Source organism: Pithys albifrons, chromosome 2 (assembly GCF_047495875.1).
Source record: "Pithys albifrons albifrons isolate INPA30051 chromosome 2, PitAlb_v1, whole genome shotgun sequence".
Lineage (NCBI taxonomy): Eukaryota > Metazoa > Chordata > Aves > Passeriformes > Thamnophilidae > Pithys > Pithys albifrons.
Genome location: NC_092459.1, coordinates 100,953,373 through 101,239,077, shown reverse-complemented (window position 1 = coordinate 101,239,077; position 285,705 = coordinate 100,953,373). Strand labels below are relative to the sequence as shown.

Below are 285,705 nucleotides of genomic sequence, written 5' to 3'. Positions count from 1 at the left end.
GCTGAAATCCTTCTGTCAGGGATCGGGGAAGGGTTGGAGCCCTTTCATTTACCTGCACATCTAATGCCAGCTTCCCAGAGCTCCTTGGGGCCTTCTGAGCCTATGCATAGCATTATTGCAGTGACCTTTCTCGAATTGCTTTGGGCTCAGTGTCTGCACAGTCTACCTCTGTCTATATTGAAAATAGGATTACTTTTTACTTTCTACCTCAAAAGGCAAATTGAAAACCATAGAGCAGGATTTAAGCCCTTAAGGCATTCCTATTAATTAGTCTCCTGAAAATAGAAAAGCCAGAGAGGTAAGAGGCAAAGCCCCTCATTTTTGGGATGGCCTGTGCTGGAGCTGTTGGTGGTTTTTTTTGTTTTTTTTCCAGTTTGTTATGTTTCTAAGGTAAGTATGCTCACTAATGTCCCATGGGGGGGGGGGGGGTGGGGGGGTGGGAGGGGGAGTGGGGTTTTGCAAACAAAGCCCTGTGAAAAGAGAGAGCCAGAAATAGAAAGGCTGTGAATATAGAAGCCCCAGGCAGTGTCTTTCTCTGCCTGGAAGAAGCTTTCCTTATTACAAAAGCCACCCTCTGACTGGATCTCTGATGGCCCCAAGCAGTCAGGGGAGAGCAAAGCCATCAGAGGCAATTTTTTTTTGAGGCACAGTAAAGATATATTCATAAAAGAAGCAGCAGGAGGGAAGGTAGGGAAGAGAGGAGGAGGAGGGCAAAAAAGGGAAGTGGTAGCCAGACCTTTCACTCTAAAAGCAGTCTTGGCATTAACCCTTTACTAGTGCTTTGAGCATCCTCAAGCCCTGAAAATCTGCTAATTAATCCACAAGCTTCTAGAAGGTTGAAAATTTTGCCTAGGGTGATTTGCCAAAGAAATGCTCTGCATGTTGTTGATTCTTATAAACAGAAGTGCTGGGACTAAGGCCACCATTCCTGGGACATAACTTTGAATGACTGAAAGGCAGTAAATCACTGTGAAGGAAACCTGGGGGAGATCTGGCAGTATAAAACTAGTAAGTCTCACATGCCCATGTTAAAGGCATGGACATGAAGTGCTCTCAGGAGAGTGTGACAAGCATTAAAGAGTTAAAAAAGATCTCAAGGCAGACAGAGTTTTGACCTTTATAAACTAATGCTCAGCATACTTAAGTGGTTCCCATGGAAGACAGTATTCTGCAATATTCCTCTGTTAATCCACATTTCAGGTATTTTTATAGAAATGTTTTGTATTTGGGGAAATAATGGAAATTCACAGGAAACATGAAAAAGCCCAAACTGATTTCTAGGAATTTTCCCAATAACAGGTTTTTCTTTTGCAGGTAGCAGTACTCAGTCATACACAGTCACAGCATGCAGTACCTTCTCTGTTAACATCCTTCAGATGAACTCTGTCTTAACATCAGATATCAAAGGGTTACAACCATCCTTTTTGTGCCTTAGGTATCCCACTTGGATTGAGGGACTGCCCCACACCAGCAGCAGTAATACCTCTGTTCCTGGGAGAAGGGTTTGCAGAGATCCACTCTGTAACTGCAAGCTCCAAACACAACTCTTCTTCCTCACTGACCCTTTCCCAATTCCTATGGCCTTGCTGTATCTGAAACAGAAGCTGTGCTGATGTTTTGATTCCTTACATGTACACCAGCAATGTTCCAATAGGGAGTGTTGTGAGAAGGAGCAGGCATGGGGCAAACAAACAAAGCGGTGCCTGCAGAAAGCTGTGTGCTAGTGGAGTTCATTCCTTGTGAGCAGGTGGTTTGCTCCATAAGTTTGACCCACTGATGTTACATTTCTTGTTGATGATTTCCAACAGAAAGTCACTGGGTAATTCAACACCTGAAATCAGGGACATCTGAAAGGCATAGGAGCACACACCTGTCTGCTGGGGTGCCATGTGGGGTGCTAACCTGAGTTACTTGCACCTAAAGCTTATCAGGATTTTGTATGGCAGCTAAATACAGTTAGAGCTTCCCAGGGTGAAGGGGCTGTTGAGGAAGGGTTAAGTAGAAACAATGGGATAAACTGGGTGAGAGGAAATGTAGGCTGAATACCAGGAAAACATTTCTTCACACTAAGGTCACTTGGGCTGTGAGAGTGGGAAGTGGCAGCTCACCCAGCTGCCTTCTCCATGCACAGGATGGCTGTGGGGTTGGGGATACTGAGTTACAGGCTGCCTGGCATGTGTTTCTGCCTCTGAGTGTTCATGAGTGACTGGAAAGGGGAAATGTCCTAACGGTTTTGTGCCCCCTGAGGGTTTTTACTTTGGCCTAACAGCAGGGATGGGATTTGAAATAAGAAAGAAGGAAAACCAGGGAGGAATTAAGGAAAGGGAGTGGCCTTAAAGGAATTAATTGGAAGCCTTTCCCTGAATAGGCAACAATCATCGCCCAGAGATATCTGCAAACAGTAGCGTGAGAGGAACATCTTTGGCCATGAACCAGGCTGAGTAGGGACCCCTGATTGTAGGCTGTGGTTATGCTCAATTTTGGCACTGCCGTGATGCCTGCAGCAATTTCAACTGTAACATTTTCCTGCAAACCCTACCCTGGTCAGGTCAGCATATCTGGAGAAAACCATGCCTCTCTGCAGCCTGGTTTTCTGCTCTGGTGGATGTAAAACACGTTGGTCTAAAAGGTAACTAGGTAGGCTGCAAGGTGGATGTGCAAAGGTAAGCTGCTGTGTGCAGGTCTGTCTGAGAAGAGAGTAGATCTAGATATAAAATAGAATAAATACGGAATCATGGAAGAATTATTTTCTTCATTTAGCTTTTGAGGATATTCAGCCCTTTGTGCTTGTGCTGATTTAAAGGTAAACTGGTAGGAGAAATGAAAGCAACTCAAAAGAGATTACTAGTCAGAGTTACAATTTACTAAAAAGATTACAATAAATACAATGATACAGAGAAAAAATTGGTTTTAATCCACAAAAGAAAAGATGTATAACCCATCACCCTGGGGCACAAACAGAATGGCCTTTGTTAGTCCCTGTGCTGAGCAGCATGTGGTCCCTCTGAGCACAAAATAAAAGGAAACGAAAACCTGCTGGTGAGGATGATGGTCAGTCTTGTTGAGAGTGGCAGTAGCAGTCCTGTTGAGGTTCTGGTCCTCCTCTAGATCTGATGAGTGGTACCCCAAGTCCCAAACCCCAAAGATATATGCTTGGGTTCGGGTAGGAATGCCCAGTACCTCCCCCAGGGCAGGGAATTTTACAATGGGTGATTTAACTCTGTGATTCATGGGATATTTTTGGAATCTTTGATGGCCCATTAGCAAATATGGCCACTCAGGCTGGGTGTGAAGGGGAGTTATCATGGCCGAGTCACTGGTGTGAAGACAGAAACATTCCCCTGTCTCACAGTTCTCTAACACCCAGCTTGCAGCCTGAGGGGTCAGGTGTGCCCTGGGCAGCTGCTGGTCCATTATTAACAGTTTATGAGAAATGATTAGAGGGTTGGAATACACAGTTTGGGTTACACCTACACAGTCATAAACTGGTCCCAGCGGCTGTAACTAGGACAGTGCTGAAGACAGTTTACAACTTATTAGTAACAGGAAATGAGGCTCCAGTGAGACACTGGAATATGCCCTTGCTTTTCTGTATTGCATCTTGCTACAAAAAAAGTCCCACAAAACTTTGGAAAACTGACTTTCCTCTTGTTCTTAAAGTTTATAAAGAATATGTTTGGATCAAGCCTTTCTTTGTCCTTGAAGGGTTGTCTGAGTGGAGATGTACTTTGTGTGTTGGAGTTTGACTCCACCTTCTGAAAGGTTGATATCACAGTACAGAACAGAGGTGGAACACTGAAATTAATTCTGCAATAATTCACCTACCAGTCAGCCAGCTCAGTTGTGTTCCTAGTGTGATACCCCAGTTAATGGAAATCCTCTTCAATTCTTCCTAATTTTTCGTTGCTAATTCAGACATCATCTGAAGCTGCAATAGAAGAAAACACAAAGACCAACATTCTTTATTTGAAGAAGTAACTCTGTAGAATTGTTTAAGGTATATTTATACACCTGAGCAGTGTGAATGAGGCCACTGAGCTATTACTGTTATCAGGAGAACTGTAACCAAGAAACCTCAGAAATCCATCAACTTATTTCAGTCCTTCTCTGAAGCCCTTGGAAGAGGAGGCCAGATGGGAAAGGAATTTATTATGGAATCTGAAAACATTGGCATCTGGTTTTCTTCTGGCCTGGGTACAAAACATCTCATGAAGTATTTGAAGGCTACTTTGCTGTATGAAATTGTGTGGTGGAGACTTGGTCTCATCCCAGTCCGTGGTCTAAATGGCCTCCTTGAATTCAGCTTTAGTAAGGATGTTGCTGCCTCAATATGTGTTGGGCAGAATTCAAGGCTCCTCCCTCTCTGCAGAGTGAGGCAGGTAAAGAACTGGTTGAGGTTATTCCCTTCCAGGACTACTAGAGGCATCATTTCCACAGTGCATGTGGGATATGGCCTTCCTAGTCTCATTAGTGATGCTGATGGATCCCTCATCAACACCTGGATGCTCCCAGCTGGTGATGGGGCAGCTCCTGAGTGACACTGACTGCTGGTCACAGGCGATAAGAATGCCTTTTGTTAAAGACCACTCACCAGCACCAAGCAGGTGTCATTGGCAGGCTAAAGTGTGACATTTTCATATGGATATGCTGGCACTGCTGCGAGATCCCTACAGGAGTATGAACCAAGAAATAACAAAGCCAATATTAGAAGGGATTGCACTGCCTGAGAAAGCAAATGTGGGTTTCATGCTTTCTGCCACTAGTGGCACCAAGGCAGTGATATGAGTAGCGAGGCACTAGGCAGAGTTTGCACAATCTGACAGACCCTCCTACCTCCCTAGGACTCCCTTGAGAACCAGCTAGGACTCTAGGCAGTGACTGAAAAGAAATGATGTGGTTAACAAGCAAGAGAAAATCAAGGTGGTGAGGTATACCTGTCATCTTAGTTGGTGGCAGAGTGTAGATAAATGACGGTGGGGTAAAATCATCACAATAGTTTGGGGTGGCTCTTGCTGAAGCCAGAGGAGGGGTCCTGGGGAAGCCTAGGGGAGCAGGCAGTGTTTAGCTGGATACTGCACTACACGATCATTGCTATGCTTCCTTACTGGAAACCTTCCTCCTACCTGACCGTTCTCTTCTGCCTCCCTTGGTTTTCTTCTCCTTGTAGTAATTCTGCTTGGATGAAAAGAAACTTGTTTTGCTTTTAACAGCAGAGTCCAGAGAAGAGCAACAAGGCTGGTGAAGGGACTGGAGCACAAGCCCTATGGGGAGAGGCTGAGGGAGCTGGGGTTGTTTAGCCTGGAGAAGAGGAGGCTCAGAGGTGACCTCAGCACTGTCTAGAACTACCTGAAGGGAAGTTCTAGCCAGGTGGGGGTTGGTCTCTTCTCCCAGGCACTCAGCAATAGGACAAGGGGGCACGGGCTCAAGCTCTGCCAGGGGAAATTTAAGTTGGATATCAGAAAAAAATTCTTTCCAGAGAGAGTAATCAGGCATTGGAATGGGCTGCCCAGAGAGGTGGTGGATTCACCATCTCTAGAGATTTTTAAACGCAGATTGGACGTGGCGCTGAGTGCCATGATCTAGTAAATGGACTAGAGCTGGAGCAAGGGTTGGACTCGATGATCTTGGAGGTCTTTTCCAACCCAATCGATTCTATGATTCTATGATAAATCCACCAAACACTGTTGAAACTGGCTAGCAATATGCCTGTTCTGTAAGAGTGAGTGGGTGGCTGTGAGATGCTTGGGGATTGCCTGGAGATGCTTCAGGAGAGTAAACAAGAATAGTAAGTCCCTATCCAAACAAAACTAAGAGCAGCAATCAAAACTATGGTTGTAAGATGAGAGTACAGAAAAGCCATTGTAATACTGCATGAAGTTTAGAGCTTTGTCTTCATCCTTCTGGAATATTCCCTTGTAGGGTTTGTAGAGATAGGGAACCCTAGGAAAGGGGGATGAACCAAAATATCCAATAGGATGGAAAATACTTGTGTCCTACTGAGTCCAGCTAGCTGGTAGAAACAATTTCCAGTGTACTGTCAACTGGGAGAGCAACTCAGTGCAGCAGGATTACTAGAGAGTTTGAGATTTGCAAGGGAATGGAACCAGTTTATTTTCTCTTTTCATTTTAAATCAAAGCAAAGTTATTTCTTCCTCCTCCAACCACCAGACTAAAGTTCCAGTCTAGCTTGTACCCACAAAACCACATTGACTTCAGTGTGTGAGCTGAATCTAGCCTCTGGCCCTAAACCCTACAGAAATTGAGACACCTCAGTTCTGGGTTTGGCCAGACCATATGAATGTACGCTTAATGCAGCCCTGGAAATTGGAGGAGAAGAATTTTTTTTGTTTGATTTCTGATACCTACTTTCCCACCAAGTTGGTGCGTGGAGAGCTTGGTGCCTGCAGTGTGCACTAGTGTAGAGCGAGCACAGACACTCATTTCCACAGCCAGTTCTGGCTGGAAACAACCCTGAATTTCCTGCATGGTGTGGTGAAGGAGCCCAGCCAAAAGCAGTGCATTGGAAGCTGCAGGGCAAAGACAGTGCTAGCCCCAGCCTTGAGAGGGTGGCTGAATGAGAGGAGCCATGTAGTGCTTTGACACCAGCCCTTGTCCTGCCTGCTTGCCCCAGAGCACCCTCCTCCTTCTGTGCCCCAGACAACAGAGAACTAACTAGAGGAGCCAAGTGGCTGTGCCCTCTCTGGAACATTTTCTGCCACAATATAGTTAAAAAAGGTGGGGTCCTTTTTCCACTTTCCAGTCTAGTAGGTGGTGTTGAGCACGGAAAGCTGAATTCCGATGAAGAACTGTATTCAGGCATCTGGAAAAGAGGTTTTGGGTACCACAGTTTATAAGTGATAAAACTGAGATTTTTGTCAGCCTGATTTTTTTCAGAGATGCAGAGCACATGTGACCCCTGTCTGACTGTACTTGTAGCATGGGTCTTTGCCACTCTCAAGATCAGGACATGAAGGTGTTTGGCTGGGAGCCTGGGCACAGCTCCCAGATCCTAGAACCCATCTTGAAAACCTCATGACAGCTCAAAGCATACAACTAAAGGAGAGAGGAAATACAACTGTTTCCAATCCTGTTCTCTGTTCTTTCCTAGGCCTTTGAAGGATTCTGTGAAACTGAGAACAAGGGATTCTGTTCCTCTGGGTGACCAATGTTTCAACAACTTCATGGTGGCATAACACCTTCAACAGCTGTTGATCTTTGGATAATTGGATCAAGGAAATAACAAGAGTTCTTGCATTGCAAGAAGGGTGAGCTGACAGATTTTGATAGAGTACTAGTTTGACTGGGAGGTTGGGTTGCACTGAAGTGTTCCCTGTGCCACATATAACCACAGACAAATCCCTTAATTTCTGGTCCTTCGTAATGCAGAGACAGAACTCTGACTTCAACAGGATGGGAATTGAGCTAAATAGTTTTAAAATTATGATTTATTTTATGATTTCTCTTAGGAATTGACATCTGTTGTTGGACCTGAGGTCTACACAAGCTTGTGTCTGTGATGCCAGGCAGCAGTGAGAGGCTGGGGACAAGGACAGTAACTTTTTTTCCCCCCTAACATACTTGTAATTGTCTTGACAAATCCAGCATTTGAGTCATTCTGTTCTCTCCGTCCTGTCTTGGTTATCTCTTTGCTTCTGGTGAAATGATTTGATATGCAGAAAGGCCAGCACAGTGTTTCAAGCCTCCTTGCCTCTGCCCGCCTTCCTTCCAGTGTGGTGAGCAGCGTTATCACAAGCTCCAGTGAAGAGCCCTCTCTAGGCTTTGAATCAGATGCTTTCAGAACAAGCCCCAAGTACTTGGGAATATTTACGCAGCACACAGGAAGGTTTTTTTTAGCCCTGCATTGACATTCCTGTGTTATCAACCTCCAGAGCTTGTTGCTTTAGTAGAAAGGAGAGCTATGAATGGTTCAGGCATGTGATGTTCCACTCATTTAACCGTATATCTTATGAGCACGCACAAGGCTGCTGTGTCTTGTGGAGAGCTTTTCCATTGCCATTAGCAGCTTGTTTCTGCTCCTGAAGTTGCTTTTCATTTTATACATATCCTGCCTGTTCCCCTCCTCTAAGTACCTGTCCATCTGTAACTGCAGTCCACTTCATTTTCTTTAAAATCGCTTTATCACTGCCTGCTCCTGCAAGCCCAGGGCAGGTTATTCCATCTTGCTGCGGGGGCACATAAGTGATGTCCTTGCCCACCTATTCATTTCAGAAGGAGTCTTCTTGGAGGCACTGGCAGTGGTGGGTCTGTGCTTCAGAGGATGCTGATGGGCAGGGGGACTGGTGTGGGGAACAATTCCCTGCAGCCCAAACCAATCCCATGTGTACCCTTTTAACATGATGGAGAGTGAAATTATACCTGAAATAAGCAAATATAAATATATAGGTACATAGCTGTAGGCAATGGCAACTATATCTTTACCGGCACAGGACCAAGCCTTGCCAAGGACACTCCAAGGGGCAGACTTTGCCTTGTGTGTCAGTTGCAACTGAGTTACCACAATGGGCACCACTGGGACATGTGGTGGTGCTTGGAGAACCTGACCCCTGAAGATGTCTTGTGGGGAGACTGATGAAGACAACCAGGCCATAAAAAAGGAAGATAAAATAAAAAAATCTCCAAACAAACAAAAATAAAAAAAGCCCTTTGGTATTTGTTTAAGAGATAAGATAAGCTGACAGAAATGCAGAAGATAATTGTTTATACACGCACAGAGACACATACACGAGGAAGAAAATTCTTTTCCAAAAATAGCTGCTGACTTTATATTTATAGTCCTTCCCCCCCCCCCCCCCCGCCTTTTCTTCTGAGATGAAGCAGAGCATTTACATAAGGGGCAAGGAGATCTGATGATGGATAACTGTTTCTTGAGCAGACCAAAGTCCTCATTAGACCTGCCAGCTGGGATAAATGTCTGGGCCCAGGGATAGCACCAGAATTAGCAAGTATCATTTAACTGTCTGAAGTCTTCAACTAACAGTAGACAATCCTCCTAAAAGTTCAGTGGGATTTTTTTTAAAGCATATAAATGATGATGAGTCTGTTTTATTCAGTTTAAAAAGTTTCTTGGGACAGAATAAAAGGCTTAGCTTGTGTCTGAGCTACACCTTATTCATTTTGGCTTCTGCTCCCAGCCCCTTGATCACCTCCCAGCCAACAAGAAAAGTGTAATTCTGATACTGGGAGAAGTAGGACTATATGCCATCTGAATCTTACAGAAGGAGGAATCAAGACAAGCCAACTTTTGCTCTTTGGCCATCTCCTGAAGGCCTTTCTGTAGACCTCTTTGGGTCTGTGCCTAAGACACTGACCCAAGATCACTCAGAAAGTTTCAGGCAGAGCAAAGAAGTGACGATGCTGCATTAACAGGTCATCTCTATGTGCTGCTCTGAGACCAGAGTATGGACCTGTGGGGGACTTGCTTCCTTTCAATGCTGACTTCTGTTAAAATAAAGCAGCTGTGAGCCATGTAGCTGCCATTCCCCTCCCAGTAGCTCACAACCTCTTGTGCTGCCTTCCCCTGCCTCGCAGGACACTCTTCTTCCTAACAATCTGAAGTCACAATGCAATTGCTTTGCTAAAAGGGCTGTTCACTGGCAGGTAAGGACTGCTCCAGATGATGAACACATCTGGTTTCGGAGCTGCAGCAGTCACCTGTCACAACCTTAAGGTAATCTTATTTTCTGCTCCAGTATTGTTGTCACATGTCTTTATGGTGGAATTGCTTGTGGAGTCCTGAGTGCTGGACTGTGAGCTCAGAGGATGATGAAGGCAGAGAGGAGGTAGGTTACATGGGAGAAGCCTTGCTCCTCACAGTGCACATAAAACCTTTGGCAGATGCCACAACTGGGAAGAGGATCATGGGAGAAGGGGCATGGCTGTTTAATGAATATTAGAAACATGTTCTTTAGCTTTGTGTACATGTATTTTTAGTCTTGTAGAGTACAGAACTAAACTTTAAACAAAAATAGCTACCTACTTACATAACATCCTTGCTTACAAAACTCCCCCTGTTTAAGCTCTCGGGAGGCTTCTGGAGCAGAGGGCTGTCAGTCACATCAGAGCCGTGACTCAGCGCGTACGCACATCTCAGCAGCACAAAGTCAAGATTTGCAATGTTTACGCAGGATACTCTGCACAAGGCATGTGATGGCAAATGTGAAGTAGCATCCTAGCTCCACCGTCTCGAGGATGAGGCAGGGTGTTGAGCAGGGCAGGGAGATGCAGATGGGGCAGTTTTCCCCATTTGTCCAAGAATGGGAAGGATGAAGAAAGGAGAAGAGAAGGGTTTTCATTCTAAGCGTTCCTGGTTGTATTTTGTTAGGTCCTCTTGAACAGCATGCAGTCCAGACACCGAGCCCTTGCTTGGGGTTGCTTTGCAGTGGGAGTTGTTTGTTCTGACGCAGCCCAGTTTTAGCATCCTTGCCTCCCTGCCACTGCTGTGATTAACTTCTCAGAAGTGAGCTTCCAGCTCAGAAGCTCTGGAGCTGAAGAGGGTTGGAGTCACAGTTCACTCCTTGACCCTCTGCTTAGGACAGAGGCATACTCATGCCATGGGGAAAGTTGCCCAGTCACAGCCAGGGCTTCAGTTATTCTGGTGATAAACAGGGGACTGTAGTGTCAAGGGTGCTCATTCTTTCCATTTGCACTTTGGACATGCGTGGTTAGAGATTAGTAATGTGTCATCCTTTCTTCATCCTGTTTTTCCCTTGGCAGCCAAGCTGTAAGTGGATGAGCCTGGGCAAGTAGGTGATACTGGTTTGTTTGCCAAAAGCAACATTACATTGTGATAGCACACGTTGACTCTAAAGGACCAGGTCTGCTGAATGTGCTTGTTTTCCTGAGACACCAAGGTGGAATGGGTTTCAGTTAAAAATAACTGACCTCCCTGTGCTAAGCCTAAGCATTTTTCCTGGGAAGCCATTTTTAACCACAGATGGTCACCAGATGCAGTGGTTATCCAGATCAAAGCTGCAAGCCCACCATGGGGATGAGTTGAATTCTTTCCTTTTCCTATCAGACCTTCTCAAGTGGAACATCATCTTGATTATCCTCTGGTGTGAAGGGAAATGTTTGTTTGGGGGGAATATGTGGGAACCATCAGGTCAATGAGAGACATGCAGTGGTGGTGTATGTGTGTATGCTTAGGAACAAACATTGATTGCTGATGGATTCTGAGAAAGCCAAGGCCAACCATGGTGTCTCAAAATAGTTCATGTAAACAGGCAGCCTCACACTGCTTCCATAATCTGCAATGGAGATGTACAACCCTGAAATATAATTTGTTATGCAATTTATCTAAATAGTTATCCCCCAGGGGCCTTAGGGCCTTAGCAAGAAGAGACAAGGAAAAATTAGTGACTAGCTTTCTTTAGTGAGACAAATAGTAAATTGTTTTCTGAATGCCTGGGAGTGATTTTATTGGAAGTCTTATTCCACATCAGAATACAGTGGTGCATTTATAGAAATGCTATTTTTATCTTAGCTATGTGGAGGGTGGTGCTAAAATATCCATATTGTTAGTGGCTGTGAAGAGAGTATCTTCCAGTTCTCTATCTTTTCAACAGCATCAGCTTTGGATGCTGTTGTAGGTCAGGTCCCTCCTGTATTTCTCACAGAGCCACATACACACATCATATGTAAGGACGCATATATGGTCTATGAGCATACATGTTGGGGAGAAAGCACAGTGTAGCAGACTGGGCACTAGACAGATTTGCTTTCTACACTACTTTTATTCAGTACATCAGACTAGGTGTACTGTTAGACTGTGTACTGTATACTTAATGGTCTGATGCCAAAATGAGTGGAGCCCTTCCCTGTGTCCCAGGTGTGCTGTGATGACGGGAATCCATAGCTGATTTGGGGGTGCTGTCATGGGGCCCTTACCAAGGGAGTACAGCAAGGCTGAGCTATGATACATCTAGGTACCATCATCATGTGCTTCCCATTTGCTTCAGCCTCAGCCAGCCTGACGTATCTCACCTTGGCAGTTTCTACCTCCAGCTAATTTTTTTATTTTTTTTATTTGGAGATGTTCAGACATTTCCTAAAATAGAGGGAGTTAAAATGCAGTGGTTTCCCCCAGTTAAAATTCTAGCAAGCTTCTTCTAGAGTAGCTCTACTACTCAAACTGCTGGGAGTTATGAAATATGTTGGGACCTGGTCTGTTTGCCAGCCTAGTACCTCTAGGTTATGCGTATATCTCAGACCTTGGAGGAGGGGAAAAGTAATTTACATGTGCTCATATGGATTTTACAGAGAAATTCCCAGAAGATTTTATATGCTTTAAGCAAGTCCAAGCCATGGACTGAGTAAGTTTTCGGCAGCTGCCAGGCCTGTGTCCAAATACCTGAGTTGAAGGCAAGAAGAATTTCTTCCTGTGCTCTTAGTGCTCATTCTGTTAATACATAGACAAAGATCAAGCACAAATCCCTGAGAACATTAATAGACCTGTCTTCACACCAGAATCTGAGTATGGTTCAATAAAAAGGCAAATGGAGGGGCGTAATATGAAATCCAGAATTCTCATTCAGTGAGTGATCATGATCCAGAATAGGAACTGAATGTGGGAGGGGGAAATAGTCTGCAGTCATGTAGTTCATGATTATGTGGTACTACCTACACAGTGAGCTAGGGAGCTAATACCTCCAAAGAGCTCAATGCACATGCTCTTGTACTCCTGGTAGTCTGTGTTGGATCTTCATGGAGATCTTGGTTTGTTCAAGTCCCACTGTAGTTCCTTAAATCCATTCTGCAATCTCCCTTGATACCTCATTGCTGGAGGAAACAAATCTCAAAGGCCTTTAGAAGCTCCTATAGAGCACCAAATCCCGTTGCTTTTCCCTAACATTAGCTTTTTCTGCACAATTTGTTGGTTCCATGGCCTTGCTACAGTTCAGAATTCAAGAAGGTTTTGCTATTGATTATTACAGGACCAAGATACTGCAGGAGGTGTTTCACATCACTGCTGTATCTGTGCAACCTGACATCTCTGCCTAGACAGGCTGTGGGAATTAAGTGAAGCACTTGCCCCAAAGGCTTTTCCCCACCAATCCAGCAGTCATTGTATCTGACAGGACTTTCTGTCCCTGCACAGTGGTTTTTCCTAGGATGTTCAAAGTACTAAAAGATTAGGTTTTCATGCATAAGAATTCACAGACAGATCTGATCCCAAGCACTTCATTACGAACAGGAGAACTAGCATGAAAATGCAATTGCCTTACCCTTGAGTGCTTGCGTGAGGTGGGCTAGTCAAGGGACCGGTACTGTCATCAGTGACACGTGATGCACAACCAAAATCTTCTTTATATAAAGCTCCACATAACCAAATGAGCTCTTCCTGAGAGGAAAGGCAGATACGTGCCGAGTCTTGTTTGTACCCACAATGCCACACACATGTTCCTAACTTTTTATAGAAACACTCTTGATTCTCTGGGTGTGGGTTGGTTTGGGTTTTTTTCATCTGTGGGGATTTGTTCTGCAAGTTGGTCCAATCAGGTCCCAAAACTGAGTGATCATGGGAAGCTGTATAGTGAAAATAACTCGTGAGAACTGAAAAAGAAAAATGCTCAGGACATACAGGCTATTAATAAAAGGGAGTATTGCAGAGCCCCATATAAGTTTGCTGCATCAAGGACACAGAAGTAGCTACCCAAACTTTTTTGGCTTTTTCAGCCAACAGAGCGTTTCCAGCTCACACTGAAGTTGGAACATTTTGGTGTCCATTCTGTGAAAGAGGAGCTGGTGCAAACCTGCCTTAGGGGCACAGTTACAACACCTTTCCACTGAAGCATTGTGAACACCCCATGGCACCTCTCCAGTGGAGGCAGCAGGCTCAACAGTGATTTTGGCATGGCTGCAACCCACACGTGGCTTTGGACAACCTCAGCCTACAACATGGCTGGGTTTCTTCCATGCTTACCCATGAATATGCATGCTGCTTTAATCCAGTGCCAAGCTTCCTATTTCTTCATAAAGTACTCACAGCATCGATTTCCAGTCTTTGCACTATGGGAGCAATAACTAACGAAGCTGTAATGTTTTCCATTGCATATTTAACTCTGTATGCATAGTGTGTCACTGCCAGAGCTTGTATTTTCAATGCTTTGGCCTGAGAAATGCACGCGTGAGGTACATCTTTTCGTGAAGGATCCCATTCAAAGTGATGCCTTCTCCAACACAATTTTAAAGATCAGCGCACAAACAAATTACTGCGCTTCCGACAGAGCACATCTATAAATATAGGAAGAGCCTGTTCTACTGTGATCCACATCTTCCAGTCAGATCTCAACCCCCACCCTCTGCTTCCCTCCGTATTGTGCTGATGCCAAATCAGCAAATGTTCAGAGAAACAGGATAGGCCACAGCTGTAAACCAGGGATGGCATCTTGTGCGTTGGGCTGTTGTTGTTTTTTTTTAGTGTGAAAGACTGGAGTAGTGCAACACTGAAATTGCATTGGCTAAGATAATAAATGGATCAGACAAATATAGCTGGGCATATGCTGAGTGTGGGTATGGGTTTTTAATTTCTCTCCTTCAAACCAAGATCTATAATAAGATGTTTCCTGGCTTGTGTGTGAGTGTTTTAATAGCTTCATTTTTTTTCTTTGTGGATATTTCTGGACGTGGCTGTACTAGCCAAGCCCTGCACAGTAGGTACAGTGAATATTGTTTTACATCTCTGAGCTGAGAGTACAGTAGGTGCCATAAACTATTCTTCTAGTCTGCTCTGTCAATGGGTACGCACATTAGCAGTCTTTTTTTGCAAACTGAAGCAGCATCAGAGATGGCAGAGAAAAGAGGTTATGTTTGCAGGAGAAGAACACACTTCTTAGCTGGATGATGGCTGTTGGTGTGAGGGAGGGTGTGCCTCTCAAGCCTTAACTTGCTCCTTGATCTTCTTTGTTGATCCCAAATCCAGTCTTATCTGGACCCCATCTCTTCTCTGGGGGCTAGCAAATCCCACAATCCCACAACAGGAGATGCTGCAGGATTAAGGGGCAGGAGGAGCTGATAAGCAGAAAGATTCACACAGTGTCATGCACACACACACCAGCAGCATTTAGAGCCATGGATTTGCCAAAACCACTCTTCACATAAGCTTTGCTGAGTTTGCACTGTGCCTGTCATCTCTTAAGCTGAGTTAATTCAGTTTTATATTCACCATCCCTGTCCTAGTTTACAAAGGCAGGATGCCCAGAGAGTCATACTGGGCAGCAGTGTCTCTCCATCACTGCAAGAGCTGGTACATCACCTATGGATAAAGTAAGGCTTTGGGGCTGGAGTGAGTCATATATGCTGACCACTTCTTGTGCTGGACTTTAAAGTACTTGCCAGAGGAGACAGCTTATTAGAAGCCTATGAAATGTGTGTACTTCTTGAAATCCTATTGTCAGATGTCATCTGAATGATGAATCTCAGCTTTCACTTAAACAAAACATCCCATATCCAGCCTTGGCAGCTTTGACCTAGGTGGCTCAGAAACCTGAAGGCATATCTGAGGTACACTCTTATTTTAACCAACAGGATTTATTTTTAAAGCCAGTGTCATGGCTACAAGAGGCCTGAATTGCAGCCATCTTCAGACTGGAGCCAGTCCCCATGTCTCAGGGAGGACATTTCTAAGCCTCCTGCATAATATTTGAACTTTAATTTGACATGAGTCAGCATTGTAATGATGTTATGAGAAAGGCAAACATTGGACTAGGAAACGGGTTCCACAAGAAAAGATCAAACTAACCAGACCTAATAAGACTGAAAGAAAAGAAAGCTTGGGGAAGGACCTGTCTCGAGGGCACAACAAGCCATCTGAAAGAGGGAGACATGTTTCTGCTGTCATACTAAGACATTTGCATCCCACCCTGTGGAATCAAGCACAGGGACATCCCTGATTGAAAAGGAGATGATGGATCAGCAGTGGGGCATTAGCTCCTTCTCTGACAAAGACTCCAGTGGAGAAATATTTTACTTCTTCTGGGTCTCTTCTCCTCATCTCAGGAATAGGAACATAACCTTCATTCTGCCTTATGCATGTTAACAGACCAAGTAATCAGAGGTTATTATTTCAGGGCCATGTCAGTCCCTCCTGTTAGCAAGTTTGTAGCTCCAAGTGGGTGCAGAGTCGAGAGTCAGCAGTGGCTTTAGGAAAAACTAAGCACGAGTGTGGACTCTCCCACAGGTGGAGAAGGACACCACCTTGATCAGTTGTGGCTGTTTTCTTCTGCAGGCAATAACGCACATTCCCCCTGGAATTCTGAAGTAGTTAATTGAGTGCAGAGGAGGAAAATAGGATTCAAACAAACATTTCCATAGGAATATAATTCACTTCTGTGTCTTAAATACCAGCCTCCACCATGTTTTTGTGTTTCATCCCCAGTGTGGTCCTGGCTCTGACAGGCACTCTTTCCAGGGTGTGCGTGTAGGGCAGTATGTCTGGAATCAACTTTACAAAGGGGGTCTGTCCCTACCTTCCACCCAGTATGCAGCCAGGCCATGCTCAGCTGCTGAGACAAGGAGTGCTGGGAGCAACTGCAGGGGCAGCTGCTGCGCTGCTGAGGAGCAAAGCCCTTCTGCTTGGCTTTGGCTGGGGCTGCCCCGCCGCCAGTCTCACAACCCTGCTGCCATCCCCCAAGCTCTGGGCTCAGCTTCCTGTTTGTTCAGGCTGCAGACTCGTCCATAAGTGCCCATGGACTGGGGAAGTGCTGCTGCTAAAAAAGTGGCTCAGCAGTGGCTGCTGAGCAAGTTCTGCCCATAGAGAAAGGACTTTACATGAAAGCTCCCTAGGCTGGCTAACATGTATGGTGTTTTACTGAGAGCTCTGCTCTGGACTGTGGATGAAGCTGCAAAGAAGAGGCAAAACTCACATTGCCCTGCAATATATTGATAATTTGTCCCTATTCCTTGGACCTTTTGGGTACCTGGGCTACCTGGACCTGTGTTTCACCATTGGACTCTAATGTCCCATGGCCAGCTGTCAGGAGCATATTCTGTCTGCACTCGCCTGATTTATCACAGCGTCAGTATTGCATCTGTCCTCATTTATTATACTATATATACCAGGTGGACAGACCAGGGTATCTCTATGGCAGAACCAAATCCTAGGCTGCAGGTGCATCCTCATCGTGCCTGTAGGCACATGGCCATAGCAAAGCCTCTGCTGGGGGTACTGACATCCTCTGCCCGCAGGAAGAGCACACTTCACTGCCTCAGCAGGCACCCTGGAAACAAGCTTTCATTCACAAATATAGTCATGCTGTTTGTGTTCCCTTTGTCCAACAGCTCCCACTTCCCAGGCATTACCAACACATTCATGCATACCTTTGCAACAGCAAACCTAGGCCGCAGGGGCCATGAAGGTCTCCCAGCTTAAGTCTCTGTCCGTGCAGTCTGTGTTGGGCCCCTGTCTCTTCCTACATATGGTGGATATGGTGCAAACAAGGAGTTAAGGTTGCGTGATACTTGTTAAATAACGCAGAGACACCTCTGTTTTGGGAGGGTGCTTAGGAAATTCTTGTTGAAATCAACCCACAGCTGACTGCTTTCCTCCTGTGCTGGCTTGTGCCGAGTGATCATTTCCCATTTTTCTCAATTCCAGCTTTGCAGATGTGCATGGACACCTCCCCCCAGCCAGAGATTAAGCTGATGCAATGAGACCATTGTGTCTGAGACAGACTGCATACATAAAATCTTATATAAACAATAATGGGCTTCATGATTACTTTTCTTGCTGCCGTGGCATTGTCCCTTCTTGGCATGTCAATCATCACCTTCCCCCAGGGAACATTTCAGTTTCCCAAGAGGTTTTAAAAAGCTTTGATCGCATGCCATGGAAGTGGGACGTAGCACATAACCCTCCCTAAGTCCTTCCTACACTGACAGCAGGCACGATGACACTGAAATTTGCTGGCAGTGGTACAGTGGGGCACAAGGCAGGGTACACTGCATAGTGCCTTGCATGCCTGAAAGGGGATCCAAGAGGCTTCCACTGTCCTTGGGGCAAGTGGGGCTGGTAGCAATATCTTTCCCCTCAAACCATGATGGGAGAAGAGGTTAATTCACCCCTGACACCACGTGCTAAAGTGTTTATTCTGGCAGCCTGTGCCAGGCAGTAATACACTTCTAACAGAGATATTAGGTAAAATGGAGCAGTGACCCAAGGAGGTGTAATTAGCTGTGCTGTCACATAGGAAAGGACATGTTTGTACAGATTATTTCCAATTTCTAGCAACACCTGCTCACTTGCTTTAACCAGCTTCCTCAAACAAGGACTAATTAGCACTTACTCGGAAGCCCAGCTCTCTCCAGGCAATGGTTTTACCTCTCAATCGGTATTCCTTGTACAGGAAGGCACATTAATTACTGTATCAAGAAAAGCTGTTGGTAGCAGGAAACCATTTTCAAGCCTAAAACTAATTCAAGAAGGCAAAGCTCACTAGATCTCGACTTCCTTGTTCCTGCAAGGGGTGAGGGCTGTGTGGTGAGTTTCCTTCTCTGTATCCTTGAACGAAAATGGTATTTTGCACCTGTATGAATTCTTAGGGCTGTAGGTGAGGGCCGTATGGTGCTGCACCCCTCGAATTTGAGCTCAGCAGCTCAGGGCTGTGCTTATGCCATCCTAGCAGCAGCACAGGACAAACACTGACCACTGTGGTGGCTGGGGACCAAAGGGAGCCCCTGTGGCATCCATGCTGGAGACTTCTTATGAGTGAGCCTGTGTCATGGGGGTGAACAGGGCTTCCTGTGTTTTTTTCAGCAAGTGCTCCTATGAGCAAGGCTGTAACTATAGGGTGGTATTAACTACAATTTGTGACTAATGGTGTTGATCAATGCTACTGTTTGTAGAGCACCAGTCTAGCCAATCCCTTTCTAAGGCAGGTGATTGTACTAAAGTTAATGAAGTCTCCTAGTACCCTGGGAACAGGTGACTGGTGCTATTATGCTGCAGGTGAGGTGCCAAGGCACAGGATGGGTGTGACTGGCTAGGACAATCATTCCAGCCCAGCCCTTCATCCCTGCTACTAACCACCACCTCTGCTGAAATTTTATAGCAAAGAAACCTCTTTTGAAAACTTTCTGCTTTCCTCTCCTGCATGAAGAGATGAAGTGTAGCCATCTAACTGGGCTGTCCTTGTCTCCTTGTGAGTGGTGGGCATGACCTTCTTATGCTGTGACACATTTCTGGAGGTGTTTTTGATTCCTTTCAACAACATTATCCCTAAAATCAGTCCTCTTTTGATAGCTGCAGTTTTGTGGCTTCTACAGCACTGTAGCATTTAGGAAATGAAGGATTTTTGAGAAATGATTTGTACTGAACCAACTCCCTTGCAGCCTGACATACACTGCCACAGAGTACAAGGTGAGAGTGCAAGGTCAATCCCACCTTCCCTGTATTTAAAGTCATGCAACCATGCTCATTCCTCTTACTCTAAGTCTGTTAGCTTGCTTTTTGGTTAAAACATGCCTTCCATGCAGCTATCCAAACTTGCTTTGACCATCTCAAAAGACAGAGACTCTGCTGATTCCTTTGGTGCTTGTTTCTGATTCTCAATCTTGCACCATTGATGTATTTCTTACTTAGTTTGTCCAGTTTTGATCTACAGCATTTATGTTTTGTTCTCCTTTTTTCTGACAGAGCCTTTTAGTGCCTGGAGTTATGTGCTCATGCACTGTAATCGAATCCACTGTCTCAGTTAGACAAAGGGCTCTCTGAATGCCTTCCTATTGGCATCTTCTCCAGCTCTGGAGCTGCTCTTGTGGCCTGGTTCTACCCCCTTTTCAATTTTACAGTGTCTTTTTGCAACCATGGGCACCAGGACAAGAATACTATGTTTTAACTCCACATTAAAACCTCTTCTGAATGTATGTTTAAGGACCTGATTAACACTTTGTGCTGCAGCATCACTTGCTGTTCATCTGCAATTTCCTTGTATTTCCTTCCCTGCCTTTCTCTCCTGCCTGTATCACACTGAATTCTTGAACACTAAAAGGAGCAGAAAAGATGTAATTTCAAAACTCATTTCAGGAAAAAGTTTTTTCTCTACCCAATCATTGTGGAAGTCACAGCCATAAAACAAAAGTGATGTCAAGCAGGAGAAAATGTCCACAAATAACAAAAGACATCTGCAGGAATAAGCATATTTTGCTAATTTTTTAAGACCTTTCAGAGTTTTAAGTCCTTAAACCCTCTGGCAGTCTTAATGCAATAGGGACTTGAGAGAAGTTCTGCCTCGGGAAGGTTGTGCAGTGAAACATCTGCCTGTGCCAATTGCTAGACCAAGGTAGAGCAGAAAAAGGACTGAGAGCCTGAGCCGGTGGAGCAGCTCCTACATATCTGTGCTTGTCATGTCCCTTGAAGAGAGATGTGTGACCTTTCAGACAACAGAAATCACTATTCTCCATCTGACCTAGTTTAGTTTCATGCATAATTTAACATGCCCTATAATATTTTATAAGCTCAATTCTGTAATTCAACATTGAGCTATTATTTAATGGAATGATCCCCAATAAGGACCTTAGGAGAGCTAATTGTACATAAAAGCTTTGGGAATGGGGTGGTGGGAACCACCCACAAACACTTTTAAGTATTTAATTTTGCTTCTCTTAATATTTATTTATGTATTTATCTCTTTCTATATATATCTATTTATTTATTCATCCATTTATTTGTTTATTTATTTATAGCCTTGATTCTGGTTGTAATTCTGCAGATACACATCTGCAGTGATATTAATGAAATCGGGTGCCAGTGCTAATCAGAGTCAGCCCCAGAGAAGTGGTATTTTAATTGTTCTATAACCATTTTGCTGGCTGGGACCTGTTTGAAAAAGCAGTCATAGGAGACTTCTAAGGGTGAAGAAATTCAAGGAAGTCCCTTTATCATTGAGTGTGAAAGTTTGGATATTCTTCCAGGCAGCTCTGCTTCAGGTCTCCCTATGGATCTCAGTCCATATGGACAGCAGTGGGAGGCTGAGCAAAGGATTGGGCAGTACTAAGGGAACCCCCTTGTGAGAAAGGAACATCTATTTATTATTTTTTCCTCAACACAAAATTTGCAAAATAAATATTATTCATTGGGTTTTGATGACCACTTGAATGTTTTTAAAAATGTTATTCCTTATTTTATTATTATATTATTCTTTATATTCTTTATTATTTTGTTATATCCAATAGCTCAGCAGATCTGCAACCTTACAGCAAACTCCAGGGAACTGTGATGTGTTAACTCAACAAGGATCACATGAAGTCACCCATTGTGACTTTGCATTGGAGACAGGGGAATGAAACGGATCAAGTCTTACCTCAAGATCTTGGAGTTCAAAAGAAACTTGTGGAGAATCTCAGTGCTACTGATGATATGAAGTTCAGGAGGACATAGGAGCTCTGGTTCTTGTCCCACAGAGGTTTTTCATCATGCCAGTCGCATGAATGAGGACAGCTTCCGGTACAGGCTGATGAGTAATTATTTTTCCTCCTGCTGCTGAAGCCACTGGAAAAATCTGGTTGATCCAGGATGTCACGTCAGAACCTAATTCCCGTTTCTGCGAACACTCATATACTCGAGTTTAGTGCTTAATAAAAGGTAAGCTCCAGTCAATGGGAAAATGTGCTTAAGAGCTTTATTCACATTCTTAAGTACTCTGTGGGGTCTGGCCCCCGATGTGTCAAGCACCCATTAGTCTTATCTGTTGTTGTTTTAATACAGGTAGTTCCATGGGAATAACTCAACTCAAAGGTGGGGATTTTTTGAAGGGTAATCCACCCTGTGCATATGCACTTAATAATAATGACATATGTTTGGGTGATGTTCTGGCTTTCTGCTCTGAGAAAATAAGGGTAAGGAAACATGATTGTCTTGGAGCAGGTACAAAGCTTTGAGATGCCTGGCTCGCTTGAAGTTGCAGAAAGTGTTTCTCTTTGTATTGCAGGGCCTGGCAGCCTGGTGAGATAATAAAAGATAAAGCAAATCCTACGGCAGTGGAAAATGCTGAGCTCCTTGAGTAATTAAAGGTTGTGTAAGAGGGTCGCATGGCTTGCAAGGATTATTAATGCAGTCATGTTTGCATTATATAAAGGGTAATTAAAAAGCAGCCTGCTTACCATTGATTACACCCTTTATCTGCTGCTGGTGGCAGTGGCTGCACAGCCAGGCTGCAAAGGTGGCTTGGGAGGCAGTGACTTGCCAGGAAAAGGAGAGGCTGTGGGGGTGCAGGATCCCAAGACTGTGAGACCTTTTCTGTGCCATCCTCTCCCTACCACATGCACAGGAAGGTGCCTTTTCCTCCCACTATGCCACAGTCACTAAAGCTTGCCTGTAAGAGCCTTTTGGGGTCTGTTGAACATGGGGAGTGGTGGGGTTTGGCAGAAAGCTAAGCTGGCCATGGATGATAGATTGGTGCACCTGAAGAAATTTTGGCCAGGGAGCCTAAGAAAGCTGGGTGGTAAGGGATGTCTAACATGAAGGGAGGTCACTGGCTACTGCTGGGAGCTACTGTTATCCCTAAGCAAACTGTGTTGCTTTTGCCAGCTCCATTCCACGTGGACAGCTGTTCAAGCCCTGTGGATACCACATGATGCTCTCAGGAGCATCAGGGAAGGGCAGTGGAGGGCAGAACCAGGCTGCAGATACCAGCTGGCCTCGTCATGATCCTCAAAGCTTAGTTTCATCAGCAGTGAGGTGTGAAAGATGGGAGTGGGCCTGGCCATGGCTTTCTGGCAGCCCTAACTCAAAGATGAAGGGCAGCTTCACTCATACGATGCTGTACATGGAAGTGCACACCAAGAGGGGCCTGAAGTGGTTACTGGTGTGAAGGCTGCAGTGAGCATCTTCCACTAGTTCCTACAGCAGGGAGAGGCAAGGTTCCCAGAAAAGAAGAAAAGAGTGTAAACTTCCTGACATCAGCTCCTATTGAACCCCTGGTTTGCATTTTCTATTGTATACGGTACCTTTTGGTGCTTTTGGTCAAGAAAAGCTGGGGAGGCTTGATCTCTGTAGGATGCTCTGCTTACTGGCGCTCTGTGCTCTCTGCTCCTGGCAGGGCATGGCAAAGGAAATGCTTCAAACACACATACAAGGCTGTTGGGGTGCTGAGAGCACACTATGTCTCTGTGTTCCTGATTATTTCTCTGGGAGTCCTGTCCTCAGTGCAAGAGTGCTTCTTGTGCAGTGACAAAGGCAGTGCCTCCAAGGCAGCAGGAGATAAGAGTACACAGGAGAATCAACTGGACCTACTGTTTTCTCCATGGAAACTTGGTGGGTACTCAGCAGTTAGGCCCAGGAAATCTAATTATGGCTGTAGACAGTAATGTTTAAAAAAAAAAAGTCAAGCTGGTGTAAATGGAAATATAAGTGTGTGCTGTAGAATTGTTGGGGATCTTTGTTGTTTACAGTCCAAACTACTTACCAACTATAGACTGTAACCCTTGTGGGATGTGTGTGTTGAATAATGTTTCCTGTGGCATTGCTGCCTTGTTAATCCATGGTACACTACCTGTGCCCCGAATTATGGGGCTGCACAGTCAGCCAATGCCGAACACTTGAAGAGTGAAATACTTTTAGAAAGTCACTTTCCATGTAATAGACCTGGATAACCAAATCTGAGGTCCTGGAGATGACAGCCAGGAGCCTTTAGCCTTTCTTCTAGCCACTCTTACCACAACAGCCCTCCAGTGGCTCATATAAATACACATTAGGGTTCGTTGTAATTCAGAGGACCCTTTTTAAAGACCCTTGAGCTAAGCAGATAAATGCCTTGAGGTGGGGAAGCCACTAGCTGCGTTTGAAAACCTTATTACAGATGGATGTCTGTCCCGAACAGCCACCATGAGCTTTCTACTCATGTTTTTAAAATTCCCCATTCCCACAGGTGATGTGCTCTTTTTTGGGCTGGGGGTGAAAATAATTTCTTGCAGCTAAAAAGCTCAAACTGAAACCTGAACACAACACTTTTCAAAACAACACAGGCAAATGAAGAACAAAGGTTTCCCTAACTTCAGACCTACCCCTGGCACAGTGTTTTAGCCCTCTCAGCCTTCTCTACACAGACGGCACCCAGGGGAAAAGCCCTTCATGCCACCATTTCTCATGGGGAGGAATCTGCCTGCAAAGCCACAGACTTCAAAACCATTTTTTCTGTCCATGGAAGGAATTAATCACTTTAACTGCACATTGTGGAAGGTACAATTCAGTATCTTTTTTTATTTGTCACCTTACCTAAGTTTTCTGCATTCCCTCATGACAGTTTAGAGATCACTTTTGCTTGTTTAGTCCCTGGGTGACAAACCTGTGAAGTCAGGAGACATGGATGGCTTTTCCAGTGTTGCTGCTGACTTTGCTTGATTAGCTCGTAGATGCTTATCCAAAATATGATTTCGTTCCCCATCTGTAAAACAGAAGATGTTGCTTAATCCCCTTTAAAATCTGCTCTGAGAACTTGGTGTAGAAATCAGCCATCAGGCTCCAAGTTAAATGAGTTTCCATTCTTGAACTCCATAACAGTTTTAGTTCAGTGCTTTGAAATACAGGGAAGTGTGGAAATGTTTGCCTTTTTTTGTTGTTGTTTTTGCGGGGGCAGCTGGTTTTTAAAAGCTCTATAATTTTGGTGTGGTGGAAGAGTTAAAAATAAATTCTTCCCGCAAGATTTCAGCCTTGCACTGGACCAAATCTTGAAGGCAGCAGTATTGCTGTTGATTATAATTGACAGGGCTTCAGCATTTCTCCATTGTGGAAACCAAGTATCAGGGTTTAGGTGTAGGGTCTCATACCAGCCACACGTTACTTTCTCATCTTTATTATTTTCAACTGAAAGCAATAAAATGCCTCTAATCTGAAGGGATACATTTCAGTCTCCTCAGGGAAGAAATGCCAACCCTTGGTGAGAGGCAGCTCCCTCTGCAGAGGAGCGTTGCTAGTGCAGCCAGCCAGGATATGATTCTGCATGTTAACACGTGGAAAGGAATCACCTGTCTGCTTTTCCATGTGGACTCTGTCCCCAAAAATCAAGCCCAGCTGACTGCTCTGTCAAAGTCATCCCCCCATATTCACGACAGTGGGCAGGTCAGGATGTCATTCCATGGATTCAGGGAGAGATGCATTACTTGCTACACCATCAATGCCCTTTGCACCCTGAGCAGATGGGACTCCATCTCACTTTGCCAGCAGCTGGAGCTACCCACAGCTCAGAGCAGCAGTGTGTTCATTCCTGAGACTCTACCCCTCCTGCTCTGGTGGTGGGTCCAGCTGGAAGGAGACACCCTGGCACGTGGCCATGGGAAGTTCTCTAGTTACGCAGGTGGCCCCACACAGGTAGTTTTGCTTAATGGTATTAAACAGAGGGTGATAATGTTACCTCAGGGATCAAGTGGTAAGCTTTGCACAGCATGACCTGCAGCAGCAGTGGGAGCCTCTCATGCCATGGAGAGGCCTGGCATGTCACAGGGACCCATCAGGTAGGGAGTAGGTTTACTGGGGAAGTGGGCTGGTTAAGTCCACCTGGAATGGGTGGACTGCTCACAATAAACTCCACCTATTCCCAGGTGTGTGGTTGCACTGTTTGAGACCAAGGGCTTAATTTAATTTTGTAATATTTTAACTATTATTTTAGGACTACATCCAAACATGCAAACCCCATTTATCATCCTCTATCTCCTCTTGTCAAGAACTCATCATCAGCTCTGGGCCACCTCTGAACATGCAGGGGCCGTTCATCCCCCTTCATCTCCTTTTGCCACTGCTTTCCACCACAGCTACTGCTGGAAATGAGCTCTACAGCTAAAAACAACCAGTTCAGAGGTGGCCATGTGTCTGCAGCTGTGTGTGTCCAGGGCAGAGGGAACCAAATATCAAGTAACAAATCAGTGAGGTAGTGTTAGGATCTGCTCAGTGACACGTGGGTGGAGGGGAGACAGAAAACGTGCCCAGAAGTTGCTGGCTCAGCTCTGATGACACTGGCAGTTTGTCTTGTCTGTGCCCTTCCCAAAAGGCTGGCTCCCATTGGGGTGGGAGCAGCAGTTGCCTGCTGTCACCTCACCAGGACAGCCAGCCTTTGGGTGGTGCAGGTTCCACCCAGATATAGAAAAAAGATGATATAAAGGGAAAGTAAAAGTGTGTATATATAAGTACATAAATATGTATGTATGTATAAGGGGCTGCTCATCTCCATTGTCAATCCAGAAAAAGGCAATTTCAGTCATATTAAACCATTAAAAAAGATGCTCCCTTAACTTCTGGGAAGGCAAAAGGAGGGTTTCAATTGGAAGGAAGAGCTGATGAACTTTTGATGAACCAGTGCTGGAAGCAGACAGTCGCTCCTATTGAATAAGGACTATGTAGGGCTGGCCTCATTAATGAATGTCAGAGAGCCGGCCCGAATCAGAGGTTTCAAGCCTCTGCTTTTTCCCTTTTAATTGCATTTTCCAGAGTTCACAGGCCAGAGTAAGCGGGGAAATTTCTGATGGGTCAGAATGGCTGTGGTTTGGAAAGAATTTCAGGCATCCTTCATGTGACCTCCTCCTCCTTGTGCAGAATTGTTGCTTTTAAAAGAAGCAGCGATAATGGGGGACCGGGGATCTGGCTTGCAGAAATTTTGTCCTCAGCCCTGCTGCTTGCAAATCTCTTCTTTAATCAGTGGACAGGGAGAGGCCAGGGGAAATGTCCAAGGGCGGGGCGGGGGGAGGTGGCAGTCAGGCACCCCTTGCCCTTCTCTCCCGTGGGAGCCAAAGACTACAGCAGCCACAGCTCCTGTGCCATCAGTGGAGTTTGGAGTTAATCTGGAGCCAAGTCAAGGTTTACAGGGCCTTGGAAGTGGATGGGACTCACTCCTTTAACAGTGATGGGGGAAAGCCCCCTGAACTCTTGCTGACTCAGCTGACCCAGTTAATCTTAAATAAGCCAATTAAGGCTGCATGTGGGAATGCCTCTCAGCTGGAGGTTTGATTGAATAAAGGCTGCAAGAGTTAGCTAATAATGCCCTAAATCTCGGCATAGTGTTTTTACTTAGTCAGTTGTGCCCTCTCAGCTTTTCTTTTGCCATGGGCAGGACATGATTAAATTGACACAAACCCACCAGGGAGGAAGTGGCAGCCTCAAGTTGCTTGAGAGCCAGTGAATGTGGAGCACGGCAGTGAGGGCAGCAGTCCTGGCCAGTAGGTAAGTCATGGCATAACTCCTGTGCCTTAGTTTCCCCACCTGCAAAACCAGTGATGCTCCTGAAAGGTGCAGGGCGCTCCAGATATCCTGCAATGAATGTGGGGTAGTTGTAGCACTGGGTTAAATCACATGTGCGTCTCTGGGGGGAACATGTGACATGTTATCACCATGTGTTGAGGGGCAAAGAAACAGACTTTTGAGCATCCTCCAGCAACCTGGTGATGATCTCTTCATAAAGTGTTTTAGGCTTCCTCATGAAAAGGTGAAGAAAGGCATTCTGAGCTCTGACTGACCATTCTGTGCTTCCTAACATGACTGTGGAAGAAGTTTGACCCAGCATGAACAGAGAACTATTACCTCTGCAACACTCCAAAACAAATTGTTTCCCTTGGACTTGATACTAGAGCTGGCTGCATCTCCGATCTACCTGTGGTTCCCAGGCTGCAAAACCCTGCTCTGGTTAAATCTAAGAGGCAAGATGATATGTAAGGCTCCAAATCCTTACTTAGATGTTGTGTTGCAAAATGGAAGGGTGTTTGCAAGACAGGGAGGAATGGAGATTCCCCCCTCTCCCCCCTTCTTTTTTTTTTTAGTTATTATTTTAATAGCAAACAAAAAAGCTCCCTTCAAAGAATACCTCCTTGTGAATTTATAGTCCTCCAACCCAGTATTTTATGATCTCAACAAGAAGCTCATAAAACAAATGTTTGGAGAGGGGGAGGACAAGGGGGAAAAAAAGGGTATGAAAGAGGCACCAGCAAGTCTCAACTGAAAACATGGAGGGAAGTTTCCTAAGGTGAGAGTTCTCACAGAAGGAGCTGGGCCATCTCAGTGGTAGAGGGTGATTTTATGGGATACTTTTTACTTGGGCTTTTCTCAGTGCTGGTGGGTCTAGAGGCATAGCAGTGGTGGTGAAGTGCTCTCAGCTCAGGGACATCCAGCAAAGGGAAGGCAGTGGGCTTTTTTTCACCCTCTGGCAAAATTCTTATCCAGGGGTGTGCAGGGGGATTGCCCAGCTAGGGGAGGGAGCAACTTGCTCAGAGGACGTGTGGGTCTGGAGGATGCTGTAGTGGCCAGGGAAGACATGATCAAAGAGTGCAGAGATCCGCATTCCTGCAGGGATTCGCAAAATGTGTTTACTTTGTGAACTCTTTACAGTTTCAGCAGGTCAAATGCAAAGTTGTGCCCAGCAGAAAGCCCTCTCCCAGGTGGGCACAGGCTCTGCTATCTGCACATGGCAGAGATGTCTCAACTTAGAAACACTGAAGGCTATAAATGGCAAGGCAGTAAGTACTAAAAAACTTGGAAATGCTTAAAACGTGGTATCCAGCAGTCTCAATTTCCATGTGAAGTTATTTTTTAGGGATTGTATTTTTTTCTATTTCCCTTTCCCCTTCACCTTCCCCAAAGACTATGATGTATTTAAGGAGAGGTTTTTACTTGCTCTCATTCAGCAGCCTCTGAGCACTTTCTCCTTCAGTGTTGACAGTGAGGAGCAGACTTCACTCTGCAAAATACTCTTGATGGATCTGATCTCCTGAGTGCATCTTGACCACACAGCTGGACTGCCTACAACCCAGGGAACTTGAACACCAAAGGTGTGGAAATCTACTGCCTAAATAAATTCAAGGGTCCTTCCAGACATGTTAAAGCCTGCAAGGAACATCAATCCCATCCTCTGCCTTTTAGCCTACTGTAGGTGTTTTTCCTGTGTTTAGTCTACCACGTTTCTATGCTGGATTAGAGCCCTGTTGGTGTTTCCATGAAAGCAGATGAGCTGTAATCAAACCACCTCCCAGGATCACCTGCACCCTTCAGGGTTCTTCTTTCCTTCCTTCCTCTGGGCTATTCCCACCTTTTTCAATGTCCTTTTCAAATCCTGAACCTCAGCACCCAGTGCAATCGGTATGGGCTGGGTAAAACCAAGCCCTGCTGTCCCTCCTTACCTCTATCACCAACACATTAGGAGCTCATTTACCCTTTTGCTGTGGGGTCACACTGTGAGCTTGGATTTGCTTCTCTGCTCTTACCAGCTGAGGACACGACTAATGTGTGTCTGGGCCTTCTGTGTGAACAGGCAACTGCCCCCCTGGAGCCAGCAGCAGGGAGAGGTGACCTGCAAGCCATGGCAGCAGCACCAGCAACTCTCCAGAGCTGCTCTTTTAAGTCCATGACAGGATGTTGTCCCTAAACGGGCCATTAAGGACTGCTCCTGACTCAACAATGTGTCTTGATTTTGCTATTTCTTTATTTTCTTTTAAAGTCATTAAGAGTGTAGAGATGTGTAAGAGTGGCTCTTTCACAATTTATGCTTTGGAAAGGAGAAAAGTGTAACACTTCCCCTACATTTGCAGAAATTTGTTCAGTTTTTTCCAAAACAAGAAATTTACCTTCTGGCCAAGGCCCAGAATGGAAAATTTAAGAGTAGCAAATATTTCTGAACATTTGTGTGTGTGTGTGTTGGTTTTAATTTTGGGGGTTTTTATCGTTTTGGGTTTTTGTTTGTTTGTTTTTGTTTTGTTTGGTTGTGTTGTTTTCTTGTTTGCATTGGTTTTTTTGGTAGTAGTTGTTGGTTTTTTGTTTGTTTGGGGTTTTTTTGGCAACGGGGCGGGGGGGAGGGGGGGGCATGGGGGTGTGTGTGTGTGTTTTGGTTTTTTTTCCCTAGGTTGTGGAGAGTGACTGCCCTTTTCCTCTGTCTTCTTGCACTGCTGCAGTGGGATACCCCTAATTTGGGAAGTGCAAGCTGATGTGAATCTTCTTGGTTTCCCCCACTCCCGACTTGTGGGCTATGACAGAAATCTGTAGGGGTGGCAGTGAGTAATTCTGGTTGTGCACAAGCTGGAATAGGTGACTTTGGGAGCAGTGGGGAGTCTGGGCAGGATTGTGGCAGATACCCTCTGTATGTATATTGAACTAGGAAGACGTTCTTCCCTGCACCTATATGTGTCTAGGAAGAAAGAAACACGCTTTTTAAGATTTGTCTTTTCCCTTATACATGTGTGTCCTCAGAAATATTCATTACTGAGTGCAAACTTCTGGGAAACAGTTGCATCCTTTTGCTGGTAGACTCATTTCCCCTACATCCTTCCACCCCTGCATTTTAGAGAGGAAAGGGATTTATTATAAGGCAGTACTGTGGAAAAAACTTCCTTAGAGAAACATGCTAGATAATATGGGAAAGGCTTGAGTAATGGAGCTTTTTGTGGGCTAATAGAATAAAACTGCTCCACAAAAACATTGTCACTGGGAACATGAGCTGAAAAGGGAATGATTCATGTGAAATGTGGGATGTGCCTGTGTTTCACATGAATCAGTGCTATGAAAAGTAGGAGAGGGCTGGGACAAGATGAGCACCCGAGACCTGCCCTGAAGCATGGAAAAGATAAGACACCTTTATTAAAGACCTCGTCAGGAAGTAGTAGGGAGGGTGAAGATAGACTTGGGAAAACCACAGGATGGAGAGTCCCTAGAGCTAACAAGAAAGCCATATTAGAAGCCTGCATGATTGCTGATAGACTTATGAGTAAGGGCCAGCAGGCAGAATTTCCTGTGATACTTCATGCGAGTAAAAACAAATCTCTTCACTTCTCTGCACCTACACTACCTCATCCAGGAACATAAGAAAAGCTGCCAAGAAGGAGCTTTATGGGCTATCTGTGCAGTTTACTGGGAGCTACTGCTTCAGAGGAGGCTTAGTGGAACAGACAGGGTAGAGAAGAATCCGTCTAGTAACATTTTTCCTGTCTTTCTTAAGGAGAAATTATTCCCATACACTATTTAGTATTTCACAGGCAGCAGAACTTGTCCTCCTGACTTACCAAGGACTTCTGAAACCCATGCCTAATTTCTTCCCTGATGTTGCAACTGGTTGAGGTGATGGAGGAGAAGCAAGAGGTTTGGCTTTGTGATATCTTTGCTTTCTTTCTGCCTTGCCAGAGACTTCATGGTAGCACTGAGGTTACCTAGTGGTGCATACAAGCCCTGGGCCCCAGGGGATTAACAAGTCCAAGAGCTGCTGTTTCTTCTCACCATACCTTTGAACATGTGCCTGTATATTATGGCTGGACTGTTCCTGCCTCTGACAGTCCCCCGAGGTACCACATTGCTGTATTTGGACTGAGACTTTCTGTCACACACTATATTTAGGCTGTGGATTTGCATTGTTAACTTGTGTCTTGATGAGCAGGCACTCGCCTGTGGCACCAAGCACTTACCTCTTGTGGGCTGTGGGACTGTCTCTGTGTTGTGTGGTCAAGGATGTGCCAAGCAGGAAGAGAAAATAAATGTTCTGGCTAAAACATTATTGACTTGTAAATATTAGAGAGGTATCCTTTATTAAAAAAAAAATAAAAGAAAGAAAAGGAAAAAAAAAAACAGAAAAAAGACAAAACACTACCTTTTTTTTTTGTCACAGGCAGGTCTTAGGCATCCCTGTGCCCAAACCCTTTGAAAGATTATAGATAACTTCCACAGCTATAACTTACTCATAGGCCCCTTGCTGCCTCACTTCTTGGAGGTGGCACAAATGTGATGCCATCAGGTAGAGCTGGGGCTGACGGGTGCTCGGGGGGGATTCCTGGCTGCCAGGACTACCCCTTCCATGCACACTCATGGTTTGTACTGCTTTGCATGGTCTTTTTCTGTGACAAAATGGAAAAACTGGTCATCAGTGATTCACAGATTAGATCCTAAAAATATATGGCTATTGTTCTTTTCCTTATGACCCAGCTGGGATGAGTTGTTTTTATAGAGGAAGCAGGAAGATAAACAAACAATTCCAGCCTGTTAAGGTGAAGGCTGTGGTCTGATTTTTTTCAACTGCCTAAGTCTGACTCCTCTGCTTCTATCTTCCTTTGCTATCAGGCTTCCCCTCTCCAGCTCCCTTTCTTGAGCAGGAGGAACAGAAAAGGTGGCTGCGGATGTTCCTATTGAATGCTGTGCTGAGATACCTCCTGCAGGGAGACACTGGGGTACTCTGGCCATGATGCTTCTCATGTCACTGATTCAGCTGTGAGTCGTCAGGGGTGGGAAAATGATGCACTGCGACCCTGGCATATGCTGTATGTCAGGAAGCTGCCGTGGATGGGAGTCCACTGGTGGGTGTCATTGTACTGGATGTGATCCTTCTGCAGCATCTGGAAGTCCACCAGTGTCATTAGTAAGGTCTGATGGGTTATTCATGTGAAATTTTATAGCTGACTCCAGCTTGGGTCTATGACTCCTGCCTTCTGTGCTAACTGGGATTCTCCTGCATGGCTGAGAAGGAACAAGGGCCAATACCCAAACCCCCTCCCCAAGTTTTAGGCCTGTTTGCTCTAGCTTTATCACCAAGCATGTTCTGTTCTCTTTACCAGTACTTGGTTATCATTGAGTTCATTGTACCGTAGCTTAGAGCCGATTAATCAGGTAGTGGTAGATATGTGAATAGAGCAAAGTGGTAGCTAGCCAAGATTTTTCCTAGTAGTTTTGGCTGGGTCACCTATGAAAAGAAGCAAGCTGGGTCAAAGAGAGGAAAACTTACTGAGACCCTCCTTTTGGGGGTGAAGAACAGAAGGACCCCTCCCCAAAATTGATGCCAGAAGAAAACACCGCTCCAGCTCTGCCCAGACCTTGCCTGTAATCAATATGTAATGAGATGTTGTAATCACTTATGTTCAAATGTATAAATTAGCCTGCTTTGACACCTGTTGGGTAAGCAAGCTTTTGCAGCATTTTGCGGCCTTGCTTCCTGCACAGAAATAAATACCAGCTGCTAATGGATACAAAAACTTTCTCTTAGCGATTCTTTTGTGTCATTTTTGCTTATCAGTGGCTCAAACTGAGCAACATCTATCTTCCCACTTCCTGGCATGACTGTCACCCTGCTCAACAGTTTAACCCTGTGTCACCTTTAGTTTGGCCTTCCTGAGAACAGAGCGAGCACAGCACTTGTTAAGCTGCAAAAAACCCAACCCAAAGCATATTGCAGGTGGCATGAATGTCTGGGCACCAGGATAGAAATCCTTGCTCTTTTTAGTAGCAGGTTGATCTGTTACAGCTCAGTTCAGACTTGGCAGTGCATTTTTTTGGTACCATCTCTGGTTCCATTCAGAGAGGATGCTGGTCCCTCATCCAGTTGCACAGGCCTGCATTTGTACACATTTCCTAAATCACAGTCAGTGATTTAGTGCAGAGCCTCACATGGCCTTGATTTGCCCTCTGACATTATATAAAATAAGAAAAATGTGGAATGAGGCAGCAATGCCTCTCAGTAATCAGCTCTGCAGCTGGTGAGAATCAACTCAGCTCCTTGGGTTTCTGTGCAGTTACATCCTTACACACCAGAGATGGTACGACCTCTCACGTGTGAGGTGTTCCTCTCCAACCTGTCTCAGTGTCAGTCCTTGCAAAAGAACCCAGACAGCAATATTTAATTCTGCAAATACTATGCCCAGCTGCTGCTTTGCTTTTCATGCAAGCTGGCCATCCTCAGCAGGGCAGGAACAGGACGAGCAGGAACAGCACATCTGTCTCCAGGCTGACCAAGTGCTGCTTTGCTGTATTTTGTCTGGGTGATGGCTGGGAGGCACTGGAGGGACTTAGGCTGCCTCAGCAGCTCTAGTCTCAGTTTTTTCTCACTGATAGTTGTTTGCCAGATGGGGATATAGTCAATGTGACCACTTTTTCAGGGTGATGGGGAGAAAAATCTGTGCAATAACCTCAGACCTGAGACTTCAGACCCGCTGCTCTGGGCTCACCTGAGCCTAGAGCTGGAGTCTGGTCAGGGGTTTCCTGTCACGTTGTATTGTACCTCTCAGTCAGAGTACCCCCAGGCCTCATGGGTTTGCCAGCCCAAAGCCTGGCTCTGCCACTAAAGAATTTGTTCTTGAGCTTGGTTGAAACCAGTGAATTTAGGGTGCCAGTTGCCTGGTGGACTGCCCACGTGTTCCACTATGTTTGGACAGGAGCACCCAGGATTTGGGTGAGTCCATAAAGTTGTTTCCATTTTGTTATGTGAAAATAGAAACTATTATTATGAAATACTTTTAATAACCTGGTTTGCTGCTTCAATAGGCTGGCAGTCTACATGTCAGGGGCTGGACTGCTAGGCTGACCCCTCCAGTGCAGCCCAGCCTTGATCAGGCAGCACTTGTGTTCTCATCATGTCCAGTACATTTCGATTCTTCCTAAAGACTAACATATCTTTCTAATGGCAACTTGAGTGTTGTCACCTTCCCTGCAGCTTTGAACACTGGTTGTAGGAGTCTATGCTATCACCTGATCACTGGCTGGATCAACATGATGGGCCCTGGGTTGGCTGCTAGGTTGAGACAAGTGTAGGGAGGGAAAACTGGGGAGTCTGGGAACATCCCTCATGGTCTTTATCTGAGGACCTCAATCAGCTTTTAAGACCTCCTGCCTTCACTCACTCTTGACAGGCCTGCAAGCACAAGGTGGGCTTGGGGAGCAGGTGGCGGGATGGGAGAAAGCAGGGGAGAATCCATCATCCTGATATGGTGCCTGAGTGCCTTGGGTGGTGTGGGCATCTCGGGGAAAGAGTGGGTCTGTGTCTCTCCAGCTTGCAGGGAACAAAGGTCCCTTTCCATCAAGTTCCATTGTGATAGATTTCAGGTGAAACTGAGACAGAGTTCTCTACCAAAAGGCGTGGCAAGCAGCTGCCCTTGCTCAGCATTTGATCCCAGCCTTCCTCCTGTTTCTGGCTATCTGCTCCTTTCACTGAGTACCTGGAAATGGCTGACTAATGAAGATGTGCAGATGATCATCAACTTCTGCATTATACAGTACATGGCTAAAAATAGCCAAGGTTACAGGTCCAGGCCCAGCTCTTCTGGGAGAGATTTGCAGGGCAGAGTCAAGAAGTGATTTTTCCCCTGGTGCCATAGCAACAGATCTCAAAAGCAGCAGGACAGCAGCAGCATGGTGATGCTCCACTGGTGCATCGGATGACCTTGGAGAAGCAGGCAGCAGCAGGGTGGACCACCAGCTGCTTGCAGGAGTCCCTCTCACAGCCCTGTTCCCCAGCCTGCAGCCATCAGCTCCTGGCCAGCAGAATAGACTTGTAAAGGATGAACTAAAATAAGGAAAACATGCCTTGTTGCATTTGCATTTAGGTGACAAAGTTTATGATGATCTAGGAATTACCAGTAAATGGGATACAGGAAAAAATATGATAGTGAGCCATATTTCAGTTTTGGAGCTGAATCATTGAAAGTGCCTGTACCTTTTTTCAAGAGCTTTTTCTGTTCTGCTTGTTCTAGCTTAGCACTATGCTGCCTGTTAGGTGTGATGCTCTGGGTTCTTGCTGGGGGACAATTTAAGTAGACTGAAGTTTCACTAGGAGATGGATCTCACTGAAAATGTTGTAAATGCTGTCCAAACGAAAAAGGGCAAAGGTCCATCTGCAACTCCTTGGTGATAGCTGTCTTAGCACATCACAGCTCTGCTGTTTGTCATATTGTCACATTGTCACACAGTCTCTGAGGTCTGACAGGTAAAACTTCACTGTTTAATGGGAGGAAAAAGGATATGGGAACTGAACTGAGATAAATAATTCAGGTACTTTCACAAATACTTTCTCTGCAAATGGTTGGGGTGTAAGAGTTTAATATTGTTCACTCTAAACAACCCTATAAAAAAAATCAACATTTGCTTGCAGAAAGTTATTGGGTGTATCTTTGTTCTCACCTGAGGGAGCAAGGTGAATGTCCTGGACCTTATTTTCATGTGCAACATAGCCTGTCTCAATTTTCAGAGAGTGCTTATGATTTTTTTTTTTTTAGGAGCTTGAGGTTTTTCATAATCTCAGCTCCAAATACATTAGATGTCCTGGTTTGAATCAGTGAGCCCAGTGTTAGGACAACTCAGGCCCCTTTGAAACCTCACTGTGGCTAACAAAACCAAAATTACTCAAAGCACCAGACTTGTATATATCAGCTTTTAGTGAGACACTCATGAGTATTGGTGTCCTCATTTGAGAAAGGGAAGTGGTGTTGGAAAATTGAAATGGAAAGGGGTACAGGCCCAAATGTTTTGGTGCAGGAGAGGAACTGAAGTGTAGCCACATACTGCAGAAGTCTGTCTCCACCCATGCTTGTGCTCAGCACTGCGCCTGCTCCTAAGCAGAGAGCTAAGGCATTGGTTGGAAACTGAGTTTTGAGGCTGATGAGCATGGTTCTGTCGAGTGAAAAGACAGGAACCATTCAGAAATAATATAATCCAGATTTGGGTTTAAATTTTCTGTGCATATTTGAGCATGGGCATGCTGAATTTTTTTTTGTAGGCCTTCCTCTTCGGCAGTAAGTTTGAAGAAAAGTCCCTACTTTATACTGCCAACCTCTTTTATGGAAAAGTTAAACAAACATTTACCTTTCACAACATTGCTTATCGAATGTCTGCAGAAGGACAACCCTGCCTCTAAGGGAGGGATCTCTCCTTTCTCTAAGTGTGCTCTTGGGCAGGTGTCCAAATTCCCTATTTGAGACTGAGCAGGAGGCATGGAAGGGGAAGCGTTATAGAAGCAATCAAATCAAATACAATCAAAGTATAGTCACCACCTTTGCTTCTGGGAGTAGGCATCCCCTAACTCCCATCCCCATGCTAGATGAGATTTAATAAGGTGGGTTAAAAAATGAGTTGCTTGAAATGAGAAGCCTCTGCCTCTGAAGTAATGAGCACTGCAAGAAAAAGCATTCTGCAAGGATCAGACATTTGCAGGATTTAGCTGGGTCTCCAGCAGCTTTGACTCTTAAGCTGCTGTGCAAGTGTGTTTCTGTGTTCAGACCTTGAGAAAAAACCTCAGGGAGGTGCAATTCTCCTCAACTAGGGTCGATCACTTTGTTTTGTCCTGGCAAATGCTGGTGTTTCAGCCTCTGACCAGAGCCAGCAGCTTGTTCTGCCTTTACATCTTTGTCTGCATATTTGAGTGACAAAAGCATGGCTCAGAGCTGGCATCACTCTGGAGCAGCAGCACCTCCCTGCACTTTCTCAGTCATGTTTTGCACTGCTGGATGGCCTCTAACAAAGCAGAGCTCAATTCCCACAGAACCCAGATTTTTCCTGGTGATACCAGCACCTTTCCTTTGATAACAGGGGCCTGGTGAGGTGGAAACCATGAGTAAAATTGTGCCCAGGGCTTTGGGCTGGGCAGGCAAGGAGCTGTGTTGTCCTAACAGGCACCCACAGGAAAGGTGATGGAGCAAGCAGAGTGCCTGCAGAAGTTTCCAAGCACTGGCAGCCCACCCTGCCTTCACAGAGATCATCCATCATAGCAACCATGATGTGGAAGTATTTACCAGGCACAGCTTTGGCTGCTCTTTCAGCTGCTTGTCGAGCCAGTGGCTGCAAGCTGGGTCATGGCTTTCTGGCACTCCCTCCACAAAGGCTCTGTGACCACACACGCTCACCCATGGGTGCTTCCTACCCCCAGCAGAGCGACTGAGGACAACCTGCACACTTTTTTCCTCAACCCAAGCTGCCCCCACACCCTACACAGTCAAACAGCCATGGGGCTGGTTTCCAGCTCCAAGGCCAGCAACGGGTCTGCGGTGCTCTATGCTCATTCCACGGAGACATGCTTTGCAGGAGGTGCTACTCTAAAACCACCATTCTTTCCAAAGCATTGCTGTAGAGTTTCCCCCACCACTCTAAAAACATGAGGCTATTACCGGGGTGAAAACATCCACCATCCAGTTCCCAGGAGCAGGTGCTGCTTTCAGCTGAGTTTTGAGCCATGGCTGCCCTGCTGAGGGAGCCCACAGAACAGTACTGGGTGCTGTGCCCAGCATGGGCAGGAGCAAGGCAGCTGCTGTGCTATTAGAAGATCTCATCAGTCTTCACACAGGTGGCTGTGAGACAAGGAAGTGATTAGGAAATGGAAGCATGAGTGATGTCATCTATCAAATGGACTTATTAACCTAAATGTGCCAAGGCAGTTTCCACCAAAAGGAGAAAATTTATTTATTTTTAATTTGGGCTGTTTTAAAAATGGAGAAAGAGATAAATTTGTTGTTTGGTGGGTTTTCGGTTTTATTTTTTTCAATGTAAGCAACATTGCTTACCAAAGGTAATTTGTTCACCTGCTTCTAGCTTGAAAACAGCTAGCAATAAAGAAGGACAGATTGTGACCACAGGGAGAACAGGATAAAGAGGGTCTAACTTCACAGAAAGTCTCTTTCCAGGGACTATGAAGTTTCTATCAGACTAACACCACTGCATCACTCCATGTCTGCCTCCTGCCTTCTCTGCCTACACAGTCGCTTGCAGGCAGACACATTTCCACTGTCTGTGCCTCGGATTGGGAGGACATGAGCCAGCCCAGACAGAAAGCCACAGTCAGCTTGGTTCCCCTCCAGCTGTTTGGTGTATCAAAAGAGCATATGTCTGTTGGACTGCAGGTAAAACCTTGTTACTGTGGCACATAGGTATAATTTGGGACTGAGAGTTCTAGGAAAATACATCTGGCTTTGGAAGTAGCTCTGATAGACAAACACTAGTTAATTTTGTGGCCTTGGTAAGGCAAGCCATTGCTGCCCACCCTACTGAAGTTGTCCTCATTTGCAGCAGATGAGGCTGAGCGAGGTCTGTGCGTGTGATGCCATGGCAGCAGTGACCCAATACACTGATGTTTGTCCAAAGCAGGAGGAGGTTGCCTGTGTAAGGAGGTCGTGGTGGAGAGTGGTGGCCGAGGGGATGGTACTAGATCTGTGTGCACCTACATTCTTCAAGCTGCACTTCTGCTTGCTGAAGAAACTATCTAGTGATGATGTTGCCCATCATCCTAAATAGTTTGATTCCTTTAGATCTACTCATGGTCTCTGCACATTGCTGTCTGCAAAGGATCACAAGCAATTTGAGCCACATTAGTGTAAATAAATAAATGACCGTATTTTTGTGAGCAGTATGTGATGTGAGACAAGTGGCTTAGGTAGTGCTCCATGAGTAGCTAAGTGAGCAGATCTGAGATGGTGAGAAGCTCCAATGGGAAGGTTGTGAAGAGTAGGCAGGCTTGCAGTAGGTGCTCTTTTGCTGTGTACACAGCCCCCAGTTTGGATCAGACTGTCTCCCACCATCTCCATGCTGCAGTAGAGATGGCACCTGCATCCCATGGCCTCAGGGAAAGACTTTGGAGAGCAGTAGGGGATGTTTCCTTCCTGTGCCCACACTGTTGGTGGCCGCACCTCACCATGATCTGATGAGTGTGGTTGGCCTTGTACTCCCAGGTATAATAAGCAGTGTGATCTCTTATGAAAGGGCTGATGGTTCATTTATCTTGGCAAATCAAAATTCCCTAAGAAAACTTACAGGATCTTTAAAACAAAAATGCAAAATGTCAGAGGAGACAGGAATGAACCACCTACCTCCAGGGCGCATGACCAGGAGAATGAGAGAGGGGAGGTGTGTTGCTTTTCAAGCACACCATGCCTGCTGTATAAAACCAAACAAAATTACATGTCCATGTTTTATTTTATTTCTTCTCACTTTAAAATATCCTGGGTGAGAGTCTCTACATCTTGGTGTCTTGGTGCATGCAACACTGAAGAAAAGCAGTGATTTCTGAGGTCTGGTGTGTCGTGTCAGTAATGTCCTCCAGCCAAAAACTGCGAAATTAAAATCTGCATCTGGATGTAATGTTTTTAAATTAATTTCTGCCTGGGATTCAAGACTTCATTTTGGCTATTACAAGTTACTTTTTAAGATGGCCTATCATAAGAGAGGAGGTCCTCTCCTAAACTTCAGGGATGTTCATAGCTAGGTTCTTGATTTCAGGCAAGTCCTTGTTTAATATCTCTCTGGACAGGACAAGTGTGTAATTTTTTTGTCTCTTAGGGGAAAAAAAAGCAGTACCTTCAACATTGCTGTGATTTTTTACTTCCCACCTCCATCAGACTTTATTACAGACTTTAATTTTAAAGATACAATTAATTGAAGTAAATCAGCTTTCTGCTTTCAGTGGCAATCAGAACTTGCTGCCTCCCACTCAGAAGCAAGTGCCTGGTGGTCCTTGTCCAACATGTATCACTTCCGCATGACCACTGCCACTGCTCTGCCTCCTGTGGCAGCTGTGCACCCTATGAAGTGCATGTGGGAGAGAGGTTGTGATCCTGACCCATGGAGGTCAGAACTGTGTAGAGGTGACCACTGCCAAGGCACTGAGTCTTCAGAGTCACAAGTCTGTGAAGAATTAAGCATCTTTCCAGTCCAGTGCAGCAATTTACCATGAAACCAAGGAAGACAATGAACCACAAAGTTGCAAAGGCTGGAGCCAGTTCCTGTTGTGCCCCTTGCAAATTCATTCCTTCCCCAAGCAGCAAAAAATAATGCGGCTCTCCACTCCCTCTGACAAACTCCGATCATTTTTATAAGCAAATACCAAAAGCAAATAAAAATATTTTTGAGGTTCTGAAATGTTGATTCATTTCATGTTCCAGCCATAAAGAAAATAAAAGGCTAGAGATTGAAACTGTTTTCACAGTCTTGTTTAAAATGGGAAAAGGAATCATGGCAACCCAAATGTTTTTAGATAAACTTTGCTTTTAGGTGTGGGTTTAGGCCTGGCTACCACATTATTTTCCAGGTGTTAATTTCTGTCAGTATTAGATGCATAGTTGATGCTGGTCTTTTGCTGGCCTCTTTATCCAACCTTGACAAGACCAAGGACACCTTCCCTGGGTTGACTGGACCAAGGAAGCCTCTCAGGCTTTCAGATCTGGGGTCTGCAAGGTGCTGTCATGGATTTGGGTGCTTCTTGGAGCAGAGTTTGAGACTTGAAGTCTCTCATTGGGTGTACCCACTCTTGGAGGCAGCGACCCCTTGGGTTGCCCCCAGTCCACAGGGGTGTGCAGTGGCTGGTGTCATCACTGCTGGAGGCTGAGTCCATGTGGAGCAGCCTGGCTGCACCCTTGGCTTAGATCTCTCCTGGGCCACAAGCTATGATCTTGACACATCATTAATAATTTTCTGTGTGTTTTCTTCTCCTCCCCCCTGCCCCCCCCAAAGAAATTGAAGAAAAGGTCTGTGGGGGTATTATAAATAGACAGGTTGGTGCTTTCATTATGTGATGCTAATGGTATGTGTTACGTGCTTTGGGTTGTCATGTGTGAATATTTGGAAGAAGCTACTGTGAAGGGTCCTGGAGGAGGTACCAAAACTGGGGCCTTCCACACATGAATTGCCTGTCTCATGGGAAATGTGGGGAAACAGTTCCATCAGCTGTGCTTGTTTTTCCTTCTGGAAGGAAGTACTTTGAGCAAACAAGGTTGCACAGAGAAGTGGTAGATGCCCCAGTCCTGGAAACATTAGGCCAGGCTGGACAAGGCTCTGAGCAGTCTGATCTAGTTGAAGATGTCCCTGCATATTGCAGGAGGATTGGACTAGAGGACCTTAGAAAGGTCTCTTCCAACCAAGCTATTCTATGAATACGTGGTATGGAGGACCACAGACTTAGGGCTTTGGAGAGAGGTAGGGAACTAAGCTATCTATCTGTCAGTGTAGACACACTTATTTACATTTTAAGGCAAAATTATATTGTTGGGTTACAAACAAAAGGGCGAAAACATTGGATTAGTCTTCTGGATTCAGTGGTTGCACTAGAAAAATTCAGTAAGAGGAAAAGAGGAGGAAGTGACTTATTCCTCCTGAAAAGGTTGAGTGGTAAAATATAGTGTGAAGTTCAGCAGTGGTAAATAAAGCTAAATCAATTGAGTTTAGTTCATATCCTGAGAGTCATAAATGTACACAGGTGAAATTTTATGAGCTTTTAAAAAGAACTTTATGAGCTTAGAGGGAGAAGCAGTATAATTTGAAACCAGCAATGGAAAAATAATGTAATAAGGATTGTGGCATACCTAGAAAAACCTGTTAATAAAGCACAAGCAAGGAGAAGAGATCTAGGGACCTCTTTTATTCTTTTCCAGGACCTTGATCCAATCTTCTTTTGAAACTCTAATATTCACTGAAATTACTTTCTGGGCGGTCCAAGAATCTAAAGGACTAAGAATCATAGAATCATAGAATCATAGAATATGCTGAATTGGAAGGGACCCATCAGGATCATCGAGTCCAACTCCTGGGAAAAGGTCTCAAAAAGGAAATAGTGAAAAAGAAGGAAACGTGCAAATCTTTGACAGGCTCTGCTTGTTCTCCATCACTGCACCCTCTGGTTATCCTCCTGGAGATTAGAGGTTGCCCCACTGCACACTTGATAAGAACCAACGTTTCAAGACATGTAAAGATCCTTGGTCTTGTCTACTTGGTATAAGAAGAGTGGCCTGTAGTCTCACCTTAGACATTTGAATACCAAAATATGCTGTCTCCAACTGCTCTTCTTTTGTGAGTGGCCTTAAGAGCAGAGGACTCTTAGAGCAGCAGAGGAAGGCTCAGAGTTGTGCAGGCTTTCTCATTTAACTCTGGCATTTAAGAGACCAGGAGAGATGTTCCCCTTACCTCTCCTGGATTCCTGCTGATTTCTGCTAATGCCTGGAGCTCTCAGTGATAGCTACTTCTCTAAGCTGTCTTTCTGCAGAGGGTATCAGTTCCTCAGGATCACAAGGAAAGCTGAGGAAATTTTGGGGAAGGGGAGCTCACTTGTGGCTTAGCTTGGTGACAGGCTGGTCAGCAGTACCAATAAACTTCTGTTCAGCCATGGTGAAATAGGGCTGAGAGCCATCCTGAAAAGTGCCAAGCAGACTGAACAATTTTAAGTATCACCATTTCCACAAGTTCAAATAACCCAATGCTATGGGCGAGTGGGAAGTTATGTGAGTGGGTTGCTTTCATCTGGTGAGGTCTTGCTTGCTCCTGACAGCACTTCCTTAGACCTCTTACTCTTCTGAGTGTGGTAAGACAGGCTGTGCCCTAGAGAGTTGCACATCAAAGGAGAAGCTTTTGTGAGTAACCAACCCAGTCTGGTTCAAAATCAGATGTCTAGGAGTGAACTTTCAGCAGACAGCTAGATCTAGAGCAGTAATTAGGGCAAGGGCCTGTTGTTGACCTTTTCTCACAGGCAAGAATTTTTGCTCGTCCAGGAGTAGCCATCCAGCACTGTATTTTAGACATAGTTTTTTGAAGCAAAGGCTTTATTACAAATAAAACATTTCCCCCATGTCAGCAATCAGATCTGGCTTTGATTGAAAATTCATCAACAGAGTCCTCGTATGGTGCTAATATCTTAGTTTTTTCTTCTGCGGTTGTGTTTGGTTAAATATATATGTATGTGTATTTAAAGCTCCTCTTGTTAATGCACCAAGTATGTGTAGGCAATTAACAGAAGATTGTGTTTGATTACAGCTTACAAGAAAGTCTCCAGAGAAGTTAGTGTTCATTACTCAGTGAGCAGCCCTTTCAGCCATGAATGGTGACCTTGGCAGAACGTCCTGGAGACCATGGAATTAATTGAGAAAGTTTTAATAAAGGCTGGTGCATGGAAAAAAAAATGACTAGTGCATTGTTGGCTGGTGACGATACATTTGGCAGATACCTATCCTGTTACAAATTCAGATACTGAGTTCATTGCCTCACTGTGCTTTCAGGGTAGAATTGATGACATACTAGAGAAAGACAGCTTTGTAAAATGTTCTTTGTTATATTCTGAAAGATGTTTTGCAGTTTGACAAAGTGTAGGATCACTTAATGGAAGTCTGTTGTATTTAGCCACATGCTGTCTTGGAATAGCATTTTTCCATGGCATCATAGTTACAGAAGCGGTTCTGAGCACATTCATTAGCTCATGCGGCCTGAATGAGTTTTCTTAATGAAAACAATAGCCTTATGTGTTGATTCCATTTGCTATTGTCCCTTCAGTCATAGTCTCTTGTTTGTTGAACACTCCAAAATTCTCCACATCTTTTAATTCATTGAGCCTACATAAGCAAGCAGAGGGCAAATGTTAGCATGGATGTAACTTCCTAAGCAGGCATGGCTAAATTTCAGGAAGGGCTTGAAGCTCCTTTGATAACACTATGGAAGTATAAAGGGCTACCACACTCAAATAGTGTACTTGTGGTGTCTTTATGCAGTGATGCATCATGTCCCAGCAAATGAAATGATATATGTTATCAGGCACTGATTTCCCCCAAAGTGACAGTACACTCACTGAAAATAAAGATCGAAAGGAGTCTTTGTGCTCTAACTTTCTCTGAATCAGAGTACATTGAAGGGACTGCAGTATTCTTTCTCCTAGTGAAGCCATAATTAAGTGGTTGCGTCAATATTTGTTCAGAGATCCTGGCCTCTGTAATTACAGGACTATGTCATCTTGAAACATGTGGACCATGACTATGGGGAACACTGAACAGTCCTAGAGGAGTTGAGGTTTTAATCAAAGCCCATTGAAGTATTTGGGACTCTTTGTACTGACTTAGATGGGTTTTAAATTGAGCTCTTGAAATCCAGCAAATTTAGGTAAATAGGGGTGAGTAACAAGATGTTTCTCAAAAACTCATTTTGTCATCAACAGGAAAAATGTCCTGCAGATGCTCAAGATGCACAATTCATGCAATTAAAGCAGTTGGGTTTTGTTCTCCAACACTTTTGAACAGAGAAAACCTTTTTCTCAAGAATACTGAAGTTGTGAGGGTTTTAACAACTTCAGGCAAAGCTATTCCCAGTTCTCCATCTCTCTTCTGACTGAAAACTATCTTTTTGTTACTATTTAAGGTAAAATAAGGTACACTGTTAGCACAGTGAAGGAAGATTTACTCTAAAGGGGATAAAAACCTGATAATATAGGCTAGACTGGAAGCCAGGATGTAACTGGCAAGCACGCAGCCTGCTCCTATAGTGTGGGCTCAAAGTTATCCTGTGCAGTTGGGCTTTTATGCTTGGGAGTTTTTTAATGTTCTCCTCAAACAACATTGATGGGCTAGACAGGAGCCAAAGGATCCTGCCTGAACACCTGCGAACTTTGGATCTGGAAGCAAGCAGGGGTCTTGGTGCCAGCTCTCTGTTGGTGTGATGGATGAGACCACAGCCGGGTCTGACTCATTTTCAGGGCCTTGAGGCTGAGCCTGGCGCTGAACTTTGCCTTTTAGGAAAGGTCAGCTCTTTCCTGCCGTCCCACCACGTGCCAAGTGGTGGGTGAGCCAGGCGACAGGGACAAAGCGTCATACAGCACAATGAAGAGTGTTAATATGAGTAATTATTGCAGTATGTCACTGCACTATTTTAAGGCTGCTCGCTGCATGCCAAAGAGTGCTCTGGGCAGGGTTTTCATTACAAAATCCTGCCAAAACACTTCCTGAGGGGATCATGATAAATATAGATGGCAGAGAGCTAGTCTGAATCCACTGCAGGGAATAGCAACAGTGCACATGCCTTAGGGTCCTCAAGGCTCATAAAGCAGAAGATACTCAAGTTGGCTGAGGTCCCTGAATAATTCGGCTGACTCCAGTGAGGGATTTTCAGGTAGCCTTTTGATATGGTATATTAGACATGCTCAGGAATAGGCTCCCAGCTCCCCCTACCAGTGCTTTGAGGGTCACTTTTATTTCCACCCTGTGATTAATCATGATGGACTCCTGTCAGATGTTTTGGGACAACCACTTTTCTCTTTTGTTATACAGCTTTACTGTTGACCATCTGTATAACATTGCTCTTTGCATCATGTCATGTCAGAAAAAAACAAACAACAAAGGAAGAATGTCTGTCTGTTTTTAAACTCGCCCTTTATGGCACGACCATTCCCAATTGTGCATGTGAGCAGTGCTGCCACTAGTTTTGCAGGAAGCTTTATGTTCTCCTTTCTCATCTCTAGGTCTGATACACTCTGCCATGGAATGCTCCTCCAAGAGAGACCTATGAGTCCTCTCCCCATCCTGGCCTCATAAGTTCCTGCAGCTCTTCTCCCAGCAGAAACCAAGGAGCTTGTTCAACAGATAAAGTCATGAGGAGCAGTAGAGGAAGCTGACAACGGGCCCTTTTCCTCCCACAAGCCAATAGCCCTCTCCATTCAGGGACAGCAAAATGTCCCTTCTGTAATAATTCCCTGCTCTATTTTCCCTTCTCACCTAACATTTTCTCAAGTCCTGGCTCCAAAAACCACCTAAGAGAGCTCCAGGGCAGGCCACGTGAGCTCCTTTCTGCCATTTGCTTTCTCCCATTCCCCCTTTCTGACCTGACACCTGCATGGAGCTCTCCCTGGAATGTGCACAGGGAACAGAAACATTGCAGTAAGTTAAACTTCCCACAGTTCTCAATTAATGTGTCATGTGTTTTATATTCTTTTACAGAAAATACCTCTATGCTTTGAAAGTAATAATGCCATGATGGCTCTAAATGCTTGAGGAGAAGTAAAATACCAGTCTGCTCACTGAGAGGTGTGATGCTGCATAAGCAGCAAATGAACTTTGTTGTCTAGATCCCATAGCTTGTGAGCTGCAGAAAGACAGAAACCATTTTTTCTTTTTATTTCCTTTAAGGGGTAAGGCTATCATAAATTCAAAATTGTCCATACTAGATAAGGGGTATATGTGTGCTATGTGGTAAGTGGTGTTCGCTTTTTATTATTCACAACAAGTAACCTGGATTAAAGTTAAAGCCCATTCTCTTATCTCCTGTATAATTACATGAGTAACACAAACCCAAAACTGTCTTGTTAAAGTATACGAGATGCTAATTTGCTCATAAGTTTGTTACAGGGCAATGCAGACAAGGTATCTAGTAATAAGTCTGAAAATGCAGAAAAGGGTGTTCTAGTAAGGTGATGCCTCTTTGCAGCATCTGCATTGCTTTCGTTGTAAAGAATAACAAGTGACTTGGCAATAGGGAAAATGTCCACTCCAGCAGTTTTGCTCCTCAGTGAGAACTCCCTGTACCTGCTGGGATGACTAGATCAGTTGACTGCTACCTATTCTATTTAATCATCTGTTTTTGTGAGTTCTGAGAGCTGGAAAACAGGAATAACAACATGTTTAGAGGTCTGATCCTTTCTCATGACCTACAAGGACTGTTTCCACCGCTCATTCCAAACGGAGAGCTGCAGGTAGTGGAAGTGGAAAAAGTTATGAGGAAAGATAGCTGTGAAGGTTTGATTTGGACATGTTGTTCTGAGCTAAAAACAACAATTATTTCCACTTCCCACCCTCACTGTCCCACTCTCATTGTTCCCACTTTCGGCAGATTGAGCTGTGATTGCATGTGAAGACATGCTTTTGATATTTCTCTGTAACATGCGTAAGACAAGTCACGTGGGACAAAAAGGTCTGGGGTTCCACCTTTTCTCCACTCTGTGTCCTCTTCCCTTAGCTCCTTTCTTCTCTGCTCTGTGCTTCAAAAGAGCTGTTTGAAAAATGATGTTGTTTCATAGCCCAGAAGTTACCACCTCTTAGCCACAAAAATAAAAGCGAGACCAACTGTGGCAGAGAACAGGCACCAAATAAAGTGCTGCCAGAGTAGCTCCTGGGACCTGTTAACATAGTGTCATTCCTATTTAATTTCCATTTTATCCCTTTGTTTCACACAATCAGACTAATGCAGCGGTAGACCAGGTCTCAGACACAGAGAAATGATGTTGGTAAGAAACCCTGGTGGTCTCCCCAGGATGCTGGTGACCTTCAGATTTGGGTAACTTCTTGGCCTATGGCCATCTGAGACTGAGAAGAAAAGCTTCTTGAATAGAAAATACCAATGATTGGCCTCACCATTCATATTTTGTGGGGGGGAAAAAAAGGCCAGCAGTAAAGAGCTGCAATTGGAAAGCACAACCTTTAACTGTGACCAAATGGGAATTGGAAAAACCTGGAAGTTACAAATGAACGTCACATTTTTCCCTTGTGCAAAATTTAGTGTTGTCTCTAGGGACTGGTGATTTGTCTTTACTTCACAAAGCTTACAGCAGCAGACCTCAGCACTGCATTCATGAACATTTTGATTTGTGGAACCTACAAATTTCCCAGCAGCACCACTCCCATAGCGGATCCAAGCCTCCTGCCAGCATACCCACTTCTGTCTTGTACTGGACCCCTGGAGCTCCTCCAAGACCCTTGGGGATCTGCAAGCAGCAGGGTAAATAGCTCTATCCTCCAGCTCTGAAGCAGCATCCCAGTTTGAGGTTTCTTTTGTAACATGCACAGACCAGATGGAACTTTGGGTTATATTGAAGAAGATAGTGCTCTGCCTCCATCATCACCTGCCTAGGAGAGTAATATAATGCTTAAGAGCAGCATGTAGGGAAGCAACAGCTGCTGTCATGGCTCAGCATCCTGAAAACTCCCCAGGGGCAGAGAGCTCCTCCCCAAGCAGAGTACAAACTATGCTTGAAGTGTCTTTTTTTTTAATTTTTTTTTAATTAAAAAATACTGTTCTGATCTGCCTTTGCCACAGCACAGATTCCCTACAGGCTAAGAAATTTCTATCCAAATGAAACACATGTTCAACAACAAGAACATCCCTCCTAGGTTATTTAAGCAAAATGCTCTGTGTGGGAGCTGACTTGGTGCAGACAAGCCTGGAGCTTGTCTGAGAGGTCAGGGTCCATTTGCCAAGTCACTGTGACCTCAAGGCAGTGACACTGGCTTGGTCACAGCCACTCATTTCTCTGCATCATACTGACACAGAGCCAAGCACAGCACAGGAGAGTTTCCTCAAAGCCATGTAGCTCATGCTGCTGGTGACAACTAGTTTGAAACCCCATGCATGGCCAGTTTAACCAAGCCCCTTCTTGTCTGAGAGTGTTGGTGACCAAGAACTAGGCTGAGCTCCCACGGAAATCACACCAATGACTTCCTGTGATCTTGGCCAAGTGATGTAACTTCTCAGCAATTTGGTTTCCTCAGTTGTAAAACTTAAGTAAAAACTTCAAGGTGTTGTCTGACAAAGAGCTATAAAAGTCTGGGGAACTTTGACTCCCTCTGCTCCAACACAGAATAACCCACTTCAGTTGACTATACTGCATTTTAAGCTTTAGTCAATACCTACAGGAACATATAAAACACTGTGTGCATGCTATGGAGTTTTACCTCCATTTTTTTCTTACTTGCAATTCTTTAGATTATTTTTCTTCCCTTCTTTCTTTTCTTTTCTCCCATTTTGCATATGCATAGGAAGGGAAGAAGAGTAGCAGCAGGGCAAGTGAGTCGTTTTAGCTCTTCATCTACTGGGGTGATCCACATGAAGTTCACATATAAGCACCAGTTTCCTAAACCTTGGAAAAACAGAGATATCAGGTTTTTGCTTGACACTTAAGACTGCAGAGTCACCTAATGAGGAGACTGATTCAGGAACTATGGCTCTTAGAAACACCTTCTTTGCAATTACTTTTCAGACCAAAGTCTGCTTGTGGTGGGTAACTTTTCTCTCTTCCTCATCTCACTTCGGAAAATTGTTGTCAAGAGTCACACCAACAACCAAACCCCAGATGAACCTACAGCTCCTGCCCTGATCTGTTTGAAGGTTTCCTTTCTTTTGATCTGTCTGGGACAACAGCTTGGCTATAGTCCACATGTTTTTTCTCTACAGCAACAGAAACTGGTGAGCACTTTGTTCAGCACAGTGATGGTAAAGGTCAAATCTTAAGAAAATCTGGCTTTGTGCATCGTGGATGCACCAGTCAGGGGTGAGGTTCCTCACAGGGGTGGGAGGGAATGGCTGCACAAAACAGTGTTAGATCCTGGATGACTCTGACAGTCCAGCCAGTTCAGGTACATGGGCACTACTGCTTTGTGGAAACTACAAAGGCCATGCTTCCAGACAGATGGGTGTATTCCCAGTCATTAGGTAACTAACCTTGCTAGCATCCTTTAGAGACTGGGAGAAGGACATGGCCCCAAACACATACCCCAACGTACACAGCATTCAACAGAGTAGAGATTCTGCCAGGAAATTCCTCAGTGGTACCAACTTGCATGTCTGAAGCTAAGTGTCTGCACGTCTATTGAAGGAGTCTGTAGTCAATCAGCAGCCTGTTCATCAGAAGCCCTGAGTGCCCATAATTTTTGTTGTAAGATCTAAATGTTCCTAAAATGAAGAAAAGTCAGAAAACTGGAACGATGTAATGTGCACATCTGTAGCATTGTAGAAGATTTTGGGCTGGAAGAGACCTTTAAAAGTCATCAATTCCAGCCCCCCTGCAAAGAGCAGAGACATATTCAACTAAACCAGGTTCCTCTGAGCTCTGTTCAACCTGTCCTTGAATGTTCCCAGGGATGTGGCATCTTCCACCTTTCTAGGCAACCTGTTCCAGTGGTTCACCACTCTCATTGTAAAGTCTTCCTTATACCTAATCTAAATTGACCCTTTTTTAGTTTAAAGCCATTACCCTTCATTCTATTGAAGCAGGCCCTGCTAAAAAGTCTATCTCCACCTTTCTTGTAAGCCCTCTTTAGGTACTGGAAGTTGCTATAAGGTCTCCTTGGAGCCCTCTCTTCTCTAGGCTGAACAACCCCAATTTTCTCAGCCTGTCTTCACAGCAGAGGTGCTCCATTCCTCTGATCATCTTTGTGGCCTCCTCTGGACTCACTCCAACGTGTCCATGTCCTTCCTATATTGGGGGGCCCAGAGGCAGGTGTAGCACTGCAGGTAGGGGTCTCACTAGAGCAGAGTAGAAAGGGAGAATCATCCCCCTGGACTTGCTGGCCACACTGATTTTGATGCAGCCTAAGATACAGTCATTTTTCAAGGCTAGGAGAGCACATTTCTGGTTCATGTCCAATTTTGCATCCATCAGAACTCGCAAGTCCTTCTTGACAGGGCTGCTTTGAATCCCTTCATTCCTCAGCCTGTATTGGTAGTGGGGTTTGCCCTGACCCAGGGACAGGACCTTGCACTTGTTTCAGTGGCCAGCATGCACGGATGCCACACACCCAGGTCATTCTACAGGCCGGTGTACCAGCCTTGAGTGACTGCAGCTCTTGCAGTTGGAGTGAGGCCAAAGCTCACTGCCTATAGATGCAAGTGGTTGGGATTTTGGTTCAGTGTGCTCTTACTGTACCCTGGCAGCCTGCTCCAGCTGCAGGCATGTATTAATTCTGGTGGCCAAAGGTTTTGTCTTTCCTTAACAGATATTTGTAGAAAAATCTACAGGTTTTTTTCTAGTCACAACAGATTTTCCTGGTATAGTCAACCTGTTCCATTGCTGTCTTGCATAGTTGTGTGTGTTGGTTTGAGCTTGACATTAGGTGCATTTTTGGATTTCTTTTCCAGAGCTGTGCTTTTCCTTTTCATTGGTAGGTTATCACATCCCTTCACCCTCTGCCATGAGATCTGCCTTCTGCAGTCTGGCCCTTGCCTAATCAAGGGAGACAGCTTTCCTGTTGTTACTGTTGAAGCTGCAATAAATAGCATATCCATTTCTCCATTTATCTGCCTTTGAAATCTAGCCTGTAATGCCAGCAATAATTACTCTGTTTCTAAATTTAGAGATCCTCAGCACCTCATGAATATCAAATTGTACTGTTATTATCTCTGTACAATACGGGCCAGTCTCCTATCAGTGTAAACATTTATAACAGTGATTATCAGTAGGACTGCTAGAGATCCCAAAATAGACAAGGTTGAATAGGAGTCTGCCATTATTTGTTTACTGGGGAAGGCACGGAGAAAGGCAGAAGAGCCAGCTGAAGGTCTGGTAGCACAGAGCCCATCTAGCACCAGTGTGGAAAGGTTGGTACAGAGGGAACTGTACCCACCAGGACCATTAGGAGCTAGTGTGGAGAGTCTACTGAGCCCAAGCACTATCTTAAATCCTTGGAATTAGGTTGCCATCTGCACAGATATCCTGCCCCACAAAAAAAGTCCTCTGAACACTTCCTCAGGGTATGTTTTTAGTATCTACATTTGTCCAGGAGAAGATGATGTTTAGAGCTCCAGTCTGACTGGCTTGGTAAATAATAGAAACTTAATTTCCAAATTATGGATATAACTAATTTTGCTGTCAGTATTAGCTTGCCAAGGGGAAATGGTTGATGTCTCTTCTTCTGTGCCAGGGAATGGCTGCATCTGAAGGCATTTGCCCTCCCCTCCAGACAGTTCTTGCTGTTGGCTTGAAATAAAACTCTGCTCTGAGCTTAGGCAAATGGCAGGATGCACAGACAGGAGAGTGGTGAGAGGCTGCTGCTAAATGTTAAGGGCATGGGTGAATGCCAGTGGGTTTTTGCACTTACTTATTTGTTTGTTTGGTTTTGGTTTTGATTGATGTGCCACATTGCATTGAGAAGGGCTGATCTAAACCTCTGTCAAACAGCTGAAGCTCAGTGGATCTGGTTGTCTCCTAAGAGACCTTTCCCCCCATCTCTGAATCTCCAGCTGAGGAGGCTTCCAGGGAATGGTCACTCGCCATCATCATCTTTCAGAGTGGTCAATATCCTTCAGCAACTCAGCTCCTGGCATGGTTTTCCAGCCCTTGTGTGCTCTGATGTGGCCCCAGTCATGTATACTGTTTTTCACACAGATCCATGCCTCCCCACCACAAGGGCTTTACCACCATCAATGACTGCAATGCTTAATCGAATTACCCTTTCCTTTCCCTCACCTTTCCTGAGAATTATTGCTCTTGAGTGTTTACTTTGCAGCTCCATGGCTACCTGGACATGGCTTGGCAGAGCCACTTCCTGGCAGGACAGTAAGAAAAGCTCCCGGTCTGCAGACCCAGCACTTGTCTCTGCACAAACATTTGCCCACTATCAATGGCATGTCCCCAGATTGAGAGAGCAGGCTTACAGCTCAGTACCCAGCTCTTTCCACCCTTGGAGGGTGTATCTGTGCTTCATAGCAGCTGTTTTGTATATAAAGTGGGGATGCTAAAGTACAGGTTAGAGAAAATTACTGGTACTTGGAAGGAGTTAAGCAGGAGAGAAATCATATGACTCAAGGGTGGGCAGGTGAACTGCTTGGAAACAGGGCTGGTGGCACTGAGAGAGACCGGGAAGATGGTAAAACCTTGTGAACACACTTGATGCTGTGCAATTGCAGGTCCTGTTATGTATTTTACCCCAATACATTGGTATATACACATCCAAGCACATCTTTTAGTTTCTAGCTGAAAACATTAAATAACTCCAAAACCAGGCCCCAGAATAATATTTTCTGAATAGAAAACGTTAGCAAAAAAGTTTACTTCTTATCAATTCCTGAAAGTGCTGTAATATGCCACCCAACAGTCATAGCCGATTTCTAGAATCAGCTCTCTTTTCAGAGAAACCACTGCCAGAAGAGGACATGACTAAGCAAGAGAGGAAGCTCAACTGTAGCAAAATGTGAGTGAAACAGAAAATAATCATTGAGTAAACTAGTACTTGTCAGTTCAGCAGGGGAAACAAATCTAGACCATTCTCTACAGTTTTGGAGAGCCCTCACTGGCTCTTGCACAGCTGGCCTGGAGAGGCAAACAACATACAAAACAGGAGTTAAAGACTTCAGGGCTGTGCACAGCACCCAGCACTTTCATCTCTTGCACAAGGGGACATGTCCTTCCGACAAGAGAACTTTTGTACACATGTTTGTGCTGTGAGAATGCTGTCTATGTTTGGTTTGGAAAAGCTATGCTTGCTTAACAAAACCTGAATTTATCCCTGTAATCCTTCCCTGCATCTCCGTGGCCAGATTGGAGCAGCCTGTGGAAAAAATTCCTGTCTATTTTCAGAAATAGATAAAAGCATTCAGATTACAGAGTGCAAATCTCATCTTGAAACGGCTGGAAAAATCCATTCAGCGCCACTGTCACTGACCCTCATGACCTCTCCAAGTAATGAATTTCAGTTGCCTGTGCCTCTCCTCCATGCTGCCTCCCTCTCCTCTTGCTGCCTCTGATGGAACTGCCCGTGCTCCCAGCATCTGCAAAATGTCAGCCTTGAGTCCCACTGTTTATCCCACAGGGAGTGGGGAGGAAAGCATTATGTAAAAGACAGAGTTTGTGGAAATTATTATTGATCTCACTGCTCAAAACTGTTAGTGGGATATTTGTAGTCCTGTTTTCATGTGGCTCACATATTTCAGTAGAGCACTGGTGTGCCAAGGAAGAAGGGCTCTTTAACACAAAAGTGTCAGGAATCTGCTTCATTGCCCACACTTATCTCAGGGCTCTGCTCTCTGCTGAGCCAGGAGCTGGGTACAGTGTCATCCCCTCCACCACCGAGAGCTCCCAAAGCAAATGAGCCTTTAGCATCTCTTATTAGTTCATGAGATTGAAGATTCGATGGAGGAGATTACTGCTCATTTAGAGGGATTGTGTGCTTAGGTAGCCCCTGAGGCTTGATGAATTCCTGCTCATAGTGGATTAGATGCCCTGTTAGCAAGCAAAATATTAAAGACTACAGCAACGAGCTTACATCTCACTCATATTTTGCTTATGGATCACAGGGCAAGTCTTTGTAATTAATATCAAGGAAGAAGGCATCCAGATGCACTGTGGCTTTTGAAAGATTAACCTTGATGGAATTTCTTCTTTTAATTTAAAACTTGTTGGTTTTTTTTTTTTTATTTCTGTGATGTTCAGAGCAGACCTGGAACGCTGATAGCTTTGTGCCCGGCTCACCAAGTGTCTAACAGAAATTCTGTCGTCCTCCCTTGGGATTCACACAGCTGACAATCACTACACTTGTATTTCCTCTGACAAAACCTGGCTGAATCATGAGAGGTTCTGAACAAACCGTTTTCAGAGCTAAGGGTCTTTCTTTCTGTTTCAGAATGATGAGTAAGATATGAAAATGTAAAGAAGCAACGTGGGACAGAAAAGATGGAGAGATCACCAGCTTTGATGATGAGCACAAGGTTCAAGGCGATAACACTTGTGGGTGTTGCTCCTAGCACCGCTAACTTGCAAAAACCTGTGTGAATCATCTCACTTCACTAGGAAACTTATAGATATATCCACTTTGCAACAGTAAAGAGAGGCTTAATTATTAGCTATGTAGGGTGAATAAAGAGAAGCATAGAACTGAGCACAGTATTGTGCAGCATTACGGCCACCTGGGCATGGGTAGGCACAGTGAAATGTGTGAAGAAGCAATAAGGTATACCTGCAGCTCATAACTGCACCCATGGGATATTTGGTTCTTAAATGACTTTAAAATACTTGGGGATCTTTGATTGCAGGCTGGCAGATGCGATATAAGCATATATTATGCATCTCTTACATGTGCATATTCAGAGCTGGACTTATGTCTGTGTATACACACATGCATGTGCACTTGCATGCATGTCTTTTGAAGTCCAAACGCTGCTCAACTGAACATACAAGTGAAGAAAACTGGAGAGTGTATGTGTGTGTGTATATACACATGTATACATTGCATATTGAGTATAAGCGCCAAAATACACTGGAAAGCACAACACGTGTTACAGTCTGCCTGAAAGTCTACTGCTAGGATCAGAATTTGTTTTATCCCATTGCCTTACTTTTAAAGCCTAGAGAAATACCCACACTAGCCAAAATAATCTGACTCTTGAGCTCGTGTCGGTATTTTCCACAGTTTCCAACCAGCTGTCGAGTGAAACTTTCAGCAATTGTAAATGGCTGTTGAAATTTTTTTAAATGCTCAAATGCACCATTTAAAAAAATGCAGAATGGTTCTTCTTTTAAGCTATTATAAAAATTTTTTATCATCTCTATCAAAGCCTATATTATTTTTGAAAATAGTATATCTGAATCAAAGGAAATAACTTTATTATTTCAGATAATGGTGCAAAACAAGGATACCACAGGCAAGGCCATTATTGCCTTTAAAGGTTAATGAATTTAACACCTCTTAAAGTAGTCATGAAGGGATACATATTGATCCAAGGTTACTGGATCTATATATGTGGAATAATTAAGCCCAAACTATATTGATATATAAAAACTAAGATGTTCACTAGAAAGTAGAACCAAATTGCAGAATATAACAAATTCATTTTAAGTATCTTCAAAAGATCTGGAGGTGTTTCCGTTGCGATCATGAGTCTAAAAACTGTAACAATGCCTTCTCCAAGTGAAAACCTAACCTGCTAAGAGAAAATGAATGTGGAAATCCAGAAAAATATTCAACTCTGACCCATTTGGAATTCAAAATAAGTCTGTGATATCCTGTTCATTCACCAGGGAGCCATACTTATCACTGAATTGTTAGAGCTAGCCAGAATACAGGTATTTATATATTCTGTATGATCCAAGTGCTTAAAATTGCTTTCAACTGTTGACTTCAGTGGAGATGAATGAAAGAAATTAATAGGACCTCTGAAATCCAGGCTCTTCCCACACTGTGTAATGGCCCCAGGAATATCTCTCATGTACATCATTCCCATCTGTTCCAGGAGTTCCCAGGGCATTGTGCAAACCCTGTAGCAGAGAGGTCACAACAGCTACTACTGCCAAGCTCCCTCACCACCTGCTGCCAGCTGATGAGGGCTCAACAGGAGAACAGATACGTGGCACAGGCAGGTCATAGGGCCATTTGGATGGGTGCCTTCTGAAAAGAAAAGAGGGAGTGAGGGGAAAGAAAAGAGAGAAAGGAACAGAACCAAAATGAAAATGCATGAAAAAGATGAATCCTGTTCCTCGCTGAAGCTGTCCAGACAGACTCTCCTACCTCTGTCCACGTCACACCATTTGTTTGGACAGCCAGAAGGACAGCTGGATGCATTATCCAAACACTGATTAATGCTCTTCACTGCTCCACTGTGACACTGACCAGTTAACACCGGTTCCCTGGGCACCATCCACATGTGATGGAGGCAGAGATTAATGAATCTTCCTGGATAAATGCCCATGGACAATTTGTGGTGTCTCTTTGCTGCTGCTTGGACTACCTCTGTCTTTTCCATGTAAGTCTCCTCCTTCAGTCCTGACTCCTGTCCTGCTGTTTTTTGCTTTGCATTCACAGCTACATATTGCTTCAACAGGGAATTTCACAAAAGGAGAAAGCACCTTCCTTTACTTCCAGGAAAAGTAGGTTTAAAGCTTTTCAGAAGGATTCTTTTAGGTTTTCCAATTATGTTTCTAGGTTTAGGATGGGTGTAAAGTATAATTTAGTCAGGCAAAAGGTTGTAACATGCAAAACATACACCTTCCCAAAGATTTCTAACTATGCAACTTCATCTTTAAGAGTAATGCGTAGTTTTGAGCTTAGCTGAGTGTGGCAAAAAATCCATCGTAGAGCTCACTGAATTAGTAGCCAGCCCTTAGGTATTTCAGTAAATTCCAAGCAGGCCCAGTAAGACAGAATGGAAAGGGAGTGCAATAGAACATAATTAAAAAGCTGTCAGTCTCCTAAAGCAGACTGAGGTAAATCCTGTAAGATTTTCGAACTGAAGATAAACATTTACTTTTTCAGCCCCAAATCATTCACAAGCAGTTGCAAATGATGGTACTCATGTAGAAATACTTTCATAGTAAATGACAGAACAACACAGTTAGCATGAAGCAGCAGCCTCCAAACAGTTTGAAATTATAGTACCAGGCAGAGCAGGTTACAGCAACCCAACAGACAGGAGAGGTGAGGTTCCCATGTCCAAACTGGCATGATGCAACCTCCCAGTCAAGCACAACTGAGAAGATAAAACAGTTCTGGAGGCTGCAGTTATTCCTTTCCAGACATCTGAGACCTAGAAGGACCCTTCTGCTCAGGACACACTGATGAGAAAACCTGACCTTTACAATATGTGTCTTGGAGGAAACAGCATCAAAATTGCAATGGAAGTGGTCTGTCCTTTGCAAAATTGGATTGTTTTGATAACATGCCATGAAGTGGGCTGAAATATTGCTTCCCCCTCCACCTTTGCCTATAGGCTCTACAAGCAGCTAAAAGTGTGGGTACACCACACTCCGTTGCTAGGTTGTTGAGAACTGGAGGTCATGAGTTGATGGCACGTTGCTGCCTAAACTCCTGCTTTGGAACTCTGAGCCACTCTGTGGCCTGATGCTCCCTGAGGTGTATGGATCATCAGTGTGTGTTATCACCAGGTCTTTGGGTGGTTGTGCAAGCAGCTCAGAGCACTTCTACCCACCCCATCACTGCCTCGGTTAGGACTGCTCACTGGTCCTGACCCTGGGTGAGGTGCTGGAGTTGTGGGGCTCTCTTTTCATGAGACCAGGGGAAGGGAGGTGGACCTCTGCCAACAGATCTGAAAAAGTAGGTTCTTTTGCTCATTATCTGGATATATATTGCCATTGCTGGCTTTGCCTGACTTTATGACTGTGCTCCCTCTTGCCTAATAAAGACCTGGGAATGCAAGTGAGTGGTGGAAATCCATCTCTTTAAGAGCTCCCGGGGAGAGTATGTTTGGTTTTCTCAGGTTTCTAAGTGGAGATTGGAATTTAGTCCTTTATCAGGGGGGGCCATGGGTATATTAAATCCAAACATTTTTCTCTGCTGTTAACCACCTGGCAGAAAGGTTACACTAATTACATCAGATGTATTTTCTCAAATTTTCCTTCTTCTGTTATAAGCATGAGGCTTATGACGGAGGAACCAGCATAACCTCTGGGAAATGCAACCAATTTTATCCACATCTCAGTTCCCAGAATAACCAGGTGACAGAGTGACCCTCATGGGAGGCAAGGTGTGGAGACAGAAATGGTCAGGTCATGGAAGATGAACATGACAGAAATGATCCAATTCTGTTACTGCAGAGCTCCAAGTCTGTACATATGGGGCAGGGAGTTGACAGGCACTGTGCCAGTAGACAGTGCGCAAGACTATGGTGCTTGCACCTTGGCTTAGTAGGAACTGTGAAAGAAATTTTTATGTTGTGCAAATGGCTCTTTACCTTCCTCTTAATGTTCAACAGACATTTTTTTGGGGTTGCCATTGAGAAAATGATGGGAATGGTGAAGCAGATGTTGGCTTCATCCAGAGAGGGAGAAAAGGAAAAGAATGAGAGGTGGGAGAGAGGCCATGTTTATGACACTAAAAATGAGCCTTAATATTTTCCAACAAATCTGTGCCTCTCTAGCAAATGCTGCAGAGTGGCTACCCATCATTTCAAGCCCTGCAGTATCACTCATGGAAACTGGAGTATTTGGCCTTTTATTACTTTCCCCTGTGTAGTATTTTGTACTTTTTTGCTAAGTACGTCCCAAAACTTGGATGCATGGACCAGGCTTTGCTGGAAACCTGTGGTGCTAGGATTTTCCTGGAAAGCAGCAGTGTTAATTTTTATCTCCATCCAAAACAGAAGTGACAGTGGTAAAAACAGTATTTGGTACAAAACAATTGTCCTGCTCAAAAGAGAGAAGCACAAAAAACAAAAAAAAAGAATATAAGTCACAGTTAAAAGGTAGAAAAGTAAAATATCATTTGACCTTGTTCTTTCAAGATGAGACTCAGGCATTAAAGTGCATTGTGGGCTAAACCTCTTACATTTAATGACAGATCTTCTGACATGCTACCACCAGATGCTCCTGTAGATTGGAAATGAGCATCAGGGAAGAAATATGGTGAGTTTTTTTCCAAGATGCAACAAGATGTTGTACTTTCTGGCCACATGTAAAATGAATTTACAACAGAAACATGCCAGAAATGCTTGAGGGTAACGCTAGCCATAGCAGAATGCTGAGACTTTTTTTTCCTCCAGCATTGAATAATGGTACTGCATTTCATTTTTCTTAAAACAACCCATCATGGGTGACTGGAGAGTGAGATCAAGGTTCCATGTTTCATAGGGCACATCAGGAAAAAGTTATTGTGCAATCTGATCTTGAATGTCCATACATCTTCTGTCACACACACTAAGATAAGTCTCAAGGTTATTTATTGCAACAGGTCCCTAAAGTGATGACATTGTGAAATTAATAGTATTACTATGAATAATTGCATCATTTTCTTTTCTCTGACTCTAGTTATTCTTGTTTTCTGCTAATACATGCATTTCAATGCTATTCATTGCTGGAGGGACTGGAAACATTTCACACAGTTTGCAGGGAACAGTATTAACATTCTCTAAGCAAAGGGGGAAAATACACTTTGACTCTTTTTGGCCTCAAAACTGAGCAACAGATTTGCAAAATATTTAAGCACAAGGCTACCAGGTCTCTGTCAAGGTCACCGTAACCTGTAAAAACACTCCCACTGATTTCATTAGTGACCAGAACAATCAGAGCTGTACAAAGAACAGAAAAGAGGGATAGCCACTTGTAATGCAGGTACAACAGTAAATTAACCTGCACCAAGCCCTGTGTGTCTCAGATGGCTGCACAGGAGTGCTGAGTTGTAGGCGCTGAAGAGCCATGCAGCTAGAGGGGTGGATTCAGCTGCTGGTTTACAGCAGTGCAAATCTCCCTTTCAGGCACAAGCAAAGCTTTACACTTCACACAGGAAACAGGAGAAAACACCAGTGGGGAGTAAATTGAGAGACCTGGAAGTTCTTCATGTCTTAGTTAGGGCTCTTTGCATTAGTGTCAGCTCTTCCACACTGATGCACATATGCTTTTCTAACCACAGTGCTATCCAAAACCTCCATCTTGGTTAACATTTCATCATTCACACTCCAAGAATTATCATTTCCTCTAGACATGCTGACAAAGCTCATTGTTTATTGCTCACAGCATGTAAGAACTGCTGGTTTTGCTTTGGACTGCAAGATGTTTGGAAAGCCACACGCTTTTTCTGAAGCCAGCTCAGTCCCCTCTGTGCCAGCCTCAGCTGCTGCATTAGCTTTCACCCAGTATGCTGGATCCTGTCCAGATGAGCCAGAGCAAAGAGTCAGCTTCAGACTGACCAAACACTGCTGGATTTCATGTAATCATGGCAAAAATCTTCCTGGCAGCCACATGCGCAGCCTTTCCAGCAGAGATGGCTGGCACTTTTCTACCTTGTTCCCCTCCAAACCCACAGATAAGCCTGTTGGATGAGTAAGCCAGGGAGTGTGATCTGGAGATGTGCCCATTATGCCATTTCCCCCACACAGGGGAGATTACAGCTCATCCTGGCAGTGGTATTGCCCACAGGAAGATTTTAACAGGGAAGGAGGCCATACACCACCCCTTTTTGCAAAGGAAGAGATCTTCAACAATGGTCCTGTACTTCAGGTCTCCCCATCCAGAAATCTGGCTGCCCACTGACCTATTACAACACTGCAGTCATGAACAGTTGCTAAATGTTGCAGTCAGAGACATGCAGGTCATTATTTATTAGTTACCGCATTTCATATGACAGGACATATAGTTTTATATAAGTCCCTGAAAACACAGGACTAGTCCTAGAGATGTACAGCATTCCCTCTGGCTGCATGGCTGAGCCCTCATTTCAGTCCAGGAGGGACAAGAGCTGAGATTTTGGTGAAGGCTCAATTTCTGTCTTGCAGGAAAAGTTCTGTGCCACATAATCTGATCTTCCCAGCTAAAACATCTCCTGAATTATCTCCTGCCCATAGCAGTACTGCAGTGGGAGAGAGAACACATGGCACAGGAGCTGTCTGGGGCTCCTGCACATCAGCTGCCTGCCCAAGGGTGAAAGCAGGGAGCTGTACACCATGAGTGGAGGCAGAGCATCTGGAACATTCCCAGAGCTGTAAGACCAGCAAAGCAGCAGTCAGGGGATGTGCTCAGCACACAGCAATTAATGGCCAGGGACAAGCAGGGTGATGACAGCACTCCTTAATACATGGGCAGACATGCCCAAAGACAGAGGACAGGATGGAGGTCCCTCTGCATCCAGTGATTGCTCCCAAGGTTGAGTTATTCCCTCCACAGTAACCCCAAAGGGACGAGTCCAGCCCAGGAAAGGTGGCAAGTCTCTTGTACTTGGGAAATCAAGAAGAGATTTGCATAGTTTCTTTTGGGAGGACAGACAACCCCTGAGGGTCACTGGCAGTGATGATAAAGAGGAGCTTGACCATGAAGACCACAGGCAGATGTGTGTCACTGGGAGTGCTGCTCTTCCTCACTCCCCACCAGTACCTCACTCTGTCTCACTTTGCTGTCTTGGCCTGGCTCTAGTGTGACCTGTCTCTTGGAGCTTGTTATCCCACATTTTATTTGCATCATGCTGGATCTGTCCAGGTGATTAAACAAAAGACATCTTTTTATTATTGTTGTTGTTTTCACTGTACCATTGCTATGTCCTTTATTACAGCTTTGCTTTTCCTGTGAGGAATAATCTTTGGAAACTTGGATAGAATCCTTTGGCTCACATTAGAAAAGGTAATAAAATCCTGGGAACCAAAATTGCTTCTCTGTTGTTTTCACCAAACATCTTTTCCCATCCTGAAAAATGCTTGTCTCATTTCCAATTTGTTTCTTGATTTTGGGAAAACTTGTTTCTAACCTTCCAGTTTTCCTCCCATCCAGCATACCTGGGCATCTTGTGACCAAGTGTTCAGAGAGCTCCAGAGACCTTACCTTTGTTCCCCAACACAATTCTGACTTTCCTTACAGTTACAAGGAAGCAACTAATTTCCTCATTGCTCTGGTTTCTCCATCTGCCACCTTATGATATAATGTTTACTTATCTTTTCACAACATTTTAAATCTCTGTAGGAATGCATTATAATAGTGCATTAGTGTTTTACCTTACTCTGTTGTGTAACTTTGAGGAATGGCTTACATAAGGCTGGCTTCTCTATCACCTCTCTGACCCCCATCCATTGTCCCACTGCTGCCGCCTCCTTCCATGACAGCAATAATTAAGCTCTGGTTTCCCAGTACTCACCTCGGGTTCCTACACAGACCTTGGGGAGTAACCCTCTACATGAGTCCAGAGATTGTTAGCTTAGGATTCAAAGGTTCTGCTGCTTCTCTCTCCACACCTCTGTTGCCTGCATTAGAGTCATATTTTCAGAGGCTCCAGTATTACTTGTATGACCTCAAAGCTCCTCTTTTTGGCATCTTGAAAGTACCCCAGTAACAACAATCTTTAATACTTCCTTATAACAAGAGTTTTATTGGGAGGACATTTGTAATCTCTTAGCCCCACACTCTCTCAGGCTCAGCTTTCACAAATGAACTATAGTACAACCATAGGAGCAGTCCAGCAGTAACCTGAAGCAGAACAAATTTAGAAGGTATGGTGCAAAGACTGAAGCTCCTGATGAGAATGACACAGCTGACTCCTGATGTGCTGCTATGACCTACTTTGTCTTCCACAGCATTTTTCTTTTTAGTAGATAAGTTAATTTTTTTTGTTCCTTTTATTTTTCATCATACCAAAACATCTATTTTCAGTGAGATAAAAGGCTGTCAAAACAGCCTTGAACTAACAAAACAGTGTAGGAAAGCTTTCACTAAATAAGCTGATGACAGTAATACGAAGGGTACAAACTAGTGAGACTCCTCCATGTTCTTCTTCCTCTTTCTTTTCCTCCCTTCCTGAAGGACACTGGTCCACATCGTGACCATTTTACGTGAAACAGCTGCCAGATTTCGTGACAGAGGTCACTGCATTTTGGGACAAGAAAATGTACTGCTGTATTGCTGCCAGATACTGATCTCATGTACATTAGCCTTGACTTTTCAAAGGCCTCCATTGGACTTTGGTGGTGTAGCAGCTCCAGCCTGACCCCAGTGTAAAAGAAATCTGAGACCATTCCACTTATTTTTAGCATTTGAAAAATGTAAACTATGTGTCCTATATCAATGTGCCCATACACTCTGCCACCCTGTTAACTCCTGTCTCACACAGGCTGTCTCCCTCTCATAGCCAATTATTTAGACAAGAACTGGTGACTAATAGAAGCAATTTGTAGGAAACACACTGTACCCAAGTGACCAGCAGCAAATTGCTAATGACTGACATTAGAATGACCATTCTCCAAAGAGGAATAGTTGAAAGCCCACTGTGCAGAGCACTGATCACATTTAACAACAAAACAACCCCTCCTGACACTGGCATCTGCCATTTATGCTGGCTACTGTTTGCCTCCTTTCCCTGGTACACCAGTAAGAGCAATTACACTGAAATTAAGCATCCACATATTTGTTGACATAAACATGACATGTAATGAAAAGTACACTTCACTAATGTGACCTTATAAACTTGATGGACAAAATATTAAAAATGCAAACATACTGTAGGAAGAAATTCTGCATTTCTCAGGAGATGGATTATAGGGCTTAATAGATCATTTCCATACCTGAAATTTTTGAGTTGTGATGAACGGAATTTCTTAGTATTTGAAACAAGAAAGGGACATGTTTAAACAGACTGGAGAGGACTGCAGTGTAAAATCTTTGCGCTATAAAAGAGGCAGGCTTGGTTTTTATTGCCCCTGTGGGGAGTCTCCTGTGAACCAAACAGCAACTAAATCAAATAAACATTTCTGAATTAACTCCATCTTCTCTTCAACTCTGGAGAGTTTAAAAACCCCAGTAATCTATTGAATCACCTTTTATGGTTTTATACCTGCAGATGTCTTTTGAATTTGATAGCAAAAACATTTAAACTCATTTATGTTTCCCAAATCAGCTAAATCCATTATATCACCTGTGCCAGTTACTATATTTGTAGGGCAGTAAACAGTGGCCTCTATTGTTTGCTGTTCATGGGACTGTGCATAAGAACGAGCTTAGTCTGTCTCTAGAGATATACACCTACCTTACAGGCACCAGAAATATTATACAAGCTTAAATCATTGCAAGCTTTCCATGCTGTCACTGACTCCCCTGATTTGGTGACGGTAAATTCTATTCACTGCTGTGCTGATACCCTTTGAGTCAAGGCCCCTTCTCTACTTCTGCTGTTTCTGGAAAAAAATTAACAAGTGCAGCTTAGGCATGTTATGAACAGTTAGAAAATTTCCACACCTAACAGGGTATGTGGGCTCAGATAACTGATTTTCTTTGCAAGCAGATGGAGAGGTGAAAATCCTTATGTGGGCTTATCATATCCTTATCTTGAACTCTCCAGAACAGTAGTGAAATGGAGGGGAGAAGGTGAATGATCCAAACATCAAGTAACGTAGCTCTTCTCACAGGCAGAGAAATTTGCTTAGCAAACCCAGGAGGGAAGAAAACCCCAGGTGGATGTGGAGTATGGCAGTACTGGAAAATGAGCTATATGAAGATTGTTAGGGGAGAGCCATCCTGAAGCGTTCTATGAGTAAACACAGTAGAGACCCTGATGGTCACATCTGCAATGCTCTCTGGGGAATGCATCTCATGTCCTCCCACCTCTCCCATTTATGAATTCCTTCTCATTCTTCCCTCTCTGTCATGCAATCCTTTCCTCTTCCTCGACTCCTTGAATTTACCACTTAATAACATCTCTGGGGCTAATTTTGCAATTGTTTGCATGGCATAGGACCATTAGGAAAGCATTTAACACATTCTGATGAGATTTAGGAGGTGGAAATAGCCATGTGAACAGCAGATCCTCATGTAGCTTTTGGGGAACAATTTGAAAACCATTTGATGCAAGTGGTAGCCCAGGCCATTTAGCGAAAGTCTGTTTTTTCAAGTGATTGAGGCTTTTCCAGGAACAGGAGAACATGAGTTATCTTTCTGCTGTTTTTTTGGCAGTTCTAGGGAGGCGTGACTGAATGCTTAAAGATATTTTCCATATTGCTTATCTTTTCTTTCTGTTGAGTGCCGCATGGTCTATCATTCCCTCAGCTCAGATATAGGCCCCGAGGGAACTTATTCTACAAGTGGAATACAGAGCTAAGCAACAGTGATTAAAACCCAAAGTGTCTTAGGCATACTGCTGTAGTTAGGGACATGGGTTTCAAATGCTTTCCCTCCTCTCTGTCTCCCTGCTTAGCAGCTTGTTACAAGCTCCATGATGCCACTTGCCATCCAGTTGATTGGTGCCAACAGAAGATGAATGGAGGGGTACCACTACAAATATTATAATTAAACAACGTTTTGTAAAACTTACCCCAGTTATAGTAAAAAAATTCTCTTTCCCTGAGTTGCTATCAATATGTTAAATTCTTCATTCCATATGTTTCCAAGTTCTGTCAGTAGATGGATAATAGCTTGTATAATTCTCTGTTTTCACTTTGTATTCCTCAGGTGTTAGCACAACTTTCTATTTCATTTAGCACAACTTCAAAATCTCAATAATTTTTAACTTTGCTCCCTTGCAAAAAGGTTTTATTTGATCCCTTCTCCCCCTTGTAGTCAATATGAGAAATTTCTCTTTTTCCTAAGTTTAGAAGGTGGCAATAACCTATGAAACAAAGCAGATATTAACAGAAAGGAAAGTTTTATTTCCAGCCTGTGCTGGGTGCCTCAAACTGCAGGGGTCTGGAAGCACGTCATGTTCAAACCTCACACTTTTTGTAGTTACAGAGCCTGTTTCATCAGGTAATACATATTCATTAATACGCTGGTTTTGCTGAAAAAGGTGTCTTCTCGGAGGGGAGGAGGTGTCATCCTCTTCTTAATTGGCTGTTGAAGATTCCTTACACCAGGTAGAGGGTCTTTGTTCACAGAGTCTGCCAGGTGGAAAAAGCGGCCTTTGTCTCTTACATTTTGTTTCAGATATTCTGTAGTTTCCCTTCCCCGTTTGTAATAGTCCCTGGTGTCAGGTCCAAACAGAACCTGGTACCTTACATTCTTCATGGTACACCTGTAAGGCCTCTATGAAATCAAAACAATATGAAAGGAAACCCTAAATAAACGAAAAAAATCCTACTTTAACTCAACTAATCTTGCTTGTAATTAAGACCATGTTGTTTTATTTCTCACAGTCAATTTTTGAGTTTTTCAGCCTGTTTTTTTCACATGAATATTGCTTATGTGGCCATGCTGCTTTTTAGTTTGGCTGTAAGTCCCTCTCCAAGACTTTTTGACAAAATTCACTCAAATCTGATGGAAGGGCAGAAAGGCAGAAGTCTCAGACACAGCTACGCTCCTACAAGATCTGTTCATACAGACAGTTCAACAGAGGAGCAAGAATTAAATTCATGCCCCAACTGAACAAACGTTGTTTCTCTTGGCAGCTGGTATTCACCGGCCAACCTGCACCTATTACTTCTTCCTTTGTGGAAATGTTGTCCATGGTGTGGGAAGGAGGCAAAATTCATGCAGCAGAGATGGGCTGAAGGACAGAGGGAGCTATGTTTGTGGGGAATCAGGCCTTGCTGCTTCCAGCTCTCTCTACAGAAATTGTTTTTTGGTGAAAGAAAATCTATATTGTTTCATTTTAAACACATTGAAAGCTTGCCTTCAGCATCAAATGGCATTGTTTTTGCAGAGGTAAAGCCAGTACCTTAATATTATTTTAACAAAGCCTTCTGAAATACACATACATTTCCAGTCAGTCGGATTCTTCCTTTTTGCTGAATACTGAACATTCTTTTCTTCCCCTCACTGTTGTCTTTGGCTGTAGAAATTGTACTTTCCACTTTCACAAAAACTGTAGGGGCATTATGAATGCCTGTATTTTTCTTGAGTAGAGTTTTTGCTTTCTAACAAAATGGTTACACTAACTCACCTCACACAAGTTCATCATTGAGTGTATGAGTGTAAAGCACAAGGTGCTTATCTATTTTGCCTGTGTAGTTGCAATTGAAAATTAAATGCACCTTTGTATTTTCTGAGAGAGTGCTATGAAAAGATGTCATGTTTTTCAGCTGGCTGCATGTCAATGTGATAAACAAAATGATTTATCTACAAACAGTACAAAACTGCTTTGAGGTGCTTAAGAAAAATAGAAACGTGATTGTTTGTCTTACTAAATTGTTTTCTTCACAACAGTAAGTAAAACATCTTAACTAGAAGTTTCTATAGCCAGGTGTTGGCATAGTAAGAAGGAGAGCTGTATAATGTTTCACATTTTCTAATCAAATTACAAACTTTGATTACTATCTTGTGACAGCACTCTCATCAAGAAGAAAGTGTCATTTTCCCTACTGCACTGACAGGAGAGTGAAGTGATTTTTCCAGAGTCACCCTGGAAGGGGCAGAGTGGGCTGCAGTGAGATTCTGGCCTGCGTTTTGGAATACAGAGCACCAAAGCTCCTTACTTAGCTCTTTACTTACAAAATCTTCTTCAAGATGTTATTCACCCATTTCAGCATGGATTTGTACCATTCAGGGAGCTTCAACATGAGAGACAATTAGCCATATGCACTTTTGCCCATTATCAGTTTAGCAAATTAATGAAAAGAGCGGTGACTGCTCTACATTACAAATACCAAAAGCCACACATAGATATGACTGCAGTTTCACCCACTTGCCTTCCTAGACAACAGCAGTATAATGATTTGGGGATAGCTTTCCATTTAGCATTGCAGGGTTGTGCCAGGAGGCCTAAAGCAGATGCCATCACTGCAGATGCCCTGTTTCTATTCAAATATTTGAGGCTGCCCAGGAGCCTGGCCACAAGTCTACAGCTGAGCTCACAACACGTTACCCCTGGAGGAATTCTGCCAATGTTATGTCTTTCATCCTAAGTTCTTACGCTTAGCTACTTAAAATTCAGCAGTTTGCCTTCCTCTTATCCTTATTTTCATGAGGCACCTGTGGGGATCTTTTTCACCTAGCTTTAACTATGTCATCAGCAAGAGTGATCCCAAGGTGAGACATTTCAGCTCACCATGTGCTGAGCTATTTTAGACATCCAATTTGGGATGTCCAGGGTCATTTTTTGGAGCTGCCTGGAGGATGGAATCTGTTGACTAAGTGACTAAATGCCTGTTTCCTTGTTAGCACAAGGCAGCTGAGGTGAATCACACAACAAACTGCTTCCTGACACAAGACACGATGTGATCTAAGAGGGAGGTGTCTTTGTCTCTTCAGCTAAGGCATTTTGAAGGATTTGGGATGCTACTGGTACTTTCCTGGAAGACCTTGTCTAGGCCGGTTTTGAGATTGCACAAGTTCTTTGGGAAGCTTGTTCCACTGCTTGACCACTCTCATTTTAAAGAATTCCTTCCTACTAACTAACTGGGATTTTTCTTGCTGCAACGTGGAATCAATGCCTCTGATCTGTTTGCTGTGTGCCTGTGAGAACAGTGTGGCTCCACTTTCTCCACAGCCTTCCACCAGCAGAAGGCAACAGCTAGGTCCCTCCTTAGCCCCTACTCCTCCAGGCTGAAGGAACAGACAAGATCTCTCGAAAAGAGATGACAATGGAATTTCCAACATTTTTGTGACTTCAAGGATGAAATTCCCCAAAGGCTCATTCTTTTTTTTCTCTTTTTATTTTTTTTTCAAGTGTTGACCAAACAGGTGCCTGGTTCTCAGCTCTGCAAAGATACTCCTCAATGCAATGTATTCTCACTGGATGATGGTAGGCACATTACAGGAGACAATGTTGTCCTCAGAACTTAACTGCAGTGGAAGAGGGATCCCACCAGGGGAGTGACTATGGGACAATAAATCCCTAAATGAGTATGGGATCAGATCTTGCCTTGGTATTTGCACTTTACAGTAGTTTTGCAGAGGGGTATGTTCATCTGTGCATGTGAAATTGTGGGGTCAGGAAGAGAGGCCAGGGCGCTTCGGTCCTAATCCAAGAGCTCGTCAGTCAGACACGGACTCACTTTGAGTTTACACAAACATAAAACTTTACTTAAAACCTCTTAGAGTTTCCCTTCTTGGATTGGAGGTTTCGCCAAGTTTGTTTACCTTTTAAACAAACTTGTGGAAAGAGTATAGAGAGGCTCATTGCATCAAAAGAGAGTGGCGGTAAAGGTGGTGCAATAAAAGCCTTAAGTCCAGCCTGTTTCAGGGAAAGTTGAGAGAAACCATCTACTCACAGCAGTGGAAATCATGCCGCGGTCTTTTTCCACTGCTCACACCCCACAGGCTATTTTATGTCAAATTCCACAGCTAAACTGTAGTAGGGTTTTTCCCTTCGTGCAGCGCCGTGGGGCTGATGAATCACTACCCCTTTTGAGCCGGTAACTAAGCTGAGACGAGTGCTTTGTGTTCCCCGCAGGCGCTGGGCCGGTGGGGCCGCGCTGGGCCCGCGGGTCCCTTTAAGGGAGGCCGGCCCAGGCGCTGCCATGGCAACGGCGTACCGGCCGTGACCGGAAGTGATGCGGGTCAGAGGCCGCGCGAACATGGCGGCGGCCCTGGCGCCGATGGGCGATGGCGGCGGCGCGGCGGCTCCCTGAGCTCCTCCCGCCGCGGCGCTGCCCCGTCCCAGGTGAGAGAGGGAGGGAGAAAAGGGGCCGGGCCGCGGTGCTGGTGGCGGTAGGGTTCCGCCGCTGCCCTGGCCCCGCCGGTTCATTCTCGCCCACAGGGCTCTCACTCGCCTCCCGTTTCTCCGCAGGCATGGGCGCCGCGCTGTAGGAGGGCGGGAGCCGCGGCGATGGAGGAGAGCGCCTGAGCCTGTCTGCGGAGGCGTTGCGTGTGTGTGAGACGTGTACGTTACCCAAAACCTCGGTTTCAGTGCTGCTATTTCTGTTGCACCTGGAGGAATAAACGAAGGCCTGTTGTTACAGTCTTATTCTCAGTATCTTTCCTTTTGGGAAAAGGAGAGTCTCTTGTTTAGACTTGCACGTACACGGAAGTCAGTCAGGTTTTTTCCAGTTGTAGCTGGGTGGTTTTCCCTGGTTACTGCGTTTGCTGTCACTTTTCCCGTTAGTGTTGGCGTGTGCTGCTGTCTGGGCTCGACGTGCCCTCTGGCAAAGCTAAACTTTGACCTGAATGGTCTCTTGTGTAAGAAGTGTAGGGTAAGTGTCGGAACAAGGCTTGCAGTTTTGCACAACAGGCTGTTCAGGACATAAATGTCTGCGAGAAGCTGCATATTTAAAATAAGTACTGGAGTCATACTGTGTGTGCAGCTTCACATTGGTGCTTGTGTGTGTATTCATTGTGATACAGTTCTTGGAGGTCAGTGGACTTTTTCAGTCTCTACTTAGGCTAGTGTGTGGAGTGGGCCACACTAATGGGTAGTGTATTTAGCTTATTGATGGAAGGTATCACCATGTCTCATTAACTCCATAGCAGCTGACTGTTCTGTTCAAGGCACCACCCAGTCTCTGCTTTTGGACAAGTGGACTTTTCAGTAGTAGGTATCACAGCAATAGTTGAATGTTTCTCAAGCATAAATTTATTCCACTGTAAGAGACTAACAGATGGATTCCCCATCCCCTCCCAGGCTCAATCCTTCTTACTTCACAAATTGGACTTTTCAGTAGTAGATACAGCAATATTTTACTCTTTCTCAAGCATAAACGTTTTCCACTGTAACACAAAAATTAACAGATGGGTTCCCCACTCACCCTCCTTCTTACAAAATAGAAAACTAGTGTAAAAAAGGAAAGCTAAAATGTCTTAAATTGAACACAGAAACCTAAAGTGAGTTGGTTGATTTTGTAAAATCATGTTTTATAGTATTATCTAATACTCTGAATGCAAAGCTTCAGAGGCAGCTGTACTGTCTGACTCCAGCAAATCAAGGTACACTTTAACGTGTGAATACATAGTTTGGTCAGTGTGTGGGCTGCAGCTGAAGAGTGTGGTCTCATTCCTTTGCCATCACTGGCCATGAGTTAGTGCTATTTGCTTTGTAGTGGATTTAGTGGTTGGATGATTTCAGGGACAGTTGATCTAACAGTTTTATGGGGATGGCTTTCTGTCAGATGGAAGCTATTCTAGTGAGTGTTTGCTCTGATATGAATGAAAGCTGTTTCTCCTTCTGCACTAATGTAAACCAGCTGTGGGTCAAGTACAATGTGAAACTGTACCTCGAGAAACCAATTCTCAAGTTGGTAATTCAGAAAATCAGAACTATACTTAAAACTTCTGAGAAGTTTTGATGAAAAAAATAGTCAGCCATGTTTAGGGAATATGTGGTAGGAGTGAAGGGAGCATAACCCTGTGAAGGACTCTTTCCAGAGTCTTTTCTCCATTCACTGCCTGCCACAGTGTTTCTGTGCTGAGAGAGGGAAGTCACCTACAAAGCCTTCTTTCAACCTCAGGGGCTGGTCCACCATTTGTACTGAGTGAGCAAAATCCTGAAGGAAAGATAATATTGTACCCTGCTGTAAAAGACACATTGAAGTTGTGCAGGGAAACCTTGATTCTGATGTGGTCCAACTCCTCAGTCTTGATGAGTTTTGCTTTCATGGAGTTGTCTGCCTCTTCACAAAAGCAATCTGAAAAGAAAATTAGAAGTGTAATGAGGTGTCATCTTCACCTCCGCCTGAGGTTTTAGCGGGGTTAGGATTTGCTGGATCAAGTAACCCTTTCTGCAGTTGCTCAGCTGTCAGGCTGTCATGTGTTTCATCTGTTCTACAGTGTCTCTACTTCTTCAGCAGCTATTTTTAGTAAAGCCAGATACTTAATTCTTAGATTCTTAATCATCTGAACTGTCTCAGGTGTAAATCCTCTTGTCCTTCTGCTGTCGTTCTATCTGATTCTGTCCAAGACTTTTCCCTGTAGATTTTCCTTCTCTTAATTTTTGTTTAGACAGTCTCATGTTCATCTTTTCTTTCCTGTCACTTATCCTATCCTTCAATGTGCTACTACCCCTTACTACTCCCAAATCTGCTTTACCAAAACACATATTTTACTTTTGTTGGCTGCTTCTTCCAGCTTTGGATGTGCAGAGTCTTAATTTATGCTTTCCTCCTATCTGATCTGTGTTTTCCTCTGTCCTTCTTTCCTTATTTAATTCTCCTGTTCTCCACTTAACAAGACTATTCTTGTTCAGGGTTGCCCCCTCCTTGCTCCCTTGTTTCTTCAGGTTGTGGTGATGAGAACACACAAGATTCCTCATGTTCTGTGTGAGGTATTGAGTTTGATAGTCTGGTTTAATGTTTTATTAGTAATGGCCTGAGGAGAGCTGGCTTGTTTTTGTTGTGTGTGTGGTGTTTGGTCAGCACTTAGAGCTAAGAGAGGGGAAGATGGAACCTTTGAGGGTTGACTTTTTGAAACAGGTCCCAGCTGAATGTGGGCAAAGGCTTGCAGTTTGATTTTACTGTTTGTTGAATTGGCCAAAAAAGTAAGTTGCTCCTGAGAGACAATTCTGCATTGTAAAGTCCATTGTTGCTGCTGAAGGAGACAGTGAGATGCAAGAGAGCTGTGTTAGCAGAAATCTTGAAACACAGGTAAAATGCCTCTCCATTTTCCTAGTCTTTTTCCCTTAACTGAGCTAGTTTACTTGTGAACTTGAGCTTGTTTTGATAAAATTAATTTAATTTACTTTGATTTGAATTTAATTTAATTTGATTTGTTTGCATTAGGGTTTCTTACATGCTTAGGGGTTAAAAACGGAGAGAGTCTTTACTTTTCAGTACAAAATGAATGTCTTCACTAGGTTGTTTGAGAAAATTGATTTGCTTTTAATCTAACAATATAGGTGGTTCTCCCCTGCTTTTGCTCACCTTGTTGCTTTTAATCATTCTTTTACAAGGTTTTACATCTGTGATACTAAAACTCCCAAGACTCTTGAGGAGCTTCTTTTGGGCATTCTTTGGTAGAAAACCTCCTATCGATGTCACTTTAGGTATCAAGGGAGCAGGTATTGCTTTCATTCCAGTGGTTCTGAAAGTATTGCTTAGTCACAGGTGCTTTCTCACTGAACTTAAGATGGTTTTGTTATTTTTAAGGCATCCAGCATCTCTTATGGTTGAGGGAAATCTATTTCTATTTGCTCTTCTCTTTTGATTGCAGCTTCAGAGGTGCCATGAAGGCTAAATGAAGAGACTGCTTCAAGATCTGTATGAAGCAGTTATGTGGATCACCATGCATTGCTTCTAGAAAGAGACTTAATTTTTCATGAAAAATTTCTCTATTTTTTAATAAAATTACTGTTTGAATTATGGTATTCCCACGAACTGCTGTGTTCCTAGACACTCTCACACTCCTGGGTGCTTTCATGTATGAATGACAGATTGGTTTGTACTCCTTTCACCAAATCAGTGAAACAAACAGACTGAGTTGTAGTTAGAAAAGATAGCCAAACACTCCGGCTTTTGAAGGAGACCAAGAAATAAAACAAAACCAAACCGTTAGTTTTTCTTGCTGAATTATAGACAAACAATGAAAGGCAGAACTGGTACTGACAAATACATGGAATCATGATTTTTAAACAGTAGTGGGCTTGCTCTGGTTTCCTGAAATTCTGTTAGTTGCATCAAACCATTAATGATTGTCGCAGATGAAGATTTAACTTAGTGTTCAAAGTAACTGGAATTTACAGTGGTTATACAGGAAATGGAGAAACACATCTGGAGTTAGCATGTGATTCTGTTTCATCTTTGTTTCCCTTTAACTTCTGCGTGGTCAGTATGATAATGATTCCACCCAAATAAGAATGTTAATTGTGAAGTAACAGAAAATGTGTTATAGGACCCTTTAAAGAGACAACCCTCTCTGGTGTCTGAAGGTAAAAATGTTACTGCCTTGCTACGCATTAGAGCTTGGGTGAAATGCCTTGTGTGACTCCCAGTTTTAACAGTGATGAAAGTGCCGAGACTCCTCTGTTCAGCTTGATCAGCTCTTGGAGAGAAAGAAGCAACAGATAAAAGATTCCAAGCCTTTTTTATTTTCTTTCCTCAAAGAAAATTCTTTAAATAATTAATTCCACTTACTTGGTAATTTTGCTCTTAGATTTCATTGTGGTTGACTCTTATCTAGTGTTGGTATTGATGTTTAACATTGATTTCCCCAATGTTCACACAAGCAGTGATCCACAGCCCGCTTTTTTTCAGATCAAGTATTAGCATTATATGTTTGAATTCAGAAGATAATTGCATATCTTGCAAATTGCCCAATGGCTGTTTCATCTTGAAACATTTAGAAATCCATTTCAGTTTCTCATAATTATAATGTTTTAGTCAGACAGCAATCTAAACTTAGGACAGCACTTTGGCAGTGATATGCTTGTTTTTCTAAAATGAGCACAGTTTCTGTGGTTAAACTTTCCTTTCATTTAAGTATAGATTTTAATCAGTGTAGGCCAAAGTTTTCCAAGCATCTTTAAAATTAGCTCAACTTTTTAAAAAGTATGCTCTCCTAATGTGATTTAACTTATGTAGAAAAATGTAGAAATTAATATTTTTAAGCTGATTAATGCTTTTGAAGTGTCTTTACAATTTATTTGCAAAAATGTTTATAGACAGGCTCAAATATGATGATACTGGCAGTCTCTTTGTAATAAATACCACTGAAAGCACTTCATGCTGTGCTTCTGAAATTTGAAAGGTAGCTGTTCAGAAAGAGACTGTAAATTCCACTTATCAAGCAGCTAAATTACAACATCAAAACAAAGTAAAATGCTGCTGTTTTTCCAGACTTCCCTGCAAACATTGTTTTGGAGATTACTGAAGTTTTCACTGGTCATCTTATACATCCTCAAGCAGAGTAAAGTTACCATTTTCAGTTGGTGAGTTAAAGTTGTAAATAGAATTATAGCAAGTGTGAAGCTTTGTGTTTCAACACTGAAATTACTGTGTGGAAATATATAATTTCTAGAAAAGTATTAAAAAAGCCCACAAGCAAAAAGACCTCCCCAAACTGTTACTGATGTCATATCACTATTTTTACCCAAATGCAGGAAAAAAGTCTTTGCTGTACCCAGAAAGTTTTCCGGTTGCCAGTGTTCAGAGATCAAGAGTGTCAATCTGCAGACTTCTCTTCAGATAGATCATTTATTCTCATCACAGGTAGAGTGAATTCCTTTCAGAGAGAAATGTGAGGACAAATGTAAGAGAATGATGATTCTGAGCATTTCCATTATATGGAAGGCAGGCTGTTTTTATACACGATATACTGGTTACCTTTGATACACTTTCTCAAATGAAAATTATGTCAAAAAAAATTTCTCTCCTAGTTTGGACATGGAACTGTGAGAAAGCTCACTTAGTTTTTCCGATGCTTTATTTTATTATTCAGACACTAGAAGAACTAGATCCTTCTAGTTTTTCATACTCGAGTAGCCATGTGGCTGTTCAGCTGATCAATTTCATTTGCTACCAAGATCACACTGTGACTTTAGTGATCTGCTTAAATGCAAAGAACATTGGTTTTGAAAAAACTGACAGTACTATAGGAAAAATAAGCAATAATGAATTTATTAATGTCTGGTAAAGCTTACATTTTTTTTCTAATTGCTGCAGCTTGTGCTGTTACTTTTAAGAAACTTAAATGGAACAAACACTTAAATTTCACTCAATGTTTTTTTCTCATAAACAGGACTAACTCTTCCCCAGAATTCTTGTGGTATAGTGGGAATTTCTCAAGCATTCTGCTCACTAAATAGCAGTTACATGTTTTCTGCTCATTGAAAAACAGGTTTTAACTCTTTGATGTGCTAAGCCAGGAGACAGTGGTGACCACATGCTGATCCGTGGAAGATAACTTTTCCAAGTGAGCCAAGATGTGAATGGGCTGTCAGGCTATGATCAGAACTTGGAGCTTGTTTCTAGTTCTGTTGTGTAAATTTTTGAGATTGTGTATCAGCTGGAGGTGACGGCCATGAACTCCAGGGAAGTCATTGCTAGGTTCTTTAACAGCCAAGGAAAACTGCAGATTTCCCAAAGAGCAAAACAAATAGAAGTAGTTACCTGTTAAGTCTGTTGGGAGACAGTCTATTTTTTAATTTATTTTTTTTTTTAACTCTCCACTCATGGAAACCTCTTTTCTTGAGTACAACGTTTTAGAAAGTGTGAGGTAATACATTCCAGGTTATCGAGTCAACCCTTAGATTCTGGTAAGGAAAGGCTAATTGTTTCCTTTCAGCCTCCTGCTTTCTTCTGGTCTTCCCTCTTCAGTGTGAAAACATTACTAAATCTGTCAGCTTAACTAGTGAATTCCCTTAAAAAGAAAACAGTTTTAGCAATTTCTTTTAAGGCCTCGTGCCCAGGTCAGTACATTTATCCATTGGACAAGTAAAAATGGTGCACTGTCAGTGAACTATTTATGTGTAATTCATCATCTGATAGTGGAAACAGTTAATGTTCTGGGAATTGGCATGCATTTCACATTTTGAAAGGGGGTGTTTGGTTTGTTTTAATCTCACTTAAATAATTGCAGACTGTCTAGGAAGATGGAATGTAATGTTCTAGTTATGTTTGATCTTTCTAACCTTTGGCCATAGACTGTTTCAGAAAAGGCTTGGTCTTGCTGCATTTTGTGCTTTCTCCTTAAGTTGGATAGATTTTGTAATGGAGTTTCCTTAGAAAAATACTTGTGTGTCAATCTGATTTACAATAAATCTTTTGCAGACTCATCTATTTCTAACCATTGGAAGTGGCAAAGGGTGTGTCTCTCCCAAAATTATGGCTTTGCTCAGAGAAGTGTGTTCTTTTACTAGGAACATCAGGTTTAAATTTTCACTTGAATACCAAGTTTTAAATGAAATCCTTACAGTGTGCTCTATTTCCAGTGCTTGCATGTGTCTACATTACAAAAGGGATATTTAATTATTTTTTCATAAATGGTTCTATCTTTAGTTGCCAATTTCCAAAATTTACTTAGAATAATAATTTCTGTAAAATTGTATCTTGAAGACTATTTTTATTTGTGTTGTACTAAGGGTAGGCATTGTACTTACGGTGTCTCAGTCTTACTCTGAAGAGTCTTGATTTTTTTTTGTAAATATTGAGAAGCATTTAGTTTTGCACCTCTGCTGGATACAGGCTTAGATGTTAGTGTCAGGTCCACTAAGCAATAAAAAAATCATACTTTTAAGACAATGCTTGAACTGAATAGTACATCTTGTTTATATTTTGACAGTGAGTAAAAAAACTGTGTTTATCTTGTCTGCCACCTTAATAGTTTTTGACTGACAAATGCCTGCAAAGGTGTCGAACAGGTATTTTTTTGTATGTGTTCTTATTATAGCAGGTCATCGAAGGACCTTGAGACATGAATGATCTGTAAAATTGAGACAATGGCTCTGTAGTTATGGAAATTAGGTATAGGCAGAAGCAAATGGGGGGCTTTAGTGGTCACAATAGGGGGGATATCACTAAAGTGGTTGTTGATAACACAGGAATATCATATTATCTTGTCTAAAGGGGAAAGTAGCTGAAATAATGTGGGTTTTGTTAAAGTAAGCTGATCTGCTGAAGAACAATATGGACCATGAGATTAGCTCAGTTGGTTAAAACTTGGTTGCAATAATGCCAAGGTCATGGGTTCAATCCCCTATGTGGGCCCTTGACTTAAGAGTTGGACTTGATGATCCTTGTGGGTCCCTTCCCACTCAGAATAGTCTGTGATTCTGTGATAACACAATACCCTTGTGCAGTAGATATCTGTGAAAACATACTAATAGCAGTTATTTTTAGTTGAAGAAAGAACCTTATGAAGAGTTTAGAGGATCTAGTAAAGTTTGGTTCTTTCAATCACATATTACCAAGATTTTCTTGTGGTAGCTTTGGATTTCAGTGCAAGGTATTGTCTATGTACGGTATTAACACAGATGATAATGTTTACTAGAAGTATCACAAAGTGACTTACTGGCCAGGAGATGCTCAAAACATGGAAAGTAATAGCTGCAAAATATTGTTGTACATGAAGTTGCATAGGCTGCAGAATATTTTAAATTAAAATTTTCAGTAGTACTGAAATTTGTCTGATCTGGCAGACTAATATATAGAGTAATTAATTACTTAACGTTTGTAAGTACTTAGTAAGTGCTAACTGACTTGGTAAGTACTTACTTGAGTACTTGTAAGTACTTAGTTACCAATTATATAGAGTAATATTTTTATAAATGCTTATAGCATAACAAGAGGAAAGGGAGATCATCTGCAGGTATTTCTTCATCACTCAAAGGCTGCTGTTACTGCTGTAGCTCTCCAGCCACTTAGCCAAGGATTTACCACCTTTACAGGGAGCAAGTATTACAAACTACAGAGCAAATGCCCTTGGCCTCAATATCCTGTAAAGATTCCATTCCCCAGGATTTTTGCATGTGGAACCTCAGTTCTGCATTCAGCTGGTACAAGTCTCCCAGCTCTTTAAGAACTTGTGTTTCGGTGTTAGTACGGAGGAGTGGCCTATCCTTAGGTGTTACACCTTCTGTGACACCTCAGTGTCTGTCCTTCTTTTGAGAAATGTTACGTTGTGCTTTTCAGCTGATTTCAATGTCTTGAATGATTTAATGTTTAGAGTGAAGTTACCAAGAACTTTCATTTCTGGTCTTGGGAGAATTTGTTATAGAACTGTCAGTCTGTTGTTCTCAAGAAGAAAACAATCATCTAGTTAACATCTCTCCCCTAAGCTGAACCTTTCTAAGATCGGTCAGATTTCCACCAGACATACACTGAAGAGTGGAACATAAAAGTGAAGTTCGTGTTGGAATGGGATCTGGAGAAAAGCAAAGTTGTGGGCAAGTATTTTTCCGTTTCCCAAATGTTAAGCTTCAACCACGCTAATAATATTTCTACAAAAACATTACGTGGGTAATTTAAAGCAAAACTCCAGAACTGTTATATCCCACATGGCATGAAGCATTCCTTTTTTTTTTTTTCTTGGTGTATTAACTTCTTACACAGAAAGGAAATGAATTTTAGAAAGAATGTTATACATAAACCATTTGAGACATTCTCTGTTAAGGAAATACCATCTGTCAAGAAAGATGCAGCCAATGTTGAGTTATATTAAAAACATTTTAAAGGAAATATTTCTTGAGGAAAAGTGGATTAATTAAAACATTTTAACTACTTTTGCTCTGAAAGAAGGTTAGGAAAGTTCTTTGTAAGCATTCTAAATGCAATCATAATTAAAAGCTCAATTTATTTTTTCTGAAGGAAGTTACCTTGAGTAAGTTGTTCCTTAATGTAGGATAAAGAAATTTTCTGACTACAATGTAACTAGTGGGGGGAGGGGAGGGGGAAGAAAGACTTGGGGTCATTATACTTTATTACCTTCAAATTCTACAAGCTTGCTTTCATTGATTCTTCTTGATGGACAGAATTTATTTAATAGGGAAACCCTAAAATGCAACCTGTTTTCCTTTTGAATGATTTTATTTGAAAATCGGTCCTTTTATGAGTATTTAATAGAACTGGAAGACATTATTTTGTTTCTGCAGAGGAAAACAGTGAAGTACTCATTAAAAAGGTACCTGGATCAGGCATGTGAAACATTAAATAGGATAGGATTTGCTCTTTCTTTAACCCAGTGTGGCCTGCTGGCTTTAAGGAGTTGAGCACTGAATATGCAGATTTACTGATGGTTTGAAATACAGGCTTCTGGTTTACTTAGCACTTTGCTCTTGCCATTGACCAGCTGATGCTATCAGATCTACCCTGAAATGTAGCAAATACAGAAAAAACAATGTCTTCTAGACAATGTTCCAATTATTTTTTTTATTTTCTTTTTTTTTTCTAATTTAGCTGAAGAGTTTGAAGGGAAGGCTTGGATGTTATGGTTGTGTGTCGAACATAAACACTGAGGTTTTGATTTTTGGAAAGGCATAGGTATTGTACATGGGAGTGTTAGGTCTTCCTGTGTTTAAGATATCCTACCTTGTCATCAGAGTGTTTTCCTTTGTTCTTTGAAAATATTAAAATGACATTTCTCAAGTTACATGATTGCTATTAGAGATGAGCAGCTGTTATTCCCCCCAAATTCTCTTCTCAGTAGGCTTGTGATCTTAGCCTTTGTTAAAATACCAACAGAAACATAAGTACCAAATGATATATGGGCTAAATTTTTTAATGTCACCCACATCTCTGTATTTGAACACATTCTCTTTTTTTCCCCTTAAAAAACTTGCAGTTCAGGATGGCTTGTATTTTAGGAATGCCTTAAAGATTTAAAGAATGTGGTCTGTATAACACATTTTACTTGTTGCATGTGGTTGATCTTATATGAATAAAGGATTGAAGAAGATCAGCTGAAGGTTTCTGTGGTTAAGTGCCACTGAAGAACTAGATTTTACTTAAAAAACAAAATATATATCATTATTAACAGTAACTGGGATTCTTTTTATTGAATAGTAAGGTTTCAAGTTGGACATTTATAAAGAATGCAAAGCTTTCACAAGTGTAACTGAAGCTGATAGCAACTGTGATTTGTGCTTGTGATGTACTGCACAGTGACAAATATTCTGAAAAAAAATAGTCTGGAAACATTCCAGATGAAGCAGACACAATTCATATGCTGTGTGCTGTAGGCCTTGAGTTATAAAAATATAAATAGGATCTTTTGTGAAAATAAATTACTGAAATACAACACTTTCAGATAGCAGTATAAAAAACATAAGATGAAGGAAAAAGGCAAAAAAAGGAAAAAAGCTATTTTGTCCTAGAATTTTGACAGCTTAGCCTAATTTTAGCACTGTACTATGAGAAGGAGAAAAAGAAATATAGAGTAATTTCTCCCTGTTCACAGTGCTGTAGAAGCATGTACATTGAATAAGGCAGGATTCCTGTTTGAAAAAACAAACCAACCAGGAAACAACAGCCTTTCTCTATGTTTCATTGTGCAGCTTCAGTATCCCAAATGTTTTTTGAGGGTAGCAGGAAGGTAACAACTCGTTAGGAGCGTGCTGGGAGTCCTGAATCCCCTGATCTCTTGGGTGTGCACATAGCAGATTGTACTTATGCTAAGGATGACTAAAAGTGATGTTCTTCCTTGTGTCAATTCCGGGGGTGCAGTGTGTGTCCTAAATGCTTTTCAGGGTGAGAGTAACTATTGTGTGTTAGTCTTTCACAGAATTGGTTCATCTGTAGTCTGAGACTGTGTTTTCCTGGCAGTCTCTTTTATTGTATGCAAATGACAGATATCTGAGATCAATGCTGACTCCAAAGAGAAGTCGCTGAATTGAGTTCCTGAATATAGTGTCAGGATCAATATAAGCTCCAGAAAAAAAAAAGTCTGTCAGTATTCCAAGTTATTTCTGAAAGCTGTTAATCGTAAATGATTCTGCAGTTTGACTGAATTATAGTTTATGGCTCTCACTGAAATGTTGCTTTTGTCCAGAGTGAAACAGTTCCTTGTCTACTTACGTATGCATGATTGAACATATGGTTATTGTTCCAAGGAGAAGTAAGAGGAAAATAGCCTCTTCTAATTTGTCAACTTACATTTTGAGATTTCTTTATGGTAACTCTTGTGAAAATTGTATTAGCCATCTAGGACCACTTTTTTCAATTTCAGGCTAATGCCTTTGCAATCAGGATGAAGGATGTTGATTGGGATGCCTTTCTGCAGAGAGATTGATACTGAACCTCTAACCTCTGACTGACTTAATTGGTGGTAGACAGCTTTGCCTAATCTTTGTTGCCTTTCACAGTGAATTTAAGCCTAAAAATGTACTTTTTTTTTTCTAACCTAAATGTATCTTAGTCTTTTATGCTATTTAGAATGAGACAAAGCTTATTTGATGAACTGGCAGACATCTTTGCAGTTGAATAACTTGGAGGTGCATTTTGAATGAGGTGTGAAGCTTGGAGTTCTAGTTTTATCCTGGTTTATCTTTTTGGATGATAATTTAAATATTTTCTTTTCATCTTTTGATTGAGAATATTGTGATCATCTTTATGGATATATCTGATAACAAAGTATCATAAATGCCTTGAATTCCCTCCTAGTAAAACAATAATACTCCTCTAAAGCTTTTAAAGAAAGAACCTCAGTAGGAAGAAGTGTTACCTCTTCAAAGCGTATTTCTGTTATCTGGTCTGAATATAATAGAAAGTGACCAAATTATATTATCAAAATGTGTAACAACTTATGAATTTACAGACTGTATGTCTTATTTAATAGGGCATCTTGCAGCTGGCTTGAGGTGGTTCTTAATGTATAGAAAAACCTACTTTTGGTTTAAAAGAGCCCATTATGATATCTCTTGATGTCATTTCCCATCTACAGGCTTGATATCTTTATCTAACAGTATAGAAGCTAGAGATAGAAAGTTAAAAACTATTTGACTATAATTTGTTATGGGAGAGTTGATAGTTGACTCCCATTTGCCATGTTGTGTTGAATTGCAGCCAGACATTTTGAAATACTTTAAATCCCTAGCATTTCTGAGCAACTGGAGGAGAATCCTTTTCTAATATTCCTTCTAAAAGGGATTGTTATTTATTTTTGTTGTAGTTTGGTCTAAGATTCTCAGTGCACTATCAGGAAATTATTACATTTTTCCTTAGTGACTAATGCAGTCAAACCTGATTTGAAGCTTGGAATACGTTACCAGTAGAAAAGGCTTACAAATATGCTGTTAGAGGTTTTGAATCAGTTTCAATTTTTTATTTTCCATGAAATACCTAAAATCCTATTTATTGCTTGCTTTGTCACCATTAATCTCTTTCTTCTTTACTACAGTATTATTAAAAATTCTGACATCCCAAGAAATGCTTAGCACATAACTTCTCATTCTGTTTGTCTATTATATCCCTTTTGCATACTGCAGATTACTGTAAACTGCTCTGGAAAGCATATGAAAAAATAATGGCTTAATATAAATAGGTATAAAGAACTTTAAATTGTTGCTCCTGTCTTCTGGCCTGCCTAGATATTTGGTATTGGAGAAAGGAAATTTGGAAGATTGGTGAACTTTTTTGTTTTGGAATATATTCACTTTTTCCTAAAGTAATCTGAACTATTTTGATAGGCCATACCATGCCACAAAGCTACTGAGACCTTATACACATTGTAAAATACTTTAAAATCAGAAATATTTTCACCTCTTTCCCTCGCCTCATTTATTCTGGGTATGGAAACGATTGGTATGGAAATGTCACCTTTATTGTCTTGATCTTCATGTTTTGTCTTCTCATCTCTTGCTAGTTTTTTTCTCAGGCTTGCAATATTGCAAAACAACATTATCAGCTTCATTATTTGCTTCATGAAGTTTAGGCTGTTTGAAATGGAGCTGAGGACTGATGAATGTTTAAGTGACTTCATAGTCTCTTAATTCTGCAGCTAGCAAGGCAATTTTTCAGACATAATTCAGAGTTTCCTGAAAATTGACCTTAATTATTCTGCTCTAAGTTAGGACAGGATTGAAGCTATTATTCTAGTGGCTAAAAACTGAAACTCCCTCATGGTGAATTTCCCTTTTTGTAAAACTTTGTGCAGCAGCTAAAAGGACCAATTTCAACCCCTCAGGCTTAACTTTCCAGCTAATCAGGAGACTTAGATTCTTCCAGAAATGCACAAACACATACTAACTATACTGGACAGGGTTCAGTGAAAGGCCACAGAGACGATGAAAGGACTGGAGCACGTGGCGTGTGAGGAGAGGGTGAGACCTGGGACATTTCAGCCTGGAGAATAAAAGGCTCAGGAAGGGAGGTGTTATCAGTGTGTGCAAGTACCTGAAGGGAGGGTGCAAAGAGGATGGAGCAAGGCTCTCCTCAGTGGTCCCCAGTGACAGAACCAGAGGCAATGGGCATAAACAGACACATCAGAAAACACTTTTTTTACTGGGAGGGTCAGATTGCCCAAGATTGTATTCATAAGCTCACTAGACACAATCTTGGGGAACTGGCTGGACGTGGTCCTGCTTGAGCAGGAGGATTGGACCAGGTGACTTCCACAGGACCCTTCCAGCCTCAGCCATTCTGTGTGGTTCTGTTGTGCACGTGTCGTACAGGCTTTATTGGTTTGAGATCACATGAAGGTGATCCACAGGGAAAGATGATTCTCCTTAAAATAAAAAGCTAACTTATTAATTCCTTTAAAATTCTCATCTGTCTCAGAGGAAATAACTACTTAGCTTTAAGTAAGTTGCAGAATAAGGAGTGTTGTTTGGGAAACGAGCTTCATTTCTGCTTTTAAGCCTTAGGAATCATGTGAATTGAAAACTGAAGCGGTAGTTTCAGCTGCTGTTAGAGCAATTTAAATGTACGTTGTAACTAAGCCACCATAGGAAAATAATACTCTTTCCTGAGGGAGGAAGGACAGAAGCACTTGCTGTGTAGTCTGTTTTGCTATAGGCTGTTCCTCCTTTTGTGTAATGGTCTTGTGCTATAAGAAGGGAAAGAAACACTTTAAACACAGGAAAATGTGGTCGTTAAGCCACAAAATAATAAGAGGTTTTAAGAGTGTTTTTGATACTATGCACAATTTCTCTCAATCTTGATTTTTGCTTTTGAGAGGGACAGTTTAGAGAAAATGATTTTAAAAAAATTACTTTCCTTAGGGTGACGGAAATCTGCTTGTCATTTTTGTAATGCTCCCATTTTGAAATGCTCGTTTATTTTCACAACTTTGTAGTGGTTCTAAATTCACTGACTTCAAAATGTGCCTGTACATTTTAATTGGCCTTCTTTACACATGCTTTGTTGTTAAATGAAACATTTTTATTGGCACAAAAATATTTGCCCCACCTATTTTCATTTGCTAGTGGTGGGAATGGTAACATTAAAGGCTGTTTAAAACACATGAAGTGAGTTCTGGGGTCATTCCCCACCTGTTGTTTATTTTGGTTTATGCAAGAACAGTCAATAGTAATCATGTTAGTGAAGTTATGTCATCTAAGTAGTGGTTTTGGAGATATACATCACTGTACACCAAGGTGCAGGTTTGGACAATTTACACGTCAACAGGTTTGGCTTCTTCAAGCAAAACTTGGGACTTCTGTGCTAATGAACAGTGAATGTTGGCAAAGGTCATAGCTTTAAAGTGTAATCTAGAGTACATTGTACTGAATTATGGAACAAAAGACTGTAAATACAGAAAGTCTTTGATTAACTTTTCCTTTTCAAAGTGTCTTGACCTTTATTGAGTTCCCCTAGCTGACATTTTTAGAAGAATTTTAGCATTACTTACTTTCATTATAAAGGGTTTATTTGTGTATTTGCTCCCACATATTTCCTTGTCATCTTCTCTGCCATTTGATTTTCTTCAGCTACAACGGCATCTACATTTCATACCAGCATGGTTTCTGTAGTAGTAGAGTGTAGTCCTTTTTTGTACAAAATTATGGAAATGCATTTCCATAAGTAGATGTCATCTTGCTAAGCAAAAGAAATATAAAGGAAACATGAGTGAAAAAGAAGACACTACCAAAGCTGAAAGCACCTACAAAAACATTTGAAAGACAGCATAATATATTCAAATTAGGACTAGATCACATAGGATTCACATCACATGTCTTTCTAATTTTAGTTCTAAAATTATTAGTTGCCTTTTCTATTTAAAGATAATGACATATTTAGTCAGACTTAATGCAAGTGAATCATAGTATTGCATTATTATTGTATTAAACAGTGATTATTGGTTGTGTTTCTTATATTTTGGAGGGAAAAAATAACTTCTCTGTGCTTTGAAAGTTAGACATTTCACACTGGAGTGGTGATGGATAAATCATACTCTAAATAATGCAGGCAAGAGGAATGCATATTTTTGTTTTGTTGACTAGACTTCTCCATTGACACCTTTCATTCTCTTTACCCCCCTGTGGTGTTAGCAAGGTAGGCTGTATAAGATTACAAATAATTGTTTTATAAGGAGTCATTGCAGTCTTGATCTTTTTACATAACAGTTAGTGTTGGTTCTGCTGTCTAAGCTGGGGGTTCCCAGCTGCTCTGTGAAGGACATGCCAGTGGTGCCTGTTAATACGGCTGTGTCCTTCCTTTCCCCAGTTCCTATACTGTGATTGCTGCAGGAGAATGGCAACTTCCTCCAAAAATTAAAGGCTGATTAAATTTTAGTTGTTGGCATCTTGGACAGCTGGCTAGCTCAACCAGACCTTCCTGACTTGGAGAGACAGCTTCTCAAGAGCATCCCTTGCTCTATTACAACTGTCTGAACAAATCCCAGATGTAAGATCTAATCTTCTCTGTACTACTTTCTTCTTCTTTAATACCATACTCCCTGAAACCTCTAAGCTGTTTGGCACAATCTGAGCTGCCATTCACAGCTGTCAATGCTTTCTAGTAAGATATTCCATGAAATGGGAACTTTTCCTTAGAACAAGATACAGAGTTTAGACTTTTTTTATTTTGTTTTAAAGATTGCAGGAGAGAGTGGTGATGAGAATCACTGGTTGTTTGCTGTTGAGAAAGTCACAGGATTTTTATCATCTGGCTTCTGACTGACTACCTGCTACTGATAGCTGAGTGAAACTGAGGGTCTGATTTGTACCTTTTTTACTTGAATGGGCAAGTTGTCTGGCTGCTGTCAGTCCTTTTCCTTTATGAATTTGGGTACTCTGCAAGAGTGAAGAACACTTAAAGATTGCTTGTGGAACAAAGGGATTAGGTCTTTTTATACAGAAGACAAGACCAGCATGCCAGTGAATGAGTAATGTTGAGAAGAGTATAAGCCTGCATATTTTATGGTAAGATAAATGTTAAGAGGGGCTAAGAATACACTCACCATCTCTGCCTATTGCAGCTTTCCCCCTGCACCTTCTTATCAAGGTGTCTGACCAGACACTGTCAGACAGGATGGCTGGGTGGACTACTGCTGATTCAGTTTGGCCATTTCTGTGTTTTTTTCCACTGGTTGTTTCTTTCAACATCCTACAAGATAACAAAGTCTCTTAGGTCAGGACACTGTAAATATTAATTCTTCATAAATGTTGTTCTGTTCAACACAAGTCAGATCTGAGTTTATAGAATGCTTTCTTTCTTCAGGCTCGGCAGTTTTCCAATTTTCTGAGGGCAAGGAGCCCAGCAAACACTCCTTCAGACAATTCCTCATCTTTTTCCTTTTTCCAGAATGAAAATCCAAAAATATCAGCAATGGGGGCCAAAATAACAAAGAAAAAGAGGGTGTTGTCACTTCTTGCCAAGCTTTTTGTAAATGTTTCTCTCCTTCCCTTTCCCAGAATAATAGCAGAACTTCCCAAAGAATCCACAAAATAAACCAGACTCTTTTTCAGCCTCTGATCTAATTCAGAGTAGATGCTACAACGAAAATGCTAGAGAACAAATAGTGTAAAGGGCATACTTTTAATCTGACTCTAAAGGTTTTATTCCTCATCTGTTAAGGTTGCAAGAAACTAGGATTGCTGGTAGGTCCTTGATGATGCTCAGCTGTTACTCTTGTTTCTGGGGTGTCAGTTGGGTTGATGCCACTTGCTTTTCTTCTTGATAGCAAGGACTCTTAGGTGGGCCACGAGTGGATAGATTCTGTAGTTTAGGGCAGAAAGGAGTGAAATATTGTTAGGAAGAGCTGAAAAACCATGGGATTCAAGCTCCAGAGTGATCCTAAGCTAGGGATTCTCTGATCCATGCTTGCTTGTTCCTCCTCCAGCAGCAGGGGCATGGGATTTGGTAGGTAGGCTGAGGGGTATGGTAGGCAATGAGATCCAGGAGTCAGGTGGTATTAGAAACCAAGGCTGTGCTGGCAGATTAAGTTAATAGAACTGAAAGGCCAAAGACCACTGCTGAGAAGCAGGATCTGAATCTTAAGACTCAAGGACAGTAAGAGTGACAGGAAGCAGGGTTTTAGAGAAATAATCAGGATGTTATCTACAGTTGCAGAATATCTGTTTGGGTTTCTTCTGCACCAGAAGTGCATGGCAGCTCTTGATGGAGACCACTAGATCTGTTCTTGGACTTGTTGATTACTGGTGACTGACTGCAGGTTCTGTCTTGAGTCACATAGACTGTTATTTTTACAGGTTGTTCTTATTTTAATTGAAATTCTTAGGGTTACAGTGAATTCACTATTGTGAGAGTTTTAAGAGATTTTTTTCCCCCAGGATGCTTTTTATCAGCAAGTCATTGAACTTTAATATCTTCATACATGTGATAAGGAAGAACTATTTTTTCACCAGTGACTTTACTAGAGTCAGTTCAGCTGCCTGGATTTATGCATTCAAACCGTATGAGATTGCTACTTTTTGATCTGTCAAATCTACACGATCAATTTGTATAATGTGATGACTGTGTGTGAACTGTGCCATGACACATTCAAAGAGCTCATAACTGAGTCCTTGAAACCATCTCTACATGTGTGAGTCGTAGTGGGACTTGTGACCTCCTTAAAATTTTTTTTTGAGGATCCTAATTGTGACCATTCCTCAAAGTTTAAGTATCTATGAAGTGTTTCCAGGTCTATGACTGTCAGACTAGAATTCCTAAACCAGAGGGAACAACCACCTGAACTGAAACATAGTCTGGAATCTGAGGACCATGTCTGTGTAGGAAAAGAGCTTCTCAGTTCTTGTGCTTTTTCTTCTATTATGATTGCTAATGTAGTTTCATTTTTTATTTAGTTTGGAAACTGCAAAAGCTAGAAAATTTGATTCATTGAGTCTAGGCAATGTCTCATTGGAAGACTCTTGGAAAACCACACTTGTTCAAGACAAACACAATGTCATTTCAGTAGCAGCATCCCTTCGTGAGCCTCCTGGAAACAACTGTTTTGCATGAGGACTCAATTTTTCTTGTTCTGAATTAATTCAAATAAATTACCCCACAGACCATATTTGTGGTAAACTTCTTTAGAGAAAGCCTTTTCTTGAGCCATGTTCAGAATCAAGACTGAATCTGAGTAATGTTTAGAAGCTGAAAAGGTTGTAAGTGTGTGAACAGGTAACTATGTGGAGCAGAGCAGTGTGCCTCAGTCTCCTGAGGAGGAGGAGCTAGGAAGATCAGCATCCTTTAGAGCTTCCAGCAGGTGTTTTCCTCTGCTCTCAAAACTATTATGCTCTCCATTACAAAAAGTATGTTGGCCTGGAACAGCAAAGCAGCCTACTTTTCTTTCTTTAATTAGGTGACTTAAGATATTTACAGAGGAAAGAGGATAATTTGCTTAAGTAAAGACAATTGATAGTAGGGGTATTGAGGACCTCTTTTTGTCTATAGGGCTCTTTTCCCCCTTCTACATCTGAACAATTCCAGGTTTCTGGTTTCTCTAGTGCATAAGCAAAGACAGAAGGCTGGCTCCAAGTGTCAGGGAGGGAACTAAGATATAAATCCAAATGACCTTATTGGGACTTTGACACATTTGCTTTCCAGCTGATTGAGAACATAGCCATGAGAAGAACGTGCTTGGGAATTTTCCACCTGCCCATTTGACGTAGGAAAAGAAAGAAACCATTCTTTTCCTGACAGCATGTCTGAAAACTGGAAATGGAATGGTTATTTAATGTGTTTTGGGTTTTGGCAACATGATTCATAGTTTTTGAATGCTTGTAGTTGCCAGTTCTTGATGCAATACATTTTTTTATTCTGTGAATAAAAAGATGCAGCAGACAAATCTTCTAAGTGTCAGAGCACACTGTGGCTTATTCTGTGTTATTCTCTCTCTAACAGCAGGATAAATAAAAGTATTTTGAGGCCTGTCCTCTTCCATCAAGCCTCTGAGAAAGAAAAAAGGGTGAAGGCAAAGGGGGTGAAGCGGGGAGATGGACAACTGAGCATGGAAAACTTCATAAAATTGCTCTTGGGTTTCCTTTTCATGTGAAATTTCCCTGAAATTTTCCCTGTGACTCATTTCCTTCTTATTCCTTTTTAAGTCTGTAGTTTGGGGTTTTTGTTTGTTGGTTGTCTTTTTTTTTTTTTCTTTTTAAAGACAAGTTGATAGCTTTTTCCTGCTCAGTGTGACATGGATTTTGCAAGGGTGTATATTCAGTGTGGAAGTTTTACTGTATTCCAAGTTCTTGGACATTGCAGTCTGTTATCTATAGGGACAGATTCCCTTTTTTCTCTAACTTTGCTGTACAGCCCACTCACAAAGACAGGAGTCAAGGAATACACTTCCACAGCAAAACTGGTATCAGTCAGGTGTATTGTGCGAGGAAAGAGGTGGTGGGAAGTAGGATGTTGTAATAGATATTTATTGATGCTTGCAAAAGTCTTGTGATGAAATGTCAGTGAGGGAATTTGTTATGGTTTCATAGCTTCTGGCTTGCAATTTTCAGTTCATGGTGGTGTACACTCCCTGCTGGATATCAGACTTCTGTAGAACTCATTCCCTGCAATGCCATCTGCTACCTTCTGAGTTGTAAAGACAGCTCTTTTCTGGAGTGAAAACCTGTATCACTAACTCCTTTTTGTTGTCCAGTGTGGGAGATGCAAAAGGTTGATAGAATGCCAGAGTCTTTCACCAACCCATAGTAATTGCTACTTAGAAATGGAATTCATAAATACTTATATTCACAGTAAATATATCTAGTCTGACCAAACTCCTGGACGTGCTTTAACCTCTACAATATAACTTTTCATAGAAGGGGAAAAACCCAGGACTTCCAGGATTCTTGTATTACATTCAAGATAGGGCTTACTTCTTCTGTAAAAATATCCACAAAAATATGTTCCTCTAGTGCAATTAGAGTTAAGTATAGCAATTCAATGCATTTGAAACGTTGTAAACTCTTGAGGATCTTGGCAGTGTTTCTCGGAATATCTGATTCCATAAAGGTTTGTACGATCAGATCACCAAACTATCCGAGTTCTCCTCGCAGTATATTAAGGCCCCTCCTCTCCACACCCTCTTCCAGAGTTCAGATAAACCATATTATTTACAAAAACTATGTATGTAAAAAAATCATGTGCTGTCCCTAGTGAAACAAATTAAATTATTTAAAGTCCAAATTATTCATTTAATGGAAAATAAAGCATAAATACTATAAGGAAAAATTGCCTACAGGGGTTAATTCGGTTTGGATCTACACATTGGTAGTATCTTTGATTTACATGAACACATATTACTTCTTCTATAACTAGCTGTTTCCTTTTTTGAAACTCATAAACAACCAGATGGAGAACCTCAAATTAGAAACATACCTACCTGTTCTGCTCCTAAGCAGTGCAGTCCTCCTAATGTTGAAAATGTCATGGTTTAACATCTTCATCCTTTCTGAAAAAGGAGCTTATATTGTAGAGAAATTAAGCTGACTTCTTAGCTAAGCTCTTTTTATATCATTAACAGCATAATTTCTTCTAGTTGGATAAATTACTACGTCTGAGGCAAGTTTGGAATACTTTAAAGGATGTCTTAAGAACAAACTGAAAACTGAAATCCAAAATAAGATGAAAGTAAAATAATGAAAAATATAAAACTACTGCTACATACCCTCCCACCACAATATAACTAGAAAAATATCCCCTGCGTTAATTTACTGCTGTTACCTGATAGAATCTTGCAAATTCTGAGAGAAAGTGGTGATTTCCTCAGCTGTGGCAATACCGCCTTAGTTTTTCGTTGTAAAATTAAGTGAATTTTCCACCCAGGAATAAGTTGATGTATTGCAGCTCACTTTTGATTCTCCATTTCCATGTGTAGAGAGTAAATTCTAAGCTTGTTTTGGGGTATCAGCACATCTACGTACTGATAGATGCTATTTAACTGTTCAACCAGATAGGAATCCTGAGCAAAAGCTTTGCAATCTTGTGTTGTGTTCTTGTCTCTGAATGTACAAATAGATGTAACCAGTAGTTGTTGAAAGGTTAAGTTCCCTTAAATTAGATGCATGCTCAGAAAGTCCCTTGTTAAACTAGGAAAACTCACTTTTTGGGTTTAGTCACTGCTTGCTATTTTGAATTGCAAATAGACAAATCATAGAATTGATAGGGTTGGAAAAGACCTCTGAGATCATCAACCTCCGAGTCCAACCCTTGGTTCAACTCCAGTCCGTTTACCAGATCATGGCACTCAGTGCCATGTCCAATCTCAATTTAAAAACCTCCAGGGATGGTGAATCTACCACCTCTCTGGGAAGGCCATTCCAATGCCTGATTACTCTCTCTGGAATGAATTTTTTTCTGATCTCCAACTTAAATTTCCCCTGGCAGAGCGACAGGCCATGCCCTCTTGTCCTATTGCTGAGTGCCTGGGAGAAGAGACCAACCCCCAGCTGGCTAGAACTTCCTTTCAGGTAGTTATAGACAGTGATGATGTCACCTCTGAGCCTCCTCTTCTCCAGGCTAAACACCCCCAGCTCCCTCAGCCTCTCCCCATAGGACTTGTGCTCCAGTCCCTTCACCAGCCTCGTTGCTCATCTCTGGACCTGCTCCAGCACCTCAATATCTTTCCTGAACTGAGGGGCCCAGAATTGAACACAATACTCAAGGTGTGGCCTCACCAACACAGAACAGGGGAAGGATCATTGCCCTGGTCCTGCTGGCCACGCTATTTTTGATACAGGCTGGAATCCCATTGGCCTTCTTGGCCACCTGGGCACACTGTTGGCTCATGCTGAGCTTCCTGTCAGTTAGGACCCCAAGGTCCCTTTCTGCCTGGCTGCTCTCCAGCCACTCTGTGCCCAGCCTGTAGCGCTGCAGGGGGTTGTTGTGGCCAAAGTGCAGGACCCAGCACTTGGCCCGACTGAACTTCATCCCATTGGAATCAGCCCATCTCTCAAGTCTATCCAGATCCCTCTGCAGAGCCCTCCTACCTTCCAGCTGGTTAACACTTACTCCCAGCTTAGTGTTGTCAGCAAATGTGGCTACTCCTGAGCTGGGGGGAAAATTATCCACTGAACATAGCTGTCCTGACAAAAGGCAGAAAATTTTTGGAGTGAAAGTCACACTTAAAATGTTACAACTTCGACTGTTTTAAGTAGTCCATTATTAAAGACTGGTCAAGCCTAATACTAAAGTGTGATATATATCTGCACATAAAGAGTGTGTATGGAGCAAGAGGTTGGGATACTCATGGCATTATTAACATTAGATTCTTGGGACTATTAGAGGGCAATGGCTTACTGTCAACACCACAGTGAGTAGTGAATCTTTGTCTGAGGTGTATTTTATATTTATAGGATACATACTTTCATTTATAATTTCTTTTTAAAATAGAATTGTAGAAGTGTGACGGTGCAGCTTGCCCAGTGTGCCTCTGGCCTGTGATGGTCTTTGAAATACATATGATTATATGAAAATTCTGTAGTGTTTGTAATGTGTTTTCCTTGGCTGTTCATGACATGTTATTACTTTTGTCCAGTTTATCTAAATGAACACTGAAGTTTCATGTTAGCTTGCAATTCTCTCCATAGAAACAAAATTACTGCATCAAAATATGTGGGTCAGTAGCTTAATAGTGGGAGATGTGAGATTCACATGCTGGTATTTTCAAACAGGGCAACCTCTTTGTAGATCAACTATTACTGAATAGCATTCCATAAACATTGGATTAAATGATCTAATGGTGTCTCTGGCCTTCAACTTTGAAGAAGACAAGCCCATGATAACTAAAGTATTACCTCAATTTAACACAGTTTTTTTCAAACTGGTGGCGTTGATGGAAGGATCTTCTTATATATGTTTAAATCAGCAAGATCAAATTGAAAGAAAACTGAAGAGGGAGCTATTTTGCTGAGGCAATTCGTTTTGCAAACAGGTTTTTTTCAGTCACTGAAGTTTGTTATGACTCTGCATATGTTTAGTCACTTCTTGTATGTAAAGAGAAAAATAGTAATTTTATTGTTACTTCTTATCCTTTTCATGTGTCCGTGTTCGAGAGTCTGATGACCTGGCTCTTGAACTGAACTCTAAAACAGCTTGAAAAGGCTAATCTTCATTATTTGCTGAAATTTTGTTTAGAAATCCAAGCTGTGTGGATGTACAAGGATAGTTTCATGTTCTTGCAGAAAACCTTTTATTCCTAACAGGAGGCTCTTCCAGCGCATCTCGTACATTGTTTGTCACTCCCTTTTCTCGGAAGAGGAACTTAAAAAACATTGCCTGCATAAGAATTTCCATTTGGAGAGTTCTAATGTCACAAAGATGTGAGGAGAGTGAGGCATTCCTGGTGATAAGTGTCTCTGTAGCTTTTCTTACTGTGATTGCAAGTTTTACCTAGAAGATCTAAAATATTAACCCCTGTAGATCAAGCTTCCAGGAAAATAGGCTGTGTGTATATTTGCTGCTTCACAGGGAGAGAAAGTGAAGTTTTCTTTTGTGAAATTAGATTATAGGATGAGCCTACTGAATGGAGGGAGATAGGATGCGACATGAGAGGGAATAATTCGAGTGACCCAACTTAAGGTACTTATGTAAATGCCCAAAATGAAGTGAAGGAAATCCTTTGATGGATTGGTACTAGGCTTGGCAAATTCAAAATTGCATAAAGTAGTTTTGATCCAGGATTTTAAAAAGTCTGTACTACTTTGCTTGTAGGAAGCAGAAGGCAGCTAATTTCTTTTCAATTTAATCTTTTCTCTGAAAGATTCAAAAAAAACCCCCTAAACAACCAAACCCTTACTCCAAAATCACAGTAATGTATTGTAATATTCATACAAAAGAGGGGAAAGCTGACTTAGAAGGCAATTCTTAAAAGTACTTTAATGTGTATTTAAACTAAAACACTTGAAGAAATGTGCTCCTTTTACATAAGCAGGTCTTGCTGTGGAAGCTGCTTGTGGTTTAATGTTTCATCACAGTAATGGCAGCTTATGGGTGCTGCCAAGAGACCACTGCCTTTTCTTCTTGTGCTCAGGCTCTTCCAGGGAAATATCTTTAAGGTGAGAAAACACATATTTAACAAAACTGTCATCACAGCCTATGCAGTGAGAGAGCTGTGTGTGAACTCCTCACTCCATTCCACCAAGCATAATTGCTGATGATTTTGTGGAGCAAAGTTTAATTTAAAACAAAAACACCACAAAAAACAACAAAAAAAACAAACAAAAGAAAATATAAAAGGATGAAATAAAGCTAAATACTAGAATCAGATCTGATTTACAAAGACAGGTTTTAAAAATGGCTTATGTAAGTAATAAAGATTGTTTGATTATAATACTGCAGTATTCTACAAAAAATGCTTTGCTTTCTGCTAGAAAATCAGTGGGAATGTTCATCTGATGTTGTTAGAAAGTGTATTGTTCCATAATAAAACCTTGATACTTTGATTTTTTTATTTTATCCCTTAAAATACTCCTTTCAAAGAACCAATTGCAGCTTTGCCTCCACATCCTTTGCCTGATGGGAATATATAAGAGCAGCACATACTTGGACTACTGCAGGGCTACATGTGTGCTTTTGACCAGCCAGGTGCTTCTAAGCAAGAGTTGATAGGGTTATTTCCTTGTTTTTGTATTACATTGTAATTGTATTGCATTGGTTATGTATTTTCTCTTTGGAAAGGATGTTACTTTGTCGTATGATTAAACTGGCGAAGATGGGGGAGGATCTAAAAATGCTGGGTTTGGTGACTGTTTCTACCTTTTACAACAGAAATTAGCAAAGGTGTCACTTTGGGGTTTTGCCCGTTCCCAATTCTTTATAGCAAAAAAAACCCCAAACAAACAAATTAAAAACAAAAAAGCAGTAATATCTTCATTAAAAACTGAATTTATTGTACGCATTGACCATAAAACTTTTCTGAATATTGATGAAGAAGGTTGTTTGCATTTCTTGAAATAGACTAAGAACTGTTTCATGAACATTTGTCTTCAATTTATTTTTCTGAATACTCTGTTCTGAAATTCTCATCAATACATCAATTAGTAATCAGATTTAATTGTTCAGTAATCCTTGACATCATTTAGTCCAATGATTGATTCCTCCTACTGGCATTATTTTAATAATATATCTGTTTGATCCCCAAAGAAAGGAGCTTCCTAAAGTTGCTGTGAAAGCTTCTTTTCTTACTGTAATGGTTCAATAAAATGTTCAGCTGTGGCTGAATTGGAAAGGAAACACACGTTGTTGCTGTAGCTTTTTGGGAAAAAAATTCAATATAATAAATCTTAGCTGTTGTAGAAAACTCTGTGCTCAGCAGGAATCCATATTTCCTCCAGTTGTTTTCAAATTTTCTCCTTACTGCATTTTGAAAACCCTTTTACAACCAACTTTACTCTTCCTTCCACGCGTTAGACAAGGATTCTTGGGAAAGATGGGCAGTGGAAAACTCAGGCTCATCTACGCCTGAGTCAGTGCATTAATCTTCTGAGTTGTAATTTGTCTCAAATTGTCTTTGTTAGAAGGCACGTTGTTTTGCCTTGCGTAACTGGAATACAGGGCTTTCCAATAGCTCTAGGCTTCCTCTTTGACACAGTGTGTTCCTTTATTCCCAAGGCTGTGTTGTTTTGGTTCTTTCTGTCCTCTCTCTCAGGCTGTTGATCTGCAACAATAGCAGGAGTAGGTGAAAATGATTGGTATGAGAAGAAAGTTTTGAGTGTTAAACAACTTTACATAAATTAGAAATTGTATGTTTTAGCCTTGAGAAAAAATGGGCTTATTCTAAGTTATTTATGTTAATCCGAGTATGTAACTGATACTGTAGCAGCCAGGGATTTTTCTCACAGTGTATTTGTAGATACCACAGTAGAAGTTGCAAATTTTTATCTTCTATTTAAGCTATGAAAAATGTATGAACAGTTTTGAATAAAGCAATGTAATGCTTTGTGCATTGCTGTGGAGAGCTTTTAAGTCCAACAACATATTTAGAGCTACCCTCATGGAAAGCCAGTGCTCTTACATTAAGTCCTATTGAAGTACATACGAGAAATCATATTTATATTTATAAAATCGTATTTAGTGTTAAGAGTAGGAGCACTCAAAAGAAGTGTTCACATATGTTCCCCTGTGAAAGTTGGAGTTTTTAACTTTACAATCACAGCTAACTTTTTCAGAGCTGTTACTGCCCCAGCCGTTGTTCAAGGTGGACCTGCTGAGAGGGGAAGTCAGAACTGGGAAGGGCAGGACCTTGCTTATCATCGGGGCTTTAATTTCAGTGCCACCATGGAGAATAAGGTTTAACACCCTGCTCAGTATGAGTTAAGACATACAGGAGTGAGTGTGTCTTAATTTGGCGCCTCCACTAGAATAAGAATTCCCACAGTATTAATTCTGCCCATGAGCTTGGAAAGCAGCATCCCTGCATGTCATCTTGGTTTTATGCCTCTGGGAAAGATGGCAAGTTGACCCAACTGCCAGTGAATTCATAACATTTTAGTAAAGGGCTGGAGCAATTTTACTGTCCCTTGTTTGATGAAGATTATGTAACTGATTTCTCTAAACAGTTTCCACATTTTTGTTAGTACTTACTGACGTTAGCATAAATGAATGGCTTTAATAGGCTCCAAGTGATACTGTGTAGTATCAGGTCTTTGATTCTTGTATCATTTCCTATTACTGCTCTTCCTCTTGTCAAGAGCTTGTGTAGCTGTGTGCTTGATGGTCATGCTGGCAACAAAAGTATCCTATACTGAGATGTTCAGCTTTGAAATAAGATAGTTGTCTCTTTGCTCAAATCAATCTGGAACAAAAGAATATTTCATTGTCAATACAGTTATTTTAATGCTGGTGCTTCTGTGTTCAGCTTTGGTGTTTGTTTTTTTTTTTTTTTAACTTCAGTGTGCTTTGCAGACGTATCAGAGGTGAACTCATTTTCTTCAGGCTGCCTTGTTTGAATGCGAAGTGTCCCAGTAAGTAAAGGCTTACTGTCCTTTGGTTATTTGGAATCACACTGAGAGTTTCAGCAATGTGTTTACTTTCAGAAGACACCAGGAGAAAAGCCTCAAGCTAATGAAGAAGAGAGGGAAGTGGGATGTCGTAAGCATCTATTTTTGACAAGTCCATGATTTATAGTTGCCCCAATAAAAATATCACCTCTACAATGCCCATTGCGATGAACTCATTAAAGACATTTCAAGAGCTGTGATTGCATTTGAGAATGCTTCTACAAATGCAGCTGAGAAGATGTACATGCTTTCTCATATATATCCTTAACCAGTTGCCCAGTAACTTCACTTATTAATGGGCATATTTTATACCTTGAAGGTAAGCTCTTCTTGCCTCTGTGTCTGTGATACTAGTATTAGCTAATCAGAAAGAGCAGATTATTTCCAGGAATTCTGTGGGTTTGCGTAATCTTTTTCCTGAAAGATCGAGGGACTTGGTAAAAGGGGAAACACATGGCAGGGTATGTTCCTTCTTGGAAATAACCGAGAATGCTACATCTTCTTGAAAAAGCAAGAAAAGAATCCTTATAATGAATTGCTAAATCATTAAATTTTTCTGGCCTCTAGATACAGCTGATGATGAACATGTTTCATGACTATAGAAACTGCTATGAGGAGATTCCCAATTTAGATATTTCTGGACAATATCTTCCTTTTTTAGATATGATTTACCTCATGCAAAGATTGACTCATTGCATTTCCTCTTAGAATCCTTTTTTATTGTTATTTATGTTAAGGGGGAGAGTGGTTACAAAGTGTCTAAGGGTTGAGCTGGCAAAATGCCAACTGTCGAACACAGTGGCAGAGCTCTCCCCCCCAAGAAAAAGGAGGAAACTACTTTTATGCTTAAATTAACTATATATATTTATACAGAAAAGAGAAAATTAAGAGAAACTACAATATAACACACACTTAACACAAGTTAAAAGTAACAAGAAATAGCTCCCTACTCCCCATCGAAAAGAGATTCTCTCACTCTAGATCCATAAGCACCCTACAAAAACACCCAGCAAGAAACGGAAAGTATAACAACAAAATATTTCTACTTCCCTGAATTCAAACAAAAGGCAAGTAGCGGCAGCAGCAGCAGCAGCAGGGCCCACTCCAGCAAGACAGCAGCTGTGTATCTTGCCTCTACTTCAGCCATGGTGGAACTGAGTGTACACCTCCTACTCCTGTATTCATATCTCCGGTTTGCATCATCTGGTGTGAAATATTTCTTTGGTTACTTAGTCAGGTGATACCTGTCTCTCCTAATCTATGTAGATTCTCTAAGCCTGCTAATTTGAGGCCTAGCTATAACTGCCACACCAATAAATAATGTTCTCTAGACTATGTCTACTTTATCACTTCTCTCTTTTATCTTCCACATGCTAGATTTGGTGTAGGTCAAGTTATTATTTATCTTTTCTCTCTCATTCTCTAGGTGCAAGTAGCATAGTTTTCTAAATGATCCAGACAATTTTCTACTTCCATGATCATGCTCTTTTCAAAGTTGTTCTGTCTTTTTGTTCCTTTCCCCTATTACCTTGCAGCTTTTAAGGTACTTTGGTAGCAACATCAGCGGTAGTGACCAAGAGACTGGAAGGGGTCCATTGATCTGTAAAAATGCTCCAAATGTGTGTTAGGAGCCTCTTTATCTGTGCTTCTTGTAAGGCTTTCCTTCTTTCCTCCCTGTTTTTCCTAACGGTTCTTGTTAAGCAAGCCAGAGCATTGCTCACGTGTAAAATCTGGTAATCCCTGAATAGCTATAATAGGTTATTTCCCTGACTAGGTCACTTGCTGTTCTATAATTATTTCGTGGGTACTTTATTCTTGGATTGCCTTGCATCAATGCGTCTGCCACAGCCTGTCTGTCTAATGAATCTGCAACTGCCAAATGTATTTGCAGCTGACTTGAAACTCATTCTTACTGTAACATTGTCTTGGTCTTTGTGATGGGAAATACAACACCTATGAAACCACTTTTACTTACTTTTATAAGCTCCTTTCAGTTCTGGCAAACTTTATTAGAAATTGAGTTTCTCTTTCAAATGTGCTACTCTTTTACATAATAAAAAGCTAAAAGGCCTGGTCTTAGATGTTGCTTTTTTCAGTTTGTCTTCTGGCAGCTTTGTAAAGTATTACATAAGTGCTGGCAGATAACTTCCCTGAAAGCCTCAGCATTGAATTACTTTTTTTAAATACTTATACTGGTAATTTGTTACAGGGTAAAATGACCTTGATAAAATGTTCATGCAAAGTATTTTGTTATTCATTTGTCAATAACACTGGATCTTTTGCAAGTAAATGCAAAAAAATTTACAAGTGAGAATCAAATGGTCATTCATATCTTTCTAGCCATTCAGCTTTAAAAAGGAACATGAACTGCTTTATTGTGTGGTATTGGTAAAACATTTTCTGGCTTTGAGAGCATTGAAGTTTGAAGAAAAATGTTGTGTGTTTTATAGAATCAGATTCAGTAGCTGTGGCACCAGAGTCAACATGTCTGCATCAGCTGCTGCTGTGCACAGGCTGAGAGTCCCTGCTGAGACACTGAGAGCTTCATTAGTTCAAGTACAGATGGACCAACTCAGTTTTGCATCTTCCTGGGCAAAGCTTGAATCTCTGCACAGCACCATGCAGGTGGTTTACATGGTGAAATGCAGTGCTCTGTTAGAAATGGCTTTGAAGACCTGGATCCACTTGAAGCCCTGGGAGTGTCCCTTTGGAGTCCTGTCAGAAGAGAGAAGCTTCCCGTTGTAGCTGGTGGAAAGAAAGAATTACAGAGCTGAAGATGGAGTTAAAGCTACACTTCTTAGCAGTGGTTTGTAATATAATCTTGGAAACATCCAGAATATGCTGTTGACTGCTCCTACTGGTAAGCTGTGCAAATGGGGTCTGAAGGCTGTTTAGAATGCTCTGAAAAGCACAGCAGAACTCCATCTCTTCTGTTAGGTCTTGAAAAAGAATTATTAGTTAATAGTGGGACAGCAGTTTGGCAACATGTGGTTTTTAACTATCATGCTTTGGATGTTCATGTATATCAAAACATAATAGATTGAAAATAGGATTTCATGTCCAGAAATGGAGCAAATGCAAATAAACTGTTTCTGTTGCTTTTAATGGGAATGAAACATTTGTAAATTTTCTGCAGAACTACTGCATTTTTCTTCCCTTGCTTCAGAGCCTGCCAGGTAACCAGTCTATTGTTTCTTCTATGCTTACCTTGGAAAGCGCCCAGCCTGTAAGAATAACTTGTAGAAAACTACAATTTATGTGGTTTTTCAAGTTGTTATAAACTTGTGATACTTGCTGATGTATAAGTATGCTTCAGTGCTATGTACTCCTGACACAAAAGCAGCCCTGCAAAATTTCAAGTTCTCAAATGGAATTTTCCAGTTAAATGTCTAGAACATTTTTAATGTTATTTGCAAATGTTTTTTTTTTTTGATGTTTGTCTTGGAAATGATTTTACAAAGCCTAAGGCAGTTGCACAGACTCAGAAGCTTGGCAGAGTTATATGCCATTGATAATAGCAATTTATCTTTATTATTATTTAAAAAATAAAATAGTGACATAAATTTGTCTTTGGACACTGTTCTTCATCTCATCTAAGTACTGTCAAGCCAGAATGACTTACATGGTAGGGAAATGAACATGCCTGTTTAGTTTTTATTTTCAGCCTTTTAAAAATTCTGAGAGTAGATAAAATTCATAGTCTGATCTTGCAGTTGATTCTGGGTGGAGACTCACTGGCTTCAGTAAGTTTGCTCTTGGGGGCCTGCTGAAATTTTATAGCATGTAGCATGCTACTGAGAAAAGGTATAAAGCAATTTAGTAGTTGCTGTTGTTTCACAGGTGATGTCTGTCATAGTATAAAAGATACTAAAAAGAAAAAAGCTGTGTTGGCTGAAAAAACAAAACAACAACTGAGTGCTACCTATTCCTTGCACCATACTTGATAACCAGAAAAGGATGAATTGTTCAGGTTAATATAATTTGCTCTAAAAATGAGTCACCTTTTGTAAAGAATGATCACAAATACGAAGGTCTCTGCAACTTTTTCCAAGCTGGGTAGCTTGCTTAGGGCTTCCAGAAGTCTGCTTTTACATCCCCCCTCTTTATTTTCATGATTGCACTCTGAATAACGTGAATCAGCATAAGCTTTCTGTCATTCTGTTACTATCCTAGTGATGGTCAGTGGTTTTCATAGCTTGTTGAACAGGTTGTATGAGTTTTGTTCCTACACCTTTCCCACATTTCCTTTGAGTTGTTAACTTGATGAGAAAGTTTTGTCTTCATGAGGGTAGAAAAGCCATTAGAAGTTTCATGGATGTATCCTTCTCCGAGAGTCATTTTGGTTCAATGCCAGTGGCAGAGATTTAAAGATCCTTCACTGAACACTACTAGTTTTGTATTCGAGTAACTGTTCTTCAGCACTGGAGTCCTATGTTTCTCAACTGAGGATTTTATTGTGAAATTGGTACTTCTGAAATTATAAATGCCACCGCTCCTCACCAAGAGTAGCTGTAAACTAAGGTGTTGGGGTGCTTTTACACAGGGGGAAAAAATTCATTTATTGGTTTGTTTGTAACATCTTAAATTACAAAGTGGAACATTTTGTCTTTTTTCATAATTTTCACTTGGATTTGTTATCCAGCATTGGTAGTCAGCATTGTGGTCTGGTGTAGACTTGAAAAACCAGAGGACTTACATTTGGCATCTGTTGCTCACAAGTAACTTTTTAGAAAAATAGACTGGTCCTGGAGCTGACCTGCAGGTTTTACATAAAGTACCTAATAACCCCCCCCCAAATTGACCACTGCTCCATGTTTGTCACAAGGTTATGGAGGTTTTTTTGTTTCTTTTATTTAAAGACAAGGAATGGGGGGAATATAACAGCTGTTCTTTGTCTGCCAAAGCTATTTTTGACGATTTGTTAGCCAGGGCATTCTTTTTGTATGGGTTGCTTTTTAATACAGGCTTTTGGGGCCTCAATAAATTGATGGATAGTGCAGAGGGCAACTGTATGCATGGAAAGCCCTGAAGAATTAATTTAAAATTATTTGTGTCTGTGCTATAAGCATAATGGAAAAGTGAGATAGCTTTTGGTAGAAGGTCTTGTGCAGTTCTTACTACAGCAGCTGGAATTTGTCAATTCATCTAGATTTTCTGATTATAGTAAGGAATAAAAGCAAGCTCCTTTTCCATAAATCATTGTTTGAGTTTTTTTTCAGGAAGCAACTGTAGCAATTGCAGGATAGCCTCTTACAAATTATTTCAAATACCTGAGCTCATGCTCTCATTCAAGCTTTATTGGTCTAATGGTTGTCTGGAGCAACAGTGGAAAGACTACAGGTAAATGAGGGTGAAAAAGCATCAGTCTGATTTGATGTCTGTACCCTCACTGAATTAGCTTCTTACAGTATCTAAAGGTTATACTGCAAAGAATCTCAGTCAGGTTTTTTGCATTTGGAAACACACAATTACTTGGAAGAGGAAATTCATTATTCTGTTAACATTTTATTGAATTAAGTCTTGGCAAAGAAAAGAAATAATAAGTTGTAAGATGCAGCAATAATCATATTTTAGTGGTAATATTTAAAGAAATTGCTCATTAAGTATTGTACTTTTTATTTTGGGCATTTGTAAGCTGATATGTGCTATACTGTTAGGCAGGGTCGGGGTGAGGTTTGTGATAATTTCTTCTTACTGCCCTTTCCTATATTGTTCCATGATACATGTATCTTTTAAGGTTTTTAAATGCAGGAACTGAATAAGAAGGAAGTGGTTTTAATGGAAAAGTGCCTATTGTTCCACGTATTTTTCCGGTGACAGTGATCTGTGCCTTATTTGTATGTTCCTTAAAACACTGAAGTGCCCAAGAGAAGTATCAGAAGTAAAATGTAGTTCTTAGGGAGCTCTGTGGAGACTGATGGAGCTTCTTGTCTGTATTGTGTGGGCTACTGATTAGAGTGGATATCTCTGCAATTAATGATTTGGCTTCCTCCTGTCATTGCTTCCCCTATAACCTCTGCTATTTCCGCAGTTCTTTTCACTGAGGCACAAGTTGAGAGGACATGGGGGAAATTGTAGATTTGGAAATACAATGGAGTCAGCCTACAAAAGCTTGCTGTGAACAAATTTCTTTTTCAGTATGGTACTACATAGAAACTACTTTCTTGCTCTGAGTGCAAAAATTGGTAAAAATTTCCTTTTACACGCTGTTATGTAAGAAAACCATAAAATGCTCAAATAGAAAAGCATGGTGATTTTGTTGAACTTTAAACATTTTGTTAGGATGTGTCATTTCCACTGAAACTTAGCCTGGCTCATATTTTGTCTCTTGGTCACCTGCTCAGTGGTTCACAAGACACATTGTTATTTGCCTCACAAGATGAGAAGGGCTGTCCTTCTGTCTGCTCTCCTGTCTAGATGATTTTGCTTAATAACCTTAAAAAGCAGTGTACAAAAAAAAGTTTGGGTCATTCATTTGATGGCTTGTTTAATGGACATCTGGTAAGTTGGTAATCTTTGTTCCCCTTTTGCCCACCTCCTGTAAGTTCAATTCGCTTCACCCAGATCAAAGGTTGTAAAAATTGTGTGAAAATTGTATCTTCTGATTTTGAAATTACGTTCCCGAATGCAAAATGGAATGTGGGAGCTGGAATTTCCAGCTCACCTCTTTCATTTGGAGTGCTTGGAGGAAATGCAGAAGTGAAGTCAGTCTGTAGTTAACTGGTTTCTTTCTCTGTGGAACTGTTAGGGTAAAGTCATAATTGTTTGTGTGAATTTCTGCTTGATTTTAACTGAAGAGAATGTTTACCTTTTCCCCTGGTAATTGAGTGAAAGAAGCATTAAATCCAGTGCCTAGTAGTCCCCATTCTGTTTTCGAAGGCTAATGAACAGTTCTATTGCCTATGCTGATTGACTGGAAACATGCTGACCAGTAATAGTACACTCTTGTTTTATTGGCACTGAAGAGCATTTCTTTATTTTTTCAGTGGTGTAATAAAGCCTGATTTGTTCACTTCATAGTAAGTGTTTAAAAATCTCTCTAGTATCAGGCAGCTGGCTCTGTTTGTCAGGTACTATTGCTTAATGCCATGCTGAGGTTAAAATCTTCTTTTACACTGAAGCTGGGAGATGAATTAACCCATTTGTACAAGAACTTTGAATAAGCCAGGAGCTGTTGAGGAAACGTGAATCGTGTGGTGAGTCTTGACTCCTCTGAAACTTCTAGAATTTTGAGTTTAGAATTTTTTAGTTTCTTACCAGATAAACTTCTTTTGCATTTTTTACCCACTTACAAGCCACAGAAGCAGTTGTGAAGAAAAGTTTTGCTGTAGAGAACAGGCTGTTTAAAACATTTTGAAATCATCATCACAGTAAGTTGTGGTATGTCTGTCATTCCATCTGTACCTTCAATAAAAGTATGTAGATGCTAAGCAAAGAAGCCAAAATCTGATCACAGGAAGGTACATTGCTTTATGTTACTGTGCAAATGTTTTGTTTGCATAGAATAACGAAATAATTTCAAGTAAATATTCTAATAAAGATGAAGCTTACAAAAACTGATTGGGAAAGTAATTTGTCCCTTTGTAGCCAAGAATTTTTTAAATTAACTGAAATAGAAAGCAGAAATTGTATTTTAAGAATTATTGTTTCCAGTTACCTGGAGACAGAGCATGTTTTCCTTCTGCTATGGCAACAAGAACATGTGAAGTACAGTACCCCAATAACTTGGAGTTCTGCCACAAAATAGATGAAGAACTACAGGCCCAGTATGATGGTGCTGTCTTTCTCAGTGTTTGCAGCTTTCAGGCTGAATTGTAAAATACTTTTGACCATTTCCTCACAGTTCAGGCCCACGCAGCGAATGGAAAATGACTTCAAAGATACATATATGCTAAATCTACTGTTGAGAGTGATTGCTGGATTAGAAAGAGATAGTTGTCAACAGGACTAACAGAATACTTCAGTGCTTTAAAAATGCTTGGATTCTATTCAGACTTCCTGTAGAATCCTTTAATTAATTTCTTGCATTTCTCATCTCTGGAATGAGTCAGCTCCAATCTTCTTTGTTTTGAGATTTTTCACATTTGTTTTAGATTATTTTACAAGTCCTCATTAAATACTCCTTCTCCTTTGAGATTATTTGACTGTTTTTTAATCATGTTTTGAAGTTGCAGGCATGTCTTGTTATAGCTGTTACTTGTTGAATGCAGATGTTAGATTTGGGATGACTGACATATCTTAGAGATGGTTTGTTTCTAAGATAGGTGTTTAAGGGGCTGAGGGATGCAAAAGGATAATGATAGTCAGTTCCCTGTTGTCTTTGGTGGCGGGTTTCTGGAATGGTAAACTGGCTACAACAGCCCTTGCAGTGCCCACACAAGTTGATATGGGTGTTCAGAGCCTGGCCTGGTCTGGCAGGACCCAACAGTTGAGTCCACATGCCAAGCCTGCACTTGGAGCCTGCTGCCCTTCACCTGCCCAAACAAGCTGGTATTGCAAAGGGAGTGAAAGGAGTGTTTATGGGAGGGATATTGCAGCGTCGGGATGGGAGATGTGGGATGCAGGGCTGGGAGAAGGGTTGCTATTGGAAAGGGAAAAATGTGAGGATACAGAGGTGAGACAGGCAGGGAGGGTTTGTTAGGCAGGTCACAGTGCTGGATGAACATGACTGTATCTGCTTCAGAAACAGGGCAATTCCAAACTGTACTGATGCTTTGGTGGGACACAAAGTTGTAACTAATTGTTTTGTCTGCCAAGAGCTGGCTCTACATAATTTGCAAACTCGTGTACTGTAGTCCCGGCCAAGGAGCTGCTGGAGTCTGTCCCTGTGCACTGCTTGAGTTACAGAACACACGTGGCTTCAGCAGTGCACCTGGGCTGGGGGGTGTATCAAATCCAGCCTGGGGCTTCAGCCTCATCTCTGCCCTCCCTGTGCTAAACACATGCAAAGCAACATTTCTGCTGGCCATCCCAGGGCACGTGCTCTTGGCAGCCAAGGTACCCAGCAGCACCTTGGGTGATGGATATCCATCCTTGACTGTTGGCTAAAATGAGAATATATGTAATTGTTTCTCAACTGACACGTGTAGGCAGATGTACTTTAAATCATGTAAACTATTGTCCGGGCTGTAATTCTACCATGTGAACCTACAAATGAAAACAAAATGGGCTGAGTGTATTAACAATTTGATCTTTTTACTAAAATGAGCTTTCTCAGTACAGTTTCCAGGCCAGCTGCATGGTTGAGCTGTAAGTTCTTCACATTATATCACAGGTTTCTCAGCTTGCAGTTTTGTTCAAATACATTCAGAGGGAGTTGGTTTTGTGTTCTCATACCTCTTTACATGGTAGGTGCTTTATTGTGTAGCGAAGGCAATTCAGAGACAAAGTCTACCCATTATTCTAGATAAATGTGTATGTACATATGTAAATATATATAATGTATTATATAGAAGAAATAAGCAAAATATGGTATGTATCACACTAAAAATTTGGCTTCAAGAGTGATAAATGGCATTGACTGAAAACACACATGTTATCTTTTGTGTCTAGAAATAAACACCAGTGTTTAACCCGCTGGAATGTAGTATAACTCACAGATGTATATACTGTGATGTTAAAGAAGGAACTGCTGGAGTACTGGTTGAAGAAGATTAAATTCAGAACTTCATTAGGTCTTTTCCATAGGTCAGATACCTTCATCTAAAACAAACAAACAAAATTGTTTACAAGACAGTCTTTCAGATTAAAAGAAAAAAATCATTAAATCTTTTGCTCTGTACAGTAATTTGAGGGAAGGACCAGTGTAAACTGTGAAAAGGACAGCCTGTAAATAAATGACCCATGTTACTTTTCTAAGACTCTAAAAGGATGACAGAATAATGTCTCCTTAGCTCTATGGCTACCTGTGTGCAGTACTCAGGTATTTGGAACTGGATGGTCACCTCCATGTTGTCCGCAGCCTGTTGGACCTGGAGTGTCTGTCTGCATCTGACCAATGACTAGAGGCTCTGACCAGTCTCCCAGAGGACCAAAGCAGCTAAAGTTTAATAAATTCGTGTTCTGTATCTGCTGCTGGTCTTTCATAGAATCATATAATGTACCGAGTTGGAAGGGACCCATCAGGATCAGAGTCCAACTCCTGGCCCTACACAGGACACCCCAAGAATCACACTGTGTATCTGAGAGCACTGTCCTTACATGTGTCCAGTTGTTTTGCTATGTGTGTTCCTCACAAAATGCCAGATTAGATCAAGCACATTGAATTTTAAACCTTTTTGCAGTAGGCCTCAAATCTTCATGTCAGGAAAAGGGTTTTTTCTTGTGGTCTCGCTGCAACTAATGCTTGTGGGTTTTTTCCCTTTCTGTTGTTTCTGTTTTTCTCTGGGTTTGTTGTTGGGTTTTTTGATGGTTTGAGTTTCTTTTTGTTTGGGTTTTTTTGTTGTTTGTTTGTTGGTTGATTTTAGGGGTTTTCTTGGCCTCTTCTATCTTTATTTCCAGCTTTACCCACGGAGGTTTACAAAAACAAATGCAAGAAGGCAAATGGAACATTATTACTTGCGTGCATTGCTCTTAAAGGGTCTCTTGATGCATCAGAACTGATCCTTCTTGTGCATACGTGTAGACACATGGTTATTTAGTTCCTGCTTTTGGTAGAAAAGTGAGGGCTCTGTGCTCCAGGATGTAAATAAAATATATTTGTTTGAATTCAAATTTCATTGTGTTAAAATTTTTCTGATACAGCAATAAGCAAACATTCATATCAGTGTTACTTGTTTTACTCTGCTGCAAAGGTCGAGTTAAATAGAGCTTCCTATATCTTTCTTGCATTAACAAATTTGCATGGCCTCTTCTCTCAGCCTTTCTCCAAGTACCATACAGTTTAGGAAATCGTTTAAACCTAAAGGTATCTCAAATTAGAGCTATTGTCTTGTTACTTGTCAACATGAAGTAGCAGAAGCAAATTCGTGTGCTAGCAATGCCAGGATTGCCATTTCTTGACTTTCAAATACTTTGCTATGCAAACATTATTGCTATGGACAGTGTACAAAACCATTGAGATAAAACCATTGAGATAAATCATGTGTGTTACAGTACACATGGCTTAATGGATTACTTTTCCATTGCTCATTTTAAAATTAAAACCACCAGCTTCCTGTTTTTGTTGTCCTGAAGTCCTATCTAACTGAGCTCTTATAATTTCTAAAATAGCCTGTCAAAAAAGGAATTCAGTAAAGTGACTAAAAAGTGACTTCTACTTAACCTTTGATTTTATAAACAATTGGCTGAGTCCTAAATAGATGAAAACAATCTATTTTTAGGCCCTAATTTAGAGAATTGATATTTCCACATTTGCTTTGTCATAGCTGGTAGTAGTTGCTAAATTGTGAAAGCTTGTAGCTATTACAAATGCTTGGAGGATTGCTGAGTGCTCTGCTGTAATGCATTAAGAAGCTCAGTGTACTGTACATTTCAATTTATAATAAGGGAGTGTAGCTGATAGCACAGACACTGAAATATTTCAAGTCTAGACTACTGCCTTGAAAACCAAAGGCTATTGGCTTTTTGGTGCAGTAAGTTGGAAAATAAATGATAAGGACAGTTGAAGTACATCAGACTTCAAAAAGTGATGAGTTCTCTAAGCGAGGGTGGGTCAAGAGGTTTCAGCCACTGCTTGCCTGCCCTGTTGGGATGAAAAGGGGACTGGCATTTGAAATGGCTGGTCAGTCTCACAGGGTTTGAGTGGTTGTGGTGGAGGTCACATGTAGACCCTTGTTAGGTGGGGAAATTGAGTTTCTGCAACACTGTTCAGCACCAAGAAACAGGATGGAGTGACAGAAAAGCAAAGTTTCCTGTCTTTAGAAAAGGGTAATGTTAGTACTTCACCAACAACAAAGATAATGGCTGAAAAGTTTAATGTAGCTGGTGTTCTCATCTATAGCTCTTTTGTACCTTTGGATAATAAAAATAGCTTGCTGAAGATTTTTGAATGGAACTACATATTGCAATAAGTGGAAGAAATTATGATGTAGCCGATACTTTTATGGACCCTTTAACATCCAAATTCACCTTACAAATCACTGTGCTTTTAAAGTCTTTTTCTTACTGTTCCTTGTGAAGTAGAACATTTTGGTTGTGTTTACTGTCATCATGTGCTGTTAGCCGTGGCAAAAAGGGGAAATGTTACCTCAAACTGGCCTTACGGACTTAAAGAATTATGTAATTACTTTCAGTTTGTCTCTCTAACATAATGCCAACTTTCTTTTTCAGAGCCATGGTGTCATGGAAAGGGATATACTTTGTACTTGCATTGTTCTTGGGAAGTTTCTTTGGAAGTATATTCATGCTCGGTCCTTTTCTGCCTTTGATGTTTATCTCACCGGCCTGGTATCGCTGGATCACCGACTCCATTGTGGCCACTTGGCTCACGCTCCCAGTGGTAAGTTGCAGTTTGAGCCAAATTCTGGGCAACTGTCTGTAATCCCACAATTTAGTTTGCCCACTAACACTTTTTTTGTTGTTGTTGTTGGTTTTTTTTAAAGTTATTTATGCTTTTGTCGAAACAAGCCCTAACACAGTTACTGTCTGTGGAAACCTTGCTTTTAGCTCAGTGTTGCCTTTTTACAGTCCCCCTCTTCTTCTGTAGTTTAATTTATAGGTAACCTAATGCTGTGTCTTAATTTTGTGCTTGAAAGGGCCTTTTTGTGACATCTCCATCCAGTGTCACTCAGATGCAAAGAAGAGTAGGTGAAATATTGGTAAACAGAAGTATTTTCTTTTTAATTGCAAACTTTCTAAATGAGTCGTCTCGTAAACTCTTTCTTTGGACTCTACTTCAATGATCTCATTAGGAAAATTATGCACTGTCTGGTACACTGTTGCCAACCTTCATGGTCCTGTTACTTAATCCTCTTAGAATTTAGTCCTTGTAGTTGAATTAGAGATAAAGTATTTCAAGTGAAAAAGAAGAGCTTCCCCTAGAAGTGTCCCCCACTTCTAAGTCATCAACTTTATAACTATATGAGTCTGGAAATCAATAACAAAGCTCTTCCCTGAATTGTTCCAGAGGAAAGGCAGTATGAATGGGATCAATCTCTTCATCTGTTCTCTAAAAGCCAAGGGACTTTGTTCCTTTAGGGCATTAAAGATTTGTTTAACTTTCTGAAGTAAAATGCCATATTGGTATGCAGAAGTATGTATCTTGTGACATAGAAGTTTTATCTTTATTGCATATCAAATAGTTTCTGCTTTCACTGTTTCTGTCTTGTGTGTTTGAAAGGGGTGTGCACTATTTCACATTCTAAAACTTTTCTAGTTTTCATCATTACTAAATGTGGTGAAATTAGGAGGGCACAAATAATTACCAGTAAAGGAAATGGAGAGATTGCTATTTCTTGTCATGATGAAATTTAACTGCATACTGATAGAGTCACAAAATAACCCTTTAGCTGTTCATCTTCTAATTTTTCTAAAATCTCAAACTCCCCCAAATCTGGTACTGGTCTTTTCTTTGACTAGCTTCCTTGGCTTTATAATTCTGGATTAGTGCAACTAGTTTGTGATAGTTTTTGCAATCTAGAAGTTTGATTTTAGCCCACACTAGACTTAAACTAAAATAATTTTAATACTTTTGTGAAAAAGATTTTGTCTTTTAAAAATGTTGGGGATTTAGGTTCACAAAAGGAGTCTCAAAAAGAATTTTCACCCCACCTTTTTGAGGCTCTGACTTTGTCTGACTTAGTTTTCTGTCCTTACGCTTGCTCTGTTCTTAGTCAGGAGAAGCAGGTCCTTGGTTTGTGTCTCCAGTAAAGTGCTGTTGTACCAGTTGAACTCCAACAGGGAAACTCTGACCCTGACCTCTGTGATGTAAGAGATTTCCACCTTCCTCACTCTGCTATCACATTTTATTTCATTTCAGCAGGATGGACAGTGAGGTGGGTCTTAACTGTTTCAGTTTAGTTTGGCTTATATTAGGATCAGGATATGCGGAACGGGACACCCATTCATTATTATGTTTAACTAGATGTTAAATATGTAATATGATTCTTATTAAAATACTAAAAAAAGGCAGCTTTTTTCTCTGAGAAAAGATGTCTTTGCCACTTTGAGCTATACTGCCTGTACCACTTTTGCAGTGGCCCGTAGTTACTCTTGATAGCAACACCTATTCTGGAATTATAGTGAGCTGAGTAATTAATAGTATTAATACTTGGCAAATAGAATTCTTTTCATTCTAAGATCTCCAGCCATTTGTGATTGAGAGAATGTCATTCTAGTTTTACAGGTGACTTAAACTGGGAAAATTGTGTTCTTTGTTGTTCTTAGGCAAGTTGACTGAAATATGAACAGAAAGTTGTTTTACTTTATAGAGCTCTGTTTAAATCCTCAGTCTTAGTTCTTTTTATATACTTCTTTTGAGGAAGAACAGGAAAGATAAGGTAACGAGGTCATTTGAAGTGCTTTTTATGTCAAGGCCAAAGGGTAAGTTTGTTCCTCTAGATGTCCAATTGTGTTTCTTTTTCTGTGCTCACTGGGTTGGACAGTGTTCTGCCAGTGACTGACCTTAGCAGCTTCAAGTCATACCTCTAGGATTTAATGTCTGTTGTCTACATCTGTTTCTTGGGATTTTGTACCTTTCCACTGTGTCTCTACTAGGCTTTAAAAGGTTGCAAGGCACTAGCATTCAGTCATCCGTGTCTTTGAATTCTTTGCCTGGTCCTGGTTTTCTACTGTAACCCCCATACACTTCCCTGCATGATTTGGCAATGGGCATGGGTCAGAAGCCATTTTCAATAGGCAATTTGGATGTGGTGTGAACATGGCCAGAATGTGCTGTTTGGTTCTACAGCTGTACTTACTACAACTAGTCTAGTTATGTGCTTACGGTCCAACTGTCCAGGTTATGAAACCAGGCCCTGTTAAATTTACTGTGTAGCTTTTGCCTGCTCCTTCCTTCTAATAACCCACCAACCTATGATTTATAACTTGACCCTTCACAGCCATATATAGCAGGTAAAACAAGAAACATGTTTTTTATGTGACCTTTTGGCATCACTGGCTGTTTAGGCAAAATGGAGACAGCTGTTTGTCCGTGTTTGTGTCCTTCCAAGTTTGAGGCTTATTCCATGCTTTGGGAGTGAAACATGTTGATCATTTGGTCCCAAGCAGAAAGCAAGACAGCTTCTGATACCTTCCTAACCCTGACAATATTGAGCAATAGATTATTTGTGCAGCCAGTCTCCTCCCTAGATTACCTACCAAGCTGTAATCCATACTCACTCTCTTGTGTTCTTATGTGATAGTATTCTTGGAAAAACAGGGAAAGGTAAGTTTAATGCAGTGATTGTAATAGAGTGCTTTTCAAGAAGTGCTATTTAATTGTTGTTTCCTCTTCCATTAAACAGCTATTACTGCAGAAAAGCTGGTTGCTTTATTAGAAAATAGTCAGAAGTTTGTTTACCAGTGATGATGTGAGTGAATGTGATATGATATAATTCAAATTAATTTTTATTGCTAATGGGCTGATGTTTTTCTTCTGGGAGTAAAGCCATAATACTGAGATAATATTTTTAGGCCTTGCTGGAAATGGTGTTTGGTGCCAAGGTGGTTGTCACTGGAGACGGATTTGTTCCTGGAGAAAGGAGTGTCATTATCATGAACCATCGCACACGAATGGACTGGATGTTCCTGTGGAACTGCCTGCTGCGATACAGCTACCTCAGACTTGAAAAAATCTGTCTCAAATCCAGTCTCAAAAGCATTCCGGGATTTGGTATGTCACTAAACCCTTTAATTGGAAAGGAAAATATGTTTAAATGATGCCCAGCACTGTTCACAACCTGTTAAGGGATGAAGGTCTAAATTCTGTTTCAGTATTTTAAAAAATACTTGTGTAAAATATGTGGCAGGTTGAGTGATTAAACCTTAAATCTCAGAGGACACCTGGACTACATGCCTAAGCATTTCTTTTTTAAGATACTACATGTGCTGTTGTTGCTTGTAGGTAAAAATATTTCTGCTTTACATACTGAAAGCATTTTTTGAAATTATGAAAAATGATTTTAGGTCTTTTCAAAGTCTCTTTCAGCACTTGTTTTTTTTCGTGCTGTTTCACCCCACATTGCACATGCTCTCATCAAGCTTCTTTCTTCATTATCCAATGTATACAATTGTGAAGATAGAAAAAGAAAGCTCTGTAGGCAATTGCAGAGTTGATGGTTCATTTTAATAACTAGTTTTAAACTGAACTTGGCTATGCAAAATATGCTGTACAGGATATGAAATAATCAGGATATATAGTGATGTTAAATGCCTCCCTGACATCCGATCCCACCAGAACTCGGAAGCTAAGCAGGGTCAGCCCCGGATTAGTACTTGGATGGGAGACCTCCTGGAAAATGCCGGGTGCTGTAGGTTCTAGTCCTGAGGACTTCACTGGCACTGTCCAAGCTCGCTCGGCCGTGGCAGATGAACCTCAGGACTTAAACGGTGGGGCCAGTTCTGCGCACGCTGAGCCTCACCTAAAATCCACTGCGCAAGCTGGAAGGGCACACCCATGTGGGGACAGCCCTTCCCAAATCTTCGTTCGCGAAGATGAGCCACACACACACACACATAGTGATGTTGGCTGGAAACAGATCTGAGTTGCACGTACTGAGAGAAATCATTTCAGATAGGCCAAGAATTGTAGCACAAATGGTTTCTGAATAAATAGGAAGACTTATCTGAAATAAAAGCATCTCTGCATTTTATTTATCTCTTAGATTTATTTGCTGTTTTATACAAAACTAGCTTGGGCGGGATATGCGTCAACTTTCTGATGTCGAAAGAGTAGCTGCCTTTATGGTTCCCTTTTGTCAGGCCATTTTTCTGAGCAGATAATTTTGGCAGGATTCCATACTGAGAAACTCTCATGCTGTTGCACTGTATTGCATTCATTTGCTGGACCTTTAGTGAGAGCTGCAACTAGGTAACATTTTTTTTTCCCTAGTGGCTAAACATTAAGGTCAATTTTACTTGACAAAAGACATCTCTTTTAACATGATAGGAAATGAGAAAATAACGTATTTAGATAAATATTTTATCTTCATACTACAGTAGAGATGATTTAAAATCTTGGAATCAGCTGTGTATGCAAGTTTTTAAAGCAATAATGGAAGATGAAATCAGGAGTATAGTCTGGAATATTCATAGATTTATCTCTTCAAAAGTAGCATATATCTTGTTACTAACAAACATACATTTGTATGTATGCTTGTTAATGCCTTTAATAAAATTGAAATATTAACTCCAAGTAATTTGGATGCTAAGTTATGCTTGGCAAATTTGTTTTCTGAAAGGGTGTTAGGAGTTGTTTAGAGGTTGATTTTTTTAAATTTTTTTTAAATTTGATTTTTTTTTCAAATTAATTTCTTAGTTCTCTGCATAAACTGAGCACATCTAATAGATTTGATGATTAGGCTCAGGCAGATGGATCTGTGGCAGGTTAATATTAGCAGACTATGATGCCCTCTTTGGTCATAATGTAGTAGCTTAAGCCACTAACAGAATTCTGGACTGGTTACTCTGCTTTGTGGGCTGTAACGTAAGGGTGGCACAGGCAGACATTTACTGCTGTCGTTTGCATTACAGGATGAAAATTTCTGGTGGTAGAGTGGATGTCTGGTCTGTTGTGCTATAATGCAGTACTTCTAATGCCAGATCCTCAAGCATTCTCTGCAATAGATGAGCTTTGACGACTTTGGTTGTAATGTTGTGAATTATAGCTTATTTTTCAGTAAACTCATAATGTGTTTTTAATCACAGGAGGGGAATTCAAATTCAGCTAAACTAAGTCCTTCACTCAAGCCATGATAATGAAAGATAAACTTCTGTTTTATAGTGTAGCTAAAATAAGGCCTTCTAAAAACACATATCTGTCTCTTCAGTCAGGCTCTTTTGGGTGGCAGTTTCTTGCAAAAATGAAGTATTCTGTATAGCCACATAATTAGGGTACCAATGGAAAGTGAGATTCTTGGATTAACTGAAGATTGATTGAAAAAGATGAATCTGTAGGAAGTTTGTTAGGGCAGTATCACTGCAGAGAATGGTGTCTAAAGAGGACAACCCTCAGTCTCAGCAGTAACAGTTGAATTTCTCTTATCACACTCCGCTCTGCTGTTATGTGATAGACCTTTAATAAATGTTTGTCAGATTTTGGGTTTGGTTTTTAGATTGTATCTTGTTGTTTTTACCTAGAAGTTTTCTCTTATGAGCTTGTAAAAGTAAGATCACTTGGAAATCAACCAGACAGTTTCAGTGCTCTGCATCTGTAATTGATACTTTTATATGTTGATCATATAATATCAGTGGAAATTCAGATATTTTCATTATGTCTTTCAGTTTTATTTTTCCATATATTTATATGGATTAGTTGTACACAGTGAAAGGTATAGGATTAGGAAACTTTGATCTATTGACTAAACATAACTTCTAATAAATCTTAACCTATAGTAATCTTGCTTTGAGTTTGAGAAATACTTGAGTGAATATATACTGCTTACAGTGCATTTTTTCTGATCTTTCAAAGGCTTTTTTAAACAGGCACTTAATTTAAAATTGTGTGTTAGATAAGGTTTACAATGCAACTCTTCTATTTTCATATTTCTGAAAACCTTGACAGTATTCAGCACAGCACTTTTATTATCATAAATGTTTTCCCATTTGGGGTGTTAAAATAGGTCTGTGAGAGATTAAGCTCCTTCAAGTGGCATTTAAGGTAGGTGAAGGGCAAACCTGGGAATGGAAATAGATCCAGAGTTCTTGTTGCCCCCTTGGTAGGTTAAAAGTTTAACGGTATCAGATTTAATGAGTGTATTACAAGTAGGCAGTTATTTTCTAGTTAATTATAATTAAAATCAGAGGATTCAGTATTTCAAGGAGACACCTTGAGTCATTTATCCAGTTCTTAAATTATTAATTCTTTACATTCCAGTGTATGAAAAGAACTTAAAATTGATTAAAGGTGAGCTTAAGAAAAGCAGTCCAAAGAAAAACAGATGGTTTGTTCTTCCTGGAACTGTAGCTTTGACTTGATGAATTGTGTGCAGTAAAGTTTTCAAAAGAGATATTACATTTCAGTAATCTCAATTTCAGAAACATTCTTGTAGCATTTCAGTCCATCTTGCCAAAGCTGGTGTCTCAAGGGAGCACTACTCTGCTCGTTGCTGTTGCTGCAGTTTCTCATCTGACATCACCAGAAACTACTGACACATTCTGCAGTATCAGTTTTCAAGGAGAATTTCTAATGGTATTGACAGTTTCCTGCATAGTCTGACATGATAGGACTTCTCTACAGTACTTGTAATGGATATGAACAATTAATATTCTCATCTATTCTCAATTAATAAGGAGTTGTGTTGGAAGTGATACAGATTATGGTGCAGTCGTGTTCAGAATGTGCTGGGGAATACATGCTGTTCAAGTAGATATCAAGGGACATACACTGCAATGTCCGACAACAATACAATGGCTAGAAGATAGTTTTAATTCTTTTCTTAACAGTTTTATTTGTGAAAGTCTTTTTGTGATAATCAGTAAGACTTCACTGGAAATAGATATATATTTTAATGATGGACAATCTGAATGTGTTGGGTGGGCTTACAGTAATATTTGTATTAGAGTGGTTAAAAGTGCCTCAATATATGTGTGAAAAATAAATCAAAACTTGGATTTAATTTGTGCACTTTCGGAATAATTGATAAAAAACTGAAATATAGTAACAAGAAGGGTTACTGTCAGTGCATGGCTGCTACATGAGATAATAATATTCCTAGTTTTGCTTAATGCAGATGGAAAAGATAAATACCATCATAATTCACTGTACCAATGTAAAGTATGCAGGTGCTACAGGCACCATTGATGAATGTATCTTGAAGACTTACCAGTTTTGAAAAGGCTCACTGTGACTGCTAAAGCAGGGAATTATAGTTGAAACAGAATGGGACAGGAAAGGAAAGGACAGGGTGATGAAGGAAAAAGAGGAGAATAAGCAAAGCTGACAAACCTGGAGTAGTTAGAAGCAGAGATAACTGAGTAACTCTGTCCAGATCGTCATCTCTGTAATCAAGTTTTCCATGGCTAACATTGCTTTCGATAAGACTGCGAGATGTAGGAGCTTTGTAGATGTTGTTTTTCATTATCTATTCATTTGTGTTGTAGCTCTCAAAGGCTCAAGTTAGGTTTGGCCCTTGTATTAAGTGCCAGAGGGAAGAAAGAAAAAAGGACTTTTGCTCTATTTCAGCACTGGGCTTAGCCCCACCAATCTTTTACTACACGTCAGTTGATCCATTATAGCTGTCCAAGTGTGCGAGCTTTGCCTGAAGCAAGCTCAAAGTAATTTGAGTCATCTTAGTTTTCAATGAAGCAGGACAAAACAACTCAAATTATCCTGCCTTTGCCATGGGCTGAGAGCATGCACACTGACAGCTATGATGGATCAGCTACCATGAAGTAAAATATTGTTGTCACTAAGCCTAGAAAATCTTAACACTTAACTCAATTGGAGTGTAGCTAAAAGCAGCGTGCTGCTGAGAATCTGTACACATTTATATTGGCATGGAAGTGTTTGTGCTGCCACAGCTGCTTCCACAGGTAGGGATAGAAATGCTTCACCATATAGTGTCTTTGTTCATGTTATCTTTGGATGATTCACATTCAACTTCTTACCATTAGAGGATATTGGTTTAAAAAACTAAAACTGTAACCCACTGAACTTTCTAGTGTAGCTCATATGTCAAGGATCTTACATGAAAATAGACTGAAATGAGAGTTTTGAGGAGCTGTGATATTTCGTTTTCCAGCAATGCAATTATGAGCTGCCAGACTTAATTACCATAGAGTTGTTACCCTGCATGATTTTTAAGTTGAAAAGTATGCTTTCTAATGGAAAACACAGTTCTTATTCTACCAGTTGTTCCTGGTGAGAACTCTCTTGAAGACTCTCTTGAAGAAGTTTTAAGTGAAGGAAATATTATTACTGTGAAGCAGAAATACAGCTTAAGTTGGCTGTAACTTTACATGTCCTTGTTTGTTTTTTTTTGTTTTTGAGTGAGGAAGAAGTTACTTAGGTGTCTGTTTCCCAGCTTGTCTCTTCTAGGAAAGGCATAATCAGTTTCTCCCAACTCCATCAGGGGAAAAAATTAAAAAAAACACAGCCAAAACTGAAGTAGCCAATGTTCCATTAAACTTTCCTTATCCTTTCTATATTATAAGGACTCCATTTCCTCTCCACCCCTTTGCCTCTCCAAAACATGCATCAAAAGAGTGAGATCAGATGCTAACCTCTCTTGTTCTCACCATTTATAAACTACAAGTGATGGACAGTGGTTATTTTGTCCAAGCTCACAAAACAAATAACAGCAGAATTAGGATGGCATGTTTTCACAACCTACTTTCATATTTTTGAAGCATCTGTATGGCTCAGCTCATCAGGCTGAGTTACTTTTCACGGTCCTCCATGGAGGAGATGGAGTGTCTGAAGAAGATGCAGGCTTATGGAAGAGGTATTTCATTGTGGAGTCTCTTGCCATTCCTGACTTGCAGTTAAGATGACACATACGTGGGAGAGTCTCACGCTGTTTGGTAGGGCCTGTGTGTTCTTCCTCACAATCTAACAGCTAGAGGCTGTTTTCTTTATGTCTTTGGAGGTTTCGGAATGACGTGGGGCTTTTCTCCAGATACATATTGGGCAAGACTCATCTTTTTTAATACTTAGGTTTTCATGCCCTGTTTCACAGTATTGATGTATTTTTAAAATGCATTAGAAAAAGCAACTTTCCAGCCATCCTAGAGGTTTAAGCCTTTACTTTATTTTGCTTGACTTTGGAGTAATGTTATGTTATTCTGATTTTACACAGTGTATTAAATCAAATCGAATTTGAAGTATTATTTTAAGATGAATAATGTAACTGAATAGGTTTAATAGTCCTTAATGACATTTATAGCATTTTGTAAGTAGCACTAATACAATGATAGAGTTAATCATCTAATTGTCTGTATTCTATTAAAATGGCATAATTTAGGAAATAGAATGAATATTTGAGTATGAAGTGTCCAAATAGCATTCTTCTGAACTGTGATTAAGGATTGAATACTGAAAGAATACTTTCCAAGAAGATGATATATCTCTGTCTGGGTGCTTTATATACATACATATCCTGCTACTACTGTAGTGAATTTTTCCCACAGACTCTCACACATTCTCTGTGCGTGTGTGTCTCTGTGCGTGTGTGTCTCTGTGCGTGTGTGTCTCTGTGCGCGTGTGTCTCTGTGCGCGTGTGTCTCTGTGCGCGTGTGTCTCTGTGCGCGTGTGTCTCTGTGCGCGCGTGTCTCTGTGCGCGCGTGTCTCTGTGCGCGCGTGTCTCTGTGCGCGCGTGTCTCTGTGCGCGCGTGTCTCTGTGCGCGCGTGTCTCTGTGCGCGCGTGTCTCTGTGCGCGCGTGTCTCTGTGCGCGTGTGTGCCTTGGTCGAGAGACACCAATTCTTCAACAGAATATCCTTTCTAGAGGGTTCCACAGTTAAATTTTCACATCTAAGATGTAGGCCACTGCTTGTTGGCAGCATTGTTCTTGCCCTGACAACGAAATCTTGTATTGTAAACCTTGTTTGAGGAAGCTTCTAATTGTGTTATAAAAATTAAGCTAAAGCAGAGGTTTATACTGTCACATCATAGAATCATAGAATCGATTGGGTTGGAAAAGACCTCAGAGATCATCGAGTCCAACCCTTGGTCCAACATCCTATATTGTCCCACCAGAGAATGAAGCAGAGCAAATACGGAAAGCATTTATTTTTGAAAGTGACTTAAATTAACATAAAATTTAGAACAATTTCTTACTGCAAGAAATGTATGAGAACTATGGGGAAGTCAAAGGTAAAACTAAATGATAAGAGCAAAATCAGAATTATTTTTTTACAGATGTATTAAAAATCTCTGTTTCTAACATTACTGTTTGTTAACTTGAGTTGTCTTAGTAAGAAGAAAAGGTTTAAGCTTCACATACATTGTAAGAGATGATATTCTGTAGAATACTTAGTAGACTACATGGTATAGACATGCATGAAATATGTAGTCTGAACATAAAATGGGAATGACCTTAAAAATTACTTTTACCTACATCTGTTTTAAAATGGTGTTCAGGGTCTGATAAGGCAAGGCAATAGCAAAAGCATGGTGTTTTTTAAATAGATATCTTATTAATTGAATCAAATTAGCAAACAGACTGAATCAGATGTTTCACTATAAAATTAGGAGTGCTACTGTGAATTTTATCTCCTAGTTTAGTTCTAGTTTTGTAATTTGCTCAAAGTATTCACCCAATCAAATGGTAATTGTTCAATTCATTATACTCCAATTAACTACATTATTGGAAATGAGCATGGGTAAAGAAAACTTGCCAGGAGCAGAGATTGTACTTTACAAGATTGTTTCAAGAAGCACTTTTTTTTTTATTTTCCTAGACTGTGCACTCAGACAATTACATTAAAGTTTAGAAATATTTTACTTTGCTGTGGGTTTTTAGACATAAAACTATCCAGGAAAATGAAACAACAACAATAAAATGGTCAAGTCTATACTGCTAAAAACTCAACCATGTATATACATAGTAACTTTACACCTGGACTTCCTGTTGATTTTCTGTGTATCAACATCTTTTCTATACCTACGAATCTTTGGAATAGGGAACATTCAGAGTTGTTTGCTTGTTACCTTGTGGTAATTTTATCATAGAATCATAGAATTGATTGGGTTGGAAAAGACCTCCAAGATCATCAAGTCCAACCCTTGGTCCAACTCCAGTCCATTTACCAGATCATGGCACTCACTGCCACATCCAATCTCAATTCAAAAACCTCCAGGGATGGTGAATCCACCACCTCTCTGGGCAGGCCATTCCAATGCCTGATTACTCTCTCTGGAAAGAATTTTTTTCTGATCTCCAACTTAAATTTCCCCTGGCAGAGCTACAGGCCATGCCCCCTTGTCCTATTGCTGAGTGTCTGGGAGAAGAGACCAACCCCCAGCTGGCTAGAACTTCCTTTCAGGTAGTTCTAGACAGTGATGAGGTCACCTCTGAGCCTCCTCTTCTCCAGGCTAAACACCCACAGCTCCCTCAGCCTCTCCCCATAGGGCTTGTGCTCCAGTCCCTTCTCCAGCCTTGTTGCTCTTCTCTGGCCCCGCTCCAGCCCCTCAATATCTTTCCTGAACTGAGGGGCCCAGAACTGAACACAACACTCAAGGTGTGGCCTCACCAACGCAGCAAAACATTTGGAATAACAAACTGTTAATGGACCCAATTATTTGTGTACAGTGAAATCACAAGCTTCTGAGTGATTTGCCTTATTAAGCCTAGATGTCTGGTTCCCTGATGCCTCAAAAGCCCTGATCAGGACCAGACCCCAGCTGAATACAGGCACACTCAATAAGGCTTTTATTTTTGACCAAGATAATGCTTTGAAAAACCAGGGAGCAGTTCAGTGAAAGAAGAAGGGGAGGATGAATGAATATAATATCAAAATCCTATAGTTGGGCCTTTGGCTTTCCTATTTTTTTTCTATGGTTTTGAGTAATTTATTGAATATGTTTGGGGAAGGGTTTAGTAGTTGTTACACTGCTATAGGAAATACACAGATACCATTTTTTGATGTGTCTGTGTATGATTGCTTTCAACATCAGCCATAATATTCCTCTTTGAGATGTGACATTTGGGGGAGATATCTAATTTCTGAGTTAATATGCATAAAATTGTGATACAAAACCAAACTAAGACTTTTTTTTTGGCACAGGTACCTCTTTCTCTCTTTTCTTCTTTGCCACCTCCATTCTTGGTATCTACTTACTTCCAGATGACCTTTGCATTGAAAACACGCTCAAGAAATTTTAGCTTCAATTGTTATTTTCTTTTAAAGGATTTTGGGGTGTGGAAAATAGAAATGCAGAGTCTTAGAATTTAAAAGGCTTTAGGCTTGAAGCTAGCATTTTTAATACAATGCTGCAAAATCTTGACCTGCATAAGCTATAATTTGCTTTATCCCCAAGGCAGTGAGGAAATTCTTATGTACACCACATTTCTCTAGTTCAATAGCAGGCTATCCTTTTTGTGTGAACACAATTTTATTTCTGTGTAGAATTATGTTCTGATAGAATACGTATCATTACGTATCATTACCGTGTGTGTGTTACTAGAGATTTTAAGCTGTCTTGTTTATTTTTTCAGCTCTGAAAAGTTGATTTAAAGGTCAGTGTGACTAGCCATTCTGTCTGGTAGGTTTTTGCACTGCTGTTTTGCAATTTGGAACAAGAACTGATGTTTGTATACTTTTCCAAGTAATGTTATCCAAAAATGTCATATCCTATAAGAAGATTATTTTGGCAAAGAAAGGGAGTGTTGCATTATTATTGTTTATTTAACTTCACTGTCTTTCTGCCGTGTTTTTGTAATCAGTGATTTCTCAAGAATCTACAAATCAAAAGGCAACCATTTTTCTGCAGTCAACCAAATGTTGCCTTTCCTAGGAAAATTCCTATTGCCCAGGAGCTTTTAGGCAAAATATATTTACTTTTGCTGAACAATATGGTGACCTAAACTTAAAAGTAATTAACTGAACAGCATGTCTTACTGCAGGCTGCACATAGAAGGTACTGCCTTCTGCTGCTTATGAATCTTGCTGATTAGCAAAACCTTTAATCCTGCCCACTGATTTACTGAATTCTTCCCATTTCTCTGTGCATTCCCCTTTGGTTCCTGCATCATGCCTTGGGCTTGTTACATGTTTTTCCTGCAGCACAATGCAGACACACTGTGGAATGGAAATTAAAGCAAAAGCTGCTTTTACGTATTTCAAAAGCAGGCGCCCACAAGCCTGTGTGGGGTTTTCTTTCCTGCCTGAATCTGGTGGGATGGTGAGACACGTGAATAGCAGGCACTCTCCCCCACTGGTACGTGAGCAGGGTTTTGGTAGAAGCCAGGAATTCATGGTTTTATTGCCTTTCACTGGAGGCCTTGAAGCACAAGCAAATGTGGAAGATTCTTCCACATTCATGGATGGTAAAATAGCTTGATGCAGTGTGCTGTGCTGTGCTGGGGTAAGTCAGGAGGAAACCTGGGTCCTTTACTACTAGTCATCTATCTATTAGATAATCTGTTCTTATTTGAACAGTCAGGACTGTTCTGTCTAATTAGATATACATTTAAAGACAAATTCTTCCAGAACACTGGGTATTATCTATTGGAAAGGTTAGAAAGTCAAACCTATTGTTTGTCTTAAAATTTGGATACCTCCCAACTCTTTTCCAACTTTCTTTCTTCCTCCTTCCTGATGTCCTACTGTCATTACATTACTGGCTCTGTTTAATTATTCGTAGCCCATATATAACACCACCACTTAGAGCAGGAATGGGAAACTACTGTACATACCCTGTGCTTTATGCAGTTTAGTCAGGTATTTAGTCGCTTGTATTAGCTAAAAGTGTTTATAATTCAATGTTTACAGTGCTATTGAAGAGTGATAGGTAGAAAAAGTTTATGTGCAAGTTTCCATATAATTTAAAGCCTTGTGCTACATAAATAAAGGTAGGGGAGAGGGTGGTATCTGGCTGTGAGGTTTTTTCCATACTCCCTCTGCTGTGGGCCAAAATCACTCTTCCAAAGGGGCTGCTGACCTGGGAAGGTATCGGCAAGCTTCCCAAGTGAGCATTTATTTTGCTTCTTGTTTCCCCTCTTTTGGTCTACAGGCTCAATTGCAATGAGAACACAGGGACTGAATAATTTAGGCCTGATGTGTGATACCACACAATAAAATGGTTTAGCACAGTCCAGGTTTTCCATATACTAATTTAGGCATAGTGTCCTGGGGTACATAAAACATACAAAAGTTCTGGGTAGAGAGGTAAGAATGATTGGAAAACACCCAAACCACAGCAGAACTTTCCTAATCTCTATGTATTTTTGTGCTCTGTTTCATGGAACATGTGCATTCTAAGAGTTGTAAATTGTATGGTATCAAGGCATCTGTGTTTTTGCTTAGAGGAATTTTGTCCTTTGCTGTGTCCACTTTTATGAATTTTATATGAGATGTATCACAGAATATCTCAAGTTGGAAGGGACCCACAAGGACCATCAATTCCAACTCTGCTTCTCACAGGACTACCTGGAACCAAATCAGAGGACTAGGAGCATCCTTCAGGTGCTCTTTGAACTCTGCCAGGCATGATGCCATGACCACTTCCCTGGAGTGCCTGCTACAGTGGCCAACTACCCTCTGAGTGAAGAACCCTTTCCTAATGTCCGATCTGAACTTCCCCTGATGCAGCTTCATGCAGTCGCCATGTATCTTCTAGAGGAACCGAGTGCTTTGACAACATTTGCTATGAAAAGATGGCCTCTTTATGTAACACAAGTGTGAAAATAAAGCCCTGATTAGTTCAGTTTAACATATTGGGTTTTAGTGCCATATATTCTAGCAGTAGGAAGTGACTATATGCCAAAATATAGCATAGTTAAATTACTTAAGGTATTTTAAAGTTACTTTAAAATTCACCTTTATTTTTTTCCTGAAGATAATTTGTTCAAACATGGATAGCCCCTATGAAAAAAGCTGTACTGATACTTCTTGACATTGCAGATGTAGGAATGTGATATGTGCATAAATGCACATAAAATGTTGTGGTCAAACTTTAGTTTTCTTTACAAAGGGTTTTTCATAAGTACAGAGTGTGAATTTGAAAAGATTTGCTAAGACTGCATTTTGGGAATTCCTTTTCTTAATTCACATAACCACTTCCAGTATTCAGTTATCTGGATATCATTGATTATCTGCATATCTGAGATGCATTAGGTCCACATTGCAGAAAGCATGTTAGTTATGCATGTTCTGTCTGTTTAGCCGATTTAAAAATTAAAAGTATCTACTCCATGATACAGGTCACAAGTCTTAGTGTTTCTGAGCAATACAGACTGATTATGCAACTTGGTTAATGCATTATCCAGGCTGACTGATCTATGAAGTTGATTTAAAAATGAGTGAGTTTAATAAGTGGTTTTCTAGCATATGCCTCCTGTGAGATACTGCCATGAACAGAATAGAAAGGAATTCCTGTAAAGAGGAGCTGAAACAAAGTGTGAGAATAACATATTGTAACTCACCAGCAAAGGTAAAACAGGCTTTGAGAACTGTGGTGAGCAAAGAGAATGGGAAGTTGTGATGTTTTCTCTTTGATGTGGAGGATCTATCTGCAGGTGTTCTGATGAGATATGAACTAGCCAAGTGCAGTGGTAATGCAATGTCATGCTCTTCTGAGCCCTGTTTAGGAAGAGAGCATTACTGGCATGTGGTGGGAGTGGAGCCCTGATTTTTTGTCCTACTGTCTGAATTAGTGGACAGAACTTCTGATACTATGTCATATACTGTATACTATATAATTGTGCCAACCCCCCCCCCCAAGAATACTTACTGAAGATAATGGGGTGTGACCCCTGAACTGGAGGCTCAACAGCAGTTTCACTTATTTAACTGCATTACATTGTCAGTTTGATGTCAGGCTGTAAAACTTCCAGTGTAATAATACAAATAAATGGATACATATACTTTTTTTCTATAATCAGATGTAAAGAAAAACTTAGTATTTTCTTCTGTGAGTAATGAAAATTATAATAAGGTATGTGTAATAAAGCCTGCAAAGCAATAGATATTTTCTGCACAGTGCACACAGTTAGTGGACACCAGGGGCAGTGATCTCTACATAACGCAGCTGTTACCCTGCAGTGCATTGCTGAGGTTATGTCCATCACCTGAGCAAATCAGAGCTGCAGGGATTCAGGATATTATGGTGTTACATAGTATATTACATGGTTTTAAATGCTTCACCTCAGAGAATCATATAATTGTTTGGGTTGGAAAAGACTTGCAACATGGAGTCCAGCCATTAACCCAGCATTGCCAAGCCCACCACTAAACCACATCCCTAAGCACCACATTTACATGGCTTTTAAATATCCCCAGGAACAGTGACTCAAACACTTCTCTGGGTAGTCTGTTCCTGGGGGTAGCTTGACAGCCCTTTCAGTGAAGCAATTTTTCCTAATAGCCGATCTAAACCTCGTCTGGTGCAAGTTAAAGCCATTTCTTGTGTCCTGTCCTTGTTTCCTGGGAGAAGAGATCGACCACCACCTCCCTACAATCTCCTTTTGTGACACCATTGGCCCTCTTCTTGCCCTCTGGAAAGCATTTCTAACTCTGGTAACTTGAGTTTTGCATTTTAATTGCATTTATGCTTTCTTTTTCTTTCTATCCAAAACTCCTTTTACCAGGTCACTAAGTGTTCCTAATCAGTTGAGGACAGGCAGGCAGCAGATAAAATGTTGTGTCTAACACAATTCATAAAATGTTTTTGAATAACAGACACTGTGGAAGTATCAGAGTGAAATTTTGCTAAAGATGTATTTATTTAAACTTTAGGCTGGGCGATGCAGGTTGCTGCCTTTGTTTTCATTCAGAGAAAGTGGGAAGATGACAAGAGTCACTTTGAAAAAATGCTGGATTATTTCTGTGACATTCGTGAGCCACTACAACTCCTCATCTTTCCAGAAGGAACTGATCTCACAGGTAGGCTGTGTTTGTCATCTTCTCATGGAAGTTCTTTGTTCTTTGTAGAAAGATTTTTAAAAAATCCAAAGCAGGAACAAGACTTGGTTCTCATGGACAGTAGAAATTACAGTAATTGATGAAATGATGTGCTGATTCATTTGAGAGGCACAAATGTATTTACACTGACAGACTTTGCCAGTCTTCCTGATGTAACTTACATTTCAAAGCATCTGATGATTGAAATTGCTTTTTATTGGTCAGTACTATGTATACATTGCATTAGTAAAAGTAGGCTTAAAGACCTGAAATACATCACTTGGATGTTCCCATTTCCTGTATTACCACAGCAGAATCATTTCATATGTACGAAAGAGTGATTGAAAAGGACTACCAATTCTATTTGATTTCTTGCCTAATGTTTTAAGAGAAGAACATGGATACTTGTTCTTTAGGCTGTGTAAGCAGTCTGTATCTGCCTCTACAAGAGAAATAATCTCTGTAAAACAAATGTTGAGATTATCATAGGAATAAGTTTAATGTGATTGAACCTGTAATATTAAGTTTTAATCAAATATCTACCTTTATACTGATATGGCATCTGTAGCAAGCTGCTAACCAGTGTTGAAGGCGACTTGAGTGCCAATAACAGATAACATTGGATGAATGTTCTGTGGTGGTTCATGCCTGCAGCATGATATGATAAGCATTATCTTTAAATAGAAAATCAATTACAATTAAGCTTCCAACTTTAAGACCATTTAAAAGATTTTTGCTCTACTTTCTATCACAGATATTCTGAAATCATATTTTATTGCAAAGCCACATCAGGAAGTACTAGACAGGCTATAAAAATAAGTACCATATACTGCTATTTTTTCTTCTGTATCCCAAATATCCTTAAAATGGATTTATATAGTATTCAGGTGCTATCACGCTGTAGGGAATTGTCATCACTTGATCAGCCTTCCTGAAACAGCATAAATTCATTGAACATTCTTGGATGGCTTCACATGGTATCTTTTGTTGAATTGGTTATTTTGTATCTAAAGTTAGGAAGAATGATGGAATTTTCTTTACTAGGAGTATGGTGAGGCACTGGAACAGGTGTTCCAAAGAAGTTGTGCATGCCCCTTACCTGGAAGGGTTCAAGGCCAGGTTGGATGGGGCTTTGAGCAACTGTTCTTAGTGGAAGGTGTCCCTGCTTATGTCAGGGGGGTTAGAACCAAATGATCTTTAAGGTCCTTTCAAACTCAAAACTATTCTGTGAAATTATCTAAATTTCTTTAAATTCGTGAACTGTCTCTTCCTAACTGTAAATGATGAGGTGAAATCTTTATTTTATTCATGAAATCATGAGACTCCTTCTTAGAGTGCTCACACTCATTTTCTGAACAGGTGCTTCCAACTCAAGATGACTGAAAGAATTGGATTGTTTGTAATTTATTCCATAAATTACATAAATGCCTTCTAATCTCTCCCAATATTCCTGAGAGACAACTGATTTTTAAAGAATTGAGGAAGTTTTGTACTGTAACTTTAAAAAAGGAGATTTAGCTGAGGACTGAGAAAGCCACTTAGGCTGCAGAGTCCCAAAAGCAATGGTGGGGATGTTCCCACCTAAATGTAGAGCTGCTTAAGGAAACACAGTTTTCTGTCTGCTGTAGTAACTGATACAAATGATTTAGACTTAACTTGTATGCTGTTGCTATCATCCACTGAGAAATTAATGCAAATAATTTTCTGCATTTAATATTAAAAAAAATCAAAATAGTCTTTTGAATGCAGGTTGTTGACAGATATTTTTTTTGTTAGCTATTTCTGTTCTGATTTTCCTTCCTCATACATGTGTAACATGTACTCTTTAAATTTTCAATGCCAAATGGAGAGCTGCACTCACTGTGCTGTTCTGACAAAGCCACTGCAGATGGGTGGTTGAGCAGCCCAATGAGGAAGCAGCATGGTGGGAAGGATGGAGGGATGGGCAGGGAAAACCATAGGGCTCTGCTGTGCTGGCTTCTGACATGTTAAACTGTCCTGCACGTGTCGAACGTGCCATCAAGTAATGAATGCCACCTTGATGTTATATTTGTACATAAGAAGATATACAGAGATGGGCAAAACTCTGGGGTTTTTTTCTGTGAAAGTAAATCGCTCTCCCTGTCTAATTGTCTTCACAGGAAGCATTACCTCATGCATTTCAAAACAGAATGAAAGATTTCAAAGAAATGTAAAGTATGACTGTATTTCTTGTACATGGGCCACTACCTGACTGCATGTTGGTGAAATACTTTGCAGTGGAAGATGCTACATGAATAAATTTCAGAATTAATTATGTCATGAACCCTGAACATTGTATTTGCAGACTGGATGTATAGGGTCTGAGCTAATAATTATATAATTATATACTTATTTCTGATAGGTTGGCCATCTTTTCACTCTGGAGTACTTGAAGGTTAAAGCTAAGTGCATCCAAGGTATTTTGTTGTAATTGCTTCAAAAGAAGCCCTCAGCAGATAAACATATAGCCAGACTTTCTGAAGCCATAAAGAAAACAAAGCAACCATAAGTCTCGTGCTTCGGGAAAGCTTTTGTTTTTCTTGGTTTTTCTTTACAAGATTGTTTGTAGTAATACTTCAGAAAGCAGTGACAGAAAAAAAAAGTTACTGTATTGCTCTGTGCCTGGTAAAGCCACATTCGTGTGAATCTGTGTCTCCATCCCTGTACATGGTCTCTTTTTCAGTCCAGCTTCTCCTTTTTCCTTGTGTTTCCTTCTGTGTGATATTTCTTCCACAAAGCTCTTTCCACTGTCTTACAAGAGGCATGGTGTGCTATACTTGTGTTTGCCAATGGACTGCTGCATGCTGTGCTGAAATCCCTGACAGACTCAATATCCATGGAGCCTGCCCTGGCTTTTCCCATTACGAGGATCTCTACCCTCAGAAGCTTCCCTATACCCAGCCACTGCTTTTTAATAAAACTTCTGCTGGGCTTAATTATCTTTGGACCTCTTGTCCCTGATAAACTTTGTTTGCAGGTGGCAATAGCTTCAAAAGTTAAGGGAAACAGACAAGTGGGCAGAGTGTGATTGCACAGACCTTTTTTCCTTGAGGAACAGCTGAAAACCAAGTAGGAAAGCTTGCTAGAGCTCAGATTTTGGCAGGAACACTGTCATGTGGATGACAGAGGATAACAATGAACTGCAGTTGGATTTTTTTAACTTTTCTAGTAAATGTGATATACTTTTGTAGTTCAAAAAATACTGTTCAAAATCACTGGTAAGGGTTGATCTAATGTGTAATAATTTGGAGGTAGCACAAGTAATAACAATTGCATAATTTTTTTTGTAGAATATCAACTGTGAGCCAGTGTAGCTTGTATCACTTGCATACAAACTTCTGATAGATAAATGAGGCTTTTGTTTATTTATTTTTAGGATAGACTTTTGCAGTACTCATTTATTCTTTTGCTGTTGGACACTAATATAATTTGAGGGTACTTGAAGTTGTAGAAGTACATGCATGTTTTTATCACAAGTGGGATTAAAGAAAAAGGTAGTACTTAATAGTCCAATTTCAATGCACTAGTACTAGCAAAAAAGAAAAAAGTAGTAACTGAAAATTGTTCCGAAATACTTGTATTAAAGTTGTTCTAATCAACTTTCCAGTAAGATGATGAGGGAAGTTTACAATTCTTTTGGGTAACATCCAGCAAAACACATCAGCCTGGGCAGTGTTGACTCTGTAAAAATATGTACGCTTGTTTGTTTGAGAGGAGTTAATACTGCATACATATTTCATGGGGAGCAAAGACTTAGCTTTTCATTGGGTATACATCTTGGAGTTTTAGTTCCAAATACTCTTCAGACTCAGATGAATGCAGCTGTTACTGCATTATGGCTTTCATCAAAGTAAAATCCAGACATTTTTGTTTTAATTCAAAATTAGCTCACAAGCTAAAAATGTAATTTGACTTAAAAAAAAAAATCTAATTTGTTCACTTTTCCCTCTGGTTTTCAGGAGCAAAAGCAATGTAACTTCTTAAAAATCTGTAACTTAAAGAAAATGTGTTAGCATCATTTCTTCCTCCAGTTTCCCTAAATGAAATTCTGAAGTGTCATACTTCTAGAAAGTACTGACTTTCTCAGCTTTTTCAGTAATTTTAAAATGTGATAAATGGGATTTACCCACATGATTAGGAGATAAGTGGGGAAAAAATGTAATTAAACTATTTACCAAAGGCAGCACAGGAGAGAAAAAAAAAAGTAAGACATTTTGGCCAGAACCCTTAAATTCTTGTAGTTTGACAGTCGCTCTGCAGAAACATCTAAAGACTCAAATAAATTGAACTTCTTGTGCTTGTCAGCACCCCAATGAATGTGTACTCAGGGACTGCATGTATTAGCTGAAGGAGATGGGGAAGGAGAGGCAAGTCACTGCAAGACCTGAGGAGGCAGAGCATGAAGCAGTTGTGGAAATGTCCCACATCACCCTCCATTGATCCAGTGGCTGCTGTCCTGAAAAATAACTTACTCTCCTTATTCTTTTTGATCAGCAAAAAGAACCAAGGAGTTAAAATGCAGAATACTCCTAATAGGAATGATGAGCTAAAATTTTGGGAATATATTTACTTAAATACAATGTAAGAAAGAAAATATTTGTTTCTAGAAAGAAACACTCATATTTTTCTGAGAGGGTAAGCAACAGGGGGTATTACCTGCAGCCAAGTTATGTGAGTGACCTTTTGGGATTGAGGAAATCCAAACCAAGTTCATTTCCAGGCCGTGTGAAGAGCTTCTTGGTGGTATTTGTATTAGTAGTGTGGGAGAAAAGAAGAGAACATATGTTTCCTCTTTTTAAGGAAGATTTTAGGCATATTTCACTTTTTTTATTCTTTCATCTATGAACGTTATAATCTGGCCAGCTGAACAATGAGGGATCTGCGTAAGTTTGGCAGCACTGACAGTGTAGCCTGGTCTATTGATTAAGGTATTTTAAAGAGGTGTTTGTTGTGCAAATTCCCTCAATAAAAATGGGTTTCTAATTTCCTGGATCAGTTTTCTAACCTCTGGGTTTCATATAATGAGGAGCATCGCATCTTCTGCCTTTTGTTGAATGCAGTTCTGAGCAGCCTGACTTTCTCTCCATTTCGCCCCAGGGGTTCGGGCACTGGTGTCTCACACAAGGATCCCAAACAGCAATGGGCACAAAGGTGCTTACATCGACATGACAAGATGGCAGGCAGAGCACTGTCCACAAGTAATGGTAGAGTAAGAACCTGATCTTTTTTGAAATACTATCAGGCAGGGAAGAAAGGGCATTATTCCTACTTTTTTTGTAGATTGAAGGCATATCCTGCCCATGCTTTCAGTGTAGCATCAAAACCCATTGACCTTCCTGACTTGATGTAATAAATAATCATGTTTAATGCACAAAGACCTGTGGATTGATAGTGATTAGGAAGGGAAGAGGGAGATGATTTTTCCAGATGACAATGATCATTGTATTAGCTGGGAGCATTGTTCTAGTTCTGAAATCCCATTACACTCGGGTAATGCAAAAGGGGAAGGGAACAATCTCTGTTATATAAAACTTACAGTACAGAGGCAAGACAGGCATACAAATGTCAGGAAATAGCTGAATTGTGTTGGCCAGTTTGCTGATGTCCAGCTGTTCACACATTTTTAGAACCACTATGTAGTAAGGGAAATTTGGAAGATGTTTTGCAGATGTTTACAGCAAGTTCTTCCCAAGTACAGAGATTTGCACTAAGAGGAGGTTTGAAGATGATTACTTCAAGGCAATGGGCACTGGAGGTCCCAGATCGTTTTTGCAGCATCAGTTGAGTCTTACTCAGAGAACAAAACTGCCCATTCACCCTTGGCTTTCCTTTGGTGCAAGTAAGAGTGTTTTGCAAACACCAAGAAATTAATTTTCATGTTCCCTCTGAAGCGAAGTGCTAGTGAGCAGACATAAGGAGATAGTTTTTCTAAGTGCTCATTAACTGTGTGCAGTTTGAGATGCTTAAGAATTAGGGTTTTTTAAACTGCTTAACTTTATGTAGATTTATATGGCACTTGTGTCTCAAAGCTCTGATGGGCTTGATTTACAGACTGTAAATTTTCCAAATTGAAATCCAAATTTGGATATGCAGAAAATGAAGAAGATGAAACTTCTGTCCTTTGGAAACAATAATACATTAGCTTAAGAACTTTGTGGCAAATTAATTTAAAACATTTTACTTGGATCACTACAAAATCTGGAAAAGAGCCCTTGACTTGGGTATTTTTTTATAGTAACTCTCTTGCGCATCAGTGTAATTTCTTAGAAAATAAGGAGTTTTAGTTGTTGAGGTAATACAAGTGTACCTAAGAGGCAGAACCTGGCTTTTTGGAGGAGCATTTAATAGTTACCAAGTGATTGTTGCCTCTTCTTCCAAGTCTTTCTCATTGCTTACTTTGCAAGTTTTGGCATTGCAGTGGGAGTCTGAAAGGCAAGTCCCCTTCACTGATTCAGAGTAGTCCATTTGTAATATTCAATGGAGTAGTAGCGAGCAGACAAAAATAGATCCTCTGATCATGTGGCGGAAGACATAATGTGTATATCCAAGGAAAGATAAGTCATGTAGCCAAGTGTAATTTTAGTGTTTCACACATCCTGTAATTTAAGCAATACTTTTTGAAGTTGTAATATTTTTCAAGTATTTGTACATTTTGTCAAGTTGGCAAGAATTAAACATTTGGATTCTCTTTGTTGAATCACTTGCTTTGGCTACTGTGCAACAGCTTTTCTTTCCTTGAAATCCCATGGTCAGGAAGTCTGTGCACTAAATCGTAAGGGTTGCATGTGTGAAAAGCAGCACGCTTGTGTGTGGAAACAGTAGGTCACAGTGCAAAAATACTCAGTACACTAAAATGCTATAGCATTTATTAATTGATAGATAATCTTCTGGGAGGGGCACCTGCAATTTTTTATGAATAAAGAGCTTGTGTAATTTAGGGGGAAAAACGAAAGATGCAGGAATGTTGCATTACAGCAAAAGGAAATTTCTCACTACTGTTTGTTTGCTCACTTAGGCTACTGTGCTTTACAGGAAAAAAACTATGAGGATTGTAAGGGGAAAGATTTATCTATATGCATCAGTTCTATTAAATTATTAAACAGCTATGTGTTTTTCATTATTTTATCTCTCACCTCTGTTAAGGTTAACAATGAACATTTAACAAAGATACTTTTCTGCTTGAAAAACTTGATATATTGCTTAAAGAATGATTTTCTTTCATAGATCTGTTGGTGGGATTTTGTCTTTTAATCCATTTGTAAAACTTCATAAATATGAGTTACTCAATAAGTTAGTTGATTGAATTGACTTTTACCATGTTGCCAAGGGAACACTGCGTGTGTCCACTGCCCTTTGGCACCAGGGGAGGCACTGCAGTACCCACAGTAAAGAACCAAGTGTTGCCAGCAAAGTCCTTTTGGCTCCTGACTGAGGCTGGTTGGAAGAGTCTCCTGCACATCACAGGAGAAAAACTTGCCTCCTCTTCGCCTGTCTTGAGAAATTTTTGCTTTAGTGTCTTCACCTTCCTTGTTTAGTGGGCTCTGTTGGCCACCAGCTCTGGAAAGCCTTTCTTTGACTTTCTTGTGAGAGGTATCTTCTTGCCAGAAGTTTGAAACACATTTGTCATAGGGTTTAGCCGTCGTGCTTTCCAGATGCCTTGTGTACTCTGCATGCGTTGTGACACTTGGGCATTTGGTCAAAAATTAAACAAGAGTATGTATGTGCAGAGTAGGTTAATGAATAAAACGTGGAGAGTTCAGAATGAACATGGTAAAATACCATTTTAATGTTTTAGATTAGCTGCTTTCCTCCATTTAATGTTTTCTTTCTGAAATAAGTTTAACATGGTTAAACACTGATGTCAAGGTATTTCTGTGTATAGTATTAAACCTACATTACTATAAACTGTGCCTTTTGAGTTAAAAAAAACCCCAAACCAAAACGCGGTTGAGCCAGCTAACGTATTTTGCTGTAAAATGGGTATTGAAGTGTACAGAGAACTATTAACAGACTTTTATTTATAGATTTCAGGTTACATTTGATAAATATGATATATGCTGATTATTTTCTAGAATGAATGAATGGATAAAAAAGCTTTTCTTGCAATCCACACAGCTCTTCTTCATACCATGGTATGGCGAACTGGAAGCACATTTGCTGTCTGACTCCACCTGAAAAGCTGTTGCACATCTATACTGTGTGAACTGCTGTTGTACCTTTCCTGTCATATGGTCATTAAATGGAATTGATGGTCTACATGCACCCTAACAGAAAACGGTGCTCTTTATTCTCTCCTCAGCCAATACCAAAGCCCGCAGTAATGAATTCGCTGAAAAGAACGGTCTTCAAAAATATGAGTATGTCTTACACCCGCGAACGACTGGATTCACTTTCGTGGTTGAGCGTCTAAGGGAAGGTAACCCTGCTCTCTTCCTTTTTTTTGTTTAAGAAAACAAATCTCACCCAAGCTTTTGAAGCTGATGTTCACAAAACTGATTGAAGTAATTCCAGGAAAATTGATCACAAAGAAAGCCCTTGTTTGCAACCCTACTTAAAATGATTGTAACATGGAGAGATTTGAGAGAGTTGATAACTGACACTAATATCATCAGGAGTATGCAGTGAAAGGAAACCTTTTTTTTCTTCTTAATATTGTAGCTTATTTAGCAGTATTACTTCAGAAAACTAGTGGAAAAGATCCTAAGGAAGTTTAGCCTTTTTGCGTGTACCGTCCTCAGCCCCAAGTGGGTGGTTGGCACTGAACACAGGGGCCCTTTCTGAAAAAGCTTCTGGTTCTAAGACCTAGAGCTGAGAAAACAACTTGTTATGTTAAAAGGACCAGCAGCATGTAAATGCAGCAATTTGGCTGCCCAGTGCTGCCAGCTTTTTTGGGTGATGGAGACTTGGAGAAGTTGCGTAAAATAGAAGTTGTGCTTCTGGCAGGGTGGTGGGTAAGAGAACATGTAATACTTGCTTGTTACCTAGAAATGGTCTTCTGTCCTCTGTTAGTCTGGGGGTCAAGGTTGAGTCCCTGCTGTCAGGGGAACTGAGTGTAAAGATGTGATTTCTCTTTAGATTGAGATGTGTGCGGGTTGCTTTGGGAATAATGGGCATTTTGATAAAGTTTGAGGCCACTTCCACTTGAAATATTAACAGCTTAAAAGAAAAATCCAGCATTTGCTGCAGAAACAAGCTTTGTGGTTATACAGTAATTTTCTAATTTTATGAAAATGCTTTTCTCTTCCACTGTTTCATGAGAGATCCTCAAAAATTAGGCTATTGGATTATAAAAAGGAAAATAGTTGAGGCTGATTAACTGATTTTATGCAGTAGAAAGCAGAAGAAAAAGCAAAAACATTCCTATGTAATTTTTTTGTCCAACCCTTCAAGTGGTTTTAAGTCCTCTTTTTATTTAAGGCAAGCAAATATTGTGTGAAATGTTAGTGTCCCTTTAGCATTGAATTTAGTAGATATTTTTTACCTTGATGGGCATTATAAGCAATATGCATTATGACTATATGCTATTATGTAGTAAATTACATGTGAAAAGGTAATTCAAGTTGTATTTTAAAGTACTTGGTTATTACTTATTAATTTAAGAATTGGCTTTCAGTTGTTTGCAAGTGTGCCAAATGTGTTGAAAATTTTTATTTTTGTGTATAACCTAATTGTAGTCGCTGGACTTTAAAATAAATACCTTTATCTTTTCATCTGTACAATATATATATCCAGGTTGATGTTCAGATGCTGATGGCTCATTTGGTACCTAGCACTGTTGTGCAGTTCTGGTTTGAGCTATTAATCTGTTAAAATGCCTTTTTTACAATTCTAATTTCTCATACTAACAGTAATAAAGAAGACTAGGATTGTCAAGGATACACTGTAAACCTGAGTCCCTGTTGCTGAACTGTCTTGATGCTACAGTCTTAGTAATAATCATTAAAATAGACTTACTTCCTTTTTTACTGCTCATAACTGCAAACAAAGCAGAGTGTATGACTTTAACATGCAGGAGGGAGCAGTAGAGATATTAACATCATGTTTACATCTTTGAAAGTATTTTTGTGCATAGATTACAGCCTTACTGCCCTAGAGCTCTCCAGTGAATACATTTTGGCTTGTGGCTGTTTTCCATTCCTGAGGCTCAAGTGTCTTTTCTTCAGGCCTGAGTACATTTTGCTCTGAAAATAAATTGATGAAAAGAGGGGGAAAATGTCATTAGAAGTTTAGCTGCTTTTCAGACGTTGAAGAAACTAATCTAATTTGGCAAGAACCCTGATTAATATGCATCACAAGCTGTAGCATGAAAGAATTACCTGTTATTATATAAAAATAACAATTAGTGACCCTTCTGAATAGGAGATGAAGAATCAGGCAAAAATAACCTTCAGTAAAATGTTGCCTGTATCTCTGCAGAAGAGTTACTTCCTAGAGGAAGTGTTGTCTGCATCCTGACAGCATAACCTGAACAGTTACCTTTGCTTTCCATAGGTGGCAAAAATTTCTGAATCATGTGAATGGATTTTTGATTGATGATCAGCACTCACATTCCTCTGACTGCCTTCTTGCTCTTGCATGGTCATTATTTTACCCACCGATGCTGCTATGATGGTTTCTAAGTCAATGCTTAGGTTATGGGAGCTAAAGAAAAAAAGATCTATTTAACCTCCACCCAAAAAGCAATAAAAATTGTTTAGTCCGTATGTCTCCTTGGCTTTTGAGTCATACCTTTCTTTCCCTGTTCTGGCTCTTCATGAGTGGTACCTCTTCTTCCCTGAGCTGACTCTTCTAAGTAGAAATAAACCCAGGTGAAAGCTGCCTGGTTTTTCCTCTTCCTTGTGCTCAGGTGCCAAAACAGTGAAAATATTATTTTACTTATAAATGACCATATTACTGTTTCCTCATTCATAGAAACCATGAAATCACCCAAGAGTAAACACAGACTATGAACATGCTTTAGGTGTATAATTAATAATATTCTCAGGAGAAAACGGACTACAGTTGTTGCTGGTTTTTAAGCAAGAGATATTCTAGTTGGGTGGCTACAGTTGGAAAGCTGAAAGAAATAAAATAAGTGATTTGCTTCTTTCTATTTCCATTCACTTGATCAAGTATATAATTTGTCTTGCCTGAGCTATTTGGAATCCTGATTTATGCTGTATTTCTTTGAGGAACGAAGACGAACATGTTTTGAAAGACAGAGTCAGAACATGTGACTGAGCAACAGAAAATGAACCCTAGGCACCAAAATGAGGATTGGTCATGACTTTTTGTAACTCATCATAGTGTACCTTTCTTTAACCATCTCCTAAAATCATATTTAATCCTTTTTTTTTTTAAGCCTAAAATTTTGAATAGATGTTACGTGTGGAATCATTTTTTGGCAGAATTTGGGTTAAGGTAACTCATCTCCTTTTACAAAATATGTGACTTTGAAAAGGCCTGAAATGGTCAGGTGGTCAGGAATTTAAATAAGACTTTTATATGAGCATGCCTTTAACAATGTTAATTGAAAACATTTGTGGTTTACATAAGGCTCCTGATGATCCAGTTTGTGAGATCCTTCTATAAAAGGTCAGGAGGTTACTCAGAAATGAAGTGTAGGTTTTCAGGCCTGGTTGTATTATATAAAGTTTTCTCTGAAGTGCCAAATGACATTGAAAGTTCAGATGGCTTGAATGTTCAGTTTCAAAGGAATGGAAAATAATACTGGTTGATTTGATTCAATATTGTCTGGATTCATTGAATTACATATATTATCTTGGCATAATATCTGTAATTGTAGCCAAATAGTCTGTCAAGAGAAAATAACTGTTTACAAATGTTTTCTTAAAATTGCTTCATGGCTTTTAAGTGTTTTCTCAGGACTAAATAAACAGTAAGTGTTAAGACAGAGCTAAAGCTTTAAAACATCATTAGAAGATTATTCATGCTTTTGCAGACAATAATTTCTGCCAACATTAAATTTAAACTGACCTCTTTTTGACACTTCCTCTACAGCCATTAACAGTCTTTAATATCTGGCTGCATGGGATTGGATGTTCCCATTATGGGGTTTATACTTTACTGGTTTTACAGTATGATGATGATGATGATGATGAGTCAGAATTATTTGCCTTATTATAGTATTTCAGCTCTGAATTTATTTCTGCTTCATAATTAGCCAACTGAAAAAAATACTGCAGATAACAGCTGCCAACTGCAGCATCCTAAAATAAGCAAGAATACAAATTTAACATGCACATCCTTACTGATAGAAAGAAACTGTGATTCTTGTGCTTTTTCCATGACTGCTCCAAAATTGATAGTTGTGTCCTAAAACTAATGTTTAGACACGCACAATCAGAAACTATTTTGTATTTTCTAATATTTATACCTGAGATTTACACTTCTGTAGTGTTTCTGTAATTAAATGCAGGTATTCCAACCTGTTTCATTGCTAGGACAGAAAAGTTGTATTTAGGTGTTCAATCCAGGATATCTATATCTAAAACTATGTAAATGTTTTAATCCTGTGAGGTTAATGACTATTATTCAGATTCTCTATGTTTTTATGGGAGTTGGAGTACCGACATATGGATATTGATGTACTTAACTCTTAATGTTGTTTATTTGGGTTATGGTACAATTTGCCTTTATGGCACTTTTGAGCTAATAATCTAGGGAGAAAGCTTGTGATTTGCAGATGAGTATATAAGACAGTCAGTAGGAGTGATGTTCAGCAGTTCTTGAAAGTTGACACACATGGTTTGGCTCACTTTGCTGAGGTGTGAAGTAGCCAGAGTTAGGCAGCAGGTCTTTGTCCTCACTGTGCACCAAGAACATAGCAAGCTCCCATATAAATCCCTAAGTAGCTTATGGACCATCTCTAGGAAATGATTCTGTCTTGAGCCCTGCAACTGTCTCCTGAGCAACAGGACTCAAATTTGGTGCATTTGTGTAAATGATGTTTAAAGTTGAAATTCTCAGTTTAGAAATTTTTTAATGAGACCCTTCAGCTTGAAGAAGCCAAACTGTATTAGCTCCTAGAGCTTTTTTCTTACTCTTAGTTTGAAAGAGAGACAGGAGGTTACTTTTTATGAATGGATGACATGTCAATCAGGAATATTACCATAATACTGCCAGGTAGGTGATGCTTCTTCTCTGTGCAGTTATATCCGAAGAACCTACAGCTTACAAGACAGATCCCATTTGTTCTTTCAAATTTGGGTTTTTTAAAGGGAAAATTGATGCAAGTGTAAAAGTCAGGTCTGTTCATTGACTGAAATGCTCGGGCTGTGGTGGTTGGGGTGTATGAACAGACTGAAATGCTCAGACTGTAGTGGTTGGGATGTATGAATAGATGTTCATATAAATATACTGTTTTATTTTGTTATGTAAATTTTCTTTCCCATAAATATTGGGTGAGGCATGCATGTCTTGATCACAGAAGTGCCTGCTGAATTAGAGATATTTTATGTGCTCAAACAGAACTATGTAGCAGGACTTCAGCAGTTTTCAGGTTTGTGCATAGTTTATCTTCTGTGTAACAGAGGTAAAGGACATAGAAAGACCCCACATCAAATGACAGAAAGGGTTAGATCTGTTGTTTTAACAAAGTTTAGCCTCCCACATTGTGACTGAACAGATTCCTGACTCCTAAAATGATATGTTGGGCCCCTGCCAACATTTCTGTGGGTTTTGGCAAGGCCAGAGCTTGCATGCTGACCAGCACTGCCATCTCTCAGAGCAGCTCTTGCCTGTTTGTACTGGTTGCTCAGTGCATGTGTAAACCAAAGCCAGCCTGTTTTCCGAATAGGAAAATTTAAGTGTCCACATGAGCCTTAACTCTAGGTCCTCAATCAATTCATTTCACCCATATGTCCATCAGATTTGCAGAGATTAAGCAGCAACTCTAAACCATCATTTCTTAATGCAGGGAAATTCTTTCTTCCCAATTTTTGTTTTCCTCTCTGTGCATGTGTTCCTCCCAGAGTCATGTTACTGAGTAGACTGATACTCTGAAATTACTCTGCTATTGTGAAAGCTTTGAGCAAGTTTTTAGCTGAAAATGCAGTATTAGAGCTTCACTGGCTGTAGTAATTGAACTTGTGCTTTTATGAGAATTGGATCCTATGTATTGAATAGCGTAGCCTTTGATATAGATATATCAGTATTTAAATTGAAGCTTGCGTGCTTTTTATGTCTTTTGTGTGTCAGTAAAAAATTTGTAACATTAATTATTTAAAAAAAAAGCAGAGACCTTGTTCAAAGGCACACTTTTATCACTGTGCATGTCTGTGAAATTCAGTAATGCAGAAAATCAGGTGCAGGCTGTTGTACTTTATTGCTAATGCTGACAGTTGTCTCAGTATTCTGGAACATGGGAAAGGGCAGCTTGACTTTTTCCAGAATCATGTTAACCGTTGATGATTACCATATCTTGAAAACATCTGCATGTGTTGTCTGTGATGTACTTCTCAGAATGAGCACCAGCTTTCTGTTAGGTATTTTCTGGCCTTTGGAACATGTTGAAGTTTCTGTTTCTCTTCTTTCATGTCTTACTAGAACAGCGTTCTGCATTACTTGCCCCACCTCTGTGGCAAACAGTCCATTGTTTCAGTCCTCCTGGGAAGGATTTTCTTTTTCCTAATTACTCTTTCTTCTCAGCCCCCATCATTTGCTCTTTCCATCCTCCACTGCTTTTGAGAAGGGAGCATAGCCTTTCATTGGAGGGTTTATGGTGTAAGTATCACTCCCTCCTTCAGTATTTACAGCTTGATATATTGTTGTTTGTGTCACCACACATCTGTGGTGCTCATTGGAAATGTTTCAGATTTTACATTCTTGAGCCTATCAAGACCCACCTACTGAAATAATCCCTTTACAGTCTCTTACATGTGAGTCATGGCTTGTGACAAGCCAGATATGCCATACAGTGGATAATTTTCCGTTTACCTCCTCACAGGAAATTAATAGTCGCAGTGGTAACTATACTAAAAACTTCTTATTTGCCAGCAGTTACCCCACAGTGGTATTAGAGGTTTCCACTGTTTTCCCTTAACTCAGAATACACAGTATCTGTGGTAACGATGTGGTAATGTTTGGCAAGTGTGGACTTTTTTAATTGCTTCAACTGGAGGCCTGGAATGATGTTAGCTCATCAAATTGCATATGTGTAAAAATGAGGCTTGGACACAGAAGAGTTCAGGAAAAGTGTTTGCTCAGGAAAAACTAGGATTATTTTCCTCAGAATTAAGAAGATGTTCTGCTTTTTGTTTTTAATCTAATGGTTTATCTCCTTTTGAAAATACTTTTAAGAAAGGTTTTTCTATTAGTTAATACACTTTATCTAAATGGTGGACTAAGTGTGTGTCACAAGGTGCTGGTCTAGTCTGGGTCAGCATCTCTCTGGGTATGCATTTTGGAAGGTCATTCATCTGACTGGAATATTTATCTGTTTTGCATCTTTTCCTGTGGTGTAACTCGCAGCAGCACAGTAAGCTTAGCACAGGGTCTTGCAATACCCTTGGTGCTTCCCCAAGTCTGCACAAAACACCAGACAGTCCATTTTGTGGGCTTCTTCCTTACATCCTTGTGTTGGACTTAACACTGATAAAACATACTGAATAGTGTGAGAATTGTCATGGGGATTTGGGGTTTTGTATCAGAGTACTGAGCTTTATGGTTGATTGTAAAGACATGGCTGCATGACAGGCAGTAGGTGAGCCTCAGGTAAAGCACAAGTTTATTAATTACTGCTCATTCTTGTCAGTCAATGATCCAAGAATTTGAAGGTGATACTGGTTAGATTGGTAGCTTATTTAATGATTGCTGAAGTTGAAATTAATTCCCATAAACAGAGGAATAGTATTTACGTCTATTTATTTCACATGCTATTTCCAGATGCTTTACACAGAATACCCCTTCTCAGTTCTGTTTATTAGTAAGGCAGATAATTGCTTCAAGCAGTCTCGAGGAGAGAGGAACCTAAACATACTTTTTCCATACTCTTTCTTTTTTTTTTATTAACTGCTTTAGTTTCCGTTAGGAGATGATGTTTCCTGTTGTGTTTTATTAGAAAAATAGCAGCATCTACAGGCTGATTAGACTATCCCAAGTCAAGAGTCCCATTGTAGAGGAGATGCTCAGTCATATTTGTTGGATTCCTCACTCTTCCACTTTTTGCAGATGCTGGCTGTTTTTATTTCCAGCTGCATTAAGGTTGCTGCAAATGTATTTTGTGTATTTCTGATATCCATTTTCTATATGAGTAATTGCTGGCAGAGGAGGTCTGTGAAGTATCATTTCGCTTACTGGAAATGTTGGAATCATCAAGCTGTTCAGATATAGCCCCCAAATCTGTAAGATAGTAATAAAACTTTTGATCTTGTCTACTTGCAAAACATGCTGCTTATGTATCGTTAAACCTTATGTGGTTTGTTTCTTTCATTCCTTTCTGCTGTTTCAGGTTCAGCTCTTCTTCCCTTTGCCCTCCTCCCAGTCCCCTGCCATTATTTTCAGGACATAAAAAAATTAGCCCAGCATCATACTTTTCCAAGCTGACTCAAATCCCTGAGTTTAGCAATCATTTGCAAGGCTCTGCTCCAGAGATGTTGAGAGCAGTGCCATATTCATGAATCCTGGATGTTGCTATGGGACTGATACTGAAAAACGAAAAACATAAGAGGGCAGAGGAGCTTGGGAAAAATTGTAGTAGACCATAAATGCTTTTTAAAATAGATTTTTATCAAAACATAAACTTCAGCATAAATTCAACTCTACACCTCATTCATCACTATATATGTAATCTGAAATATTGCTGTCTTTGGGACTTATTTTGTCAACCTTTTTCTGAACTGCGAGATTCTGGAAGGCAGGAAACAAGGTCGTGGTTCTCTGTGTTCTCACTAAACTTTGGTAGGATATAGGAAGGGTTTCCCTTTGCTGCCTGTGTGCCATGCCAGTTCTTTGAAGTGCTGTCTGATGTGAATTAATTGTTATAATGAAGTATGTTACAGTTTTAGGGTTTGAATATATTCTCCCATAAATTCCTTTGTTTGTGGAATGGCTATCAGTTAAGAATTGGAGAACTGTTTTAATATTTATTCAAGTTGGTAATGTATCTCCCTAACCTTACTTCATACCATTAAACACTAATATCTTAGAATAAGCATCTCTGAAATGCATGGCATCTGTATTTAGACTTAACGTGAAACTGTCATTTTGTTTGCACTCGTAGTCATTGTTGACCTTGCAGTATAAAAATAAAAGTAAGTCCTCTTGATGATTATAAAATAATTCCAGAAGCAGGTACCTGAGCAACCTTCTCTCTGTGTTCTTTCAATCACCAGTCCTTCTCTGCGCTGTGAAAGGAGCCGGCCTGACCTGATGGTTTCTGGCATAGCATAGACAGTAACGATATCTATTAGGAGAAAAGCATAGTATGCACAATAAATAGAAAGAAGGGAGACATTTTCAAAATGCTTCAGAGACTTTGGAATTTGTGAGCAATGGCACGTTTGTGTTGCTGGGAAGTTGCTATGGGTACTGATGTTTAAAAGCCAAAGACACACAGGGTAGACCTGAGGGACGTAAATCTCATTTAAAATCCTATAAGAATTTTTGTTCTTTTAAATCTGCTTGGATGCTTTTGAAAAATCATTGCTCAAAAGGATTCTTTGCCTAAGTGCTCTCCAAGTTCATCCTGTCAACAGCATCATTGTGATTCAACCAGTCAACTTCTGCCTTCAGTTATCCAAAAAGCATTCCTTCTAAAAGATCTGAAAGCTCCCAGGCTTCCTCTGTCAGCCCTCTGCCTTGCTGCTCTTGTGGCATGTATCAGAGAATTAAATGGAACATATGCTCAGCAGCGATGTGACTCCTTCTTTTCTCCCCATTGTTCACACACTACCTGCAAGGCCTGTGTCTTTTTGAGGCAGGTATTTTGGCTTGGTACATCTGAAATACCCATCTCACTGATATATGAGCCTTTTTGAAACAGGTAGCAGTTAAGCTGCAGCTATCTCAAGTAGTGCACTCTGCATGTCCACAGCATTGCAAATACTTAATAAACCTGTTAATAATACATTCCAAACCATGCTGAGCAGCTATGGAGATTCATCAGGATTTATGCTACCTGTGGTGCTAACAAGTTCAGTTGACATTGCACACTGAGACACACGCATAAGCATGCACTCTGTTAAAATGCATACATAATTTCTGATTTACAATAGCAGTGTCATAGATTAGGATAGAACATTTTCAAAGGATTTTGCTTCCTCTTTGAAGGTATAAATTCTCCTAACTTTTAGTCTAGTGCCTTTCTGTATTCTAGCACATGCTGTAATCAACCATCAGCATATTCTTTTTCATGTCTTCTTGTTTGGATAGCAGTGGACAGCACAGAATTCATTAAAACTCAACAGCCAAAATGCCCATAGAATATAATGCACCTGCGACTCAAATGTGGGTTTTTTTCCTGTAAAGTCCGGTATGATGTGTACATACAGAATGGTATGTATCTAGAGGACTTTTGGTGGATGATTTCTGTCTTGGCAAACTGTCTAGGATGAGGTTTGTATTCTAAAACCTTAAAGTAAGCAATTTTCTGCAGAGAGAAAGGACTTCACTCGACAGGCCTGTGAGGTTTACAGTGAAGACATTTTATTACACACAGCACACGGTTTATATAGGGTTAAAACTACATCTTCTTGGCTAAATAAGGTCTCACACCACCATGCTAGAACATTTACTTGGTTAAAACCTATATCTCACAAGTCCCATGTTTATATTATCTCAACCCCAGTGTTTTCAGGTACATGTCCAGAGCGCAGTAAGAAAGTTGAGGCGTTCTCATGAGAAAACTTTCAGAGAGTCGATGGAAACTCCTAGGGAGTGACCCTCGCCTAATGAACAACAGCAGGTGTGTGTCCTTGCCAGCTGAAATACCTGTTCCAGTCTCACGGAGTTGGTGCAGTTTGGATTGATGACAAATTCATTTTCTGAAAGAAACTTCTCAATAAAACCTCATAAATACAGTTACAGAAAACAAATCTTACTTAGCCTTTGTGAATTTGTGCAGTAAGGATAATATGCCCCCTGATTTTTTATAAGCAAAATGATTTTATTTTGTCATTCCCCCTCAGCTGACTAAAAGCACCGTGGCCAGAGCAGAGCTGGTTTACACCCAAATAGGCTGTGGTTACAAAGCCAACATGGGTTTCAATTAGTAAAGTCTATGAGCAAATCAAGGTCACTCAGTCTGCAAAATATTCTGAGGCATCCCCCAGCCCGGGTAGCAGTGTCATTCAGAATGAGGTTCACTGACCTCTTTATGAGGTTCACTGGCCTCTTTCTGAAGGTGCATTGCCACCTCTTAGCTGGACAAGAGGAAGAACTCAATTGAGAGTAACTACACATTGCTTTGAAACAGTTCAAGTATCTGCTATCAGGATGCTCTGTCTTGATCTGCAAGTGAAATGGCCTCATAAGGTGCTGCATCTTTTCAAAGTAAAACAGGAGGAAAGTGTCAAGCATTCAGATTGAGTAACTCAGTACTGAGAAATGGGGATTTCAAAAAGGGAGATTGAATGCAGCCCTCTTGTGGTATATGCTTTGGAGGGAGAGAACACGTGTACTTTGCCAGTTTGGTATTTTCTTTGCTTAGAATGGCAAACTTCTAACAAAGTATTTCATGCTTTTTCGTTTCAAGAGACAGTAAAGTAAGTCAGAATGGAGAGCTTTTACTGGCAGGGCTTTGAGGTTCATCTGCTATGTGAGAAGCTATGAAAGAATAAAGCAAGTTTATATGTTCTCTGGAGGAGCCCAAGAGGGGTGAAGCTGAGGAAATAAACAGCGTTTCTTCCTAGGACAAAGGTGGAATTTGGGAGTATCTGGTTATAACTCCAGAAATGTTGCCGTCATCTTGAAAAATTCTGTAGTAATTCTGTTATGGCTGTTATTTCAACATTGTTTTCTTAAAATATGTTGCTATCCAGAAATACATTCTTAAGATATTTTCATTATTTTAGGAAAAGAGTTAGGCAAATAAAAAAGGATGGAAGTAGTGGGGATAGATGAAAGGTATGAGAGGCTCAAATATGTGTCCTCTGACAGCAGTGTATACATCCACATTTTATAAATACAATAATGTGGTTTATGTCTATGAGTAATCCAGACTACACTTTAGGAAACAGTGTTATGTCAAATGAGATATTTTCACATGGTTAAATGATAAGCATTTTCTAGGGCTCAAATTTTGTTCTCTTAGGGGGAAAAAAATAAAAAAGGACAAACCCCTTCCAAACAAACTAAAGAACACACGAAAGTTTTTCTACTTATAAGTTTCTTCATTGGCTTTCGTTACTAGATTTTACTTCTGCTTTATGAAGCAGAAGTGTCATGTTGCTTTTTCCTCCCTGGAATTTGCTATGTATACCTGATGTGGGAGAAAATAGTTATCTGGAAAAGGAGCACCAGCATAGTTTTAATCTCAGAAGTGTGGCACTTCACAAAATTTGTTCTCTGGAAAAAAAAATCACTCTAAGAAACCAATTATAAACAAATAAGAACATGAGCAATATTCTGGTCAGGCTTTTGTCACAAAATAAACAAAGACTATTGAGACCTGCATGTAAAATATATTTTGTCTGCTACTCAGCACACTCTGTAGCTAAAATGGAAAATTCTGTAGAGCCGAATGATAGCACTAAGTGAATTGGCATTTGCAATTAGTTTTCCAGTGGTTTGGCTGTATTAATAATGTAGCAGAAGGACAGGATATCCTTCAACTAAGTCAGTATGAAAAAAGGTTTTCATTAGCATTACAATGACCTCTGAGAACTAGGTATTCTTACTCACTGGAAAAAAGGTTTGGGGAAGCAAATCTTACGTTTGAAAATGTTTGGTGAATTTTGGAGTGCATCTAAATATGACTATTCTCAGAAACTTTTTAGTATAGTGTAGGGATAAAGAGTCTTTCTCAGGCTGTTATTGTAATTCATAAGATGTTATTTTCAGCAGTGTTTATTATACAAAAGAATGTTCAGAACCAGATAAATACACTAGGGAGCCTGGTTGAATTGGAATAAACTGAAGGAGTTACTTAAAGTTACAAGAGAACCAAAATACTGACATGATGTGATAAATTATTCCTTCTGATGTTTTCCTGTCATAGTCTACTTTGGTCAAAACCGAAGAGCAGTAACTAAGATATTTGCATATTTGTGGGCAAATTTACATGAAGATCACAAATGTTCTGATTTATCAACCGAGGTAAAATGAGATTGAAGCAATCCAGTCCAGAGGAGCAGATGCTTATCAGCAGAACCTTGGCATCCAATGAGATTAATTGGAAGCCATCAGGTGCAAGTTGCTGACGATGAATGGGTAAATGAGGAAGCAGAGTCCCTTTTTTTTAACTGTTGTCGCCACAGGGCACTTGTGTTTGACTGAATGGTCAAATTAGTCCAGCCTTCATAACAGAGTATGTAATTCTGCTAAAATGGAGCTGACCATCTGGCAGCCTACACCAGCTTTGGAATTTGTTGCTTTTGCCAGTGTACCCCATCCTGAATTATGTGCTTAGATTTTAGCCTGATGCTCAGCTACATCTTTATCAGCCAGTAAGATCTTTTAGATGAATTACAGTGCATGCTATGAAACAGTAGCTCAGGATCATCCAAATTCTTAGTCTTTTCCACATATGTGATTAGGACACTATCAGGATTTTTATGAAGGACCCCTTCCTACACTTCCCTGCTGTAAGCATTCCAAATACACTTCTGTGTAATTCATCTTCACTAAGTTATTGTGGGACTGTCCTCTGCATGTCCTGAGGCGTGTGCTTCAGACTGGCCCGAAAGAGTGTCCTAAGTGGCATCACCAGTTCTGCAGAAGACAGTTCATTCTTGATGTTCCTTCTCTCTTGCACCACTATGCCCTTCTTTTGGCTTCATCTGAGAGCAGAGGGAGGAAACTCTGAGATTCAAGAAAACTAAGAAATCTCAAACCTTCCTGACTTTGTCCATTGGACATTTCTGCTTTCTACTCTCTCTGCACTCACCACCACATTCCTGCTCTGGCACTGATTACACTGCAATTAATTACTAGTAGTTTCTGTGTGTTATGCTCAGCTTGTTCTTCTCTTGAAAGAAGTCATAATTTGATGGCTTTCTCAAGCATGAAAAACATGATGTTTTCCTATCTTTCTTCAACAAAGTCACTCCAGATCAGGTACTTGTCAGTAGGACCCTTCTGCAGCCTCTCTGAGACTTTTGCTCCATGTATCTGCACCTAAGGCAGTCCTAGTTGTGCTGATGCCTGGCATTTGCCCAGTACAGTAACGTTTCAAGCCAGTGTGTACAAAGGGCTCAATTTCTTGCCACATGACACACACTTGTGATAGTAAAATTTCCAATTCGACATTGCTGAGATATAATTGATCCCTTTTTTTTGTTCAGTATAAATAACACACCCCATAGGTGACATTTTGAGTGAAATTCAATTAGCAGGGGTGCAAGCAGGGTTGGTTGAGTTCTGCAGTTTCCCCTCTGTTTGCCAACAAGGGCTGGTAGAGGTTACTCAGTTGAGAAACTTGAGGTTGCCGCTCTCTCTATAGTCGTGAATAATAGGGTCCCTTTGCCAAACTTGTGTTTTAGTTGACAGCTGGCCAGCTGGTCACTCTCAAAGGAGTTTGCTTCGAGTGGGTGGTGTGCTTTAATGATCTTACCTGTCAGATTTGAAGACAGATCCATGTTGAGAAAAGCTCCCAGAGGATGTATGAGTACAACTCAATGAGGGACAGGAAGGTCTGTACCAGAACCTCCAATGGCATGCTGGGCACAAGGCAGAGACTTGGGGTAAGGTGTCCAGCTGTAACTTTTTCATGAATTTTTGACTGGGCTTGAAAGTAAATGGCTCTAACATCAAGTCTGGAAAGGGAAAATTATTAAGCCTCCATTAACAAGCAAACAGCCTTGGTCACCTTGTTAAGCATGGTGAAATCTGGTCCAAAGTGTCTAGCCCAGGAGCAGCAGATGTGAGTGGAACCTGATCCCAGAACTGCAAACTGCTCTAACTATCTTAACAGGGAGGGAAATGGCAAAGTTGTTTTTATCAAACCTGTGCCTCAGCTATTGCAGTGCCTCAGTATTGCTCACTCTTAGTGTACTGTAAGAATACAAGCATGTTTAATGTTTTGGTTTTTTTTTTTTTTTTAAATACAGCAGTTCTGTGTTATCTATTCATAAGATAGAAATTCCTTTGCAAGAATTTCAGTGGCCTTTAGTGCTAGATTGTGTTAAAATAACTTTAAGTGTTCTGTTTTGGCCATCAGATCTTAGCAGAATGCCTCACTTGTTGAAGTTGGTAGAAAATTTCATACTCACTGTGCTGGAGAGGTGGTTGCATGTGTTCTTGCACGTGTCAAAAAGTGTATAATGTCTGTGTACAGCAATGTTTAAAATCCTGATGTGTCAAATAGATATTGATGTGTTCATTCTGCTTCAGTGAGGCTTCCTCTGCATAGCTGTCTTGTATGTCAGTATGCTGGGATAGGTGATGGTACGACTTTGAGAAAAGGAGGCTTAGATGTGTGTGTTTGCATGCTCACTCAGCTCAGTTGAGTGAAACTGAAATGTACATCCCCTTTAAGTGTAAAACATCGGAAAAAAGAATCAAGGCACAGGAGAGGTGAAGATGAGTGGGAAATTGCTACTCATCTGTTGAATGGAAACTTGATGTTAAATAAGATCCTCTTATGTTTCACCGTTTGAAACACAGTAAGAGTTCCAGGAACTAATTACCTAGCAATGGATGATGACATGGAAATATATTAAATATACATAGATAGCTAACCATGAATACTTGATGCATGCAAAAGAAGAGTCTAGTTAATTTTTATGTAAATTAAGCAACATTGAAAGTGGCAATATAATAAGCAACAACACTATTTTGCATTTGAATAGAACAAAGCAGCAAATTCACACTTGAAATAGAGCCTTTCTTCTTAAAGTGTCTTTTCCTGGGTAGATATTTTAATGTATGCTTTATTCATAAGAAAATGTGGTCTTCATAGGTATCATATTCTCTAAAAACAAACAGACAATTTAGCCTTTTAAAAGCTAATTTCATTCTTTGGTGGATTTGCTGTCTGTGTTGTCTTTTTCAATGATTAAAGGGACAAGTGTTGAATCAGTGTGATAAGAAGACTGTTAATGCCAAGATCGTGTTAGGAGTAGCTTATTTCCAAAACTTTGTGGAAGTAATGAAAAGGGGTTCTCTCTACCAAGAAAGTGTGTTGGGTGTAGACGCTCCAAGGGCAGATTTAACTGCACTATAACTGCACCACGGTGCGTCCTTGGGGAACAGCTCCAGCGTGAATTCAGACAAGAGGCAGCAGCCAACATGTTATATGGAACACATAAAACTCGTGTAGTGACTAAGTCTAGAATAAGAACTGAGGAGGATTGAGGAGAAAGAAAAAGTTCAAAGAGAAGGTGCATATGTCTTTAGCCTTATGCTGCAGATTCTTGATAGATGGCAGTGCTTCTCATGACTTTATGCAATGGTTTATTTATGCTGCTCTTATTGCTTCATTTCAGAATTGTCCATGGATACATAAAAAGTTCAGATGCAGATGTGTGTACCCTCTCTTGGAGCTGTTAGTCATTCAGGGTGAGGGAGAAGGGTATTAAAGCAGTTATTAAATGTATATTAATATGCTCTGGTAAACAAACTTCAAAAACTGTGAAAGAACAGATGCTTTTGGCACGTTTCAGTGGTAAGCATATGGCTATTCAAGTCTGCAATACAAATCCCAAAGCATTTAGATCAGTGCCTGTCAAATAGTTTGTCATGACAGAGTTGAGCTTGGAGCTGCAAATTCAGTGCTATTCCTTCTTTCTAATCTACTGTTGAATTTGATTAGTTGAGCCACCACTCAGCTTCCTGTAAGACAGGAGTCCTTAATCAGCAGTAAATAAACTGCCAGAAGTTTGCAAGGCACAGTCTCTCACCTCTGTATTATACAGTGCTGTGCATTACAAAGGTTTGGATAGCTTTGGAAGTGCAGAGAAGTGTTTTGTACTAGGGATAATTAAGAAAAATTAGAAGCATCAGCTGAATTCTTATTATAATGGACAAAATAAAACTATGGTCTTATTGCAAATGGTTTATATGTGCAAAATTTGTAGATGAGGTTTTTAACAATTGAGCTGAAAATCAAAATGACAAAAGTCTAATTTTTTTCCAAATCTACAACTTTCACATGGAGTTGAAACCTAAAATAAATGAATACTTTTAATTATATAGGTCTGAGAAATAGAATCAGAAAAATCATAGTGAATTATCTTTCTAATAACAAAAAACCATTTAGTTTATACATGGAAAGCACTAAGACTTGATCACTGACATTACAAAATTTGATTCTTCCTTCACAGATCAGGTTTGGGCTTTGAATTTAAAAGCCAATGCAAAACTGAGTATGTGAAGGTCTAATGTATTCTTTAAGGCTGAGGCCAGATTTCTTTATCACCTTTCAGTATCCAATATCATTGAATCTTACAGGACTATTTTAGTTGGAGGACTGGTAATTTTATTTGGATAAAACCAACAAGGAAAGCAAAATTAGAAAGAGAAAGGAAAAAAAAATAACAATGTTTGGAAAATTTGACACTCAGAAGTCAGCAAACATCAAAAAGCTGTTTGTGGAATCTTAATTTGGCTTTCTTCTATGTGTATTTGAGATGATCTGGTCTTTAGCTAAATGATTGCATGCCAGTCTCCCCACACACACGTCCTCTGCCTCATTGAGCACTCACTGAAGGAGCAACTTTTAAATATTTTGTTTTCTCCTCATCTTCAGTGTGTGGCCCCAAGGTTTATATGCTGCACTGACAACAGATTTTCTACATAAGCAGCCTCTCTGAAAACAGATTTTCTGCATAAGCATCTCTCTCTGCTGCTTGCTACTGTAGGACTAGAATGCTTCCTGATTTTGAAAGAATTTATTTTCACTGTGCCTATTTATCTCATGCATGTGGGAAATTGAAGTGAAGCAAGACTAAGGTCAGGTTCCACTGCCTGGATTTAGGCACCTGTGCGCTTATTTTCCAGTCATAGTGCTTTCTGTGCCAGTGTGCATCCGAGGGTGCTCAGCAGCACTGCAAAACTGACCCTAGAAACTTCCAGTGAGCCAAACCAGAAGATGAGGAATTAAAGTCTGTTTATGAAAAGGGCAGAAATAGCATGCAGTTCTCTTGGGGTTTATTTAACATGAAGACTGGCCTGAGACTCAGCTGCCTAAAGTTGAATTTGTACTTTGTTTGTTGTAGACCTTCCCGGTCCTGTAGCAAATGAAGGAAAACTCTTACATTCGGTTGTTATACAACCCTGATGCACTGCAAGTTCAGGTCTTGGGGCAGAGTAGTATATCATCACAGAACTAAAGATAATATCCATTGTATAGGCAGAGGCAACTTTAGATCTGTATTTCCCTAGATCTGAGTATTGAACTTTACAACCTAATGTCCCTTAGTACTTAATGTATTTTAAACATTAAATCAACAGCTGATCAAGGAATAGATACTGACACCATCCCTGCACAGGCTGGGTCTCTGCTTTGGTTGCCAAATTCCCCTCCAGAGCTGTTGAATAATTGTCCCCTTTGCATTTCAATCAGATGATTTCCTACCCCATGCTGCATGGGTGGTCACAGGCAGGAGCTGTGAGGGGATGTGGCACAGTCGTTTACTCAGAGGGAATGGTGTAGAAACTAAAGGCTAGAAGTCGGGAATACTCAATAAGGACAACGTCTTCTTAAATTTCAGCTGTAAACTCTATAAAATGTTTGCTGAGCATGTGCAAAATGAAGATTCTTCAAAGGCTCATAGTTGTTGGCCAAATTTGGGATGTTTTCTTGAAAGTTGGCAAAAGGCATAATACTGACACAAATACCATCTCCTGCCAAACTTCAGGTTCCAGTTCCAAGGCTTGGGGATGTTATTACTTTCCAAAGAACAAACCATCTGAATTTTTTTTTGATACTTTTTAAGTAACAAAAACATTTTTTCCATACCCTCAGTCTTTGATATAGCTGAATTGCCTTAGCTGAGATTGTAGTGCTCCTTTTTTCCTTCAGAAAAAATTATGAATCTGAGTCTAAAAGGGCCTGGAAATTTAAGCTGCTTCAGTCCACATGGTTTAAACTTGACATTGTACATAGCAATTACAGTAGGGGCTTGTAATGAAAGAGTGGGAAATTGTAATGTGGAGGTACTAAGCTTGCTTTATAGTAATAGAAATTGGCCGTAGTCATTTGAGTTGTTTCAGACTAGCATAAAACTTGTGTTCAGGAACTTTGTTTTTGACCAAATAGCCCAATCTGGACTGTACAACTTGTCCTACTTTGATTTTTTTGCTTGATCAGGATTACATGTGATATGTTGGCATTGCCACTGTGCAGACTCAATCTAACCATCTAAGGGTGGTTTATTAGGATATAGTCTTGCAATATGAAATGCCTTTTTGTGAAAAGAATGTGAAGAATTTTGTTACTAATAGCATCTTACCCTTTATGGGTAAAGTTATTTTGCTGCCTTCCAAGATGAATGTAGCTCTTGCCGACTTCAGTGCAGATCTGCTGCTTTTCTGCTTGCCTGCTCTTGCAGAGGCAGAAGAGCCTTTAACTGGGGTGAATTATTTTACCTCTGTTGAAATCCATACAGATTTGTCACTGTACATCTAGTCAAGTATTTGCACTTCTTTTAACTGGAATGTTTGCATTTGCACTTGGAAGCTCAGTTTTTATTTCCCATCTGAACTTTAGTAAAGATAAACCGAGAAGTTGATCTTAAGTTGCCTTGCTTCTCAGAGAGTTACACAACTGGGGTGGAGGGGAAGGGGGAGTATTAGTCCATCCAAAATCGTTGTAATCAACTGTGTAGTTTTATGTGTGTGTAAACCAGCAACTGCCACCAGGGAAAAATACAGGAAAAGGATTGTTTTACAACAGGATCATTTTTCTTATGTGATTCACCATCTGGCCTGCAAATCCTGGTGTCATAACAGTAGTCGTAGGGGGAAGCAGCAAACTTGCAATGCCAGCGCCAGCAAGCGAGCGAGATGGATGAAGCTGTTTCATTTTGATGACAATGGAGAATGGCAGCTCATGTGCTGCAGCTTCACCCTAAAGCAGCAGGGCAATGAGACCAGTTAGCAAAAGAAAATAATTGGTTCTTAACGTATATGAATAGGCACCTGACTGACTCAGTTTGGTACATCTGAAAAGACCGCGGGGTATTGAACTTTTTCATGGAAGGTGGGAACACGAAGAGTCCAGATCTCTGCAAAACCTCTCCCTTGCACTCCTGCATTCATTGGGCTGTAGAATAAATTGGTAAATCTGGCATGTGGCTGTTTTCTGGGATACTGTTCTTTCTTTCTCCCAGAGTCCATCATCTCCTGAAATTTAGTATTTGCTGTCTCCTCCTGTATATAGGCAGAGGTTTTGGAGAATTAAATGGCTTATTAGTATTGATCGAGGTAAAAACATGAATTCATTAGAAGTCAGCTTGAATATTAGATGTCAGCGTTGTTTTTCTAAATTGCCTGTGTGTTGTTGATACAGATGAATCAATATCCTGACCAACAGCTGTTAACAAGTATAAATGCCTTCTTATACTCTCTTGTCAATCTGTTACTATCTCAAACTCTTGGAGCCCCATATTGAGGACCAAAAAGTATAGAATCATAGACACACAGAAAGGTTTGCATTGGAAGGGGCCTTGAAGATCATTTAGTTTCAGCCCCTGGTCATGGGCAGGGACACTTTCCAAGCCCTGTCCAACCTGGCAATGCAATACTTTGTAAATATTTAACAAGGAACAGTTAAACATTTTTCTTTTGCAAAGTATCTTTTAGGTTGGATGGGTTTGGGTGGGTTTTTTTGGTTTTTGTTTTTTTGTTTTTTTTTTTTTAAATAAAAACAAAAATGCTATACTTGATATAAAAGAAATTCAGTAAAATACTGATAGTCTCCATTTCCAGATTAGTCTCTCTTTGAAAATGAATGTATTAGAAATAAGATACTTAGCAGAATTTATAGAGCTTCATCACTTGTTTTTGTTTTATATATGCTCTTTCATATGCAAATGCTACAGATATTGTTTGATTTAATTGCTGTTCTGTTTTTTAAACAAGAATCATAACGGAAGAAACTAAACATTCTACTAAATGGGGCTATTATCCTGTATTTAAAACTGCTTACTTGGAATTAATAAGGCAGCAGTGACTTGTGTGTTGGAATGACCATAATGAAGAAATGGCTTTGATAACATCATGACATGGCCTGCTGTACCTCATATGAGATAGGAGCGTTCTACAATGATCAAATATCCTCCTCACTCTAGACAAACAAAACCCTTAGACAGAAACAAAGTAACTTTGTACTTTATTGAAATTGTTTGGTAGCCCTACCAGCAGTTGCAATTTTAGTGGTATTTGTGCAAGAAATTGCATAATTTAACATATGAGTACTTTAAAAGAAGCTGTGAAAGCTGGACCTCTGGATGCAGCCAAATTCAGGGAACCAGTAGGAGCCCACCTATCGGTGGGTACTGTCTTAGGAGCAAGTGCCTTTCTTCTCGATCATTCCAAGAGTTTAAGCAGGAGTATTTTCACAAGATTGTTTTGAAGACTTGAAGAGTAATTATGTGTATCTGCAATACAAAACCTGTCACCTGTGGTGACTGTTGTTCTGGCAGTTTAGGAAATCAGTTCATTTTGTACTGACCGCTGTAGCTTCTCTGAGAACATCTGATGAATTGAAACTCCTGAGGAAATGCGCAGCCAGTTGTAATAAGTGAATATAAAAACAAAAGTGATTTTTGAGAGAAAACAAAAGACAGGCTAAATTATCTTTGTAAAACAGTGATAACCTATTTTCTCCTCTGAATTTCCAAGAAAAAGAGGCACTTTCTTGTTTTTCTTTCTTGGCTGGAGTTTGAAATTCAGCCTCAGCCAGGGAAGAGTTTCCTTAAACAATGTTTTTAAAGGTCCATTAATCCATCAGTGGTTTTGATACAGTTTCTTACATGAAGATTTGTTTGGGAACCTGACTTTTTGCCAGTTTCAATTCTATTTAGCCTCCTGTCCTCTTTTCTCTCTCTTTTTCCTGAAAAGGGAACATGTAAGTGTTGGTTGAGTTAAAGTTTCTGTTTGGTGGTTTCTTGAATTAGGTCTTGCTTCCCCTGCCCTCCCACTCCACCCAGCGTTTTCTTCATGACTCATGCTAATTTGTAGGTAGTAAAAGAATTGGGATCTACAGATTGTCCCTTTGCCACTACTGACTTTCTTCCAGGAATGGTTTAAAACTGTAATGGAGCATATCTGCCAGGCCCTTTGCAAACTGTGGTTGACTCTGCGCCTCTTAGTAACTCATGTAAAGTCTGGCTTATCTGGGGCAGATTACTCTGGGATCTTTTTTTTATATAGCAATAGTTCTTTCTCCATTCCACTGTAATTTTGAATGCTGAACCAAAGAAATTGCAGTCTAAATAGAACTGCAAGAGGCATCAGGCAGAATACTACGAAGGGATGGGGTAGTAGTGAGTCTCCCAGGCTCCCTTTGAAGACTTCAAGAAACGGAGCACCGTCTGCTGAAATTGTGGTCTCGTAAAGGAAAATAAAATCACTGGTATCCAAAGTCCTTCAGCCACTGCTTCAGGGAGAGATACAAGAAACAAAGAAATTGTGGGACAATCAATCTATCACCTAAAGATGTAAATGCTCCGAGTCTGCCACCTAGATCATTACTGATTTGCTATGGAGAGGATCATGGCTTTGTAGATGCTGTAAGTCTGGGTCTAACAAAATTTACTTTGTGAGCTGTGGCAGTGAGATCACAGGAAGACAGACTGGAGAGACATGTTCTACAGTACTGTAGTGTCATGTACAAAATATGTAGGGAAAGGGCCTAGCTTAAAAATGAGATTTTCAGTAAAATAGCTGTGAAACGTATATCATGGGCTAGCAAAACTAATCATGAGACTCCAATCCTTTAACTATGGGAGCCTTGTGAAATGTTGGTTCTCCCATCACTAATTACAACCCCATAGCAAAAACAACATATCTGGCCTTTTTGTGTGTGTGTGTGTGTGTGTGTGTGTGTGCGTCTGGAGTTTTTACCCTATTATTTTGTAACCTTAAATGGGACTTAAGTATGCATGTATTGTCTGGTTTTATTCAGTCCTAATTCCTTTCAGTTTAGTTTTTTTGGAGGGTTCCCATTATTGATGCATTGAAGAATATCATGGACAGAGGTTACCAAAAAAGGGTGTGACTTGGGAGTGGAGTAAATTTAGCACATCCACATTCTATTAAATTTATGACTCACAAAATGCTCAATATTTCACAGAATAGCCAACTGACCCTCATTTTGCCTATGCTGATGGATGTCCTGAAGTTTTGCCAAATAGTTTGGGAATTATATCCTCCAGAAAATATTGTTGCCTATTAAAAGCTTCAACGTGACCTTTTCTCCTTTCTCTTCTCTCTGACCTCTATCTCTGGACAGATCCCATATTGAAATTCTTTTTCTCCTCTGTCCATTTGGCAGAAGGATTCCACCTCCTGCAAACTCTCTGTTGTGTTTTAATCAATATAAACATGAACATTTTTGCATGCAGCTCCATCTTCAGAGTGATATCTGTCTTTGTGTATTATCTTTGTTTTTACATCTGGACAATCTGATACTTTTAGACAGGATATTTGTAATAAGCTTCAGCTCTTCAACAAAAAACTGTTTAATTGTTAAGGATTTTGGGTTTGGTTTGGTTTTTTTTTTAAATCTTGTTATGAAATGTTCCCTTTTGTTTTCTGGGTGTTTTTTCCATACAGCTGTTGATATTGTAAACTGCACATTTGCAGGGCTACATGTGTCTGCAGCATATGATGCTGTCGGCTTCTCAGTAGTTTTTCCTGTTTGTGGACTGGAGAACATTTCAGATGGAGAAGAACAGCTGGAGGGAGAGCAATGTCAGCATACCCTACTGGGATTTTGATCACACTAAATTCTGTTAATAAAATTCAGGGTCTATATATCAACATAGAATCACTTGGAAATGTTATATAAACATATTTTCTAGTGAAGACTAAGAGTCTGTGAGATGCAACTTAAAAAGTATTATCTTTTTTTAAATCTTTTCATTTCAGAACTGTAAAAAGGGTAAGGTTTTCCTAGCTTTGCTGACAGATTTTAAAAAACAAAGATTTAGGAGTCTTTTTTTGGTAAATGTTAGAGGTAATACTTTTAATCATGAGCTAAGTCAAATCTATCAAAATAACCTTTAGTGCTGGTTTTAAAAATTACAGCACTAAAGATAGGTGGGCTTACAGCAAACTCTGTAGGTCGGAGTATGCAGATGTAGTTTCCAAAATGACTGTGTATGCACTCACCTGATCCGTGTCCTGTTACAGCAACTGAATGTGCAAACAAACAGTGACATCCAATCTGTATTCCTCATCCAGTAATTGTGTGTCCAAAAAAATCAAATAATATATGTTAGGAGAGAATAACACATTAGATAATGCTCTGCTGTGTAATGAGGTGCTTCTCTTCCTCCCTTACTGCCTCAGCAATCGCATTTGGCCCCTTCATGGCTTCCCCTGCTCACACAGAATGTGGTTTGTGGATTGCAGGAAATAAGGAGAAATGAAAGATACAGCTGGCACAGGGAAAATTAATAAGCATACACAGAGGGGTTGTAAACTGTTCAAGGCACTGGTGACTGCATAAAAAGGTACGAGAGGTTAAAGGAGGTTCTTTAAATTTGAGATCCTAATCTTGCAATTTCATTTGTGGTCAAGGGATTGCACAAATACACAGGGCAAGTTATGCACATCTGATTTCAGGACTGTTAGGACATTAGGTTTCTGAAAATAAAAATAAAGCAATTTATATGAAACCAAAGCAGCATTTATGTAATTCATCTTTAGCAGACATCTTCTTTCTTTCAAACATGTGGAAACACAATATAGTTTTATTAGTTACCCTGTCAACTAAAAAAACATGCTTCATTTCTGTTTTATTGTGTTTTTCCTCCAAATGTAGTTTGCACATTTAATAAAATGCTGTCAGTAGTCACTTTCTCTCCAATTTGAATAATTTTTCACTCTAAACCCACAGGAATAAAAACCTTTAACTTGCTTTTTAAGGACATGTAGATAAACAAATCAGCTACGTATTTTAAATATTATTTCTTTTTCTAGTAAATTAAAACCTCCCCAGTTATAATCTTTTAGGCTAATTTAGTAGGTTTTGGTATATAGCAAATATATTTCCATGATGCCGAAGAAGGTTATATTTGTCTTTGCTTTTCTCTCTAAACCAAAATTGGCCAATTTTTTGTGTAGTACCTGGCTTGGGGTCTTTTTCCCACACAGGACATTGAGTGCTATAATGTGGTTAAGGAATGTAGATTTTAACCTCATCAGATGCAACACAATAATTTTCAATTCAGAATGGTTGCATTTTTTTTCCAAATAGCCCCTTTGCTTTCTATTTTGGAGTGGAATTTTAAACAAACTTTTCTGAAACCTTGGTTAAACTCTCTAAATGTATGTTAACATTTAATTGCAATTCTGTGCATGAAACAAGAAGGGAACATACCATTTAGTTGTGTGCTCTTGTTTCCACTTGAGAAATGGAAAAGTACAAACTCAAGTTCCATTTGAGTCCTGAAACTGTTCAGTACTTCAGTTAAGCAACAGAAAAAAAGTGGCTCTACTACACTTGAAGGCTAATTTTCAGAAGTATGTAGTGAAACATGACAGAAACCATGTGAAAACTTGAACCAAGTTTTTCAGCAACCAGTTGGGGTGTTTTTAAAGATGAATCATGTCTTCTGTCCTAGTAAGAGCCTCTTGGAACCCACTGGATTGTTTTGAGATTCATCCGTGAAACTGAAAGTTGTTGTAATGAATTGTATTATAATAACCTTCTGCAGGTCCCAACCAGGACTCGGTTTGATTCGTATCTGCCAAGCATAGTGAGTACATGATAAACACACAAACAGATATGAATCCTCCCTGAAAGAGAATTATTTCCATACAGATTTGGGGCATGGTGGGAGCGTTCCCAAAAGGCAGCATGAAGCATCTTTGAACTTTACCGTTTCAGAGATTGGGGTGGTGGGTGGGAGAGGAGGGACTGAGGTAATTCACGTGCACCGTTGCCAGTAATGTGCCTGCTGTGCACTTGACTGCAGTAAGCAGTTCTTGGCAGGTTGCACATACAGGAGTGAGTCACGTCATTTATAATAAAGGATCCTATGTGCACTTTAGGATGGAAATTCTAGATGCATTTCATAAAGGCAGAAAACATAATTAGACAGGCTTAAGCATGCATGTTTTTTGTACACACTGTGCATGGAGAAAATAGTCCCATCTCTTAAAATATTGTAAATTCCAAATTATGTGCACAAACTACAACCTGGTTTTGAGAAAACGCATTAAGCATTGTTTTATAACTACCTTTTCATAGCTGTAACAAAAGTCATGGAGGAGAGTGCCTGTGTCTATTTCAGGCTTGTCTTTTTTATGCCCCTTTGATGGCAAATCTCTTTTTCTGAACCAAGTTTTTTGCAGGGTCGTTTACTCAGCGTTTTATTACTGAATAGGTACATGCCTGATGTGGTTTCTTATGAACAACCTTTGGTGGGATTCAGTTACTGTTTCTGTCTCTGCAGTTGCTTGTTTAGTCAAGCACTTTGCCATTTGCAAAGCAGTATAAAGTCAAGAAAGCAAGCTGGAAGGAGAAGGCAAGGCAGGTGTTGGTTTGGGTTTTTTTTAAACGTGTTTACTTGTTTTCAACAGTGCTTTCTGTAACAGAAGTAATTATGTTGCATCAAGCATTAGCACTGTTTGATCTGTCAGTTTACAAATGTATGTATTAAGCCTTCAGTAGAAATTTTTATTTTGAAACTGAAAAGCACTGAAAGCCAGAAATGCACTGTTTACTAGGACACTATCAGCATCTTGCAGTGTAATAAGGATTCTACGTGTCTTGTCAGTTCCCCATCAGTTAAGATGAAGAGCTGAGTGATTGATGTGGGTAAGGAAACACCTTGTAGAAATTGCAGGATCGAAACAGAGACCCTTAGTTTGGGGTGGGAGGGGGCGGAGGGAGAGAAACAAAGAACCTCCAAACCCAAAATTAGACACTGAAGTCAGTTCTGGCTTTTTTCTTCTAGTCAAGGGGAATAAAAATCTATTCCACTTGTTTTTCTGTTTGGGCTTTTGTTTTGCTTTAAAGGTGGCATCTGTAAAATTCAAAAATCCATGAGTTTAGAGCTATACACATCTGGAGGTGGTGGTGTAGCTCAGTCTGCATTCTGCTCTTCCCTTGAGGCACTGCACCCTTTTTTGAATATCTCCTATTGACAACAGGAAGCTTTTTGTGTGTGTGAAGGTGACAGAGCTGAGCACTCAGTGATGGCACACGGTGATATTTAATACGGATTTCTTCCTCCCTGGAAATTTTTTACTTTGGGAAAATGCTGAAACTGTTGCTGTTCTTGATAAATGAATGCATAAGGATACTGAGGGAGGGATTAAAAAGTGCTTAAACCCCACAGGTTTATCACAGCTCGATGCATCATTCGTATTTTCTTCTCGCCTAGTTTGGGGATGCTTGTGATAAAGCATGCAAGTCATGTCCCTATTCTGTAATCAAAACTCTTGTGTTTTGTCAGTGGGGAAGAAATTTAGATCTGAATGGCAGAGATGTGTGTAGCTGATGGGCAGAGTGTGTTTATCTGCAGGGATGAGTGAGGGTCTACACCTCTGGAGGGAGGCAGGAGGGTGTGTCGCTCACTTCTGGTGGGGTTTGTAGCTTGGAGGTCCTCTTGGGTCCTTTTAGAAAAGGAACAGCTGTGGTTCCATGCCTTTGTTTTTTCCATCTGTTCTTAGCCAGGAATTTGTGAACATCCTTCTCGGATGTGGATCTTGCTGAGGTTATTCATGTCTTTGTCACCTCCCAGGCTGAAATACTGCAATCCGTACTTGGAGCAAATGTTTGTAAATCTCCAGAGCATTTAGCTGGTGTGTAGAAAGCAGTGGCATACTTCCTGAGAGGGTTTAATCTGCATAGGCTTGATTTTTTCAGATAGCTTTGAGCCCTTTAGCTCTGTAATGAATTTGTTGAAAGCTGCAGGTGTGTTGTATCTCTGAAAATCAGGTCTTGCGAACACACTGAGCTCATGTCTGTTACTCTCCTCTGCCTATCTAACTTGTTCCAGATGCTGTTCTAGGCAATAGCAACTAACAGAGGAAAATGCTGCTCTAGGCAGTGGTAGAATAATGAAGAAAAAATGTTTCAACCTTTGGCCCAGAATTCATGTGAATTGCAGAACACTGAGTTCTGTATAATCTTGCTTTTGCATCTTACTAGCACAACAGATGTGAGCTACAGGTTGAGTCTTCTGCGTGAGAAGACAAGCCTGCACCCCATCTTGGGTGGCTGGGGGAAACAGAGAGTGCTTATCCTCTTTGGTGGATGAAGGAAGAGGTTTTTAATAAGAAAACATACTGTGAGTATAGCATCCAGTCTGGCCTGACGAGCTCTCCTGACTCTACAGGCCAGCAGTGGGAATACCTGTGTTCCATCTCCATCCATAGCAAGGGGTTAAGATTCTTCAGCAGCTCTGTGGCACAGTTCGCTTCTGCTGGCTTTATGTGCTGAAAGTGCTCACTGCAGGATCAAGGGGAGCAAAGGGATCATCCAGTGTGGGGCAGGAGGCGGCAAGATAATTCCTTTCAGAGATGTGTTATTACTGGATTGGTTTTGCTGTATCACCTGCATCCCAAGAATGAAAGTGTCTTAAAACTTCCCTTTGTAGAGAAAGGTAATTACTATCACACTGAACAGGTTGCTTTTCTGATTTGGTAGCATACTGAACATTCATGTTTATGTCTAGCCCTCTGTCCAGGACAGTTGTCTCAACAATTAAAAATAGCACAAGCACTGGATCAGAAGGCTCCATATTCAAGGTATTCCCAGGGGCCAGAAAGCAGTCCTGAGCTCAGATGTGTTTATTTGCCTGTGAGAACATGGGTCATTGTGCTGATGATGCAAGAGCTTCTCAAATATGTGTCTGCCAGATGTACCTCCTGCTGCAAGCAGTCACTTTCCCAGCAAATGAGTTCCTAAAGCAGGGCATGGAGCACATTTGATTAATTCCTTCCAACAATCTCTCTGTGCCTCATAGCTAGTAAGATCACAGAATCATGGAATGGTTTGGATTGGAAGGGACCTTAAAGTTTGTGTAGTTCCAGCCCCCTGCCTTGGGCAGGAACACCTTTCACTAGACCAGGTTGCTCAAAGCCCCATCCAACCTGGCCTTGGATGCTTCCAGCAGTGGAGCATCCACAAGTTTTACAGGCAACTTGTGCCAGTGCCTTACCAACCTGACAGTAAAGAATTTCTTCCTAATATCTAATCTGAACCTGCTCTCTTTCAGTTTAAAGCCCTTCTTCCATATCTTGTCACTACATGCCCTTGTAAAAAGCCTTTCAGCAGCTTTCTTGTTGATCTCAAGAGCTCAAACAGAAAGATATTTCTGGAAATCTCCACTTCCACAGCCACAAAGATTGTTTGGCCATGCTTTGTAAGGGTCAGGGGTAGCTAGTGCACAGTACAGACTCTTAAAATTACCCGCTGGGCCATTGCTTGAACCTAGTTACTGTATCCTTAAGTGTAATCCATGTGCAACAGTCCTTGTTCCCATGGGGACAAGAAAAAAAATGGAAGAAAAAAAGAAGGGAAAAAAAAAAGAATGTAAATATACATATTGTATCCAGAGATGCATCTTGCCTGGGAAGCTGATGTCTATAAAAGGCTTAGAAGCAGACTGCTAAAAGTAGTAAACATTAGTAGCCCCATCTTGCAGAGAAGCAAGGGGGTTTCCACAGTAATGGTTTCCCGTGAAGTTTTTAGATTTTAAAAAGAGCAAAGAGGTATATGTTTTCTTGCTATGAACCTAAAACTAGGTATGGACAAAACAGAGAATATCTAAAATAAATCTGCTCATAGCTATTCTTTAGCTGTAGGTTATTCACTCAGGAGAAGACTTGAGTTGAAGGATCAGTCTATTTTCTGTCCTGCTCCAATCTCTTCTGCTGATCAATTATAACAGCAGAAGCACATTGCATGTCAGGACATCTTAGGAAGTGAGAAATTAGAACTGTTGAAGATTACTTTACAGTTGTGTGAACCCAGGAATGAAGTGAGAATTAGACCTAAATAAGATACATAGTCCTATGAACTGAGCCTGGCTTTGGGTCAAGTTTTTTATTTATTTTTTGATAGTATATCAAGGGGTAGAAAGTGAAACATTACTAAACTATTCACAGGATTTCACAAACATTGTGAGGGTATGTCCCCAGCAGGATGGTTGTCTTGTTCTCTAGGTAGGATTATGGTATTTAAAGCAAAACCAGTATCGAATCCCTCCTCCATTAAAAAATAACGAAAAATATTTATGCATGTCTATTCACTATGTATAGTGAAGACAGTAAATGAAATGCAGAGCTCTCAGTGGCATTTAGGAACATAGAATTTATGATGTGCTGCAATTCCTTGTTTATTGTGTTTACTGTGTTTCACAATAAATGGTGGTCTTGGATTTCTATCCCTGTACCTTAATGTCTGACATGCCTCTGGTGCCAAAACATCACACCGCGGGTTATCCACAGGCTCCATTGGATTTACAATTTCCCATTTCACATTTGTAAGCAGAATGCTTTCTGTGTCTGAATAGATAAATGAGCACATCTTGCAGTAAAATTTTATATGGGAATTCCTGGAGCAACCAGTGCAAAAGCTGTGGCATGCGATACAATTAATGATAAGACTTGGGCTTTGCATTTATGTTGAATTGTGAAAGGAAGACTGAAATCCCTTTTCTTAACATAAAATATTTAAAATCAAGCATTTATTATTCCTAGATTTGATAAGGCTACTTACCAGCCTAGACATGTTTGCACACAGCAGTATCTTCTAATTTAAATTCAATCACAGTCACAAAACAAGCTTGGCTTAGACTAGCTGAAGATATAAACTTCATTTTCATCTCATTAGGCCACCTGGAAGCAACAATCAGTGAGTAGTCCTGACGTCAATGGTCTCTTTACTTCATTAAAATGTTAATTTCATGGCTTTAATTCCCTTTGTAAAACGTGCTGCTGCAGGACACTATATGCAGATTTATTCTGAAGCAGACAAATCTGCATGCCATATTCCTTTTTAGTGCCTTAGGTTCCTTTGGTTTTTTATTTTTAGCCATTCCTATTTTTATAAACTGCTGTGAAAAGATGATCACCATAACAACCAAAGAGTAAATATTTTCTTAAAACAGCCCTCTGAGAATGTATACTTAAGAGCCAGGAATTCAGGTCATCATGCATTTACTGGTATTTTTGCTCTGCTGGTCTCTTTTTCAATATTTAAAAATGAGACAGGTATTGTTACTGGCTAATATTTTCAGATGGTAGGAAATGAAGGGAAAGCAATGTGTTGTAAATCAGAAGCATCTGCAGAAGCATCAGCTGTGTCATCAACATCTTTAGTTGAGGTCTTGCTCATGTCAGGACTAAATGATGACCTCCTCAGTTCTGGAATCCTTCATAATATGCACTTCCTCAGCATTTCGGCATCTTCATCTTGCTTTGGGGGATACATTTCTGGTTTTATTGCACACTTCAAAATTATACATCATATTTTGAGTTCAACCATTGGCAGTAGAAGTGTGTCTTCAGTGCAGGAAAACAAGAGAAGGTAATTGTTCATCTGTCTTTTCCCCTTTTATTGTATATAATTCTTTTTTTGAGAGTCCTAGCAGTCTTGTATGTTTTTCAAAGTGCTATATAAACTCTAATGATGTTTTAGTGTGCATCTGGTATCTATAGATGGATAAGCTGTTTACTCCTCTTGCAGATGATAAGCCCAAAGTGCAGGGTCCGGACTTCTACAGGCCCATTGCTGATGGAGCTGCCTGCCTTAGGAGTGCTGTGCTCAGTTAGAGGGCTCTCATGAGGCACTGGACAAATCCCACTGAACCCCTGCTGGCAGGTGGTACCAAGGCCTTTCTGTGAAGGACCTTGGATAGTATATGTACTCTGCATGATGTTAAACTGGCTGGAGATGACAAAGACCACCAAGTCCCAGTCCAGCAAATAAAGGCGAGTGTTTTTCTAAGCACTGGATACATCTGAAGTTTTTCCCTATGGGAATTCCAGCAGGATTTTCCAGCAGCTAGCCACAGGAGAAGGCTTCTGGTAGGTAACTAGGAACAGGTAGTTAATTTGGCCTCATGCCTGCCCTGAGGCTGCCAGTAGAGCAGTGTAGATGTGGCTCTATCAGTCTACTACTGTGTACATCTCTGCTAGTTCTCTTGAAGCTGTATGGCACAGGGAGAAATACAGTTATGTGCCCTGTAATTGTAACTGAGAAGTAGCCAATGTAGCTTAAAAGGTGTGAATACAGTAAAGTTAGACAGCATTCCAGACCTCCATACGTTTCCTATTTGAGATTAGGTAAGATAATTTACCAATCAGTCTAAAACCATGTTCATACCTAATTTATCACTCTTAGTGTCAAGGGAGAAGTTTTTTGAAAGTCAATGAAGACAGATGGACAGTAGCCAATTCATTTTCATCTTGGGGCTCTTGCCTGCAATGTTATTTCATCACAAGCAGTACCATAACTCAATGTACTAGTCAATTTAAAATGCCAAAGTGTGCCAGGGTTTTTACTCTATGGATAGAATTATTCATTCACGTCTGCAGTTGATGAGTGGAGTGATACTGTGATGACTTCTCAAATCACAGACTGATCTAGAAAAATATTCCATTTGTAACCTGAGACATTAGCTGTTATTGCAGCAGCATATTCACTCTTCTAACACTGTGTTTTGATTTGACTTACAATATATCTTAAAAACTAATTAAAGAATTTGTCACTTGGGTGTGCAGACCACTTAAACACAAGTTACTGCAGGTGTTTGGACAATTGTCATCAGTTTGTAAAATGAATTTTATTGTAGCCTGGACATTTGAAAGGCCATTTCAATGACAGAGCAACATAATTAAAGTTGCTGTCATCACTTAATGAACTTATGACTAAGTTGACATGGCTTTGAAAGAATACAAATAAGAGATCTTAATTTTTGTTTTGCATTTCTTTTGCCTCAATCACTAATTATGTGTAATTGCAGATATATTCATGCTATAATTGCTTATTGTTTGGTGTATTTACTTGTTTTAGTACTCTTGAAGCAGGGCAGATGGAAGAGTTGGTGGAAGTTAGTTTGTGTCATCATTACTTAGCCAAAAATTACTCCGAGTGGTGGACTTTGGGTTTCAACAGTCCATGTATTCCATGTTTCAAAAAGTAAATCAAAGCTACTGAAGTTCTCCTTGGCATGTATTTGCCCACAGAGGGAAAAGTTTTGAACAGAATTGCCTCATAGAGCTTACCTCTTAGAGCTGAACTGTCTTTGCTACAATGGGTTTTTGTCACCCCCTTTTCCATTTTTGAAAGACCAACTGGCAGTTCATCACTCGACAGCTCTGGAAAAAGTCTTTAACTGTTCCTCAGAAGAGAGATTATGCTCTTCAGATAAACCTGAACTCTCTCACCACCTTTGTTGACCTGCCATGTGTGAACCAGTGGCAATTTCTTCGTTCCCATTTGTAAGGATGGCCTTTTTCCTTCCCATTGGGATGGAACATGGGAGACATCCAGTTGCTCCTGGATGATGGAGACATTGTGTTGTATCATGGCAAAGCCTTCTTGCAGGCAGTTCAGAGTTTTCCACCAGCCCTGGGCCAGGTCTTTTCATTGACTGTCATTCATCCAGAGCAGAGGTGTTTGTGTCTTTACTGGTGTTTTGAGGGCTCTTGTCCTTTCCCTCCTGCCTGAAGCTCCACAACTGTTTGTGTCTGTAGACCAAATATGACTGAGAATAGCAGTTTTCACCTAAAGTCTGTGCAGATGGTAGCTTGTTCATGGCCATTGAGAGAGAATGTAGAGATTAGTGAGGCAGGATGTTAGTTGTAGCGAACACTGTTATGTACACAAGTGCTTGAGGGGAAAATAGCAAAGTTCTTGAGCATCATGGAGTTTTCCGGTATGTTCTGCCAATGTGCCTGTTTCTAATCTGTTTGCTGTTCCTATTCACCTTGGGATCCCCCAGTGGAGCAAGCTGTGGAGTTAGTACTACATAATGCCTTCTGTGCTTTCAGTGATAAGCTTCAGGGGAGCAACACACAGGTATATTGTGCAGACGGTCTGGAGGGAAAGTGTTTCTGAACTCAAATGTGTTAGAGATAGCAAAGTGTATTTGTGAAAAACATACCTCCAAAGGCTTTTCTGCCGTCACACATAGTTTCTCCCCTAAATTAGCATTGTCCTCTCAATGCAGTGTGTGAAATTTAGGGGGCTTCATTTTTCCTCGAGTTAAAATATTTTGGGAAAACAATTGTGTGCTGACAACAATGGACTTTTTAAATTGCAGGCCGTTTGTTTCCATAATTCCTGTGAAATAAATTGAACTGCCTAAGTTGATTCTATTCATTGTGGTTTAGTTATGTACATATTCATATTTGTGTCAAAAAGCAGTATTAAAAACATTAGTAATGACTGCTTCCAGAGCATTCTAGTATGCAGTGCCACTGGAGTTAAGTGTTCCACTGGAATTCAGAGATGGAAGTTTACAGCAGATATTTTCAGGAAACCAATTTTAGGCTTATATTCAAAGATACCCATGCAGCAAGAATTTACAGCCTTTCTCATCTGTGACTTCAGCTGCCAGCATGAAATTGCCTTCTGATCAGTATAAAAACCAGCAGACTACTACTGCTCTTGTCTTTAATATGAAGGTACAAAGCATAGAGTATGATCCTAAACCTGCTTGTCTTTGCCTTCTGCAGAGCGGCGCATTTGGTTCGGCGTTGGGTACTGGGTCTCTCTCAACTTTGGTCTTGTAATAGTGAGAACAGATCCGAAGATGAACCACTGGCCAGTGTCTGACTTTTGCTGTCCTTGCAATAGGAATTCAGTTTTTATTTCTCAGGCTGGCAGACTGACAGCATGTGGAAGTAGAAGATGGGTGCCCAGAATTTGGCTTCTGTCTGGGCATAGAAGTGACTGTCCAGGCACTCTCAGCAGTGTTTGTTCATTTTCATTCAAGGGATTGACTTTAGTATAATTTTTCTAAGCATCACTATGAACAGCAGTAGTTGGAAAAAAATACTAGCAAATCATTTTGTCTCTAGAGACAGATCTTTTTGTTGCTGTGCATTTAAAATTGCTGCAATCCCTTATGCATGTGTAAGGCCATGGTGCTGTGCTTTCACAGACTCCAAGGTATGTAGCATCCCTTTCTCTTTTCTATGGTACTGTCTTGACAGCTTCTCTTGGTACAGCCATTCTCACATCACCAATTAAACATAACTGAACCGGAGCAATGGGCGTTGTTCAGTGGTTGCAGCAGTCACTGTTGGAGGAAGCTCGTCTGCTCCTGGACCTCCCCGTGTCTATTTCCTGCAAGGCACAGCGGAATAGAGGAGCACCTGCTTCATTTTTCCTATAATTTACCTGTGAAGGGTTTGCACCTAGAAATGTGCAAACACTCTAGAAATGTGATGCAGGATAAACAGTGCATGTCCTTCACCTTGGCTTGAGTGAATGAAGGGAGAGCAGTGAGCCCAGTATCCTGGGGTGACCACCATGCCAGTGCAATCAGGAGAATGTTTGGCAGATTTTTGGGGTTTATTTAGGAAAAAAAATAGGAGACAGTCATTTATGTGCCATGGGTACCTGTAGGGTCATCCCCGCTTAAAGAAGTGCATCTTGGTCAAGAACAGTCAGTCCTACCTGCAGGCTGGAGGGGTCTGCACTGGTTGTCTGCTCTCCTTCCATAGTAGCTGGGAGGGTGCACGTGTTACGTGAGATTTCTGTGCATGAGGAATGTCCAAAGGCCATCAGACCCTTCAACTTAATGGCTCCTTTCCATCAGAGTAGCTCCACCAAGTAGCTCCACTAGGGTTTGGGTCTGATCCCACGTTGTTAAGGAGGAAAGGAATTAATCATTATCCTTTTTAGAAATTTTAATCACAGCCTGTGGGAGGATGGCAGTGCTTTATCTGACAAATATGTCACTGTCTTTCATCAGCTGATTATAATCATCTTGGAAGTTCCAGTGTGTCTGTTTTCCCCTCTTCTTTTTTACTATTGTGTTTTGTTTAACTTTCCCTAATGAGCCCAGTGAAAAGCAATTGTTCTAAATAAATCATGTGCACTACAAAGCAGTATATCACAATTAGGTTTCCATTATACTTTAATTAGGCATTCCATTATTAAATTGATGTCTTTGGCTTCTTCCAGGTCTCAGACTAATCCTGAAACAAATTCCTCTTTGTGGATAAATATTAGTCAGTCGTAATTAAAGAGTATTCATTGGCGTTGTGGCTTTTCATTAAATCCCTTTCTGATTAAGATGGCTCCCCCAAGTACTGGCCTGATTAAATTTAATAAGATTTGTTCACTTGTGTGTATCATGGTCTGGTGGAAACTGTTTTAGCACCAAGGGATTTGGAACAATAAGTTCATCTCTTAGTGCAGGCAGCCATGGTTCTAAATGCCTGTTTTGCACAGAGCTGTACATGCTGGTTTCGGGGGGCACTATGGTTTGTGTGGTCAGTCAGCAGTGGGAAAAAACCATGGAAATTGAATTAGTAGTGGTAGAGTTGAATATCAAAGGGCTAAGTTACATCTAGAGGGTTACAGTAAAGAAGGGAAGATTAAAGTATGTTAGAGGCTCTGTTTTGTTAACTCTTTCATAGCTAGGGCTTTGCTGTTCAATTGAAACCTGAATGCTTTTCTATCCCAAACAGTTTTCACTCTCTGAGATGTCTAGATGAGCTCGTTTCTATTTAAATATGCATTCACTGCCAATTCAGATAATAAAGCATATGCTCCTGACAGAAGTTCTTGTAACAGCAAAGAATGAAATACTTTCAGAGCAAAATTCATGTCCTAAGTTTAAAAATCAGGGTAAAAAAAAGCATGATATGGCTTTAGTATATATATCTATCAGAGAAAAGTTATAAGCATCAAAATTTCTGTGTGCTGAATTTATGCCTTCTTGTGGGGCTGCTGGTGCTGTCCTGCATTCCTCTTGCTTTGTATACCAAAATGAAAACAAACCACTGTGACCAAGAATGGCAGTAGCACAAATCAGGGAGGAATGAAATGCAAGAGATCGGCTCAGGACATCTGCAGAAGCACTCCATCCAAATATTTGAGGTGGCAGCTAGCAGGTGTTTTTTCAATATGCAGTTCATACTCTATTTTTGGTGCAGAATGTATTTTCTTCTAGTGTTTTGGTTTGGCATGGACTGTATTTGTAATATCAAATCTCTCAAAAGTTGGAATCTGTTTTCAGTGTCTTCTTGTGTATCCCAAATGTAATGATACTGGGTACATCATCTAGCTAGTGCTTTGTATCACATGGAATCAGAGTTGCCCCTTAATTCCAGATTGCTCTTCCTGGGCCTGCTGAAGGCTGCTCTGCCCATGAGTGATGCGTGGGACTATTTGAAATGGGCAGGGTTATAAACAGTATCAGGTCACTGCGCAGCTGAAGGGTACTCTCTAGCGGTTGGCTTTGGGAAGTGGTAAGGACAGATAGCAGTGAATTAACAGTGTAAGGTAGTGGTAAGGACAGTGTGCTGAATTAACTCATCTGATGCACTCATCAGAGCACTCATCTGATGCTGAAAAATCAAAGAGAAGTAGAGTAAGGTGAGGAAAGGAAGCTGAACTTTCTATCTGAATTATAGAAAAGAATAGACATAAATGCACCAGAAGCCAAGAATGAAATGTCTTTAATAGTCATTGTTTATTTGCTTATTGCTACTGTTGCAATACAGTGCTGGATGGTGTTATGCTATTCATTGCACCATCCTTCCATTGGCCAGTAATGAGGGCTGATGGAAAGCAAAAATCCATGGTATTTCTGAGGAGATAGGATGCACTTTGATCTATTGATTGCTGAGCAAGAACTGCCGTGACTGCTCCCTTCTGGTATCTGTGGTGAATTGTTTCCCTCTACTCACAGTGACTCACAGGAGTTTTGTAGTGACGTTACAAAAGACAACACTCAAAATAAGTTGCATGGTCAGCCTGTAGATTGACTAATGTTTCTCTTAAGATAATGTGAAAGTGATTAAAAATTATAAGAAAATTCCTACCTTACCTCCTGGCAAATCCTAGAACTGTAGAAAAAAAGATAGATGTATTTGAAATGAGTAGTAGCAATGGTTGTGGAAGAATTGGAGGAAATAAATAACTTCTAATGAAATGACCAGGGAGATTGGGAAGGATAACCCCTTTAATGCTTGTATTTTCACTGGGATCCTGAAAGTCAATGTATACTGTTGTGCTACAACATGGTAGTTCGTACATATTGCTACTGCTTATATCTTTAAAAATGTACCACTTTTCTTCTCCTAAAATTCCAGTGTTTAAGCCAGCTCCATTGTTTACCTAGCAGTAACATCCTGCAATGCTGAGCATCACTGGTATGACCATTGTGTATGCAAACTGTTCCACAGTGTTTTGCTTTACTATTAACTCAGGGATGCCAATCAGAAATGGCAGTAGAAATTGCAGATGCAACAGCTGAATTCTGGCAGAACTGGATTACCTACAATAGGGATATATTTTCTGCTGTAGAGATTGGTACTTATTATATCTGCATTGGAGAGAGATTGTTCATCCAAGCAGAGGACAAAGAAATGTACAGGAGGGGGTTATTTCTTTCTCGATTTCCCAGTGATTTGAAATGCCAAACAAGTAATAGAAGAATTAGGTCTATTATCTGTTATATTAAAGATTAGAATAAGCTCTGTGTGTTTGTGTATGATTTATTTTAAGGGTATTTGATGTCTTATTTATGCTTAATTGTAATGGTACTTAGCTTTTCAGAAATACTTAGATGGCTAGTTTAGCATGCTTTTCAAAAATAAAAATAAATCATAAATTTCCTAATTTAGGTACATTTGCCTGTCTAGCAAGGCAACTTACCATGACAAGGTAGAGTACATGTAGTGCTTTTTAAAAGGATTCCACTGAAGTATAATAAATTATCTTAATTTTAAGCATAATTGTAATTCTAGTCTGCGTTTGATGGCTGTTTGCCAGGAAATTCATCTTAGTGCTCAGTAGAGTTGGAAAGTTGCATATCAGTGTGTCAGTGTCTCTCTTACATGAAATACAATTTTTCTGTATGGAAAACTAGTGATGTCCTATAAGCCTAGAAATAACATGTCTTCTTCTGCCTAACAAGTAGCATACCTATGAAAACCAAATCCCATGTGTATGTAGAGCAGACTTGTGGTAAGGGAGGCCAGGAGAGAGCAGATATGCAGGCAAGGGAATAAACATGGCATTTTTGTTATCTGGATTTGATAAATATAGTTTGAGAATGATAGAGTAAAGAGTGGTGAGTCACTTTTGCCTGGTCATCTCTAGTGACTGAAAATAACTTGTTATTCCAACCCTTTTATCCCTTCATTCCCTCCTCTCCACATATTTTTGTATTTTATTTATAGCTCAATGAGCTTTTGCTCTGCAATTTGTAAAATAACCCTTCAGAGCTGGGGGGAGAAGACCAAAGAGCAACAGTCTCCAGGCAGTCTTGTGGATGGAGCCACAGAGTTGGTGCATTCCCTGTTGCAGTGGCTGGGTCCCCCTTTTCCCCTGCACATCCTTCTCTCATATGCTCAGAGATTCCTCTTTTAAATGAACAATCTCAGTTCCTGAAGTCATCAGTGAGTTTATGTTGACAGCAGTACCCAGGAGCCATGCATGATGTTTCAGACCAGCTGGCTGTGACTCTGATAGCAGCAGGGTCAGAGAACCCACATCCAGGGAAGTAGCACGTTAGAGTTCTATCTGTAAAACCTTAGTGGAGGTTGTAAACTGTTCTGAAATGCATGAAATCCACCACCACAATCCATACTTGTATTTATCCTATAGAGCACAACTATGTAAACAATGCCTGCAATAATTATGAGCTAAATCTTCTCTATTTTGCTTCGGCTCAACACACGCACAGCTATTTTTGTACAGTTTAATCCACAAACTAAGAATCAGTTTAGCAGTTGATTTATCTTAACTTGCAGATCAGCGTAAGATACTTCTTGATCCGCTCTTAAGTTTCCCACAGTACTGATTTCTCATACCGTAACTGCACTACGCTGTATTAGCTCTAAATTGATTCAGAGAGGAGGAAGGGAGCTGGCAAACTTAATTCCAGTCCTCCTTATTTTTTGACTTATGGAGAGGGCAAGGGGGGAGACATGTTACAGCAATGAATGTGAATCACAGAATCATAGAATGGTTTGAGTTGGAAGGGACCTTAAAGATCATTTGGTTCCAACCTCCCTGCTGTGGTCAGAGACACCTTCCACTCGTCAAGGTTGATCAAAGCCCCATCCAACCTGGCCTTGAACACTTCCAGTGATGGTGCATCCACAACGTCTCTGGGCAACCTGTTCCAGTGCCTCATCATCCTCATAGTAAAGACCCTCGTTCACTTTGAAGCTGTTCCCCTTGTGAAAAGTCCCTCACCAGTTTTCTTGCATCCCCCTTTAGGCCCTGGAAAGTGCTATAAGGTCTCCATGGAGCCTTTCCCTTCTCCAGGCTGAACAACCACAGCTCTCTCAGCCTGTCTTCATAGAAGAGGTGCTCCATTCCTCTGATCATCTTTGTGGCCTCCTCTGGACTTGCTCCAACAGGTCCACATCTTTCTTAAGCTGGGGAACCTAGAGCTGGAGGCAGCACTGCAGATGGTGTCTCACAAGAGCGGAGCAGAGGGGGAGAATCCCCACTCTCAAACTGCAGTCCAAGGTACAGCTGATGAAGCTGATTAGCAGACAGCATCCTGGGTTGGGAGTATCTTAGGCTCTGTCACAGGTAAGAGTGGAAAAACTCTGCCACAGCTTGTTTGTGTGTTCTGACACAACTGGGGATCAACATCTTTTCACAGATGGTGTGTCAGTCTGTATTCTTGCCTGAAAGAAATTTCCCAAAAACCATGGAGTTGTACCTGCCAGCTCTGCTGTACCAATTCAACAATGTCTTGTCTCCATGGAAAGTGGCTGCCTAGTTTAGACATGGAGTCTCAAAGGGCTTTGCATTGGACAACCGCAGGTTTTTCACTTCAGCCCATGTTGCATGTCACTTCACAACCTCCCCAAGTGTCATTCTGGCAGGCTCACCATAGCTTACTGACTCTGTTGCCTTCCAGGACATAGTAAAGAGCTTTATAATGCTTAATAAACAGGGCTGAATATCAGCTCTTGCAGCAGTGGTGTAGTTACAAGAAAGGACATAGTCTTTGGAGGCACAAAACCAAAATGCAAGTAGGAATGTTACTATTAGATGTCTGTGTATGAACTTAATGAGGCCATTTTTGAAAGTTCTATCTGGTTCCAGCACCCATGCTTTGAAAAGTATGTTGAAATATTAGAAGAGGTTTAGAGAGCTACTAAAGAGTTTTAAAAACATACTTCATGTTGAGATTTCAGAAACCAAGTAGAGGTTAATTTGTTCATGAGCGACTTACGAGGTTGACAGATCGTACAACCACTTACCTATATGAGCACAGACAGCTCTCTAACTTAGCAAGTTATGTAGTCAGGAAGTAAAGTATAAAAATAATGTACACAGACACATATACACACCACCCTGATTAATTAGAGGAATTGCTTGTCTCATGTTAAAAGCTTTAAGGCAATGTGGGATATCTGTCTTAGCACATCCCATGGCAAAACCAAAAGCATTCTGCATAAGCTCCTCTGTCATTCAGGAGATCAGATTACATGATGATAACATTCGGTCTGGTCTTAAAATAATTAAATGAGGTATTTACAGAGATTTCAAAGTCAAAGTGGGTCTCCCTCCCCACCACCAGCCTCACAACAACTTCAGTCGATGATATTATTGACACATTAATGAGATGTAGCATCAGGCTGCAAAACTATGTCATTTAAATGTATTTACCAAAAGAATTAAGCACATGTAGTGGCTGCTGATAGCTATGAAAAAGTCCCTACATCTCTTGATCTCTGTACCAGCCAGGCTGGAGGTACTTGGTATCGGATCCCAGTAGTCCTCTACTCTGTATGCAGCACCCAGAGCACGTTTCCTTCCTGCTGGGGAGCAGAAAGCAGCCAGGGCTGTCCCTTCCCCAGGCTCCTACTCTCAGGGACTAGAGGTGCAGTGTCCTTAACTCCTTCATGTTGGCAATGGAAGGTCTTCCTCTCTCCTTGTATCACAACACCAGTGAAAAATTGGATAGGTATAGAAAGAATTTGTATGCAGGATCACCCCTCTCTGTTAATCAAGGCCAGCATTATGATTCTGTCTTTTTTTGTTTGTTTATTTGATTGCTACACTTACCTAAAAAAGATTTCCAATAACTACTGAGTTGAAAGTGATTTAGATTAACCCCAGCTGACACTGCTGCTTTAAAGAGAGCTGCCTGAAGTTTTAAATCCTCACAAGCATGATACTTCCCAGGAGGGGCTGATAAATCCTTGAAGCTGCTCTCTCCTAATACTGTGCTCTCAAAGAAAAATCACTCAAATCTCGTGAGCCAAGACAGTGGTATTTTCCAGTAAGTAGTTTTAGATGGCTTTTGTTTTCATGTCCAAAAATGTATCTTTGTTTCAGAGCTAACATACATATTGTCAAACCTGACAAGTTTTGTTCTATTTGTTTCCATCTCTGCTTTAATTATGTTCCTGATTGGTTTATTTGCAGAATAAACTGTTGGGTTTCCTAAGAAAATGTGTGTAGGGTTGAGGATATTAGGGCATAGGTGGGGGAGCTTCAGCCCATGTTTTATGGAAGCCTGGAAATGTATGAAATACCTGGAGCTGTGCAATTGAAGGGGCAGATACACCACTTCACAGAAAAAAGCAGTTATATTGAGGCAAGAGGTGGAATGGACAAGAGCCTTACATATTGGTCCCACTTCTAACAGAGCAGCTTAATTTAAGGTGATCATGAATATTCTGTTGTGAGAGCATCTCAGTATGCCTCTCCCCATTCTAGCTCAACAGCTCATCAGTGTGCTGTTCTGTGATGTACCATAGTTACGAATAGCAACTTCTCTGCTGGATCAGTGCAGGGGAAGAGACTGTATAATCCTTGTAAGATTTAAAGGAATGTCAATGATAACTAAAGTAGGACAAATTATTGCTGCTAAGATCCTTGCTAGAGATGGAAATGGGTAATAGCCACCCCTGTTAATGCCAAGGAGACTCAGCTGCCTGTTTACTGCCTAGGCTGCAGACAGTCTGAGCAGTTCATTGCGTGGATTTGCCTGGCTCACTGGTGGTCTTTCTGGCTTTCAGAGCTCCTGTTCTGAATCATCATTTTGGCCCTGAAGTCACTGCTTGTACAAATCCTTTTGTCTCACAGGGAGCTTGCTCAGCATTGCTTAGTCCCGGTAGAAACGAGGAAGTGTCCTTGTCATTGGTGTGAATCATAACTGAGGAACGGGATGTGCTTGAGCTCTCAAGAGATGTAATAGCAGAGGGGAGGGGGTTCCTCCAACCAGCCCACTTATTTGGGATTGTGCTGTGGGGCTGAGCATCACTTCTGGCAGTTGTCTTCAATTGCATCTGCATTGCAATATTCTCTTTGTGAATGTGTTCGGAAGAAGCTGAAAACAGTTTAATGCTGCCTTTTGCATTCAGGCTGGGGTTTTTTCCCCTAGAATTAAAATACTGTGCTGGCAGGGTATTACTGAACACACAATTAAAAATAATTTTCAGTTTACCTGCAATATCTTTACTTTGAATCTAGTAAGAGACTCTGGGTTATAAGGTTTTAGAAGTGATGAGATAGATTATTTGCTTGCACCTGTGGCAAGAAGCACAGGGGCAGAAAAGCAGGCAGAGAAAACCCCAAAACCCATATGGAGGATCAAAGCCTCTACTGTGGCTCTTCCAAGGGCAGTCACACAGGAGCCACTGGCTCATGGGCTAGGAGTGACACCCATCACAAGTCCATGGGAGAGGGCCCTGTCCATCACCTTACAGACTGAGGGGCGTTGCTGTCAGCAGGTCTACAGAAGTCATTACAGAATGCCAAACAGGAGCTTTGAGGAAGACAGGACTTACTATGATATGTTTAGGGGAGGAACCAAAAGTGAGAAAAGGGATGCTTCAAGGTGCTTTGGAGGAAATCAGTTTTGGAAAACAGCAAATAAGGGGTGAAAGGGGCTGGTCCTATTCAAAAGGGGCTGGTTAATACACTTGCCTGGCTGTGCCTTGCACCTGATCAGTCGACTCTGCCCCATCTTCTCAATAAACCTTATTTCTGTTTTCCTGGGTGAGGGGACTCTGTGAGTGTGCATGCGGAGGTGCAAGTGCCACTGGAGAGATAGAGTCTGTGTCTTACCATGTGGGTGCCTATGTCAGTGTGTGACCACCAGCAACTGTTTGAGCAGGACTAGCCCAGGAGTAGGGCAAGAGGCTTGAGAGCCTGGTATCAAAGTGGCCCTAAGTGTTGGTCAGAGACCGGAGAGATCAGATGGTCACAGTTCGGCTACTGGAGGGACTGCAAGGTCCAACCTGGGGTCTCGGGAGGATCCAACGACCAGCTACTGGGTGACCTTAAGTGTCTAAGGCCCATTACTGGAGGGGGTGACCATACACGCAAGGAGTCTGTACCAGTCCCTGGAAAGGGACTGTGGCCCCAAGGGCTTGTCTGTCCAGGTACCAGCACCTGTGAGGGGGACCAAGGACCCAGGGCCTGCTGCAGCATAGACTGGCTGTGGCCAATTGTGGAGGGATCCATAGCCTGTATACATGTATATAATTCCCACTGAAAGACCTTTGTCCTAATCAACCAGAGGGGGGAACCCAATGAGGTAATTTTGTTTGCTTGAGTGCTCTTTTCTGTCCCTGTTGATCTGTGGCTGTCCATCTGTCTGTGCCTGAGTAGAGTACGTGTGTACTTCTGTGTGAGCATATTGGGAATCCATGCTCAGGCTTGTCTCTAGCTGGGGCAGAGAGTTGTAAAAACTGGGCTGTTCTGGGCTATCATATGCTGCAAGTTCTAACAAAGAATAAAAATTCTGATGGAACAACTGGTGCAGTGAAAGAAAATGCCCTCATTTTCCTTGAAAATGTTTTTTTAAAAGACAGTATTTTTCCCTAATGCTGATATTTTGGTCATGAGCCTGGTTAAGTTCTCCCTGTGCCACTTCTGAGTACAGTGCCCAAAGCAACCAGCTGTACATTGTAATAGCTTGACGTAATATATATCAGTGGAGCCTGAAATATAAATAACTTTGAATGGAGTACAGAAAGTTTAATAAGTAAAAAAATTCTGCCTTAGAGGTGTCCAAAATGGAGACTGCCACATGGATTAATCTTCATCTGAATGTTATGCAGTTTATAGCTACTTAACAACAACTAGAAATAAACTTTATATTTATGCCTGAGCACTGAGGAAAGCTTTCCTTTTCTGAGGTGCTTTTATAAAGCATAGGACAGAATATTATTCATGGTTATGAAGGATACGTGGTTCTACTACTGCAGGAAGAAAGTCATGAGACTGTAAAGCTACTAAAACTCCTCTTTGTCCTGAAGAGCTGGGCTACCTGCCTGACATTTTAGCCTTAATGGCAGATTTTTGGATTAATTAGATATCAGATGCAAATCTGTGAACATTATTTGATTTACTCAGTCCTTCATACCTTCCCCAGTGGGATGTGGCTACTCAGAGGATAAAGGTGATCCCTCAGATGTCGCTAAAAATGTTGCAACAAGTGTTTTGTCCACCAACAGCTTCTCTGAGCTGTCCCACTTGTGCTGGTTTAAAGGTAAACAGGCAGGAGAAACGAACCCAACACAAAAGAGATTATACGTCAGAGTTAAAATTTAATTAAAAATATTACAATAAATGTGATGATACAAAGAGAAATTGGTCTTAACCCACAAAACCCAGAAGTATAACCCAGCCCTCTGGGGCACAAACACAGTGGTGTTCATTGGCCCCTGAGCTGAGCCCCACGTGGTTCCCCTGAGTCCAAAGTAAAAAGAAGTGAGAAACCTGTTGGTGCAGATGATGGTCACAGTCTGGTTGAGTGTGGTGGTCTCCTCCCACTGAGGTTCTGGTCCTCCTCTGGATCCGACAAATGGGGTCCCCACATCTCAAAACCCCGAAGATTATATCCCCTCAGGTCAAGGTGTGACCGTCCAGTACCACCTGCAGGGTGGGGAGTTACACAAAGAGTAATCTCACTCTGTGAGTCATGGGGTATTTTGGAATCACTGATGGCCCATTAGCAGACATGACACCTCAGGCTGGGTGTGGAGGTGCTAACAACTTGCTGGAAGGGAGTTATCACAGCTCTTATCTCACAGATGTCTTTCACAGCCAGCTCACAGCCTGGGGGGTCGGGTGTGCCCTGGGCAGCTGCTGCAAATGGTCCATTGTTAACAGTTCATGGGAAATGAATAGAGGGTGTAGAATACATAACTTTGGTCACACCCACACAGTGGTAAACTGGTCCCACCTGCTGAACTAGGACACCACTAGAGAAGCAGAATAATGTGGTTTCCTTTAGTGCAATTTCTTAAAATGTTCACAATCAGATTTTTGAAGCAGATCTTTAAATTCAGGTGGAAAAAAGATCTTTAAAGTCACTGACTGACCAGCATCTTCACTTTGGATCACTTTCTTTTTCTGTTTGACTGCCACCTTGCTGTTGATCTCAAACATGTGTTGTTAGATGTCTCCATACTGCAGAGACAAGGAGCTTAACTTCAAAAGGAGACAGTAAAGATGGTCTAGCCAAGAATGCAGGTTCAGGACTGCCTGATTACACCTGGCCTAAGGGAATCTTTTCTCTGCTCGTGAATGGTCTGCCCTTTAGCAGATTCTCCAGTAGCGTGTTTAATAGTGATTCAGTGACCCTGTCCATATCCAAAGATTCCATTGATAAATCAGCAGAGAAGATGCAGAACCTTTTTGTTCTGGTGTACCATGCGGATCCTGCAGCTTTACTGCACATCACACTAGCAGGGAATGCTTCTTTCAGCAGCTGTAGAAAACTGATTAGAACTGGTCCTTTCCACATGCTTGCCTTGCCAGGGAATTAAAGCTTCAGGCTGCCATTTGTGTGGAGTTCTTAAATATGTATGACCCAAACAAGGAGCCTGTTGAGAAAGGCTCTGATCCTCTTGCATATTAAACCTGGTGTTCTGGTCTTCTCTCTTTCTGATAATTCTGTTCTTTCAGATATGCTAAATCACCCTTTGAAGTTTCATCTTGTGTAAAATAGACTTCAATAGGTGATCTTTGCAGTTGGAATTAGGAGAAACTGGTTCAAGCTGGACACAAAGCAGGTCACATAATCATCCTTTGCCTCAATTTCCTCATATGTAAGGCTGGAAGAGTAACATCAATGCTTCTGTATGCAGCGTTTTGAGCTTGGTTCTAGGTAACTAATTTAGAAACCATAATGTAGTGTAGACCTTCTGCAGTCTGGTGGGAAGCCCTGCTGGAAGGTTTCTTGTCTGGGGATGCCACTGAGCCATAGCTGAGAAGTAGAGACTTCCCTATTTCTGATCAGAAATTCACAGGGAGAAATATACTTGCATGCTGAGAAGATCAGACCAGCTGCGTGAGTGCAGAGTGCTTCCCATCTTACAGAGTCAGGAAATCTGTGTCTTAAGCAAATCTGATGATTTATTGCCTGTAGTCTGTATTGCCAGTGGTCCTGTGAAGCCTTGATTTTTCAAGAACACTTGCATGTGATGGCAGACTGATTGTTTAGCTGCAAAGACACAAATGACTGCAGGGTGGGTGAGAAGCTCATCTAGTCAAAAGCTTTTTTCATTAAAGGCTTTTTTGATACAAGGATCTCAGGAAGGATGAACTTTTCTGGCCTCCCTCTTGGGGTAACGTGTATAGGTTTTATGTGTCACTGGGACCTGGGAAGCCGTGGACAATGAGAAGAAAGACAAATTGTAAGAGATTAACATCTCTTGGAGGTATGTGTAGCAGCCCTTCCCCTGGCTGGGCCAGGAACTGGGGCGTGTCTGTCCTGTAGGATGACTGTACTTCCTTCTGATGGCAGAAATATTTGGAATGGGGAGGAAGTGTGTGAATGTGAACAGTTCTCAAAATGAAAATGTTTTGTGCTAAGGTGCAGCAGGCTTGCCATCGTTTCCTTTTGTAAGGGCTGGGTTTCTAAGACGTTCAATTTTGGCATCTCTTGGTGGAAGATCTGAAAGGTTTTACCTGTGCAGAATACTGGGGTTCTCTGCTTGTATAGGTGGTGGTCCTGTAGCTTGAGAAAAGATGGAATATTGAGTTTTGCTCTGATAGACCTCCTAGGAGCCATATATAGCTCTTTGAAAACCCAAGTAACCTGCCACAAAACTGTCCAAGAGAGATCATTATAAGACAGCACAGTTATAAAATACTTTGAAAGGCTGAATAGGGTTTTTCTCCCTCTTGTGATATTTGGAGTTGAACTTAAGATACATCATTTTGAACATGGCCTTTTAAAGTAACTTTCTATTCTTGCCCTGTCATTTTTAGAGCTGTAAAGGAAAGCCAAAATGCCAGGGAAAGAGAGCAAATAAAAATGAGGAGTGGGGCTAAAGAGTAGATTTTGATCATCTTTGCAAGAAGTGGCATCATCTGTGAGAACAAAAGTCTTCAATTGCTGCAACTGGAGACAGCTTTTAGTCTCCAATTCTATTTTCCCCTGAGCCAGCCAGCCAAATAAAAACAGCGACATAAATCACTGCTGGCAGAACTTAACAGTTATGCAACGTCCAGTGCACCACATGCCTATTTTTAGATCAGTTTTGCACTAGCAGTATTTACTTTATGAAATCTAAAAAGAAGGTCTGGTCAGAGGCTGGAGGATAAAGAAGGTATTTAGAAAGTGCAAAATACAAAATCACTGAGTGCAAGGATGCACTTAGCAGGCCCCACTCTGGCAATACTGATATCCATTCAAGAGCATTGGCTCAATCAGACATGCTAATGAAGAGCAGGAGGGTTTACATCAATATTCCCCTAAATTTCTAATATGTAGTTGCTTTTTTAAATGGTTAACTACACTCACTTTGCCCAAATAGCTAAGTATATGTGGTTTACTTAATGCTGGGCTTCAACCACCACTTATGCTATACTTTGTCTTTCCCAGATGTGGAGTACAGCTCACAGCAGCTCACCTCCTTACAGTACTGGCTGCTCAGGCATAAAGAAAGTGTGTTACCTGGAGTGCTCTGCTAAGCTGACAGAGCAGCAGAGCTACTCCTCATCCTTTGTGAGATACCCTAGATTTAATGAGTTCATGATATTTAGCTGGTATGTGTTTCACAGATGTTTTCTCAGTCTTCTGTGGATTGGGATTATGTATGCTGCTTGCTCCAGATCAACCTGAATCTATTTCAGTATTCAAAGGAACATAGACTAAGTTGTATTTCATTAGTGAAAAGCAGTTTCAGTGAACAGCACAGGTAGGAATAACCGAACATTAGACTCACATACTGGGCTCTTTATCAAAGACCAGATGTGCATCTTCTCTCCTTTAAATCTGATTTTAATCTCACTCACTGTTGTTATTCTGCATTAGTTTGTACCGTGTATAATCTTGTTCCCAAAGATTTTGCTTAGATTCAGTATGGATAATGATTGGAAAAAGTTTGACCTTTCAGCGTTTAGAGATTCTAGCAGATTAAAAATACTCTGTGTAGCTAACATATCTCTGGGATTTCTGCCACAATTTGAACAGTTTTCAATCACACCTTGAAGCAAATTAGTCTTCTGACCATTGCAGGATCTGTACTGATCTTTTTTCTCACAAACCTTTCTTGTAGGTGACAATCTCGATGCTATCCATGACATAACTGTGGCATACCCCCAGAACATTCCTCAGACAGAGAAGCACCTTTTGAATGGAAACTTCCCAAAGGAGATTCACTTCCATGTCCAGAGATACCCAATAGATGCAGTGCCCACTTCTAAGGAGGAGCTGCAGCTTTGGTGCCGGAAGCGTTGGGAAGAGAAAGAGGAGAGACTCCGACACTTCTATGAAGGTGGAAAGTGCTTCACTGCAGCAGGAGAAAGCATCGTTCCACCCTGTAAATCCGAGCTCAGGGTCCTCGCAGTGAAGTGCATCTCACTCCTGTACTGGACAGTGTTCCCTCTGGGTATGCTCGCACTGCTGTACCTGTACAGCTTTGCACAGTGGTATTTTGCAGCCATGGTTGTCTTTTTCGTTGTGCAGCAAAAGATATTTGGTGGGCTGGAACTAATTGAACTCGCTTGCCATCGGTATTTTAAAAAGCAACAGAAATTTCATGACACGAAAATAAAAAACAATTAGTTCTGGTGTAGGGGAAGAGTGGTTTTGAGATGCTCTGCAAATTTTATGCACAGGGAACAATTTTTGCATGAGAATTGTCTTTTACTATTGCCATTGTTAGACATTTGCACATGATTCTGTGAAGAGAAAGAAAATGTTAGTTATTCCTACATGTGAAAATGGTAGTTTTTCTCTCTGAATGTAATTTCAGCATTGCTCTTGCAAGCAGCTAGCAACTGCATTCTGCTGTCATTAAGAAACAAATTGCTGGATAATTGAGCAATCATAAGGACATTAATAAATGTGACACGCACTGGACTTTCATGTAGAAACCCAAACTGTTCAGCTAAGAGAGACAGATGTATGATTTCTGTGTAATCACATTGTTGTGAAGTAAGCATTGGATTTGGAAAGCTGATAAGTTTAATGATGTTTTGATGGTAGATGGAAGCTGAAGAAGAAGTTGTTCTGTTCCTTTTTTCTATTTCAAATACTCAAGCTTATTTTAAAAAATATTTTTGCATAAGCTTTTTTAAACACTACTGAACCTACCACTGTTCAACCATTCTGGCTGGGTCACTCAGAGGACTTTTTAAGCCTTGCAGTCTTGTGTTATAGTACAGAAAACAGTGCTGGCTCTGCCCCCATTTAGGTCTTTGCTGATTATTTAATAGACCTGTACAGCAATGTTTTGCTTTCATATGGTTTCAATCTCCCTGTTAGCTGTGGGAATTTGATCCTACTGTAGTATGCAGAGCTGTGAGATAGGAAAGCTGGGGTTTTTTGTTTCTTTATTGGTAGTTTTTTCTCACAGAGGCAAAAGTAAGTGTCTGTCTCCAAAGAGCTGGAAAATGTTTTTCAAAATAGTGTCCTTGTAGACATTCTTTGATGGAAAACATTTTTTTTTAAATTTCAGAATAGGCAAGTTACCTTTTTTTTTGAGGATTAATTTTGGTTTTCACGTTGCTTCCTTTGACATTGCACATGTCCATATAAATAAGGAGGAAAACTGCTTGTTCCATGTGTGGCAGACAGACCTGTTGAAATGTATCTGATGGAACAGTTGTCTCCGTATTGGTGCAAGAGATGGATTTGGATTTTAGACTTATCATAGCACAGGGAAGAAAGAGCTTCATCTTCCCTTTGCAGTACTGGCTTTGATTTCTTGATAATATAATTACTTTCTTAACCTCCTTCACAATTTTGGGGGGATCTTTTGGGGCTCCCACTTTAACACATTCCCTTTTTTCAGGCCATTCAGAAAATCTGAAAGCTTAAGCTCAGACAAGGCACTTTCAAGTGTATTTCTTGACATATACAATAAAAGTAATCTTCATGCTCACATAGAAAAAGACAAAAGCATTGCCAGCACTTAGAAGACACTTCAGGTCTTCAGATTGTTTTGCAACCTCAAAAATTTTAGACAACTTGATCACTTCTATTCCTGCAAAACCTCCCTGATGTAGTAAATATTTCTCATTTATTGTATGAGGGTTTGTTTGAGCTAGACTGATAGCCTGGCTCCACATGTTGAGTGGCACTGCTGTGGAATGTGAAAGTACAGAGTACAAAATGTATCTTGTACTGTGCTGAGTGTCTCAGGCCTTGGGTTGGCATGGTGGACACATCTGCTTGCTTCTAAATTACAACACTAAGCATGTTGTCTTACGTGTTTGTTTCAAAGACCATTTTCTGAACAAATCACCAGCCTCTATTTAACTGTCCCTTGCAAGGTGACAAGTCTTTTTTAATCTGTGCTTATAATGACTAATTGTTTATTATGCGGAAAGTACTTGAAGCCATCAGGTTTACTCCAATTTTTTTAATCCCTTTTTTCTTAAAAATAAATAAAACTAGGTTTGTATTTAGGATTATGTTTCTAAATGATTTTTTCATATTTGTATTTGAGTACCTGACGACTGACAACTGATGTTTCACTGTCATGAGTGAAAGGAGGTCATTTCTGCACCTCAAGGTCTTTTTTTTACACAATTCTGTGATATCACGGGCATGGTTGCAGCTTCAATCTACATAGCCTGTTTTTTCTTCACCTAATACTCTGCTTTGGTGCAGTTCCCTGCACATCCAGGTAACCCACTGCAAGGGAAGACCTAAAAAATGCATTTACCCTTTCTTCTAGTCTGTCGTAAGCCATGGCTGTGCTTTCACACCAGCCTATTCCAATAGCCTTAACATCATCTTCAGGAATGAATTCAGAGGACAGGTTCTATATGTTGGTGACATAAATACCAGCTATGCTTTTCTCAGTCGTTCACACATAACTTTGTGGTGTCATTAAATGTATCAGAAACATCAGTGTGAGTCTTGGTCCTGGAGTGGTAAAGGATTTACATCTGTGTGTGATTGAAGTTGGGCTCTGAAAATTAAGTCAAATGCAATCCATCATTGACCCTTACAAGGGGTTTTCTCCCAACTGGAGCCAACCACATAACCTACTGTAATGTGATAAAAACATCCTGCAAATCTGTAATTCATCCTCCTCTCTCATGTGTTCGGATCAAAGAGAAAGAATAATATACTTGTCAGCTGCTAATGTTACATTTGCAATGCCCGACTCCATGATGGGAAGTAAGTGGTAAGTTGTCTGATGTAAATTTTCAGATTATGTGCATCATTTTTCAACTCAGTTGGAAATGAAAGACGGGAGAAAAGTGAATGAAAACTAAAAGCTTTGTGGATATAGAAGCTTCTTTGTTTAAAAAGTGGTTAAGGAACTGATGGAAGATTTTTCTGTGAATGCTTTTTTTTTTCCACTTTGGCTAAAATGTAGGGTTTTACTGAAAAGCTTCTGATATACAGATTTCCTGGAGGCTACTTTGTTCCTACCCTGTTTCCCTGTTTGAAGAACGCTAAGATAGCACTTAGGGACATGGTTTAGTGTCAGACTTGGCAGTTCTGGGTTTGTGGTTGCACTCGATGGTCTTGAAGGTCTTTTCTCACATAAATACATCATTCTGTGATTCTGTTCTGGGTAAATCACTTTGAAATGTTTTCAGTGCTTTAGACTAAAGGGCTAGTACTCCAGGAATCACACACTCCTCTTCCATGGGACACATATTGGCACCGAGACTTGTCTCACTCGTTAGCACATTTGTCACAACTCACCTTCTCTCATAGTCCCAGCAGCTGCACTGCAGAGCAGCAACTGTTCTGTCTATGGGACCTACAGGTATGGGTAGGTCTTATTTACATCATTTGAGATCAGTGACATGCTTTAGGGATGCTGCTCCCATTTGCTCAATCAAATGTTTCCTCTTCAGCATCAGGGGATTTCTTTCTCTCTGCTCAGAACAGAAGGTTGAAATCCAGCCATCTGTGTGTGTCATTAAGCTCATCTGGGCAGCAGGATGTCAGATCAAAACATTTCTGTCTTGACTTCAAAGCTGCAAGGCCCAAAGCTGGTCTGTAAGGTGTTATCTTGATCATACAAAATGTAGTTCTTAGTTTTGTGCATTGCATCAATTGGTGTTGTTTAAAAAAGATCCATGTTTTTATAAATTGATTTTATATGTGCACTGTGTGAAAGGAAACACCAGGATACTACAAACCTACAGAAAGCCTTAGTTTTCAGATTTCACTGATAAGATTATTAGAATGTTTTAACCATGTACCAGTTACTCTACAGCAAAAATAAAGACCTGAAGCATTGCATGTGTTTAATTTTGCTGTTTTCTTTTTACTGCACCTGTAAGGAACAAACCTTGTCTTTAATGCTATAGCCAGATTGTCTTGGGCAGTCTGGTGTCTATTTGGATGCCCAGCCCATGGTTCATGGCTGTGGGAGAGGAGAACCCTCCTTCTCTCCATGGGAAGTTGGAAAGCAGATCTGACTGTAACCTCACTCAAACTTCTTCATGCAAAGGAGTGCAGAGAACTTTAAGCATGCCAAAGTGCAGCCCAGCTTTAGCCTTGCTGTGCTGCTTAACCAGGATTGCTAAAGAACAAGCTGTGTTAGGCAGTGATCCCTGGGTAAGTCCTCCATTTTAGCTATATTCTTTTTCCTTTAATGTAATTTCAGATCCCAGGCTGCTTGATTTCTTTATTGCTCAAATGCTAATCCAGTACAGAATCACAAGGGCTATGTTTCTCAGCTCCTGGTTACCTAAAAGGGTATAGCCCAACTGTGACATCCCTAGCAAAACACCTGCAGCTCCAGCAGGTGACATGTGTCAGAAAGACCATAAGAAACAGAGACCTTGGGAGCAGTTTCTGCAGCTGGAGAGGATATTTGCCATTTCTATGTATGCTCAGAGCATTCAAATCAGTTCTCCAAAGTCAAAATGAATGGCTTTTCATTCTGAAAAGTTGGTTGTCCCCGCCTGCTGGTTTCTTCAGAGCTCAAATATGCAATGAAAAAATGTATTTCTCTATCTTACTTGTCATTACAGAAAATAACAGTAATGAAAGCCAAAGTTTTCACCCTCCAGCTCCCCCAATCACCTCCTTTGCAGTTCAATACAACAGGAAGAGGTTGTCTTATTTTCTGAGGGCTTTCTATCAAACTGCAAGCTATCTCAACCAGAAATTTCTCCTGGAAGCAGGGAGCATGGTCTGTGCTTGTAATGTGTTTAGATGACTCTCATCTGAGAGAGAGTTTCTGCTGAGACACATGAGAGGCAGAGAGAGCTCACCTCTGTCCATGCTGGGCCTCTCAAAAGTCCGGGCATCTTTATCAGAAGTGGATATAAGGCCCGGAGTTAAGTAGATGTCTTTGTTCTGTTACAGTAGGGACTTCGTATGGTTTGTCATCCCATTTTCTGGAGGTCTCATCTTGGGGTAACCGTTTTCTGTGGTGGTGGGATATACAGGAGGAGTTTGAGCAAAACACCACCTGTGTTTCTCAGGTAGGCATAACTGCTCTCAGGGGAAGAGGGAAGGGTGTTTTCTGCATCTGAGATATTTCATGCTGGGCCGCATGAGAGAGGCAGATGTGTGGGTGCTGATGTAATGGTTTTGTTGGTCAGCGGACTCTTCCCTTGATCTCTTGCTTGTCTGAGAGATAAGGCAAGACCTCTTTCACCCTCATCTGCAGGGAGCAGAGAAGGACCTTCAGCCTTACCAAAGGGAAGAGCTGGAGGGGCTCAGGCCTCAGCATTGCTTCTGCATCACCAGGTCACCTAACAGAGGAGGATAAACTGCTGCAGGGTGCAAGAGCACAAGGAGATGCTGTGGGAGGAGTAGGAGGCACTGCAGGTTACAGCAGATTTGTAACCTGGCACTAACATCGCTGTCAGGTTTTGCCCTCTGTTCCCCTGCACTCTGTCTGCCTTCAAGTATTGCTCTGAACTGCTGGGTGTCAAGTGAGTGAATGAACACAAAGGGGAGGAAAATGTTAGGGATAACAGGAAAGAGGTGCTAGGGAAGGTGTTGACTCCTGCCAGAGATATTGGGAGAGTGTCATCCTGCTTCAGAGGCTGAAGAAAAAGGTCTGTGTAAAAATACTTCCCTTCATGGACATCTTTAGAGAAAGTGGGAAGAGAAGGAACATCCTCCATGGGGTGGTTCACAGCTTGACCCACGAATTGTCCCAGGAGGAACCTCTTTCTGTTCTTACCTGACAGGCTGCTCACTGTTGCTGGCATTGCCTGTGTGTGCCTGTAGCTTGTCGGGGTGCTATCTCCTCTTTCTGTGCTCAGTTTTCTCCCTTGATGTCCTAGGTTTCAAGACAACCAAACAGCTCCTCCAGTTCCTTTTCCTGGCAGCTGTGCAAGACCCTGAGTTCTTTAAGGACAGAATAAACCCTCACTGTCATTAAGATTCCCACCAGCAGGGTGGGGAGCTACCTGCCTTCCCAGGGAAGCTTCAAAATAGCTTGTAACACAGTGCTGCCTTACTCAATCCATGTTTTGCTTGGCTGCCAGGTGCTCCTTCACCTAACTGGCAAGGACCTGTCTCATCATCCCCCTCCCCACCGCTGCAGTTAGTTTTTCTTCCATATTAATCAAATGATTCAAGAGGAGATGTTCTTGCTGGTTTGCTACCTGCAGCTTTGCAGTCCCTGCCAGTGCTCGTCAAATAGGTCTCTGAAGCTCATCTCAGAAATCTTTCACTCAAGAAGTGCCCTTTTTATAGCTACCTAAGCAAAGGTCCCCACTTTCCTGGGGGCTTTCCTTGGTGCTTTTTGATAGGCACAAATCATCGGAGTCAGTGGATCAGTGTCAAGGTCATACAGAGGAAACTTCTCCTCTGGTGTAAGTGTGAGAGGGGGTCCCCTTCCAGCACTTGGAAGGTTGGATCAGACTGCCATGCAGTCCTGGACATGGGGAGGTCAGGAGCTGAACTCCCTGCAGGAGCAGAACTGGCCATTTAAAAAGGAAATGCTCTAAACAACCTCTTGTGGCAGCAAACAAAACTTTTCCGATTTCTTTCTTGCTCTATGCCTTCCTTCCCTTTCCCTATCAGGAGCAAGAGAAGAAATGGTTTTGGGACACCTTCAGTGATGCTGTTGCTTAAAGCAGCAGAACAGAGTGCTGGAGCTGCTATCCTATGTGGATCAAGCTCTGCTGGGCAGGTTCACAAGGCAGGAGTTGAGGACTGCTCGATGCTGCAGGCTCTTGGCATTTGTCTGCCCCTGGAGAGACCCACACAGAGAGGAACTGGATCCAGTTCCTCACCCACTGCTGGTCTCTTGTGTGGGCACATGCCAGATTGCTGGGCTACAGCATGAATGATGTGAGATCCTCATGGCCAAGACAAGGACAGTGGGACATGGAGCATTGTCCTACAGCTCCCCAATTCTCCAGCCAACAACTGAGAAGCCAGAGAAGAGCATTTGGAAAAGGTTTGGCTGCTTGGGAAAGGGCTTGCTGACTGGCAGCCATCAGATGTCCTTGGTGGTCTTATCAAAGATGCTGTGACTAATGTGGGCCAGGGGTAAGGACACAGAACAGGCACCCCTTACTGCAAGCCAGGGATGTGCCACTCACCTATGGGTTTGATGTTACATGTCCATCTGGGGCAGGTATTATTCCAGGCCTCAGCTGGGAGTAAGTCCCACCACCATGGGCAAGACACCACAGGTTGCAGCTGCCCCACAGATGCTGGGATAGCAGCAGCAAATGCCACATTGGCAGCAGCATGGGGGGCTGGCACATACTATCCTGATAGAGTAACTGAGCTGCCTGCCTGGCCATCCCTGGTATGTGCCCTACACACCCACCCCCAGAGCATTCATCCTAATAATTTGGTGAGGGTTTGTCTGACACAACTAAGAGCAGGGCTGATGTTCAGCTGTGATTTCTGCTCTCCTCTCTCTACTCTTGCATCACGTGAAGGACACTTGCATGGTCTCACAACATGTGGTACCTCAGCCTACATACCTTCATGCCCACTCAGGCTTTAAATTAAGATGCTGAATCTCTGGGAGTAGTCTGGCTGCCTTCTTTATTGTCACCCTGGGATGAGCTACCAACAGGGCAGCTGGCTCAGGCCTCTGCAGTCCATCAATTGGGCTTTTACAGAGGTACAAGGGAAAACCTGACCTTGTCATCACTCAGTGGTCGTGTCACACCCACTTCACTGCAGATGCTGCACTCCCCTAGAGATTTTGGTTTTTGCTGAGGCTGGGGAAAGGGAGGTTCTTTTCCAGAAGCCCCTGAAGAGCCAGCACAAGGAGATGTTTTATGCAAGATCACAGCAAGGTGTTCAGGTCTGCCTTCTCACAACATGTGAAGGTTAAAGGCAGGCTCTCAGCTTTCCACCACTAATGACAGAAAGTGCTATGTGAGAGAGAGCCTAATTAGGGATTAATGAGAAAGGAGCCTGTGGTTTTATTACCCGTTGGACATGAGTGCTGGGGATGAACAAGAGAGGTTGCATTAGCTGCTTCCTGCTGAGTTCTTCCAGCAGGAAAGACTCCTTAGCAGACTTTGCGCATCATTTAAGGACGTAGAGGAGGGATGCAGAGGAGGGCACTGCAGGAAAGGAGTGATCCTCTGCTGCAGACTGGGAGAAACATCAAATCTGTGGCACCACAGGTGGACCCTGAGATTACCTCAATTGATTAGAGCATAGAGCTAATAATACCAAAGTTGTGGTCCCATATGGGCCTTTCACTTAAGGTTGGACCTGGTGATCCTTGTGGGTCCTTTCCAACTCAAAGTATTCTATGATTTTGTGTCTGCAGAACTTGGGGCAAAGACCTTGGGGTCTACTATTGGGTCTGTCGCTGGCCAGTGGCATGTGTCATGCATCTCCTGCATCCCAGGTGGTTCAGTAGGACCAGAGACATCTGGGGATGCACTGCTACTTGGAGACACTATGCCAACAGACCCTTTTTGTGGGTGAAAAGGAGCTCCAGTACTATGAAGAGAATGGTAATAGTTGTCACCTTTCCCCAGGTGGTGCTCAGTGGCAGGCCATGACATATCAGGAGAGGGGCAGTCCAGGAGTAAAAGCACAGCTATTTGTTTGTATGAGGGTCAGAGCAGAGCCCCCCACTTTGGGACCAGCCCTCTGCCTCACTTCAGCCTAAATCCAATAGTGAGGGAAGCTGGAAGAGATCAGGTTGTTGATTGTTAAAGACAGGAATAAAACCAGGGAGGTTAAATACCTAATCTTGAATTAGCTTCATCATTCTAGCCATTCCATAAAAGCTATTAAAGTTATTACAGGACATGCTGGAATGCTGGCACAGCAGGAACAACAAATATAGGTAGAATGGTCCTTGTCATAAATATCACTCAAGCTGTTTTGATAGCCCTCTGCCATCATGATGCTGCTTGCAGCCAGCCTGGCTGAGCAATGCCAAACCATGGCGAGCAGGGTGTGCATTTGATGAGAATAGCTACTCTCTCTAAATAAGGCAACGTTTCACTTCTCAAGGAAAGACACCTCCTGTTGTGGGGCAGACCTGGTTTCCCTGGGTCCTCTCCATGGGCTCTTGCTGTAAGTGCCACCAGGAAACAGATACCAGGGATTAAAAACCACTGCACGCAAAAAAAAATCACCCCACTTGTGTGTGTGTTTGTTAAGTCTTAATAATGTCCTTCACACTGTACTTTGAATGGTTTTTTTAATAATTACTCTGCATTTTGCAACTCAGCCATTGCAGTTGCATCCAGGTCCTAAAGTGATCAGATATTCATCTTGTAAGATCACAGCCTGCCTCCCCTTATGTCTCATTAATTGATACCAAGATGTCTTTATTACCAAGCACATGAACTTTTTAAGCCTTCTGTACTGACACAGAACACAGGTAGCTGCTTTTGTTGCTCTATTAACCAAGCTAGGTGCCTTTTCCAGTGAGACCACTGCACTGATAGGTATAAAGTCTTTTGGTTGCCCCTAGTCTGCCAAATGCTCTGATATATACAGTTAGGAAATGAATCCAGCTTTTAGCTCAGTCTTTCCAATACTAATCATCCCATCCCACTATGCCCCATCGCCCTGAGCAGAGGGGAGAATTATAAAGGAGGGCCTTACCCTGCATAGTGGTCACAGTGGGCAGAGCAGAGAGGTCGCCCTGAACCTGGAGTACTTCCAGGACTATCCAACCTCTCTGAGTCACTCGTTAAGATGATACAACAGGAAGCCATTGGAAAAGGAAGACAATGGAAATAAAACGAAGAGCAAGGCATCCATTCACACCCTTGGCAGAGGCATTTTCAGTTCCTGGTTCCCCGCGTGCCCGCAGGGAGGACAGGCACTGCTTATTAGACATGTTATGTAATTGAAGTGGTCTATATTTATCAGGAATGCATGGTCTACACACCTCGAGGGTCAGAAGCCCAGCAGTTTGGAGAACATTAGCTCCCCTAATGAATCAGCAGGGAGAAGGACCTAAAAATACAACTCAGCTGCAGAAGGGCATCATTGAATTGTTCAGGGAGAAAAGGTCAGGAGGCCCTGATGTGCCCTTCCAGCTCTGGTGGGGGTGAGATGCTATGCTCTGATGCTCATTGCCTCAGAAAAGCCACGATCCACATTGTGCTAAGCCTCCTTTCAAACTTCTGTTGTGGTGTTGGATGTTGAACTGTGCCTAAAGGAGGAGAAAAATCCATGCCATAACCACTCCATTGTAAAGTCAACCTCCTTTTTGCAGCATTCTTCCTCTGAGCCTGAGGGATGAAACTTGAACACACATGGTATTTATTCTCCTTTATAAGTGTAGCACTACTAAAAATGCTCAATTTCATTCAGGATCAGGGTACTCCTTGGCTGGTACCAAATGTGAAGGCTGTTTTGTACTAACTGTGCTGAGCCCTGGGTGCTGGTGGGACATGTGCTTTGTACCTCCTCCTCACCACTGGGGAAACTGGGGGCAGGCTTGTCTCCATCATGCTCCGTGCCCAGCCTTCAGGAGCAGCTGTGTCACCTCACACTCCCCCAGCTGTCATCATAGTGGGGAAGCTTCAGGACATCAGTGATGGCTCACAGTCACCCTGCACCAGGGTGGAGACACGGAGGTGAGCAGCCATCTGGAGGGGTGTTTCTGCCATCTTGCATGAATAAAGATGGTTAATGAGATCTATTTTTAGGAAACTGGGGTGAGTGGAAAGAAGTAACAGATAGGCTTTGTTTTCTTGGTTTCTACTGTTGTCAGTGTGCTTGTTTGCCTGCAGTGCCAAAGAGCACAGCTCAGTGCCCTGGTTTCCTCAGAGCAGCATAGGCAAACAGTGGTCCTTACCCCATAGGCTTCATGTTGTGTTTGTGCAGTGTCCACACATGTCATTTACCTTTTTAAGATCTTAAATACTGTGCCCTGGATGAAATTCTGCCTTCTTGTGAACAAGCCATTGGATCTGCCTGCCCAAGGCAGAGAGCAGAGCCTGGCACAGAGCCTGCCCATGAGACTGGCCATTACCCCGATGGCTGTGCGTTCCTGGCCCCTGTAATGTTTTGGTCCTTGGCTTTACATGATTCAGCAGTCTGCCCCATGCAAGGGCCAGGCCACCATGAATGGGGTTGAGAGGCTCTAAGCCCTTCTCACCACTTGGCAAACAATAAAACTATAGAGGGGTAAATTGCACAGAGGCACTGAATTAGTGATCTGTTGCAGCCAAGGTTGCTGTCCTGAGTGGGGTTTGCAGAGCACTGGTACTGATTCAAGTATTGCAGTCCCAGGGGCTCACACTCTGATCCACCTGGAGCTTCCATGCTTTGTTGTGGTTTGTAAAATCTTGGTCAGAAAGTGCTTGCTTATTGCTATTTTTGTGTCTGTGTGAAGAACAGCTTTTTCCCATGAATGTCAAGGTGGAGGGTATCTACAGGAGCAGCAGAGATTCCTGAATTCTTCTGGTGGTATAAACTAAGCCTTGAAAGGAGGATCCTGCTGAGCTGTGGGTTGAGGAGCAGCAGTGTCTTGGGGGCAGTAGAGGAAGAGCTCTCAGAGCGAAGAGGAGGGTCCAGCAGTCCAGGGATTGCCCAGGCAGGTGCCGGCACCGTGTAGGCTCTCCATGTGGAGCTCTGCAGGTATTGAGCACATCTCCCATGCCTGGAGATGCTGGCAGCCCCGAATGTGGAGGACAGACCACTGGAGAAGGGCTGGGAGGTCAACACCAGTGGTCGCATCTGTGCTGTGGGCCTGGGGCACTTGGAGGAGGCTTTACCCCACAGCAAACAAGGAAAAGGACTGATTCAGATATAACTGTGAGGCTGGTCTGCCCACTGCATATTTCCTGAGCAAGGTAATTTATTTGGAAGAGTTGGTCTTGGCAGAGATCTTTGCATACATTTTTCTGCTCCTGTCAGTTGTCCCTGAAGAAAATTCAGCTGCCACAGTGGCTCCTCCTCCCCTGGCCCCACATCTCCTGGACACACACATAAGGCACATCCTTCTCCTGCAGTGGCTGCTGAAATTGCTTTTTATTTTTAAAACCCACATCACAAAAGCACTACCTTATCATTTGCCTGCAGTTCCAGCAGCTCCATGTATCCTCATTAAGTAACCACTGATCATCAAATCAATCTGACAGGCACCAAAGGCAGGGGACATCCGGGTGCCTGGTGTGCCCACAGCTGGTCCCAGCTCCCTGTGGCTGCAAAATGCATGGGGGTCTCCTGCCTATGGAGTGTGGAGAAGGGGTGTCAGGAGCCCAAAGGAATGGTGAGCTTGTGCCTTTTGACTGCAAGGTGGGGGCAGGTGACCGCAAGGACTGAGTTTGCCCCAGCTCCACCAGATGTTATACTGACAATCAATAATTCTTTGAAGGGAGTTGGGATGGAAAAGTGGCAAACTGCATTATAACCCATACAATTTAATTTTTGTCTTAGGAGACAATATATAAATAATCCTTTTTATAAATTTATTTTTAATCTCCGAGGAACACATCCTGAGGGAGGATGTCTTCAGAGCAGGAGGACCACCACCCCTTGGTCAGCTGGGTGTGAGATGTCCATGTGCAATTTGGGTGCCAGTCTGACCCCCAGACAGGGCTTCTTCTGGAGAAGATTTGGGGAGAGGCATGGATCATGCAGGGATATTGATGCAGATCTCTGTCCAGAGCAAACCGCACTTTGATTTGTCTTTAAATGCAAAGCATTCAAAAGTGTTTGGACTCAATGTGTTAATCTTGTGTTCTGCTTGGGATGAGCACCCAGCTGGTTTCCCCAGCCACTAAACTTGCTATAGAGTGTGTCCCCATGAAAAAGCCATGCTGCATTTTGGAAGAGAGCAGGCGAAGATTGGTATATACAAAGAGGGAAACCCGATGTGAAACATTGCAGTGAACCCAGTGATGGGACTGTGCTTGTAGGCAGGAATCATGTCCATGCCAAACCTAGACAGCTGGGTTGACAAGAGAAAATGTGGTCACTGGTGGTTGTTTTGGGGCCAGGAGTCTGCTTTCTGGAATATGCTAGAGCTGGGCTTGCAGCAAATTAAAGCTTGGCAAGGATGCTCAGGAGTCCCTGCTGGGGCACACTTAACCCTGAGACAGGCACCACCTGACAAAAAAATTAACTGTTTTTCCCCCACCTTTCACAAAGGCTGATGCTGGACTCTGTAATTGCACAAAATTTTAGTACAGCTCCTGTCTTGACTAAATTTCTTCAGGCATCGCTAATTGAATTGAATTTACTGGGACAACAAGTGTCCTTCTCCTCTCACTCACAGATTTTGTGACTGCTGCTCAGGCTCCAGCACAGCCTGTTCGGTTCTTGGATTGTGCCCATGGCAGGCTCATCCTTGTGCAAGGACCTGCTGCAGGATAATTGGGCTTCTCTAGGGCTGCCCAGGCTCAGGGATGCTCCCTGGGTGCCTGTCCCCATGTGAGAACTGAGGGACAGGCTAGGGATCAGCCTGGCATGGATTTTATTTCTGCAAATAAATCAGATGGCAACAGACCAGTCTGTAGATCCTTTCTCGTCCTCCTGTCCGTGTCTGGTGGGGTGAGTTAATAACAGATGTTGGATGCTGCAGGAAGATGCAGAATTTAAATTAATTCCCTTTCCTTCTCAGTAATAAAACTGTTTCTTCCCTAAGAGTCTCTTGATTAATTGATCCGGCAATTGACAAATCAAGGATGGGAATGCATAAAATCCAATAGAAACGGATGAAAATAGCATTATGCACCATCTGATGCAGTCAGCGATGTCACGCAATGAGATGACGGCAGAAAAATAGGGCCTTGGGCTGGAGGAGCCTTCATTAAGATGTGGCAAGGGTATTATTAAGTAAAAGAACATTGATTTTGTTTGAAAGATTTGGCCATCCATACTAAATATAATCTCTGTAATGTAATCTCAGTAGTTGCTTTAAATGTCAGTGTCACTTGGCTACATCTGCTTGCTGGGGCTGCTGCTCTGAAATGAAGATGAAAACTTCATTCTCCAACCCACTATGCCCTGTTAGCTGCTTGGTAGGTTGCCATATGGGGGAAAATCAGCATATGGGTTTCCTATAGGGAATACAGGTATGCCAGAAAGTCTTGTGTATCTAAAACATATGTGATGATAACAAAAAATGTTATTTACAAAGACAGAAGCAGCCAACACATGGGATATTTTGAAGCCAGACATCACTTTACACTCTGGGCTTTCATGTGAGACTTGAACACCTGGCCAAATTCTCTGCTGCAGTTAACCCATAGAGCTCTGCTGGCTTCAGCTCAATGTCCTTGTAAGTTGAAACCCCTATCCCAGGTCTAATCTGACAAATTTTGCTAAAGATTTTTTTTTTGTGACTCACAGATGTCGTGCTCCAGCAACAGCAAAGGCTGAGCAGGGCTGCCATGGGTGTGTGTGAGCTGGCTGGAGGGTGGTGACACTTGCAGGTGCCCCCATAGCTCATAAGAGACCTGGATGCTTCAAGACTGGCGAGAAGCAGCATGAAACTCACAACCCTACAGCACAGTTGATGTGAGAGCCCTCACCCACGTGGGTGTTTCCACAGCAAAATGGTGCATGGCACCACTGGCCCCAGCTGGGAGCATGGGCATGGTCCCAAAGAGCCAGGGATCTTGCATCTCCCAAACCTCAGAAGAGCTGAACATCCCCTGGGACACAGTGTGGGAAAGAGGTGAAGAGGAGTATCTCTGGGAGGGGCATAAATCCAAACCCCAGCAATAGGTAGTATGAAGGCTCTTTGTGGCCTGCCAGGGTGATCTGCAGTCAGAAATCCAGCACAGCACATGCAAGAGACACTCTCATAATCTGAGACAAGAGTCTACGACAGGAGCGACCATGGGCTCTAAAGTACCTGGAAAAACATTAGCAGGACCAAGGGAAGATTGGAGACTTTGGACACAGTTATTCCTGCACCCCCTGGGCCCAGTGGGCACAGGGAAGGCAGTAGTGTGAAGAGCAGGTGGCTGAGCACATCGATTACATAGCTCTGCTAAAGGAGCACAACAAAAGGTATCAAAACAATTTTCCTTGAGAGTCAGAACTGCCCAGACACAGCTGAAGGCATCAAGCCACTTGACTATAATGGAGTCAATTTTCTCCTTCAAAGTGCAGTACATAAACCTTTTTATAGCCCTGCACCAGCAGAGCTATTTTTATTCTCTGCCAGCTGTTGAAAGCCATTTCTGTGGCTCTTGTGGCCTTTGCACACTATCCCACAGTTACCATTTTGTTGCCTCCTTGAGCACTTGGGACCTGAATGGCAAAGAAATAGAATGCTACCACTCCACTCAGACATTACTTTGGGGCCAGGAAGGAACCCTGTACAGAGGAGGGGGAGCAGTGGGAGCAGTGTATGTGGCAAGGCTAGCCCCATGTCCCTCCAGCATGAGGTCTGCTCTGTGCATTGCTTGGGGTTGTGAGGCCGCAGCAACAATGACCTGGGTCATTTTGTGGTGAGCAAAAAGCAGGGAGTGCCTGTCCCCAGGATGCTGAGGACACAAAAAGCTTTATCATAGCGGTCCAAGGGAAGGGCAGGCACACTGGCAGAAGAAGGCACTTTGGAGAACTAGTTAATGTCCAGAGAACGTCTCTGGTGCCAAGCTCCTCAGTGACACACTGCTGGAGATGTATAGGGTTTGTGAGCAAGAACCCTTCTGGTTTTGCCCTAATTTTATTCTTCTAATAGCCCCTTTTCAGGTAATGGGCTGTGCAGACCTTTCCTCTGACCAGTTTCTACCTGGTCTGATGTGGAAACCAGACAATCCTTCCATAGGATTGTTGGCTATTTTTCCATCTCTGTTGTGACTGTGAAACAAGAAATTAGATAAAATCACTGTCAAGATCATCCATCAGATTTTTCTTGGGTAAAGCCCATGTTGCCCTAACATAGCAATGACCTAAATGTTGGGCTTGAAACAAGAGGGGCTTTTCACCACATCTTGCCTCATAGTAATTGCAAGGCAGGAATAGCATTACCTTTCCCTATGGAAAAGGGCAGGGGTACCACAAGTGCAGCTCTGTAGAGCAAGTGGCCCTGATCAAATGTAGAGTTTGACATTCAGGGCATGGATCAGCCACAAACACTTGCTTCCTCTCACAATTGGTCCCATGGGGTATTTGATGGAAATACAAACACAACCTCCCTCTGGGGGAAGGAAAAAAAATTTAAAAAATGAAGAAGTACAAGAAAATGGAAAGAAAATAGATTTGTGTTGGTTGGGCAAGTCTGGTAGTTTTGAAAAGCTGCAGAGCACAAAGAGGAAAATATACATGGAAAGCAAAATACAGAAGCTTTTGTGTGATGCCAGCAATTTTCCTTTCCTTTGCTGAGAAAGGAGCTGCATGGATGTGTGGTGTTACAATCTGCTCTTTCAAACAGCTAAGTCAAATACCAGCTACATTACGAAGAGTTATACAGAGATGTGAAGGACACATAATGACGATATTTTGTCATTCCTTCCTCAGACTAGATGAATGTAGAAAGTGGGAAGGAGAAAAAATAGTTGCATTAGGGTTCAGATAAGATTTTGATAGCAGTTATTAAATGAAATGTAAAGGTTATTTTCAAACCCAAACCCTGGGTGCTGCTCCAAGCATGAACAGACTGGCAAATGATCTGTATTTTTCCATTTTCTTAATGTTGTCCCTATGAATGTGTTTACCACACAGGCAGGCACTGCAACCTTAGATTAAAAAAAGGGAAAGGCAAAAGAACAAGCATTTTGCTGGGTACCCAGGCAAAACACACACTGGCAGAGCAACAGTTGGAATTGGTATTTCATTGCCAATACACCTTGCGCCAGGATAGGAGTAACTTTGAGCAGGACTGAGATTCAGTGCATCCCACACCCTGTTTCCATTCCTGGTGCTTCAGCTCTTCAACCCGGAGTACAACCCTGGAGAACATACTTAGTACTCAGAGAAGGAAATGTGCCTGGCGGTGTCCAAACCTGGCCAAGAAGCCTCTGTAATGATTCCTGGTGACTTTGATGAGTCAGTCCCAAGCACAGGCAGCCAGAATGGGCAGGCAGGAGGCTGGCAGGGTTTCTGGAGAACACAAGGCAGCCTTCATATCTGAGCTCATAGGAAGCTCCTGCATGTCCTTTGTCTGGTTATTAATCTTATGGAGTTTAGGTGGAATTCAGCAGTACCTAGACCTTTTCCAATAAGAGGAAAGAAAAGAGCTTGACTCAAACCAGAAAAATCAGTCTTGAAATCAATCCACTAGCCCTAGTGAGGTGACAGACATTGCAGAGAGGAACCATCAGACTGTTCCAGCCCAGTCACTACTGCCTCAGGGCTGACCTTCTCCCTTGCATCCCAGTGTCTAGGGAGCACTTCCCATAGTAGTCAACACCAGTTGCCCCTTCTTACATCAGACTGGGCTGCAATTTTATTTTTTATTAGCTTTTCAGAGTGACTCATTTCAGATCCTCCTCTCCAGCTATGTCTTCATCTAGGACTTTTCCCTCTCTGCCATTATGTATTATCTGGTAGGGCCAGTCTGATGTCAGCTGTGAACAACTCACGTGACGACTTGTGATCATCTGTCATTGCATCTGCTTGGTGGTCACAAACCAGTTGTGATCCCTCCAGTGTGTTTAGGGACAGAATTGGCTATTGCACCTCTCTGGCAAGATTTTCTTCTCTAAAACATTTCCATAATTTTAAGTGCTTTGAGGCACCAGGAGCTGATGGGTTTTTTGCAAATGAGCAGTGGTTCATGTAGCAAAAGGAGGGTGTGGAGGAGGATAGTAAAGGTGGCTGATGGTCACAGTGGTTATTTTCCCCAGTGGGGCAGAGATTGTGTTCACTAGCATCCCTGTCTGCATGTTGCAGTATGGCCATTAGTGTTGCCTTTTGCTGATTTGTGGGCTCAGTATTGAAGTCTGGTTAACAACTTGCCTTCTTTCTGGTCAAAGCCTTTCCTACTCTTCCCATTTCTGAAGAGCTCAACACTGCAGGATTTTAGAATCACAGAATGATTTGGGTTGGAAGGGACTTAAAAGGTCCCAAACCAAATCTAGGCAGTGATGTCAAGCTGAGATTACCTACACAAGCTCCAGCTTGCTCATCCTTCCTGGGTAAGTGTGGCATTGTGTGCCATTCCAGTTGGTCTTTAACATTGTCACCTTACTATTTTTTGTACTACTCATCATGAGCATCATACACAGCAGCAATCATCCTATTGCTGAGACCTTGTGAAGCAGCATGTGTTTTCAGTGACACACAAGCAGCTCTTTCTCTTCCCAGCTGGAGTATTTACTCTCACTTATGACCTTCCCTTGGCTGCTGCCATTCCCTGGAGTGGCGAGGGGAGGAGAATGCTGCCACCTCACACAGAATGAGAGGCCCATCTGTATGCTGTCCATGGCTGTCATAGATACCAGACATCATTTGAGAAATGACAGTGGAAAATACTGAACCATGAAGTGTTAGGAGGAAAAGATTGAAGACCTCACCCAGTAGCCCTGTGTGCTTTGCCCAAGTGAGAGGCTCTGACAGCAGCACCCCCTGTACCCACCACGCTGCAATGCTCTTCCTTAATCCCATATTTTTCTGTCCTGGTATGTGCGCAGCAAGGACTCGCTGCACTCCTTTGAACTGTGCACTGAATGATGATGAAGTGACATCGTCATGGCAACACGTGCAGATTTCCTGGTTGCATAGCAACCTGATGCAGGCTGATGTAATATGTGTGCTGGCTTCCTCCTCTGGCTGCACTCCTCTGATGTGACTGTGAGATTTGCCGTGGTTTTAGTTACATTTTTTCATCTGTTGGGCATGCCATGACATCAGAATGATGAGAATGTTGTTCTGTCTGTGCACAGAGGGGAAGAGACCAAGATTATCTCCTCTGAGAGCCCTCATCCCAGGCGCTGTGTTGCTCAGGAGCAGTAATATGCACAGCTTGTTTTTAGAGGCTTGATAGTACTTAATCTTGTACTTATTGTGACTGCTTTGTGTAATATAGACTCAAGCAGACAAGAAGATACCTTTAAGTGATTTTGTCTCAAGCTATCCTTCTTGATTTTTTGTGCTAGTCTTGTCAAAGGTACAATATTTATGGGCATGAAGCGGCTGTAAACCGGTCTGAATTTTTCACAGCATGACAGCACATCAGTGCTATAGGGAAAGCTGCAGGCCTAATTTTTCTGCAGACCAGGCACCTGCAGAGATGACGGACCCCATTAGCTGTTTCATGGGTCATCTGCAGTACAGCAAGACTAAATTCTTGTTCACAGTCACACTAAACCTCTGTACATAACATGAAATGGCAAAAAACCCCGCAACATCCTTCTTGCTTAAGCATGTGTTTCTTTATATTGAGCAGAAAAATATCTTTACAGTGATAGTTTGTCTTCAGTCTCTGCTGATGGCCAAATGGTCAGGATCTACAGATGTCAGAGTAGGTGTCTGCTAAATGTGTCTTAGTTCACTGACAGTGAGGATCCAGGTAAGGTGCTAGAAGTAGCCTGTAAGAAGTTGATGTTGCATCAGTCTTCTCCTTGCTTTTGAAAATTGGTCCCCAGGCTCAGAAAGAAAATTAGCACTTTGTTATCCAGTGACATCAATGAAAGACATTAATTCAATTAGCATGAAGTACTTGGCCCTTTGGACAGCTCTGTTCAGCCCACTCTGCTGCAGGTCACAGCGAGGCAGCTCCTGTTAAGCCACAGGACACAAAGGACCCAGGGTAGCACATGTGCTTGGAAGAGACTGTCCAAGGGCCCTACTGCAGTCAGCATATGTGCAAATGAGGCAGAACAGGTCTAGTAGGAAAAGCAAAGCTCCTCATACTCCTCCATTAACTTGTCCTGGAAAGTCTGAGAAAGAGAATTCCAGGCTGACATAGGGAGCTTTTTCTCTGGCATCTCTTCTAAGGTCATGATGGGCTTTCAGTCATCTGGACCCCTGCAATGAACATCAGCTCCAGTATAATTTGGAAATAAAGAACAACAGTTCAAAGCAGTGAAAGCTGAATTAGCACTGGGGATTGAACATCATTCAGCAAGTCCAAATCTACTGGATTAGCCATTTCTGCCCTGTATTGGTTTGAGCTAGCAAACTGCCAACTCCCCCAAGTACAGAGAGAAAAGCCTCTTTCTGCCCACCAGAGAAAGGAAGAAGAAGGAGACGGGGGAAAAATCCTTCAAACTGTGTTTATAATAACACCACATGTATTTTACAGAAAAGGAAAAGAATTAGAAGAAATTACACACTTACACAAGCCAGAATACAGCAAGACACAATTTTCCCATCCCTCAGCAAACACACAAATTCACAATTTGACCCCAAATCACTTCAGAAGACTCAGTCCCCAGAGAAACAAAATCCGAGCAGAGAGAAGAAAACTAGAGCAACACATTTTACTTTCCTGTGATAACTGTGAATCAGTGGTGGGCCTGGTCCTCCCCATCTCCTCTGGGGCAGCATCCTGCGTCCTCCCAAAAGGAAGGTTAAAAAGCAACTGCCTTAACCACTCCCACACTGGTTCCTACGTCCCTGGAGATAATGTCGTAATAAGGTATGGAATACAAAATTACTGCCTAGAAGAAGTCAGCTGTTAGCTCAGCCCAGCTCAAGCCAGCTGACAGCTTCAGGCCTAGTCTGAACTTTAGAACCTGAAATTTAGGCCCATCTAGGTGAACCCATAACATTCCTGCTTATTCCTTTGCTTGTCCTATGTAGATCAATGGAAGATGAGGAAATACTTCTGGTGATGCCGTATATGGTCCAAGGAGAGCACCAAGAAGCTATAAGACAGACTGGAAGAGGAAAGGGATAGCAAGCCCTTAATGGGCCAGAATCTACATTGCCAGGGTAACAGAGAGGCAGAGGGCAGTCCTGGGACAGGCCAGGACCACCTCAGTCAGCCACTTGCCCTTGCTCAAAGAAGGATGGAGATAAGGGCCTATGGACTTATACCTTTATCTTTTTATTCTATATATGGGATGAGAAGACTGGGCAATCAGCAAATTATGCCATCCATGCCATCTTTCATGAGCAGACAATGTCCTAAGTGGTTTGGCAGAGGTGGAGGGACTATACATCTCTGCAGTATAATGGGGAAAACGTCCCCTGGCTCAGACAGGAAATACATTCGTGTACCCATAATTCCACAGTCTAAGAAGGGCTAATCATAATAAATAAGTAAATAAAATAATACATAATAAATAAAAAATATTGCCATCAGGTTTCATCAATATGGTACTGCCAACTCTTCAATGAAGTGTTTTAAAAGAGCTAGTAGAAGAGAGTTGTATCCCATGTTTCCCATTCTCAGGTGAGGAGATGCAGATGAAAAAATCTGCAAGGAGATTGATCTGAAGGCTTTTATCTTCCCAAAGACAGATGGAATGACTGTATACACCACTTCTCAAACACGTAGTATGTTATTTAGAGACAACAGTCTCAAACAGCTCTTCCACATGATTGATGGTAGTAAAAAGGTATCCATCACGTTTGGCTTCAGGCTCTTCACTCTGATGCCATGTTTTATACTATATTTGCTCACAGAAAAAAAATTACTTCAACAAAGACTTTATTTATTTGATGATAAATGTACAGACCTTGGAAAATAAGCATACCAAATTGGTGGTGTTTTTTCCCAAGTCACTCAGATATGAATTCCTGAGGTTTGATGCCAGAGGGGTGCAGTCAGATCCAGTGGTCAAAGAGTTAATTCTTGCTCTGAAGCAGCCCCTTCTAGCATCTGGGTTTTTTTATATTATTCAGTCATTATCATTACACAGAAATTTCCTCCTGTGAAGTGTGTGTTTATGGAGCAAAAATCAAGAGCCCTTCTAAATGCCTGCTTGTCAGGTGCTGTGAAAGTGCCAAACTAAACAAAATTACTGTTGTCTCTTAAGACATGTGCCTAGGATAGGCTGTGGCAGGCTTTTAAATAACCTCTTGAGTGTCATACAACTGGGAGCACAGCTCTTCCTCCTCTCATCCCTTGCCCATCACTTCTCTTTCCAAGCGCTCATAAGGAGTCTCTTCTTTTTTATTTTTTCTTTTAATTTTAATTTGTTCAGTCTTTATTTTAGATATTAAAAAACTGCATCTATTATTTCCTTCCCATCTTGTTCTGTCAAGTCATTCCTTTGAGGGAATGCATCTGGAGTGGTACTTCCACTCCACTGCCATGGCTGCCCCAGGCCCAAGGCTGTGTGGCTCAAGTAGGGGTAGTTAAACTGCTTACATGGGAGCATTTTCTCCCCAGTGTGATATTTTTGGCTGAAAACTGACTTCCTAGCATTTTTTTTTCTTTGCCAAAGAGGTGGCATTTCTGTGAAAAATGAAGCTTTGCCACCAAAACACTCAAATTATTAGAAATAATGTGGTAGAGTACACAACAGATTTATTGTCCCTTGGTAAGTTGTACTGATACATATGAATCCCTTGGAGGTGCAGCTATCATGCCTGAATGGCACCTCTTTGGTCAAACCTGCATCCACCTGGCAGCAGCAAGTCTCTCCCTCCTCCTGCTGAGCAGCAGGAGCAAGGAAGGATGCAGCCTCCCTTGTTTCCAATGCAGCCTTGGCTACCAGCAAGTCTCCAACATGAGGCCACCAGGAAGGGTTTGAGTCCTGGCAGGATCCCCCTGGACTTCTACTCTGCCTCCCACATGGGCCTCCTCTAAGACCTGGGGTGAAGGTTGGTTTTACCAATCCCAGAGTCATGACAAGAAAGAACTTATCCTATGTCTTAACAGTTCTAAGGTAGCACAGGTATTGCACCAGCAAGAACTGGAAATCTACGGTGGTTTGCACACTGGCTATACCCCAGCCAACAGGATCACACCAATTCTTCTTGCAGGCTGTAAGTACAAAAACTCCTAGGGAAGATTGGAAAATTTTAGTGTATTTAATATTCTGCAAACACAAATGACTCCTTAGGTGGGTAACTACCACATCGTCCTTCATGCTGCTTCACAGGCACAGAACCTGCCCTGGTGGTGTCTGGCCGGGTGATCGGAGGAGCTGGGTGGGTACTGCACCTCCCACTGCTCGAAGTTCTGTCACCTCTCACAAAATCACTGAGTGCTCAAAGCCGTGAGGAGATAAGAAAACTTGACTTGTTTACAACTGCTCTTCTGCTGGCTGCTGTGTTTGGATGAATGGTTTATTATTTTCTGCCTATTTGCTTTGCTTCCCAGTCCATTCACAGAAAATCTGGGAGCAGCACCAGTCTGCCTCCCCACTGAGAGTGGAAATAACAGTGTTGGCAGATGACATTTGTGGTTTGTTTTGTTGTTTGGGGTTCTTTTTAGGGAAGGGAATTGTTTCTTTTCTTTCTTTTGCTTCTGAAAGACTGAGAAAAATCTCTCTGTTTGAAGATTGATCTGTTTGCTTTAGTTTTGTCCCATTTGATTGACTTCCTGAAAATCAGACATAACTAACTTTATGGAGGAGAGACCTCTTCCATTGCTCCCAGTATGATGCTCCTTGAAGAAAAGAGGGAAATGCAATCCTGGGGTAATGGCAGGCAGAGGCTACGCTTACCTCTGCTCTGCCAGACCATCAGCCCTCACCATCTGCACTGGACATGGCATTAGCCATGGGCGTGACTACAGCTCCTACAGGTTTGCTTCTTCCCACTTCCCTCTTGAGAGGGGCAACACTTCCTAGAGACGGCTCTGCAGATGTTGTCTGACTTAATTACATAGCTGAGCTGAAGGGTAGGATTAAGTATATCTGGGCCAATTTCCAGCTATCTCCCGGTTTGCATTTGAGGAAGACTTGATTTTATTTTTTTTCTCACAAATACAACATGAGGATTATTCTAGCATTTGGAAGGGAAGCGTTGCAGTTACTGTTGCTGTTATTATTGATACTGGTATTGCTACTTTTACTTGTTGAGTAAGAGGACGAGCCAGATGATGTCCCTGGCAGGACAGGTGTTGGGTGTCTGTGCCCCACAGATGGGCCAGCACTGTCCTGATGCTCACAGCCTGCAGGAGTGCCAGGGAGCCAAGCCAAATTGCCCTGGATGTGAAATGCACCAGAGCAGAGCTGCCAGAAAAGAGCATGGGCAGGAGCCATGGACTTCTGGCCAAGACAAGTGATAAAGAAATGTGAAACATGGCCACAACCACCTTGGGTGAAAAAGACTGACCCAGTGGTTTCTTCTGTAGGTAAAATCATATCAAAGAATCACAAAATGGTTTGGGTAGGAAAAGACCTTAAGGATCATCTAGCTCCAACTCCCCTCCCATGGGCAGGGACACCTTTCACTAAAACAGGTTACTCAAAGCCCCATCCAACCTGGCCTTGGGATGGAACATCCACAGCAACTTCCAGGGATGGGACATCCACAGCTTTTCTGGGCAACCTGTTCCAGTGCCTCACCACCCTCACAGTAAAGAATTTCTTCCTAATATTTAGTCTCAACTTACTCTCTTTCAGTTTAAAGACACTCCTCCTTGTCCTTACATGCCCTTGCAAAAAACCTCTCTAGTTTTCTTCTAGGGTGCTTGGCAACTTATTTCTGGATCTTTCCAGCCCTGCCATCCTGTCCTGGGAGACCCTGGGCTGCAAAATCCATCTCTGTCCTGGGCCCTTGAGGGCAGGGTAGGGTGAGCAAGAGTGTTGCCCTGATTTGTTCAGCCCCAGGTCTGGTTGTGGAACTGGCTTCAAGGCCCAGGAGCTGATTCTATCAGTCCTAGAGGAAGACAAGGCAGGATTTGGTTACTGCTGGCAATTCAAGGCAGGATTTCTGCTTTGCACTCCTCCCTGTGGAGCAGCCATGGGTGTCCAGCCACTTCACTGCATTTAGATTTTTTCTGAGCAATCCCACATTTCACCAAAAAGCTGAAATTTTCAGTCCCACAGAAGAAACACAAGCAGGGTAACCACAGGATAGGAGCCTTGCACAGAGGTGGCCCCTGGGTGTTTCCTCTGCTGATCTTCCCCTGGAATGGGCTGGAGTTGGCACCAGCTGTGGGGCAGCAGGAGTTGCAGGGCCCCTCTGGCCTTTCCGAGCTGGCTCCTGACAGGGAGCAAACCAAGGATAAACAGCTGAGAAGCCACTGAAGCAGAGCAGGTCCACTGGAGCTGCAGCCTTCAGGAAAATGCAGCTGGGGCTGGGGGAACAGCAGATGATGGAAACAGCTAAGGGCACTTGGCAGCCTTTTGACTCCCAGCAAAAATGCTCTGTAATGTTCAAGTGAAAGAGAAAGAAATTTTGCAGAAATAGGGCAGTAAGAAAATGTTCTGGTCTGCTGCTGAGCAGTGAGCCTATCGGGGGAATGACTGCCTATACCTGTGCCTTTCTGGACAGGTGTTGCTGAACTGGTTCCTAAGGATGCCCCAGGATAAGTGTTGATGAGGTCTTCAGGCAGCCCAGTCCAGCATTTCCTTTCTGTTAGAACAACCTTTCTAATATTCAGCCCAACCACTTTTCCCTTTCTTTAACCCACACATCCCCAGGATAAAAATTCTATTTTTCCTTTCAGGTCCTTTTGTGAAGACCAGTGGTGGTTCTCACTGCATTTGCTGACAGCTGCACCCCAGGCACCACCCTGATCTCTTGAGGCAGGAGATTGCTCTGAGGTGGTTTTGTGGCAGCTGCCAAGGCTGGACCATGCTGGAGGGACAAAGGCAAAAGGAAAAGACAAAATAAAAGTCAAAAAACAAGAGTGAGGACAAGTGGTAGCAATTTGCCTCCCAAGTTGCTCATTCCAAGCATGCTTGAACACTGCCTCTGCATAATGTGTAGGGCTATATTTGTCCGTGAGACAGAAAGGGAGAGAGAGAAAAAACATTTTTCCATTGAGGTCATTCTTGCTCACTTTTTCCTCTAAGAAAATCAATGTCCTCTCCAGTCCTTTTAATTCCCTTGCCTTCCACCCTGCAAACTCATAGCCCTGTCTCTGTCATGCTGGATTCCTTTTGCTAATGGTGATTGGGGTCTTTGGCCCTCTAAATCACACACCTCCCAGCAATTTCTTCTGGCTGTTGCCCCGGTAAGCATCTTCTCCCCCTTCTCTCTTTCAAATCTTCTTGTTCCTCTACCCTCCCCTTCAAATGGGAATAGGGAATAGAAAGCCCTTTCCTGGGGCTGGTTCCCAAGGGCTCCAGACCAGCTGCAAAGAAGAAGACATGGTGGGAATGATGGATGATGGTGCCTTTGGAGGGGTTCTAGCACCCCAAGGCAGGGCCTGCTCTACACTGGGTTACTGCCTGTAGAATTTGGGGCAGCTTGGAAGTGATTTCAGAAGGTGCATTTCTCAAAGGTGCTCATTAGCTTGTCTGAGGACCCCCAGAAAGCCAAGAGCGGTTTCTTGGTCTAAAATAGAAACTTAAAATGCATGTATTCCAAGCAGACCCTGTCACCTGATCCTGGGACATCCCCTCCTTCCTTGCTCAGAGAGATGTTCAGGTCAAGGAATGCAAGTTATTCTCTAAAAAATCAATGCCCTTGAAATATCTAACATCTTTTTAACATTGCCAGGGGATCTTTTCCTGTGAGAGGCAAAAATGATCACAAAATTGTGATTAAACTTGATTTCTTTTATGGCTTTAAATTAACCTGACAGCTGGAGGATTTTGTATCACCCAAGGAAAACTATATAGTAATATTGACATTTCTCATTCCCTAGGTACTAAACTTTCAAAAATGCAGAGCTGCAGCTGTGCAGTTCAAAAAGAGATGCAGTGTGTTTTCATGCCACTGTTAACTCAGTGGCACTTCTTCTAGCTTTCCTGGAGTAAATACATGCCATCGCTTCCCTTGATAAAGCCTTGAGGATCCAGAGGCAGAGGACAAGTAGCAGCAGGAAAGTGTTGGGGCTGGGGTCTGTCCTTGCCTGCTTCCCCTGGGCAGTGGCACACATCTTTGACCTGGGACTGGCACAGTTTGGTATCTTGGCACAGCACAACAGGCAATTTTGTTTAGAATTTTAAAATTTGGTTTTGAAAACAGATGTCATATACAAAACTAGTCCCAGTCCAGTGTAGACCAGAGTTAATGTGAAGGTGTGATGTTAACTGGTCTGCCTTGCCAAAGGACTCAAACTCCCAAGAGCTACTCAGAGTGGAAGGCCAGACCTGACTGTCCTGTCTGGCACCCATATATATGCACCTCCTCCCTCCCCCTTTAACTGCTGCCCAATGTGCCCCTTTTTGCAGGAACAAGCAGAAGCTGGACTTTGACCTCCCAATTCGATGCTGAAAGAGTGGGATTAGTGTGTGGTAACTAATGCCTGTTGGCTGATCTGCTGGGAAACCCTGGGGAGCTGGGCACTGTGCTTCCACTGAGATGTCTTCCCTAAAACTGCCAGCTCTATTTTCATGTGTTCAAAGTCTCTGATGTTTATTGTCTGTTTCCCTTAACCTCTCTACTGAAGCGCTTTGTTTCCAGGGAAGATCAATAAAGAAGTTGAGCAAACTGGGTCTCAGGGCACATGTAACACCAGCTCTTCCACTGCCTTGTTCTTTGGAGGATTTTCATTGTGCTGTTCAAAAACACTCCAGCATGTTTCAGGGCAAAAGTTGTTAGATCCTCTTTGCAGAGTGAAAGCTGCCTAAAATGCTGTTTACTGCTTAGATTGCAAATCATGAGAGGAGAAGGAAAACAAATTTTTGCAATGGATGGGTGCATATTTGCATATTTAGCAGTTGGACTGAATGATCTTAGAGGTCTTTTCCAACCTTAACAATTCTATGATTCCATGATCATTCATCTTCCTTTGCAGGAAAAGGGGTAACACTTAGCTGTAGTATCTGTGGGGACAAAGCCTACAATACATCTCATTACAGCCATGGTTTTCCACCAGTTTTGCTCTCCTGCTTGCAGGCCAGGAGGGAGTCTAAGCTGAAAGAGCTCAGGTGATGTGGGAGAGCCAGGCTGCACAGGTGAGCTGCTCCCTGCTGACAGCCAGAAAATGTCTCCACAAAGCAAGGCTGCAGGATCTTTCCCCTGCATCCATCTGGCCCTCGAAGCCTTCAGCCTCTCACAGCCATGCTATTCTCTGTTTTGGTGATAATTTCACATTTTGGATGCCTGTGAGCTAGAAAAATCTCTAACACCTCCAGCCCCTTTAAAACAGGGCACTTAACCACCAGCTCCTTATGGCAGCTGCTCTCTCTGCACTCCATGTTTCTCATCCTTCAAGCAGAGCTAAACAAAGTATGGGAAAATATGCCTTGACAGAATTGCAGGCATCCAAAATTTGTCTGTCCTTGAATCAGAATATGAAAATGTCCAAATTCCCCACCTACAGAAACTCTGAAAACTTTATGACATCATCTGTCTGACTTCACTTTGATTCTGACTTTGTTTTCTAATACATTTAAAAATGTGATTTAAGGAAGCAAAAATTCATAAGAAGAAACATTTCATCCTGAAAAATACTGGATTTTTTTCCTGTGCTTTTTCTTTTTCCCCTAAACAAAGTTTAAGATCCAATTCTAGCACTGGAGGGCTGCTTACTGTAATGTTTCTAACAAATTCATGCTCAGATCCCCTTCTGCCCTGTCATCTAGTTCCTCTGGTTTTCTTGGGGAAAAAAAAAGAAAAGAAAGCAAATAAACAAACAACCCTCCCGCATCTGTGAAGTCAAACACTACATACAAGCAGCCAAAGCCCCATCCCTGCAGGATATTGTTCTTGCAAGCAAGTTCACATCAAGGTTTCTGGTGTGTTTGCTCTTGGACTGATGGGACTGCAGATAGAGAGGGAGAGGAGGAGCAGATCTCTTCAGGGTGGAAGAAACAGTCACTGTGGGAGGCACAGAGGAGGGGACCAGCAGAGCACTGCAGTGATCTTCACTCAACATCATCACAGTCCAAGGAAAACTGCATGGTCAAGGGCCATGTGTTCTTGTGCAAAATATCTTTGGGGTTACTCCAGGAATAGATGAAAGACCTCCCAGGAAAAATAACACCCGAGGAGCTTTCCTGGGTTGACTTCCCTGCCTGAAGCACTGCTGAGCTAGGAGTGGGATGCTCACCAGCCTGGAGCACCCACTCAGCTTGCACAGCAGAGCATCCCCACACCATGGATGTGGGACAGAGGCAGAAGGCTGTTGGACATGCAGTCAGGGCAAGGGACAGTGATTCCCAAGCCACAGCTGGACCTCACAGCTGCAAGACCTCCCTGCTGAAACTGATGAAGCCAAATGGCTGTACTTTGCCTGAAGGTGCAGCAAACTCCTGCAAGTGGGTCCTGCCAATGCAACAGTGATTCTGCTGTTGCAGAGCAGGACAGAACAGCCCAGGTAGCAATCATCATCAGGTCTTGCTTTACCTTTCACCCTATTGGTTTACCTCACTCTGGGAGGTAGGTATGAACAAATAGTGGAGTCAGCCATTTTCTCAGTGTGTTTTTGAAGCTGAATGAATGACTCTGGCACATGGCAGCTCCACATAATTGCTTGGGATGGGAACCACTGGCAAGCAGAGACAAGGCTTAGTCCAGCAACTGCTGGAGGCAGCCAATGCCCAAGACTAGCCATGCCAAGTGCTCTGCTTTCCCCCATGGACATGCGTGCCTGGACACATACACATACACATGTGTACCCAGCTGTTTCCTTGGGCCCTGCCCTGCACATGCAGCTATAAATGGATTCCAGTATGACTGTGTTAGATTAGGGAAAAGGCAGAATAGAGGGCTAACCATAAGCAAATGCAATTATGGAAAAATATTCAATAAATAGATTTATGATCTCCCTCCCCAACAAAGGACTACAGCCAGGCTTTGAGCAAATTTAGGGTAAGGGGAAATCAAGCACTGGACATGGAAATTACCAAGGATCAGGAGAAGGGCCACTGTTTGCTGCTAATAGAAAAGTCCCAATATCCTTGTCTGCATTGATCAGTGTTTGCATGGATGCTGCACTGGACTAGGCTGACCCTTTCCCAGTGTGGAAAGCCTGTTTTAATGCTTGGCAACGTTGTCTGTGAAAATTTTTTCCCTAATATTCAATCTAAACCTCCCCTGGCATAAATTGAGGCTATTTCCTCTTGTCCTATCAGACCTGGTAACCTTTTAACAATGGTAATTTTTCTGAAGGCAGGGGCACCAAGCCCTGCTTGTCCAACCAGATCAGCCAGCAAGCTAAAAAGGCCAAGTATCTAGTCCAGTCAGAATGATGCCAAGAAGCCAATGGACCTGAGCAATTGCTGATCCTCATTTCATATTACCTAGTTGTTAACACAAGGACATCAGCATTTCCAGCCATAGTGCAGTACCAAAATCCTGCTAGTCATTCTCTATTGGCTTTAGTTGCTGCTGCTGCCATTCTCCCCACCATGCTGAGAGCAGAGCTGTGGCTCCTGCTTAAGCACCACTAAATCTAACACTGCCAGGAAATGGCTACAAGTTAGGGCTGTTCCCATACTGCCAGTTAAGCCTAATTAAAATGGGAAGAGAGTTCTTTTTCTTCAAAGGGAAAATAGGTTCTGAGAAAGGCACTAACTTGGATATTATCAGTCTGATTCCTGTTTTTCTCCTGCTCCTCCTCATCATCACACAGATCCAGATACATTAACTAGACCTTTTGATAGGAAAGTCATAGTGTATTCAGGGTTTGCTTGTTCCGGCCTTGCTCTGCACTTGGATGGCCAAGGGCAGCCCAGGCTCTTCAGCTGCTGGGGCTGCACTGTTGGACCCAGGCATACACAGCATTGTTCCACCAAAAGTGCACTGCTCACAGCAAAGAGCAAAGCAGCCTGCTCTGCCACAGGCTGTGGAAGAGGCAGCACCCAAAAAAGCAAGGATCTGGCCTATGCATCAGCTGTAGATGAGAAACAGATCAGTGTCTGCCTACCAAATGTTGAAAAGGAGAAAAAGGAAGCTCAGAGTGGACTTTATGGCTTTCTGCAACTACCTGAAAGGAGTCTGTAGTGAGCTGGGGGTTTGTGTCTTCTCCCAGGTAACAAGCTACAAAACAAGGATTTAGGAAAAATTTCTCCGCCTAAAGCGTTTCCAAGCACTGGACCAGGCTGCCCATGATGTGGTGGAGTCACTGTCCCTGGAAGTATTTTAAAGAGATGTAGATGTGGCACATGCGGATATGGTTTAATGGTGGTTTGACAGTTCTGGGTTAACAGTTGGGCTCATTGACCTCAAAGGTCTTGTTCAACCTAAACCATTCTACAACTCTATTTGATGATCCTGTGATGTCCTACAGCACAACAATCCTGTAACCAGAGGCTCACTCTACCTTTCCCCACTGGCTCCAGTTCAGTGCAAACACAGTGTGATGCTGCCATCCCATGCCTTTGGGAACTCTGACCCAGGAATCTCGCCTTCTGCCCTTCAAAACCCACTTAAAGGTCAAGAGACTTTTTTGTTTTTTAGGTAAACATAAATACATTTTTTCATCTTCTAGCCTCAGAGTTTGTGCAATATAGCTGGGTCACAGGCTCAAGTTTTGTCTTGGAAAAGGTCTTCAGAAATCAAAAGCTCAGCACCTCACAGCATCCCTTAAACTGGTTCCCCAAACCAAGGCCACAGAAGTGCTGGATTAGGGCAGCTGAAAGGGCCATTAGCACAGCCTCCTGCCTCCAGCAGACACCCTGGGAAGGGTTTAATGACCAGGACCAGTTTCTTCATGAGCCAGAGGAGATGCCTTTAAACATGATATCCGCAGATTGATTCCTCTCCTATGAAGTTGTGCTATTACCTTTCAAGGTGTTGCGAAGGTCTGGCAGCCTCAGCATCCCAAGGAGATGACTTCTACCATTTCCAGGCCATTTAAAGCAGTACCTCATTCTGCCTCTTGAACACACCAGGAAACGATTTATTTGCTGCTTCTGGCTCTTGTATTACAGAGACAATGAACTATCTTATGCACCTGCTCTCTACCATGATTGCAGGCAGCTCTTTTCCACGCTAAGACATCCTAATCTATTTAATGATTCCTCAACCAGAAACTGCCCACAAAACTTTGATTACCTTTGGTGCCTTTCCGTATGCATTTTTCTACTCTTCTGTGGATGGAAGAAGGCGAGTGCAGCACCCTCAGGTCAACCCAGACAGTACCAACATTGGTTGTGAGCCTCTGTGTTTGTGGAGGAAAAGAATCTCTTTTGCAAGACGGGTTTAATACCTCCAAAGCAAGCTGTGAGCTGGTGTGGTATCACCAGCCCCACTACGAAGTGCTGCATCTACTTTGGTCCCTTTGTTGAAGGCATGTGCTGGTTGGGAGAGCAAAGGAGCGCTGTTCAGACAGAAGTCTGCAGTTCAATCCTGCCATCTGCAGCTCCCAGCTGGAACTGCGGGAGATTCTCGTGCCCCACAGGCACGCTCCTGTCTGGGGATGGGAAAACAACCCCTTATTTAAATTATCCTTTTCGGTTTCTGTGTTTAAAATTCTCAGAGGTGAGAACAATGGAAATAGGGATTCAAGACGAAAGAATATACCGTAAATGAGAGAAAGTATTTTCTCTGATGATTTAAGTAGCTAAAAACTCACCTCTTAAATGAAAAATCAAGATGATATTACCCTCAGGGGAGTGTCAGCTTATCAGCAGTACAGTGGTGGTTCTCACAAGTTCTTATCCAATCTGTCCATTTTAAGGGAGGAAAATATTTTTTCAAGTATTTTGGCCCAGGAAATTCCAACTTGCCAAAACTTCACATGCCTTCACTGTTTTTCATAGAATCATGGGATGGTTGAGTTGCAAGGGACCTTAAAGATCATTTGGTTCCAACTCCCCTGCCATGAACAGGAATATCTTTCACAAGACCAGGCTGATCAAAGCCCCATCCACTCTGGCCTTGAACACTTTCAGGGATAGGGCATCCACAACTACTCTGGGCAACCTATGCCAGTGCCTCATCACCCTCACAGTAAAAGATTTCCTCCTAATATCTAATTTAAAATCACTCTCCTTCAGTTTGAAGCCATTCCCCATTGTCCTCTCACTAAAAGCCCTGGTGAAAAGTCCTTCTTCCATTTTCTTGTAGCTCCCTTTAGGTCCTGGTAGTTGCTACAATATCTCCCGAGAGACTTCTCCAGGCTAAATGACCCCATTCTCTCAGCCTGTCTTCATAGAAGAAGTGTTGCAGCACAGTGATTTTCCCAGGAAGATCGTTTAGAGCTTGCCTGTTTCTCCAAAGAATGAGTGCAGGTGGATCACCAGAAGTAGCTGGTAAACATTTGTTTGGACTCATAAAACCCAACCATCGAGCAGTGCCTGAACATCTTGGTAAGAGGACGTCCTGATGACTTTGACCCTAAGTGCCACCAAACCAATTCTTTCTGTTGGTGTGTCCCTCCAGACCACCCCTGGCTGGATCCCAACCATAACTCCAGTAGCTGTCCTAATCCCCATCCAGACCTCATCACTTCAGATCCATGTGCTGAAAGAGAACATTCTGCTCCATCCATCTGAACTCCTTTATTATACATGATATGGCACATCCCTGGATTAATGGTGCCCTCTTTTAAACAGAGCATATCTTGTCAAAAAAAAGGAGAAACAATCTGTTCCAGACCTAAAATTTCTATCTCTGACTTTGTACCACTGGGTACACTTGAGCCTCAGGTCTTTCTAAAGGCTCTCCCGTTCTTCAGCTAAAAGTAAAAGGGAGTTTTGGAAATCCCATTCCTGTTTTTTATGGAATTACTGTGAGACTTAAGAAGGAAATAATTCTTCCATGCTTCAGTTGATTCAACAGAATCAGTTTGTCCATACACGGTCTTGAAAGCCATGAATATCTGTATTAAGGCCTAATGATAATTTGGTTTGGTTTGGTTTGTTTGTTAATGCTCTGTTAGAAGCACATTGTTTATTGAAATATCCAAAAGCTTTTGCTCAGCATCTCATGCAAAATTACCATCTCAGTAACAGCAGTCTGTTCATTAAGGATTTTTTCAAAATGTGTGACTCATGAATCCTTCTAATGTAGGTCAGTGGGAATGTGTGTCAATCCACCACCAGCCTGGCAGCACAGAGGGCACATCCTGGGGACACAGCTGTGATTGCTCAGCATCGATACCACATAGTTTCCTGAACTTTTCAGCAGCTTTGCAAGCAGCTTCTGGCCTTTGCCTTCCTCAGATTGACTGTTCCAGCTTAGCAAAGCAAAGCTTGTTGCTCAGCCTATTGCTTCTTGGATGTCACTAATGTCCAACAGTACAACACTCCCTCAACCTCAGGAAGGAGGTGAGTAATAAGACCTTAAAATGGAATTGCATCACAGTAAAACTCAGAAATTACTTTTACAAATGTGTTTAATGAAAAAAGGTTTCTTTTATCTTATATTCTTAATTTGGCTTTAAAACCAGTCTGCTGTCTATGAGTGCCTGCAAAGGCACGCCTTCATGTCTCAGCAGCAGAGATGAGTGACTGCAGATGTATGCCTTTACTAGGACTTGTTCACATTAAAAGAACATTAAGTGGGAGAACTAGATCTGTCACCTGCTTCAACAACTGAGCCAAAAATGCTGTTTCCCAGCATCTGTTAGCATGAAGCTGTCAGGTAAGTTGTCTGTTAACGCCCTGAGGGACAACAGAATTTCTAATTCCTCCATAAGGTTAGCCCTGTCAGCACCAGGAGCAGCATCAGAGCCTGCAGGAAATATCCTTTCCCATGGATGAGGTGACCCAGGTCAGCATGTAGGTGTATGCCAAGATCTCTTGGCTTGTCTGGGGGGACTTTCTCAGGCCCCCATGATTTGGTTTCAGGGCAATGACACACACAAACCTCCCAGGAGCATCTCTGCAACCACCTTTGGAGCAGCCTCTTGCTGGAGGGATCAGTGCTTGCACCAGGCAATCTCCACAGTGGCACAGAAAGTGCTGTCTTTGCTGCTCCATACACAGGCCCATCTTCATACTCCCCAGTCCTCTTTCTTTATTCCAGCAATGCCATTGAGTGTCCTTCCCATCAAAGTTAAGGGGCTTTCTGATGCCTGCTTTTGGAAAGGAGGAGTGATGTCCACCCCTCCCAGGCCAGAGCCAACACCCAAATGAGCAGTTTGAAATGCTGAGTGCTACAAAGACTTCTTAAAAGTTTAGAATTCCCCTGTGCTGCCTTTAAAGAGAATTCAAATAATAGATGATACAGAAGCCATAGTGCTTACTATGAAGTTTTGTCTGGCTTTTCCCTGGATGCTCACAGTGTTGTATATGCAGACACAAATGAACTTTCAAGCCTCTTTCACCACTTGCAGACACCAAAGCATTAGTACAGTATGAAGTTGAAATGAAAGGCCTGAAGTAAGTCTGATTACTGCTGTTGGCTTCAGCTGGTTTCACCAAGGCTTGGTGTTTCTGACAGACCAGGATCTCAGTATGGATTTTATGAGGTCACACTCCCTGTGCTTGGCAAGCAGGGCTCAGAAGAGCATGCCCAAGTCCACCACAACACACTGCTGTCCCTCTGACTTCCTAACATCGTCAGTCTGGTGTGGAAGGCTTTGGTCAAGAGACATCCATGGGAACCAACGACATCTGGGGGCCATGGGTCAGGTGTCCAATCCATCTTCTAAATTTTATAAAACATTGCTGATTATCTTAAAAGCTTGAAGATTTATTTTTTTCCAATGGGGAAAAAACCTCCCTTGGTTTCATTTGATAAAATAATGAAAAGAGAAGCTTTTATGCCAGGGTCTTAGGAGAAAAAAGAATCTGAAGAAGAAAAATCTAGCTCTCACAGCTGCTATTTTCTTTTAACCATTCTTCTTGTCATGGAGTAAAATCAAGACAACCTGACAACCTCAATTTCAACCTCATTTCCACATCTCCTATCACCTCTGAGCTCTGGAGTATGTGGAATGCTACTTTGGAAAAAGACCTCTAAACACGTTAGAAGTTCTATATGTTAATGTTGAAAAACATACACACCACTAGTAAACAAAGCACCTGTTACTTGCGTCCGTCAGAGATAAAGAGAAGGGTTTTTAGGCCATGAAATCTGAGGATGATGGAGAAGGTTCACCACATGGCTGCACCTCCCACCTTGTCCCAGTATTTCTCCCTGCGTGGAGCTGGGAGCTACCATTACAGCCCAGCTCCTCAGCATCAGGCAGACAAAACAAGTACAGAGGCAAGGAGGGTGGATGTACAATACAAGATGGGCAAGAGCCATTTCTCCCACTTTTCACCACAATATTTCCACAAATTTTGTATTATGAGAGAGCTCTACTCCACTAAGCTGCTCTTTCCCTGATTTCATTCTAGAAGATCATTTGCAATCTGCTCTGCTGACTCAAAATGCCTACAGGATATCACCCTAGAGAATATGCATTCTATTGAATGCCAAGTACCCTTCATATAGACAATAGTATTCCCTCCTTCTCTCCATGGCAGGCATTTTAGCTCAAACCCTGGGAATGCTTCAGGAGAGGCTTTCATGATCTGGCTGAATAATTCAGCTTATGGAGATGATACACTTCCTCTCTCTTTCTTGAATGCATTGCTTTTAAATGCATAATACTGTTTGCAAAATAATCTTTCATCTTGCACAGCCAGCCTCAAGATCGAGGTGTTTCCGTGGCAGTTTGCATTTAATGCTAGGTGGCATGAAATATAATGGATGGCATGTAAAGCAAGGAAATAATATTTCCTCAAGTGGAAAGCTGTATGTATTACTTAATCAGCCCTGGCCTCATGTGAGCTGGTTTTTCTCTCTGGGAAGGGACATGGGTTGCGTCTCTCAAACTTTTGGTACCCCAGAAGCAATATCAGATTTCCTAAAGGTGCCACAACAAAGATCCTTCCTGTGGTGGTGTAGGGGAGGAGGGTGAGGGAAGGATGCGGATATAAGTCTCGAAGTACTTCACCCTTGGGATGTGAATACACTTCCCGGGGGCTTTCTGAGGGATGGGTTTCTGCCTGCCAAGTGCTGCAAGCAGTGAGAGACAGAGCTCAGGCCAGGGAGCCTCTAGATGTCACTGCCAGGCAGCAGAAATGGACCCCAGCGCCACAGCGGGCTGGGGACATTGGCACAGGCACAGCAGGCAGCACAGCTGGCAGCAGGCAGAAAATGGCCAGCTTGGTGGAGGGCATTGGGAAACCTGCTCTGGAAAGGCTGGTATGCTCTCAGACTGCCTGGGCAACCCCCTCCGCAGGGCTGAAAAGGTGCAGCTATTGCAAGGTGGGACTGGGTGCAAGGACTGTAGGTAGAAATTGCAGGATAAGGTATTTCTTGTGAGGAATTGGCCGGTAATAGTAAAATATTTCAGCTACAGCCCTGCAGCAAAGAGATCCTAAAGATAAGTGCTAAGGCTAAGCATGATAATGCCAAATTCAGCTGGTACCTCCACCAGAGAAATGACCCCAGCACTTGCCTGAGCTCCTACTGAGCTACTTAAACATGGCAGGGGGGATCACTCTTAACAGGATGTCCATCTGTGTCCTACTGAGAGAAGGACAGGTAGCTCTTTTGAGAAAAGGTTACATCTCACTGAAGGCAGCAGGAAGAGCTGAGCACTCTCAGGCACCCCTCCAGGCTGCACTCTGCAATACCAGTCCCTCACTCCTGCACCCTTAACTGAGAGATGCCTGAGACTCTGCAGCTCATGGACAGGGCATTTGCTCTGGCATGGCACAGTTGGTCCCTGCTTTGAGAAATGTATTGCACTAAGAAACAAAAGTAAAAATCACTAGTGATCATCTGAGAGTTCATTGGCCAGTGGGCAGCTCACAGTCAGGGTCAAACCCAGCCTTCCTGCTTCAGCCATACATGAAGTTATGGAATAATGTGCCTTCTTTATTTCTTGGAAAGTGTAATTGTTATTCTGTACAAACTGCAGCAGTTTCTCTCTGAGAGACCTGAGATACAGCCAATGATGGAGAGGGAGGTTCAGTTACTCCAAAGCTGGCCATGGAGACACCTAGTCTCCCATACCAAAGAGCAGGACGTGTTCACTGAGACAGGGACATCAAAAGTGCAGCCTCTAAGGCATCTGGGAAAGCCTTGATCCAGGCTGCATACTCTGGAAACAGCTTCAGGAGCAGGCAAGACATGTGACAGCTTCCTCCTCTGTCCATCTTGAGTTGACTTGGGCACAGCCTCTGCCAGGTAGGTCTCGGAATAAGGTCAATTAACAGCAGGGCTTTGAGATCTACATCCAGAGATTATGCTTGCAGGGTCAGCTGTCACCACTTCTGCACCAAAGTCCTTCTAATGCTAATGGTTGGCTTAGATGCTACCTAATTTCATCAGCTCTATATCCCATCATCAGTGCTAGGGAGCTCAGCATCACTAATCTCATCTGCTTCGGCTTCTGCTTCTTCACATAGCCTGCTTCTTACCCTCTTGAGGGTTTTAGCCTCATGAAGATTTAAAAATAGAACATTTGTTTGAGGTCCTTCTCTTCAGTTTCTAACAGCAGATCCTCTTAGGGCTTTTCAGACTTGAGTCCCTGAGGACTGGAAACTGATTTTAATCAAAGAAATTAGAGATGATATTATCATAATTGGATGAATCTCAGAGCTTTCACAAATGTCAGAAATCTCATGGGGATCACACTAACATTTCAGAGCTGACAAACACAGATGAAAGAGCACTGAAGATTTTAGTAGGGGCACCATCCCCTGAAGTTTGACTTCACGGCTTAATCACATGAAGATGAAATGAGAAGTTTTCCCTCTTTATCTAGCAACCCACTGATCTGAGCTGCCTTTGTTTTCAATGTTGGCCCCTGTGTTTGTGAAATGTATTAAGCTTCTTGTTGCTTTTGGAAATAACAGTCACTGCTGTATTTTGGCCAAATCATTGTTTTTCTCCCTTTTGACCCCCCTTTTTTTTTTCCCTTCAGGCTACCAAACACCCTTGACTTTGCTTGTGGGATGGTTAATCAACAAGTCTGTCACAATGATGAATTCCTCCTGAATTGTTGCTTAATTAGCTTGGTTGGAGGTATAAATCAAGTGGAATTCCAATTCTTCCAATGCCACAGACAGGCAGCCACACTTTGCTTGACAGCAGTGAGTTATTACTCTCTGCCACAGTGCAGGATCAGCACACAGGCAACAGCCCACAAACCCATAGGGGCTGTAGGTTTGTCCCTGAGACTGCTGGTATGCACAGAGCACAGAGACCACACACACCTGGGCTGGTGTGACTGAGGTGAAGGTGGGCTCTGCCAGCAGCTCCTCCAGTGGCCACAGGCTGCAGGGGCTCTATGCACGGGAACACACTCCCCCCTCACTTATCGGAGGTGTTTCTCACCTGGGATGTCTGGTGTCTGTGCTAGCTTTTTAATGAAGAAGAGATATTTCAGCCTCTGACCAGACTAAGTTACGAGACACAGATCTTTGTCTTCTGACAGGCAGAATTGCCTTTCATAGAAAGGCAATTACGCATCGTAACAAAAGGAGAAGTAATACAGGGTCTGCAAATTAAGATCTTTAAGATTGATCTTAATAGCTTGGTATTTTTATAGATAGTACTTTCACACAACAAGAATGTACTTTAACCAGTTGACTTCAACTGAATTTTTCAATTTTAACAGAGGTGACTTCTGTGTCAGCTTGTTCCCAGCAGGTCTGAGCTATCCTGAGCGTCCCTGAACTGTGTGGTGGACATCATCCAGAAGTACTTCAAGATTTCTACTTACTCTTTTTGAATTCTCAGGCTAAATTAAACAAGCATTCTTCTCTGAAATGTATCTTCTAATATGCCTTTTTTAGCAAAGCATAGTTATTTTTCCATGGCCATCTTTTTATTTATCTTCTCTTTGACATTTCAAAGAGCTTAATTAATGATTAAGGATTTCAAGTGGGATGTGTAAGTCACATTTTGGAGAAGAAATCAGTTTGTTTAAAAATACTAGAATAAAAATAAAAATACTAGAATAGTCAAATTTTACTGATTTCACTTTCATTTTCAGTGGAAGAGTGGGTTCAGTGGCCTACATACATGAGTAAACTCTCCAAGCTGCTGAAAGAGACACTGATGCAGACTGACCTCGTGATAACAAAGTGTCCTCTTCAACTTGTGATGTAGTTATTGCTCCAGTGTGCAGCATCTCACTGCCAAATGGGTAAATACGTTGCTAGCATGTGGACGCCTCAATGGAAACTTGTACAGAGGGTCTGGGTGAGGCATAGTGTGGATTATATTGCCATGGTAACCCTGAATTTCTTTCACCCATTGACATTTGCATCCTTCTTTTTTGGCATTTTCACAGAGTCTTCAAAGATTATTTTTTTCAATAGTTGAGTAGAATAGATCACTAAATTCGCTGTTATCACCATGACAAAAAGGTATAAAAATGAAGTTCAGTGTGGGTGCAGAAATGTTAGTTATTTTGCAGATTTAAGTTAAATTTCTGAGCAGGAATTATGTCTGAAGAAGCCCACCCTATATTTTTAAAGACATCAGGACAGAGGAAGAAAATGTGGTTCAGATAAACATATCTCTTTTCAGACAGTCCTGATATAGATGTTGGAAGTCAGAAAAAAGCACTGAACAATCTGTTCTACATGTCTAATATGCCTCCTCATTGCTGTAGCAATTAAAATGGAATCCCTATAGATGAAGTCAAATAGGCTCAAGCCTTTTTTTAAAATTTATTAATAAAAAGAATAAATAAAATAAAAAATCTTCTGGTGTTATTTACGAGTTATGACTAATTTCTTCAATCTTTTTCTGGCATTCAGAAATGGCACACAAGCAGATTAAGAAATAATTCAAATAAAACTCTGTTTGCATTGTTTTTGTAACCTATGTGATATTCAGCCCTTCCATACAAAAGGCATGGTTCTATTCTTATTTGCAATGGGATTATTGGACCTGTTCCTGGCTTATTTATGGGAAGATGAGAGGAGATTTCTTGCCTAGACCACTAAGTACTACCAGTTTGTCCAGGGATCACTCTCATTAGCTCTTCTTCTCTCTCCACTGTAAGTCCAGTCTGCCTGAAAAGGGCTCTTCATCCCAACATCTGAGTATCATCAAGCATAAGCAAATGTCCATGGCTTCATTCCTTCACAGTGGTTTTTCAAGAGTCCCATGGATGGCTTTTGTATAGGATGGCCTTGGGCACTGTCCTACTGAGGAGCACATAAGCCACCTAGAACGAAGGTAAAAAGACTCATTCAAAACACAGACAGCTTCAGGTCAGTCTTTAGGAATCACTAATGATAATATTTTTTCCAAGAGAATTTTTTCAATGGATTTCAAGTGTGTTTTTCTACATCACTCATAGTTCATTAGGCTCTAGTTTAAACAGTCTGAGTCCTCTGAGGGGGCCTGTGCCATGACTGCCCAGTCTCCAGCAGCAAGTGTCTGCTAAATTGCTCGAGTTAGCTGCTTACAAACACCCTACAGGCAGGATTTCATTCCAAACCAGTAAGTGAAAATTATGATTAATTATATATTCCCAGAAGTTATGATCAGTTTATGAATGATTCATGAAAGTTAAAAAAAAGAAGACTAAATAGACTATGAATATAATTTGCAAGCAATAATTTAAGCAACTTCATCTCCAAGAGTGAGGTCCTTCCAGCCTCATATTTACCTAATGATAGTCTGCAGTGCAAGTGGTGGGTGCTGTGTTGCGAATATTCTGTTTCCACACATCAACACATCAAAATGCGGGTTTGCACTGTCCAAAGCTTTCCAAATGAGAACGGCAGAGTTTCAAACAAACAACTGTGTGCAGAGCTCAGAGGGATGAAAGCATCACAGTGCTGAGTGGTGAAGCCCAGCTTCTGCTGCAGATGGACACACTGAATGTAACTAGGAGCCAAGATGGAGCAGCTGGGTATGAATGGTGTTCTGGAGCCAAGGGTGAAAGACATAGAGCCATGCCTGCCTTGGGCCTGAACTCATCACGTTTTCTCCCTAAGGGAATGTAATTTACACCCTAGTTACACATTTCCGCTTCCAACTTCTCACCAAAACTGGCATCCAGTGTCAACTGCCTTCAGAAACAGTGTGTGAGACACCAGAGATGCTGTTCATGTATTAGTTAGTATTGTAATTTCTGTGTATTGGAAGGTTCATCTGAATGCAGCCACTGGATTTCAATGGATGTCTGGCATTTGGGTGTTTTTTGTTGTTGTTTGGTTGGGGTTTTTTTTGTTTGGTTTGGGTTTTTTTCCACTCCATTTTTTAACAGGGTTGATAAGGAAATTATGTGACTTTGCCCAAGGATGCTCCATGAATTGCTGGGGTCAGACACAGCACCCTGGCAGGAGGCTGCTGGCTTTCCACTCCACTTTTTCTCTGGTTTCCTCCCTGTTTTCTCCTCAGTGACAAACATCTGGGACTAGCACTAACACTTTAATCATTGTAACTGTGAGGAGTTGCATCCCAGAGGGTTAGTGGAAGCACAATGGCCAAGAGGGTTTATGGATGTGTAAACAGAACAAGTTTCACAGGAAAAGGCAGAGTCCTTCCTGAGACCAAAGCAGCAAAATGGGATAGTCCAGATAAACTTCAGAGGATAAAAGCCCCTCTCTAGACCTTACATGCAGATAGCAAACATAAAGTGAAGCACAAGGTAGCGACTGTTGTTCAAAGATAAACTAAATCACATAATTCAGTTAAAAATGTGAAATTAGATTGACCAAGAAATCTAAGTGACTTCTTATTCCCACCCTCTACTTGACTTTATATTTTCTGCAGCTATATAAGATATGCAGGACCAATTGCATCCCTCAGAACACAAGTTCTGCTTGCTGATCTACTGAAAATGTATTACTTCAGGTGGGAACCTGGGGCAAGATGAACCATTGATGGTCTACGTAACCAATAAGATTATTACCAATTCCCCCCCCCCCCAAAAAAAAATAGCCCAAAGTCCAATTCCCTTTGCAGCCCCACTCCGACCCTGTTTATGCCACAGCTCTCACTTTTCTCTTTCTCTCAAAACCCACCATGATCCCAGGATGAGCTTTCTGTAACATCCCCACTCACACTCCCTGTATCTGCTGGAAGGGCACCCACACTCTCTTCTCAGTTTGTATAGAATTCAGGAGATTTCTTACCATGAGCTTTGACATCTTTTTAGGTGTACATGACAAGAGTCAGCCACTGGAAGAGGGACAAGAAAAGGTATATTTAGATAGTGATGTTACACCAAGTCTTCAGACGTGTCTTGGTACCTTCCGGCTGTGACCCAATGACTATGGTCCTTTTGTCCTACACAGAGTAGTTAAGGGGTTTTGGAACTGCCTTTTTCTCTTATTACAATTCAGACCCAGAAACACTTTCCATATGTTATTTTCCATGATAAATTATTGCAGCAGCTGCAGCAAGAGCAATTGCTGGGAAAGGGTGGCACCTGCCTGATTGCAAGTGGAAAGGATAGCAACCTCTGGGAATTTGCTTATGCAACAGACTACCCTACAAAACAGGTCCAGGTCTTCTGCTTGCAAACTGTGCTCTGCCCTTGGTGCAAAACATTCAATGAACTATGAGCCACTGCACTAACCATAGAGTGTAAACAGGAGCTGGCAAGATTGTAAAAGGTTTTTTTTTTTTTTTTAAATCTTCTTAAACACTGGGTTGTCAAATACCAGCCCCCTGACTGATAAAATGCAGCACTCAGGCATATCACTGTGGAGCACAGCAGGATTTTTTGCTACAGACTAGCTGATAAAAAGCTTGATGTATCCCCATTCAGCCAGCTATCCTTCAGGCTGTGCTTTTAAGAAAAACAGCAGCAGCAAGCATTTGTCTGCTATTTCTTTCTTAAAACCAAGATGTTTTGTAATTCAGGATTAACAGATGGGGCAGTAAGAAATGAGGGCATGGATTTTTTTTTCGTCACTTCCTCAAAGTCACTTTGAGCAATGTTTCCAGCAATGACAGTCTGGCACCACTGAGAGAAGACTGTGCTTTGGCCATGGATGGCCACGTCTGAGCTGTGCTCACCCTTGTGAGGCGCTGTGACTGGGCTCTTAGAAGCCCAGGGAAATACCTCCATACACTATGCACCTGCAGCCAGGCAACACCTTCACCACTGTTGGTGTTGGAGGAAAAAGCCCCAGCAACATAGATCACACATCACCTTTAACTTCTCCTTTCTACTAACATACTCAGTGGTCTCACTTTGGAGATGGGGAAAAGAGAAGACAAGGAACATTCTTACCTCCATTTCTGTCATCAAAATTTGTGATCCACCCTCTGCTAAGTTTTGAAATGCAGCTAGGGGGAGAACAAAGAAAATCTTATTTCATGAGGAGGAAGCAAAATGCAATGCAGACATAAGGCTGTGGCAGCTGAGGAGCAGAGCTGCAATCCCTGTGCTGGGATGCTCTGCCTGGCTCAGGTGTTTACCTGCACTGTCCTGCCTGGCCACATCTCATTTTGGTGTGGGGTACCCCTTCTGCCTTCGCCCTGGGATCACAGCCTGGGAAGGCATCCCAGTATCAGAGCTGGAATTTGGCAGAAGTGTAAGGACAGAGAGTGCTCAATGTGTCTGCTTTCATCTCCTCTCATAATTTGTTTCAATTGTTTTCCTGCCTGAAGACTGACAGGAGAACGGTGAACTAATGAAACACATTTTCCCACAGGGGAACTTTCTGCTGGTCCTTTTCCATCCTCTCTGGCAGTGAATGATCACAGTGTGCCCCAAAGAAAGCAATTCTCTTGAAGTCATTAGTATGCCTTGCAAGCTTTTTCCAGGGAATATAAATGCAGATGCTGCTGTTATTCAGTTGGAGTTTGAAATTAACATTGCTGAAAGTTTTTTGACAGAACACTTTGCCATCAGAAAATTTAAATCCATTCAAATATTGATATTCTATGCACACATTTTTATTGCAATTTGTCTAGAAGAAACCTTCAAACCCAAGTGCTTGATAAGCTCAGAACATACTATTTTAAGTTCTTTTTATTTATTTTGAAATTACTTTTCACCTGGAAATGTGCTGTTACAAACTAATAAAAAGTTGAAACAAATTTAAGTCTGTCTACCCTTGAATGAACGTTTTTCCAGAAGCCTAAATGGAAAAGACTTTGTAACATCATGAATGTTTCAAAACCTGGCCAGCCTTAGAAAAAAGTACAAGACTGCTGGGAGAGGGTAGGAACAGGGCACAAAGACTCATAGCTCCTCTGCCCCTTAAGAGGCAACCAGAGTTACCTGTAGGGTCCAGAGGGAGAGGAAAGTTAATATAGTGAAGTACATCCAGCCTGCAAGGCTGTGAAGAAAGACATAGAACAAGCAAATCCCTGTGTTGTGCCCCATCTCTTCACAAGGCTGTATTTGCAGGGCTGGGCTGGCACCCAGCAATCTTTTTAGGAAAAAACGGCAGCACTGAAATTACCTCCTCTGGGCAGAGGTAAGTGCCTCTTTACTGCTTCGTTAACTCCAGTTAAATAGAATTTGCAAAGAAGCTGCTGCTTTTGGTCTGGGTCTCATTTCTGCCTATCTTGAAAGGCTGAGTAATGATTTAATGGGACAGATTTTGTCTTCCCTACTGCATTCACATCATCATAAAGATTCACTGCATTTTAGTCTCACTTGGCACCCTTATTCTCTCCTGTAACAAACCTATTCACAATGATCTGAAAGCTCAGAGAAATGTATTCCATATTAAACCCTATGCAAAATGATAACTAAAAGAGTTGAGAGCATTTTAATATTCTCATTACAAACAGCAATGAAACTTTTAGAGACTCCCTTCCAAATGGATGTAAAGGATTTGTCTTTATATTGGCACTTACAAAGTAAGAGGATCTTCTTTAAATGAAAAAAAGGGGCATGGTACTAATTTAGGCATAAGAACATTCATCTACAGCAAGTGACATGTATAATCCAAAAAAGTGGGTGTTTACAAGCTGGTTTGGTGTTGGTTTTTTTGTTTTGGTTTGTTTTTTTTAATGAAAGCATTAAAATCAGGACATGCTCTGGCTTTCTGACCTGCTTCTGCTGTACTCTCGTGAAACGGGATTTTAGGCAGTGCCATCCAAGTGGTTCTGCTGACCACTATGGGCCCATTAAACATCCGTGGTAAAACCACATAGGGAAAAAATGAACACTCATTTCCATGCTCTGTTGAAACCCTGCTCATTCCAAAGATGAAATAAATTGCTGTAGCGATGTTCTAGCACCAGGGTCACAATTGCTGGCTTTGTTCAACTACTAGTATTTCCAGTCAAAATGCTCATTATTAGACTAGCAAAAATTATGCTTTTGTGAAAAAGAATTGCATTTACATTTAGGCAAAGGTTTATTTATAGCCATTCCCTCCTTGCAACTGCCAGACAATAGCAGGATGCAATGCAGGGCATAGGATTGTTTATCCCCTAAGGAGGATCTCAGACCTTCCCCTTACCGAGAAACTGAGAGAACTTCGCTGAAGTTAGTGGGAAAAATATGTCTCCAGTTAAAAAAAAAACAACAACCAAACAAAAAAGGCCCCTTCCTAGCTATGATTCAGACTTCTCTGTGTTTTAACAAAAAAGAGAAAGCTGCCTTCCACTTGGGATGGGTCACTTGTCTCCACTGAGCATTACTGCAGGCACTACGCCCTCAGTGGTACCAGCAACACTTCACACCACCCTGGAGGAAGCTCTGCTGTGACCACTATGCTCTTGTTTTTAGAAAATGAGTCTTAGGGCATAGGGGCTTTAAAGACAAGCCTGCAGGGGCAAGGCTAAATTCATGCAGCAGAAAATGATTGACAGCTGAAGAAACTCTGGATATACATTACCATAGCTTTTCAGCAGGGAAAAACACAGGGCATCCCAGTGTCACTGCAGCCCCCAGGCACTCCAATAAGCTCTGATGGGAAATGGGGGGCCAACTTTCCTTCTGGCCTCTGTCAGTGAGGGCATATCACTGTATTCCCAGCTGCTGCTATCTCTCAACACGAAACTGCTCTCTACCCACTAGTTGCTCCTATGAGCACGAGACCAATCTGGCTTCTGGCAAACAGGCTGCCAAAAGGGATTCCTGGACCATTCTTGGACTTTGGGCAGGTTTGTTACTTCCAAGCTACACTGTTAGACATGTATTATCATGCCTAGTGTTGCCTCCCTTGCCTCCTGCTGCTGCCCTCAGTCTGTCTTTGCAGACTCCCCTGCTGCCACATCCCCTGCCCAGGCCCCAGAGCTGAGACTCACAGGTCATGGTTTCAAGGCGCAGCATGCAGCACACAAAGTCAGAGAAGCCAATTCTCCCCGCAGCATCGCCATAGCGCAAGGCCAGCAGCCGCAGGAGCTGCTCGGTAGTGGCCAGACCTGCGGAGGGAAGAGGATTGACAGCACTGGGAAGACACTGCAAGATGATGGATGAGCTCTGATGGCCTTGTCCACCTTGCAAAGAAGCTGGGGCCCTCCCTCAGCCTCCCACCCTGTCACGCTGGCTCTCTGCATCCCTGGACAGCAGCTTGCCTTTCCACAGTTTTGTGCCTAAGAGTCAGAGTAGAGTAATGGAAAATCAGTTGTCTTACTTACTCAGATTGTGGCTCAAGTCTGCAAGCAGGAAACACTGAGCTAACTAATCTAGTGCTATCTTGCTTTGCCTTTTTAGCTTTTATTTTCTTTAAGAAAGCATGATTTTCTTTGGCTCATAACTATTAAAGTCTGAGTGAAGCATTTACAATAGCACTGGCACATTCTGCTAAACAGGGAGATGCTGCTTGCTCATGCTATTATGCAGTACAGCATGCCCGGGATTCTTAATTTTTACATTTTCTCTTCTATGAGAAAATGGCAAAGAGTGCATTTCTTTTTTATTAGCTGATTATTCAGTATTTGTGTCACAGTCTGTTTGGATGGAAATTGGTATTCAATTGAATGAACAAAAATTGCCTTTTAGAATGATTCTTTTATTAGTTAAATAAAACTACCCTAAATGTGCTGGCTATATAAGAGGAATGATTTAAATATATTTTGCACTAAAAGCTGATTTGCTAAACAAAAGGGAAATTTTCTGCAGAGAGCTGGACTGATAGCTTCGGTTTAATGCCTTCTCCGAGACTTCAGAAAAGTCTCATTTACTCACTGCCAGTTTTAGTGGCTCAGCTGGAAGAGAAGTAACTTTCCTGATTTTTCAACCAGCTCTAAACTTTTCAGTTTTAAATGAACTCATCCTGGAGCTAAATTAGTTGAACAAGCAGAAATAAAAGAAATGTCTTCTCTACACCTGTGTAGGAAGAGATAGAGCTGATGGAAGTGGTTTAGTACCACCATTGGTAAGCTCTAGTTGCATGAGCCTAGTTGGAGATCTCCAGCAGGAAGCAGATACACAATGCTGAACATTTAAAGAATCAAAATACATTTGGTCTTAAGAGACATTTCAAATTAAGGTAAACTGGATTTTAGATTCTAAGGGAAAAAGTTAGTAATTAAAAATATATTTCATAAAATACCTTCTTTGATTCTAGTTTTAAACCACTGCCAAGAACCACTACAGCAGTGACCAATGAATTCTATCTATTTTTAACCTTTTGTAGACAGTGAGAATTCAATTGAGCTCTCTCTGGAGAGCAGATTCCAGCAAACATGAGATGCTATAATCATGTCTCACACTACTAAAACACCAACAATTTTGCCTGGTCAGTCTGGGATATACTTGCTCTGAAATCTTCTCACCTGATGATGTCTGTCAATTAACCTCATCAACAAGTCCTCTCTGTTCCCAAGACTTTTCAGATATGTGCTGTGACTTATTTGTAAGGTTTCCTCCCACCCTGCTGTTATACAAGCTTTAAAATACAGACTTTGTTTCCCTATTTCTAAAAATTATTTTGATGCATTTACTGTTGCCAGTGAGGAGTGTGTAAATACACCAGGCCAATGCCCTGCATTTTAGGGCAGCAATGCTGTTAATGCAGCTGGCTTGCTTTATTCTGTCCCATCCTCATTATGCTTGGAAGCATTAGGAAAACAGTGAAAATTAAGCACACACTTCAGTGTTTTGGTGGGAAAAGCATTGAACACTTCAGGGAAGAGTTGGTTAGGAGCTGTATTTCATACATTAATACCATTTCCAGAGGTAGCACCAAGATCCCAAACACCTTCTGGGGTCATCCACTGCTTCCTGCTTAAAAGCCAGGGCAGGGATCATCCTATTGCCAACCCAGTTTCAAATGCAGCTGTCTGGCTCAGAAGACAGGAAGAATGAGCTTATAATTTTCTTTTTCTTCCCCACTCAAAACTGCTTATAGCCAAGCACGTATTGAATTTCCTGTTTAATAGTGTCCTTTTATCCCTTAAAATAGCTGCACTGTTTTGACTGATGGGACTTCTCAATGTACAGTCTTCCTCCCAGTTTCACATTTTAGCATCTTTCTTACAGAATGGACCTGGCAGCTTCTCCTTTGACATTTGGCACATCAGTGTTGTACTCCTCAGGCAGATGCTAATATCCTGCCCACCCCTCAGCAGCAAAAAATTACATGTACATCCCCTGAGCTGTCTTCCATGAATAACAATCCTACACTAGCTTCCTCCTGGGAACAACACCCCTATGAGCTCCAAGCAGTCAAATGGGAACTTTTCTAATGTATGATTGTAAGAGGATTGCTGTGTCAGGGGTGTATTTCATACACAAAGATCCTGGAGAGATGACCCAGCTAAAATGCTTCACTCATATAATGGGGCTCCATGCACTCACTGCAAGTCTCAGCACTCAGTAGCCAACAGAGGTCAGTGCAAACTAAATAAATGCCTATCACTGTTGCTTTTCCTTCTAGACTTAGTCACTACCATGGAGAGAAACTGCAGGAATTGGAGCAGATACAGGCATCCACTGTTCCTTGCTCCTTTCCCTTGCTGGACATTTCATCCATGGCCCAGAGAGACTATGGATAAGTCAGTGCTGCACTTCTCTGCATCTCTGCCACCTCCTCAAGGCAAAGCTCTGAGCAGAGCTGTGATCTAACTGGCACTTCTGTGAAATCCAAACCACTTTCTCCCTAAGCTCATACTTTCCTCCACTGCCACAGGGACAAGAAATGGAGCTGCTATGGATGTACCTGCTGTCTGTATCGCGCTCTTCAGCTCAGCAACGTTAAGAAATCCAGAACGGTTTCTGTCTTCTTTGCTGAAGATATCCTAAAAAAACAGTGTAAATGCAGATTTCAAGCCCTTATCAACATTGCTCAAATTTACTACCACATGAAATTATGTGTGCTTTTCTTTCTTAATAAATAGACTGCAAAGAAGTTCAACAGATGAGATGGTGGCCATGACAAGGAAGATCCAATTCCAGAAGACTCTGACAGAATGTTACTGTGTACGAAATGCCAGTTTTGGGTGGGTGGCAGCCTTTTTGCTCACTCTTCCTGTCTTATGTGTGCAGGCAAGCAATGGGAATACTCAACATCACTGACAAAAAGACATTGTCTATAACATGTGAAATAAATCAAGAGCCCCTGAGTCCCAGAATGGTGTGGGGTCATTTTTCCTAACACAGCACATGCCACACTTGAGGTGCTGTCAGTGGGAAGAGTGCTGTTGCTAGACAGGGAGCTGGCACCCCATGTCCAAGGTGGCCTCAGACTATCTCAAGAGGGCTGAAACAAATTAAAGCCCACCCAACTCTCAGCCTTAAGGTAACCTTCCTGTCCTGCACAAAGACTGAGAGAGAAGGACATGACACAGAGATGCTGCGATGCATGTCCTGACTAGGAATTTAAGTGGGACCCTAAATACCATGCTACTGTCCTCATTGCTTTCAGAACTAATGCTTATCCTGGAGCAGAGACATTTCTCCCAGACAAGATTTCATCATATGCTACACATTTTGACTATGAACTGCAGCAATGAGGAAGTGACATTTTTCAGATGACTCTTTTCAAGAACTCATTTCAGCTTAGACAGCCTTTTTTTAAAAAAAAATTGCCACTGGTGGCACATACACAGAGATTTCCATCAAGTTCTGAGCCTAATTGGCCTTCCTGCATTTTCCCAGATTTCCCTCAGTATTGTCTCCACTAGAAAAGCCTCGACTGCTCATTTGGAGCACTTTACACACACCACTGCTTCCTGAGCTCTCAACCTTTGCATGAGAGGATGGAACTCTGACCCACTAAGCAAGCAACCTTTGCAATGCTTCACCCCGCAGTGCTTTGATATCACAGAGCATCTGCTCCCTGCTGATGAAAAGCCCAAGGGTACCGTATTCACAGAGAAGAGAGAGCAGCCCCCGCGTACCATGTACTTAGTGAGACTTCGCCAGAGGCTCCCGAACTCCTGCAGTGTGAGCCGTCCATTTGAGTTGAGCTGTGTATTTAGTTAAGAATCAAGCAGTTAATGAGAGCTAAACCTGGCTGTCTTTGTTCCCGAGGACGCCTTCACATAAAGACATAAGATGCAGTCTCTTCTGTTTGCTTCACATTGAGAAAGCCAGGAGCTTTTTTTTTCTCAGTTATGCTTAAGAGTTACATTCACCTTCTTTGACACATTGTACAGCTGCTCATACCTGTGTTCACAAACAACAAAAGGTTTCTATTTATATGGTGCCTTTAACCCCAAGAGAACCTTTAGTGACATTTAGCCATGGAGCATGGATGACTCTGTGAATGAACATGACCCCATAGTCTGTGCATGAGGCTTCACAGCATCAGCTCTGGCTGGATCCTCCTGCAGGAACAGGCACTGAAGGAGTAAGAGCATGAGGAGACAACCCTCATACCTTCTGTCAGAAGGCAGCAGCAGCCTTTGAGCAGTGCATAGGAGCCCAGACATCCTCCCTGGATGTACAGACTGTGTCAGTGGAACTGCGCCCCTCCATACTCCATCCAGGAGTCCTTGGCAGACACATAGAACTTAATCTAAGGCAGCTGGAATGGTGAAAACTCCCTGAAAGCAAAACTCATCACCAGTGAAATACAGGGAGACAAGTGCCGCTGTCACGAAACCGGAGAGGAAAACAGTTGACCCTGGCTTTGCAGGCCAGGAAAGGTCACACTGTACATGAGTTGTATGCAGCCCAGAGAATGAAAAATCATCCTGAATTAAAGCAGAGCAGTGGCTTTGTCAGCTTTCTGCATGTGCCATGCATTCACAGTGCCCGCTTATCCCAGGATGGGCTTTGAATAGGGGGAAAATTCTCTTTTGCTGGCTAGATATAGAAAGCTTGAAAGAGAGAGGGACTTCTGGTCATTTTTATTCATTCTCTGGAATTTTATAAAGCTCTGAAAATGTTTCAAAGTTGTTTCAAAGTATGGAGGAAAAGAGACAGTGAACAAGCAAGGGGGAGGAAGCACATGAGGGAGAATGTATGTATTCATCATGCAGCCCTCTTGTTCTACAGTGGCCAGAAATGTGTTTCTTGTGTTGTCTTGTTAACAGTAAAAAGACTGTGTAATCCATCTAAATAGGAAACATACACTGGAAAGGTTGAATGGCCTACCAGGCAAGTGCCTGTGATTCAGTGATGACAGTGCTTCTGACCCTGACACCAGCTATGCTGGTAGTGCTGGCAGTTTGCTCAAGTGCCACCACAGGCCAGCATGGTGCATCTGGAATGGAAGAGCTGAGCTCTGCCTAAGCTCTGTGCTGCCTCGTGTCTCTGGCTCTGTCTGGGACCTGCACCCAATGGTGAAGCTTAGCCAAGCCCCAGACCCTGCAGAGGGGAAAATGAGAAGAAAGAGTTAGCTTTAGAAGTTAGAGGATTGATCCTCACCTTTCACCAGACACACCAGAGCCAGGGCATGCACAGCAAAGTCCTGCATAGACTCTGGGACAGTTACTTATTGCAGATTGTGGCTAATATTTACTTGCAGGTTCTCATACTGGGATGCTCAGCTTAGCTGTAACTCAAGGCAAGGATGGGCAGCACCAGGGAAGTTTATTGCTTCTGCTGAAAGGATACATCTATCAGAGCTAAAATGCCTCTGCATGAATCAAAGCTGAATCTTCCTCCCAGGCTGGTCATTTCATCTGCAAGGATTGACGAAACAGAAGGAATTAGAGAGAACAAGGTGTGTGACAGGCATCAGGACACCATTCAGGGGGAAGGAGGACAGAAGTCTGAAGGCTCATATAGCTAAAAAGCCCCACATCTGGCTCAGGTTCTTAAGCAGCAGCAAGGGCTCTGTGCCAAGCTGAGGTCTATGGAGGGATTCTGACTCTTCTCAGACATCTTCACTTTTCCCTTCTCCGAGGATAGTTGGGGCTCACAGACAGCTGCTCTGCACAGTCTCTGCCTACCTACCTGTCTTGAGGGAAACTCTTCCCCCTTGAAATAAGGAAATGACTGTGACAAGAAAGACTGCTTATGCTGAACTAGCAAGTCCTAAGAGCACTTTGAACCTTGTGCATGGCTGAGTTGATTTGAGCCCTTTGGCTGTCTCATGTTTGATCCAACAGTGTAGTAAGCCACAATGAGGATTTTTTTGAGAACCGTCAGGACACCACTAAATCCTCTGTCTAATTTACACTAGTGTAAGGATGGGAAGCACCAAAGACATTAACTGGGTTGTAAAAGCTTTACCTTGCAGGATCACTTCATTAAGGAGTTGTTGCAGCTGTGAGGCATCAATAGCTGAGCCCTAATGAAGAATAAAATGTTAGGGAACATAGGCAAATGCAAAGAGAAGTCTGTGAGCATAGAGTTTTCTCCTGTGTCACTCTTGCCCAAAATTCCTTTCCTCATACACTTTAGTAACCAAGAACCTCTGCTTATATATCAGAGGAGCATCAGCATCCCCTCTGGAACATAAGAAAGCCCTCCACAAGTCTGGGCCACTCTTTGTCCTTCTGTACAAGACTCTGTAGGGGATTTACAGGCACTGCCATCACCATGGGATATTTTCAGCAGTGATAGGACCACCTGTTGACTTCACCAGCCCTGAGCTAGGGAGCTGAAGATGGGCAGGCACAGCGGGCAGTGGCGTGAGTAGACTGGGAGCACAGGCACTGCTGCCTGCTTCCCTCTGAGTTGCCCATCAGCGAACCTGGCTGCCTCCCTCCTGAAACACCCCTGGGGGCATCCAGTGTGGCACATCATGTTCATTTTCACCTTCTTACATTGATGTAACTATTAACAGCAAGAGGTCCAGTGTGCCGAGACTTTTGACAGTGATGTTTTTCCTCTTGACTAAGTCAAGGAGTTCTTTATAACAGTTTATTAAACCATTAAAAGCATCTCCTGTGAACACAGAGCTTGGCTCTGAAAGAGCAGGAATCAATTACTCAAACACTGACTGATGTCTAGTTTCCAAGTGCTGAGAAAGCAAATGGAAAATGACGCTGATGAGAGGAGGGGAATACTCAAGACTTTCTAATTGCTTTCAGCAAAGAAACAAACCAAAGGCAATAAAAAAAAATTTAAAAAGTACACATGCAAGCCTATCACCAGTGCAACTACAAATCTCCAATATTTGACTGATATATGGCACTAGCCAATCTATCCCATTTGAAATTCCCATTTTTCTGGGTAATTTGGTGGGTCAATCAATACTATTTTCAGGGTATTCACTTGAGGATCAAGGTACATCTAAAAAAAATCCAGATGGATTTGTATAAACATCATAGATCAGTTTTTCTTTTTCCAAGTCCATATGTCTTTTTATTTTACTTTTTTTTTCAGCAAGATGTTTTATACAGGATACCTGTTTAACATATCTTAGGAAAAGAGCCTTATATGAGCTGTCCTGGTTCAGTGTCAGTTCATCCTGCATCAAAGACAAAGTACAGACATAAATAATTCAGGTGCAAAACAACCGGAGCAGAGGTCTGCTGATCCAAACAGCACTTTAGAGGGGCAGGGAATGTACAGTACAGGCTGCAGTTTTAACACCTCAAAAGTAAAGTGGATCAAAAGTGAGGAACAGCTACTGCAATGAAGGAAGAAGCACAGTTTGGATGCTTCCATTTAGCACAACTAGGAAGGAGCAGCTCAGGGTCTAAGGAATATGACAGATCACACCCAGGGTGGAATTCAGCAAGTCAATACATGAATATAGAGATACAAACCCTGATCCTTCCTGATGGCCCCTAGTTGGGACCACTGGCTCAGGGCATGTGAAGATTCATGCGAGTGAAGAAAACAGAGCAAGAGCTGACTTTTCCTTTCTCTTAAATCTTCTCAACTCCAAGGCAGGCTTGACTATACCCGAGTATTTGCAATTCAATGGTGAAGTGATTTTTTTCAACCTTCCATTGAGAAGATCCACCAAGCACTAAGGGGAACTACTCCTAACATTATGAAGTTTTCAAAAAAAAATCTAAGCCTAAGGCCCAGTGCCTTCAGCTCTGTGTGAGATAATTCACACCAGTGAAGCCCAAATACCTGAACAAGAGCAGAAAGTGTGGGTACCATAACTCAAGAAAGTCTAAACAGCCAATGACAACAACCAAGTAAACTGAGAGCTTGTTAGTGGAAGGAGGTAACAAACCACCATTTCCACTATCCCTCTAATAGGGCTTAATTTCGTGCTGGAAATTGAATCACAAGGAAAGGACTGTTTTCTATTCTCCTGAAGCAGTTTCACACCTGTGCCTTCAAAGACCTGCACTGCATTGGGACTGGTATAAATAGCAGTCTGTCAGCAGCAGGGTTTTGCTGGTGAGACAGTAGCATGGACTGGACCAGCTATGGCAATGTGTGCACAGTTCACAGCAAGGTAATCAAGCAACAGATGGTAGCTGGGCTAGACAGGCTGAAATGTGGGTTAAACTAGAGATGTAGCCAGTTTCAAAGTGTAATTTGCCCAGTGCCTGTGAAATATCCTGAGGAAAATCAGAAGAAATCTGTTTTGGGCCTCATCCCTGTGAATTTCTGTGCTTTATAGGGTACAACCACTTAAATGAAGCCATTCCCATAAGGAAGGCATGTATAATCTCCTTCTCAGAAATTAATCAAGGTCTCCACTTTACTCCATAGATACATACACTTTTTACAGACATTGTGAGAATTTAGTATCTTTGAATTGCTCTCTCCTCTGCTATATTTGGTTTGTCAAAGTGTTAAAGATGGTGAGGTGAAAAGGACAGATGTACAGGCTGACAAAGGGACTGTATAAGATTTGTTTCCTTAAAAATCAGGCTCTGAAAAAGGCATATGTGAAGAGGGGGGGCTTTGTTGTCACTTCCATCTCTCCAGAGAGGTACCCTGCAAGAGTCAAACTCTAGCACAGCTAAGGCTGGTAAAGGGAGAAAAGGGCAGAGGAAAGGGAGTCAGTGGAAGTGGCTACTGAACAGTCAGTTCTCCAGGAACCACCACCAACATCTGCATCTTCACAGAGTCTTACCATTGGCAGCATTCGACTGGTAGGAGAGTTTGAGTTCCTAGAAAAGAGTTACAAGACTCAAAGTTGGAGAAAACAGGCCTTTTCAGAGCACTGATTTGCAGACATAGCAGAAGGCAAGCACCAACAACACACTCACCCAGCCCCCAGCCCCACAAGATGCTCAGCACCCACATGGCTCAGCCTGTCCCAGGTCAGTCAAGCCTATTGCACCAGTCCTGGGTCTCCCTGTGCAAACAGTCCTGAGCAGGTCTGAGTCTGGCTGCTCTGGGGCCACTGCCTTCCCCAAGCCATCTCTGCTGGTATGAGCAGCAGAGAAAGCATAACTTGCTTTACTCTGAGCATTCCAGGACTAAATTCACCATGTGGAAGACAGGGCTCTCCTGCCTTGAGCCACATAAATTTTTCACCTTCTTTCTCTTTGCCTAGCTAAACAGTCAGGAATAAAAATAGCATCTGGGCTATTAAAAGGCGACATCTTCTAAATGTCTGCAGACTGCCTGAAATTGAGCCAGGGTCACCATTCCTTCTGAGACACACTTAGTAGCAACATTCAATACTTGAGTTTTGCTTTTGGTAGAGAAATTAGACAAGCCAGATTATATTCTTATAACACCTCTGCTATTATATAGGTAAGTGTTGCGGATACCCACAGGAAGGGCATCTCCATGTCAGAGGCTCTCCCGAGAAGTACCTTCCAGGTCTGAGCCATCTCGTGCATGACTCACCATGCTGAAGGCAACCCAGCCCACAGCACAAACTCCTTATGTTTGTTTTCCATAACTAAGGAGTTGCCTTAGTTGGTTCTGGGCTACTTTTGTCAGGGGCCAAAGCCTAGAAAGCAATCTCGTAATAATGAGATATGGGCCAATGAGTCAAAGACCTGAAATCATTTCCACTATAAAACTTGTTGAAGGGAAGCCACCGCACACGTGATGCTTGGAGGTCATTTGGTAAAGCCTGAATGCTGGGTTTTGTTTACATAAAGTAAATCACACCCAGATATTCCCATGGTAATGTGAATAGGTGTATGTGGTAATAGCTGCCTTTGCATGAACTAAGATACCATTTGTCTAATAAATTTATCTTCAAGGCCCCTCTCATACCTACATGTAGCCCTGCCAGCCTGTGTATGAGGTGGCTGAGTAAAAGAACCAAGGGCTTTCACTGCTCTTTGCTTCTCTAGGTCCCACTCTGAGCAGAATGGAACATGATCCATCTGGCATCCAGCCGTCAGAACATAAGAAACTACATAACAGCTGTTAAGAAATAAGAAAAACAAGCTCCCAGTCCTCCTTTCAGTAAAGAGAATTTTCTCCACAATCCAGGGTGGGAGGATATATCTCACTATTATTGCTCCCTTGTGTGGCTCATTGTACCAAAGCTGAGACCCTTGGTGGCTGCAGATGAGCTATTGCCCTGCTCTGCAGTGGCCACCCTTCTGCATCTGACTAAACATCAGATCCCCCTCAACACTCAGTACTTAACACTCGCCTGTGTCTTCCCCACATGCTTCAAGGATACATTAAAAACAAATGGACACGTTAATCATCTTGACATTAAATTGTTAATTCCTGCCACAGTGTAAGTCTGAGGTCTTTGAGGAATGCATGTAATCTTACTTTTTGTAGTCTTGATTCTTTATGAAAATTCGCAGGAGAAATTCAAATTCTTGGTCCTCTGTTGTAGCAGGAGCAACAGTGTAGGTTCCTGGGCTCAAGCTAAAGTAGTTGGTCACGTCCCGAATTGGGGAAAAAATTTGTTTCAGAACTTTGGAGTCCTCCTGAAAGAAAAATATAGCTGGTTATCTTCCCTCCATGTTAGGAACCAAAGTAAATCAGCAAGCACACTCACAGCAGCCTTGCATTCCCACAGCTCTCCAAATACACACAGAATCCAACATGCCTCAATCTCCCCAATGGCCTGAAAAGCCCATCCACAAGACAGACTTTTTGCAAGGACACATCAAAATTGCACAAGTGTGAAGGAACTGAAAGAAACAGAAGGCAAAACGAATATAAGTGGATTTGAAGAGAACTTCAATTAACATTAAGCAGACTGGAGTTCATGAAGGAACCAAGGATGAATATTCTTACTAAAATTTCCCTGAGATCTTTCATGTCTCAGAGGGGTCAGAGAGCCCCCTAAACATGTGACCCAGATGACAACGCTTCAAGAATCACCAGTCAAAGCAGCAAGTGTCACAACAAAACTGAGCATTCTGATCTTTTGTCTATTATTCCAGTATTTTTGCTGAGATGAAACAAATATAATGAAACAGCTATTACTATGATGACATGTAAAGATAGCATAATAAAAAACCCTTCCTAAACATATTCCCAAAAATATATCAGCGTGTATAAATTCCATTTAGAATGGTTATACAGCGTGGCAGAGTTATTTATGAGCCATGCCTTTGGGAGACAATAACATAAAACTGCTATTTTGGAAGAAAAGGAAAAAAAAAAAGATGACTACTGTTACAGACGGCTGGGAGGTACACAGACTGCCAAGTATTATGGGTCAGATCTCGAGCTGATAGAAATGGGCAGTGCTGCAAAGAAATGAATGGTGTAATCCTTTTTTTTTTTTTCTCACTTTTGAGTTTCATTCCACATTCCTTCTGGAAAAAAGCAGAAGCAGATTAATATCTCAATGGAATCAAAACCAGTGTGAGATAAGAATCAGCCTCTATACATTTCTCAGCTCTATCACACAACATTAAACTTCCCTCACAGCCATGTATTACTGTTCCACGTCTATATTTAATCAAAGGCTTCCTAGAGCTATTAGATTTGTCCATTCTGGCTTGCATCCTTGCCTGCACTGCATTCTCCTCTCATCCTGCCATGGAATAATACTCTTTTTACTTCATAGCAACCATTTGATACATCTCAAAAGGTACTGAACAATGAATAATGCTGCTAATGAATAAGGCAGTGAAAGCAGATTAGGGAGGGAGAGTGAAGCCATGTGAAGCTTGACAATTGCGCTCTCTTTGCACAAAGAAAATCCTTGTAAACTTTTACTCAAAGATGCCACCTCTGATCACCCACAGGCGCTGAGGAAATAAATGAAGGGAATGGCACTAACACACACCCTGGTTTTAGCTCCTGGAGTTGGCTTTTGCTGCTACCAGGGCAGGACACTGGGCTGGCTGTGAGGAGATGCTATACCAGCTCTCCAGGTTAAAATACTTAGTTTGTGTCCATAAGGGAATATTTTATGTATAATCTACTGTCTGGATTTGTACCAATATAATTAAATTGCTAAAAGCTATGGTGGAACAGCAGCATAACTTTTCCCTTTCTCTCACTGACCAGGTGCTCCACAGTAATTCTGATGCCTCGAGTAACAGTCTGTTCTGGCCTTGCCCTTCAGCTCTGAGTAGGAGATCACTTAGGGTCAGAAGCCCAAACTGAGCCTGAGGTGAGCTATGGGCTGACAGCCCACAGAGGCCATGTCATCCAGACTTGACAAACTCATGAAATTTCATCCATCCACAGGAACATCTCAAGAGACAGAAAACACACCCGAGCATCAACTGCAGGGGAAGAAATAAATTTTAAATATAAGGCAAGAATAAGGAATATCTGGCCCCTAGTCTGCTTCCTGATTAAACAGCTTCTTTTTTAGGGACACAGCACCTATGGCATCACCTCCCAGTGAAGGTCTTTTCTGTTAAAATGGGTGAGTAATCAACATGGATGTGCATCATACAAGAGCATACAGGGACCTCCATGTCTGGTGAGTGCTGGGAATGCTGGAAGGAGGGAGTTCCCCACTTATCAGGAACAGCAGCTCTTTCTGAGTGGCACAGATAGCCCCATGGGGTCCTGCAGGATTGATATCTGCACAGGGCAAAGGATCTTCTCACACAGGGATAGTGAGTTCCCCTTGCTGTAGGGATGCTCTTTTTATGACATCTTTTATTTCTCTGACCCTGTTTTTTATGAGCTACAAAGCCATACTCTTCCTTTATGAGGAGCAGTTAGACTGCATCAGTTAGACAGCATCAGTTATTCAAAGTCTGGGACTAGGGCAAACCTCTCTGAAGATGAGGAGAATGTGACATTTGGGTCATAGCAACCTCTGCTTCCTTTTATTCTTCAGGTTAAGAACAATCCCCTCCCACTCTTCTCAGACAACAAAAACACTTTGAAAAAGGCTAGCATTCATTTGCATTAGCAATTGTACTTTCAGTAAGCCTGGTAAAGCTCTGGTAACAGTTGCTCTTGAAAAGACACTTCCCTGGACAGTCACCAAGAAAGAAAACCAGAGAAACAGTAGTGAAGACCCCAGATATCTGAGTGGACTACCCCTGCACTGGTCTCAAGGCAAGGCTTCCATGTATTTTGCAAATTTTTTTTACATGTCCTTTGAGTGATAGAAAAGAAGGGGATGGTTAAGAAAAGTCCACTTTGGAGAACAAGAGTCCATTTGCTTCCCTGCTATACCTGGAGTGCTGCTTGAGAGTTGTGGTTAGTGCTGGATGTCTTGCATTGTGCCAGGCCAGCAAGGCATGTCACTGCTATTGCTGGATACTGAGGATATGTGCCCTGGTACACTTTGCATCCTGGGGACTCCCAGAGGTTCCCAGGGCTATCTTGGGATGCTACAAAACTAAAAGTTCAACATTTGTTCCTTAAGACAAGAATAAAAGAAACGAAGCCTGCCTAAATCTACTTTCCCTGTGAAGTTTTACAATGGAAGGCATCCAGAAATTCACACCACATACTGACTCCTCTCCTTTTATGGACCAAAAGGCAATGCAGTCCTTCACTTCCACATACAGGTATAATAAATCACACAGAGAAGAACAGTGCCTACATGGTATCTGATTGTGCTTACCGTGATGAGGAAAAAGCCAATCTTCAGGTTTTTCACGACCTGCATACGCTCAGGATGTTTTTGCATGAGTGAAATTACTACATTATAGGCTTTTGGGTCATAATCTGCCACTTTGAAAAAATACTTAGGGTTTGTTGAAATTGCACCTGCTGAGAAAGTGTTAATAGATTAGTAGTAGGCACTGAGATGTCCCAGTAGTAGCCTATTGTGTAAGATCTTACTTCTGGGGAAGCAGAGGAATAGGTAGTTACTGCTCCAAGATCCTTTCAATACAACAGAGTGCTGTAATCTACACAGTAGCTCTAGAAGTTGAGGCATCTGCAGTTAAACTAACTGCACATTAATCATTCTAGAAATCTCTGGCAAAGTCATAGAAGTAATACAGATTTCTCAACCCTCCTACATCTGCTTCCCCTACATAGCCCACCTTCCAGTGGTAGAAAAGCAGTGACTCTTAGTCAGGTCCCATGACCCAGTGGCTGAGTTAAAAAGGATTGTGGATTGGAGATCATAAGCACATAGAAAAGAACAAAATGGTGCAAAGCTATCCTCTCTTCCCTTCATGTTAATGTTTGTGATGGACAGAGAGAATACTGAGCACCAGAGGGAAAAGGCTTCTTCTTGGCCCTGGTTTTGGTTAACAGGAAGCATACCTGATAAAACAGCAGTGAAATGCCCAAAATGGGGAAAAAGAACTGAGCTGGCAGCATCTGCCTAAAGCAGTCTAGACTTTAAGCAAGATACCTGCTTTTGTGGCCTTTAAAGGTGCTATTACCATGATTGTACTGGTACAGGAACTTTACTAGAGTGCTGGTGGAGAATGCAGCTCCAAGGAAACTGTCTCTGCACACCATCTCGTCACTCAGTCCTAGTGCCCATGGTGTGCAGGAGCACAGGCAGTGCTTTGTTATCACACCTTGAGACATGGTGATCTGGTCATGAGGAATAGCCTGAAGCTGCTAAGTCAGGGATCAGCATTGCAGAAAAAAAGTAGCCCCTTCATTGATTATATGTTACCATCTTAGATTAAAAAAACAGACTCCAAATAGAGATGCAGCTAAAAAATAAGTAAGATAAATTAAGATAAAAATGTAAAAAAAATTACTACTAATGATTGGAGCTTGCAATGCCAGAAGAGTATGTGCACAGGCAGTAAAACCAATGCATATTATTTGCTCAAAGACAGTTTTACCTTAAAAAGTAGGGCTTTGTAGCATGATTTTTTCATTTCATACCCATTTAGTTTCAGTTCATTTCTTGCTCTGTAAAAGCAATCACATATTTGCCAGACCAGATGTTCTGATGAGATCCCCAGTAACATCTACTGCAACTGACTGAAAGAAGATATACAAGCTCATTTTGATTTAAAGAGTCCAGGGTTCCTAAATCACATCTCCTGTTTTAACTCAGGAGCCAGTGCTGTTGCTTTGTTTCTGCCTGCTTAGCTGGTAAGTGCTGTAATGGGAAAGGGCAGGCATTAACAACTGGCAATCAATATTTCTGCAATTTGGTGCTCAATTAAATGTTTCACCATAAGCATCAGTGGAGAGGACTTGGTGACTGCTGTGTTCATTACCTGAGGAATAGTAGTTCCTTCTTGGAGCAAGGTGTGGACTCCACAGGTTGATGTGCCTGTCCAGAGACCATGTTGTACAGTGCTCATCTCCAAAGTCCAGAAATGTTGGGGTGCTGTTACATATGTATAGCCATGAAAACTGCTCTTGGAAGTTTTCACAGGACATCCTGCAGAGAAGAAGGAAAATCTCATCTTTCAGTTTAAGATGGAAGAGCACTGTCAGCAGCTTGAGGGAGGTGATCTTGCCGCTCTGCTCAGCCCTAGTGAGGCCCATCTGCAGTGCTGTGTCCAGTTCTGGGCTCCTTGGTACAAGAGACATGATGCTCCTGGAGCAGGTCCAGCAGAGGGTTATGAAGATGTTTAAGGGACTGGAGCATCCCTCTTATGGGGAAAGGTTGAGGGAGCTGGGTGTGTTCAGCCTTGGGAAGAGATAACTGAGAGGGGACTTTATCAGTGCCTATAAGTATTTGAAGGGAGGGTTTCAAGATGATGGATCCAGACTCTTCTCAGTGGTACCAAGCAATAGAACAAGGGGCAATGGTCAGAAACTTAAGCACAGGAGGTTCAACCTGAACATGAAAAAGAACTTCTTTACTGTGAAGGTGACTGAGCCCTGGAACAAGTAGCCCACAGAGGTTGTGGAGACTCCCTCACTTGAGGTGTTCAAGAACCATCTGGACACAATCCTGTGCCATGTGCTCTGGGATCACCCTGCTTGGGTAGGGAGGTTGGACCAGATGACACACTGTGGTCCTGTCCAACCTAACCTATTCTGTGATTCTGTGAAGACACTAGTTAGGTATTTACATTTGGCCCCCAGGTCTTTAAAAGGGGATTACTGAGAGCACTGCAGATGACTGTAGCTGCACTGGCTGGTATCTTGCAGAAGAGGTCAGCTCTCAGTGCATTTGGGCTACTTGACTGCCCCTAATCCCTCAGGTAAATCATAGGGCACGTTTAGGAGTCCCTAGATGGAGCCCTGCTATCTTCAGCAGTGTCCTGCCCCACACTCATTCTTTGCTTAAGCCTCAAGTGTCTATTTCAGACCAACTTGCTGTTGCTCTGCTTTCCTCAGAGCCTCACAGGGCAACTGGGTACTTTCTGAACAAGTTTTTCTAAAGGATGGCTCATACATGGCTGAACTGTATCTGACAGTAATCAGAGGCAGTGTAAAACCACAAGTACCTGAAGAGCAGCCAAGTACACAAGCTCTATGACCTGCTTAGCCACCTGTCGCTTTCAAGCTCCTGTCAGTCCAAGGTTCAAGCCAGGCACTTTATGGGGAATGGTAGCACAACAGAATGATCAGGTGAGGTGGTACAGGTTTTTACTTCTGTCACTTTTCATTTTTTTCACCAGCTTGTTACTTAATCTTGGCCAGCTCCATTTTTTCAAGTCTTGTTTCCTCTGAAACCACATTGTCAGGACCACCTCCAATTTACTGTTTGCACACAGCTAACACAGGCTGTCTTGAGCCATCACTAAGAGCAGAGAACTGCCAAAATGACTCTTTTTTTCATAATGAAGAAAACCAGAAAACGTAATAGACAGAGGATCAATAGGAAAATACCAAAATTCTCCATCATCCTTATTTCTCAGGAGAGCTTCTCTGTATTTAGGCTCAACATCGTTCCACTGAGGAGAGCTGCAAAAAGGAACAAATCAACAAGAAGATATGAAACACAATTTTTCATCTCTCTGGCCATCCCATTCCTCTAACCAGTCTGTCAAGTCATGAGGGGTCAGGCAGGGTGAACAAACTTCACACTGGGAATAGGACCATACTTGATACCTTCATAGCCAAGGCCAGCAAACAGAGCTCTGCACCTTTGCAGTGCCTGACTTAGTGGTCCTCTGTCCCCAAGCCCTTGTCCCTGTCCTTAAGCTGGAGAGGGTAGAGAGGTACCAAGGCACAGCAATCTGAAGCACTGTTACATTGACATGTTGAGAGCACATTAGCCAGTCAAATGTGTTGTTTCCAAGCAGCATGTTTATAATTAAGTGATAATTGTACTTTCTGCAGAGTTTAGGATAAATAAACAGAGCATGAGTCAATGATTTATTGATTTATGCAGCTTACCTGGGAATGCGCTACTGACATGTCAATTACATCTAAGATTGTAGTTCACCCTTCCAAAAAATGGGAGGATGCTGTCTGAGCAGATAGATATTATCCCAACCTTAAACATGTCTGCACAACCCACCAACCCATCCAGATGCAACATGTCAGCCTGACTTTTCTTAGCAGAGAAGTTGTTAGTGATCCTAGCAACAAGGAGAGGTGGATAAACCTAAGAGTGACACAAGAACATTTATCTCATCATGGAGACACTGATCCCATTCTAACAGGAAAACTAACACCTATTTATTTACAAGACACTGTTGTAGTCTTCCTCTATTTCATTCCTTTCCTTTACAAAAGAAATGTTAGATTATACACATAGCTCTAAAGGGGTCTTTGCATCCTCAAAGCTGAATGCAGGATCCAAAAGATCAGTTCAAACCATTTCCTGGAACTATGTCTTTGCAATAACCAGGACCCTTTTTGTCCCTGTGTTCAGTACTGCCCTACTCCATGGATTCGTCTAATCATGTGCTTCCCAGATCCAGACTCAGAGGAGGGGAAGAAAGAGGAGGAACGTGGATGCATGATTGCTGCAGGGAAATGCAATCAATAGAAGCAGCCAGTCAGCATCTAGGGACATGGTCAGAGCTTACTCCAGGAATTAACAACTCTTTTATCCATGATTTATCTAGAATGATGCACTGGGTAAAATGTATACACAGACAAGAAGGGACACCTGGGCCTAGTGAGGGTGCATTAGTTTTCCCTGGATTGGATTTCTGTTGGCAGTTGCTTTGCCGATGGAAATAACTCTTATAATGAATTGATTTGGAAATACCTGTTTTTTAAAATTGGTACAAGGCAGAGGTTCTCTGCAATAAGCATATAAAAGATTGATTCTCTATCACATTAAGCTTTGAGACCATACTCATCACTCCAGGGTCCCTTCCACTCCCCATGGCCCCACGGATTCCAGATCCTGATTATATGCTTCCAGGTATTCTTGTAGCGGATCTGCAAAGAGGAAAGAAAAACAAACTTGGGCACAGCTTTTCACAACCATGATATTTAGTGAAGAGATGGGTAATAAAATGGATCTTCCTCTATACCTTAGAGACCTGGTTGACCTCTGATCTCATTTGACTGCAGCTAAAAATCAGTGCCTTCTGCTACTGTGCAAAGGAATGATGTGTGAGAGAAAACTGCAACAATTTTGCTTTTGTGAGGATCATGAATAGCTGACAGAAGCAGCAGCATTCCTGCCACATTGCATGAATTCAACAGCCTTGGGAAATTCCAGTGCCTAATTCTGCACATCTGATCCTGTGAGTCAGCAAAGGCAGAGACTTTGAGGAACGAGGTCACCAGACTGCCTGGAGTGAAAGTCAACAGTGAGCACAGAGAGATGATGTTAAACAGAATCTGTGGCTCTATATCTACAGTACTGTGGTTTCCAACAGCTGAGGTTTCTGGTGCTTTTCTCCTCTTGCTGCCACCGATTTTACTCAGAAACAACTGACTTTTGCCAGTAAAGCCAAAATGGTGGAAGCGAAAAGGAGAAACAAACCTTTTGTTTCTGTCTCTCTCTATGCACACAGCTAGTGCTGGAAACAAACGCCATGGCAGACTCCTTCCAGGCAAAGGCCCAGCCTCTCATCATTTCACCACAGGACAGACCTCTGGATGCCTTGGCATGTGGGGCAAAGTCTTTTTCTCCTCTCTGCACATACCATAAGCAGCAGGAGGCTGGATCAGCCTGCTTCTTCTCCAATAGAACTGGGGATACTCCTATCCCTGCCCTGGGGAGAGACAGCTGGGGCCTTCTCTGGAGCCATTTCACAGTCTCTTGGCTACAAGCAAGTGTCCTCCAAGAAGCAGCACATTGTGATGATGGCATCAAGCATGCCATGGCATGAAGGGATATGAGTCAAAGCCAAGCTCATACAGGAGACCATCAAATGGAGAGGGAGAAGGGAGAAAATACCTAAGAGAAAACAACGTCCCCTTTCCAAAGTACTTTAGGTTCTGAGATTCTGAGATTCAAACGTTTTGCAGCTATCTTGCTTGACAGCATGGCTATTGTTTGGTTTCCTTCTTGCCCTTGCTCACTGGTAACTTTCCCTGTGTGCACTACAGCTTACTGGGGTAAGCCATGTTCTAACTTCTGGTTGTAAAAAATCCTTCATTTCTTTTGGTCCGTGTGATGAACTAGTTCTGTTTTCAGATCATCAGTATTAATACCCAGCCAGGAGCAGTTCTACATGAGTAGAACAGCTTTAAAAGATGGAGAAATGCTGTTCTTGAACCAGTGATTTACTCCTCACACAGTGATTTTTGGCAGCTTCTGATTGAGATGAACAAATGTAGATTTGCATCATTTGACAAATCCCACAATTTCAGCCAGTGCTTCTATTTCCATTTGAAACAGAAAAGCAAATTTTTTAAGAGTCAGCATGGAATGAAAATCTCTAGAAAAGCTGTATTTGCTGCTGAAGTGTCCCAAAACAAAAGTGAATATAAGTTGCATTTTTGCATTAGAAAAAATTAGAGATTTGGATATATTCCCTCTTCTTGTTGTGCCAGAATTCTTCCACCTTTTGGAATTTGAGCTATGTGCTTTCAACAATCCCTCCTAAGTGTGACACTAATTAAAATGCTCTGAATGGAACAGCACTGCAATTGCCCTGTAGTGGATCATCAGTACAAGACCTCCAGGCAGGAACAAGTCCCTGATCTTACCTTCACAGCTCCTGTGATAGTGTAGGCATGACCCTGCACCATCCCATTCCTCAGCTCAATGTTCCTCTTTGGCTGCAGAAGGGAGAAAGCACAGCTTTTAGCCCTGTGCTGTGCTGTAAAAGTACAGCCATAGCTCCAGAACTGTCATGTGTCACGGCACTAAAAAAGCTTAATTATGACTACATAACTACACACATATCTCAGATACCGAGATACTCCAGAGCAATATGACTTGTTCCCAGTCATAAGCAAGCAAGTAAATTTAACAAAACTACAGGTGTTTATTTTCAAGTTCTTTGATGGTCCAGAGCTGCTGCAACTGCAAAATGAGCTGGACTGGGTGATCAGCTGTCAGACTGGGAGACTGCGGAATTCCCCACCACTCATAGCCCATCGTAAGCCACCTGAGCTCAGGTGCCTGTCCTAGTTTGGCTTGTTTGCAACACTTGATCTTTATGTCCTGGTGAAGCAGGCACTACAGGAGCAGTGTCAGACATTTTGCAGTCTTACAAGCTGAGAGGGAAGACTTGGAGACATTTTATCAAGATACTCACTGGGAACAAAGCCTTTTGCACCTTCCCAGCACGAATATCTGCAAATCACAATGTGATAATAGCATTCTCTCACAGAAGAAAGGTGCATTTTGGCCTTGCTAGAACTGATCACAAAGCTGTGAAGCCAAAATCAGTCCTGCTGCAAGAGGACACCACTCTGTTGCAGTGGAATTAGCCAGGAGAGAAGCCATAGCCCCCTGACTGACAGATCAATCTGCCTACATCTGGCCAAATGCTTTTACATTCCTTACCAAATAACCTTATCTACTTTATGCTGCCAAGATCCCTTCAGGCATCCGTAAACTGTACCTATTGCATGGAGTGATTATAGACTTCCTTTTCCACTTGAAAGAGCAACCTTTGTGCAAACACAGTAAACCAAGAAAGACATGATGCTGGCCCTGTGACTCACCTGGCCTGGGGTGCTACACCCCATTAGACACCAAGATTCGTCAGCTGCTTTCAGTATTTCCTCCAGATAAGGAGGTGGATCCTTCAATGAAAACTGCACTTGGACTCCCCCTGTGAGATCTACTAAAGCATCAGAAAGGTAGCCTCCATTCAAGTTCTGGTAGGAACCCCGTAGCCTGAACAAAAATAAAATAAAATATTTTTTTAAAATTAATTAGTCCTTACACCATATTTTAATAAACAATGTGCAGTGCTCCCTTCCAAAATGGGTATGTGCATCAAGGTGGTCAGCAGGTGGGGGAGGCTGGGGTGTTTAGACACTGTGGCCAGGTAATGAAAGAAAAAGTGATCAAAACACATTGCCAGACACAATACATGCTCTGTGGGGCAAATGAGACAAAGGAGGTGTTTTTCCTATGTATTCATCCACATCTGTCTAGCTGCTGTCTAGAGCCATTTACAGACAGTGGAAAATAACAAGGTGCATCTCATGCCAACACAGCCATTTTAAGGAGATGAGCTGCATCTCATCTTGAAGCACCCAGTTTCCTTTTTCTGAACAGGGGGTCAAGGGTGACTAGTTCACATGGATGTTTCAGATCAAATGGAGCTGAACTGTGAGCTTCTATACTGTATTTTGCCATGATTCTTTGCAAAAATGGTCAGTATCCTGTTTTCAAAAGAGAAAAAGGAAAAAGAGAGAGGTGAAGGTATTTGCCCATGCTCCCAAGGCAAGACAGGAACAAGTTTTCAGCACTGTTCCCAGTTCATTCTGCTAGAGTACAATAATAGGATAATAATTTAATATTGCCAACACAGTCCTTGTTGATTTTATCGTGTGGTTTTTATTGAGACAGCAAATAAGCTGGAACATGCCGTACTTAGAGCAGGTAGAGCATGCTGTTAAACCCCACCATACACACTGTATTTAATGAATGTAATCAAATGAAGTCTGCAGCTAATTGTATTTTGAAGAGTTGTCCTTGTCCTACATTGATGAAAAGAATTTGTTTTGGGCACTGGGGAATAACTTCTCGAATGGGAATCTCATAAACAGCATTGCTTGCAACTTTAATTTAATAGAGGTTTGGTATGCATTGTAATTAAAATCTTACACAGCAAATTGATACTAAATCCTGAGTGAACTTTACTGAGATATCTCAGGGCAAAATGTATCCTATTCCTGAGTCACTCACATGGTGCTTTAACATTTGCATATTCCTGAACAAATTTGCCAAAATTATTAGCTGTTTTCTTCAGGTCCTCTTTGCTGCATTGCAAATGTTTCACTAGCTTCAGGTAACAGGTTCCAGCTCTTCATACTACCTCTAGCACAGGAATTTTGCTTCAATATATTTAATAATGGGCAATGGGCAAATACTAAGGTACCACACTCTGATCCCTTCACTCTCTAGATGACTTTTCAAAGTTATTATCTCTTTACTGAGCATTATTTACCCTGAAGTACTCTGGGGACCTCAGCTAAAGGGTGTGAGGTGAGAGCTGACCAGACACTCACAGGAGTATATGTGTTGTGCCTGGGCATGTTCTTCGCTCATACTTCTTCTCACTGCCTGCTCCAAATATCCACATGATTTCTGACTAGTGACTGTAAACAGAGATAAACTCTGCCTAGAATTTGCAGTTTTAAACAGAGGATAATGCAAAAAGATAAAAACAATCCAGAGGCAAAGAAGTTTTTTTTTAAGTAAGTAGGAGATCCCAGCCCCTTTCATGTTACTGGCCATTGCCCTGTTCATTTTACTTCTCAGGCATTAACATTCCAGAGTTGAACTGGGTACATTTAGGTCTGGGTACATTTAGGTCTAACCCAAGACCAACATCTCCGGGTTATGTTGGCCCTGTGTTTACAGGCAGCTACAGGTGCTTTCATGAGCACAGCACAACATATGCAACTATCAGCCGTGTACTTCACAGAAGGCAGAGGGTGAAACCACTCACAGAAAGCAATCAGCACGGGATGGAAGAATAGACCAGGTATATTTACTTGGCATATGCTTTTTCCAGCAAGGATGGCCAGAATTCATTTGAAGTTCGAGGGTGTACAGACAGGTATCTTCCATTTAGGAAAGGCAGTCGGTCATCTATCACTACATCCACCCAGTCTCCACATTGCCAGAACTGGAAATAAATAAAATAAAATTTAAAAAAAAGTAAATAAAGAGAGAGATTAAAAAGAATGAGCCTCTTTTAGGAGCTAACATTCATGCCAAGCAACAGCCTCCTGAAGTACTACAGGAATTAATCCAAAGCATGGATATGTGTAGGTTTTCTCCTGAACTGCCCGAGGCCTAATGGTCCACATTGTTAAAGAAGCTACCAATTGGCTTGATTTCCCAGTGTCGGGGCAAATAATTCGGGAATATAAATAGTCCTGCAATCAGTGGGAGAAAAGATTCAACATGGGGAATATGCTAACATTCTTGGGCGATAGAAGCATTCAAGGTGATAAATAATAATCATGCAGATGATTCCATGAGCCTCATTCCTCAGCTGCACTTGGATGTGCTCCTGCAGCACAGCTCTTGGTCAGAGAGACTCTGTCAAGAACCAGCCTCTAGATTTTCTTTCCTCTGTGTTTCAATTAAGACTCTGACATGCTGTCATGGACAGAGACAGTGTGGTGACTAAAGGCTGTTTTGAGGAGTTATACATCTCCTTGATGGATGAGAAGGACACAGGCAGTCTCTCCAGCATGTGGACAGAGCAGGTGTTTCTCCAGCTGATCCAGCTGATGAAACCTTTCAAGGGAGAAGATAGGAAAAAGATCTGTGGGGATGAACTAAAGGAGCCATTTCCAGAGTCATTAGCAGATTAATGTAGCTTAGCATGATTCGCAATCATAAGAGGCCAAGTTCTTATTTGCAGTAATGCTAAGGACTGCAGTGGAAGTATGCCAGCAATAGATTTAGTCTAGCATGATTTTATTTCAACAGCTTCAGTCAATGAAAAGCCCAGAAATGAGCTGTTCTCTTAGAAAAGCACAAGACCAGATCTGCCCAGCAGCAAAGCAGCTTACAGTCTGCTAAGCTGAAAGCAGGTTTGATCCTTCTTACATTCTGCCTTACCCAGGCCTCCCACTTCCTACTTTAGTGGCAGCAGGAGGTGGCAAGGTTGGGCTCTCTGAACTTGGGCTCCAGGAGCAATCTGAGGCTTCTGTTTGATTTTGGAAGGATGGGGCTTGAGGAAAAGCCTTCCACTGGCTGTCCCCTGCCCAAAAAGAGAGACAGACTAAAGGACTGTCCAAAAGGAGCTGTCTTTTCAATCACTTAACAGGCCTTTCTGTCATCAGTCAACCCCTGGAAGCAGATTTGTATGGAGAAAAGGTATGACCTCCAGCCACAACTCTCCATGGTGTTTCATGTGTAAACACAACAGGTAAACAAGGAGATCATAGAGAACTGGTTGGAGGAATTAATGCAGTCCAAAAGCCAAGTTCTTTGGCCATCTTTGGTAGGGAGCTCAAGTTTGGAGGCCTTCTGAATGCAGCTGGATAAGAGAGCTGTTTTGTTCTGACTGTCACAGACTTTCAGACTGTGGTCTTATCTGAGCTCACAAGGACAGGAAAAGCCACAGTGAGAATGAGAAACCTCATGGAAACTCCTAGGGTTCTCCAAGAGTGCAAGAGTGATACAGGAGAAGCCATTCTACTTCATATGCCTTCAAAGAGGGTCAATGCCTTCAATTTTTGGCCTGAGTCCAGCTTCATGAAATTTCTTTATACCCTCAGGATTTAAGTACTGCAACTGTGACTATGGGAGTAAATAAAATAAAGAATTGCTATTTAGGCAAGATGCAAAGAGGGAAGTTCTTCACTTCCTCATTTGTGGTGAGTTTTTTAAATCAGGACTTTATTTTCCTGGGCTTAAGAGGAAAAAAAAGAAAAGGACAGTTCTAAGATGACAACAACATATCTAGGGTTCTGCTGGTCAAAAGGGGAATGCTGTGTGGTAATTTTGTCTCCTTTTTTTCCTTCTTTGACAAGGATCTTAGAGAAATTCAGTTCTGAAATTAAGCAAGGAGAAAATTCCATGCCTGTCAACCACTCTCTTTTGTATGGTGTTAAAAGACACCTTTTGGTCAATGCCTGAAATGAGGTCTTGACCACTTATGGTCATCAGTTTCTTCTTGAGAACAGGGACATCAATAGTCAGGGCAGATCCCTCTGGTTGTGAGTTGATGTACTGTGCCATAAGCCCCTACAGTCACTGGAGAATATTTCTGTTTTTTTCCCAGGCTGAGCTGCTGCTGCTCATTGTCACAATGAGTAGCACACTCTTCCTCACAGGCATCAGAGTTTCTGTGGAAGAGAAAGTGCAAACATGGGACTACCTTAATTCCTGGGGAAATAATGTCACTGTAATTATTCCCTAGATAAAAACATCACCCATTTTAACTACAGCTGATGAAGTGTTTAACACATTTGGCTCTTGCAGCCAAACAGCCAGTGCTGTGTAGGAATACTGGAGCAGCCCTTTGTATTCCTGAGAGCCAACATGCTTCAGATCCAAAAAGGAGAAAAAAATTTGTAAGCTAAAATTTTTACATTGGCATATGATACGACTTGTTTGCAATTCTAAACTGAACTGAGGACTGGTTACTTAGCCTGTGGATGGCAGTAAAATATCTTTGATGGAATAATTGAAAGGCATTGCAGCGGAGCATTTCCATTCAGAGTAGCTTTCTCGGGGGTTTATTGCTCAAGGAAAGCCAAAAACAGTTGCATTGATTTGCAGATGAGATGACAGGGAAGACATTTTCAAATACTGTAAGGTATTTATACAGTTTAAGATTTAAGGATTGCGCCTAACTAATCTTTTCAAAGCTCCCATGAAAGACAATCTAGCTTCTACCCTTTTAATGTGTTTTAAGAAGACTGGTGTTCCTTCAGCTGGTTTATCTCATACAGTGTAGCTCTGTGTGCTGGAAAAGGGCCAAGACAGAAACATCATGTATTCCAAGAAGCAAAGGAACGAGCAAAATTTAGACTGTCCACAAAATAATCCTCGTGGTGCTGCTCCACAAGAGCTCCAGGAGGTCAAAGAAGTCTCATTGCCAGAGCTCTTTGCTTGGTACTGAACAGCAAACAACAAAACAGATTTGTGAGAAAAGAGGGATGAAGAATGGCTGAGTATATATTGACTCTCTTCATCCTGTTTAGCTTCTGGAGTTTATAGGTACTGCAAGTTCCTCTAATCCCATAAGATATTTGTTTTACTCAGATGCAAGCAAGCAAGCAAGGCCTGCCAGTTGCTATCCCTGTCAACCTCCTGGGAGATTCCAAGAATTTCAGGAGTTGGTACAAAGTGAGATTTACTAAAAAGCCTTGTTCTTCTCTATGTAACAATTCTCTTTTCAAATTATCAAACATCTGATCCTCTGATCTGTCTCCAGGGATTTGTAATTTCAAGCCGTTTAGATAAGCTAAAAGAGCAAGGTGAAGTGGGGAAACAGAAAGAGTCCAAATAGATAGTGCAGGTGAGCTGACAGCCATAACAGACTGTCCAAATCAAAGCAGACATCAGAATTCCATCTAAAACATATATGTATACAAATATATCTGAACAGCTGGTACGTCTACCTCTGGAGTCATAACTTTCAGAAAAGAGCATCAAGTTCTCTGATGTGTAATTGCACCACCTGGATGGAGCACAAGGAATCATTAGAAAATTGGGAACTGCAAGTCATCACTTATGAACCAAAGCACTGAAGAATGTCAAGATGTGGGACTGCAGTTTGGACCCTGATATAATCCAACCAGCCAAGCTCAATTGGTACCAATACCACAGAGAGTACAAACCCGGAAATGAAAAATCCCAGCATAATTGTCCTGGAATCCTTGGTCCTTGGGCAAAACATTTTCCAAAAATTGTTTTCGCAGTGTCAGGGAGCCCAGGGCAGCCAGCATCCAGCAGTCACCTCAGGGAAGGGAAGAATACAGTGCATTTAGCCAGTTACTCAATGTTACAGATCTTTAAAAAGTGTCTTGGTTTGAGGGGAAAAAACCCAAAATGTTTACCCACAAGCAGGGGAGGGGGCCTTCTCCACAATAATCACGCCACTCTTTATAAAATTTAAGGAAAAAAGGAATTTAATATAAGAAGAATAACTGTTCTTAACTGCTGTAAATAAACAGACTAGTGCAAACCGCTTCCCCAACACCACAAGAGAAAGAAAAAAAAACAACAACAAAACCCAGCAGGTTTTCCTCAGCGAGCCGACTAGAAGCAGTCCTGGGGACAGGCAGCAGCAGCGAGCCGGCTAGAAGCATTCCTGGGGACAGGCAGCAGCAGTGAGCCGACTAGAAGCAGTCCTGGGGACAGGCAGCAGCAGCGAGCCGACTAGAAAGCAGTCCTGGGGACAGGCAGCAGCAGTGAGCCGACTAGAAAGCAGTCCTGGGGACAGGCAGCAGCAGCGAGCCGGCTAGAAGCAGTACCAGGCAAAGCAGCAGCAGCGAGCTGACTAGAAACCGCACTGGGCAGACAGCAGCAGCGAGATGGCTTCTCCTCCACCCACACACACCCCCAACTCCCAGCCGTGTGTCGTCCCCAAGAACAAAGGAGACAAACCTGCCCCCGCCCAAGTGATCAGCAGTTAACTACTTTTTTTGTTAACTACTGGCATGGGCAGTTAGTGGCAGGCTAGAGAATTTACATAATAATTCCAAACTACAACATTATCCACCCCTAAATTCTCTTCCAAGCCAATACTCTACATCAAACTTAAATTTTCTTTCAAATATTTAAATGTTTACTAATACAGTAATGTGAGTCGTTTACCCAGAGATAAGTTCCCCTTGAGGTATACATCGTGTCTCTCCATCTTCCTGCATCACCCACCAGGTGGAACCAGATCCTTGAGCAGACAACCCCACGAATGGGTTTGCCTTTGCCTGAGGCAGGGTTGATCCAGACTGTTTTCCCAACATACCTCTCAGGTGTATTACAGGGACTTTGTCTCCATCTACAGTGTGAAGGGGTTCTGATTGGGCAGGACCAGCTCGATTGACAGAGCCTCTAGTGTTGACTAGCCATGTAGCCCTTGCTAAATGTTGATCCCAGTGTTTGAAAGTCCCTCCACCCAACGCCTTCAAAGTGGTTTTCAACAGTCCATTACACCGTTCAACTTTCCCAGCAGCTGGTGCCTGGTAGGGAATATGATACACCCACTCAATGCCGTGCTCTCTCGCCCAGGTAGCAACTAAGCTGTTTTTGAAATGAGTTCCATTATCTGACTCAATTCGCTTTGGGATGCCATGTCGCCACAGGACTTGTTTTTCCAGGCCTAGGATGGTGTTCCGGGCAGTGGCATGAGGCACTGGGTGTGTCTCCAGACACCCTGTAGTTGCTTCCACGATGGTGAGCACATAGGGCTTGCCTTGGCAGGTCTGTGGCAGTGTGATGTAGTCAACCTGCCAGGCCTCCCCGTACTTATACTTATCCCAGCGTCCACCATACCACAGGGGCTTCACTCTCTTAGCCTGCTTAATGGCAGCACATGTCTCACAGTCATGGATAACCTGAGAGATAATGTCCATGGTTAAATCCACCCCTCGGTCTCGTGCCCATTTATAAGTTGGCATCTCTGCCCTGATGGCCCGAGGCATCATGGGCCCATCGAGCCAAGAACAACTCTCCCTTATGCTGCCAGTCCAGATCTGTCTGTGATACTTTCACTTGCGCAGCTCGGTCTGCCTGTTGATTGTTGAGATGTTCCTCATTGGCTCCATTTTTGGGCACATGTGTGTCTACGTGGCGGACTCTCACAATCAGCTTCTCTACTCAGGTGGCAATATCTTGCCATATATCGGCAGCCCAGATGGGTTTCCCTCTGCGTTTCCAATTGTTTTTCTTCCATCGGTCTAACCATCCTCAGAGAGCATTGGCCACCATCCATGAGTCAGTGTAGAGGCAAAGCTTTGGCCATTTCTCTCGTTCAGCGATGTCCAGGGCCAACTGCACGGCTTTAAGCTCTGCAAACTGACTCGACCCACCTTCTCCTTCAGTAGCTTCTGCAACTTGTCGGGTGGGACTCCATACAGCTGCTTTCCATTTGCGATTAGTCCCTACAATGCTACAGGAGCCATCGGTGAAGAGGGTGTAGCGTATTTCCTCTTTTGACAATTGATTGTATGGTGGAGCTTCTTCCGCATGTGTCACCTGCTCTTCCTCTTCATCTGCTAGACCAAAATTTTCACCTTCAGGCCAGTTTGTGATGATTTCCAGGATCCCAGGGTGATTTGATTTTCCCATATGGGTGCGCTGCGTAATCAGGGCAATCCACTTGCTCCAGGTAGCATCAGTGGCATGATGTGTTGAGGCAGCCTGTCCTGACAACATCCACTTCAGCACTGGTAGTCATGGTGCCAGAAAGAGCTGTGCTTCCGTGCCAATCACCTCTGAGGCGGCTTGAACTCCTTCATAAGCAGCTAGGATCTCTTTCTCTGTTGGGGTATTGTTGGCTTCGGATCCTCTGTAGCCTCGGCTCCAGAATCCAAGTGGTCGGCCTCGAGTCTCACCAGGCAACTTTTGCCAAAGGCTCCAAGACAGGCCATTATTCCCGGCAGCGGAGTAGAGCATGTTCTGTATGTCTGGTCCTGTCCTGACTGGTCCAAGGGCTACAGCCTGAGCAATCTCATGCTTGATCTGGTCAAAGGCTTGTTGCTGCTCAGGGCCCCAGTGGAAATCATTCTTCTTATGGGTTACCAAGTAGAGAGGGCTTACGATCTGACTGTATGCTGGGATATGCATCTTCCAGAACCCTATGGCACCCAGAAAGGCTTGTGTTTCCTTTTTGCTGGTAGGTGGGGACATTGCTGTGATCTTATTGATGACTTCTGTTGGAATCTGACGGCATCCATCCTGCCACTTCACTCCCAGGAACTGGATCTCTTGGGCTAGTCCCTTAACCTTACTCCGTTTGGTGGCAAAGCCAGCTCCCAGAAGAATCTGGATGATTCTCTTTCCTTTCTGAAAAACCTCTTCTGCTGTGTCCCCCCACACAATGATGTCATCAATGTATTACAGGTGTTCTGGAGTCTCACCCTTCTCCAGTGCAGTCTGGATCAGTCCATGACAGATGGTGGGACTGTGTTTCCACCCCTGGCGCAATCGGTTCCAGGTGTACTGCACGCCCCTCCAGGTGAAAGCAAACTGTGGCCTGCACTCTGGTGCCAGAGGAATGGAGAAGAATGCATTAGCAATGTCAATAGTGGCATACCACTTTGCTGCCTTGGACTCCAGCTCATACTGGAGCTCCAGCATGTCCGGCACAGGGGCACTCAACGGTGGGGTAACTTCATTCAAGCTACGATAGTCCACAGTCAATCTCCATTCTCCATCAGACTTACGCACAGGCCAGATGGGGCTGTTGAAGGGTGAGTGGGTTTTGCTGACCACCCCTTGGCTCTCCAGTTCACGGATCATCTTATGGATGGGAATCACAGCATCGCAGTTCGTTCGGTATTGCCGACGGTGCACTGTTGTGGTGGCGACTGGCACCTGCTGTTCCTCAACTTTCAACAGTCCGACAGCAGAAGGACTTTCTGAGAGACCTGGCAATGAGTTCAATTGTTCAATCCCTTCTGTCTCTACAGTGGCTATTCCAAAAGCCCATCTATGTCTCTTTGGGTCCTTAAAATATCCATTCCTGAGATAGTCAATGCCCAGGATACATGGGGCGGCTGGACCAGTCACAATGGGGTGTTTCTGCCAATCTCTCCCTGTCAAGCTCACTTCAGCTTCTAGCACAGTCAACTCTTGAGATCCCCCTGTCACCCCAGAAATAGAAATAGTTTCTGAGCCCACATGTTCTGATGGCATTAATGTGCATTGAGCGCCGGTATCAACCAAAGCCTTATACTTTTGTGGATCTGATGTGCCAGGCCATCGAATCCACACAGTCCAATAGACACGGTTGTCCCGTGCCTCTACCTGGCTAGAGGCAGGGCCCCCCTAACACTGATCCCGGTCGTAGCAGTCGGAACCTTTTCTCGATGAGTACACCTGGGAGGTGCCCTCCTGGGGGTCAGATTCTTGCCCATGGGAAACTGGGACTTCACTTACTCTCACTGACCTTCTTCCATTCTCCTTCAGTTCTTGTACTTGGGCTGCAAGGGCACGGGTGGGTTTCCCATCCCACCATCCCATGTCTTCTCCATGTTTGGCCAGGAAGTACCACATCTCAGTTTGTGAGGTCTGTCCACTTCCTCTGGTTGGGGGGTGTCTGGCTCTGATTTCAGAGGTTCTCATTCGCACTGGTGCCACTTGGAGACTTTCCCTAATTTCCTCTCTGATCGCTTTTACCTCTGCAGGGAGCGTCTTGAGACTCTCAACCAATGTCTCTACAGCAGAAATACGGGCCTGCACTGGGCTGTGGGTCATGCCTTCATTTATCCGCAGCTTATTTGCTACAGCACCCACTGTTTCTTGGTTCTCTTCCCTATACATGGATGCCAGGAAATCGGTGTATTCAGCTGGCCTCGAGTGTGAGAGGTTCCACCACATATGTGGTGTGCATCTGACCTTGTCAGGGTCATTATTGGTTTGCCCACCCCTTTCAAAAAGCACGTCCATCATTGCCATCTCCCTCAGACGTAAAATTCCTTCTTCCATCGTTTTCCAAGTCTTCTTAATGTGATGTTCCTGCAGGATTTCTCTATAAAAAAACTTCTCTCTTACACTCATTAGAAGTCGTGCCCAGAGTGAAAGGGGCTTTGATTCCCTCACAAACACCTGTTCAATAGCCACATCCTGGGCCAGAGCCCCCAAAAACCTGGCTTCAGCACCATCCAGTTGTAGGGTTTCACCCATAAGGTCCCAAACTCGGATCAACCAAGTCAGGATGGGTTCGCCTGGGTGTCGAGCAATGTCTTTCCGCAAACCACGGAGGTTATCAAACGACAATGACTCAGTGATGATCTCAGGCTCTGGGTCTGCTTGCTGTGAAGGTGCAGCAGCCCCCTCATCATCCGCTGGACGGGCTGGTTTGGTCTTATATTTCCTTTTCTGGATAGGGGCTACCTCCATAGGCTTGGACTGTCCACCTGGTTTAGCCTCGTCCTGCGTCACTGTAAAATCAGAGGTTTTACACTCTTCCCCTTTTTTAGCCCCATCCTGCGTCACTGTAACATCAGGGGTTTTACCCTCTTCCTTCTCCTTCTTCACTGTAACATCAGGGGTTTTATTCTCTTCCTTTTTCCCCTTCACTGTGATATCAGGGGTTTTACTCTCTTGCTTTTCCCCCTTCACTGTGACATCAGGGGTTTGATTCTCTTCCTTTCCCCCCTTCACTGGGCTAGGCTTCTGATTGCATTCTCGAAAAACCCTGGCCCTACCTTCAAACATACTGTAGGCTGCAGGGATACAACCTTGCAGAAAAACCATGAAGAGCAAGATATCTCTGGCATCCAGGGAGAATTTAAACATCTCAAAAGCCGTTGTAGCAGACTTGAAGGGGGAATGGACGAAGGGTTGGGAGAAAAGATTCCCCTTTGTTCCTTCCCAAGGGTCAGTACTATTATTACTAAATCCCCAGAGGTAGCAGCTTAGGTTACGGCAGGAAAACAGCCTTGACAGCACCACCCAAATGACACCCACAGACACTGAATTCATAGCACCATAAATCCAGAGTAAGAACTCACTAACAATTACGGTTATTTGAGTTCTACTCATTGATTCGTTGATAAGACTTAAACCTGCCACTCCTTTTGGCATAAATTTGTACCAACAAAAAGCCAAGATATTACACAGGATGGCCCTGATGAACCCTAAACTCAATACCCACGTGGTGCCACAAGAACAGTTATCCTTCTTTGTTTACAAGCCCCACGTTGGGCGCCAAAAATATGTCTTGGTTTGAGGGGAAAAAACCCAAAATGTTTACCCACAAGCGGGGGAGGGGGGCCTTCTCCAAAATAATCACACCACTCTTTATAAAATTTAAGGAATAAAGGAATTTAATACAAGAAGAATAACTGTTCTTAACTGCTATATATAAACAGACTAGTGCAAACCGCTTCCCCAACACCACAAGAGAAAGAAAAAAAAACAACAACAAAACCCAGCAGGTTTTCCTCAGCGAGCCGACTAGAAGCAGTCCTGGGGACAGGCAGCAGCAGCGAGCCGGCTAGAAAGCAGTCCTGGGGACAGGTAGCAGCAGTAAGCCGACTAGAAAGCAGTCCTGGGGACAGGCAGCAGCAGCGAGCCGGCTAGAAAGCAGTCCTGGGGACAGGTAGCAGCAGTGAGCCGACTAGAAAGCAGTCCTGGGGACAGGGAGCAGCAGCGAGCCGACTAGAAGCAGTCCTGGGGACAGGTAGCAGCAGTGAGCCGACTAGAAAGCAGTCCTGGGGACAGGCAGCAGCAGTGAGCCGACTAGAAGCAGTCCTGGGGATAGGCAGCAGCAGTGAGCCGACTAGAAAGCAGTCCTGGGGACAGGGAGCAGCAGTGAGCCGACTAGAAAGCAGCCCTGGGGATAGGCAGCAGCAGTGAGCCGACTAGAAAGCAGCCCTGGGGATAGGCAGCAGCAGTGAGCCGACTAGAAGCAGTCCTGGGGACAGGCAGCAGCAGTGAGCTGGCTAGAAGCAGTCCTGGGGACAGGCAGCAGCAGTGAGCTGGCTAGAAGCAGTCCTGGGGACAGGCAGCAGCAGTGAGCTGGCTAGAAGCAGTACCAGGCAAGGCAGCAGCAGCGAGCTGGCTAGAAACCGCACTGGGCAGACAGCAGCAGCGAGATGGCTTCTCCTCCACCCACACACACCCCCCCAACTCCCAGCCGTGTGTCGTCCCCAAGAACAAAGGAGACAAACCTGCCCCCGCCCAAGTGATCAGCAGTTAACTACTTTTTTTGTTAACTACTGGCATGGGCAGTTAGTGGCAGGGGAGAGAATTTACATAATAATTCCAAACTACAACAAAAAGAGTGGGCTGCAACGTGTCAGACATCTAAGAATCGGTTTGCTAAAAGAATCCAATGTTCTTCTGTCTCTTTTTCTTCCTCCAAAGTGATGAACGACTACCCAGTATTCACCAACAACATCGACTGGGAACGCTGATGCCCCCCAGCCATGCTTTTCTGCCTTCCTGCTCCTCCTAGCTTTAGCAGTCTTGTTGAGACTTGCAGTCTAGAACACTGTTTAGGAAACCTTTAAACTTCTCAGTGGGGAGAGAAACAGGAAGACATTTCTTTCCATAAGGGAACAGAGCTTCTGCCAAAAACAAACATGGTTATGGACCAAGAGTAAAAGATGGAACTGATACAGGCTGCAGATACATACTCTTATATTGGGTAAGTATCAGAGAAAATGAACAGAAGTATCCACAGGAAAGAAAACATTGACAGTTAAATTAAGATATTAGGATGGAAAGAAAATTTGACCCTTGCACTTGAAGCATCTGCATGATCACAGTTGGACCTTCCTTTTTATGCTTGTCCTTATATAGATAAAAGGCAGGTGACATATATAAAGAACAAGGATTTGAGCTGCTGCATTTGGGAATCCTGTTAAATAGCTGCAATAAATTGTATGTGTACTCACGTGAGTCTAGATTGACCTACACTAATTGTTTACTGCAGCAACCATGGTCCATGTCTTCCCATTGAGCACATAGCAAAGCAATCACAGGTTATTGCTTTGTGAGCATCTTTTCTAAAACAAGAATATAACCTTACCTATTTCTCCTTGCATGATATCAAATCTACTAACTCCATCCATGATCAAGTGAGGATTTCTCTGAAGTTCCTGGAGGAAAGAAAATGCAGAGAGCACTGTGAATATCCAGCCTTTGTCAGCAGTGTGTTCCTGCCCACTGAAGACCCGTTCCTGCCTACTTTTTCCATAGGTGCAAACTATTTCTATTGAGCACTGATATTTTTATCGCCTGACATCAACAAAGATGGATGAGCTCTTCAGGCATCACTTCTTTAGTCTGCTAAGCTATTCCTAGAGATGGGGACTTGTGGGTGGGTGCTCACTGAGTTTTCATTTGGGTTTCTCCAATGCTACCAACACCTTTCAGAAAGGGCTCTGAGCCTGGCTGCAAAATCATAGTTGCCTGGGGGACAGTAAGGCAGAGACACACAGGTCTCCAAGCAAAGTGAAGCAGGGACTATTCTTCAGCTCAGCACTGGGTCTGGGAGTGTTTTATTCTCTGAGCATTTTGTGTTTTCATTCAGGTCTAACACAGGTCAGCCTGGGCTGCTTTTCATCACTCTGGTGAGGAAGACATAGAGAGAGAGCTTAATCTCTGTCTGCAAAGTCCCATAGGCCTGGCTGACATTTTTGATTCAAGAAGAATTTTCTTTGCATTCCTTGACAGTCTTGCTTGGGCAGCAAAGGGGTAAACACTTCAGAGCTTGGTTTTGCACACAGACATCTGAACCATTCTCCCAGCTGCATCTACTATTGGCCTGGGATATCTGAGTGCACAGGAAGGAATGGCCTGAGTATCCCCCATGAGGAACCTTTGGCACACTCCAGCTGAGTAAGGCTCTGTTTTAAAAGAGCAATCATCCTGAAACAGGAAAGTCACCATGCACCTAAGAAAACAAAGAGATAAAAGGAAGAAAAAAATCTGAGTAAGAAAAATAATACAGCATCTCTTCCTTGAATAGTCCCTGGCATTTTTTCTCCCCAGTTGATTTGACATGCTGCCCAAAAATGAGACCAGCTCACAATGTGACTCATGACTTGCATGGTTGTGTGAGCTCAGCATTAGCAAATGCTGTCAGTTTTCTGAAATGGCTTCAGGGTGATCAAACTCCTCTAAGGATTTTCCCTGCCAGGGGAAGATGCAACACAACCTCACTGCTCCAGGTTGTGGTCATGCTCCCATAGCACTGTTGACATGCGGTAAAGCAGCCCAGGCAGGCATCTTCCTTGACAGATGCTTTCATGCAGCCACCCACACCTATGCCAGGACTTCTGGGAACAGAGATAAGAGATTTACTTATGGCAGGGGAGCAGGCCTAAGATGTGGTGGTCACCATCAGCAGTAGTTGCTCATCATACAAGGAAATAACCACACTCAGCCCTTCTTCCTTCTGCTCTGCACCTATTCCGGCTTTATCTTCTCACTACCTCTATTTTCCAGACAGCAGTTTGCTTCCTTCAAAACTCCCCATATGCAGGAAAGACTAAAAGGCTCTGAACTTGGCCTATGCCTTTGTATGTGACTGATGAGCCAATAGTTATCCCAGACAACCAACAGCACAAAAATGGGTATTTTTGTTTCCCCTACCACTTCTGAGGCTATTGAAGTCTTAGTCACCAGAGACAGGGTGGCTGGGCTTCTGGGCATAGCTGCCACAGAGGTAACCATCATCTAGAAGCCTGAAACTAATGGGAAGGCAGCTGTGTCTTTATGGGATTCCTGAGAAAAGGGCTGATGCTTTGGTCTGTGATAGGATACTAAAGCTCTTAACTGCAGTGTGGATCCTGCTAGCCTGATATGGAGACTGGCTGAAAAGTCAGCCCATTAGCCTCCTTACCAGACACTCTATTGCCCACCAGGGTTTTCAACTTTCCAGTAAGCAAATAGGAATAAGTTGCATCATGAAACAAGTTACTTTTTGAAAGAAACCAGTAATTTTGTCTAAAATCAGAAAAGACATGATCTGAAGTCAGTCCCAGCCAACGTGCCTTGACTGTGCATGAAGACTCTGTGGCTATCAGAGAGAACACTCAAACACTGTCACTATAATCCCCACCACCCACAACACAATAAATCCTGCTCCCAGAAGGGTGTACTCCCCACAGACGGGCAATAACTGGAAAGTACCACACATCATGTCATTTCCACTAGCCATGGAAAGGGTCTGCTCAGCAGCTGATTGAACTAAGAGCAGAAGGTTTCTGCAAAAGATTAGAAAGGACATAGTTGTGATGGGTGCAGCACTTAGGAAATCTGGACCACCTCAACAGGGTGGAAAGGAGGTCTCCAATTAGCTTCTTTTCCTTAAAAGGCAGGAATACAGCAGTCGTAACACACCACATCGTTTATTATTGCAAATCACAGCTAAACATGCTACACAAAATGGGCAAGCCTCATTATTAGCTAGGGCTTGAGTTTCATGACAAGGAGAGAAACCACAGATTTAACTATAAGTCTGTGCAGAAGCAGTGCTCTGTTTCTCTGAGTAATTACGATGAGGCTTTGTGGCATTTTCCCCAAGACTTTTAGTTTTAGCTGGAGGGGTAAAGAAGAGGGACACGTGGTCTCTTCTCAGAGTATCTACAAGTCCAGCAGTGAAGGCAATCATAGTCAAGCACTCTGCCTGAACTCATACCCTCCAGGACAAAGCTATCGTCAGTTACTTTTCCTGGCCCACTGCAGACTTCATTATTTATTCAAAAGAAAAGAGAAGTTCACGTTCAAACCAGTTCATCCTCTAGAGAATGGTCTTGCCACAGAAGTACTGTTCATGTAAAGGGCAAGATACAGAACTAATTTGAGAGGTGGAAGAAAAGTGTCCTGTGCATGGATTCATCTCTAAATTTCTTTTTATAGTTGCTTGAAATTTTTAAGGCAGAACAAGTCTCCAGAAGGAGCTGGATATGAGTTGTATAGATGTAGGCCACATGCAGACATGCAAAGGACACAGTCAAACATTTTTGTGAAAAATTGGAAGCCTGAGGTGGGATGTCATGGGCAGCACCATAACCTGGACTGGTTGCAAGTTGCTGCTCAGTAAAGTGGTTGTGCCCTGGCCACTTTTCCACAGATTTCCCCACTGGCCCAGCATGATCCCAAGTGCAGGCACAAAGCCATTGAAGGTTAAGAGACAGGAGCTGACTCTTTGCCGAGCCGCTTCCTGATCAGTTCACCTCAACCCTAAAGGAAAATCCCAGCTCTGCTTCTGTTTCTGCCACAGGTCCACAACTTTCCCTTCAGCTGCACTTATTTTTCTGCCCATTGCTCCAGCTCCACCGTCCTGACACCTGCTGTCATCATGAGTCCTGGTGCTCCTTGTTCAACACACATCAGTGTAAAGCAAAATATATGCAGGTATTCCCCCCAAAAATGGTAAGCAGTGGAAAGGATTCAAAAGGTTTATTTCAGAGGTGAGAATGGTGAAAACTTAGAGATCCTAATGGTGCTGTAGGGGCAGCACCAGCCTCAGAGCAAAAGGCAAGGCTTTTGCTCATTCCTCAGGCTTTATTATCACTTCCCTACCCTCAGCTCCCCCAGTGACTGCTAAGGCCTTGCAGCACATCTGTGAGCATTATCTCTCTTATGCACTGGGAGTAACCTTCTGTGGAATGCACGCAGAGAAACATCCCAAAACTGTTTCTGGGAAAGATGTCTCATTCCAGGTAGGAAAGCTTTCTTATCAAAAAAACCCTGCCTCCTTGGTAGCAACATCTTCTGGAAAAGAGCTATTTACCCCTACACCAGTTATGACAAATAAAAATGCTGCTATTGATTGAAAACCAAATTGTTCTCAGATGGACAAATGTTAATTCAGCATCACTGCTGTGCCTCTAATAGTGTTCTTCTGGACTAAGAAGCAGACACGTTACTACAGTTCCCTGGGATGAAAGGAGGAGTTAGGCACACCACTGTCATACATCCCATAACCACAGGAAACCTCCACAGAAATAAGACAGTTGAAGTAACAAGGGAGGGCAGAAAAAAGAACAAAGTTGGTGAAGGATCTGGAACACAAATCTCATGAGAAGAGGCTGAGGGAGCTACAGTTGTTTAGCCTGGAGAAAAGGAGGCTATTGGGAGTGGGGGGGGTGGTGGGGGTGGTGTGTTTCTTATCACACTCTACATCTATCTGAAAGGAGTTGTAGCCAGGTGGGTGTTGGTCTCTTCTGCCAGGTAACAAGGGACAGGACAACAGGAAAAGGCCTCAAGTTGCATCAGGACAGGTTTATATGGGATATTAGGAAAAATCTCTTCACTGATAGCATTGCAAAGCACTGGAATGGGCTGCCCATAATGTGGTGGAGTCAGTATCCCTCTAAGTATTTAAAAGACATGTAGATGTGGCATTTAGGGACATGGTTTACTGGTGGTTTGGCAGTGCTGTGTTAATGGTTGGACTCGATGATCTTAAAAGTCTTTTTCACCCTACACAATTCTATGATTCTGTAAGATGTGCTGGCTCATACCAAAGATCTGACTTGCAACGACTTGTCTCTGACAGCTTTGAGAGGGAAAGGATAACTGAGCAAGCCAAAACTAATAGGAAAACTAGACTACTCTCAAGGGGTTTGCTCGCACTGACAGAACTCAATTCCCGGCTTTACAGCAGACTAGCTCAATTCTTAATAGTCTGATTTCAACACAAATGCCTTGGTTGCTTAAAAACCCTTCTTTGCACCAGTTCTCCCTTGCAATGGAAGAATGAGGTCCTCAGACTCCACAGAGGTGGGGAGCCATAAATGTAAAAGCAAAGTCCTGTTAGACTGGTGACAACAAACAGATAAAAACAGAAACCAGCTAGGATTTTACCTGAAACCTGTTTGCTTTGCGTGGCTCGGTGCTAAAAAAACAGTAATTGCAAACAAAGGAAGCAAATACAAAGGAAGTAAACAAGGGAGGTAGCTTTGTGTCTCCAGAGCCTGTGGGAGGCAGTTTCCTTTAAGGTCTTGAAATCTCCCACTTGGACCATACAGTAGAAGCTGAACTTTTCAAAGTGCCATGATGTTACCAACTATCCTTTGACCACCAAAGCAATATAATCCTGACACGTGATTCTGCAGCCTGAGAAACAAGGATGTATGTGAGTCGGCAGACCATCATAGCAGCGCTTCTTTCCCATCAACCTGGTATGCACAAATTCCCCCTCACAGTCAGCCCTTCCCAAAGATCAATGGAGCCAGGAGATAGAATGCAAATAAACCCTTTTCATCTAAATCCTGTGCAGATAGATGTAATAAATGGTGATGCACTGCAGCTTTCTTGGCCCCAAAATATGAACTTTCAAGTTGAGGTTAGATGCAATCAGCTGAGTAGGCAAGAACTGAGACAATGGCAGCCTGGAGATGCTGCTCTGTTCAATTACACTGATTGCATATGCACACTCCAAAATAAGGTGAATTTGATTTTCATCACGGAGAAATACTGAATAGGATCCAAGGGTCTTGTGGCCCCTGGGAAAGTCTGAAGCTGTGAACTCCACCACAATACAGCTGGTGAGCAGCTTTGGCTCATGCCAGAAAGTGGCTCCAAGGTGACAGACCTGAAGGTAGCTCAGGACAGCATTATCCCTCACTGGCACACATTTCCCCATTTCCTGTAACTTTTCTTATTAAAGCAACTCATGTGGGAATCCAAATTTATTTTTCCTTTTTTTTTTAAGGTTTTTTTCTTCATTTTCCCTCTGTTCTATTAGAGATAAGTTTTTAGGTTAACTTCAAACTGTTGTCTAAATTCTTGACTGAATAAAATCTGGTTTTTCTCCCCTCCAGCTACTGACAGACCAAGGCTGATGTAGTAGGAAATCCAGCTCAGCTTATCTGTCTAGAAAGATTCTAACTTCAAAATTATTATTTTAGAGGATCTGTTTGGGTTTATTCATTTGCTGTGTTTGAAATTCCTTAATGCTGATGCTAATTCTTAGAAATTTCTGGGAAATAAAATAAATGCCAATATGAAAATAATCACTAAAAGCTGTGTAGAATCACAATAAGCACTCAGGGATTTCTCTCATGCTGATCCTCCAACCTCCACTGGCCACCTTGCACTTTTTCCCTCTCTTCTGACTCCCCACACATATCACAGTTTTTGTTAATCAGAGGATGGACCCTCTTATGTCAGCTCTTGCCCAGCAACCCCTCACTCCATAGTGGAGCTATAGGGTCTCCAAGAGACCCAGGGTGAACAGTGCAGAAGCAGTAGTCTGTGACCTTGAAGATCCTTCAGAAGAATCTTCAGAAACTTCACCCTGTGCCCAATTTAGCCTCTTCTTTAAAGCATAAGCACTGAAGACCAAAGACTGTCCTTAATGTTTATAATGGGTGTCACATTGAGCACAAGGGTGGGCTATCCCCGGTGCAGGGCTGAGGCACCACTGCATAGATGGCAATCTCTCCTCTCACACATACCATGTTGAAAATATAACCAATGTTAGCAAAAGTAAAGCATTCCACATTTAGCATCATCATAATTCACATTGTCTGGATCATCCTAATTCAGTTTCTTTTTGCATCTCTATAGTATCATGCCTTATGATCAGAACAGAGTGAAATCTTTAGCCTAAACAGTAATTGATTAAAAATGCATATTCCACAACAGCAAATCATTTCATTACTTCCTCTGTTCCACTCAATTTCTTGTGTGGAGGAAAAGCAGCTAACAATGAAAAAGAATTGTTCTGAACATTTTAAATGGAGCATCTCAGTTTTTTAAATCTGACATAATTCTTCACAGAGAATTTTCCTTTGACTGATCTTTAGAAAAGTCCAGCTAACAGAAATACTTTATTCAGTCTAGAATAGAACTTCTCTTCCATTGCTCAAAATTGTGCATGAGTAAAAAGACCAGTTAATCGCACAGGTCCTGATGTATTTGGTAGGTTCAGCCACACCTCTAGTAATACATGAAGTACTACATGCAAAATCTCTTTTACAAGTTGCAACTGTTTCCATGAGCATAGACTGAGGGTTTGGGGATGAAAACACAGCCTGGAGCAGTCCCCATCGGATGGAAAACTGCAACTATCCCAGAATTAGGAAAAGTGACATTTGGAATGTTGTCTTGGTGCTCCTGATCCACCCTCCCCCCTCTTCAGGGACTCCCTATTAAATGAGATCAGTTTACAAGTCAAAATAAGTTGTTCCTGACTGTCACTGCTGACTATTACTGTCTGAAACCAAACTGTTTTCTCTCTCCTTTCTACATTAGCCCCAGATATGAAGACTCCAAACTCTGAGCATAATTGGCAATTCTCTTGACAATATACAAGGTGAAATAGAAGCAGCATGTTGATCACTGCTCAGTTGGATCTGGAACAAAAACAGCAGTTATAATTGCTATCTACCACTTAAATAACCAGACATTGCACGACTCAGTGAATGGAGGCTAAGAGATTATTAGGACCAAGATGTCAGTCAAAGGTTCATTTCCAGACAAATTTTTTTAATGTCAGATGGAGCTAGTGGTGGAGGCTGAGAAAAACATAGACACAGGTTAAATTGGCCATGCTCTGTCGGCAGGATACAACTACACTTACTCACTGGGAGATGTATTCAGGTAGGAAACAGTCTTGGGAAAATTTTAGATATCTCTTTACTAAATAGTTTAGGTGGCTTAAACACCTGGGATCATGCATCCTTACAGTTAGTATTGCAGTGACCTAAGAACAAGGAGTTTATGAACAGTTCTGCATGGATGAAATGTGCCCAACTGTACAACTTCAGGTATGGGGCATTGCTACTCCTGACACTGAAGCCTTCCCTCTTGTTCCTGGGGGACCAGCTCCCAGAGGCAACTGGACACAGCACAGGCCTTACAGTACTTAAAAAACGCAAACACAGTTTTATTTACTTCCTGACCCTTCACTTGAAACATCTGCAGCTCTCTGAATGACAAGAAACCACTGCTGTTTGGCAACTTTTTCTGCCCTTGCTCCATTCTGTCAAGAAATTGAGGCTGCACTTTGATGTCACAGCAGAAGTGTTGTGGTGATGCTTGAGATGTTCTAGTTGGTCTCCCCAGGCAGCTGATGCCATTACCCTTTATCTTGCATCTTATCTAGCGGAACAAAGCCTGGCAGGGTGAAAAACAGCTACTGGGGAAAATTTTGGTCAAACTGAGAAAGAATATTAAAATGGAACCTCCTTCAGCACTGATACCCTGTGTTTCTGTTCCAGATGAGCCACTTGAGTTGGCAGTCTCAACTTTTGTCCCTTGAGCATATAATAGAAAAGAAACTGGTGATGCTGCCTTAGCCTCTATAAAAGAACAAAAGGCTTTTCAGTGTTCCCATCATGAACCCTGAGCCATGAGCATACGGTTTAATTTTCTGAAGGAGAGCTCTGGCAAAGCCAATGACTTTTAATCCCTCTCCTTCTTGAAAAAAAAACCCTCTGGAAAATTGTTGGAAGCAATTGGTCTCAAAGAGTTTGGTGTGGTGATGCTGAAAATCGCATAGTGATTGCTGAAAAAAAAATCTTCAAAAGGGAAGTGCTAGGATGGAGAGGACATATGCAAATTTTTTAAACCAGTTCCAGAAAAGTTTTTATTCATAAGATTAGTATTCATGGATTCAGCAAAATAGAAAGGAATTCTCCAATACCTGCCTCACCTGACAAACTTCAAGCACTACCAGCAGCAGATTCTGCTTGTGACATGGTACATCAGTCCCTTTGCACATGAAGTAACTACCAGGATATTAGAGGAGGATAGATGTTCATCCCACAGTGTAGTGCTTCAAAAATTAGTGGTTTCTAAGCCACTTTGTATGCTTTTGAAATCCTACACTTCTCTACTGTTCCCAAATGGCAAAAGCACCAGAGTGTTACTACTTAACAGAACTGTATCATAACATTTTATTCCAGTTTATTCATCTTTAAAATGCCCCTGAGAGTCCCTTCTAATATCCATGTTTGTCTTTTTTGAGACTAATGCTTAGTTATTGTATCTTTGTCTTTCTCAGACTGGAAATAGTGGCAACTAACTCCTCTCCTTGGCATTTTTTACTTTCCTACTTTCCTACTACAACCCCTGTTTCAGGAGAGATTATTTCCCACCTGCTATGAACCTGTAAGCAGAGTGCTGGTGCAAAAAACACAGTACCAGCTGCACTGCCACTGGGCCCAGATTTGAAGGAATGCTGCCCAGACCTTCAGCCTGTGGTAGAAGCAGCTTCTGCAGAAGAGAATGATCCCTCCATAGCACCTCCACAGAGGACACCGAGACATCTGCACCCAGCACCTCCACAACTACCATGTCATGTGATAAGGCATCGACCCAGACTGGAAGTGCCTATATTCCTGCCCACACAATTTCTCTGACATCTCCAGGCCCTGCTGCAGCAGTAGGTAGGGAGATATTCAAGCCTCAGGCCCCATCCCTACCATCACAACACTGCAGTCACAGCCCTGCTGGTGTCCAGGCTGCAGCTTCTTCTCCATCTGATACTTCACCACATCACACTCCTTTGACACCAGGGCTGGCACTTCTTGCCTTTCCATTTGGACATCCACATTTAGCAGCTCTGTAAGCTCTTTTGGCTAGATTGTTTCCTTTCTGGGACCCATGGGTTTCAACATCCATGCCAGCTGCAGCCTCTGCTGCTGCAGCACCAAGGCCACCACACTGCCAAGCTCCAGCACACTCTCATTGCCCTAATATATCTACCATCCAAATAAATCTTTTCCAGTTGCCTTGTCCTGTCTTTACAGTCTTACAGTGACTGTCTCTACGCCATGAGGCACTGCCTCCAGGGAGATGAGCTGGTTTGTCCCCGTCCAGGGAAATCAAAGTCCCCAAGCACTAATGGTGTGCTCAGCAAAACCCAGAAAAAGGACAGCACGTGGCTAATCCAGTAGCTGTGCCAGTAGCAAATGGTACACAGCAGTGCTATACAGAGTAGTCTGACCATGGAAAGATTTCCTGAATTAGGTCCTCGGATAAAAGAGCTGAGCATGTGATTCCACCTCCCATTTTAAACATCCATATGCCAGATGATAACTGCTTATGAAATTGCAACTGGGAATCGTCACACAAACGTACTTCATCTCGTGCCTTGCCCCAGTTACTTTAACATAGGTATTGCTGAGTCAGTTGCTTGGATTACAGAAATCAGAAATCTTTTATAGAATTTGACAGCTTTTCAGGTTTGCATGAAGTCCTCTAGAAGCAGATCAAAGTGGGAACACTAGTTTTAGTCAGGTTAACAGGTAGAAAGAAACTTCCCCCAAAAATGTACCTAGTGAAATCATTAACGTTGCAGAGGTTATCTTCCCTCCACACATCCCACAGGACAGACCCTTCCTTGCAGTGTTGTGCTTCCAGTGTTCCCCTTAAAGTCTGCTTTCCTGCTTAACACAGATCTCCTTCCCCAAGACAAAGGCCTTTAACCAGTGGCCATTAGTGCTATGAAATACCCCAGCTCACAGAACTCACAGTTGGCCTCTTCCATTGTATTCGTCGCAGCTTATCCTCTGGGAGTAGGTTGGGACCAATGGAGCTGATGTGAGCCGGGAAGGTGGCATCCTCAAAGAGCAGTCCTTGGCTCAGACACCAGGCTCGTAGGTTATGGAAGTCTTGGCTATTAAATTTCTTCAGATTCTGGAGGCTTCCTGTTGCTCCTGTGGTTTGCCAGCCCTGCTCTGGCAACAGAGTGGAGTTGGGGTCTAGCATTGTGGCCCTTTCCTGTGAAGAAGAGACATGGACTGCCATTAGTTTTACAATCCAAGCAGTACATCAGGAGTTGTGGGAAAGTAAAACACCTACCACTCCTGCCAAGAGGACTGTGGAGCAGCAGCTTGCAAAGCTGGGTGCAGCCACAGTGACAAAATCCTTATTAGATGGAAATGCATGAGGAAAGAGGAGTCATCAAATCCCAACTGGTTTATTGTAAACCAGTGCTGTCACTGCTACAAATTCAATTTTGAGTCTTCCCTGAGGACAGAGAGCAAAGCTGTTAGTGAGCCACTATGTGAGCATTGAGATACATCTGCTACCTAAGTGAGCACAAGGGATGGAGCAGGAGCTGCAGACACAGAGGAACGGGAATACGAGCAGAGAAGATGATCAGAGGTACCCAAGACTCTTCTGGCCATGTATCCCAGCTGTGCTCAGGGAATTTTCCAGTTATTTACTTTATTTAATTTCCATATGTGAGCCATCAAATGATGGTCACTTTCTGAAACGTAAAGACGACAGAGACATTCCTTTCCTGGATCTGGTCCAAAGACTTTTGGGCATAATATTGGGTTGCTGCCTACCAGCCTCCACAGACATTTCACCAGACTCCCCACAACTACAGCATTGGAGATGGGAACAAGATGCAAAATCCTGATCCAGATCCCACCTACACTACACACTCACATGAGTGTGCACCAGGGTCTGGAGTTTTTGGACTCAGTAGTTCATTCGGAAGCCAGCGTTGAAATAGACTTGAATTGTAAATTTGTATTTAAACTGGGCAGTCATTGCATGGCATCTACAGGAATTCCAGTTTGGAGCATGGCCCAACCCCTCTTTGTTAGTGTGTCTAAAGAAAAGGAGTATTTCACACATGCAGTGAAACCCTAGACTGAACAGACCTGCTATTATACCTGCTGGCACAGGTAGGTATGGATGAAGGAGCCAAAATCTTTTGAGGACTCTGGCCCCCTTACAGTCACAAAAAGCTGAGCTCCTGTCATCAAATATCTACTTTTGTACCAAAGGAAGGTAGTGCATCTCCAATGGAGACACTGGACTGTGGAATGGGAGGGTTTTTAGGACAAGGCAGTGAGAAGGGCTCAAGAAAGCACAGAACTTGCAAATTTGAAGGGGCCAGTTATACCGGAGCTTAAAAAGAGTAATTTGTTCTGTTCATCCAGAGTACAAACCCTCAGCTGTGCTCCCCAGAGCCACGTGGATGTACAGAGAGATGTACACTGGTGCACCATTTCCCGGAGATCTTTCTTCAGCTGAAAAGTTCTGTTGTGGGTTTCAGGTTTCAGAGAAGTAGGGCTGTACAGACTGCCTTGCCTCCTGGGTTCTTCAGCTCCTTTTGTCTCACAAAATTATATGTTGCTGGATGAAAATATGACTGGATTCACGCCAGTTTTCACTCTTCATTCATACTTGCCCTCACAAAACCAAAACATGAACTATCCTGAGCTATAATTCCCCTTTTGCCTTTTTATCAAAAGAGAAGACCCTGGTAAAGTCCTTTATTAGCAGACTTTATTAGACTTGTTCTGGCATCTTGCATAATGGATGCCACTGCACTTGATCCAGGGATCCCTGTCCCCAGCCCGTGGCTTCCACTTAAGATATACCTTCTCACAAATTACTGTTGAAAAATCCACCACATGCCCTGGGCAAGCCGCTCCTACAGTTAATTAACTCAGCTGTGCTAATTGTTGTTAGCCCGAAGTCACTTAGTTTCACTTTCGAGTAACCTGATGCTATAGCTTTCGCCCCCCCCATCCCCAAATATAATAGATGAATGAGCTCTTTCCTATCAAACAAACTTGCCTGTAGATCCTGCTGTGGCACAAAGAGACCAGATGTCTCCAGTAAGAGCAAAACCTCCGATTTGTGTTGTGAATTATTCACACACGTGAAGAACACTGCTGAGCCACAACGAAGGTGTGATACAGACCCCCCTCTCCAGGCCCTACACACTTAGTCTCATCACCTTTCTTGGTACTTCAAGTCACTTAACCTTCTGGCATTGTCACAACAGCCTAAACAAATAAGTAGTTTTCCATCTCATTGTTTTAATTAAAAGCCCTACAAAAACATCGGATGGAATTCAGAAACCACCCTCGGCCAACAAGAAGTGAGAACACTCCCCTTGGGCTTGCATTTTTTAATACAATGGAAATAAATCTCATGTAATGTACCATAACATGACAAGGGAATGGCTTCTTCTTAACAAATACTCATTTGAAACTGTGCCCAGGCCCCATGCATGCTAAAATCTATTCCTTGCAACAGTGTTCCAGCAAAACTGATTACTAATTCCAAAACCCAAATTAAAATTAACAGAGCTTGAAGGCTGGGTCTGACACGCATTCCCTCTCTTCTGACAGGGAACAAGAGTTTTTAGCATGTGCGTGTGTGTGTTTAATTATGTTGTTTAACATATCGGAATTAAATTAGCAACCAGACTGAAGAAAATAATGCTTAACTACTTTTCCCTTGCAGGAATATCTTCATCAGCATTGTGCCAGAGGCACACCTGCCTAGGTACATGTGTTCCATCCATGCCCCTGTGCAGGCAGTCCATGGGATCAGGCACTCCTGGCTAACACTGTCCTGCCTGCACCAACATGCTCTGACCAACACGTCTTTTGGAGCAGTATCCTGAACCCTGGCCACAGCTCTCCTGCTTGGCTCACATGGGTCCATCAGCATCGGCAAAGATCATGACAGCTGTTAAAGGAGAATATTTGCCTGCTTGGCTGGGGAGCTTCTTGCTATTGCTGAACTCATGAGTCAGAAACACTTTCACAGGACAGTTATAATAGTATTGGAGGCATCACCCTTGGACTGTTCCTTGCCACAAGATGTGAGGAGAGAGGGAGGGATTTCAAACACTCACAAAAGCTTGTTCAGACATCCTGTCAAACTCTGAATTAAAACAAGAGACTGCCTCTCAACTAAGCAAGGAAATCATTATTCAGAAGGGGTTAAACAAACACTTACTCTTGGGATTTCCTTCAACAGATTTACTTATCTGAAATAGAGAAGGGAATCACGCCCGACTTTGTACCTTCTGCTCTTTTTTGGTTCCTCTTCCTTCTCAGCAGAGAGAGATCCTTCTTGCTGTCTGTCCCAGAGAAAGGGACAAGCACCAAAGAAGGAGGGTGGGAAGGTAAGCATTGGAAAAGCTACAGAAAGAAGGATAAAGAGATCAGGTGTGACAGCTGGAAGGGACAGAAAGAAAAGAGGAGTCTTGAGGCTAGTAGAGCAAAAAGGTTTGGTAACTTCTGCAGAAATTAATGGGGGAACAACAAGCAGACCATTCCCTTCATTGAACAACTTAAAAGGCAGAGGTGAAGGGTGTGTCCTGTCTCTCTCCAGCACTCATTCATGAAAGATGTCAAGCCACTGCTATAATGGTGACAAATGCTGACAGCTAATTACACTTTGAATAAAGATTTATGTCAGAGTACAGACATAATTTCCTTCAATGGCTTCTGATATTTTGCACTGTGTAGAAAGTAGAAATAAGCAATTCGAAAATACGTCTACTTCATAGCCAAACGTTCTCCCCACTGATTTTATCAAAACATTTCCATTTTATGTTAACTTAGCTGAGTTTCTGTACTTGAGAAAGAGCAACTGAATTTTCTCAAACCCTACAAAGAATACCAGAAAAGCCAATAAACCAGCAGCCCTTCTCCCTGTTTCCTCTCAAACACTCTAAACTTATTAAGCTATGTTTCATCTCCCTGCAATACTCAATATATGTTACAGTAACACAAGTATTCTTTCCTCTAAGATCCTGTCATTCACATAATTGAAGCATTGTAAAAACTTCAGGAACTCAGTTCCAGAATTATCTTATAATGAAGGAAAGTGTGAGTTTATTAGCTCTCCTTGCGTTAAAATTTAAAAAAAAAAAAAAAAAGAAGAGTGCTGCTTTTCAGCAGCTTCCTGCAGTGTCAACAAGCTGAAGAGGCAGAGCAAGGACCAGAATGTGGGCGTCCCAAACCCCAGATGGACAACGGCTCCTTGTATATACCATGTGTGAAAGCCTTGAGTACCACAGAAAATCAAAACCAAAGCCAGGCACTCTGGCAGTCCTCCAGGAGATTACTTTCCCAGTGGCATCTTGCACGACCTTCTGCTCCAAACAGTCTGTGAAGTATTCCCTTCTGGCTGTTTATTAAGTCAATTTTCTCCTTGTTTTGCATACATAGCATAGGACAGTTCCAGATACCTTTTTTCTACCTCATTTAACAGCAGCCTACAGTAACTATAGAGTCCTCCTCATCTTAGAATCTCTACTCCCACTTGATCCAATTACTTCTGACAACTTACCGTTTTACTGTGAGGCTCTTTCTAGGATGGCAAATTTGTCTTTTCTTTCCCTCCAGGTAACATTAAGGACAGGCACTCTAATTTATTCTGTCTCTCCAAGGCAAATTCCTCTCAATGTGTCTGTGGTGCTTTTCCAGCCCTATTACTTATATTACTTATATTTCACTTGCTTCATCTTGTTCTAAATAAAACAGCAAAGGGATGTTTTACCTGCAATGCCTCCTGTGTAAGTCTCCAACCAGCACCAATGGAGAAACAGCCAGGCTGGCACAATCCCTGTTCTCCTTTATAGTGTACCTTCTGCCACACCTTAAGCAAACATAACCAAGTTGAAGTCAAGTTCAAGACCAAAAGCAATCAATCTGGCTTGGGTGTAATAGTTTCATGCAGATATCATTCAGTGTATAGATATACATATGTATAAACACACACACGTCTATTAGTCATGCACAATAAATTATCTATTGAGTTATGTTTGTTGGCTTCTTCCTGTGGCTAATTGTGGCTTCAGTTGCAGTTATTCTTATAAAAAAATAGGTTTATTTGTACCTCCCACTCTTCACATTATCCGTTTTCCTTCTTAGTCTGCCAGGAAATGCGGCAAATCATCCCAGATCCAGGCACAGCCTGGAAGGACTCAGCACAAGTTATCAGAGGTGTGTGTCGTTCTTTCTGCAGCAGTAAAAGCAGCAGGTATTTTTAGGCCGATTACTGTTAGCATTTATACTGGGCTCTTACTGAAATTCCACATCAGTTCACTTACTTGAGCAGTTCATTTCCTCCAGTACTGCCTGAGGAAGTAGGGGTTGTCCACATATTTACAAGGGGATTGGCCTCCATTATCCTAAAGCCCAAAGCCAAAGAATTAAAGAGTATCTAGCAAAAATAGGGGAATATTCATTATCAGGAGACTAAACTGAGATAGCCTAAAGAGGCCAAAATTCATGGGAATGTGTGCAGCACATTCTCAGGGACACATTCCCTGGCAGCAATCCTAAGCATATTCCTATAGCTTGTTAATGTGTGTTTGAAGAAAAGACCCCTGGTGTCCTGGTGAGCAGCAAGCTGAACAAGAGACAGACACATGCCCTTGCAATAAAGCAAACCAACAGCATCCTGGGCTGCACAAGCTGCAGCATAGGCAGAGGGTCGAGGCAGGGAATCCTTCCTCTTTGCGCAGTACTTTTGAGATGGTGTCTGCAGCACTGTATCCAGTTTTGGGCTGCCCAATGTAAGAAGGGCACTGAAAGTGCAGCAAGTCCAGTAGAAACCCACCAGGATAGTCAGGGGGCTGGAGTACACTGTGAGAGAAAAGACAGAGAGTTTGTCCACTCAGTCAGGAGGGAGACCTAATTGCACTCTTCCACTATTCAAAAGGCAGTTACAGAAAGGATAGAACCACACTCTTCTTGAAGATGCACAGCAAGATGGGCAGAGGCAACAGGCACAAGGAGCAGCAAGGAAAATTACATGGTGTTGCAGAGAACAGAATTCTTCAGGGTGGTTCAGCCCAGGCACAGATGCCCAGAGAGCCTGGACCATGTCCACCCTTGGACATACTCACCCAAATGAGGACATGAGCAACATCACCTAACTTAAAAGTCAACCTGCTTTGAGCTGAAGTGGGACTCAAAGACCCAAGAAATTACCCTCTCTTTTTCAAGCTATCACAGCTTGTTCATCAAAAGAAAAGTTACTCTGCAGTGAAAGTTCATGAATTTTATCTTTGGCAATAACAGAAAACTTAGCACTGCGTATACTTACCCGAAGCAACCCTACCATCACCTTGGCTCAGGAATTCCTCAGAACAAGACTTTGTACTTGGGCTGCAGTCTCTTTGAGTTGGGATGCTAGCAATTTGCATAGCAGCTTGTCCCTAGGAGAACATAAAAATGCTCATGCAAAAGACAGTTCAGCTTCTTCATCAATGTTTAGTACAGTTCTGTGGGTCTAAAAGCTGTGTACTGCACCCTGCCTGCTCATATTTTAGGGCTTTCATTTCCTCATGAGACCACAACATTTAGCAAAGACTAATAGGAAATATATCCATGTAAATTACCGTAAAACCTGCCCCAGAGAGCAAAACAGGTGCAGTTTTCCTTTAAGAGCTGTTTACCATAACCACTACATAAATAAAAGCTGATTGCACCAGAAGCAGGGAGCAAGGATTTCCTTCATTGCAGGAAGGGAGCTCTGAGGTGATAAATGCCAGTGCTGCTGGCTCATCTGACAGCACAATGCTGTTAATCGCCACCTCTCTGGGGAAACGGCAGGTATATTCCCCTCCAGGTATGGTGATTCACTGTCTGGAACTGATATCTCTGCTTAAATGGGGGATTAACATGATTTAAGAAATATTCATTGCAAAGTTGATTAGAAAGCACCATCACCAACCTGGCAGGAGATTTCAGTTATTGCAGCATGAGCCCATTTTGAGATTGTCAGCTTTTCTGCAGAAGGCTGTATTGATGTGTCCATTTTCACAGTGGTTCCAGAGAAGGAAATGCAGAAGGCTGAGGGATTTATGTGCAATAATGAGTCTTTGGATTATTTGCTATCCTAAGTGTCTGTGGAATCCTTAAAAAAAAAAAAAAGAGAAAGAAAAAAAGAAAAAAAGAGGCATTTGAGTAAC

At 42.0% G+C, this 285,705-nt stretch overlaps 2 protein-coding genes across 4 annotated transcripts; one reads left to right on the top strand and one right to left on the bottom strand.

The window, feature by feature from the left end:
• The first annotated feature begins 69,988 nt into the window (after window positions 1-69,988).
• Window positions 69,989-189,985, top strand: LCLAT1 (lysocardiolipin acyltransferase 1). 3 transcript variants are annotated; one of them, XM_071579972.1, is made up of 7 exons: window positions 69,989-70,101; window positions 70,228-70,320; window positions 110,449-110,617; window positions 113,752-113,950; window positions 127,673-127,819; window positions 136,158-136,274; window positions 185,828-189,985. In XM_071579972.1, the coding sequence occupies exons 3-7, from the start codon at window positions 110,453-110,455 to the stop codon at window positions 186,334-186,336; spliced, it is 1,137 nt and encodes a 378-aa protein (XP_071436073.1). In that variant the 5' UTR covers window positions 69,989-70,101; window positions 70,228-70,320; window positions 110,449-110,452; the 3' UTR covers window positions 186,337-189,985. The 3 variants fall into 3 exon arrangements, with proteins under 3 accessions (XP_071436073.1, XP_071436091.1, XP_071436082.1); XM_071579990.1 differs by lacking the exon at window positions 136,158-136,274; XM_071579981.1 differs by lacking the exons at window positions 69,989-70,101; window positions 70,228-70,320 and adding an exon at window positions 75,514-75,571.
• A 36,670-nt stretch (window positions 189,986-226,655) lies between these two features.
• On the bottom strand, window positions 226,656-283,365 carry CAPN13 (calpain 13). The gene is made up of 22 exons (XM_071548063.1): window positions 283,284-283,365; window positions 278,487-278,735; window positions 268,078-268,147; window positions 260,213-260,331; window positions 256,400-256,533; window positions 254,393-254,567; window positions 253,427-253,498; window positions 251,616-251,701; window positions 250,193-250,267; window positions 248,623-248,789; window positions 247,047-247,192; window positions 243,818-243,978; window positions 242,199-242,235; window positions 240,558-240,620; window positions 239,438-239,495; window positions 238,817-238,884; window positions 237,154-237,222; window positions 235,974-236,052; window positions 233,116-233,232; window positions 230,135-230,190; window positions 229,029-229,074; window positions 226,656-227,107 (listed from the first exon to the last, which is right to left on the bottom strand). The coding sequence occupies exons 2-21, from the start codon at window positions 278,721-278,723 to the stop codon at window positions 229,048-229,050; spliced, it is 2,016 nt and encodes a 671-aa protein (XP_071404164.1). The 5' UTR covers window positions 278,724-278,735; window positions 283,284-283,365; the 3' UTR covers window positions 226,656-227,107; window positions 229,029-229,047.
• Between the last annotated feature and the right edge of the window lie 2,340 nt (window positions 283,366-285,705).

Coding starts and splice junctions, on each gene's coding strand:
- LCLAT1 (XM_071579972.1), top strand. CDS start 110,453: ATGGTGTCATGGAAAGGGATATACTTTGTACTTGCATTGTTCTTGGGA. Junction 127,820..136,157: donor AGAAGGAACTGATCTCACAG/GTAGGCTGTGTT, acceptor TTCTCTCCTCAG/CCAATACCAAAGCCCGCAGT. Junction 136,275..185,827: donor GGTTGAGCGTCTAAGGGAAG/GTAACCCTGCTC, acceptor CCTTTCTTGTAG/GTGACAATCTCGATGCTATC.
- CAPN13 (XM_071548063.1), bottom strand. CDS start 278,723: ATGCTAGACCCCAACTCCACTCTGTTGCCAGAGCAGGGCTGGCAAACC. Junction 250,268..251,615: donor AAGGGACCCTGGAGTGATGA/GTATGGTCTCAA, acceptor TCCTTTTTGCAG/CTCTCCTCAGTGGAACGATG. Junction 243,979..247,046: donor TTGGCTTTTTCCTCATCACG/GTAAGCACAATC, acceptor TTTTTCTTTCAG/GAGGACTCCAAAGTTCTGAA.